Consider the following 288,358-nt stretch of genomic DNA (forward strand, 5'->3'; position numbering starts at 1 on the left):
ACCCTCACCCCATTTGTGTCTAATCCAATGTACCTTATATTGTAATTGTTGTATTGTTTGGCATTTATCCATGCCTGAAAGCGCTGCGGAATAAGTTGGCGCTATACAAATAAAGATTATTATTATTATTATTATTATTCCCGCTTTTTCATTGCCACCTTCCAAGACTTTTTTAACCCATTAACATAGGTATACGAGGGCTTGTTTTGTGGGATAAGGGCTCCTTAACATGGGTGTATTTACACACATAATACGCAGAGAATAGAACCCATTGATTTCAATGGGTTCGTTCACGTTTCCGTATTTTTACGCGCAAATTTCGCATGCGCAATAAAATACACACTATGTTCTCCTTTTCTGCGCATCTTCACACCAAACGTCCACATAGAAGTCAATATGCAAGGAGATGCGTGATCTGCTGTGTAATTCCACTAGGTAAAGAACACATCTGGAACTAAATAGCCATTTCAATCGTCTTTGTTTGCTGCTTGCAAATGACCGTGCCCTGCAGGCAGAAAAAAATCATTAAAATACACATGCAAAAAAATCATTGCTCGTTCCGCAAAAGCGCAGTGCTGAGGCACACGCAAATGCACATACGCCCGTGTGAAGAAGCTTTAACCCTTTGCAATCCAATTTTGGATTCAGGGTTTCCTAAGGAGCTTTCTCTTTCTGCCATTATACAATGGCACCATCTGCTGGCTAGAGCCAGTACTGCAGTATAGGACATGCTGGAGAGGCCCCCGACAACAGAGCGGCCAGTAATATACAGTAAGAATACCCTGCCGGACGTCTTCTGACATTGAGGTTGTACAGCCTTCAATCAGAATGTCTTTAGACATCAGACAGTGGATTGGAAAGGGTTAAATGGTAGTATTTCAAAAAATAGGAAAATAGCAGAAACCACCTTAAGGGCTTATTCACAGGAGCGTATATTAGCCACCGTTTTCATGGCCGGCCGATTTACGCTACCATCTGAGCTGTCTTCCCCCTTCCCTCCTCCTCGCCGTCTCTCTGCCTCTCTCCTCCCCCCTGGCTGTTTGCAATGGGAGGGGCTGGGGCACAGCCAGCAATGGGAGTGGGAGGGGTGGAACTTAGCCCCACCCCTGTACTGCTCCCTCCCATGGCAAAAAGCCATAGGGGAGGAGAGAGGCCCCTACCCCTCCCATTGCTGGCTGTGGACAAGGGGTGGGAGCTTAACAGGATTCGGCGAGGGGGAGAGAAAGAAGAAGACAGCTGAGATGGTAGCGTATATTTGCCGGCCGTGAAAACGGCGGCCAATATACGCTCATGTAAATAAGCCCTAATACATGCTGATTTCCATATAATAAATGGGTGCAGTAGGCAACACACTAAAAACCAAATAGACTAAGAGTGATTTAACATCTGCATTGGGGTTCTGCTTTCCTGCTTCGTTTAAGGGAATCCCCTGGCTGAACGGGTCCGTCTTATGACCCCAACGAAAAACACCCCACAATTCCTGCCTTTTATACTTCTTTTTTTTACAGTGTTCACGATGGGGGATTAAATAGTGTGATATTTAAACAGTTCATACTTTTACGAACGTGGCGATACTAAATATGTGAATAAGTATTTTTTTTTGCATTGTATAGATTTTTATAGAAAAAATAGGCAAAGGGTGGGTTTAAACTTTTAATATTTTTTTTACTGTTTTCCAAATTTTGCTAAACTTTTTTTTAACATTTATTTCAATTCCCACAGAGGACTTGAACTCGCAATCATTTGATCACTTGTACTATATACCGCAATACTTTAGTATTACGTTATATAGTAATTTTTAATGTCCCCAGCAGAACTTAATAAGCCTCCGTGCAAGTAAGCATTAGGGGATTTTCACACGGCCATAGGCGTTTTTATGTGCGCCCGCCGGCACCGTAAAAACATGTGAATGGGTGCACAAATCTAATGTTTGTGCGCACGTTCAGATGGACCAGGCCCGGTGCATTTAGGCCAAGGCCGCAATCCTGTTGGGCAGGCAGAGACACCTTAACTCTGCTAAACTGTGTCCCCCTTCCCTCCCCCTAACCGGCTCACCCCCTCACTCATTCCCTACAGCTGTTTGTATTGGGAGGGGGCTGCCCCTTGTCAGCCAGCAATGGGAGGGGGCAGAGCTTAGCTCCGCCTCTGTCCCACCCTCTTCCATTGCAAACAGCCGGAGGGGAGGAGAGAAGGGGGAGGGAGTGTAGTACGCTGCTAAACTCCCTCCCACCTCCCTTCTCCGTCCAAAGTCTTTAGCTCCCATTGGAGCCTATGCAGCGGCCAACATATTCCGGCCAGAAAGATAGTTCCAAAACTATCTTTGCTGCCCGACGTAAAAGCGCCCGTCGCTATATTGGCTGGCTAGGCATTTTTATGCCACGAGAATAAGCCTGTGTGATCTGATGCATTGAAATCCAATGCATCAGATGGGAGCGTATATCGGCCGACCATGAAAACTGCACCCAATATGCACTAATTTAATAAGCCCTTAGGCTTAAGGCTGCTAGGGTAACCCATAGGCACCATACAATTGCTTCCCAAGGGAGGACGATGGTGCATCGGAGGGCTAGATTTTTACAAGCACGGTCAGTTTTGATCGCAGCATCTAAACAGTTAACAATTTTGATCAAAGCTAATTCCAATCGTGGCAGTTGGCGGCAGCTGTCCAGGACAGTGGACAGCTATCAAGAACAGTGGACAGCTGCCAGCTATGGAGTGGACTCTGCACCAGAGCCCACTCCATACACCCTTGACGACCGCATGACATATGATGCAGTCGGGAAGGTGTTAAGCAGGGGTGTAACTATAGAGGGTGCAGGGGATGCGGTTGCACCCGGGCCCAGGAGCCTTAGGGGGCCCATAAGGCCTTTCTTCTCCATATAGGGAGCCCAGTACTATGAGTAAAGTATTATAGTTGGCGGCCCTGTTACAGGTTTTGCACTGGGGCCCAGGAGCTTCAAGTTATGTCTCTGGTGTTAAGCACTGAAATAAATAGATAGAAACTCCCAAGTGTGAGAGAACATGTGCCTAGTCTTCGAGATCAGTGACGGTCCCACCTGTCGGACCCTCATGGATTTGACTTGTATATTCTGTCTGATATTCATGTTAAAATTCTAAGATGAAGAAAAAAAAATTCTTAAAATTTCTATAAAACTAGTCGACATGACTTCAAGCAGATCAAGGGTTAATACGGTAAGAGGGAACGAGCTATCTACAGTTCCTCTGTCTACCTTATTGCGGTGCCAGTTATAGGTCATGCGTGGCCCTAAGGGTTGGGATTATCAGAGACCAAATATAGCCGGTTTTTAACAATAGAGTCATTGATAAAACATGTCACTGTGATAAATCAGCACAGGGCCTGGCATTATGAAGGGCAATGCCAAGTGGAGACCAAGCCAAGAAGGACCTTCTGCTATTTACATAGAGATAGAAGGTGAAGACAAAAAATGGTCTGTAAAATCCCATTCATCTAGATAGTCAGGTTTAGACCTCATGCACTTGGTGGAGTCTGTCCTGCTCTACACAGAGGCCCAACAGTTCCAAAGATGTTAGAAAGGTAAGTGCCACCAAGTGGTTCCTCTGTATGGCACTAGGATAGGTCATCAAAAGTCGATCGTGGGGGTCTACTGCTTGGGATCCCTGCCGATCAGTTGATTCTCCGGCCCGCTGTCAGGGCAACGTGGCCGGATGTCCGCATCAGTGGTCACAGCCAGACGTGTAATAGATGGCTTCATTCCACATTAGCTATTAAACTTTCGGACCTGACTCCAATGTGGAGTTGGACATTCCAATAGGAGGCATTGCTCCATTGATTTCAATGGGAGTGAAGCCTTCTATTACACTTCCGGTTCTGACCACGATGCGGACGCCTGGCCCTGCTGTTCTGATAGATTGGCCAGAGGATCATCTGATCAGTGGTGATCCTGAGTGGCAGACCATTGCCGATCAACTACTGATGACCTATCCTGGGAACAGGTCATCAATTATAAAAGTCTGGATAAGCCTGAAGAAGCTACCCTCCCCGGAAGAATATCTACATATTACACCAGCTTATTGACCATACCACAATTTTCTCCTATATGACCTTGGAGGAACATGGCGGTACAGTATGGTCCCATACACTGCTTCAGGTACCATATTACAATTTTATACAACTTGGAGGTTTCACAGAGCCCAGTAATATTGCCGTATTACGTCACCTCTGAAAACATTTTGAAAAGTAGCTTATTGAGGGGGGCATAGTCATCCCAGCTGTAAGTTAGATCAGAAATCTACTCCAAGTTATAGCTGGCATTGACTTGTTTCTATGGCACATGGTTGGACCCTGATGTATTGAGAGGCTTGCACTGTTTATTAAAACTGAGGTGGGAAACAGCCTTTAAGGGGTTGTCCCGCGCCGAAACGTTTTTTTTTTTTTTTTCAATAGCCCCCCCGTTCGGCGCGAGACAAACCCGATGCAGGGGTTAAAAAAGAAAACCGGATAGTGCTTACCTGAATCCCCGCGCTCCGGTGACTTCTTACTTACCTGGTGAAGATGGCCGCCGGGATCTTCACCCTCGGTGGACCGCAGGTCTTCTGTGCGGTCCATTGCCGATTCCAGCCTCCTGATTGGCTGGAATCGGCACGTGACGGGGCGGAGCTACGAGGAGCCGCTCTCCGGCACGAGCGGCCCCATTCAGAAAAGAAGAAGACCGGACTGCGCAAGCGCGTCTAATCCGGCGATTAGACGCTGAAAATTAGACGGCACCATGGAGACGAGGACGCTAGCAACGGAACAGGTAAGTGAATAACTTCTGTATGGCTCATATTTAATGCACGATGTATATTACAAAGTGCATTAATATGGCCATACAGAAGTGTATACCCCCACTTGCTTTCGCGGGACAACCCCTTTAAGAAATGTGCCTCAACATACTTAATACATCTGTATACAGCTGCTAGGATGCGTGTACAGATTGCGACCCCTAGTGGTGGCAACTTGAAGCTGAGAATATTATAAGTGCTTTGGAAAATCCTGGAAATGCTGCACTATAAAAACTGTACCATAGTCCATTATCAAAAACATTAGAGGGGTTTTGCAGGCAATCCTTATTGACAAGCTATCCTCTGGATATTAGGCTCTGGCAGCAGCGGTATCCGTGCGTACCTGCTCTGTCGCCATCTTTTCTGTACTGCGGATGGGCCTGGTGGTTTGCCGTTGCACATATGCGGTACAATTTTTTTTCCCCCATGCCATCTCTAGGCGACGACGCGGAATCCGCGATTAGTCCGCAATGTTCATTGACTTCAATGGGAGCCCGCATGAAAATGTAGCTTGTTGAGATTTCTCCTCCGCAAGCAGAAGTCGCAATTGATTTCTGCTGGTGTGTAGGAAGCAGGGGATCTCCATAGGAAGTAACAGGCGGTATTTGCTGCGGATTGTGCAGCAAATATCTCTTTTAATTTGCGACATTTTTCCGGCACCTTTCTATAATGTTTGCACAGGGCTACGTATATTTTTATTAATTTACTTTAATTTTTTTAGGGGCGCATAAATCTGTCCATGAGTCAGAGTATCACTCAGGGGTGATGAACTTTTGGATGTGACAGTTGACGGAAGGTTCTGCGAGACATCTGATGCTATTTAGTTGCGCTCCTTAAATACACTGCATAAGGAATTCGTGGGAAGGAAGTGCGGTCGGGCTTTGGCAAAACTTGTGCTCAGTCAGCAGATCCTGTGCAGCATAACAAACCGTGCTGCAGCTAGATAGCGCGCTAATTATACACTCAGACCTATATCACGCTAGTAGAATTGCAATGTTCACTGTAAAAGTGTTGCGATGTGCGAGAAAACTGTACCACATCACTGAACATGAGACTTTCACCCAAAGAAAACAATCGTTGAGATTTCTGAGGACTCGCATAGAACATGCGGTGACTGTTATATCTCACAATCATGGCTGATAATAGTGGACGCATAACGGGACATGTGAATGTCCTCCAGAGGTCTTATATGACATCCTGGGGGACAGAGATGTTAAAGAAAATAGTTACAAAATAAGTAAAGAAAAATGACAGAATAAAATAAAAATATATACCTGAAGAAGAAAATGACCCACCACTGACACCAACCAAAACCGTTACCGTATGCGCCCTGTGCAATGAGCAGAAGGGCAGAGGTAGCCTGAGTGGATGCGTTAACGGTAGCGTGGTAACGGTGGTGGCTCCTCCAGCCATAATGGCTACTTGTGTGGAAGGGTGGACTCGTATTTGCAATGATGAAATAATTTAGACAAAGCCACGTAGTTTAGGGTAAAACGAAGGTACACAGTTTGCTCAGTACTTGAGAAGATCATAAAACAGTTCACACTTTGCAGATGTTACAGACAACGACAAACGTCAATAAATTTACTGGTAACACGCATAACAGGCTTCGATTTCTTAACTCTCTCTCTCTCTGTTTGGGGAGATGCGCCCACCAGTCTAAGAGAAGTACACTTTCCGTCCAGCTTCTGCGGGGTCTGCCCTGACTCTGGTTCCTTCCAACAGGGTGGAAAAATACTCTACTCCCATTCCAGGCACTGTCGGCTCACTATTCCTCACTGCTCCTTGTTCCCAATGCTCTCCTCCAACTCCTGACCTCCGGTAGCTGTGTAAGGTGAGGCAGCTCCTCAGTATGCTGACTCTCTCTACTTCATCCGACTACTAACTCCTTCACTTCCTGTCATTTCCCACACTTTATCTCCCTCTGCTGACTCAGTTCTTCCTCCACCTATCTCACTTTCCCAGGCTTGACTCCACTCCACCAATCAGGAAATTAATGACAAGCAGCCAATCAGGAGAGGGCTGTTGTCGGGCAGACTAGCTTTAGCCCCGTATTTATTGAAAGGCTGTGTCTTTCTCCTGCAGAATGCCTCCTATGTCCCCCTAAGGGCTAATAGTGAGGATCCCAGGACTTGTTAACTCCATTAACTATACATATTATATATCACAACCTCCAAAACAAAATGAGGAACCCATTCCCGTAATTTATTTTAACGTAAATATACTTACTAATTTTAAAAAATATAACTATAAATTTTAAAAAACTTTTAGATTTTAGCTTTTTACCTCCGATAAAACTAAAAAAATGGGGAAAAAAAGTCGGTGAAAAAGTCACGGAAAACAAAGTGCAGCAAAAATAATTTTGGCAACTGGAAAGGTAAAAAAAAAGGGCAGCAAAACCACCATGGGTAAAATCTCTAAATAGTGTGTCTGGTCCTTTAGGACCAAAAAAGCCTGGTTCTTAAGAGGTTAATACCCGAATTGGCCCAGTGCACGGGTATTAAACCAGGCCGCGCTTCGCTGTTGCCCATCCCATTCCATCCCAAAACTTTTTTTGTGGCAGAAAAAACACTCATACTCACCAAACCCCGACGCTGTAGGTTTTCCTGTGGTCTCCACTCTCCTTGAGGTCCAGCGGTCACATGCCCGTCCAAGCACATGACTACTGTAGTCAATCACCAGCCTCATCAGTTACTGAGACTGGTGATTGGCCACAGAGGTTGATACAGTCGAAATTAGTGCCGCCATCAGGGGTTGCTGCTACCCATACAGATACAGCCTATGATTAAAGCAGCTCTGTTCACTACCCATACCAAGTGCTGCAGGAGATATAGGACGGTCCTGGCAGAGCTACACCTCGATATCTCCAGTTGCCACGGATTCAGCAAAGTTGAACTTGACACCAATGTGTTACATAAACTTTTCTCACACTTTCAATAGGATTTCAATTACTATTCCTTTTTTAAGATAACTTGTTGCAACAAATTATGAACGTTGGGTTAAACTTTGCGACTTCTGTATGTCGCAGGAATCAATGGAGCAGCAGGCAGAAACAAGAGCCCTTAGGGCTTCTTCATACGAGCTTATACGCAAATACACTCACCTCAACACAAAAACATTCGTCTGAAGAAGCCCTTAAGGAGAACCTGTCATGTCTTCTGACCAGCTGCTTAGCTTTATAGCCACGGCCCCGCTGACTCTATCACACCCCTTCTATTCTTCATCTTAGCACACCCTCCGTTTCCCTATACTAACCTCCATTTAGATTCGAGTCTGAGCGCTTTGGATCTGTCAAGTGGGCGGTCTTTTCTGCTCACTGTCAATGGATAACATTCAGTTTTCTCCGCCCACTGATGTCACCCATTGATGCAGAGAAGACCACCCACTTGACAGATTCAAAGCCCCGGAAGCCAAATCTAAAGGAGAACTGTGTGTAGAAAGGAATAAGGAGGTGCGGTTGAGTCAGCGGGGCCGCGACTACAAAGTGATGCAACCGGCCCGGCTGATCAGAGGAGATAATAGGTCCTCTTTAGATAGTCAGGTTAGGGTTTCTCTAAAGTCACACAGCCCTCTTATTGTTCTTCTTGTCAAATATACCGTGTTAATCCCTGGAGGCAGGGGCGTAGCTAAAGGCTCATGGCCCAGGTGCAAAAGTTCTCTTAATCCCTTAACGCAGAGGCGTAACTTGAAGCTTCTGGGCCCCAATGCAAAACCTGTAACAGGGCCCCCAGCTATAATGCTTTATTCATAGTACTGGGCTCCCTATATGGAGAAGAGAGGCCTTATGGGCCCCCTATGGCTCCTGGGCCTGGGTGCAACCGCATCCCCTGCACCCTCTATAGTTACGCCAGTGCCTGGAGGTCCACTTTAATGGTTAATAATGTATTCACATGGCAAAGCGACAGAAGAGATGCAGCTGCACGAAAGAGCCGTCCATTGTTGTCTTACTCCGCCGTGACATTTAGGCTCTAAAAATAAACCCGTAACCGTAGCCCCCCTCTTCTTACTGGTTTGGGACACTGGCCAGACCCTTATAACGCTAGCGCTACTAATGAAGTACACACTGAAGGCTTATACACATGAACGCATTTGCGCAGCGTATTGCACCCGCAAAATTTGTGCGCAATACCCAGTGAATAGAACCCATTGATTTCATTCAGTTCATTCACAAGAGCGTATTTTGCACGCACATTGCGTTTGCGCAAAAAAAAATGCAGCATGTTCTATTTCCATTCGTATTGCGCACATACATAGCGCATGTCAGACTAATTTAACTTAATTGCCAATTGAAATAAATGGGAGCACACTTTCAGGTTTTTCTGCAGGTTCAAATAGGCACGATAAGCACGTGGGAAAAATACGCTGGCGTATTTGCCCATGTTTTTGTGCATGTGAAATTTACGTATGCAATAAGCAGAGAATAGAACCCATCGATGTCAATGGGCTCCCTCACATTTCTGTATTTTGCTTGTGCATCTCGCACGTGCAAAAAAATGCAGCACGCTCTTCTTTTGCGCGCACATGTCCAAGTCTATGGGGGGGGGGTGCAATTTGCAAGAAGATGCGTAATATTCTGCGCAATTCTGTGGAAAAAAAGAACACATCTGTAACTCCTTAGGCTGAATAGTTATTAAACCCTTTCAATCCACTGTCTGACGTCTGAAGACATTCTGATTGAAGGCTGTACAGCTCCGATTTCAGAAGACGTCCGGCAGGGTATTCTTACTGTAGACTACTGACCGCTCTGTTGTCGGGGACCTCTCTAGCATGTCCCATATCGCAGTACTGGCTCTAGCCAGCAGATGGCGCCATTGTATAATGGCAGAAAGAGAAAGCCCCCTAGGAAACCCTGAATCGAAAATTGGATTGCAAAGGGTTAAATCAGGGTGTGGTTGTGTCCTGCGCGCCAAGAAGATTTGCTCACGGCACAAATACGTTGCACTTCCACGTTAGACCATGTAAAGGAGCCCTACAATATGCACAGATACATGCAGAAATCCTATGCCCATCGTGCAAATATTTTATGAACATATACACCATTTTAAAATTTATTGTTCGGAGGGGTTCCAAAAAAACCGTAATTCTATGTCTGACTACTGTTGTTGTTTTATGAGTTAGCACTTACTTACATCATCACTAGAGATGAGCGAGTATACTCGCTAAGGCACATTACTTGAGCGAGTAGTGCCTTAGCCGAGTATCTCCCCGCTCGTCTCTAAAGATTCGGGGGCCGTCGCGGGTGACAGGTGAGTTGTGACGGGGAGCGGGGGGGGGGGAGAGATCTCCCCTCCGTTCCTCCCTGCTCTCCACTGCCGCTCCCCGCCCGCCGCCGGCCCCCGAATCTTTAGAGACGAGCGGGGAGATACTCGGCTAAGGCACTACTCGCTCGAGGAATGTGCCTTAGCGAGTATACTCGCTCATCTCTAATCACCACCTTAGATTCCTTTCGGACCTTCCATTGCTGATTTCCATTAAAACACAGGAGGAAACACTATTGCGTCTGGTAAAATGAGGGTCAGATAGATGTCAACTGAATGGACCTCATTATACTGAACAGGGTTCATTCAGCACTGTCCAGTTTCGTTCAACCAGTGGGTTCCGTATTCCTGCTCCCTTTATGGAGTGAAGGTGCTTGTGTGAACGAGTCCTAACACTGCTGGGATATAGAGTAAATACTGAGCTCACTATGAGTAATTGCCATATATAGAAACTATAGAGACCCGCTCCCTCCACCCCCTCCCCACCATCATTTTGGTGACCGATTCTATCTTTTTTTCAAATTGGATCATTTTTATTGAAATTATATTTTTGAATACAATTACCCCCCAATTTCAAGACATTTTCACCTGCCGAAGGATAATATATATAGAATATATCACTGCCCCGCCCAAATAATACAATCATTCAGAACTTTATTGAAGCAAATCATAATCACCCCCATCCCCGCCACCCCAAAAATACCTACCTCTCCTCCACTATTTCACCCCTTACTCCCTCCCACATGCCATCAGATTTTCTACAATACCTCAATGCAACCAATGTGAACTATCCATTATATATATCTGACCATCTTCCCCAAATTTGCTCAAACTTAGTCAAGCAGCCTCTTTTTTTGTGCATCACAATCTGCTACTGTCGGAGGGCAGGCTGTATCCCACAGGCAGAAATCATCTTCCACGTCTGATACAACACTCTCTGAATTCCTAGAAGAGTATGCCCATCAAGACTTGTTGGTTACGGATTTTGCCATCCAGGATAGAAGGATCTGGCATCCTGACCGTTCCATGTTTTTTGGCTTCTAGAGTTCCACATAAATTCCCACCACCTAATAGAAAAGGGGATGGGATTAAAAAAACTAGGCCCCCTCTCTTCAAGTTCCTCATAGCAACTACATGGTCTTCTGCTATGATATATACACCATTCTGAGGGTCTGTGAGGGGAGTTTAAGGGGTTTTCCAAGAGTCATAAAAAGTGCCCAAGGGCTGGGGATGGCAAACCAAGTGCTACTTGCTAGTTGGATGTCCCACCACTCCAACACAGCCGCGCATAGACTAAAAAAGCATTGCTCAGTTTTGGGAAAAAAGAAGCCATGTTTTTCATAATCTTATACAATTTCTCTAAGATGTACTTTTTGAATAATTGTAATTAATATACAATTGTAGTCTAAGGAATTCCCTAAGATGATTCTGTGGCCTTCATCATTCTCTATGTACAAGAACGGGTATGGTTCCAATAATGATCCTGCAAGGTTACAATGAAAAGCGTATTTCAGACCATGTTGTGGTAGTCACCCTAAGCAGGATATAGGTGTCTCATATGACAGCCTGGATTCTGTAAATGAAATTTACATAATACCTGCCACAAAGGTCTTATGGGTTTAACTTACAGTCTCTATGCCAGTAGTAAAGTACCAAGAAGCTGCCACTGAACTATGTAATGATCCTCCTCCGAATGTCCTACAGCCTCACAACAATCTCTACTTCTTCTAGACGTCGGTGCTATTAATATGTTCACTGATCCTGTATGATCCAGAGAGTAAAGTGAATATCCCGGGAGGAAGTAGCACCTTAGGTGTCTTGCGTGATTTATAAGGATGACCACGGTTTACTGTAGTGTCATCAGACATAGCAAGTCATAGCTGTTCATATAAAGGCTCTATAGGTGCGCATACACATTAGATGAAAGTTGGCCAAACCCAACGATTTTGGTGCAATCAGCTGACTATCAAATGTTTATGGGGATCTCCTGACCCTCACCAGATGCAGATGTTAGAGGAAAGTAGTTTAGATTACAACTTGCCTGATCCTTTGTTCCAATAAGAGATAATTCAGAGTTGTGTGGCAGCGGTTTATTTCGTTCGCTCATGCGTTCATGTAAATGAGTGAACCAAACTAGTAAAAGCCTGTTTCGAGTAGAAGTTTGCTAAAGCTTGGTTCAGGTTCGTGCCGAACCAAACTTTTAGCAAACTTCGACCTGAAACACGGTTCTACTGGTTCGGTTCACTCAACACTATTCATGCTCATGGTACAGTGAGACTCAATATTAATTTTGTTGTTACTTGATATACATTGGTGCAAATGTGAGGAAAGAATCTGTAGTGGCCCAGTACATCATCCTGGTCCCCTCCATAAATGTCATACATGTTTGTCTTATGTAGATGCACTATGCAAAATCTGTCTTGCCATTTCCAGTATGTGTGTTGCACAGCTGCGGCACTTGAGAGGTTAACTTTAATAAAATCCAAGTGTGCATGTAAATGTATCAAGTTTTTCATGTCATTTCAAGTGAGAGAAGGTATAAATAGGAGTGACTGAGAGCAGGAAAGTAGTCTTCTTCTTCAACCTGTGTTCCATCTGGGGTTCCAATTAACAGAGTGCCACATTAAGGCACCTTCAGTCTTCTTGTGGTGAAGATGGAAGAGGAGGAGAGATTTCCGGTGATGTCTGAATTGTGGATGTGAGTGGAGTGAGTCCCCTAACAGTGAGAGAGCAATTGTAATTAACTACTTCTTCTAATAAGGCCAGTGCAAAGGTACTACCTCTCTGTCTAATTTTCCTACACAGCCATCCAGAGCCAAGATCACCATGTAGAGGTACACTCTTTAACTGTCACACCCTTGCGTCTGTGAGTCGGGGTGAAGGTACTACAAGAGAATAATCTTTACTATGTTTGAAAGTCATTTGCCTGAACTGTAAAGTCTTAAAGTGAACTGGCTTGTGTAATCTGTTCAAGTTTGCAAGTAAAGGTTTATGCCGGGCCCTAACCGTTCCTAGGGACCCGTGGTACTCAAAAACTGTTTCTGTCTGCATTTATTCTTCGCTGAAGGTCAGTCTGGTGTGTAGAAACGGTGGGGTCATCCGTGACAACTACAACCCCCATTTTCCTGTGTTATTGGCATTCCCTATCATAGGGATGTTTTCGGTGGCCTGCAGTAATACACTGGCCTTGACTGCATGTAGCCCTCTGGGAAAGGAGTTTGGCAAGTGCCACCGTGACAAGCCATCACTTTACCCTCCCGACTCCCCACGTATGTCAGGTATCAGGGGTGTACCTATGGGACGCTGCATTTCTGTCGGATGCACCAAACATAATTATATGACACAATTGAGCCCTCAAATGTCAAAACAATGACCTTTTGGCATATGTGAGTCGGGTATGAATCGGCATACTTATTTTTAACAGAATGGAATAGCATAGTTGACTATACTTTTTAATGCAGAGGCGTCCAGTAAAAATGTATATCATGTTAAGTTTTTTGGCTGTTTTTATGATATATCAGTGACACATGCCCCTAAATACCTATATACAACCTTCTGTTTGAGGTATATGAGTAATACTTCCAACGTGATGTCAACAGAGCCACTTTATTAGTTCTTTTAGCCCTTTACCAAGTTGCTGCCCAACATCTCTTAGGGAAAGGCATGCCTACCCCACTACTGTCATCTGAGTTCTATGTCCCATTGGTTCCTTTCAGCTCTCTTTGGGATCGATAGAAAGTCTATGCATCCGTACAGCACTCACCAATCACAGCCAAAGTTGCACAGCTTTTGCCCTTTCATATTAGAGATTGGCTGGGGGCTCGGCATCTGAACTCCACTGATCAAAACTTACGACATGTCACTGTAGCATAGAAAAAAGAAGCTCGTGGCAACATAAATTGGTGCAGAATAGATCCAATAGAATTTATTCCTCTATGCCAAAAAAAACTCAGCTACCTTTCGACCCTTAGTGGGTCTTTGTCAAGTTTCATGACCATTTAGTTACACTTCACATTAAAGTAAACTTTTTAAAAACTTCTCAGATGCCATATTGATATGTCCGAAGCTTTGATCAGCGGGAGTCCAGGTACTGAGACCCTCCCCCAATGAATCACTGAAACAAATGGGCTGAAGTTTTTAAAAAAGTTTGGTTATACTGTTTTTCGAAACTGACCACCAGCTCAAGTTTTGGCCATTTTCAACATGAGGGATGAACGCTGAGCTGAGCATTTGCTGTGAGAAGTGGGGGCTTATTATATCAGTGGAACATTATCAAACTTTAAAACGAACTTTCTGCTACTTCCATGGCTTTGATTTACACATGGGTTTTAGAATTAGACTTAATAAGCCACTTATGAGTGCATTAACTCTAAGTGGAGCCGCTCAGACCTTCATATCTAATTATACTGGGAAATATTCCTACTAGTAATCAGATAGTGGAGGCGACCGTAGGTTATAATGCTGGACAAATAAGGGCCAGTTTGTTTTGTAATGTACAGTGCATAGATGAGGTGTTTTTTGCTTGCTGAATTATATTGTATTCGGTAAAAGAGAACCTGAATTCAAAATACACTAGCCTATCAAAAGTAATTGGCCACCAGAGCAAGAATCAAAAGTAGTATTTATGTCCATGTGTTAATACTTAGTGGGGCTCCTTTGGCCCTAATGACATCAGATACTCTCTGTGGCATACTTTCTACTAACGTCTGGAACACTTCAGCTGGTAATTCCTTCCATTCATCCTGCAAATGTCTAGTGAGTTCTCTCAAAGAGGATGCATCAGTCCATCTACAGTGGTGCAAGGAGTTACTTGGGTGTGGAGGAGCCTGGGGAATGCCTTTTGCCTGACTGTGTTGTGCCAACAGTTAAAGGGGTTGTCCCGCGGCAGCAAGTGGGTCTATACACTTCTGTATGGCCATAATAATGCACTTTGTAATGTACATTGTGCATTAATTATGAGCCATACAGAAGTTATAAAAAGTTTTATACTTACCTGCTCCGTTGCTGGCGTCCTCGTCTCCATGGTGCCGACTAATTTTCGGCCTCCGATGGCCAAATTAGCCGCGCTTGCGCAGTCCGGGTCTTCTCCTGTCTTCAAGGGGGCCGCTCGTGCAGAATGCCGGCTCCGTGTAGCTCCGCCCCGTCACGTGCCGATTCCAGCCAATCAGGAGGCTGGAATCGGCAATGGACCGCACAGAAGAGCTGCGGTCCACGGAGGAAGAGGATCCCGGCGGCCATCTTCAGCCGGTAAGTATAGAAGTCACCGGAGCGCGGGGATTAAGGTAAGCGCTGAGCGGGTTTTTTTTTAAGTCCCTGCATCGGGGTTGTCTCGCGCCGAACGGGGGGGGGGTTGAAAAAAAAAAACCCGTTTCGGCGCGGGACAACCCCTTTAAGTATGGCAGAGGCTCCATTATGGTCTGGATGCTCTACGTGGCATGATCTCAGTCCGTTAGATGCAGTGGCAAGAACCATGAACACGGAGTGTACCCCGACCTTCTAGACAATAATGTGCTGCTGACAATGCGGTAATAGTCTTGGAATGGTCGGCCATACTTCCAACAAGACAACGCACCTTGTCACACATCCAACGCTGTTTTACATTGGTTTGAGGATATTGTTCCACAAACAGCACCACAACTGTCCACAGGTTGTGTGTGGTATTGCAGCTTGACTTCACTTGAATGAATAGTACTGAGCTACAATACCACACACAACCTTTTTGACAGTTGTGGATCTGTTTTTAGAAAAAAGCAGCCATGTTTTTCTAATTCTAGACCAACCCTTTAAGGGCTTATTCACACAGCCGTGTAGTGACCATGTGTTTCACGGATAACATATATCCCTCTCATAGCCTATGGGGCTGTACTCATGAGCAGTTTTAAACAATCCCCTATGGTTCCAGTGGCCCATGTGCATATAATCACTGTATGTCCAGTTTTCATGGCTGATAATAGGACATGCAGATCGGACAGCACACAGATGGATGTCCACATGATGACCGACGCATTCACGATATTCTTGGACGCCACTCACAATCCGGCCTAAGAAGGACTGGTGAAGGACAAGTACCTGGGACTCACATATATATGAATTACTGATAAGCTCTCATTCATTTCACCTTATCCTTTGCAAAAGTTCCTGACTCCGAGTGCAAAATCTACAACAGCGCCCCCTATCTACCATGTATGATACTGGAGCCTTCTTATGCGAGGAAATGTTGACTTGTTTGTAGCTGTGCTATCCAGTTACTGTGCATTAAATGTTAATGTGAGTGATGCAGCACCGGGAGGACACGGTCTCTTGGGTATCATAAGAAGGCAGGAGATTTAACGGGTCGCACCAACGCATTTTACAGACAGAGAGGCATATGGATAATCCGACCCATCCGCTACTGCTTGGTTACTTCACACCGGGAAGAAAGACAGCAGTCACTTAAGAGAGTGTTGGGGACCCTGTGATGTAGTTCCACCACTGAAGGGTGCACCGTGGACCGCTGCTGGTGAGTCCAGGTTGTGTCTCAAAAGTTTTCTGTTAACTCATAACTAAAGTCATTACTACGGAGAAGGTGGTCTCGCCCTACGTGGCTTGTTACGTCTCCCCTCCATGTGCCATATCTCATGGCCGGAAGACTTTATGGAGAGGCACTCATGGATGATTCCTGAGGTGAGCCATCACTCCAATTCTTGCTCCCTTCTGCACCACCCAGTTCCCGTACCATCTTTTATTGTCACCGACCGTAACTAAGTTATGGAGCTTCTAGTTTAGAGTCCGGGGGGTAAGTCTCATACTGATCCGGTTCTCCGTCCCTGCGATGTCCCCCAGCAAGGTAAGTGCGTGCACTGCAAGCGTGCCTCTTTTCAGAGGGTTGTGTGCGCACTCCCACTCAGCTCTATGGGAGCGTACGTCTGTGTGCATTGACTTCATTGGGGGACACCACAGCAAAGGAGGACGGGTAAGTATGAAAAGTTAACCCCTAGACTCCACATCGCCTACACAATAAGGGCCTCTTCAGACGAGCGTATGCACAAACACGCTTGCCTCAGCGCAATGTATTTGCGCAGTGAATGAGGACATGCACGCGCAAAAAACCTTTATGAGAATGAACCCATAGACTTCAATAGGTTCTCTTCTCTGCGTATGGCACGCATGTGTTTTGAGTGCACAAAAAAAGCACGCCAATACGTCCATCTAAAGAAGCCCTAAGGGTGCTTGTAGACGGAACATTAATCGTTCAGCCAGAACGCACGCGAACGACTGGACAACGAATGAGAATCGTTCGCTTTTCAATCGTCGTTCATTTTACGCAGGCACAAAAATCATCGTTGGTTTGTTCACTTATTGTTTGGTTCAAGTAGCAATCTTCGGTCGTCCTCATTTACTCCGGGCTCCTTCGTACGAGCGTATTTGTGTGCGTATTTGCGTGCAATATACAGAGAATAGAACCCATTGAAGGGTTCATCCTGCATGTGTGCAAAAAAATAGTACCTAATCTATTTTTATGCGCATTTGCGCACCTGCGTCCCCGTAAGAGTCTTAGGGACATGAGCGCACCGATGCTCATTACGCTGCGCAATTCAGGGGAAAAAGAAAAAACACATCTGGAACTCATTGCGCCATTTAAAATGGGCGCGAAAAAGGAAATGAGAATGATCTCATTGAAAACAATGGGTTCTATTCGCCGTGTTATGCGCGCAGGATTTTCTCGCATGCAAAAACGCGCAAAAAGATGCTTGTCTGTTTAAGCCCTAAGGCCACGGTCACACAGGGCGGATTCCTGACGGAAATGTTGCTGTTTGGCCGCAGCAAAAAACCGCGACATATCTGCCGGAAGAACCGCCGCGGCTAAAGTCGTGGGGGCTTTCAAGCGGCCCGGCTGCTCGCTCTTCCGCTGCGGCCGGTGCTCCCATAGAGGAGAGCACGACCGCAGTGGAAAAAAAAAATATAGACATGCTGCGGTCGGCAAATCAACGCCGCAGCGGCGGTTTCTGCCGGATTAGCCGCAGTGGATTTGCCGTGCCGTGTGGACGCGATTTCTGAGAAATCTCTTCCACTTGGCTGGCTAATCCCGGGATTAGCGGCCGCATGCGAATTTGCCGCGGTGTAATTCCGCACGGAATTTCCGCTGCAAATCCGCCCTGTGTGAACCCAGCTTTATGGTAGATCTTGCTGACCCCAAAAAGCCATCTCATGTTCTTGCCTGCCTCTTGATCCTTACGTACTCCCTAAAAGGTCCCAAATAGTTTGGGTTTTTTTCAACTTTTTAGAAACAGATGCAGACGAACTAATTACAAGGGATAAGTTGAGAAATCTGGCCTAAATTCTTCACTTTAGAATGTGACTTTTTGTAGATGATGAAAGCCTAGTTAGAAGTAAGGTGGAATTCTAATGACCTCTACGGCGTCCATAAACCTCAGGACATCTCAGCAGAACTCAAGATTTATCTTTGGTATCAGTAGATAGGTCAACATTTTCCTCCCCACCTGAAGTTATGACTAGACTTCTTTATCCCGATAGGTTTCACATTTCTGTCAATCCAAAAGCTGAAAATGTTTTAGCAATTTGGAAAAAGTGTTTGCTAGGGTTCATGACCCTTAACCCTTTGCAATCCAATTTTGGATTCAGTGTTTACTGGGGAGTTTTCTCTTTCTGCCACTATACAATGGCGCCATCTGCTGGCTAGAGCCAGTACTGCAGTATGTGACATGCTGGAGAGGCCTTTGACAACAGAGCAGCCAGTAATATACAGTAAGAATACCCTGCCGAACGTCTTCCGAAATCGGAGCTGTACAGCCTTCAATCAGAATGTCTTTAGACGTCAGACAGTGGATTGGAAAGGGTTAACCAATAGGTAGATGTGAAATAAACCAAGGTTTCTGGTCTAATTATATGTAAACTTTTTTAGGTCTATTCAAGTTCCATTCAAGTGAATGGGATTCAGTTGCGATACCATACACAGCCACTATCTAATATACGGAGCTGTGCATGATATAGACTGAATTGACAGCATGCGTTCACCCAAATGCTGGTGCTACTTCAATCAGCTGATCAGCAATGATCTTGAGCGAACAACCCTCACCAGAAAAAACTTAAAGGGGTTGTTTCATGAAGATAACCCCTCCTTCAATTGAAGTCAGACAATGATCAGCTTATTGCTTCTAAAATTGCAACTGGCCATACATTCCCCCAGTCTCTGGTGATCATTGGCCAACTATGTAATACATGGGATGAGCCAGATAGGCAAGAGCGAGAGAAACTTTTGTTAGTGGTCCTTCACTCTTAATGGGGTTCTTTGGACACCATTTGTTTTCCTATTCCACAAAGAAACATGAAAACGAAAACTCTGAACACAAATATGAATATGACCTTACGTAGGATAGTTTTCTGGTACTGGCAATGTTGGGCGGTCTGTTGATACTGTTTATTGGGGGCACTATGATGGCACTATTAAAATGCTGGACACTCTAATGGCACTGCTTGGGGGTAATTTGCTAGTAGTCTTAATGGGGAGTACTCTGATTACCGATTTGGTAATGGAGGCGTGGCCAATATATATGGGAGGAGCTTCTATCCATTGTTTGAGTAGTTGGGATGAAAGGACTGTCTTCGCCCTACATTGCCTAGACCTGAAGGCGACATTGTCAGAATAGAAGACATCTGCTTTACAGAAATACAAAGCCGCTGAGGCGTGTAAGTGGAGATTAAGACGGATAATTGCCTCCTACGATTACAGAGGAGAACCTTGTAGCAGTTTTTGGAATGCGGTTGAATAGACAATGCATGTCAGAAGTCAGGAGGAAGCCACCTCCATGGTAGAGCAGTCAGACTTGAATTCATTACCTGTTAAATTGATGAGAAGTTGTACAGGACCCGATCTGCAATGTATCCTTAGAAAAGAGATTTATGACATGTGACATGATGGGTGGGTCTCGTAAATTATCTGCAACCACTATGTCAGCGGGATTCTTTTTTTTTTTTTTTTTGCTTATGAAGCCATATTACCAGAATAGACACCATTCTTCAGATACATGCAGCTATAGACCCTCTTTTATGAGTTCTGAGGGTACGCGGCATTTCTAGGTGGATCTAAACTAGAATTCCTGTAAATCTGCATTCAATAATCAATAAAGTCTGATAATCCGGCTCATGTATGTGCTTCTCAACATTGAAACCGCAACACCAAGACAGACAAGCCCCAAGGTTCTTCAAATCAATGAAGAAGAAGGTGTCGCTAAGATATGTAAATGTTCATATTTTCAAGCACCTAGATTCCATCTGTGACATGTGGGAGGGGCTTCTATGGTATAAAAGCCAGATCGAAGGTAATTTTTTTTCAGCCACATTAAAAATCGGATAATCTTGTGGTATGATTGTGCGATGCCTCCTATTTGTCGATGGGCCAGATATCACCACTTGTTGCAAACTGAGAGGGACAGAATCCTTGAACTGAGAGACCTTGCATCTAGGCCAGGATATCAACACTGCTCAACGTTGCGTGTCCAAGTGGTTGGGAGAACAACGCCAAACTCGAATGACATCAAGAGGGGTACAGAGGCAAACCTCTGCACGGTGGGATCATTGGATTAGACGAATGGCACATAGTGTTGTGATCTACTCTCTAGTGTGAGTGGAATTGGACATCACATCTTAAGCCGAGGGTGTCCAACACCATCTACACGAACCAAAGAAGGTGCTTGCATGACATTGGGCTACGAGCCAGACATTCAGCGACAGGTGTTACATTGATCTCACATCACCTCTCCCAAAGGCTTGTATGGGGCAGAGAAAGACGGCAATAATAGCTGGAAGGGAGGTCTGTCTTCTTCAACGATGAGTCCCGCTTTTGTCTCGGACCCAATGATAGCCAGAGACTGGGCCTTCATGAGGGAACGTCACACCTGAGATTATGGTGTATGGTAGCTGGACCCCTCTAGCCTTCATTCCAGGTACACTAACAGTTCAGAGTAATGTTGATTTGGTCATGGAACCAGTGGTTTGGCCATTTCTCCGAAGTGTCCCAAGAACCATTATTCAACACAACAACGCTAAGGCCTCATGTCCATGGGGAAAATCAGGCCCGCTACGGATTCTCCATGGAGAATCCGTAGCGGGTCCCTCCTGCCCCGCGGACATGAGGGCTGAAAATAAGAATAAACTCACCCGCAGCAGACCGGGAAGGTCTTCTCCTCTTCACGGCCAGATCTTCTTTCTTCGGCTGGCGGATGTGCTCGGCACGCCGACTGCGTGCCGCGCGCATGCGCCGGGCACATCCGCCCGACCGAAGAAAGAAGATCCGGCCGTGAAGAAGAGAAGAACTTCCCAGTCCGCTGCGGGTAAGTTAATTCTTATTTTAGGTCTCCCGCGGATCTGGACGGCTTCCATAGGCTTCAATAGAAGCCTACGGGAGACCCGCACGAAAATGGAGCACGGTCCGGATTTTTTCATGCTCCATTTTTTTTTTATTCCCTTTTATTGACCATCCGCGGGTATTTATCTACCCGCGGGTGGTCAATGCATCCCTATGGGATGCGGATCCGCATGCAGGTGATCCGCTGCAGATTCTAAATCCTATTTTGTCCATGGACATGAGGCCTAAGGTGCATGTTACTTGCGCAACTGTGAGCAGCCTGTGGGGCCTAATTCTGCAGCGTCTCCGGACTTGTCTCCCATCGAGCACATCTGGGACATCATTGGTCGGCAATTGTAAAAGTTGCTGCCAGCAGTGCATCTTGATGATTTGCATAACCAAGCGCATTCAAGGTGGTAGAACCTTCCTCAAACAACCATTAATAGCCTCATTAATAGCATGCCAAGACGTGCAAGTGCGTGTATTTCTGCGCATGGCGCTCAAACTTGATGCTGAATAAATTGAAATGTTTTGAATATTTTGTTTCCATTTTGCCCTCATTTGCATATCATTAACATGTCTCGCGATCAGTGATTGATTTCCATAATTCTATGACTTTTCCACCTTGATGTTGCAACTTCAGTGTTGAGAAGCGTCATTAGGGAGACCAGAAGCCGTTCTGTCTGTACGGTATATTTTTATTTCCAGCCTTTCCCGGATCAGAAAGGCAGTCCAACAATGTGGAATGATTTCCTTTTCCTTGAAGATGTTATTTATGATGGTCTCCGGCCAAACCCACAGTACTTCCACTAAACCACATGTTAGTTTATAGGTTGTACTCAAGCTGATGTCTCCTGTTTCTTTACACCTCTCATAAATAACTTTTCACTCTACTATGGTTGCAGAGGGCTCATATAAGCCTTCTGTATGAATGCACTTCCGTCCCTCCAAATAAACATATCGTCAACAAGTCAGATAGCTTCTGGGGAACTGATCTCCATCCTGTTGAATGGAAGAGACCCACTTCTCCAGGGAACGGAGCCTTCTAACATTTCTGAAGAGGAACCTGGGATTATTTTGAGCCTCACAAATGCATCAGCCAGACCCTAAATCCATCCTGCTTAGGTAGCCAGGCCTAGAATTTGAAAGCAGAAATCCGACCAATGATCTTCTAAAAAGTCCTAAATACACATAAGGAAATCAGGTTGTGGGACTCTAAGTTCCAGAACACATGATGCTGCGGTGTGCTATAGTGCAACCATGTAGGAACCACTCAAACATGTAAAAGGGTAGATGGATGGGGATTGACTTTGTGAAAACTGTTTTTGCCAATATTATAATGCTGATGCCTCCTACTTCATCTTCTCCGGGGACAGTTTTATAGAAAATTAGGGTGGTTTTACATCTGCATTGGGGGTTCCGTTTTTTCCTGCTCCATTCAGGAGGCAGGAAAGGTGAATCCCCATGGACGGACGTCACTGTCTTAGCACAGAATCGAACAGCGCCGAACGGACCCTATAATGAGGTCCATTCATTTTCCACTCAGCTCCTTAAGAATTTTGTGCCAGCTCCCCGACCAGAGGTTCTGACACAGATGTGAAACCGCCCTTAGGGCTTCAATTCAGCCCACAGAATACTGTCACAGTGCCAAGATAACGCAGCACGCATAATAATGAAATATACCTTAGTAGAAAGTTAATACAGCCTACATGTAACACCAATTAATGGCAATAAAGTTGGCATAATACCGCCAGACAATGGCAAGATAATACAAGCTACATAATACTACCAAATACTGACAAGATAATATAGCCCTTGGAAGAGGACATATAGTGCCAAGAATATACAGCCAACATAATGCCACAAAATAGTGCCAAGATAATACAGCCCATATAACAACACCAAATAGTGCCAAGATAATATGACCCACATAAGACCACAAAATAGTGGCAAGATAATACAGCCCACATAATACCGCGAAAGAGTACCAAGAATATACAGCCGACATACTGTACAGTAATACCAAATAGTGCCTAGATAATACAGCCCACATAATATCACCAAATAGTGTGAAGATAATATAGCCCACCTGATGCCACCAAATAATGCTAAGATTATGTAGCCCACATGATACCATCATATAGTGTCAGGTATATACAGGCAAAATAATATAACCCACATAACAGCACCAAATAGTGGTCCACTTAACGCCACCAAGTAGTGCCGAGATAATACAGCATACACAATGCTATCAAATATTGCCAAGATAACACACCTCACATACTATTGTACCACCAGATTGTGTCAAGCTAATACAGGCCATACAATATCACTAAATAGTGCCAAGTTAATACAGTCCATATATAATAACACTATATAGTGCCAATATAATGCAACCCACATAATAACGCCATATAGTGCCAAGATAAAATAGCCCACATATAATACCACCATATACTGTAGTACCAAGATAATATGGCACATATATTATACCGCCATATACTGTAGTACCAAGAAAATACAGGCCATATATGACTGCCATACAGTGCCAATAAAACCCGGATAATACCACTATATAGTGCCCAAATAATATGCAGTAACCAAACATTACTCCCTTAAAGAACCCGCATAATACTGAAATACAATTCCCAAATAACACACCGTTAAATAATATAGTTGGTTATAGTCTACTAGTGAGGCTTCCTTTTTTGGGGGGCCCCCAAGTAAATGTAGGGCGTGGGCTATGTTTAATTTGCCACCTCTAAATGGGCTCTGGTCTTTTGCCTTGGATCTTATTTGGGTGAGACCTTTAGTGGGAAAAGGGGGGTCCAGACGGGTGTATTTGTCGCAGCATGTCAATTGTATTGCCGTTTCTGTTGTAGAATTCACCTCTTCTCAATGAGGGAGGGAATTCCGCACAGGAATACGCAATAAAACCCGCTTCAAAATCTGCGCCAAATGGCTTGCTGCTGCAAATCAGCCCAAGTGGACCCAGACTGAGACCTTCAAGGCAAAGGTTTCATAACAAATGTGTTAATGCCTTCGGTATGAGAAAACACATACCGAAGAAATAACTTGGATTAGGAATGAAGGGGGAATTCTTGTCCGTACCGGATTACTACTAAAGTATATGCTGCTCATTTAGTTACACAACTTCTAGACTCTTTTTTGAACTTTCATGTAATTTACAGTACTTTTCTCTCATCGTCTACTAAAACTCCATCCCCACGTTTTGATCATAGCATTGTTTTAACTTTCTTTTGCTTCTTCTATGAGTACTGCTTCTGTCCACACAGACAAGAACATGAATAAAGTCTTACCATTGACCAGCTTTGGGACCCAGCTCATTTTAACAATTCCTCGTTTGAAGAAATTGTCCCTTAATTAGCCAATCACCACAGGTCCAGGCCATTAAACCCTCAGCAATCTGCTTATATTGGCCAACACATGGTTTGCCTTAACTATGTGTCACACAGGACACCGGCCACTAGTTTCTGAGGAAAGGGGGCACCAGTTGGATGTGTTGAAGTAATTGTAGTACTCCAGAGTTGGGGTCCCACAGCATTGCTATTGCTGCCTCATGTGAAGTGTCATATATATATATATTTATATATATATATATATATATATATATATATATATATATATTTGTAAATGTATGTAATGATGTTGAATTATGTGTGTATGACTTTAAATGGTCAATGTTAACTTTTGGTGTTCCTACCACCTAACTGGTGGAGGAGAGAGGTATAAAAGGTAGGGAGTGGGCGGGGTTAGTTAGTCTAGTCCTGGAGTCAGCTGAGAGGACAGCCAGAGATAGAGATCGGGGAGGAACAAGGAGACCATCTTTACTAACAGAAGAGCAAAGGAGACAGAAGCAAGCCAGTAACTAATTTGCAAAAAGCTAGTCAAAGCGAGGGAGGAAAGCTGGAAGTGTTTTACTACAATGTGTTGCCACAGCCCCCTGAGAAAGTGCTTCAATGCGATGTCTATTAATGTAATTCCAAGTAATCAATTACTTCAAGTCAATGTGATGCAACAGTTACAGTAAGTGAATGTAAATTGTGTTTATCTACTGCAAGTTCAACAGTCCCCTCTCTCCCTGCAATAAAGAGTTAAACTGTTTTCATCATCTAAAGTCTGCTTCCTGGAGTCGCTTCCCATCATCAACATACTGCACTGAGGTACCACATTTAACGCTCTAGGAGTGGTGGAAAGGAGGGGGGGGACTTGTTATTTGTTTAGCGCCAGCTTATTCCACAGTGCTTTCAGGTAATTATTTATTACCCCCAGCAAGCTGGGTACTCGTTTTACCGATCCTTAGAAGGATGGAAGGCTGAGTCAACCTTGAGCCAGCTACCTGAACCATGTGGGGATTCAACTTGCAACCTTCAGGTCGTGAACGAGAGCTTAGGACTCCAAACTGCCGCCTTAACACTGGCATCATGACAAACTAACATCTTCCCCTATCTGACTCCACAGGTAGCAGGCCATAACAGCTGCCTATTGTTAATTGTATTTGTTTTTTCCCCTTTGCATGTGGTTTCCGGGCCTAGACCACAATATTCCATGTTTAAGGGGAGCAGCAGAGCCACCATTGACAACCATCTTATTCCCTGCTGCTTTTTCTTTATCGTTGGTCTGCGCTCCGTCTGGCCCACTGCACAATCACTTAATTTATTTGATACTCAAGGGGTATCATAACCTTATCAATTACATATGCCTAATTATTATTTAGTGCAGCGGAGAAGAAAACAATGAGAAACACTCAAGTGATGTTTCCAATCTCTTCTGTTTTATTGTTCCAATGCAAGAAGTTATATAATTTGGTATCCCCCACAAAGTCAACAATTCAAATTCTACAGCTTGTGTGATACTTCTCTCGTAGTAAAACATTACAAAGGTTAATTATGACAAAGTTGCATGCTCAGTATCACTACAATGCTTGTCTTTCGTACGCATCCTTCTTGCTATGCACATGGCACAAATAATATGCACACGACACTACTGTGTAAAATATAATTCAATTCTTCACATATGTAAGCTGGAGGTGATCACTCCTCTTAGGTCCGCTCGGGTAGGTGATCTTTTTTTCTCCATTGTGAAGTTACATGAATCATCCTCCTCCTGGCTCTGCCCCTCTGATGTTCTGAGGCACTGCTGTCTGCCAATCAGCACCCCTGCAACACAATTGCTTAGTTCTGCTACTGTATTTACTGTAGGTTGTGAGCTTGACTCTGGGCTGTATCTATGTACTGACCTATGTACTGTGTTCCAGTATCTGTGTATTGAGATTGGTTTGTGCTGTCTTTATCTACTGAGCTTGGTTCTGGTGTTGTATTTATGTCATGATCTTGGTCCTGGCACATTATTTATTCATTTAATTGTTTTGGTGTGGCTATGCTACCATCTTGCTGCTTTTTGCACAAGCAGAATACAGACTGATTTTGTTTTTTTTTAATATGGGGGGGGGGGCACCAAGAAAAAAAAAATTGTGCACAGGGTGCCATCTAACCTAAGACCGGCAATGGCCAGCAACAACAGTGAGCCACCCATTTCTGCTGTAGGGAAAATGTAGTATTATTTTATATTTGAATGGCTGAACGGTTAATAGAGCCTCCAGCCTGGGGGCCACTCTTTCTTTGCAGTTCTCTACTCTGGCTAATGGTCTGGGGGGTCCTAAGTAGGGTAACCCACAGCTAGGACACCCATATGCCGTAACAGGATTTATGGATACATGTTGTCGTTGTGAGACAAACTCTTAATTTTCCTAAACACCCCATGTGATTTGCAGAAGCCTGGACTGATATCACACTCGCAAATCTGTAGATTTTATGCAAGTGTGATGCGTTTGGTGAGAAAATCGCATCTTACCCGTACCGTTGCACATGTGTGAAACTGTGTTTCCATTATTTCCTATGGGAGAAAAATTGCTTTGCATCACACTGGCTTGAAACTCGCATATAAATGCGAGCACAATGCGATTTTTTTTTTCCCCTGCTACCAGGATTTTAGTTTTGATACCACCAGCTCCACAACTTTATTGCCTCCTTGGCTCCCCCTCGATGAGGCCGACGGTCTCTCTTATACCCTAGGGGCAGTTGTGTATTTCCCTGGAGGGCCCAGTCCATGCAATTTCTTTATTTTGTAATATACTATTTAGTTGGCAGATAGGGGACTTGAGTCCTACCTATATTCAGTCCTGAGAGAGGGAGATGGGTAAAACTGTTGGTGGAGGTGAGGGAGGGATAGTTAGGGGCAAAATAATTTCTTCTGGCCCATAAAATAACTGTCTCATGTCAGTTACGGGAAATTAACTATAAGCTTCTGTCTGATTGGTACAAGAGACCGGCCGTACCCATAAGATTCTCCCGCAAATAGCTGATACCTGTTGGAGGTGGTGTTCGGGCTTGGATATCTTTCTTCATCTTTGGTGGGAATGTCCTCTTCTTGCACCCCTTTGGAATGATGTGCCCATGTTATACTGAAGTCTTTCTTCTATTTCCATAACACCAGAAAATAGCCCTGTTGTCCATTTTACCCAGTCCAATCTCAACGATTAAAAAGGCTTACTCCGTTTCCCCTGTCTCGCGGTACTTGGGTTGAGGTTGTGAATTCTCTAATGCACATACAAGAGTTAAGAGCTTCGGAGGAAGATAGATCTAGTAATTATAACACAACGTGGGCCCCATGGCTTCACTCTAGTATGTCTTCAGGCTTTCCGCTTGGGTCTCCATTGCTCTTCTACGACCTTTAACCGTATATTATAGGGTCTTTAACCATAAGTAATCTAGGGGGTCTGCTTTCTCCATCTAGTCAGGGCGTTTTTCCATGATGTTATCCTAGGAGATTTGCGCTAATTTCTTGATAGCTCTATCCTTCTGTCAGGACTGGCTAGGAACAGGGGGTTACGGAAGTCCCTACGCCAGCCCTCTCCCATGTCCTTGCCTACTTGCCCCCCTGGGCTAAGCCCCAGGGCGACAACTGGGCGACGGTCCCTACTCTGCACTAAGGACGTGACCCCTGGAAGGGAAGGGAGAAGTGGAGAAACGTATATGTAAATGCACAAGATCAGTAGTGCCAACAAGCTGGGACAAACTAACCGAGAACGACAGACCAAAGGAGAAGACAAGCTCAGAGTCAGGGAATAGCTGATCAGAACTAAAGGCAGACAGAAAATATGCGGGTGTTAGCTAGACGAAACATAACCAAACACTGGCACTGGAACCCAGCACCAGACAGGCTAAATACACAAGTCCCCACCTAAAGCGGGGCGGTGCGAGATGACACGCCAGCCGGTGATGTCATAAATCCGGCCCTGTCCTACCATGAGCCGAAGCAGGAGAGCCGTGTGTTTGGCCAGGAGATATGCGCTTCTGTGCGCGGTGGGGCAAACGCCGCCGGCCAGCCCGAGCAGCCACCAGCATGGGAGAGCCCCAAGCAGAGACGCCCGCACGACCACGAGCGGCGCCAGGGAGATCAGCGCGCACCCGATGAGCGCCGGTGCCCCAGTAGTAGCTTCTCCCTAACACCTTCATTTTGGATGAGCCACAAGCTTGAATATTTTTGGGACATTTGTCTCCTTGTATGAGGAATTTGTGCTTTGGTAAGGGTTTAGTCCCATGCCTTATGGTATTATCCTAGGCAGTATTAAGGACCTAATATCAAATAGTAAAGCAAGGTGTTATCCTGACCTCTATCTTAAAGGATCAGGTTTTGCTTGGTGAGAATTGAAATCCATTGTGTAACACAGATAGCATTGTGTCTATGAACATTTCTTCGCACAGGTTCCTGAGGAGCCGGTTTTCCTGTTTTCCAGAAACGCGTCGAGCCAGTGAACTATATTTTTTGGGATAGATTTAAGATTTAGTGCTGTTAGGAAAAAGGTACACTGATACAAGGCGTCTATCCGTTTTAAGGAATTGTGCAGTGAAGATAGGTCTATTTGAGCCAATTCCTCTGCCGCAGTGAAAAAGTATATTATAGGGTCGGGTCTATTCCATAGACTTTCTCTTTGTGGCCTCGGTCAGGAAGCTTTTTGCTTTATTTTCCCTCCTCTTTTCTTCCTTTTTCGCCTTTTCTATCATTACCTGTAATTCCTATTTTCTTTTACTGCAGTCGAAGACTTTTAATTTTCAATCAAAATCAGTGGTTCTCTACTGCTGTTTTTGCTAAAATTAGTATGTCATTCGTAAGGCCAAGGGGTCTGTCTGTCCCTCATCCTTCATCTCGCTTTCTGACTTTTGATGTTTGATCTGTGATACCTGTAAGGGCTGAGAAATCGTTCAGATTGCCGCGATCAGCGAGAATCTGAAGATTATCATTCAGTCTAAATGCACGCCCCGATTGAGCGATGAATGATAAACCCATTCGCTGTTCGCTTTCCACACTCATAAAACTGAATAACGGACCATCAGCCCATGTAAACAGGCAGTCATTCATTTATGAACAACTGCCTGTTTACTGTGAATGGAGGAGGCTGGAAGGATCCCCGACTCGCTTCGTCTCCATTCACTAGTGATGATCGTTCCTGTATAAAAACGCAGGAGCGATCATCTGTGCCCAACAGATCATAAAAGGGCCCATACTTACATGCTGGCTACTATCTTCATGATATCACTGGTTTCCTATTTCTGTACTTTTGTTTTTATTGCATGGTCATCTGTCTGTGAGGGACAAAAGTATGTGAACCTTTGCTATCAGTATCCAGTGTGACCCCCTTGTGCAGCAAAAAATGCATCAAAACATTTCTGGTACTTGTTGATTAGTCCTGTACGTCTGAAGGGTTCACAAACTTTCAAGCACCATCGCATTAGTAGAAGTTCTGAAGCAAATTTCCCAAAACCGGAGTTTTCACAATCCAGAACCTCTGAATCATCCTTATACTGATCAGATAAGACGTTGGATCCAGTATAAACCTGCAACATTTATGTCATTCCTTGAAACATTGCTAAGGAATGCACTGATGTAGAAATACAGGAAATTAAAGGGGTTTTGCTTGTTAAAAGGGAAAAAAACAGTATAAATTTATGAAATAACTATTACTCTTTACCCCTTAACGCTATAGACGTACGTTTACACCCTGGCAGGGTGGTAGTTAACACAACAGGAATAGAGATGAGCGAACGTACTCGTCCGAGCTTGATGCTCGGGCGAATATTAGCGTGTTCGGGATGCTCGTTACTCGTAACGAGTACCACGCGGTGTTCGGGTTACTTTCAGTTTCCTCTCTGAGTCGTTAGCGCGCTTTTCTGGCCAATTGAAAGACCAGGGAAGGCATTACAACTTCCCCCTGTGACGTTCAAGCCCTATACCACCCCCCTGCTGTAAGTGGCTGGGGCGATCAGATGTCACCCGAGTATAAAAGTCGACCCCTCCTGCGGCTCGCCTCAGATGCCTTGTGAGTTAGCTGAGGGAAAGTGCTGTTCTATTGGAGTTGCTGTAGGGAGAGTGTTTGTAGTGAGTGTAGGCTTCAAGAACCCCAACGGTCCTTCTTAGGGCCACATCTACGTGTGTGCAGGCTGCTGTTAGCAGTGGAGAAATTTTTTTTTTTCTCAAAATCGGCAGTGCAGAGCATTGCACCCGGCATTAGGGACAGAAGTGGTGCTTAGGCAGGGAGAGTGTTAGGAGTGAGTGTAGCCTTCAAGAACCTCAAAGGTCCTTTCTAGGGCCACATTTAACTGTGTGGAGTACTGTGCAGGCTGCTGTTAGCTGTGTTGCTTTTTTTTTTTTTCCTCAAAATCGGCGGTGCAGAGCATTGCACCCTGCATTGATACTACAGGCACAGAATTGTGTAGGCAGGGCCACAACACAGTTATTAGTCATTGAATAGGCACAGTGGGCCTTTCCTTTTAAACAAAAGGGAAAAAAGTATATTTGCCCTGCCTCTGTCAGTCCTAAGGGCTCTGGGTACGAGTGTGCTGCGTGGAGAACGTAAAAAAATCAGACGCAACCAGCTACAGTTGAGTGCAGCCTTGCGCCAATTTCTTTCCTGCCTGGGAAATACCTGCTCTGCCACAGTTAATAACTCTGCAACAGTAAAGTTCTGTGACACTTTTGCAGGGCCGCAACACAGTTATTAAACTTATTATTCATTCACTAGAGGCAGTGGGCCTTTCCTTTTTAAAAAAAGTTAAAAAATTATATTTGGCCTGCAGGCTTGCGCCAATTTATTTCCTGCCTGTGAAATCAAATCACTGGTAATACAGCATGCTGAGGGGTAGGGGTAGGCCTAGAGGACGTGTACGCGGCCGAGGACGCGGAGGGCCAAGTGAGGGTGTGGGCACAGGCCGAGCTCCTGATCCAGGTGTGTCGCAGCCGACTGCTGCGCGATTAGGAGAGAGGCACGTTTCTGGCGTCCCCACATTCATCGCCCAATTAATGGGTCCACGCGGGAGACCTTTATTAGAAAATGAGCAGTGTGAGCAGGTCCTGTCCTGGATGGCAGAAAGTGCTTCGAGCAACCTATCGTCCAGCCACAGTTCTGCGCCGTCCACTGCTGCAAATCCGAATCCTCTGTCTGCTGCTCCTCCTTCCTCCCAGCCTCCTCACTCCACTACAATGACACATGCTCAGGAGCGGGAAGACTCCCAGGAACTGTTCTCGGGCCCCTGCTCAGATTGGGCAGCTGTGGTTCCTCTCCCACCAGAGGAGTTTATCGTCACTGATGCACAACCATTGGAAAGTTCCCGGGGTCCGGGGGATGAGGCTGGGGACTTCCGCCAACTGTCTCAAGAACTTTCTGTGGGTGAGGAGGACGATGACGATCAGACACAGTTGTCTTGCAGTGAGGTAGTAGTAAGGGCAGTAAGTCCGAGGGAGGAGCGCACAGAGGATTCGGAGGAAGAGCAGCAGGACGATGAGGTGACTGACCCCACCTGGTGTGCAACGCCTACACAGGACAGGTCTTCAGAGAGGGAGGCACGGGCAGCAGCAGGGCAGGTTGCAAGAGGCAGTGCGGTGGCCAGGGGTAGAGGCAGGGCCAGACCGAATAATCCACCAACTGTTTCCCAAAGCGCACCCTCGCGCCATGCCACCCTGCAGAGGCCCAGGTGCTCTAAGGTCTGGCAGTTTTTCACAGAGACGCCTGACGACCGACGAACAGTGGTGTGCAACCTTTGTCGCGCCAAGATCAGCCGGGGAGCCACCACCAACAGCCTCACCACCACCAGCATGCGCAGACATATGATGGCCAAGCACCCCACAAGGTGGGACGAAGGCCGTTCACCCCCTCCGGTTTTCACCGCTGCCTCTCCCCCTGTGCCCCAACCTGCCACTGAGATCCAACCCCCCTCTCAGGACACAGGCACTACCGTCTCATGGCCTGCACCCACATCCTCACCTCCGCTGTCCTCGGCCCCATCCACCAATGTCTCGCACCTCACAGTCCAGCCGTCGCTAGCGCAAGTGTTGGAGCGCAAGCGCAAGTACGCCGCCACGCACCCGCACGCTCAATCGTTAACCGTCCACATAGCCAAATTTATCAGCCTGGAGATGCTGCCGTATAGGGTTGTGGAAACGGAGGCTTTCAAAGCTATGATGGCGGCGGCGGCCCCGCGCTACTCAGTTCCCAGTCGCCACTACTTTTCCCGATGTGCCATCCCAGCCCTGCACGACCACGTCTCCCGCAACATTGTACGCGCCCTCACCAATGCGGTTAGTGGCAAGGTCCACTTAACTACGGACACGTGGACAAGCACAGGCGGGCAGGGCCACTACATCTCCCTGACGGCACATTGGGTGAATTTAGTGGAGGCTGGGACAGAGTCAGAGCCTGGGACCGCTCACGTCCTACCCACCCCCAGAATTGCGGGCCCCAGCTCGGTGGTGGTATGTTCGGTGGTGTATGCTTCTTCCACTAAAGCACCCTCCTCCTCCTCCTCCTCCTCAACCTCTGTCTCGCAATCTAGATGTGTCAGCAGCAGCAGGACGTCGCCAGCAGTCGGTGTCGCGCGGCGTGGCAGCACAGCGGTGGGCAAGCGTCAGCAGGCCGTGCTGAAACTACTCAGCTTAGGAGATAGGAGGCACACAGCCCACGAACTGCTGCAGGGTCTGACAGAGCAGACCGACCGTTGGCTTGCGCCGCTGAGCCTCCAACCGGGCATGGTCGTGTGTGACAACGGCCGTAACCTGGTGGTGGCTCTGCAGCTCGGCAGCCTCACGCACGTGCCATGCATGGCCCACGTCTTTAATTTGGTGGGTCAGCGCTTTCTGAAAAGCTACCCACGCTTGTCAGACCTGCTCGTAAAGGTGCGCCGGCTCTGCGCACATTTCCGCAAGTCCCACACGGACGCTGCCACCCTGCGCACCCTGCAACATCGGTTTAATCTGCCAGTGCACCGACTGCTGTGCGACGTGCCCACACGGTGGAACTCTACGCTCCACATGTTGGCTAGGCTCTATGAGCAGCGTAGAGCTATAGTGGAATACCAACTCCAACATGGGCGGCGTAGTGGGAGTCAGCCTCCTCAAATCTTTTCAGAAGAGTGGGCCTGGTTGGCAGACATCTGCCAGGTCCTTCGAAACTTTGAGCAGTCTACCCAGGTGGTCAGCGGCGATGCTGCAATCATTAGCGTCACCATTCCTCTGCTATGCCTCTTGAGAAGTTCCCTGCAAACCATAAAGGCAGCCGCTTTGCGCTCGGAAACAGAGCCGGGGGAAGACAGTATGTCGCTGGATAGTCAGAGCACCCTCCTGTCTATATCTCAGCGCGTTCAGGAGGAGGAGGAGGAGCATGAGGAGGATGAGGAGGAGGGGGAAGAGACAGCTTGGCCCACTGCTGACGGTACCCATGCTGCTTGCCTGTCATCATTTCAGCGTGTATGGCCTGAGGAGGAGGAGGAGAAGGAGGATCCTGAAAGTGATCTTCCTAGTGCGGACAGCCATGTGTTGCGTACAGGTACCCTGGCACACATGGCTGACTTCATGTTAGGATGCCTTTCTCGTGACCCTTGCGTTACACGCATTCTGGCCACTACGGATTACTGGGTGTACACACTGCTCGACCCACGCTATAAGGAGAACCTTCCCACTCTCATTCCCGAAGAGGAAAGGGGTTCGAGAGTGTTGCTATACCACAGGACCCTGGCGGACAAGCTGATGGTAAAATTCCCATCCGACAGCGCTAGTGGCAGAAGGCGCAGTTCCGAGGGCCAGGTACCAGGGGAGGTGCGTAGATCGAGCAGCATGTACAGCCCAGGCAGTGCAACAGTCTTTAAGGGCCTGGACAGCTTTATGGCTCCCCAGCAAGACTGTGTCACCGCTCCCCAGTCAAGGCTGAGTCGGCGGGAGCACTGTAAAAGGATGGTGAGGGAGTACGTAGCCGATCGCACGACCGTCCTCCGTGACGCCTCTGCCACCTACAACTACTGGGTGTCGAAGCTGGACACGTGGCCTGAACTAGCGCTGTATGCCCTGGAGGTGCTTGCTTGTCCTGCGGCTAGCGTCTTGTCGGAAAGGGTGTTTAGTGCGGCTGGGGGAATCATCACAGATAAGCGTACCCGCCTGTCAACGGACAGTGCCGACAGGCTAACACTCATCAAGATGAACAAAGCCTGGATTTCCCCAGACTTCTCTTGTCCACCAGCGGACAGCAGCGATACGTAAGCAATACGTAGGCTGCACCCGCGGATGGAAGCATCGTTCTCTCTCACCATCCAAAAAGGGGACATTTCTGCTTCATCAATCTGTGTCTAATATTCCTCCTCCTCCTCCTCCTGCTCCTCCTCCTGAAACCTCACGTAATCACGCTGAACGGGCAATTTTTCTCAGGGCCACAAGGCTCACTCATCTAATTTTTCTAAACAATTTTTATATGTTTCAATGCTCTTAAAAGCGTTGGAACTTTAACTTGAACCAATTTTTCGTTAAACTGGGCTGCCTCCAGGCCTAGTTACCACTTAAGCCACATTAACCAAAGCGATTAATGGGTTTCACCTGCCATCTTGGTTGGGCATGGCCAATTTTTACTGAGGTACATTAGTACTGTTGGTACACCAATGTTTTGGGGCCCTCACCTACAGTGTAATCATAGCAATTTCTATGTTCTTCGCCTGCACTCATGGTACAGAAGTGTGTGTGGGGTTGGCCTACACTTTAGCTACATAAATGTAACTTGGGCCTTGGCTATACTGCAGCTACTGAAATGGAACTAAGACTGCGCTCCCACTATACTGCTGCTTCGGAATTGTTACTGGGGCCTGTGTAGGCTGCTACTATTACTGAAATGGAACTAAGACTGTGCTCCCCCTATAATGCTGCTAGTGATATGTTAGTGGGGCCTGTCGCTAATGCTACGGCTGAAATGTTGCTAATTCTGGGCTCTGCCTATACCGCTGCTAATGGTATGTCACTGGGGTGTGGAAACAGAGGCTTCCCAAAGACATGATGGCGGCGAGGCCATTTCCCACCAACGCTGTTACTGTTAAGGTGCATATAACCACGGACATGTGGAGAGGACACGTAGTGCCTCCAAAACATCCCCCGCCACAGCCCACTTAATCCTGGCCACATTTCGAAAAACCAACTACATTAAACCGCGCTACCAGGTCCGCAGTCACCACCACATTACCACCAACGAGGTTACTGTTAAGGTACATATTACCAGTCAGACTGGGGCATGCAGTGTGGGCCGAAGCCCACCTGCATTAAGCACGACATTACTACCTCAGCTGTGTTGGGCAATGCAATGGGATATTTTTATGTACCGCCGGTGGGTTCCAGGGAGCCACCCATGCTATCGGTCGACAGGGACTTCACAATAGGGAGTTGTACCTGCCTGTGTCTATGAATTAAAAAGCCCGGTCTGACTGGGGCATGCAGACACCTTGACAGAATGAATAGTGTGTGGCACATAGGTTCCCCATTGCTATTCCCATGTGTGCAGCTCCTGATGGCGGTGGCACAGGATTCCATTTCTCATTGCTTCTGTACAGCATTGTGGGCTATCGCCCCGCCCATTTTAAAGAGGGTCGCTGCCTAGCCGTGCCAACCTCTGCAGTGTGTGCCTGCGGTTCCTCCTCATGGCAGACGCACTTCTAAATAGACATGAGGGTGGTGTGGCATGAGGGCAGCTGAAGGCTGCGCAGGGACACTTTGGTGTGCGCTGTGGGGGGGAGGGGGGGTTGGGCAGCATGTAACCCAGGAGAAGTGGCAGTGGAGTGTCATCCAGGCAGTGATTGTGCTTTGTTGTAGCTAGTGTGGTGCTTAGCAAAGGTATGCCATGCTAATGAGGGCTTTTCAGAAGTAAAAGTTTTTGGGAGGGGGGGGGGCCCACTCTTGCCGCTATTGTGGCTTAATAGTGGGACCTGGGAACTTGAGATGCAGCCCAACACGTAGCCCCTCGCCTGCCCTATCGTTCCCATCACTTTCTTGAATTGCCAAGATTTTCACACAAGGAAACCTTAGCGAGCATCGGCGAAATACAAAAATGCTCTGGTCGCCCATTGACTTCAATGGGGTTCGTTACTCGAAACGAACCCTCGAACATCGCGGGAAGTTCGTCCCGAGTAACGAGCACCCGAGCATTTTGGTGCTCGCTCATCTCTAAACAGGAAGTAAACTTATGTCCTATGCATGGCACAGGCTCAGAAACAAGCCCGCAGCATCCCGCAGCTAGAGCCAATGTCATTGATAGCAAGCCTCCCGCTGCAACAGCAGGGATCAGTGAGAACAGTGATCCCCGCTCTTAAACCCCTACATGCTGGGATCAATGTACAGCACGGCATGTAAAGAGTTCACAGAATGTAATCGCGGTGGGACGGACGCTATACACTGCTGTCCAGGTCTGCCATGGCTATTGTGAGCAACAATGTATTGCAGTACGGGAGTACCGTAATGCGTTATCATAGTGATCAGAGTTTTTACAGTTCAAGTTCACTACAGGGACATAAAAAAATTATTAAATTAGTGTAATAAACAAAACAAAACTCGTGCATTTTCCAGGTTGTATAAAGAAAAAAAACTGAAACAAAGCATATATTTGGTATCATGATAGCCATAGTTACCTGTAGAACAAATTGAACACACTATTTATTCTGCACAGCAAAAAAAACCGTAAAGAAACGAAAACTAATAAACGAAGGCAAAATGCTTATTTTGTTTATCTTGCCTAAAAAAAATGAAATAAAAGTGATCAAAAAATCTGTATGTACCCCAAAATGGTTTCAATAAAAACTACAGTTCATCATACTGTGCTCAGTCCTTAAGGGGTTAATTCAGGCCAAATCCCTGCACAAAACTCAATCCGTTTTTGCAGTTAATGGAAGTTTTTTTTGGGGGGGGGGGGGGGTGAGGGGGGATTTCTGGTTGTTTTTCACCCCTACATTAAGCCCTTCCCATCGGCCATAAGGCCTCTGACCCATGCAGCTTGGATGTGTATAAACATTGGCAGAGTGTGCTGTGTATGGAGCGGGCTCCGCAGGTATCAGCCGGCTCTGGCAGTGGACTCCGGCCCACAGCAGACTTCAGGAGGTAAGGGAGGCTGTTAATCCTTATGCTGTGACAATTCAGACGCCCCTCCAATCCCCCACACGATAATATAGAATGCAAATAAAAACCCTGTATAGTGTAATACTATAGTGTTGCATTATACTGTATCAGTGAGCAAACGATTCAACTTCCACTTATGGAGACTTAAAAAAAAAAAAAAAAGTATAAAAAAAATGAAAATGAAGATTTTTTTTTAATTATTACAAAATAAAAAATATTACAATTAAAACACTTTTCCCAGTTATATATTAAAAAAATGCAAAAACTGGTATTATTGTATCCATAAAAGTCCAATTTATTAGATATCACTTTACTAATCCCGCACGGGGAACGCTAATTTTGCACTTTTCCTGCTCAGTTAATCTCCAAGAAAAAATAGAATAAAAACTGATCAAAAAGCCGCGCATACAACAAAGTAGTATCAATAAAAACCCTGGGTCACCTTCCAAAAGACAAGTTGTCACACAGCCCCAGCAACGAAAAAATAAAAAAAGTTATGGGGGTCAGAAATGGCGACAAAACCTTTTTTTAAAACCTATTTTTACGAAGTATATAGTATTGATATAGTATATAGTACTGATTACTTTGTAACAGTGCTTCTGTAATGTTTGTACTTTTGTCTTTCTGTATTCCCCCTGTCTATGTAAGCGCTGCGGAATATGTTGGCGCTATACAAATAAAGATGATTATTATTATAGTAAAAACACTATAAAAATGTGGTATTGCTGTAATCATATCAACCAACAAAATGAAGATAAAATGTTATTTTTACTGTACTGCGAACGCCGTAAAAACAAACTCCCCAAATGATGCAACTTTTTTTTTTTTTCTTTTTTTACCATTTTGCGCCACTTAAGAGATATTATGGTATTTTTACCATTATGGTACCACTGAAAAATACAACTCGCCCCACAAAAACAACGGCATCCAAAACTGTAAGGGCTTAGGGTACATCAGTCAGGTTTTCACGTCTGGCCGATATACACTGCCCCTTTTCGCAAGGGGAGGAGGTGGGACAGGAGCTGGTGCATTGAGCTCCCTCTCCGCCCATCACCACTGTTTGTATAGGGAAAGGATGGGACGGGATCGGGCAGAACTTGGCTCTGCCCCATCTCGCCCCTCCCATTGCAAATAGTGGTGAGGGAGTGAGAGGGGGTGGGAGCTCAGTGCACTAGCGCCTGCCCCACCTCCTCCCCTTGCAGAGAGGGGCAGCGTATATACGCTCATCTGAATAAGCCCTAAGGGTAATTTCACATCTGCACTGGGGATTCCACTTAAAACGGAGCAGGAAGGACAAAATCCTCGAGACTGAACGGTTCCATTTCCGTCCATTTTCCGCCCAGAAGGCCGGCTTTTGGTGCTTTTTTTCTGGTACTTGCAGCCGCCCCTATGGCGCTACATCCAGACGGAGGTTCCAACACAAATGTAAAACCACCGTAACTGGTTGCTTTCACACTGGCAAGAAAATTGCACGAGATTTATACGTTTTTTCGAATGGGGTCATGGGAAAAAATCGTGGCATGTCCTATCTTTGGCCATTGCCTCAGAAGACCTCGCCCATTGTTTTCAATGAGGCAAGCAAAACTTTGTACACTGTGGGATGTGCATGTGAGTGCGATGCGAGGTTTCCCATTGAAAACAATAGGAAACACTCCGCAATCCTCCGCCGCGGATTTTTCAGCTAATAGGACTAGTGAAAGTCCAAACACATGTTTATTGCGTTGTGATGCGATAAAAAGGAGGCTCCATAGGCAAACATGGGAGATTAAAAAAATCACTGAAAAATAGAGTGTGGCGCGGGTTTTTGCTCTCACAACATCGTATGAGTGAGAACATCGCTGATGGGAAGGAAACCATTGTAAATCATTGGTTTCATAATCTGCTTTTTTACTGACTCTCGCATCATGTGAAAATCACGTGATTTTCTCACCTGTGTGAAACCACTCTAAGGCTGGCAGCACACAGGCGGATTTGCATTGCGGAATCCGGAGCGGGCGTCTGAATCCGGATTCCGCAGCAAGTACCGCCCATAACATGCCATTGAAAACCATTCTTTCCTCTACATCGCAGCGATATCGCTGTCGCCCGCGGTTGACATGATCACAGCTTTTACGGCTTCAAGTAATAATCTGTACAACCATATTATCCTCTACGCCCCTTTAAATTGAACATAGGCGATGTCCCATATGTGGACTGACGTGATGTGATGCATGTTGTCAGGCTGTAGTTTGCGCTTATTCATTTATGCTGCAGCTGAGCTAAACAAAATCTGGTCAGATTGTTTGCCCTCCATTATCAGTGGCCTCCAAAGAATGTCATTAGCCTCCTTTGAAGCTGTGATAAGGCCTTTGTCTGCCATGTGTGACATTGTCCAGTGCGCATTCCAGGTCTAATCTACACACAGCCTGACCTCACTGCCTGATAGTCCCCCACCTGGGGGGCAACTAGTGAATCCTGGGTTTGGGAAAACTATGAAACTCCAGATTCTGTTCCATGCATACAAACGTATGTGTTTTCCCAATAAACTGAACGCACCTCTAGGACATGCAAGAGGTTAATTACCTATATATATTTATCTATGTATATTGTTGCTAGACTTTGTGTATGTCCTTGCCAGAACCTTCAGAGCATTCACATGACTGTTTTTTTCACTATTAGTTGCCTATTGATTGCCTTGGGTTGGGTATAAAAGGCAGGTTCTGTGTGCAGTTTTTGCAGAGAGCCTTGTGAGAAGTGAGCTGCCCCAGTGCTGCAGGAGAGCTGGGTTTTCCTATGTGGGAGAGAGTATAAGTGCAACCTGGATTCCTGGAGTGGTGCTGCCCAGCTGTTGTGATACAGGTGCCAGAGCAAGGTCTGCCGATCTTCCAAGGAAACGTAGGCTGCAATTACCGACTACAAGTGCCAAACCGTCATCGGGAGAGACACCACCAGTGAGAGCGGATCATCGTATGCAACAGCAAGTATCCGGATATCACGTTTCAGTGGTGTGTAATTGTATTATAACCCAGGCTCATCACCAGTAGAACGGATTGTTCTGACTTCATCACTGTACAGCCTCCCCAAAGGTCCTGTGCGAATAATTGGGTCAGGAGACAGTGACTGCATACTTCAGTTTGCAGATTTAGTCATTTGGTTAACCGAAGTTCCTGTAAGGCTAAGTTAAAGCCTCAGGGTAGGTCATCGTCTGGAGTCCATCGCTCGGGACCCCGACCGATCAGCTGAGCTGGCACATGCTGTCAGCGCCACAAATACACAGAGGTCGGAGCTGAAGCAGCGGAAGTCTCCACGCCAATCTCTGTGCAGTGGCCGGCACTTGTAACTGCAGGCACAGCTTGCGTTGATTTCAATGAAAGCCGTATCCGGCAGTTATAAGCACCATGCGACAGACTCCAGCCGATCAACTATATTGATGACCTATCCTGATCAAAAACACCAGAGACTAATCAGGCTGCACAGCCTTTTAAATCATGGCCCGGGTCCGTCCTGCACTGATGTGATCGGTCCCCGGCAGCAGTACAGTAAAATGCTCGGATAGCGCGACTTTTTGCACAGCGAAGGTATTGCATGCAGTTTTGCGCTTCCGCTCGTGTAAAAACGGCCTTGGCTGGGTCCACATGGACATTCTGCAGCAGATCAGCAGCGGAAAGTCTGCCTCAACCATTCACTGCGGGGTTTGATGTGGGTTTTCCAGGCAGCGCTCGCCGGAATACACCAAGGTCAGAGTAGAAGCGCTGCTCCAACCCCTGCGTATTGGCCGGCGCTTGTAATTGCAGGCACAGCTCCCACTGAAATCAACAGGACTCCAGCTGGCAATTACAAGTGCAGCTCGGACCCCGGTGTATCCCAGCGGGCGCTGCCTGGGAAACCCATTTAATGTTATCTGAGTGATTCCCACATTTCATACACTAAAAAAAAAAAGCACAGCATGCTCAACGAAAAAAGCATGAGGGGCAAAGATGCGTGTGCAATACACTGCGCAATTCCGCTGGAGAAAGAACACATCTGGAACTCATTAGACTAAATAGCCATTTAAATCGGAACAACCGAGATAAGATATGCTGATACACGCTCAAAAAATATCGTTCATAGCACAAATACGTGTAGGTCGGATTCACACAAGCGTGAGCGTATTTGCGTGCACGTTTATGCGCATGAGAGGTTACCTATTTGCATGCACAACTATTTTTCTTAGGTCTGTGTCATGCAGCCATATTTGCGCACAAAAGTTTTGTGCGTACAATACGCAGAAAATAGAACCTGCTGATTTCAATGCATTCGTTCACAAGCACATATTTTGCATGCGCAATTGCAGCGCGAAAGGAAAAACCACATCATGTTCTATTCTCCTCGTGTGACACAGGCCTTACTGTACGTTTTGTATGCAAACCGTGCACATTTAGGCTGGATTCAGACGACCGTATATCGGCTCGGTTTTCACGCTGAGCCGATATACGGTGTCCTCATCTGCAGGGGGGGGGGGGGTGGATGGAAGAGCCAGGAGCAGGAACTGAGCTCCCGCCGCCTCTCCGCCCCTCTGCACTATTTGCAATGAAAGGAGGCGGGACTGGGGCGGGGCTAAATTCTGAGAATTAGCCCCACCCCCGTTCCGCCTCTCCCCATTGCAAATAGTGCAGTGGGGCGGAGAGGAGGCAGAGAGGGGGCTGGAGCTCAGTTCCTGCTCCTGGGCTCTTCCAGCCTCCTCCCCCCCCCCTGCGCACGAGGACGATGTATATCGGCTCGGCGTGAAAACTGAGCCGATATACGGTCGTCTGAATCCACCCTTATGCACGCAAAAGAAAAAAATACGCAGCACAGTCCCGTACATTGAAATTGCTAATTAGCCTAATTAGCTTCATATGTTCTATTTCCCTGCAGGAAAATAGAACTTGCTGCATATTTTTTTGCAGGACAGAATTGCGCTCGCTAAATATGCGCTTGTGAGGGATCTCAATGGGTTCTATTCACTGCGTATTACACGCGCAAATGTTGCTTGTGCAAATATAGTTGTGTGAATCCGAGCTTATTATGTCAGAGAAGGAAGCGGAACTCACATCTTTGCACCAAGAGTTGGGCTTCTAGTTGCATCCGATGAGCCGAAGCTCTGGTGGACCCCGACGCCCCGCAGCAGACCACGGCTCTTGTCTTGTACAGTAAGTTGGGATGTACAGACTGACTTATTTGGGGAGTATTCATGACCTGCTATGGACTCTTCATGTTTGAGGACGTTCTGTATGTGTCACTATTACTGCCGTCCTCGAGCAAAACGTCTTATGCAGAAAATAATTGGTGCAGCTCATTTAATGAACTTTATTAAAGACAATTACAGATACTTAAGTCAGTAACATTAAGTATAACTATAGCTCAGCTTAGGTGACGCATCACTCAGGATGGACGGAAGAGGCTTTTATGGACTAAAGCTGACAAGATGAAGTTCTTTTGAGGACAATTTAAAGGGGTTTCCTAGGACTCAGAACTGTATAGAAATAAAGAAAAACTACATATTCACCTGCTCTTGTGACGTCCCGACCAGTGCTGGGGCCCCAGTGTTCACCAATCATAACCTGGATTGTGCACATGACTGGTCAACCAATCACAGGCTTCAGTGGCCATCTATGACTATGGCTTATATGGAGCCAAGGTCATAGATGTCAGTGGTCTTTGTTACGGACATAATTTTCTGAAAACTTCAAGGGGTTCTATTTGTGTTATGAGCTTAGTTCTGGTATTGTATCTATGTATTGAGGTTGGTTCATGCTGTATTTATATTATAAGCTTGGTTCTGGAGTTGTATTTATGCTATGATCTTGGTTGTGGTACTGTATTTGTGTACTGAGATTGGTTCTTGTGCTTATATTTTTATGAGTTTGGTTCTGGTACTGTATGTTATGAGCTTGGTTCTGGAGTTGTATTTATGTGATGAGCTTGGTTCTAGTACTGTATTTGTGTACTGAGGTTGGTTCTTATGCTTGTATCTTTGTTGAGCTTGGTTCTGGTACTGTATGTTATGAGCCTAGTCCTGTATGTTATGAGCTTGGGTCTGGTACTGTATGTTATGAGCTTGGGTCTGGTACTGTATGTTATGAGCTTGGTTCTGGAGTTGTATTTATGTGATGAGCTTTGTTCTAGTACTGTATTTGTGTACTGAGGTTGGTTCTTATGCTTGTATCTTTGTTGAGCTTGGTTCTGGTACTGTATGTTATGAGCCTAGTCCTGTATGTTATGAGCTTGGGTCTGGTACTGTATGTTATGATCTTGGTTCTGGTACTGTATGCTATGAGCCTAGTCCTGTATGTTATGAGCTTGGTTCTGGTACTGTATGTTATGAACCTAGTCCTGTATGTTATGAGTTTGGTTCTGGTGCTGTTTTTATGATATGAGTCTGGTTCTGATACTGTATTTAAAAACGGAATTTAGTTCTCGTGCTGCTTTCAAGCAATGGTGACAGACAAATGTATGCACAGATACACTCACCTCAGCGCAATGTATTTGCGCAGTGAACGAGGTTGATTTGCGTGTGCATTGGCGCATAATACTGTACTTTTTTGTGCACACAGGGCCCGTTTATATGTGCGTCTGACCACCCCGCCTGATTTAAAAGGATATTTAGCCTAATGATGTCCTGATGTGCTCCATTCTTTGTGGAATTACGCAGTGCATTGTGCATTTGTGTGCGCGATTGCGTACTTCCCATAAGCTTCTATGGGGTCCTTTGGTGCACAAATACACAGAAAATAGAGCAGGTACTATTTTTTTTGTGTGCAACCTTAATGTGTCCAAAAAAATCAGTAATGAAAACAGACCCATTGACATGAATAGGTTTTATTATCTGCATATTGCATGCGCTAATTCTGTGTGCGCACTACGTGGCACAAATACGTCCTTGTGAAGCCACCCTTATGTTGGTTCTGGTACCATATTTAGGCCGTCTGCACACAAATGGGTCAGATTCCAGAGGTGGGACCCTGAAGCGGGATCCGACCCTCTGCTTGTCCGGTGACCCGGCTTACCTGTCAGTTGTCTTCATTATCTGTGCTGCGTATGGTCCGGATGGCTCACCATCAGACATGCCCAGTACAGATTTTTCCACACCATCACTAGGCGATGACACGGAATCTGCGACCTGTCCGCAACATCAATTACGGAAGGGCCATGGGTTGGACGGAATTCATTGACTTCAATGAAAGCCATCCATGCGGACACCACATCAAAATACAGCATGCTGCAATTTTTTTTTTCTCTGCGAGCGGAAAATCGCGATTGATTTGCGCTCATGTGCAGGAAGAAGCACTTTTCCATAGCATGATATGGAAGGTATTTGCTGCGGAAACCGAGGGCGGATGCCCGCTCCGGATTCAAAAGTGCAAATATACCCGTGTGCAGGCGGCCTTATTCACTGACCTGTTCTGTTGTGGATGTGCTGCTATCTTGCTTTCTGCACAAGTAGAATACAGGCAGGCTGCCTATTAGTGCAATATATATTGTGTTAAGGGGGCTGGGGCAAAATATATTATTGTTCTATGCTATAGTCACCATTTCTTGCGATTGTTTGCTTGCACACACAAAACCGGTGTGCGAAATACAATGCATTATAGCACCCCACTGAGAAAAACAGCTTGGTCCCTTTAAAATAACTCTTTGAACTTGGAATTGCTGAAGATGGAGCTCAGCGCAGAAGTGAAGCTGCAGGAGACGTCTCCATGCACTTCATTTTTAGCCAGCAGGAGAAGAGGCTGAACTTGAAAATTTGTAGTAATCAAATTGTAGATGTTCTTGTTTTTCTTGGGCAGTGTTCTGCATTATTGCAAGCATGTGCTTTTGGTGTGGTGTTCCCTCTTGCAAGGCTTGTCATTTGCTTCAAAGTAGGCAGCGTGATGTGATTACAGGGTTGACTTTCACAGATTAAAGAGCCAAGGGGAAAGATCTGGAGCTGTTGGAATACAGGAGGAGCACAAAAATACGGTAGGTTGTCTGGATAAGTCTTAGTTTTTCACCTAGCGTAGCTGAATTTGTCATATAGTTCTAGGAACTGCAAGGGAATAACCTTTACAGTAGGTTTGTCTAAAGTTCTAACCACAGTTAATGATATCACCCTGTACTGTGCCTAATGACAAATTTAGCTCTGCTACATATGTCTTATCGCTCAGCTCTCCTCATAGGCAATCATATACCCCCACTATGAAAAGTTCTGTACTATTGTCTGTCTCATTCAGGGCATTTTTTACAAAGTATCAACTTTGTTTGCTTTGATTCACTATGGATATTTGTTTTGCAACATTTTTGCAACATTGTAGCCAGAGATCACTAGTAAAGGGTTCAGTGCAGAAGTTTTGCAAAGGTATCTTTTGACTGAAAGGGGGGAAAAAGGAGTTCATTGTATTCATGCAGACTGTCTTCTATCTGTGGTGAAATGTGTTTGCTAAATAGTGAGGCGTGCATGGGAGCGCAGTTGGGTTTAAACTGACAGAACAGGTAGGACAAGGTGAGGGCCGGTACCGTGTGTGGTAATGAAAGCTGTCATATACACCCATTCTGGGCACAGTGAATCACTTATTATTTCTTTGCAAGGTTCATATAGATTCGTTAGCTGGAGGCATTATCTGATGATGAAAGCTAGGCTTACAGGGAGGATAACCTTTTCCACTATGGATTATATGAGGGCACATTGTCTTGTCTGCCCAACCTTAACCTGATGTTAGTTATGGGAACTACATCATGTATTGTGGTTGGATGTGAAGAAACTCCCCTGCAGTATTACAGCAGTCTGGCGCCCCCTATAACAGCAGTCTGGATGTGTAGTCTGCAGTGCCCCCTTATAACACCAGTTTGGTCTGGAGCGCCCCTATAAAAGCAGGCAGGATGTGTAGTTTAGAGTACCCCCATAACAGTAGTCTGCAGTGTCCCCTATAAAGGAAGTCTAGCTGTGTAGTCTGGATCAACCCCTATAACTGCCTCCTGGATTTATTGTCTGGAGTGCCCCCTATAACAGCAATCTAGATATGTAGTTTGGAGCTCCCCCTATAACAAGTCTAGTTGTGTAGTCTGTAGACAGGTTGCATATGATATCCTGCAGCATATCACTCCACATTTGCTGTAATTGAGCCTCTAGATCATGCAAACTGGTGGGCTGTTGAAGTTGGCATCCCAGATGGTCCCATACATGTTCTATTGGTGATAAATCTGGTGACTGGGCAGCCATGGAAGTGTGGCAATGTTGTGGGGGCTTCCTGTGACCCCCTTGTGTGTCCTGTACATATTGCTGAGCTGTCATTGTTCCTTGCACGACTACTAGGGGTGACCAAGTAGTCGATGACCCCCTCCCCCCCCAGACCATCACACCAACAGGAGGCAGTGTGCCGCTCAACAGCAAAGGCAGGATTGAGGCGCTCACCACGAGGTCTCCAGACACGAACACAGCCATCGTTGGTGCCCAAACTAATGTAGTTCATGACAGCACTGTAAACGGAGACGAGGCGGGTGTCAAAGGCAATATTGGATGCCGTGAGGCCAAATGTCCTCCAGCTAAACACCTGGAAATGGTTCTGACAGACACAGGGGTGTAACTATGGTGCCACCAGTCTCTGGATGGTGGATAACAAAACAGTTGGAGCTACTTGTCAGACGATCCTCTCTATTGGTGGTCTGTCAAGGGCATCCTGGTTACCTTGTGTGCCCTTGCACATCTACTGGACCCAACACCTCCTAACAGTCTGGTCAGAACAGCCTGGCGGGGGACAATTCGTCGATACGACCATCCAGTTTCTTGCAACCCAATAATGCGCCCCCTATCAGACTCTTCTTTGAGTGCATCATAGAGGCATCTAAGGGTTAACAAGTTTTATGCAAGCGGAAAAAGATGTCCACAAGAAGCCTCTGAGAGCCTTTTTATAGGCCAAGGGGGAAACCATTTGTAGGGCCTCAGGTGGCAAGACCGTTCATCTAATCATTTGCATATCGTCCTGATATTTAACTGCATGCCGAGTTTTGCAGCAAATCAAGAACTTCTTCTAGTGGACGATATATATATATATATATTTTTTTACAAAGGGTGTATAATAGTCTAGTTGTGTAGTCTGGAGCGCCCCCTATAAGGCTGCCTGTCCATGGGCGTTTTTTGCATTGGGTTCTGGCCGCGGAGAATGCAGTGCAGGCTTTCCAAAGTGTTGCTCTGGAAAGCGCAGCCCCCCTGTCCATGAGCGGAGAATTATAGCAATTCTCCGCTCGCGGCCAGGAAATCGCAGCATGCTGCGAATTGCCGCAATTCTCCGCCGTGAGCCTGCCTATCTGTCAGATAGGCTCACAGCGGAGATCTGTCCTCTGGCTCCTGCTCCCCGGCGGAGGGTCCCGCGGCGGAGATCTGACATGGGATACCGCAATGCCCGTGGACAGGCAGCCTAAGAGCAGTTTGGATGTGTTGTCTTGAGGGCTCCCTATAACGGCACTTTGGCTATGTACCCTGGAGCGCCCTCTAACAGTTATATGAAGAAGCTGAATTCCGTGGCATTGTAGTCTGTTTCGTATCATCTAAGAGGGCCAGTCTGGTCTGGAGATTTGTCAATATACCTTAGATATTGAATATAAAGGTCGTCCAAACCTGACAATTTCAGCAGGACCAGCCAGCTGTCAGATGTGTATGGGGGGCTCTCTTGACTTGCGCAACAGATTATGTCAATGGGAAGGATTGGGCACGTTAAATTTAATGCCTGATCTTCTTCTTTTCCCTGCATCCGCTATAGTAGCGTGACAGCCGTTTTCTCATCGGTCTAGATGAAAAAAAAGGAGCGACAAGCCAAGCATTCGGCCAAATGAAGACGGCCAGGTCGGATTCTGACTCTGAGATTCTCGCAGCGGGATGCGACCCGTTCCCCTGCAGTCACCCGCGGCTTACCTGTTCAGCGTTCTTGCTCTGCGAATGTGTCGGCTGGCGCACAGCCTCCCATGTGCAGTGCAGAGCAGGCACGTCAGCGATGACGCGGGAGTGCGAGTCTCTGCGAGGCTAGTGCTGAAATAAACCACGCCGCGATTTTGTTATTGAGCAAGTTTTCCACGATTAAATCGCAGCTGTCTGCATAGGATCGCATAAACCAATGTAATCCTATGGCAGCGGGCAACAGCGGAAATTCCATGCTGAATCTCGCCGCGGAATTTCCGTCCGTGTGCATTCGGCCTTCATGTGTATGGAAGAGTTGGGAGAAATAGCTGTTGGCTGACACTTATTGAGGGCGCTTACATGCGCAAAACAATTGCGACTATTAGAACCAATGGTTTTCTATGGGAAGGGACAGAAAGTGTTGCCACACTGCTAAACCCAGAAGCACATTTTAAATGTCCCCACAGGGATGAGAGGACTCCCCGGGGATTCCCTTCATCTGCCGGAGGCTGGAGGGATTTCCTTGCAGCGGGGAGAGAGAGAGCAAGATAAAGGGAGTCCCCAGGAAACCCCTTCATTGATGGGGACTCCCTTCATCACCATGGCTGGAGGAATTTCCCTGCAGGGAATATGGAGGGATTTCCCTGCAGCAGGGATGTCCCTCCAGCTCCCCTGCAGGGGAAAACACTTTCTCCCCACTAAGGGGATATCCCTCCAGCTCCCCTGCAGGGGAATCTCTCCATCCCCACTGAGATGAAGGGAGTCCCCAGCCATGAAGGAAAGCCATGTGGGGCTTTCCTTCATCTCTCTTTCTCCTCCTGGAGCAGCAACGCTTTTCAGCGACTCGCAGCTCCCAATTGTGTGAATGGGCAATTTCATCACTAATTAATCTCGGGACTTGATTGTGGTGAATCATTATTTAACATGGGTTTTTTTTCGTCACGTGCCAATTCCAGCCAATCAGGAGGCTGGAACCGGCACACGTCATGGGGCGGAGCTACGCGATGACGCGTACAAGGGGCGGAGCCAAAACGCCGATGCTGCCGAGCGGAGCCGAAGGGAGAAGACGGATCTGCGCAAGCGCGTCTAAAAAAGTAAGAAGACACCGAAATTAGACGGAACCATGGCGACGGGGACTCTAGCAACGGAGCAGGTAAGTGAATAACTTCTGTATGGCTCATATTTAATGCACGATGTATATTACAAAGTGCATTAATATGGCCATACAGAAGTGTATACCCCCACTTGATTTCGCGAGACAACCCCTTTAAGTCCTTAGTGACCAAGCTTTATTTTGTTTTTCAAGTTTTTGTTTTTTTCTCCCCCTTTTAAAAAATTGTGACTCCTTTATTTATCCATCGATGTTGCTGTATGAGGGCTTGTTTTTTGCGGGACGAGTTGTATTTTTCAATGGTGCTATTTAATGTACCATATACTGTACTGAAAAACATTTTAAAAATTTTAAGAGGAATAAAGTAAAAAAAAAAAGAAATTCCGACATCTTTTGATACGTCTTGTTTCTACGGCGCACAAACTGCAACAAAAGTGAACTGATAACTTTATTCTATGGGTCAGTACTATGATCACAAACTTATATCGTGGTTTTTTTTTTTTTTTTTTGCTGTACTTTTTTTTCAGACATTAAATTTTTTAAATTATTTTCTGTCGCCATCTTCCGCGCGCAATAACTTTTTGTATTTTTCCGCTGACATAGTTGTGCGAGGGCTCATTTTTTTTGGGACATCCTGTAGTTTGCGTTGGTACAATTTTGGAATACATGCAACTTTTTTTATTGCATTTTTTTCTTGGGGACAGGGTGACCAAAAAAAACATACTTTTGGCATTCTTTTTTTTTTTTTTCGGACCGTGTGGGGCAAATAATGTGTTACTTTGATAGATTGGACTTTTACAGACGCGGCAATACCAAATATGTATTTTTGTCTTATTATATAGATTCCTTTATTATAAATATGGCAAAAGGTTTTTTTTTCAACTTTTATCACTTTTTTTTAATAATTAGTAAAACCTTATTGCTCTTATTTTTACTTTTTTTTTTTTTTAGTCCCCAGAGGGGACAACAGCTCGTGATGCTTTGGTCGCTCCTGCAGTATGATGTTATGCCATAGCATTATATCATACTGCAATCTGGCTGGTGGTCTATAAAGCCACGGGGATGGCTTGATAGGCATTCTGCCATGACAGCCCTGGTGCCTTTCAGAAGGCCACCTGCTGTCCTGACACCCGCACAGCTCCCTGCGATTTCATCGCTATGCTCCGGGGATTTAAATGCCGCTGTCAGAACTGAGCAAATACATTCCATTTGAATGCATTTCGCTCATCTTTCAAAAGACTGCAGGATCTTCTCGCCGCAGCATGTTTATACTAGCCATGAGGAGAGCAATGGAACGTGACAGCAGCCATGAGAAGAACAATGCAATCTGGCTACAGCCAGGAGGAGAGCAATAGAATGTAGCACAGCTGGGAGTGCGATTAGTCACATGCTGGGCTCTGCAAACAGCTCCTGGAGGTCCTTTCACATGCAAATGAAGATGATAATGTATTAATGGCCATTAACACTTTATGCAAATACATTGCTAAATCTTTCAGTCTTTTCAGTCCTTTGAAAGATTATCTTCGCATGTAAAAGGCCCTTTACTCCTCCGTGATTTTTCACTCATGTGAATGAGCCCTGAGTGTATATGGCCATTTTAATACTCATTCAACTTCAAGTGCAGATGTTTAACTGAAACCAGGGGGCCTAAGGGAGACTTCAGACGAACGTATGCGCAAAAACACTCGCCTCAGCGTCTATGGGATGTGCAAAAAATAAACACGCAATGTGATGCGCAATACGCTGTGCAAACCCACCGGGAAAAGCACACCTTAGGATCTCATTAGGCTTTGCAGCTATTAAAATCAGAGCAGGAAGGGGGAAGGGGTGAGTGTCCTGCGCCCAAGTGTACAGTAAAGTTCGCAAACATGTGAGCAAACAAGCCTCATCACTGTGCAAATATGTTGCATAGAGGCGAGCGTATTTACGCATATGTTCAAGCGATCCATAATCAGCAATTTTAATGGTTCTGATAATTGTTAGCGGGTGGACCCTGCATAAATCATGCAATATAAGAGTCTCTAGGGGGGCTCAACGAGAAGGAGCCACAGATGGAAATAACCCTGACAGCCCTGTCCGGCCTAATGATTCTAGACCTTTCTATAATTACAGGCTCATCTCTGACAACATGGAGCTAATATTAACCTAAATGTTTCCATATCACATTAATAGCTGGACTTGTTAACATACTGTACTAAATACGTGTTTAGGCTGCAGACAGCGAGCAAGTAGACCTTGTGTAAAAGGATCTTCGGGACGGACCCCGCCGGGTCACTTACCTTGTTCGCTTGATAAACTTTTCCGCACTGCCAAATTATGGAAATTCTTGCATTTTTTAACATCTTGGGTTGTTTCAACTCATAAAAAATACTAAAAACAACAAACTTCTTCTATACTTTTTATATCCGGACACACCACTATGAGCTCACCAGCCTCCTGTTGCCATTGTACCTGTTCCTGTTGCCATTAACCATCTGTAACTTGTGGTTCAGGGATGACTTGTGGTCTATAGTCTTACCACTGCAGCCAGCAATTAGCTACCTTTGGTCAAAACAAAAAATATAAGTCCTTTAGTCAGAAGGTGGTTTCACAGTTCACATGAACGTCATTTTAGCTCTCCGATAGCCGTGCTTAAATCACATTAACAGACATTAGCTGCAACCAAGTCGCTGCTATTTTTTGTGATTTTACGCGGCTGGTTGCGGTGTCTTGCGGTGCACGGACACCGTAGCCCCGAAATCCCTTGGCTGCCAGAACAATAAAGGGAATCCCTGCAAGGATGAAGGGAGTCACCACAGAGATGAAGGAAAAACCCGCAGGGACGCCCTTCATCTCTGCCGGGGCTTCCTTTCACCTCTGCCGGGGCTTCCTTTCACCTCTGCCGGGGCTTCCCTTCACCTCTGCCGTAGGCTCCCTGCACCTCTGCAGAGATTCCCTTCATCCTCGCAGTGTTAAACTTCCTCCCCCTCCCTTTCTCGGCCGGCTCGCATAGTCTCTCATAGGATATCCAGGAAACAATGAAGTTCCCAGCAGCACTGCAGCAATCCTTCAAGTAAAGCCAGGCAAGTAAAAAGTGCAAACGCCAGTCTCAGAGCCCAAACCAGATAAGCTCAAAAAATGCAGTCCACGTAATTAGAATGACTGGCAGCAATCCAAGGTATGGAAAAATACAAATGCGTTTATTTACCCCATAACAAACAAGCAACGTTTCGGTCAACAGACCTTCCTCAAGCTCAGCTTGAGGAAGGTCTGTTGACCGAAACGTTGCTTGTTTGTTATGGGGTAAATAAACGCATTTGTATTTTTCCATACCTTGGATTGCTGCCAGTCATTCTAATTACATAGTCTCTCATAGGAGTCCATGGAGTCACCAGTGATGTGCTGTCAAAATAGAGCCCTATCTTTTGACAGAGCGAAATCTTTTCACACACGATTTTTTAGGCAAGTGAAAAAATCGTCCGTCTGAAGGATACCATTGGCTCTTTTAGATGCAATTTTTTATTTATTTATTTTTGTTTTTTAAACACACTTACTCTGCGTCAAAATTACACTCTTGTGAAAGAGGCCTTAGTAGACAATGTGAAGGGGCCCTAAAATATATGATGAATGAGAAGTGATCATTCGCTGTTCGGTCGTTAGCTCACGTTTAGACTGAATATTTATTAAGTTTCGCTCGTTTGAATAATTTTTTTAATATGACAATCGTTCCGTCTAGGAGGGCCTTCAGAGCTCCTTCACACGAGCGTATGCGTAATTGCGTGTGATTCAGCTCAACGGATTAGTGCTATGAACGAGTCTTTTCAGCTCGCATTTCTGCCTATTTTACTATATCTTTTGCGCTTACAGGGCAGTTTTTTTTTTTTTTTTTTATGCAGCCAAAAATCGCTCATCTGAATGAATATATTGGATTCCAATGCTTCATATGCTCAATAGCTGCGTATATACGGTCGTGTGAATAAGGCCTTATACCACTGAATTATGCCGTTTTTTGCAATCACGCACCTCCTATAGACGTCTACGGGGACCTTTGCTTTGCAAATGCAAACAAAAATAGAGCAGTTGTATGTTTTTGCGCACGTGCAAAATGAGTGGGTGAAAACATTAAATGCGTACGAACCCATCGACATCAATGGGTTCTATTCTCTGCGTATTGTGTGCGTAAATTTTATGTGCGCCAATACACCCTGAGGCTTCTTTCACACAAGCATTTTAACGTGGCTATTTTGCCACGATAAAACGGCAGCCGAAAATCGCGCCCATTTGAAGCATTGGATCCCAATGCATTTGTTCAGACAGGCAATTTTCCGGTGCATAAAATCGTCCGGCCAGAAAAGATAGCGCATTCCGGTTTTTCGCACGGCCAGAAAAGATAGGACATGTCCTATCTTTTGCCAGAATACGTTGTCCGTTCCCATAGACTCCTATGGGATCTGCTGGAAAAGGGAGGTGGGAGGAAGTTTAGCAGCGGCTCGCATTGCTTAAGTCCCTCCCCTTGCCGGCAGCTCCCATAGGCTTCTATAGGAGCTTCTATTGCCGCTATCAGCCAGCAAGGAGGAGGAAGAGACCTTAGCAGCTCTAAGGTCCCTCCCCCCGGCCCACGGGATTTCGGGTTACAACATATATATGTGTGTGAACAGGCGAGAAAATGGGTAATTTAGCCGCGGCTTTCTCCCATTCATACGAATTTTCGGCCGCAATATGTGCGGCCGAAAATTGCAACGCCGATGGGAAAGAGGCCTTATAGATGAATCAAGTTGCTGCATGCATGCTTATCATGGGACCTCCACCAATCAGACACCTGTGAAATGTGCGACCGCCTGCGACAAGATAAAAGTATTGTCTGCTGGCCGATTCTCAAAGGAAGATGCAAGACATCTGATTCCCCGGCATCCCTGTTCGTACTGCAACAACTGTTACGCTGGGGAGCTGATAAGCTGAATCAATCGTTAACCATCTAGACGGCGGCGTATAATTACCACCGACCGCTGAGATGCCGGTTCCTCCCATACAATGACATTAGCGCTATAAAATGTTGCCACCTGTATCCTCATCATTGCGAGGAGCTAATTGTGTAAATGAGCCATGTTTTGTTTCTTTCACGCTTACAATTAAAAGTCCATCTGCTTTGTGCTATTTGTAGAGCAGGTTCACGCGAGGATCTAATCATCCCCGGTACAAGACTGCTAAGCTGGCCGTCTATCCATGATCCTACAGCCTCTCACCGGGTGACTTCATCTCATAATGACATTGTTTCGGTATAGAAGCATCTCAGCCAAAAAGAGACAGAAGTGCTGCAAAATGTAAAGTGTGTTATACTGAAAAGTCCATCTGAAACCTTAGGTGACAGTCACTTCAGTACGTCACTGTCCTGGCGCCGTATCCATGTGGGATCAGAAGCCTGAGATATGGGCTCTAACGCATGGGGCTCATTCATGATGCGGATTTACCTTACCTAAAGGCTTCTTCAGACGGAAGTATTTACGCCATGCATTGCGTTCGCGGAATTAGCGCAAGTAATACGCAGAAAGTAGAACCCATTGATATCAACGGGTTCGTTCTCATTAACACTTTTTTGCACACATTTCGTGCGCATGTAGAAAAATAGGACCTGCTCTATCTTTCTGAGTATTAGTGCACCAAAGGGCCCTATGGGAGGTCGGCAAATACGCGTGCAATATGTAAGGGGATGCATGAAACACGGCACAAAACCGCAAAGAAGAGAACAAATCTGGACCTTATTAGGCTAAATCCCCTTTTAAATCATGGTGTGGGGGGGGGGGGGTGTTCTGCGCACATATGAACAGGCCCTGCGTGTGCAAGAATGTACAGTACAATACGCTGATACATGGGCAAATCAACCTCGTCCGCTAAGCAGATATTTTGCACTGTGGCAAGCATATTTGTGCATACGCTCATCTGAAGGAGCCCTTACCAAGAAAACTGTGGCCCGGCATGGTTTGAGCCCTTAAAGGGGTATTATCTTCTTATGCCATCTTTAGGTTGGATGGCACCCTGTGCAGAATGTTTGCCCCCCTCCCATCATAAGAAATTGATGGGCAGTCTGCCTGTATTCTGCTTGTGCAGAAAGCAGTAAGATAGTAGCATACCCACACCAGAACAGCTCAGTGAATAAATACTGTACCAGAAACAAGCTCATTAAATAGATGCAGCAACAGAAACCAGCTCAGAACACATATGCAGCAATAGAACCAAACTTATAACTTAATTACACTACCAGAACAAATGTTATTAAGAAACATAAATACAGCACAATTACATAGATATAATACCAGAACCAAGCTTACATAATAAATACAGCCCCAGAACCAAGCTAACTAAGATGTTGTTGTGATGAGGAAGACCATCATCTGGTCATGCAGACCTAAAGTGGGTAATTGCTCCCAGCCTGCATCTGCCTGGTGCCACCATACAAGCCAGTGGCCATTGCCTTCTGCAACCCCAGCGTTTGCATGTAGCTAAGGCCGGCTATGTTCCCCTGTCATAAAGTGATGGCATATCACGGTATGATCAATGGGGGTCTGATTTCTGGTACCTCCTTGCTAATGAAGGGTCTGCAACCCAGGCTCCAATGTGCAGGACAAGAATTTGAAGTGGTTGCAGCACTGAATCAGTACTGAAGCCCCTTCATTCCCAGGATTGGTTAGGGTCATGGAGGTCGGATCTCCAGCTTTATATGATGGGAATCGACTATTCCTTTAAATTTAAAGACCATCTTGGCAAACACAGCTAAAGAAGTCTATCATTGTGACCCATATAACATGTATAGGGTTGTCTAGGGGTAAGGAGGATTGGCCATCTTGGATTTCGATATATCCAACTTTACGCATTTGTGAGGGAGCTGGGAACAAGCCCATGGTGAAAGCAAAGCAATATAGTATGCATGCATTATAACGGAGGTGCGGTGCCGGAGCTGTGGGAGCTGGTATGGCTGAGTATAGTCTGGTTTATTTTTTTTGGTGTTCTAAAAACAAATTAACTATGAAGACCTTTTGGTAAAGTCAAGGGTGGACTTTTTTTTTATCCCTTACGAAGGTTGAGTCTTTGGCTTGATAGAGTTGGTAGTGCTAACTCTGGTCTACAGTGTTGCAGCTCAGTCTCATCCACTTGAACCACAATACCAGACACAGCCTATGGCATACATTGTATAGAGCAGTAGTGTATGTGGTCACTAGATACATGTCAAGTGATATAAAGTCCTACAGTATATTTTACATACTAGTCTCAGGGGCGTAACTATAGAGGATGCAGGGGATGCGGTTGCACCTGGGCCCAGGAGCCTTAGGGGGCCCATAAGGCCTCTCTTCTCCATATAGGGAGCCCAGTACTATGAATAAAGCGTTATAGTTGGGGGCCCCGTTACAGGTTTTGCATTGGGGCCCAGAAGCTTCAAGTTACGCCTCTGACTAGTCTTATGTAATTTGTACTAGCTCTACCGTATGGCTGATGGCTCTTATTATGATCTTTCCATGGCATCTTCTTGTTGTACATTTGATCTGGCTCCCCGCTGTGAGGTCCAGGACACAAACATCCTGTTAAACCATAAGGTAGAGGGATGTTGGGTTAAAAATAACATGTTGCCTGGAGTTTCCCTTTAACAGGAGATCACAGTAATAATAACCTGCAAACACATGTCATTCCTGCTTAACTTCTACATAGCAGTAAGAGTCCTTCGTGACATAATCAGGTTATAAAATCATATCTCCTGGCTTATCGGCTTAGGGCTAACTTCTGTAAAAAAGTAGATGGACATCATTGGTGCATGAGATCTGATCGACGGTTGGAACCTGAAGTGTTTTCAGTATGTCAGTAAACCCCTGGAAGAAAGAAGACCTCCAAAAATACCCTACTATGGAGAAGTTGTGTGCCAAAACTACTGCTCCCAGTCAGCGGCAATAGTTGTAGCATGATGGGTTGGAGACCACCGTTCTAGTATTACAGTTGGGCTGTTCTCTAATGAGTAGTCACCATCATATACCGTTGCATCACAGGTAGACCTTGCCCCATGGAGAATGGTGTTGTCAATCACTGTAATTGTGAAGGATTGGAAAACGACTAAAGTTTTCATTTATTTTTTTTCTATTTACAGGTGACACACTACATCAAACATGGCTTCGGATGCCAGTCATATGCTCGAGGCGGCCTTAGAGCAAATGGATGATATCATAGCAGGTATAGTCATACTGAAGACTTTAATTAGCTAACGAGTTACTGCTCAAAGTGATTATTGCTAAGTAGATCTAAGGGATGTATTGGTCTTAGTGTAGGTCTTAGGGATGGATTGGTGTTGGTGTAGGTCTTAGGGATGGATTGGTTTTAGTGCAGGTCTTAGGGATGGACTTGTCTTAGTGCAGGTCTTAGGGATGGATTGGTCTTAGTGTAGGTCTTAGGGATGGATTGGTCTTAGTGTAGGTCTTAGGGATGGATTGGTCTTAGTGTAGGTCTTAGGGATGGATTGGTGTTGGTGTAGGTCTTAGGGGTGGATTGGTTTTAGTGTAGGTCTTAGGGATGGATTGGTCTTAGTGTAGGTCTTAGGGATGGATTGGTCTTAGTGTAGGTCTTAGGGATGGATTGGTCTTAGTGTAGGTCTTATGGATGGATTAGTCTTAGTGTAGGTCTTAGGGATGGATTAATGTTGGTGTAGGTCTTATGGATAGATTCGCCCACCAGAGTACAAGTGGCCAAGGTTCAGTATGACCAGACTCTGACACAATATTGCACCCCACTTGGAGTTGACTTTGGAGGTAATCACTTGTCATTGGGGTCTATTCCTTATGGGATGATTCACAAATAACCTATTAGACCTTATAGATGATATGTTCTGTGTGGGTTTTCCATTTCTGTCAGCCCCATTGAAATGAATGGAGCTACAGCCACACATACTCGGCCACCACTCCATTCAGTCTTACATCACTGCAAGTGGATACAGTAAGCCCACAGTGACAAGAAGATGGGGACACAGGACCTCTGTTTCTCAGGATCAGCTGTGAGACCCCTACTAAGTAAACTTGGATAGTTGTTAAAACTCTATTTTGGTACAACCCCGTTTAACCCCTTAACGCTACGAGACGTAAGTTTACACCCTGAGTGCATAGTACTTAACACAACAGGTGCGGGATCAAAAGTAAGCCCATGTCAACATGCAGCAGGAGCCAGCAGTGACTGAGAGCCAACAGCGGGTATCCATGAAAACAGCGATCCCCGCTGTTAGGCCGCCTGCACACGAGCGGAAATTCCACAGCGGGATTTCCCGTGGAATTTCCGCTGCTAGAAGCCTGCATAGGATTGGGTTAACAAACGCAATCCTATGCAGACAGCCATGATTTCTCGCAGAGCCCCACACAGAAATGTCACTCACCCGCCGCTGGCTTCGGTCTGCGCATGTGCCGGCTGTGCGGCAAGCCGGCACATCAAAGAGCCGTGAGTACGCGCTGGTCCCAGAAGGTGCTCGGGTCGGGTCCCGTGGTGAGAATCCTCGCCGCCGGATCCGACCCGCCCGTCTGCAGGCAGCCTTAACCCCCTGCATGCCGGGACCAATATACATTGCGGCGTATAATGGGTTCACAAAGGAGCGTGCTCCCTCCTTGACGTCATTAGCACTCTGTGATGTAATTACGGAGGGCTGATGGGTTGCCATGGCAACTGGATGCCATACACTGGTATCCGGACCTGCTGTGGCCAGTGATCACTGTGGTGAGCAATAAAGCATTATCATAGTGATCATAGCCTTTATGGTTCAAGCCTTTATGGTACAGGAATAGACATGAGTGAACGTACTCGGTAAGGCCGATTTCGCAATCGAGCACCGCGATTTTCGAGTACTTCACTACTGGGGTGAAAAGATTCGGGGGTCGCCGGGGGGGGGGGGGGGGGGCGGGGGAGGCGTGACGGAGCGGGGGGGTAGCAGCGGGGAATAGGGGGGAGCCCTCTCTCTCTCCCTCTCCCCCCCCCCCCCCCCACTCCCCTCTGCAACCCCCCGCTCACCCAGGGCACCCCCCGAATCTTTTCACCCGAGTAGTGAAGTACTCGAAAATCGCAGTGCTCGATTGCGAAATCGGCCTTACCGAGTACGTTCGCTCATCTCTATACAGGAACATAAAAACTGTAATGCAAAAATAAATTTAAAAAAGTGTAAAAAAAACCACAGAAAAAAAACTTTCCCCCCCATTTGTATAAATAAATGTAAAAAAATCAGAACTGTAAAAAAAGTTATAGGACTTTGAATGCAATGATATAAAAAAAATATTAATCTCCCCAAATAAAGTTTTTATTGTGCAAAAGTGAAAAAAACCTAAAAGAAAATGTTAGAAAAAACCCCTGTAGTATCCTTTTTGCCCCCACTGTTGTGGAACGACTGGTTTCTGCTTGCCCTCTCCTTTAATGTTTGATCATGCCCGGGGTTGGGACACTACTATCTGTTACCCCTGTGATGACCTACAATGTAACGCCGCTATGAAGTCCTGCTTCTTTAACCACCGGCAGCCTGGTGTGGCAGCCTGGTGTACTGTGGAATTTTCCGCTTTCCCTGCATGAAGTTAACGAATGGTAACTGAAAGCTCGTTAGGGGGTATTACTTCTACTACATATTAACAAAAGCTGCCAAATCGGCAAAGTCCGAGCCGTTCCAGGAGAGAAACTTAAAAATTAACCAGCAATTATTTCTAGGAAGCGGTAACCTTCACGCGCCCCTCGTGCTCCAACATCAACATTGACACTGCAAACAAGGACAATGACAGAAAGTACATTAACTCTTCCCCGATCGCTGCGTCACCTGACACTGCAGAGCTGTGCAGGTAGCAAGAACTAGGTTAAGATTTGCGTCACACGAACTTATGCATATTTCCAACGCATTTTGTATGCATTCCACGTGTTTTACTGTACATTTTTGCGCATGCAAGTTTTGCGCAATTGTAGAAAAACACGTACCAATTTTCTCTGCCATGTCCAGTTTAAGGTTGTGTAATTGAGTGCGCAGTCACATGTAGCGGAAATGCTGCGGGTCTTCCTCAGCGGAAAATTCTGCACCATTTCCGCATCAAAATCTGCACCATTGATCTGAGCCCCCATTGATCAGCTACTGTGACCAAGGAAGTTTTCTTTGGCTTTACATGTCCCCTGTATTAGGTAAAATGTAGTTACATGGGGCATCATGTCATATATGGTCACCATTAGTCGCCCAGAGTGGAAGCTTCTTTTGGCAGCGCCCACTTTGGCTCATTGATGGGGTCCTGCGCTGGTGTTCTAGTCTATCACATCCGTATGTTCTAACAGAATGTATGGACGGGGGTTGTTTTTTGGGACAACAGCTATAATATAAGTGAAAAAAAATCCTGTTCATTTTATTTCATTTAGAAAGAAAAAAGCCAAAAAGTTACAATTTTCATAGATGCAGTCATCAATGCGGTTTTCTGCTAAAGGAGCAACAAAAGAGGAAATATCTAAAAATATCCCCATATAACATTAGAAACAGGATGCTCCAGACAAACTTCTTAAAATGAAAGCAACTTATTGTTGTGGCGCATCAGGAAGTGGGGCCAGCGTGACATCATGTTGTCCATCCTGGCCCACGTGACCAGAAGCTGTTCATGGACTGCATTTCCCTGTTAGGAAGACTCAATGAATTTGCAAATGACAGACAATGTGCTGCCGTCTTCCTGTCAACACAGAGGGTCCCTAAGCTATTGTCTGTCGGAAATCACTCAGTGTATAATGTACCCTTCTTTACAACCCTGCTATAACATCTCCTGTAGTGTATGGACTGATTGGCCGGCAGGGAGGTGTTTCCCCTGAATGACCAATCAGCCATCAGGGAAGTGTATTTATTCCGGACCCACCCCTACATGGGCGCCGGTTATTGTCCTGCCAGAGATGTTTGGTGAGACTGCGGTCTCCTGTCCATCTACCTCTGGCTATTTATTCTGTTTGGGGATTACAGACCTCTACCTAAGGCCTCTTTCACACAGGCGTTGTTTTCACACTGAATAGGTGCGTGAAAAGATTGCGGCTAACTGCTTGAAAAATAGCGTGAACGAGCTTAATTAGCAATGAAATTGCCCATTCACACGATGGGGAGCTGCATGTTGCATGTTATCCAGCTCCCATAGCAGTCTATGGACACTCCTGCACATCACGCACCAAAGATAGGTCAGGTCCTGTCTTTTCACGCAGTACGGACCTTAGATGTGGCCATTGTAGCCACACATGTCCTATCTTTGTAAGGTGCGAGTTTTTTGTGCATTCTGAATGTTTCTATAGGAAACCACTGGTTCTAATAGACACGCTTTTTTCACGCGCCTATACTGCATGAAAACAACACCTATGTGAAAGAGCCTTTATACTATGTTATATACATTGCTCTTGCCATCTGCAGTAATAATCATTCCTATCCTCCATCTAGGGAAAGATTAGGCCCCCTAGGTTCCTGATGTGGGATCGCCCCTATCAGGGTGATCACCCTACTTCTAGGTAGGATCTGCCACACCAAAGTTGGTTAGGGACAGCGTTCCAATACCCTTATTTCTGTAGCCCTTATTTGCCCTATTTTCTATACTCCCCATTATGCGATTTAATTAGAGATGAGCGAGCGTACTCGTTTAGGGCGATTTCGCAATCGAGCACCGCTTTTTTTCGAGTAACTGACTACTCGAGCGAAAAGATTCGGGGGGCGCCAGGGGGCGGGGGGTTGCAGAGGGGAGTGGGGGGGAAGAGAGAGAGAGCTCCCCCCTGTTCCCCACTGCTACCCCCTGCTCCACCACGCCGCCCCCCGGCGCTCCCCGAATCTTTTTGCCCGAGTAGTCAGTTACTCGAAAAAAGCAGTGCTTGATTGCGAAGTCTCCCTAAACGGTTACGTTTGCTCATCTCTAGATTTAATATATGTCTACATTGGTCCATTGTGGATATTAATTACATCTTGGTCAGATGTGCTGGGGTTGTCCATGAGATGTGCAATACGTGCCTGTATTTCCATAAGAGGCACCGTACTTGCGTCCCGCTGGAACGTAACTCTTATAGTATATTCTATATACTATATAGGCATATTGTATTTCAATATTTATATATTATGTCTATATATATATAAATATATATATATATATATGTGTGTATATATGTGTGTGTATATGTATATATATATATATATGGATTTCCCTTTTAGTAGAAAATGGGAGCAATCTCCTACATTACAGGGTCTTCAGATCAATCTGACAAATGTTTGCGCGTTCATTTTGCCTCTTCACATTCCCATTTAAAGTGGTTCCTTCAAGTCAAGACGTATAATCAAAATAATTTGAATCATGTAAAGAAGCTGAGCGGATGTGACAGCGCCGGCGTCGCCCGCAGCGTTTTGCATGCTACTGGTAAATCTCCCTGTATCCCCCATTAATAAGAGTAAAGGTGCCGGCTTTTCGGATGTCATTCCTTCACGTGTTAATTGGTACAAATATTAAAAAATGTTATTTTAACAAGTTGCCTTTTGACACATTTCTGTCTTCCACTCTTCGCAGCCCGTCCAAACTGTGGCTTTAATTTGTATTCGCACTGCTGCGGTTCAAGCTTTAAAGTTGCACATTTTGTTGCTATCGCTGTACCCACAGGACATAGCGTCACTTATGTTATTTGTGAATCGTCCCATAAGAATTAGACGCTAGTGACCAGTGATTGGCTCCAAAGTCAACTCCCAGTTGGGTTTTCTTCTGCTGGATGTTTGGGGCTTATTATTATAGGATCAGAGTCTGAAACCCAGCAGCGGACCCTCCTAAACTCTGGTGGGCTAGTCTGGCTTTTCTTATCTACACCATTAGCTGGTAAAGGCAGGGATTATTTTGTAGGGTAAATTACTATTCTATATAGGTCAATGTGAAGCCATCATTAAAATCAAACTGTTCAAATTCTGCCAAGGGTTAAAGGGGTTCTATGGGACTTAAAGAGTTTTCCAAGAGTAAACTGTTCCTCAAAATAAGTCATCAGTAGTTGATCAGCGGGGATCCACCACTCTGAATCAATTGGCTGAAGAGGCTATGGCACTCAAGTGAACGTTGCGGACTCTTCTGAGGCAAGTGATGTCACGTCTATCGGTCACATGGCCTGAGAGCAGCTCAGTCCCATTCAAGTGAATGGGAATGACCTCTAATATCAAGCACAGGCGCTAAACAATAGATGACATTGTGCCTGGTATGGACGGAAGTGATAGCAATGCTAGACCAAGTTTATCGGCAGGTATCAGAAGGATAGATCATCAGTAATTTAAACACGGAAACCCTTTTAAATATTGATGGCATCTTCTTAGGTTAATTCATCAATATCAGATCGGTGGGGCCCACTTTCTAATCAGTTATTCGAAGTAGTCTCTTCTTCAGCCGTTTACATCACATTTACCTGTCACAAGGCCTTTCTTCAGCTCAGTCCCATACAAGTAAATGTGATTGAGCTGCAATACCAGGCACCACCACTATGCAATGAACAGTGCTGTGTCTGGTAAAGAATAAAGAGGCCACAGTGCTCAGTCAAGTATTTTGGAAGATCTACAGTTCATCCCTATACTATCCCATCTGACATTTGGGCCAGGGAGGCAGCAACATTCATTATTTTGCTCTAGGATGTGTAATGCCTAGAAGCACCACTTCCTATGGTAAGGGAAGCTGGAGGCAGAGGTTTTCAGTGTTCATTAATTTTATTTCCTCTTAATGCCACTGACCTGAAAGAGTTTAGAGATTCTTGCCTCATGGCAATCAAATATCAGGTATAGCAAGCATACTGGAATACTGTCCAGCTCTAATCACTAGTATCTACACTGATAATTCTCAGCTTGATGTTATGAGAACCATGGACATACCGTGTTTCCCCCGAAAATAAGACAGTGTCTTATATTAATTTTTGTTCAAAAAGGTTTAACTTTTTTACATGTATAGCTGCCTGGACACTATCTAAAATTGACTTTTTAAAATTAACTGTTGGCAGGGCTTAATTTTGGAGTAGGGCTTATATTTCAAGCATCCTCAAAAAGCCTGAAAAATCATTTTGCATCCTCAAAAATTCAGGAAAATCATGCTATGTCTTATTTTCAGGGTGTGTCTTACTTTCAGGGAAACAGGGTAGTATGATGATTGGCGCTCATTTAGATGTCTTTTACATGGGCCAAAAATCAATCAAGACGAATGCTTGTTAATAAAATCTTTCCTCTCCGTACAGCTGTCATTGGTTGGCTGCTCATCTTCCGGTTTACATGGGAAGAAGTACAGCCAATCAGCTAGCATGTTTATGCTTGCTAAATAGCAACGATTAACCGACAAATAAGCATTAGCTCATTCATTGGCTATTTATTGCCCCCTTAACATGGCCCAATATTCTGGCAAACGTTCCTATAAAGCGGCCTTAGGTTCTTAAAGCGACCCTCAATTGTCGGGACAAATATTCTATCCAAGGCCAGAGTGTGGAGAGGGTACACTGCCTGTAGTTGTGTCGGCCGTCGTTTGTCTCCACTGGTTCTCGTTGCTGTTTTCTAGCAGCCAGGATGGCCACCACCATTTTCTAATTACTATGAACTGCTTTCTGATTGGCCAGTATTGATCATATCAGCAGGGCAGATATAGTGCATTGGTAGTCCTAGCACTACTAATTCACTGTGGACCATTAGATAGTCTGAAGATGATGAAGCAGGGGCGTAACTATAGGGGATGCGGTTGCACCCAGGCCCAGGAGCCTTAGGGGTCCATAAGGCCTCTCCTCTCCATATAGGGAGCCCAGTACTATGAATAAAGCATTATAGTTGGGCGCCCGGTTACAGGTTTTGCATCAGGGCCCGGGAACTTCACGTTACGCCTCTGTGATGAAGGCTATCTTGGCCGTCCAAAAATGGGACTCTAAACCAACGGACCCAAACAAGGGCTGATACAGTCAACTACAAGCAATGAACTCCCTGAATTCTCTGGTCCCGGGACAGAATTTCGTTACAAAACTGAAGGTTTGCTTTAAATAGTACAGTCTAAGCATATATGTCTTGAGCCATCCGGAAACGTTATGGCTACTATAGTGGTCCTCCAGGGCTGTCGCTCAATTTTTCAGGACTCGTAAATATTTTCCCAGCAGTATAATGGGAGTATGTATATATATCTGGGGAAGTGTGTTGTCTAGAGGTGTGGAGACTTGGCATGGAAACCTTTGTGCAAAGCCTAATTCTGTCCATATTACCAAGAGCATGTGGGGCATGAAAAGGGGGCTACAGGCTGCTGTACAAATGTATATAAATTAGCAGTCGTTAATATGACTAGCTCATCATCATGCAAATTACAGCATTTTAGTACATTGTAGTTATCAGAATGCATTAACCCCTTAATGACACGGCCTATTTTAGGCTTAAGGGCGCAACGATTTTTGGCGGATTTTCAGATCCATTTTTCAAAAGCTGTAACTTTTACTTTTCTGTCAACGCGGCCGTATAAGGGCTCGTTTTTTGCGTGGCGAGCTGTAGTTTTTGATGGCACTATTTTTGGATACATAGACTACATTGTAAAACTTTTATTATTTTTTTAATGTTAGCAGGGAGAAAAAACGCATCAATTCTGCAATAATTTTTTTTTTTACAGCGTTAATCATGCAGCATAAATTATACAAAACATTTTTTTTGCGGGTCGGTATGGTTACAACAATATCAAAATTCTTATAATTTTTTTAGGTTTTTCCACTTTTCTGCAATAAAATCCCTTTTTTTGGAAATCTTTTTTTTTTTTCTCCATCGCTGCATTCAAAGTCCTGTAACTTTTTTATTTTTCTATGTACGAAGCTCCGTGAGGCCTTATTGTTTGCGAAACGAGCTGTTGTTTTTATTGGTACCATTTTGGGGAATATACGGCTTTTTTGATGACTTTTATTGCATTTTTTTGGGAGGCAAATTAGCATTTTCCCTCTGTTTTTTAGCGGGTTTTCTTTACGCTTTTTGCCGTGCAGAAAAAAAAGCATGTTCAACTTATTGTACACGTTGTTATGGACACGACAATACCAAATATGTGCGATTTTAATTTTTTTTCTACCTTTTTTTTATGCTAATATGAGAGAAAGCACCTAAAAAGTGTTTTTTTTTTACTTTTTTTTTACATTTTTCTTTTTTTGTACATTTTATTACCTTTTTTTACACAACTTGTGTCCCTCTGGGGGACTTAAAGCACAACACTGATGATCACTGTGATAAGGCATGGCAGGACTTCTGTCCTGCCATGCCTTCTCGCTTATACAGTGATCACAGGCTTTGGCAACACAGGATGCCGGTATCTGGCATCTTGTTGCCATGGCAACCAGCTAGGCTCTCTGCGATTATATCGCGAGAGCCCGACAACTTCCCAGAGGGAGCGCGCTCCCTCTGTGAAGCCTTCCCATGCCGAAATCTACATAGATCGCAGCAGGGAAGGAGTTAACAGCGGGGGGCCAGCTATAACTGCCAGATAGCGCGAGATCTGTCATGATCTCGCGCTATCCCTATGACGTAAGGGTATGTCATTTTGCGGGAAGTCAAGTTAACATTTGCTACATGTATATAGGAGAAGTTACAGGTGATGGGTACACTTTAAGCTCCTCCCAAGCACCGCCCCTGAGGATCATGGTCACACCTCTGGTCTGGGCATTCAAGAATATTAGGAATAATGTCCAAAATGTATACCATACTCTTTGTATATAGGACACTTAGGAAACATTATAATATAATGCAGTATGTGTTAAAACACCACAGTCAGTGTATTGATAAAATACTGTCCATAAAACCCCAAACCATGTCAGCAAATTGTATTAGTGTATCAAGTATAAATTCCAGTCCCGTTTACATAATATTTTTGTACTCGTACTGCCCATATTGGCATCCAGTCATGTTCATGTAGGAGCTGCACAGTCATTTTCCCACAGCGCACTGTACATATTTACACTTTTTATTTGCTGATTATCTGTCCGATGTTGTGGGGACACCCAGTGGAGCAGAGAGGAAATGAGAAATTCCTCATGAAAAAAATATGTTACGCAAGGTAGTCACAGAACAGGGAAGAGCTACGGAATGTGTCATCTTTTGGGCAATTTTCTTTCACAGTCATAGTCCCTTTGGTACGGTCATAGAGTTCTCATAAACCCTTTTGAAACACTTTACGATCACTAACCCTTAGTCCTATACACTGAAACAACAAGAGATGCTGATGCAATACATATGACTCATGTATGTTTTGAGTCATGTGGCTTTCTTTAATGCTATGTAGACCTTTGCACTGTTTTTTTTTCTTTTAATCAATGTGTTTTTGGAATTTAAGACTTTTTGTAATTGGTTGCTATTAAAAGTTTCTGTTTGATTTCTGTGTTTGTATTGTTTTCCAAGGCATTGCAGACTGGAGGACTGAAATCTTAGCAAATGCTGTCAGAGTAAACTGACAACTACTCCTTTAGCCTGCTCCCCTTTGTGAATTCACTGCCCTGTCACTGAGCTATTACAGAGGGCTATATGATAGTGCCAGGGGATGGTGGAAGAGAGCAGAGAAAGCTACTATTACAGAGGGCTATAATTGACTCCTGGTTAATGTTCTGCTCTTAGCAGCAAAAGGGGAATATGGGACCAGCAGCTACTAAACAGAGGATGAAAGATAGCTGTGTAGTATTGAGTGGGCATGGTTATGCTACACAGCCTCTGAAAACATAGAGCGAAGGGGGAGCTAAGCTTGTACATATTTGCAAGAGAGACCAGCTAATCAGTGCTAAGAATGCCCCCCAGCCAGAAACGTGAATGTAGGAGAACCTGAAAACTACGTTTTAGGTTTTCTAAATGAATGAGAAGGAAAAGTCAATGCAAAAACAAATAATTGCATCATTTGTTTTCTGTAGGGACTTAGTAAGATATATGTGTATTGATTTTTTTTTATACGCAAAGGTTTCCAAAGCCCTTACTGTTAGTATAACTATTGCAATAATGATGATAACTGTTGGCTTCTATAGAACACTATAGAACTGCGAGGTGGCACAAAAAAAAACCAAGGACAGCAGAAACTTTTAGCCATCGTGGGGTGGATGGAGTACGATGGGTCCAGCAGAGGAAATAATTTTGAGTGCTCACATTCCATCTATACATACTTTCTACACCCCACACACATGCATGCGCAAGCTGAGCATGCATGTGTTTAAAATGAAGAGAGAGGAAAAAGCCACTGCTAGACTCCTTCGGCAGTGGCTTATCTCCCGAGAACTTAAGGATGAAGTCAGGAGGCCAACATACATAGTAACTGATTGGTGGGTTTGGATGAACTTTATATGATGTGTATGGGACAGAGATAGAAAAAAAAAGCCTACAACCAGCTCCAATTTTATGTGGGTCCTTGGATGACGGTCACTGTGGGTGCTCCACTCAACCCCACTTTGGTCAGGTATAGAATATGCTTACTTTGATTTACCACGGGTTACCCAAAACCCATTTGACCTACTGTCATCTGCCCCGATGTGCCCAATTTCAGAATTGGGCAATCTTTGCTTAGGGTGGCGGAGGTAACCAGGTCATGATTTAATGCCAATAGGCCTCACCTGCCATATAAGTAAGTCAACCTGCTTCTGTTCCAGGAACAGCATTGATTCACACCCATGAGTCCAGTTGTATGAGGACCAAACATTGCTCCATCTGTTTCTGTGCATGCACTAAGCTATCAGGCATTTAGATGCTTACTTCGCCAAATAAAAGCCGATGCCATGTTCTTTCTACTTCCGATGACAAGAAAATAAGCTGCGCTGAAGTATTCCATGTGGTTTTGTTTGTAGTTGATAGTGTATTAATGAATGCACAAAGGTCCAGTGTGTAATTCTGCTTCTTCATTGGCATTAGGTACAAAGGCAGTCACAGAGTTTGCCAATGGAGTCTTTGAAGTGGGATCACCAGTTCCATCTGAATATTTTGGAACTATAACAATTTTGCATCTAATAGAGGAATTAAAAATATCCCTGGAAATGGTAGAAGACCCTCAGGACCGAGAGGCATTACGAAATCAGATTCCCAACGCAACAGCATCCTATGTCATCGCGTGGCTAGAGAGTAACCTGGTAAGTTACGGTTCATATGTAGTAATTCTTAGGTTATGAACTCTGATGTATAGTATACTAGTCGGTGTAAGTACTTTCCTGTATGACAAGTATTAATTAACGCTTATACAGCCTTTTAATATGAAGTCTCGAGAACTCAAGTAAAAACGGATGTGTCATCAACTAATCATTTGTCCCATTATGGCCACTACAGGGGAAATGCAGTATTACATGGCATCCATTGGACAGCTCAAGTCCGCCAAAGACAGAGAGACGCTTCTTCTTAGCTGCTCTCCACTGTGGCTCATAGATGCAGTCCCAAGTCTAGGACCTAACTGTATGATGTTCATACAAACAGAGGTAGTGCTTATAAGCCAACCCTTAAGTTGGGCATACATATTGACTACTGTCTTCTTTTGATTGTAGAAGGTCAACCGAAGAGTCGTCTTTCAGATATTAGTGGGCTCAGTGTATAATGTGCCCTGCTGCACATTCTTATTGCAACCTGTACTGCGGTGTGTGGACTGATTAGTCAACAGGAAGGTATTACCCCTAGCTGACCAATCAGTCATAATGTATTTATTTCAAGCCCGCCTCTACATGGGCGGTGGTTATTCCCCAGCCGGAGGTGTGTGGTGAGACAGTGGACTTCTGTCAACTAGGAACCTGTGGCTATTTATTATGTGTGGGACTTATTGACTCCTACCAAATGTTGTTATATACATTGCTCTTTCTTTCAGTATTAAACATCTTCCCTATCCTCCATTTAGGGACAACCTAGGCCCCCTAGGTTCCTGATGTGGTGCCGCCCCTACTGGAGCGATCACCTTGCTTCTAGGCAAGATCTGCAACACCACAGTTGCTGAAGGATAGCATTGCATGCCCTACTTTATGTTCCTTGTGTTTTGTTGATACAAATCATGTCTATATTGCGGACATTAATTACATCTTGGGCTGGCATGTTGGTGGCGTTCCATGAAGGGTACCATACTTCCGCCTCGCATGAATGTAAAAACAACTTTCGTTCAGACAGCCACTTTGAAAAGTTGTTGAAGCCTATGAATGACAGTCATTTGTTTGCTTTTACACAGAGCCATGTTGTTTATTAGTTGTTTGTCGAGATATCGTTCCTAGACCGGATCTCCATGCGAATTTATTCACAAGTCATTCAAAAACAAACAGCTGTGACTTTACAGACTACTTTTGATCAACCAGTTACTATTTTTTTTTTTTTTTTAAACTGAAAGGAAATGACCTGCGGCTTATCGCTCTCCAGCGTGTTGGTGGCCATGTCTACAGTCAACGGCCATCATTTGAATTGGCTCTTTTGAGCATTGATTTGGCTGATAGTCATTCCCTGTAAAGGGACCTTTAGGTAGAAAGTAATAAAACTGATGATTTCTATGGCAGCGGCTGACAATCTTTTCATGGGGGAGTCTGATAGTTCTCCAACATCTGGTGTCAAGAAGACAAAAGGATCTGGCATGTTGTAGTTTAACATCTAAATTCCTTTGCTCCGATGGAGATAAACCAGAGGGGCCTGAAAGTGATTTAATCCACTCCTCCTATTAAAATAAACACACAAGCTCCGCTGATCGGATTATGTATATTCATGGGTGAATTAGGAGACCCAACAAGGTATCTCAAATGTATGGCTGATTTTAGTCTTAGGCCGATGACACATGGGCGTATGCATATTTGCGCACACATTGGTGCAGTGGGCACTGCGTTTCTGCAGGTGCATCATTGTGTTTAATTGCACTTTATATGCGCATTTGTGCACGCAAGAAAACCTTGCAAGCATGCTTGTATTCATTGAAATGGGCAATTAAGTTAATTAGTTCAATATGTGCATATTTTTGGCACAAACTCAGGGTACATTCACACGAACGTATATCGGCTCGGTTTTCACGCCGAGCCGATATACGTCGTCCTTATCTGCAGGGGGGGAGGATGGAAGAGCCAGGAGCAGGAACTGAGCTCCCGCCCCCTCTCCGCCCCTTGCCACTATTTGCAATAGGGAGAGGCAGGACGGGGGCGGGGCTAAATCTCAGCACTTAGCCCCGCCCCCACCTCCTTTCATTGCAAATAGTGCAGAGGGGCGGAGAGGGAGTAGAGAGGAGGCAGAGAGGGGCAGGAGCTCAGTTCCTGCTCCTGGCTCTTCCATCCTTCCCCCCCCCCCCCCCTTGCAGATGAGGACACCATATATTGGCTCGGCGTGAAAACTGAGCCAATATACGGTCGTCTGAATCCAGCCTACGGCTGGCTGCACACAGGCGGATTTGTATTGCAGAATCCAGAGCGGGTTCTGACTCCAAATTCTGAGCTTCCGCCCCCTCTCTGCCTCCTCTCCACCCCTCTGCACTATTTGCAATGAAAGGAGGCGGGGCGGGGCTAAGTTCTGAGAATTAGCCCCGCCCCCGCCCTGCCTCTCCCCATTGCAAATAGTGCAGAGGGGCGGAGAGGAGGCAGAGAGGGGGCGGGGAGCTCAGTACCTACTCCTGGCTCTTCCATCCTCCCCCCTCCTGCAGATAAGGACACCGTATATCGGCTCGGCGTGAAAACCGAGCCGATATACGTTCGTGTGAATCCAGCCTAAATGTGTGAGCAAACTGCACTTAGTGAACAAACCCATTGAAATCAATGGGTTTTACTCACTGTGTATTGCGTGCGCAAAATTTATGGATGTAAAGCGCTGCACAAGTGCGTTCATGAGACACCGGCCTTACTCCATTTCCAGCACAGATAAAGCAACGATGGAGATTTCCGTAACTAAAAGTTGCCTAGCAGCCACAAGCAAAGCGGCTGTTTTCCCAAATGTGGTGTTCACATGCTCGAAAACCGGTCGCATTTATCAGTATTTATCAATATTATGTAGTGCCGTTTTAAATGCTGGGGGAGCCCAGGGTGCCGGAGTGGTTCACCTTTGGGGTGCAGGTATCACTAATAGGTTGCAAGCCTGCATGGTGCACTACAAGTACCATGTGGTCTGACACCCTGTATTTACCCTTTTACACAGGAATAAGTACTAAGCAGCAACCCCCCTCAATATAAAGAGGGTTTGTGAGTGGTTGTCTCATCATTGTCCTCACTTAAGGCATGCATTTCGTACAGTGTTTCCATATTTTTGTCCACCCCCTGTATGTAACAATCAGACCACATCTTAGTAGTAATCAATACAGAAATCCAGGTTATTCCAAAGGGTTCACTTATTTTTTTTTCTTGCAACTGCATCTGAGTATTCAGGTTTTGGATTGAGCAAGGTCAATATAATATGCATTTCCAGCATGCATTCCCAGGTGGAAGGAGGGTCGGGTTCTGCTCAGGTGTTGGTGACACATAGAGCCAGCTTACCTTACTTCCTCCTTTTGAGGTATTTGTGGTCAATGTTCAACAGAAAAGCATTGGTTGATAGGCTGGAAGGCAGCACATGGCCGGTCAGAACGCGCTGCGCCTGCACGCTGTGATAGGACGCTGACTCAGTGCTAGATAGCAGCTTCATGCTTTGCTTGCCTTCTGTTTGCCTGGAGGAATGTCTTACGCGGACGCCTTGTAGGGAGCAGGAAGTCAGTCCACATAGTTCTCCGGAATTAAAGAAGATACTACAAGGTAAACATTAATATATCCTATTATTACAGCATGAAGTGTTATTACACCATGTAGCGTATGTGTAGAACTAACGCTAATGTATCACTCTGGGACAAAGTTGTATCGCTGCATTCAGCCTTCACATGGTTTGAATATGAAACCAGAGTTGGAGCTCACGTGCATTATCATATCACTGCATCTCTTCCGCTTTTGCACTGTGATAAGAACTTTCTGTACATGGTTAGATGTATGTATGTATAATGTCCTTAGAAGAAGTTGTTGCTGTGTTGCAAAGCTCTGCATGCAGTTACATCTCAGGCTGATATGCACATTATGAGAGTTGTGTGATTAGATGAACGGTCTTCTCACCTGAGACCCTAAAAGTGGTTCCCCCCCTTGGTCTATAAAAGGCTCTTGGAGGCTCCTTGTGTGTAGTGACCTCTACAGACCACCAGTAGGGAGGACCGTCTGACTGGACTGTTAGGAGGTGTTAGGACCAGTGAATGTGTGAGGGCATACAAGGTGACCGGGCTCAGGACCCCCCGACAGACCACCAGTAGAGAGGAGCATCTGACCAGACTGTTAGGAGGTGTTGGGACTAGTGGAAGTGTGAGGGCACACAAGGTGACTGGGCTCAGGACGCCACCTACAGACCACCAGTAGAGAGGAGTGTCTGACCAGACTGTTAGGGGGTGTTTAGACCAGTGGATGTGTGAGGGCACACAAGGTGACCGGGCTCAGGACCCCCACTACCGACCACCAATAGAGAGGAGCGTCTGACCAGACTGTTAGGAGGTGTTGGGACCAGTGGATGTGTGAGGGCACGCAAGGTGACTGGGCTCAGGACGTCCCTACAGACCACCGGTAGAGAGGAGCGTCTGACCAGACTGTTAGGAGGGGTTGGGACCAGTGGATGTATGAGGGCACACAAGGTGACTGGGCTTAGGACGCCCTCGCAGACTACCAGTAGAAAGGATCGTCTGATCGTCCAATAAGCACCAATGGCTCAAATTGTTTCACTGTCCGCCATCTAAAGACAGGGTGCACCATCGTTACACCACTATGTCTGTCGGAATCATTTCCAGGTGCTTGGCTGTAAGACATTTTGTCTCATGGCGCCCATTACATGTACGGCCTTTGACACCCACCCACTGTCACTCTACTGTTGTCGTGAATGACAAAACTGGACTGCTACGGAGTGGAACCGGGTTGTCATCAGTGATGAATCCAGGTTTAGTTTGGACACTGCCTAGAGACTCAGCAGTGAGTGCCTCAATCCTGCCTTTGCTGTGGTGTGCCACACTGCCCTCTGCTAGTGTGATGGGCTGGGGGGCCATCACATAGGATAATTAGTCACCCCTAATAGTGGCACGAGGGACAATGACAGCTCAGCGATATGTTCAGGACATCCTGCAGCCACATGTGTTCCTCTCATGGTGGCTTCCAAGAGGCATTTTCCAGTAGGATAATGCTCAGCCGCACATACAAGGGGGTTACAGGAATGTCTCCACAACATTGTCACACTTCAGTGGCTGCCCAGTCGCCAGATTTATCACCAATAGAACATGTATGGGACCATCTGGGGGGCCAATTTCGAGAGCCTATGAGTTTGCATGATCTAGAGGCTCAGTTACAGCAAATGTGGAGCGATATGCTACAGCATACTATACGAAACCTGTATGCCTCCATGCCTGCCCGCTTCACATCTTGTATCCAAGCTAGAGGCGGCCCAACAGGGTACTAGAGCCTCCATGCCCACCTGTATCACCTCTTGTATCCAAGCTAGAGGTGGTACAACAGGGTACTAGAGCCTCCATGCCCGCCCGCTTCACATCTTGTATCCTCAAAATCCGACCTCTGCCCACTGTTGCTGACAACGAAGGAAGCCCAAATGTGGAGAGCCAGATGAGCATGCGCTGCCCCTCTCCATAAAGATGAATGGGACTGTCGAAAACAGGCGGATTCAGACATTTGGCTATTTCTAATGCTCTCATACATCTCTGTAGAGAGAGACTGCACTGTCTAACCGAGTGCTGTTTTCTTGATTCAGGAAATGGGTTTCATAAACTATCCATGTAGCCTATATTCTGACTACAGAGAACGCTATATGTACTCAGGATATTAGCATTTACATGCAGCAGTAACCAACCACTATAATATACATAGAGAAGAGGGGGCTCACTATGAATGAAAGCTAAAACTAAGTCCCCATTATGTTGGAGAGTTCACCCAAAGCAGCTGCATGGACAACTTCAATATCCTTAACTAGAGTCCAAACTTACTATATATGGGTCCACAACCACAAGCCATCTTGAAAAGAACTTGAAAAGTCACTTAAGATCATCACTCTTGGTACTTGTTTACTAGTCTTCTAACTTTATGGATGTATATGTGCCCCTAAGTGGAAGGATGAACAGACAGACCACCCTGCTTGTGACCTTCTCTCCACCCTTAATGGATGAAGTTTTGGCCAGTCTTGTAAATACTGGAGTGATTTACAACAGCTAATGTATATTGATAAGGGATATGGGTCAGAAAGGGTATGGTTTCTCCTTAGGGAGAGCACCTAGGAGGTGTGAGAAGACTTATAAGGCGATTCATGCTCCTCTGGGAATTATTCAAATGGCAAGATGGAACAATGCCTTTACAGCACCACCTATTGGATGGCAACATTCCTGCAAGTCATTGTCAGACTAATGAGGGGCAATCACCCCAAAACAGTCTGTCTGTACATGGTTATCTTTTCCTTCCGAAGAAGACTCTGGCTTTGGCTCATAATTCCCAGTCATTGCTATAAGGCATACTGTGAGATATATGTATCTAGATAGACTTTAGGAAAGCTAATTGATCATGTTGGTTACATCATGGTGAAACATCGTGACGTCAGTGCCTCTCAGATTGTCCCGTGTAATACCGGTAGCACCTTTACTCACTTTTTGGAACCCCACCAGCCCAGTGCTACCACTCCAGTTCTCCCCACTGGGCTTCGCTTACATGATTGCAGTGGTGACATTCATACACACATGTGACCGCTGCAATAAATCACTGGTTAATTAGACCTATTTAGATAGAAAAAAATAAATTGTCGTTTTGGGGTGGGCATTTACTTTAAAGAGGACCATGACAGAGGTGCGGACTTGGGTCAGGAGGGTATCGTCTCTCCTTAAGGTGTGTGAGGAGATTTGCAAGCCTCCGGGAACGAAATGCAAATAAGGAAAATGGAACAATACCTCTTTAGCGCCACCTATTGAAGGTGCAGACTGTATAGCTTTGCAGCTTCTGCCTAACTGACTCCAGCAATGTCTGTCTTTTGTTCATACTCTCTTGGCACTGTGAATGGGTCAAGTTGGCGCTCCCCACAGCTCACTGTCAACGGGTGAGTTTAGATTTAATTGACAGTGAGTGTAGGGACCGCCCACTTGACACATTCACAGCAACAAGAGTGAAATCTAAGAAGAGCCTGTATGGAGGAATGGGAGTGGGTATAAACAAAAGAAAGACCTTGCTAGAATTATTGGGGCCACGGTTGCAAAACTATGCAGCTGCCCCCACTGAAATAGGGACATGGAACTCTCAAAGAACATCTTCTCTACTGCATAGAATGATGGATAACAAAATGTTGTGTCTCGTCACGGCAGTGCAGAACTGGGTGATTTATAACTGCAGCTGAGCCAAGGCAAACAATTAGATGAGCGGGTTATGACATATATTCAAATTAGTTCCCGCAATATATTTGATTAAATAGGGCTACACTGGAGGCAAATCTAATCCAAACATTTGAATAGCTCGTGTGTTTCTTACATACAATAGACATAGTAAAGAATATCTGTAGCCTACATGGACTGGAGGCATTAAAGTACTATGTGTCACATCTCATTGGCTGTGTCTGATGGGTACCGGGGGATGTCACAGCATCAGCCCTGGCCCACATGATCTGCACATTGGTGCTTGCTTAGTGTCATTCCGGTGTTGGACGTTGACTTGAGCTCCACTCTGCTGGTGTGTGGATGGATTGGTCGCATGGGAGGCGTGTGTCCAGTCGACCAATCACCACTTATCTGTACGCATTTATTCTGACCCCTCCTCACAGAGGACGTCGATTACTTCTAACGTAAGGGTGTTTCTGGTCTAGTCGTCAGCTCCTGTGCTGTTTCACTGTCACGATAAGTCTGTTTAGTGTAAGGCCGGCTGCACACGGCGGTGACGGGCTCCGCCGCGGAATTCCGCGGCGGAGCCCGTCACGGCGCCACCCAGGAGACCCCATACTTACCTGCGGATCCGGCGTCCTCGCTCTCACATGACGCTTCCCCGCCCACCACCGCCGCGTCATATGACGCGGGGAAGCGTTTTCACGCTATCTTCCGCTGCGGCATAGCTGCAGCTGTTTCGTGCTGTGCCGCGGATACGCAGGAGAACAGGAGATTTTTTAAAATATTGGTGTGCATGCACGCGGCCCGCTGCCGGCGTGCCGAGCACGTCCGCTGACCGGAAGAAAGAAAATCCGGCCAGCACAGAGGGGAGTCACACAGCGTCCCGAGAGGTGAGCATAATGGATTTTCCCTTTCCGTGTCCGTGGGCATGCACAGATTTCACTGCGGGATTCAGCAGTGAAATCCGTGCGTGCAAGTGGGCATGAGGCCTAAGAGAGAGAGATAGATACATAGATATGAGATAGATATGAGATAGATAGATATTAGATAGAGAGAAATGAGATAGATGAGAGATACATAGATATGAGACTAGGCAAGATAGATTGACAGACACATAGAAAGACATACAGACAGGCAGACAAGCAGATAGATAGATACATACCCCCGGTGGCCGGACTACTTCTTTGGTGAGGAGAGCCGCTGTGTCAGCAGGAGGGAAGCAGCAGGGAGATGACATCATCATCCCTGGTCCACTCAATGCTGTGCTGTGCTGAGCCGGTGAGTCTGTGTCATCTCTGCTCCTTCCGCCACCCCTCCCTCCTCTTCCCCTGTCGTCTCTCCAAGTCCTCCCCCCTCCCTTCTCCTACTCTCCTCTCTGGCTCGTGCTGTCAGCTGGACCACACTAAGCACGCGGCAGCCGACAGTGCAGTGCGAAGTGTATGGTGGAGGGCGGCCTCTGGGCCCCCTCAAGCGCAGGGGCCGGGTCGCCGTTGCAGCCCCGGCACCCCCTGCCGGTATGCCTATGTGTGTTGTTTATTACAGCAAATATTTATTCCTGTTTTCCAACTAGGAAGATTCAACTTTATTCCAGGTTCTTGATGTGGGGTCGTCCTTATCAGGGCGGTTGCTACGCTTTTAGGTAGGGTCTCATAAGATTATTAGGTTTGGGTTCAAATTCCTGTTTCCTCACTTTTTGGTTTAGTTTATAAATGCTTTGTGTTTTCAACATTAGAATATTGTGTGTTTTAGGACACAAAATGATGTACGATCCTGACAGGACGTTTTTGCGTCCAGCGGCTTCTACTGACTTCAATGGAAGCTACCCACACAGAATTCAACCCTTTGATTTCATTTCTTTGCGCACATACTGTGCTTTTATGTGCATTTGCGCACCAAAGGCCCCCATAGACGTCTGTGGGGGGGGTGCTTAAGTGCGCACAATGCACAACGGGATGCACAATGCTGTGCGCAATTCAGTGAGAAAAAGAACACATTTGGAACTCCTTAGGCTAAGCAGTCATTTTAAATCAAGGCGTGTTCGTCTGTTGCGCACAACTTAACATGCTAATAAAGTAAAAAGTAGAGTAAAATGTGCCAATACGCGTAGGGGGTCGTCACAGTGACTGGCGTAGGGGGTCGTTACAGTGACTGGCGTAGGGGGCCGGCACGGTGACTGGCGTAGGGGGCCGGCACGGTGACTGGCGTAGGGGGCCGGCACGGTGACTGGCGTAGGGGGCCGGCACAGTGACTGGCGTAGGGGGCCGGCACTGTGACTGGCGTAGGGGGCCGGCACGGTGACTGGCGTAGGGGGCCGGCACGGTGACTGGCGTAGGGGGCCGGCACGGTGACTGGCGTAGGGGGTCGTTACGGTGACTGGCGTAGGGGGTCGTTACGGTGACTGGCGTAGGGGGACGTCACGGTGACTGGCGTAGGGGGCCGGCACGGTGACTGGCGTAGGGGGCCGGCACGGTGACTGGCGTAGGGGGCCGGCACGTGACTCATATAGCAGTCAGGCCAGTCTTGATTGAGAACCGTAGGACAATCACTCACACAAATCTATGTTTGATATTCCATTCTGCGTCATCTGTCCAATCAGTATAACCTGTTGTGTGTTTGAAATAACTGATTGTTGAATCACTTGCAAAACTACATCATTGACAGAAGAGGTGAGGCCTCTGATAACAGCATGGCGCGCAACGGGCGAACAGCAAGCGAGTAACCATCAGACCTGGTTTTTGCTTTATGACTGTAGAAGATTCCGTTTGCTACAAAGATGTCGACAAAAGTACAGCCTCATATTTTAGTTTCCATAAAATCACACGTTGCTAGTTGTGACAAGAGCCAAGTATTTGTGGCGGCCTCCCCTCGTCCTCCCATGGATGATTGACAGCTTTCTCACTATTACTATACCTAGGGAGAAAGCTGTCAATCAGAAGCAGGTGGGTGGGGTTTAAACCCAGTAGATCATGAATATCAAGAACTCCAGACCACATGGGCATGATTGAGAGGACTTAACATGTGATATTATGGAAACTACCATAAGAAAACCAGCAAGGGACATCTCACTATTATCAGGGTGACTGGCACTAGGTTGTGCTACCTTCAGGTAGGGCAGCATAAACCTAGTGACAGATTCTATTTAACCGCTCTGGGTGGCTTTACGTGGGACAACAATCATCGGAATAGTCGCTCGAAAAGGTCACTAAAGCATATGAACAATTGTAGCTTACCGTTTGTCCAATTTTGTGATCGCTGATCAAGTTGTTGGGGGCATTAACATGGGCCGTAATGTTGTGTATTGACTAGTAAGGGTATGTGAGGTTCTTTGGCGGGCGTGTATTTGAATTTTCAACTCCTCCCAAACACAAGATCATTGGTTGCCGAGTCCACTGAACGCACCTAAAAACTTACGAGTGATCTTCGAGGGAACACACTGCCCCTACTGAACAGTTGATGCAATAGCAAGTGTATCTTCAAAGATCTTAATCAGCCAGAGTCCATAGCAGCGAGTGTTCTACCGAAGAGCAGTAAACACACACCTGCCGGCAAAGTTGTTGGCAAGTCGTTGAAAGACTATGATTACCTGTTTACACCAGACGATAGTTAATCATCCAGCGACTATTTTTAGGTGAGCTGAAACAAAGCGGCTACTGAATGAATTATCACTGTTACCTAATCCACGGCCGTACTTACACAGAGCATCTCCGTCTTACATTCGCTATATCAAGCGACTATAGTTTCCGAAAGGTGCATTTACACACACAGTGATCGTTCAAAATTAGTCAGAAACTGACAGTTTTGAGCGATCATTTTGCATTAGGTACTAATGGGCTAAATCAGCCCTTTAGTACTTTATGTGCATGTATTTAGAGAACAGCGGGTGGTCTGTTCTCTTAATACTTCGCTATTGTTCTCCAGCGGGATAGCGGCTGTTAGCAGCTGTTAAAGGATGTTATCAGCACTGCCCGTGGAGAACACAGCGTGCGGTCCGTCTTATCTTATTGTCCTGAGGGATGAGGATTTCATGCGGACCTGAAGTCAGCGATGGATGAAAAGTGCACAGTAAGTGCACGATGGGCACACGTTTACACACAAAGATTATCACTCAAAACATGGCTTTTGAGTGATAATTGTTGCGTGTAAAAGGGCCTTAAGTCACTCTAGACCCCCAGGGATATTAGAGAAAAGTTGCATACCTCCCATAAATATCTATGGGGACCTTTGCTGCAGAAATGCAGGAAAATAGAGCGTGTTCTATGTTTTTGCAAGCGCAAAAAATAGGAAATGTGTACGAACCCATTGATATCAATGAGTTTTATTCTCTGGGTATTGCGTGCGCAAATACGCTCGTGTGAAGGAGCCCTTTTTCTGCCGCAGTGAATTCTGCACTAAAGGCCGCCTGCAGACGGGCGGGTTGGATCCGACTGCGAGGATTCTCGCCACGGGACCCGACCCGAGCGCCTGCAGAGAGCGGCGCGTACTCGCCCGCGGCTCCGGCTGTTTGATGTGGCGCAGACCGGAGCTGGCGGGTGGGCAGTGACGTTTCTGTGCAGGGCTCGGCGAGCCCCGCACACAAATAGAGCATGCCACGGTTTGTTTGCCGTGCGAGATTTCGCGCGGCCAAACCGCGGCCGTCTGCATAGGATTGTGTTTGTTAACGCAATCCTATGCTGGCTTCCAGCGGTGGAAATCCCGCGGGAAATCCCACCGCGGAATTTCCGCCCGTCTGCAGGCGGCCAAGATCTTCAAGTCTCCTTGCGGCTTTTAATGTGGAATCGCCAGCAGAATTAAGCAATTTCCAATTTCCCATTCAAATCTGCACAAAGCCGTGCAGAATTTAGCGCAGCTTGCAGTGCGTCCTGCGGACTAATTGCGCCCGTGTGAAAGCGCCATAATCTGCAGTCACTCTGCAATGACTTTAGAAGGATATTTCATATATTGGATGGGGCCTTGTTATCAGGTCTTTAAGAGCCGCCGCCGTCTGTCTGAGCTTGTATTAGTAGAGCAGGTGATTATATTTTCCCGTAGGTGACACTTCCCACAGACATTAGTATAAATACCCGGCGGACAGCAGTCATGAGACGTGGAAGCTCAGCGGTTTACTTTACATGAGGCAGCTTGAGCGATCTGTATATAAATGGTCATGAGACACGGCTGCACAGCTGTGCTGGAAATGTGTGTCCAAGCTCCGGCTCTTGTTCCATTAGTGTATGAGGAAGTATATAATATACAATGAGTACACGGGAGTTCGCACGTGAGGTTCAAATTTAGCTTTGGACACGTTTCTTAGACTGTGTTTATGGACAATACATAAAGCTCCGACCTATGCAACTTTATGCTATATACCTGTGTACATTGCCCATTGACTCCCATGTTTCAGAAAATGTATATTTGACAATATACATTTTTTTTCTGGTGGAATGGCTCTGCCCTGGCCGCAACTTAGGAGCAGGAACAGGGTGACTTCATGGCGTCAACTCCTGCTCTTGGGGGCCGTTCGTCGGTTGAATTGACAGTAGCACTTCTTAGCATGTATATGGGTTGACGGGGTGGATCAACCCAATCAGCCAATCACCATTACTTTGTGTGGATTTATTCTGGCTCCTCCTCACAGAAGACGCTGGTTATACTCCTATCTAAGGACTCCTTGTCCAAAAGGGTTTCTGGTCCAGTCAGCTGTGATTATTAGTTATCTGGGGTATTCTACTTCTATACCTCTGTGACTTTTACCTCTGCGTTACATCTAACCTTTGCTACATTCCCTGTGATCATCTAGGAAAAGTCAGGGTCACACCAGGATTCTCATGTGGGGTCGCCCTCATCAAGGTGATCACCCCTCTTATAGGTAGGGTTACCTACTATCACTAGATTAGGATCAGTTTCCCCATTTACTTTTCCTTATACTATGTTGTGTTGCTCACATTGTTTAAAGTGTGCATATTTACTTGCTGATGGGGCGCTACGGTTATACTCTGCACGGACGTAACACACAATCATTCAGCACTCTTTTGGTATACATAGAAAATTAAATAATGGAACAGTATGCCAATTACACTTGAAGAAATTATAATCTGATCCAAAAAAACCCCACTACTGGTGCAAATTAAATAGTACAACGTTTCGGGTATGGTAGACCCTTCATCAAGCATTTGTAGGTTCTTTTCTATGTGCGCAGCAGTGGAGCCGTAGCAATTCGGTAGCTAGTAGTTGTGCTGCCTGAAACCTTTTTTTTGAACTCTTTTGGTACGCATCTGACCCATGCAGTGTGAAGATAGCCTTATTTAAAGCGAACTGAGCATTTTGAAAATAAGCATCTTATGGGTAATTGTATGGTTTTGCGATTTTGATCACACTGAGATAGAATTTCTGAGATCGGAATAACCCTTTAAAGCGACCCTCCGCTTTTGTTACAAAGTTTTGTTCTGAGACAGGAGGGAGTAGTTATATTATCTGTGGCTGGTTTTCTGTTCTGAAGTTCCCCTGATCACCTTGACTCAGGTCCAGTTTTCAGATGGCCTAATCCCCACACTGCATTGGTAGTATTAGACTACCAATGTACTATATCTGCTCTCTGATTGGCCAGCACATCCCACATGGACAGTACTGGCCAATCACAGCAGTTCACCAAGCGCGTTAGGTAGCTAGAAAATTGTAGGGGGCCGTCTTGGCTGAAAGCCGGGTCCCAAACTGGATGGACATTGACCGAGAAGAGCAACAGTAGATAATATATTTTCCTTCTTTTAGTCCTGAGACAGAATTTTTTAATCCTTCCCTTTATACATGGCTCCTTCATATTTCTTCTATTTGGTGTTGATTCACACTTGCTTGCCACCTTATTATGACATTCGAGTCCCTATCCCACATGCTTGTTTGGTAATTCTGCAATGTCCATAGAAAAAATGGGTCCCATGCAAATTTTCACAACCCATTAGAAAGGAGGATAAGGCCAATCGGTGCTAGACTCTACTCCAGGTCCAGAGGCGTAAGCTGGGTACTGAATCCCAATGCGATTTCCATAGCATCCCAGCCTACTATGTGTTATTTATAATACTGGTGTCCCCTTATGTGGCAGAGGAGTCTTTGGACCCCCCCGAGCGCCAGGATCTCTATGCAACTGCTACTTTTGTCCCCCTCCTCTCCCCCCATAGATATAGCCCTACTAGAGGCCACATAACAGTTGCATTGGCTCCCAGTATGTCACTACACCCATGGCTTGAAGTAAGGATACATGACTACTTTGCTTTGTGCTACTTGAAAGTATGACAAGCTGAAACTTTGTCACAATGGTTGCATTTCGTGGGATTTGTCAGAAGATCTGTCATATGCAGCGGTCTTTAGAAGTGTTACAGCCTATATGCATGCTGCTATGTCCGATGGACGGGTGATATCACGGCATCAGCCTCAGCCCACGTAATCCAGTATCATTCTCGCATTGGAAGCCGACATGAGAACTTCTCTGCTGGTGTGTGGATGGATTGGCCATCTCGGAGGCGTGAGTCCCAGCTGGCCAATTAGCACTTGTCTGGGCACATTTATTCCGGCTCCTCCTCATTGAGGACGCCAGTTATACTTCTCCTGTGAAGGTATTTCTGGTTAAGTCGGCAACTCCTGTCCTGTTCCACTATCAGATTAATCTGGGGAGTTGTCACATCTATCTCCGGACTTATCGCTATTTCTGGAATGGTATTTCATGTAGGTGATTACGTGTTTAACACCTATACAGCATGTATTGTTACTTATTAAAGTAAACACTATCCCTCTTTTCCATTAGGAAGAGTCAGGATCATTCCAGGTTGCTGATGTGGGGTCGCCCTCATCAGGGCAGGCGCTCAGCTTTTAGGTAGGGTTTCATTGTATCAGTAGGTTAGGGTCAGATTTCTGGTTCCCCCACCTTTCTGGTTTAGTAATAACTATTTTGTGTTCACCACATCAGTATATTGTGTTTATCAGTCCTTTTAGGACAACAAATGATGTCAGATACAGATAAGGTGTTTTGCGTCCAGCTTGGACATAACACACGCTCTATGCAGCTTATCCACCTTGTCATTCATGCAAGATGACTGCATAGAAGTTTCTGTGACCAATATTTTATATGTATTATGTAGATCAGGGATTGGTACTATGTTCTTGCAACAGCAGGGCCATGGGTTCGAATCCAACAAGAGGCAATATTTTAAGTATTACTAGCCAACTGTTACGGTATACTACCCTTGATACGCCAGCCCGGGTGCTCTAGATCTCACCCACAACCACTGTCCATACCTGCTTGCCTCCACTCCTGGCTAACCCCAGGCGGGCAACTGGGCGGCGGTCCCGACTCTCACTAGGGACCAAAAAGGCACGCTGGTGTACCTGAGGGAAGGGTAGAATACTGACAGATGAAAAGCAACCACCATGAACAAACTAATCAGAACCGAAGCAGATGGAAAAACCTGGCAGATGGTAGCAACTATAGCAGACAATCTGATAGAGGCAGGAGACCTACAGAGGCAGACTAGCTAGCACACTGAGGGAAACCAATAACTGGCAGTGACTGCGCGTCCCTGCCAGACCTTTAAACAAAAGCCTCCGCCCAGGGGCAGAGAGAAGGAGACAGCCCACTCCCAACAGATCATAATGAAGGGGAGCTCGTGCACGGCAGCTGCATTCACAGGTGCGCGCACGGCGCCGTTGGCCAGGCACCCGCTCTCCTGGCAGCCGGACAACAAGCCGAGGGGACACGCCCGACTGCGGGACCCCGCACACCGCCGCCCCAGGAGGACCAGCAACCGCCACATGGTAACACCAACCTTTCAGATCACTGGGCCAGGGGCTACTGATACTCAGCACCTGTCCACTGTAGCTCATAGTGTGAGGGGCCCCCTCAATGTCCACATACTATAATAGACAGCTATAAACATGCTTATCCAATTTCACAAGCAATATTTTTTTTTAAATTGTATATACTAAATTACTTCACAATAAACTTGCTTACAATAACCGTCTGATATTTTGAAGGTCAGCTCTGCGCACACACTGGCTAATTGTAGGGTAGAAGAGCCATTTCAAACACAAGAGCCTTTGCTCGTCCCGTTCCTTCTGCTTCCTGCCTGACGGCTGTAACCGGGTAAACACTGTACATTAAAATTCTGCCCACCGCCAGGCTTGTAAATGAGAGGGGCGCAGCGGCAGACTGGACCCCGATAAAGCAGAGGGTAAACAGAATCCCCCCAGCTCCACAACCAAGGAATAGTAGAGCTTAGTTTCAGGTGTAGTACACATATATTTATCAGATGTAGCAGAGGTGTGTTGGTCACATCTACTAGAGCTGTGTTGGTCAGATGTAGCAGTGCTAAGCTAATCATTCGCATTTTTTTAAAGCAATGTATTTGCATTCTGGCAAAACGGGAAAACATCTCAGCTATTTCATCCGTGCCTCACGAGCGCCCAAAAATAAGATTTTCCAAACTGTTGTTGAGAAGTTCTTTGAAGATGCACATACCCGGCATGGGTGCTCTCACACGTTCCAGAATTGGCCGCGGAATCCAAAATATATGCGCACAATGCACAGAGAAAAGAACGCATGCATGTCAGTGGATCCTGCTCTATTTTCCTTCCTTTTTTGCACACCAGAGGTCCCGTAGAAGTCTATGGGAGGTGCGCAACTACGCACTCAAAGTGCGGGCAAATGCGATATAAGCCGCGCAATTCTGTGAAGAAGAGAATAGATCTGAAACGCTGTAAAAAGTCAGTTGTGTGAAAGCAGCCTTAACGTACCTCATCGCCCATCACAATGATAGGAGGCGTTAAAAAACGCCGTACAATGCGGTAGAAAATGGCGCTCAAATCTGAACACGGGAATTTTGATCACGGCGTTTTGCTAATGCCTGTGGGAGAGCGGCGAATATGAAGGACTGTAGGATTTCTCGTTTGAACAAGCCAACGATGTATCTAACCGCACCACGAGAGCGAACGAGCTAGCGATGACGTCATTCGCGCGTTCCCTCGTTCAAACGATAAATCATCTAATAGGACCCAAAGTCCTCCAAATCTTCATTGGGAAGATGTCCAAATGTTTCCGAGAGGTGTTTACTTAAACATCTCTTTGTCCCTCTCCGCTCCCGAGAGTCTCTCGCACAGGAGGACGGAGGGATCACATTGCAGGAGGCGAAGAAGAGAAGTGACATTGGAGGCTGCAGCAGAAGTAGAGACAGGAAATAGGGGGTCTCGGAGTAATGAGTTCCAGTCACCCACCACTCTGAATCCCAGAGCCGGAGCAGGCTTCCTTGGAAAATAGTTTTCTCCTGACTACTTAGTAATATTTAGCTTCAGCGCTGGAGGTAACAGGCGGCTCCTCCTTGTTGTCCAACCGGTCCTATGATACTTGTTAGACTTTAATACTCGCTATTAGAGAGATTGAATCCTGCAACAGGCTTAAGCTAATTCGCTTTGTGAGCGGCACTCTGTAGACAGCCCGGGGGCCGCAGCGGAGAATGTGACCAGATTCTTCCAAGTTTGGAAGAAAAAAAGAAGAAAGGAACCGAGGCGACAGCGTCCTACCGGAACAAAGACCATGTCCCCGGCCGAACCAGCGACCCGGTTTTCGAAGGGAAATTGAGTAGCGAAATGGATGCGAAGAATGGATGTTGAAATCGATATTTACAAACACTTCACGTGGCTCCGAAGGGTAAGTTCACGCCGAGTCCCTATAAGGAGCCGGTTTTCCTTCAGCTTTTCTTTAACTTCTTGGAAGACGTTCAATTAGTTTGATTGCTGAATCCACACGTTGAGCGCCGCAGCGGGCGCTTTGTCACTACAGCAGCGTTATATCTGCGGAGCGATAAGCCGGGGGAGCATGTTGTATTCATGTGACACGACTTACTGTAGTGCATTGTGCTGTACAGTCAGGAAACGCGACAACTCTCGCAGGGCTCTTCAGCTCTCCCTCGCACGGGCGCGCTTGCGTGCGCAGAATTTGCGTGCACAATACGCAGAGAATAGAAAAAAGCGAAATAGAAAATCAATGGGTTTGTTCTCAGTTGCTTATTTTGCGCACACAAAAAAAAAATAGGACCTGCTCTATTTTCGTGCGCGCCAAAGGTCCCCATAAATGTCTATGGGAAGCGCATAATGTGCGCAATTCTGCGCAGGAACACATCCGGAACTCATTAAACTTAATAGCCATTTAAATTAGGCTGTGTTCGTCAGCAGCACGCAAATGAAGATGCCCAGCGTGCGCAAAATGTACAGATGAACACGTACGTAGGCGCGCAAAAAATCCTCGGACATAGCGCAAATGCGTTGCGCTGAGGCATGCACAAAAATGCATGCGCCCGTGTGAAGGGGGCCTTTTACACGGATCTGATCGGCGTTCAAAAAATCGTTCAAGTAAGCGACCAAACGACGAACGATAATCGTTTACTTTTTGTCCATCGTTCGTTTTATGCAGTCGTTCTCAGTCACTTATACTGCCAATGTGAACGACGGAACAAATTCTCGTATGAGTGCGCCAAGGATGCATCTGCACGAGCGAACGAGTTAGTGGTGACATCATTCACTCAAGCGAGATTCGGCTCGTCTAAAAGGACCCTCAATGAAGCTAGTGGCGACAAATACATGAGATGCTCTAATATGTCTTCCAAAAGCAGACTTCAGGGGCCGCGGCTACTTGTGGCGCCATGTTTATTTTAACGTTTATTGACATGAAAGTCTTACGTTCGACTGCTCTCTGCGCCAATTTAGTTGTATTTACACAACCGTTTTTTGTATTTTTTTCAATGTTATTGTCCTTGTGAACTCCGTCCGATCGCGATATGGACGGAACGCGAGCTGGAAAATAATCAGTTGATTTCTATGAGCTAATTTACATGAGCAAGATTTTTTCGCTTGCGCCAATAGTGCGAGCCAGACAGATCACAGCATTTTGGGGCGATTTCTTCCGTTATTTTTCTATAAAAAATTGCATCCCCCTTTCTATGCGTTCGCGGTGGGATTTTACATTTTTTTGATTGAAGCAATATTGACGCATGTGAAAACCATAAGTGCAGTGATGAGATGTATTTTTTTCACGAAGCGCATCGCAATCGCAGAGAAGATCGCAGGTGTACAAACATGACATTAATCCGCGTTCCTCAGACCGCTATCGCACTCGCCTGTGTGAATACGGCCATAGGCAGATCTTGGGGCCCTGCGGCTGGAAGTAGCGCCATGTCTATCTTAAAGTTTAATGACATAAGAATCTTACGTACGGCTGCTCTCTGCGCCGATTTAGTTTCTTGGGGCCCGTCCACCATTGTGTTGTCATCTGTGACATGCACTACATTGAACCTATTATAGCCTGTGGGTCCATTAAACAATACATACGTTTAGCAAGGGATCCGTTACTTGTGGTTTTTTTGTAAAATTGATGTGTTTTTATGTGGTTTTCTCATGAGTCTTGTGTGGTGCAGAGTGCTAAGGCAGCAGAAATGCCATCCTAAGATCTCCCTCACAACCTGAAGGTTCAATCCCCACATGGTTCAGGCAGGGGGGTAACTTGAAGCTTCTGGGCCCCAATGCAAAATTGGTAACAGGCCCCCAACTATAATGCTTTATTCATAGTACTGGGCTCCCAATATGGAGAAGAGAGGCCCTATGGGCCCCCTAAGGCTCCTGGGCCCGGGTGCAACCGCATCCCCTGCACCCTCTAAAGTTACGCCCCTGGACCGTTCAGGTATCTGGCGCAAGGTTGACTTCATTCTTCCGAGGTCGGTAAAATTAGTAATAAATTACCTGAAAGCGATGCGGAATAAGTTGGCGCTATACAAATCGCAAGATTTATTTTTCGTCATTTTTATACGTTTCTCACATATGTCAAAGTGCCAGTAAGGACGGGCCCTAAATGATTGTATGTATTTAGGGCCCATTCACATGGGTGTATTTTTTACTGTCTAAACACAGACAACACAAGGACCCATTTAGCTAAATCAGTGTATTCAGACTCTATTCTGTATCTGTATTCACAGACCAAAATCGCCCATGAAAGTCTATGGGAGTGCAAAAAAAAAAAATAGCAAACACGGGTGTTACATGTATGTGCGCTGCATGTTTACACATGTTGCCATCAGACAGTGAAAACAAAAAAAAAAGTGAGATTATTTGGTCCTCTTACCATTTTTTATCCCTTGTGCACGAGAAAAACGGATGCCGCACGGATATAGAAAACGCACATACACTGCAAAAACGCACGCAGAACACACGAACACGTGTGTATTGATACGGGAAGTATGTGCAGTTCGACACTGTAGTCTGGGGCGGCGTTACATGACTAGCGGCTCGAGTGAATGTTAGCGACAATTGTAAACACGGCGATCAACTAGGTGATGAGCGAGAATTGGTTCCATAGTCGCTGTGTTTCAGCTCACCTAAAAATAGTCGCTGGTTGGTTAATTATCGTTTGGTGTAAACTGATTAACGCTTGTCTTTCAACGACTAGCCAACAACTATGCAGGGAGGTGAGGGCTTGTCCAACGTGTGCACCTCCCACCCAACGCTGATTGCCTCCAGCCATTTCTCAGAACACTTTGCCCTCTTGCTTAACGCTCATTGGTTCCCGAAAACGATCGAATGATCTTCGACTGAAAAGAGATGCAGAATAGAAAAGAGGGTGGAGCAAAACCCATATGGCACGAGTGGCCTGGAGAGGTGGCAAGGGCCCTATAGGTTTAGAGTATGTAAGATATTATGGAGGTGCTGCCGACCAGATCCCGCTGTGCCTAAGTGGGAGTGGTACAAAAAAAATGGTGGCTCAGCACTCCAAGAGCAGTCGTGTTTCGGTGCCAATCCCCTTCATCAGTTCAGCTGGATTAATTACTAGAACAATTGGAGACCTAAGGAGCGTAATGTCCGAGAGGGTGAGGGTGTCACCGCTGAGACCCCCACTGATTCTGAGAACATGGGTTTCCGTCTACTATCACTTTGGGGATACTTCTGCCACCCACAGTGACATCTCATTGAATGGAGCGATGGCCACCGCTCCATTCATTTCATTGGGGTTGATGGAAATTGTTGAGTGCTCCTACTCTGCTATCTCCGGCGGTCCCATTGAAAGTGAATGCACCACCACCACTCCATTCACTCTCCGTCTCACTGTGGGGAATGAGCCAAGCCCAAAGTTGTTAGGAGGAGGAGGACACAGGAGTCCTGTTCTCGGGATCGATGGAGGTCTCAGCGGTGAGACCACACCAACGATCATGAAGTTACCCCCAATCCTACAACTTTAGATTTGGTATAACCCCTTTAAACTTTATTAATAAAAGTCTGGAGAACTTAATGAATGGATATGGGTCCTATCAGTAGTGTTTTCCGGTACACAAGTGGTTAATTTCTGGCGGTTCAAGGACATAAAAGGTAACTGTGTCACATTGTGTTTTCGTTTTTGAAAGTGTTTCTGCCCAACCTGTTTTCTGTTTGTACAAACTGACTGCGAAGGTTACTCGCTATCCACAATGCAGAACGCCTTCTAATAAAGGGAAACCCGAGGCGACTGCGGCTGCGCGGCTCAATGTGCCGAAGCGGAGCGTGAAGTCCTAAAGTCGTCTTCTCTGCACTGGTTTCTGCTCACCAAGCTGCTTTATCACTTGAGGGTATATCTAGGCGCACTCTATATCTGGGCCATTGGGTAGCTGAGCGAGCACCGCCAAAGTGTCAGGAAGGAAAGTTGGGAACTTTGATTCCAGAGGGTATAGAGTAAAGCTCCTAATATTCCATCGCTGTAGCGGCACAGTCTGTTCTGTCCAAAAAGATAGTCACGGAAGAGGAAGTGACACCTAGGAAAGTTTTCTTTAGCATCACTGAGTGCCAAGATGTAACTCTATGATGGCGACTCTCTGCAGGTGGCGGTGACCCCCACGTCGGCGATCACGTAACAGAGTATAGAGTTGGCAGAGAAAAGTGCAAGTCTGTGCTGAATCTCCATCATCTCTGATGACCAACAAACATTTAGCGACAGGCAGCAAAAGAGTTCTCATTGATTCCAATAGGACTCTGATTTTCCAAAAATTGTGTGCAATGGACTTCCTGACCATGATAGATTGTGGCTGACAACAGATAGGAAAACTGCATCGGTTTTAAAGCAGCTGCCATAGATGAAAATAAAAAATATCTGCTTTAGTTCCAGAAATAGCGCCACACTTGTCTGAGCTTTTGTCTGGTATTGCAGCTCATAGCCATTTAAGTGTATAGGCTTGAGCTGCAAAACCACACACAGCCCATGGACACAAGTGGCACCATACACAGCCCATGGACACAAGTGGCACCATACACAGCCCATGGACACAAGTGGCACCATACACAGCCCATGGACACAAGTGGCACCATACACAGCCCATGGACACAAGTGGCACCATACAAAGCTCATGGACACAAGTGGCACTATACACAGCCCAGGGACACAAGTGGCACTATACACAGCCCAGGGACACAAGTGGCACCACACGCAGCCCATGGACACAAGTGGCGCCACACGCAGCCCATGGACACAAGTGGCGCCACACGCAGCCCATGGACACAAGTGGCGCCACACGCAGCCCATGGACACAAGTGGCGCCACACGCAGCCCATGGACACAAGTGGCACCATACACAGCCCAGGGACACAAGTGGCACTATACACAGCCCAGGGACACAAGTGGCACCACACGCAACCCATGGACACAAGTGGCGCCACACGCAACCCATGGACACAAGTGGCGCCACACGCAGCCCATGGACACAAGTGGCGCCACACGCAGCCCATGGACACAAGTGGCGCCACACGCAGCCCATGGACACAAGTGGCGCCACATGCAGCCCATGGATACAAGTGGCACCGTACATAGCCCATGGGCACAAGTGGCACTGTACATAGCCCATGGGCACAAGTGGCACCGTACAGAGCCCATGGACACAAGTGGAACCATACACAGCCCATGGACACAAGTGGCACCATACACAGCCCATGGACACAAGTGGCACCATACATAGCCCATGGACAAAGTGGTGCCACACACAGCACATGGTCACAAGTGGCGCCAGACACAGCCCGTGCACAAAAGTGGCGCCAGACACAGCCTATGGACACAAGTGGTCCTAGACACAGCCCATGGACACAAGTGGTCCTAGATACAGCCCATGGACACAAGTGGTCCTAGACACAGCCCATGGACACAAGTGGTCCTAGACACAGCCCATGGACACAAGTGGTCCTAGACACAGCCCATGGACACAAGGGGTCCTAGACACAGCCCATGGACACAAGTGGTCCTAGACAAGGCCCATGGACACAAGTGGTCCTAGACACAGCCCATGGACACAAGTGGTCCTAGACACAGCCCATGGACACAAGTGGTCCTAGACACAGCCCATGGACACAAGTGGTCCTAGACACAGCCCATGGACACAAGTGGTCCTAGACACAGCCCATGGAAACAAGTGGCACCAGACACAGCCCATGGACACAAGTGGCACCAGACACAGCCCATGGACACAAGTGGCGCCAGACACAGCCCATGGACACAAGTGGCGCCAGACACAGCCCATGGACACAAGTGGCGCCAGACACAGCCCATGGACACAAGTGGCGCCAGACACAGCCCATGGACACAAGTGGCGCACGACACAGCCCATGGACACAAGTGGCGCACGACACAGCCCATGGACACAAGTGGCGCACGACACACAGCCCATGGATACAAGTGGCGCACGACACACAGCCCATGGATACAAGTGGCGCACGACACACAGCCCATGGACACAAGTGGCGCACGACACACAGCCCATGGACACAAGTGGCGCACGACACACAGCCCATGGACACAAGTGGCGCACGACACACAGCCCATGGACACAAGTGGCGCACGACACACAGCCCATGGACACAAGTGGCGCACGACACACAGCCCATGGACACAAGTGGCGCACGACACACAGCCCATGGACACAAGTGGCGCACGACACACAGCCCATGGACACAAGTGGCGTACGACACACAGCCCATGGACACAAGTGGCGCACGACACACAGCCCATGGACACAAGTGGCGCACGACACACAGCCCATGGACACAAGTGGCGCACGACACAGCCCATGGACACAAGTGGTGCCAGACACAGCCCGTGGACACAAGTGGTGCCAGACACAGCCCGTGGACACAAGTGGCGCCAGACACAGCCTGTGCACAAAAGTGGTACCATATATAGCCCATGGATGGCGCCGTTTATGGATAAAAGGCAGATCCTAATGCTAGACCAGCCATTTGTGCTACAGGACATACACAGGGTTAATAAGGCACAGAATCAGAAGCTGAGCCCATTCCATACATGAGCGTGATTGGAGTTGATGGCTGTTAACCCTTTTAATGCCACTGTCAATTCTAAAAGCAGCATTTAAATGGCGCAATTGGCAATCAAAAATCTCAAACGGCCGCCTGCGATGGGATCGCAGGATGCTGCCTGGGTGTCATAACAGCTGGCTGCCTTCTGAAGACCCCAGGGCTGCCATGTATTTCTGCCATGCTTGTGTCACGGCTTAATACAATGCCTGCACAAGCACTGTATACTGCAACTGTATTGCCGTATATTGCAAGTTCAAGTCCCTTGTGGGGACCAAAAGGAAAACAAAGTGAAAAAGAAGTTTATTATTCTAAAAAGAAAGGATAAAAAATCGTGGCTTGTCCCGTCTTTGGGCGTTCGCTCGGAACACAATCGCCCATTTTTTTCTAATGGGGCCGGCGCAGCATCGCACAGCGTGTGAGGTGCGCACAAGTGTGATGCGAGAAAACAATGGGAAACACTCTGCGATCCTCCGCCATGGAATCGCTACTTCCCTAAAGTGATGAGAGGCGTTTTTAACACAAAAACGCCTTGCATCCGCAGGGACACCGCACGTTGGCGAGCGCGATATCGGACTGAGTTTCACGGCCCAGTGTCGCACTCGCTCGTGTGAAATTAGCAAAATTTGGCATGGTCATAATTGTGCTGAGGTTATCAGGTCGTTCTTTTTTTTTTTTTTTTTTTTTTTTGCGACAATGTGTACGCTGTAAAAACAAGACCTCGCCAAGATGGCAGAATGGCTATTTTTTTCCATTTCCCTCCATTTACAAATTCTTTGAAGTTTTCCTATATGTTATACGGTACATCACATGGCTGCACTTGCTCATCTGTAAGCACCTGCATGTAGGACAAGTCCGATTAGTTTTGCAATGTATGATCGGCATTAGGTATTTCAGCTATGCAATGATTATATCACCATTGGGACAATGCCGTACTGTAGGCGAAGGAATGACAAATATTTCGAGTTCAGTGATTTATCCGTCCTCCCACCTTTCCAGGTACTGCGGCATTGTATTAGATATTCAGCTTCTTGGGTGCAGCTCTCAAAACGGCTCATCCCTGTTTTCTTTGCTGATGAATAGAATTCCAGAATGTCAGTGAATACTGACAGACAGCAAAGCAATGCTAAATAAGGAATGTCATGCAAATTCTATGAAAAGTCGTTCAACAACACCAGTGAGAACCCAGCTGAGATCAACAACAAAGAAATGGCGAATATTGAAAGAAAGCAAAAGAGGGAAGAACTCCTGGATTTACTGCAGATTTTTCATACAATTTCAAGGGGAAAAATGTTCTTGATGTCCCCTTCCCATTTGTGCGCATCTTTACGAAATGAAAGTTGCAAAATGCTAAATAAAAAGTTACTGCATAACGTTGAGCGTGGCAGGATTGGCCACAAGGTGGTGCTGTGCTCCACATGGACCGTAAAGTCCGCTGATTGAGTAGGATTTAGTATAACTATTACAGTGGTTACTTAGATAGGTTGTCTCCCCCCACACTGTGAGTTCTGGGACTGATGGCACTTTCCGCAGCCAGTGCCCACACCATTTACCCGCGGCATTGCTATGCAGTACCACACACTGCCCATTCATTTGGCTCAATAATACGTGGTCGTGCCAAGTCCCCCCGAGCGGAAGCAGGTCTGTGAAGTTCAATCCTTCTGCTGAGAAAACTGGGACTGCTGACAACTATGCTGTTACATTTCATCCTCTTCTAGACGCCTGCAATGTACATCCAGTAGTACCTATAGAAATTGGGCAGGGGACACCAGATGGGCTCTCTGGCGAAAACATATACTATACACATCTATAATGTCCAACTTGCAGGGGCGTAACTATAGAGTATGCAGGGGATGCGGTTGCACCCGGGCCCAGGAGCCTTAGGGGGCCCATAAGGCCTCTCTTCGCCATATAGGGAGCCCAGTACTATGAGTAAAGCATTATAGTTTGGGGCCGTGTTACAAGTTTTGCATCGGGGCCTGAGAGCTTCAAGTTATGCCTCTGTATCCAAGAGTAGCATATAATCCATGGGAATATCCATATGATTATACATATTGCTATATAATCCAAATAAAATGTGGAGTCACTTTCTATAGGTGTAGTAACTGCTAACTTGATTTATAGCATTATAGCACACTGTCAAGTTATCGTAACGCACAGTGCATGCTAATGACTGCTACATCTATAATGATCCTGAGTTACATCCTACATAATATACTCCAGAGCTGCACTCACTATTCTGCTGGTGGAGTCACTGCTGTTATAATCCATCCTTGAAAAGGAATGACAAGTTATTTGGAGAACCAGCTACAATTTGCATGACCATGCGGCACCTGTTCATTAGAACAATTCCTGACATCCTCCTTTGACCCCTTTCGCACAGGATCTCTTTTCTCTGGATGTTTTTCCTCATTCCCGCCATTCTTGGTATAGTCTCCACATTGTTACACAAGTAAACCCCATAAGGTTAGCAGTATAATCCCAGCCCCGGCTAGCCTCACCCCGATGACCAGGCCTTGTTAGAAGTCGCCGGAATTGCTGGATCTTGCTGGATCTTCCCATCTAATGTGGATTCACACTGAGAGCTCAGTCACACAGGACGGGAAGATGGCAGTGCGGACGAATCTCTGCACCTGCCGGAAAAAGAACACATGGCTGGCAATGGAGCCGGTCATGCGGAGATTCGTCCGACACACGGTGCAGCCGTCTTCCCGTCCTGAAACGCGTGTGGATCAGGCGCCCGTGTGACTAAGGCCTGAAACTGATCCACAGAAAACTTGTCACGTGATTTTATACTGCATTCCGCAGTCATGTGACTAGTTTCCATACAGGGGAGCGCCAATCATGAAAGGACTGGTGTCTCTTATAAAGTGGCCATTCGGTGTATTTCCAAAGTTTCTCAACTTTTTATGTGCAACGATCCTAAATGTAAGATGTTAAATGCTATGAAACGTGTACTTAGGAATGTGTTTCTAGGCTGAAGAGCCATATTCTATATAATATTCAAATCCCGAATAGCCCCCAGTGCTGATCTGGGTAACAGCATCACCTATTCCAGCGCCGTTCCCCACCGAAATCACTGTCTATAGAGTTCTCCTTCTTCCCCATATAAGGCAGCACCAACTTCAAACAGGGGGATCTTAAGAGAGAGACGGCTCTGATTACAAACAGATGACTTCTAGTCTTTGTTCTTGTCGTTTTACTAGAATACTTTAATATTTTGTAAAAATGTGCAATTTCCCCCCCCCCCCTCGTAAAACGTAGAATAATCTACGCTGCCGTATCTGCAAATAGCCTGCTGATGGATTGTGTTTTGATGTTGTAGCATCTGTTCATCCTTCGCTTGTGAAACCTAAAGACGCCGGAGTGTAAAGTGAACCTGTAATCCTCCGCGCGGTTCTGCGGTCTTCACAATGCAGAAGGAATCCCGCTGCCGGCTCTGATTTCCGCACGCATGTGGAGAGGACACATTGCAGAAGGGCTTATTGTAGGAGACCTTCCACATTTACTTTTCAATGACACATTGTAACGCGGCGCTGGAGCGAGACCGCGTCCGTAAATAGGAGCGATCGGGAAGGGTACGCCGCATAATGGGACGTCTCAAGTTTTGGCTTTTAGTTCAATGAGGCGCTCACTTAGACAATTACAACCACTTGGGGCTGTCTGACACGGGCAACGGAGGGATCGGCGGTAGGGAAAGTCCTGGGAAACCCCTTAAGGTACACGAGGAGAGTATCGTCCGGATTCTTGCTGGAAACAGCGAATTTGGGCGATAATCGTCCCGTAAACATGCAGCCGCCGACAGCACTGAGTGAGAAAACACTCACTGGTTGGACTCACTTGGTTTTTAGTAAGAGTAGATTCACACGGACGTATTTGCGTGCATATACCCTGTTTCCCTGAAAATAAGACATACCCTGAAAATAAGACATAGCGTGATTTTCCAGAATTTTTGAGGATGCAAAATGATTAGAGATGAGCGAACCTACTCGTTTCGAGTAAATACTCGATCGAGCACCGCGATTTTCGAGTACTTCCGTACTCGGGTGAAAAGATTCGGGGGGCCGGGGGAGGCGTGGCGGAGCGGGGGGTAGCAGCGGGGAACAGGGGGGAGCCCTCTCTCTCTCCCTCTCCCCCCCCCCCCACTCCCCGCTGCAACCCCCCACTCACCCCCGGCGCCCCCCGAATCTTTTCGCCCGAGTACGGAAGTACTCGAAAATTGCGGCGCTCGGGCGAAAAAGGGGCGTGGCCGAGTAGGTTCGCTCATCTCTAAAAATGATTTTTCAGGCTTTTTGAGGATGCTTGAAATATAAGCCCTACTCCAAAATTAAACCCTGCTAACAGTTAATTTAAGAAGTCAATTTAAATAGTGTCCAGGCAGCTATACATGTAAAAAAGTTAAACCTTTTTGAACAAAAATTAATATAAGACACTGTCTTATTTTTGGGGAAAACGCGGTAATACGTAGAGGATAGAACCCGTTGATTTTAATGGGTTCATTCACATGCACATAGTTTTTGGTAGTGCAAAAAAACCCAAAAAAGCAGCATGCTCTAATTTCCTGTGCGTATGCACACCAAAGGTCCCCATAGAATTCAACAGGAGATGCGCAAATGCGCTAGGAGATGCGTGATACGCTGTGTAAGTCCGCTGGAAAAAAGATACATCTAAAACTCATTAGACTAATTAGCCATTTAAATTGGTGCGTCTTTGTTTGCCGCGCACAAATGAACATGTCCTGCGAGAAGTACAGTACAGAAAACCAAATATGTGCACAAAAAAGTATATAGTTCGGCCTGGAAATACGCAGCATTCTGGCGTCCGCAAATACGCATACGCTCGTGTTAAAGCGGCCTGAAACTATCGGCCCATGTAAAGAGGAGCTGCTCAGTGGTTACTGTGAATGGAGGCAGGTTGCTGTTACCATCCCCAGCCCGCTCTGCCTCTGTTAACCTGAATGCCTATCCTTCCTGTGTAAAGGGACCTTTAGGAAAGTCTACAGAGGCTCGTCCGGATACTGTCGAATGTCTGTAGGTTACTTACACTGGAGCACTCTGCGCTCTATTAAAGCGACCCCCCGGCATGGACAAATAAAGATGGTCGCACTACTTCTCTGACTACCTGATGCACACTGTATGCATGGGCAGTCAAAGACACTACATACTGCTCTGACTGGCCAGCACTGCTCGTGTGGGCAGCACTGGTCATGTAGACAGCACTGGTCATGTGAGCAGCACTAGTCATGTAGACAGCACTGGTCATGTAGACAGCACTGCTCATGTGGGCAGCACTGCTCATGTGGGCAGCACTGGTCATGTGGGCAGAACTGCTCACGTAGACAGCAATGCTCACGTAGACAGCACTGCTCGTGTAGACAGAACTGCTTGTGTAGGCAGCACTACTCATGTAGACAGCAATGGTCATGTAGACAGCATTGTTCATGTGGGCAACACTGCTCATGTAGACAGCACTGCTCATGTAGACAGCACTGCTCATGTGGGCAACACTGCTCATGTGGGCAACACTGCTCATGTAGATAGCACTGCTCAAGTAGACAGCACTGCTCATGTGGGCAACACTGCTCATGTAGATAGCACTGCTCATGTGGGCAACACTGCTCATGTAGATAGCACTGCTCATGTGGGCAACACTGCTCATGTAGATAGCACTGCTCATGTGGGCAACACTGCTCATGTAGACAGCACTGCTCATGTGGGCAACACTGCTCATGTAGACAGCACTGCTCATGTGGGCAACACTGCTCGTGTGGGCAACACTGCTCGTGTGGGCAACACTGCTCGTGTGGGCAGCACTGCTCATGTAGACAGCACTGGTCATGTAGATAGCACTGCTGATGTGGGCAGCACTGCTGATGTGGGCAGCACTGCTCATGTAGACAGCACTGCTGATGTCACTGCTCATGTGGGAGGCACTGCTCATGTAGACAGCACTGGTCAATCAAAGCAAGTGTAGTGTCTTTGACTAATGATGTGCACCAGGAAGTTATAGAAGCTGGTGAGGCCATCCTTGCTGGTCCAGGCCTGGAGGGTTGTTTTAACTTCTTAACCAGCTCACAACATACACCATGAATGTGGTACCCGCCACACACTTCCTATTTATTTCTCACATAATACTTCCATATACCGCTTCAATCTCACATAAGACTGCAATGCAATATACAATAATGCCACCATATCCCATTAAGGCTGGGTTCACACAGGGCGGATTTGCCGCGGTTTTGCTGCATTTTTTCTGTTGCGGTTTTGCCGCAGAAGAACTGCTTCTGCGGCAAAACCACTTCAAAGGTTAATCTGGGCTTGCGGATTTTTCTGTGGATTTTTGTGCAGAAAAATCCGCAAGTGTTTTTTTCCGCAGCGCTTTTTTACTTTTTGCCGCATATTTGGTGCGGATTTGGCTTTGTCCATAGAGGTCTACAGACAAAAAAGCGCTGCGGAAAAGACCGTAGAATGAACATGCTGCATCTTTGAAAACCGCGACGCAGTTGCATTTCCGCACTGCGGCTGTGCGGAAAAAATCTGCACTGTGAGAACAGCTTTTTGGCAAATCTCATTTGTGCTGCATTGCACTGCAAACGCAGCGGTTTTGACGCAGTGTGGATATGCAAAACCGCGGCAAATCCGCACTGTGTGAACCCAGGCTAAATATTCCAGCTTGGTTTCCAGTTGATTCTCGGATTCTTGTCCTTGAAGCTACCTCGGAGTTGAGGGTCCTGGCGTATTTGTGACCCCCTAAGACCAGCTGTAATGACATTATATTTTCTGCATGTGCCTCTGTGGCTGCTATGGGCTACTTCTATTGGGTTTGGCCTATTCCCTCGCCCCATGGAGTCTGAGGTACCCCACAAGGTTCTCTGCTGTGTTCACCCACCCGCAGACCGCTGTAGGGCATCTTTCATTTCCACCACTGCTCCCCGTCCATCCATCCCAGGTGACGACACCGGCTGTCCTGTGTCTGCAGATAACATTCATGGCCGTATGGACGCCGATCACATTTCTGCTCTTTTATAGTGTTTGCGCAGATTATCTTCAGGATTCACCCGCTGCGGATTTTGCTGCCTCCGTTTCTGGAGAAATTTATAGAAGAACAAACAATCCAGAAATCTGATTCTGAGGTTATAAGTATAAACTGTGGAGATGCCCACAGCCAGCAGTCAAAGACCTCTGTACCATCAGGGCACACCCTGGAGAGTGGGGGCAAGACCAGTTCAGCTGCATCCCTTTCATTAACCCATTAAGGACCAGGCTTAGTGAATTTACAGTGCTTGGTCCTGGACTTTAATCCCGGATGATAGTAAAAATACAATGTAGCAGAAGCTGATCGGCTCCTCGTCTGTCAGACATAGCTGAGGACCCAGAGGGGAAGGGAGAGGCGTTTTTTTTACGCGTGTTAAAATTGCAAGTACATAGATGTGATGCGTTTTTTTTGTTTAAAGCAAAAACGCAATGTGCTCGCATCTAGAATCACAATTTTTACAAATGCGATATTGGTTCGAGTTTCTCGGACCGATATCCCACTCGCCTGTGTGAATGCAACCCTTTCCTTGTGTGTTGTGAAACAACAGCAAACAGCTGATCAGTCGGGGACCTGATCTGTGGACCATAGCAGATCAGCTATGGATCACCTATCCTGAGGATGGGTCATCAATAACAACTGCCTGGAAAACCCCTTTAAGGACCCTTTTAAATTGACCAATTGAATCCAACGAGATTGGAACTAATGGTCTTTACGCATGCCAATAAGGACAAATGATGGCCAATATGATCATTCATCTCCAATACAGTATCATCATTATTGACTACACATCCCCCGTTTACATTGTGAGATTTACTGCCTACAATGATAATTTTTGCAGACGCACAAAAGTTCCAGTCAACCGATGAAGGAGCGTTGCAATATTTCCCAGGGTCCAGTAATCATTTACAGACTAGTCTCTTCCTGCTTTGGCCAATCCAAGCCACCATCAGTATCGTATCCGCCATATTTATATAGAAATACACCATGCTGGATAATAGGTTAATGCCTCCTTACCATTGATTTTGGCTATAGTATCCAATATCGTACGGACTCAAGTATAAAAGAATGCAAAATCGGTAACAGGGTCACCTCACCTGCCATGTGCCATATGAGCCACACAGGTGCCAGGTGTGCTTGCCAGTGGGGTTTCTCCACTTCCACCTCTTTAGCACCAAGCTTCCTACTTTGGACGGTGGCTAGGGTGCTTGGGGAGGGAGTCGGGCTGTGCCACCTCCTGTGAGCTGCTGAACAGAGTGGTGTAGAGGTGCGTGACGGAGCCCCGAATCCAAGATGGCACCCACTCCCTATGTGGCTCTACCCCTTCTGCCAAACGCTGGCTACGTCCTCCAGGGCAAGTGAAGAGCCGTTCCTTCTGCATCTGGACCTCGTTGTGGGCCACATAAAAAATGACATGGCAAGCCGATTCGACCCGCGGGCCTTGAGTTTGACACATGTGTTGGATTGTATTGATGGATAGACTGCTGATTTCTGGAATGTCTACATAACCGCATCCCTGGATGGCTGGCCTCAACCATCTCGGTATAAATCAACCACTGCTGTGCTTGAAGACACTACTTCATAACTGCAGGGAGGTGCGAAAACAAAAACATGTTGCACTGGCCGCCAACAATTCAATAGCTGATAGCCGTGCAATGCAAATATCTCAGAAATGTGGCAGTAGTACGATGATACATATCTGTCAATACTGGGCTAGCCACTAGACCGGCCGAATATTACCCCCAGACCCCCTATAAGCAATGCCTGGGCTATTTGTAGAATGCCAAGTAGACTTTACTCTGTAACGTATGTCATGGGAAAATCTCTAAGCATTCACTCAACAAGTAGAACGTCCCGACCCTTGGAATGTCTTACAGGAATACAAAAACATTAGTCGGGCACATTTTGTAGTTTCTAAAAAAAGAATCATCCCCCTTGATATTGTACATTTTTATTTGCGTTGAGATTTTTCCAAAATTCCCAAAGAGCCGAGATCGTTAAATCTAGTTTTCTTCTTGCTTGCCTTTGAGGTCAACGGCCTCGAGTCTAAACTCCGAGGAGCAGTAGATAAAGATTATTCCTCAGAACTACAGACTCAGCTGGAATTGGGGACTTGTTTTTTGCTGTGAGACAAACCAGCCCAACTGGGTCAGGGGTCAAAAAAAAAATTGCTTGTTTAACCATTTATTGATGATTAGGGGCAAGAAAAGTCATAGGCGACCATAGGATTCCTTCCGGGATTTCGGTGAGAGTGATAGTAGGACGGATATTGCAGTTAATCACAACTGAATTTTTGAAACGACCCCCGCTGTTTGCGGACAGAATTCTATCCCAGGACAGGTGAGGCAGGGGGCTTTATTACTTGCAGTTGTTATTCTCTGCCACTATTCCGATCCACCGGTTTTAGGCCCCGTTTTTGGTCTTCCAAGATGGCTGCAACAATTTTCAAACTTAATAATGCCACTCTGCATTGCCCTCTGATTGGCCAGTGTTGATCACATGAGTAGCTCTAGCCAACCAGGTATAGTTCATTGGTAGTCTTGCACCATCAAAGCACTGTTGGGATTAAGTAGTGTGAAGATTGCATCAACCATCTGGGATGGCTGAAGACAGGACCTGGAACCAGTAGATTGGAGGGATGGCAGAGCAGAACAAGTGTAGGTAATATACCCCTCTCTTACTCCAGTACCAGGACAGAATTTCTTTCTCCCAAACCAGAGGCCACTTTTGAGTAGAGCTAAGCCTCGTACATGTAGCAAAGCTGTGTGCCTGGAGCCTGTACAGTGGCGCAGGTCAGAGCTTAGCTATAGGGGGTGCAGAGGTAGCAGTCACTACCGGGCCCTGGAGCCTGTACAGTGATGCAGGTCAGGGCATAGCTATACAGGGTGCAGAGGTAGCAGTCGCTACCGGGCCCTGGAGCCTGTACAGTGGCGCAGGTCAGAGCTTAGCTATAGGGGGTGCAGAGGTAGCAGTCACTACCGGGCCCTGGAGCCTGTACAGTGACGCAGGTCAGGGTGCAGCTATACAGAGTGCAGAGGTAGCAGTCACTACCGGGCCCTGGAGCCTGTACAGTGACGCAGGTCAGGGTGTAGCTATACGGGATGCAGAGGTAGCAGTCGCTACCGGGCCCTGGAGTCTGTACAGTGGCGCAGGTCAGAGTTTAGCTATATGGGATGCAGAGGTAGCAGTCGCTATCGGGCCCTGGAGCCTGTACAGTGACGCAGGTCAGGGCATAGCCATACGGGGTGCAGAGGTAGCAGTCGCTACCGGGCCCTGCAGTCTGTACAGTGACGCAGGTCAGGGCATAGCTATACGGGGTGCAGAGGTAGCAGTCGCTACCGGGCCCTGGAGCCTGTACAGTGGCGCAGGTCAGGGTGTAGCTATAGGGGGTGCAGAAGTTGCAGTCACTATCGGGCTCTGGAGCCTTAGGGGGTGAAGAGGCCCCTTTATCACATAAGCAGACACCAGTATCATAAATGGCACATGTATTGGGGTGCAAGAGCTTGCAACTATGGTTAGATATTACAGATTGGCATGTGGTACCATATACAAATGGTGCACTAAAGATGTAAGGGCGGTTTCATATCTGCGTCGGGGGTTCCAGTTTCCGGCTCTGGCTGTGGTCATAGTAGCTAAACAAATAAACCAATATAGTATGGGAAAAATCATTTATGTCACACAAAATATCTATTTCTGCACGGTCATTTAGCGAGAACTGCAAAAGAAATTAGGAACGATCATCATACAAAGGGAAAATCTTTTTGTCTATGGTCAACTTCCTGTTTTTTTGTTTTTTACTGGACAGCTAGCTAAAAATCACCAAAAGACAAAATGCTTTTATGGACCAAAAAAAAATTGTAAAATGTACAACGCCTATAGCTTAGATACTAGCATGGTTGCAGTATTTAGTGTATACTAACTAACCAAAAGAATCAAAAGTAGTATTTATTTCCATACTCTCCGTGGTATACTTTCTAACGTCTGATACACTTCAGCTGGTATTTCCCTCTATTCATCCTGCAAATATCTTGTGAGTTCTCTCAGAGAAGATGGATGGCGTATATATTTCCTGATCTGACACTCCAGTTCGTCTCAACGTTGTTCAGTAGGTTCAGATCAGGATTCTATGCCAGCTGGTCCAATCATGAAACATCCATATCCTCAAACCAACGCAAAACAACGTGGATGTGTGACAAGGCGCGTCGTCTTGTTGGAAGTATGGCTGACCATTCCCAGAGTTTTGCTTATTGTTGGACACATTATTGACTAGAATGTCAAGATACACCTCTGTGTTCATGGTTCATGTCACTACAACCAATGGACTGAGGTTCAGCTTGCTATTGCAACAGTATGGTGGATCAGTGGTTATCACTGCACTGCGAAATCTAACCAGTGCCATCTCTATGGATTGTGTTTGTACTACAATGTATCTGTCCTGGCCTAAGAATTAATAATAATAATCTTTATTTGTATAGCGCCAACATATTCCGCAGCGCTTACATAGACAGGGGGGATACAGAAAGACAAAAGTACAAACATTACAGGACCACGGATACATAGTAATCAGTCGATGGAAACAATAGGGGTGAGGGTCCTGCTCCAACAAGCTTACATACTACAAATAATGGGGTGATACAGAAGGTAAAGGGGCTGGAGATGTGCACTGTATGGCGAGGTGGAGAGTGAGGGGTGATATACACATAGACAATGGTCAGACATTTAGCCGTGTGACAGCAGAAACAGTATGACTGCAGGAGCGGTTTATGATGGCTAGCAGGGATTGCAGTCAGTAGGTCAGGGAGCATGTTATCAGGCGGCATACAGAGGGCTTTGTTTAGGGAATTCGGTATGCTTCCCTGAAGAGGTGCGTTTTTAGAGCACGTCTGAAGTTTTTCGAGTCCTGGATTGCTCGGGTAGCCTTTGGTAGTGCGTTCCAGAGGACCGGTGCTGCTCTGGAGAAGTCTTGGAGGCGGGAATGAGAAGTTCGAATTAAAGGGGCGCTCAATCTGGTTTCGTTAGCAGAGCGGAGAGCCCGGGCTGGGTGATGGATTGATATGAGGGAGGCAATATAGGGGGGGCGTTGCACTGTGGAGGGCTTTGTGGATGAGGGTAGTGAGTTTAAATTGAATTCTGTATTTAACGGGCAGCCAGTGCAGTGACCGGCACGGGGCAGAGGCGTCCGAGTAGTGGCTGGACAGGAAGATGAGCCTGGCTGCCGCATTCAGGATGGATTGGAGGGGGTAGAGTCTGGTGTAGGGGAGGCCGATCAGCAACGAGTTGCAGTAATCGAGCCGGGAGTGGATGAGGGCAACAGTAAGCGTTTTTAGTGAGTCTACAGTGAGAAAAGAGCGGATTCTTGCGATGTTCTTGAGGTGCAGCTGACATGTTCGGGGCAGAGATTGGATGTAGGGGGTAAAGGAGAGATCAGAGTCGAATACGACCCCAAGGCAGCGGGTGTGCTGGGAGTTATGGTGCCACACACTGAGATGGAGATGTCAGGATGAGGTCGGTTAGTGGAGGGCAGAAACACCAGTAGGTCAGTTTTAGAGAGGTTTAGTTTTAGGTAGAGAGAGGACATGGTGTTAGAGACAGCGGACAGACAGTCGGTGATCTTATGGAGGAAAGGTGCAGAGATGTCACGGTAAGAGGTGTATAGCTGGGTGTCGTCAGCATACAGGTGGTATTGGAGGCCAAATCTCCTGATGGTTTGTCCAATAGGGGCTGTGTAGATAGAGAAAAGAAGGGGGCCGAGGACCGAGCCTTGGGGGACCCCAACAGCAATTCTACAGGACTTAGAGCTCAAGCATAATGTGAAAGGCTATCCCTTCATAGACTTTCAGTAGGCAGCTATGGGTCCATATCTTCCTATATGTACTGACTGGAAGTGCACTAGAGAAGAAGCTGGACGGTTTAAGTGCTATATATATATTATGTAGAAATAAAGGGAATCTGTCACCTACTTTTAGTCCCATAAACTAAATTTATAGGCTAAAAGTAGGTGACCCACTGAGTCCAGGGATGAAAGTATTATACTGACCTTCCCTGTTGTCCCCCCGGTGTGACCGCTGGAATCCACCGCTGCTGCTCAGTGCTAAGCAGTCTTGCCATTATCAAATTAGAACAGGTGGACTACTTAATACCAATCAATGAATTGATCGGTGGCTTTCAGTCAAAAAGGGAAAGGTACACGTTCCCGGACTCCATGGGTCACCTACTTTCAGCACATAAGCTTAGCTTATAGGGCTAAAAGTAGGTAAGAGTCTCTTTAAAATAGGCTTGTTGCAAGTTTCATGTCACTCCCTGATGTCGACTGATGAATATTTTCTCTTTTCTCCAAGGTTAATCATACAGTTGCAAATAATGAGACATATCAAGAACGACTGACACGTCTGGAAGGCGACAAGGAATCTCTTATTTTACAGGTAATCGGGCATTAGGGAATTCATGGTTACTGTATATAGAGAATGGTCATCTAGGACAGCAATGAAGAAGTACAACTAGTGTTCAGAAGTGGTTAATTTAGTCACCGCTATCAATGAGATGTTTCCCAATGGACAGACCCTTGCCTTAGAAAGGGCTGGTTTAATAGAAAATAGGGCACTTGGCAGAATTTAAAGCTGAGCCTCCACACTTGGAATCTCTAGAAGTAGTATTTGCCAAATTGGCCACATCAGGAAATTGCTTTTTCCCATTGAAATCAATGAAGGGGCAATCCACTTATACTGGTTTTCCTTAGTTTCTTTTCTTTAAAGGGCCATATTGAGCTCTACTATGTAGCCTTAATATATTTGTCCAGGCTAGAGATGAGCGAGTATACTCGCTAAGGCACATTCCTCGAGCGAGTAGTGCCTTAGCCGAGTATCTCCCCGCTCGTCTCTAAAGATTCGGGGGCCGGCGGCGGCCGGGGAGCGATGGGGGAGAGCGGGGAGGAACGGAGGGGAGATCTCTCTCCCTCTCTCCCCCCCGCTCCCTTGCCGCAACTCACCTGTCACCCGCGCCGGCCCCCGAATCTTCAGAGACGAGCGGGGAGATACTCGGCTAAGGCACTACTCGCTCGAGTAATGTGCCTTACTGAGTATACTCACTCATCTCTAGTCCGGGCCATTTCACCACCCTTCTCCCCTCTCACAGCGCTGTGTAACCTCAAGGGTACTATGATCTCAAGTTCTACCTATAGCGCCAGGTGTCTCTCATACTTCTACAATATACATTAAATTGGCTCTGTACGCCAGCAATGCGCTTAGGAACAAGATCATGCAATGAAAATACCCGACATGCAGCCAATGAGATGGGCCCTCTTTCTCAATGGACCCTTACGCAATTGCACCGATGGGGCTGCACAAAAAAATCGTTGCTCAAAGTGTTTGAAGATGTAACTGTAAGGCCTTCCACTCAGTACAGGCCTCTGGTAGGTGCTCGGTTGAACTTACCAAGAGAGGGACCACAGAAGGTCTGGAGTGGGCTATCTTCTCTGCCTGGAGCACTATTGGGAAAAGGACCGGCCTTGGCCCCATGCAATAGGTCGGAATATAACCACTCACACACCACATAGCTGCTAAATTGACTTTTTTTATTGCAGTAAACATCAGGTAATACAACGGTCACACTTTTCCGGTAGCTTATTTTACTCGCTGCAAGGTTGAGTTGGCTAATCATGCGACTCCTTCTATGATATGGCTTCTGTATTCGGCAACTGGCAGCACACAGGGCTATCTTTCCCTTGTTCTCAAAGTTTAGAAGCGTCACTAACACTTCTGTCTCAATGCTTAGCTTCCCTCATTGCCCTATATAAAGGCTCTCAGAGGCTACTTTTATCTAGTGGACCTCTTACTGAGAGATCGTTGACCATTAGACGCCTCTACGAAGCACTTTGAGAGGGGACACATCATTGGAGTGAGAGAAGCAGGATGGTTGTTTCGACGATTTGCCCACCATCTGTTCTGACCAAGCTGTTAGAAGGTGTTGGGGGAAATTGTTACATGACAACATACACACATGATGAACAGGATCTGGACGACCCAGACAGCCCGCCAATAGAGTGGATCATTTGACAAGAACTAACAGATCTAGTTTCGTTGCCCATCATCCAGACACAGGTGGCACCTTCATTACAGACCAATATCTCTGCCCGGACCATTTCCAGGTGCTTAGCAGAAGGATTTATGGTTATCCTGTATGTCACGGTGCTAGAGATGAGCGAGCGTACTCGGTAAGGACAGATACTCGAGTGAGTATCTTCTTTACCGAGTACCTGCCTGCTGGCCCGCAAAGATTCGAGTGCCGGCGTGGGTGAGGGCTGTATTGCAGGAGTGAGCAGGAGGGAGCAGGGGGGGGAGAGAGATCAGTGGCGGCCCAACAGGGTACTAGTGCCTCCATACTTGATCATATCTCATCATATATCCAGGCAAGTGGTGGCCCAACAGGGTACTAGTGCCTCCATGCCTGATCATATCTCATCATATATCCAGGCTAGTAGTGGCCCAACAGGGTACTAGTGCCTCCATGCCTGATGATATCTCATCATATATCCAGGCAAGTGGTGGCCCAACAGGGTACTAGTGCCTCCATGCCTGATCATATCTCATCATATATCCAGGCAAGTGGTGGCCCAACAGGGTACTAGTGCCTCCATGCCTGATCATATCTCATCATATATCCAGGCTAGTGGTGACCCAACAGGGTACTAGTGCCTGCATACCTGATCATATCTCATCATATATCCAGGCTAGTGGTGGTCCAAGAGGGTATTAGTGTCCCAATGCCTGTTCGTATCTCATCATGTATCCAGGGCTAGAGGTGGCCCAACAGGGCACTAGAGCCTCTCTTCAAGGGGTTTTCTACAATAAATTCTCCTTTTGCTCTAATATTGTAACCACTTACTTATATCAATGTTACAATCACACAGAGAAAGTTTCATTCCATTCCAACCATTCCTTGATGCATAATTTTTTTTGTCAATGAGTGTATATGTGCAAAATCAAGTTTTTTTAATTTGACGGGAAAAAATAGGATCAGAGAGATAAAATACCGGGGTACCATCTGGCAGCCCACAGAGATGGTCAGTTGTCAGCAGATTAACAACGTATGTCTATGGCCGGCTTATTGCCGAGTAAAAATAGCCTGAACTAAGGGGGAAGACAATCTCTGCCCATATTTCCTCATGCAACCAGCAGATATTATAGGAATGTCTCTGGGTAGGCTCCAAATAGTTAATCACCAGCTTAGTCATTGAGTTCAGGCCCGCATGAAGCTATAGCTCCGGGCTCAGCTGTCAAGCAGGCCTGACTGAGTTTGGCCATCGATCAACTCATGCAAAGAGAAATAATTTAGATTTCAGGAAATATCAGCAGAATACCTGCCGTGCTTCTTGTGAGTCATTGTGTGACTGTGAATATCTGGATATTGCTCAGCGCTTGCATCGGTGCACACGTTGGGCTGGGTCACAACAATGACTAATTGAAACTATGCAAGATCTTGTAACATGCTTCCTGTCACCTGACATGGACCTAATTCGGTGGGGGCTATGCAAATATGCCCCAAAAAGAGGGTTTTCTGGAAGCATTTGTGGGCATTAATTTGCATATCAGGGCGGGACTTAAAAATGTCCCACAATTGGGGTTAAAACTGCTGGATGGTATGTTTGTGGGGATTAGCCAGGGCTGTTATGCAGATCAGTAGGTAAGAGGGATGAATATGTTAGCCTTGTGTAGTTGGGTAAATGCCATGGTTGTGCGTGATTATCGTACAATTCCTAATGTTTATTATGGAACTTTTTAAAGCGTACCTAAGTTTTCAAAAAGTTTCAAAAGCAGTTTAAAAGTCTATTAATTTAGTTTTACACATAGATTTCCCTGTTTTTCTGCTGTCTGCTCTTTGCAATGAACTTACAGGTGTGGGGGATGTCCTAGGCCATCCATTCTGCCATCCATTCTGCTGTACTGGCCAGGACTTCCTCTCCCAGACTTCCCATTCTGCCTTACATAGCCCAGCTCCAATCAGCTGCAAGGCAGTATTTGAATGCTCACCGCTCCGTTGCATATAGTAACTAGCAGTGACCCCATGTCCCTGTTACTAGAGAAGCCAAAAGTCTAACAGCAGGCAGTGGATTGTGAAGCTGCTGGAGGGGTGACCCCTAGTGGCTTCAAACTTAATATTCAGTGGTAAAACCTATTTTTTTTATGCAGCTATTATTACAAGTCTGAAGCTACACAATGAAGGCCGTTAGATGCATAGAAGATGTGTGGAAAGTTACTGTCAATATAAATTGAATTATATAACAGAAAACTATCGACGCCCCCTTGTGGACATTGTGTGTATAATCTTAGTTCCAGTCCTTTGAGGTTACATAACGGTCCCTGTGCTGGGTGGGGCACGTGAATTTGTTGGGCAAATGGTAGGGCATGTCTTGCCCTGCAGGATGGTGACTGTGTGTGATACAAATTGCAGGGTGGGGCATGCAAGCACATTCGTTGTTGTTGCTGCTGTGGTGGAGTACGCAAGTAAAGAAGAGCGGTCTGTGAAAGGTTGGGCGCAGCTGCAAGCACTGAGCTGGTGAAAGCCCTGAAGCCTCGGGGCGGTGCTAGCTGGAGGAGCAGTGGTCAATAATTTGCAGTATGGCTTAGGGGGTGTCCTACATAAATGGATTTTAATTGCCTTCAGTGTGGACATTTCGCGGCAAAATGCAGGCTTTGGAAGGCATGTAGTTTTGATTTTTCCTTCATCCTCACGAATACGAACTGTGTATTCCACGAGTGGAAGAAAAATCGTAGTATGCCGTATTTTGCCGGCGGACTCTGGGCAGACGGCCTCCATTGAAGTCAATGGAGGTGTTTGACCCGCAGCCCATATGCAATTAAAATTGCGTATGGGCTGCGGGTATCCACGTCATCGCTACGTGATACATAAAATAAAACCCCATACTTTGGCACCCATACGCAATACAGGTTAGTGCCGTTCGCAGGGCCAGCGGCTGGGCTCACAGCTGGAATCAATTGTGGGCCTCCACATGCGGAATCCAACCCTCTTGTGCAAGCCTGGCCTAAGAGCAAGAAAGCCTCACACCACAGAGACTGTGATAGGAGCCGTTAAGTGTCCCCCCAGAACCAGAACAGATGCACTGTGTATTTAAAGAGACTATGACTTGATCCCATGAGGGCTTAAAGGCCACAGTCATGTTCCCAAGTATTGAAACTGAGTGCCACGTAAATAGAGACTGTAACACTAATTCAGCTGCCAAGTAAAGATTGTCATATGCCGTCACTTAATCTCAGAGAGTGCCACAAGCAGAGGGGTAACTTGAAGCTTCTGGGCCCCAATGCAAAACCTGTAACAGGGCCCCCAACTATAATGCTTTATTCCTAGAACTGGGCTCCCTATATGGAGAGGAGAAGCCTTATGGGCCCCCTAAGGCTCCTGGGCCCGGGTGCAACCGCATCCCCTGCACCCTCTATAGTTACGCCCCTGGCCACAAGTGTTCCTCAACAATGGCTAAGAAGCTGAAACAGTGTTACCAAGCTTTAAAGTCACTGGAGTTGTGTTGCAACGTTCTGAAACTGTGTGCCAAGTTCTAAGACTGTACCACTAATTTAGCTGCTAAGTAAAGACTGTTCTATTTAGCGCAACTTGTGTTCTGTCTCTTACTCAACCTGCCATGTGTGTTCTCAATAGGCAGAGAACCTAGCCATAAGTAGCCCATCGCAAACATTGTGCACACCCATCATAGACAAATTATATAAGTTTTATTACACATCTTTTACAACAGAATGACAAAGTACAATTAAAATGTTTAGTTCTGCTTTGTCATCGTGTTGTTGGATGGGACTTATAAAACTTATATAACTTTTCTATGATGGCTGTGTACAAGTTTTTCGACGTATTGCTTGTGGTTGGGTTCATTCTGCAGCGCTTTAATGTATTTTGCTGTACCCTCTGCTCCTAATGTTACAGCGCTGCCCATTGTGTAAGTTTCTCCATAGAGAGAGGGAAATAAGCCGCTGCCAGACACCTCTGGCACCGGCTTATTCCTCATGAGAACAAAGGATCAGGCATGTTGAAATCCAACATGCTTGTTCCTTCTTTCCATTTACTTTTGGGGAGGCTCAGGGCAGGCACATCAATACACATTAGCTGGCCGGCCAGTCCTGACAAAATCAGCAAGACTGGACAATGTTCATCAAATGTGTATGGCCACCTTAAAAAGTTATTGTCATAATTGACTATCCAAAGGATAGGTGATGGAAGTCGGATCGGGGGAGGTCTTTCCACTGAGACCCCCACCGATCACAAGAACAAGCACTTGACTATCTCGAATCAGTCCCATAGAGCTGAATGGAGTGATAACAGGCATGCTTATCTGACGCTCCATTCAACTCCACCGCAGTGAGTGCCTTCCACAGTGTGAAGGACAGGAGAGCACGGGATGCCCATTCTTGTGATCCATGAGATCCCAGTGGAGGGGGGGGGGGGGGACTTTTAACACCAATCACAAGAACAAACACTTGACTATCTTCGTCAGTCCCATAGAGCTGAATGGAGTGACGACATGCATGCTCATCTGACGCTCCATTCAACTGCACCACAATGAGCACCTTCCACACTGTGAAGGACAGGAGGGCATGGGACCACCATTCTTGTGATCAATGGGGTCCCAGTGTTAATCCTGTGGATAGACAAGTCTGGGAATGCCTGTCTAGCAGATGGATATGGATCCACCAAGGCACATACTGGTTTGACTTTGGGCTATTGGAGAAGGTAGCACCTGAGGTACCCCTGTTTTCATCCCTGACCCTTCCAATTGGGATATGGTCTTTGCTGCAGGGTCCCCAAGTCATTACCCATCCAGCTAGGCCCGGTACTATGGCTGCGGAGGCGCGGTAACTGAAGATGTGAACAGGCGCTTATGCAGAGATGTAGCAAAGATCAGGGCTGGCGGCATAGTAAAAATAACAAGGTCCATGCAAAGTGCAGTAAAATTGGTGGGGGATTTAATTAAGGAGAGTGCACTGAGAGGGGGTGGGAGCGTGCAGAGGACTGGGTGCGAGCTGAAGAGTAGGTGCAGCATGCAGCGTATGACAGGCAGTGGCGCCCAACTGTAACTCCAGGATGAGCAGCGGCGGTGCGCTGGGACAATACACCTTTAAAACACCTACTACTTGAGAATAATAATTTTGTGGATAATGATGAACTGCGTTTTCGGACTCTGGTGCCAGTCACTAGAAGGAGCCTATAACATTTAGAAACCCTAAATGTGCCAAAGGTTGCTTCGGAACAGCTGTGCCACCCTAAACAACCTGCGTCTAAGCATGTAGGGATATCTGTCAAAACCGCATTCCTGCTATAATACAATAATAGCACTGTGACCTTGCCAAGTGTAACACGCCGGATGGCTGAATGCACAATAAGCGTGAACCTTTATTTAACGAGAATGAGTTCAACCTGATATAAATTCTCAGGCTTATTAGCAGCCTCTTGGCGCAGTTGTGCAGACTTGTTTGAAGCTTTATAGATTGAATTGACAATTTAATTTGCGTCCGCAATGTTTTTGTGTTTTTCTAAACTCTTGTAGTAACTTGCTAAGTTAGGAAACTTTTCAAGTCTTGCTCAGTAAGTGCTTCTACATGCCCTGCACACATCACATACAGTATATTACCGCCACGGCTGTTTACGGATAGGTAAGGCTTTCCGCCTCACTTGTCAGCAGTAAAACAATTGCTCTGCTCCCAGAAGAAAGATTTTATTGTTTTTCCACATAAAGCAGAGTGTTGAAAGACCCCGAGCTTTTCTCTCACCCAAGATTGCTTCACAAGAAAACAGGGTTGTGAAACTAAACTCAATAGAGGGAAGCTGTGTCTTGTCTTCTCGCATATGAAATACTTGACGTAAGGAGGTAAGAAGAGCAGCTCGTCTTACTACGAACTAAAGGCTTAGAACGGGAAGTGTCTTGCCTTCTGCTTTTGTTTTGTACTCTTTATGAGGATTAAGTCTTAAATAGTCTTCCTTGTGTAACATCCATGTCCTTGTCCTTGTAGGTCAGTGTCCTCACTGATCAGGTGGAGGCCCAAGGAGACAAGATCCGGGATCTGGAATCCTGTGTAGAGGAACATCATTTGAAACTTAATGCTACCGAGGAAATGCTCCAGCAGGTAAGATTACAATCAGTCTATAAGTTTGCCTGGAGTTTTGTCTCCTAAATAGATGGTGTTTGGTAGAAGACAAGCTTGTTGTTGTCATAGCTGAGACCAATGTGCTGTGTACTACAGACTGTGTTCTTATGTACATACAGTTAATGATGATTGTATGTATGGCCATGATACTGTGTCTATTGTTGTTAGTTGTCACCCCTTTTAGTTGTCACTTTGTAGCCCCTAGGTTTCGGAAGTGGGGCCGTCCCTGTCAGGGTGATCGCCCCGCTTTTAGGCAGGGTTTTCCTGTATTAGTATGATAGGGTGAGATTTCCCTTTCTACATTGTTTAGTTTCATTTTTAATAGTTGTGTTCTGTTAGTTTTCTAATAATAGGTTTGTTTGTCCTTTTCGATAACCATTATGTTTGATCCAGACGAGGGCTGGGATGTAACACAAGGGTTGGGTCATGGTCTGTGCAGGTCCTGGACAAAACATTATGTAGGGGGTTATTGTGATTGGAAGAAATGAAATGGACAATACTGTAGGTCAGAAAATACAAGTTCCAGGTACAATTGTACATCTACATTGTATTAACAGAGTAGTACAATCTCAGAGTTAAGAGTACCATGCAAGTAAGAGTCCAAAGTATGGCATCATACATGTGCAACTAATAATTGTCCTCTGTGTGGTGGTGGAAACCTCTAGATGATGCATTTACCCCTTTTGCTCTCCCAATAATCCAACCCTAAGTGCAGTCACAATTTGGAGCTGTAAATAAAAAGCAGCTACAACCCATTCATGGTGGTCAAGACAAACCAAAACATCTGGTGGAAGTATGGTATTTTGATGGCCACCAACTTTGACCAGCACCACCTCTTCGCACACCCCTCTGCCGCTGGTCGCCGATGTCCTTTTCCTTCCCATTTGCTGTGTGGCCATCATTTCTCCTGCAACTGTCTTGACCCATAGGGCACACACAGGTAGCCTGCATCTTAAAGATCAAGCACATGCACTCAGATTTCTTGTCCGCCTTCTCGGTTAGTTAAGGCACTATTCCCACTGGAAACTGCCCGAGCAATAGGTTCCTAGGTTCCACTGAAGATATTTCTTTATCATGCTTGTTTCTTGGTGTGATCCTCTGCCTGAATATCCAACTTTCCCAAACTCTGCCTGTCCTGACCTTAGCTTATTTACTGACTATGTCTTGCTTATACACCACTAGCCCTGACCTCCTATCTGCATATTGTATTGCATACACTCTGTGTCACAACCTCAGCCTGTTATCTTACTCTGCCCTAGACTGATCCCTCAGTACCATGCTTTAGTTCTTTTTTTTTAATCCATCCAGGTCAGCTGTCAATGTACTGCCACTAATCCTGAAGTAACATCCAGGCAGTTCCCTGCAGCGAAAACCAGATCGCACTAAAAAACAGGTTAAAGGATAGAGACCGGGGAGCTCTTGGAGCTGCCCTTAGGAGTAGCACTAAGTCAAATCAGTCGGTGACAGTGAATCCATGCCGACATATTCTATGGATATGTGACAGCATTGTAAGAGAAAGTAGATGGCACAAGTGCGGCTTGTATGGATGTATGGGCATCCTCCTGCTATAACCTGTTTATCGTAATTATATATAGAAATTCAGGCGAGTCTTATCCAAAACCACCTTGTTGGCCCACTATATTGTCATATTAACACCGGATTGTTGATGCATTAACTGTAAGGGCTGGTCAGTGAAGAATATTAACTTGATTCAGTATGGATCCATATGTGCAGAATGACCGTCAAGAACCCTTATGGCCAAGTGGTTTGTTTCCGCCCCACCTGGTACACAGCACCCAGGGCACATGCCCCACCAGCCATCCTTAGCTACACCCCTGCATATACATGCACCATATAGCTTAAAGGAGTTATGCCTATCCACAGGATAGGTGATGAAAGTCTGATTGATGGAGGTCTCACTGCTGTAACCCCCACCGATTCCAAGAACAGGAGTCCCGTGTCCCCCTTTTCTCATGTCTACAGGATTGCTTCTCCCATTTGCAGTGATGTCAGAATGAATGGAGACGTGGCCACACATGCACGGCTGCCACTCCATTCCTTTCAATGAGGCTGACGGAAATAGAAGAGTGCTTGTACTCATCTATCCAACAGCCCCATTGAAAATGAATGAAGCTGCATCTCACATGCACGACCGATGCTCTATTCAATCTCCTCCTTACAGCAGGGGGCAGTGCACTGTGGCCTCTACAAACAACTGATCGACAGGGGTCCAAGGCAGTGGACCCCAATGATCGATATTGATGATCTGTCCTGAGAATAAGTCATCAGTATCTAACTTCTAGAAAACTCCTTTAGCTCTCATATCTCCGTAATACGAAACCGTAGGAACAGCATGCCCAGCCCTACAAGCTTCTCAGGCTCACAGGGTTTCAAACGAAGAGAGCCATCAAACCGATACCAATTGTATCCCTTTTGGTCGCATACTTGTGTTGGACCTGCCAAAAAAGTATATGGCTGCCTCCCCTTTTTGCCTAAAAAATATATCTACCGTGTTTCCCCGAAAATAAGACAGTGTCTTATATTAATTTTTGTTCAAAAAGGTTTAACTTTTTTACATGTATAGCTCCCTGGACACTGTTTAAATTGACTTTTTTAAATTAACTGTTAGCAGGGCTTAATTTTGGAGTAGGGCTTATTTCAAGCATCCTCAAAAAGCCTGAAAAATCATTTTGCATTCTCAAAAATTCTGGAAAATCATGCTATGTCTTACTTTCTGGGTATGTCTTATTTTCAGGGAAACAGGGTATGTACGACATATGGCACAAACCTAGTTAAAGTTTAGGGTGCCCCAACTTACCAAACCCTCATTATACTTTAGACAATACATTGCACTAGAAAAAATGAAAATGCTAAAAATTTCTCAAAAACAAAAAGTTGAACAAGTTACAAAGTAGAGACCATCTGCAGTAATGAACTTGCTCAACAGGTTACACACCCTGCAAGTCTTGCTGCATAGCAAAAACCTCCCATAGATGAGTGCAAATAGCGAGTACATCTAAAAAAGAGTAACCAGGCAGAGCTTTTCCGAAGGGTTACCTGAATGTATAACGCAGAGCCCCATTACACATGTAATTTCTCATTAAGGCCCCCTTCACACGGGCCTATTTGTGACCACAAAACTTGAGCACCCAGTACACAGGGAATAGAGCCCAATTACTTTGCAGGGAGGTGTGCGCTTGTTTGCCATGCACCTCCCACTGAACGCTGATTGGCTCCAGCTCTTTTTAAACATTTTGCCCTCCAACTTAATGCTCATTGGTTCCCTGAAAAACACGTAAATACGTGCGAGTGATCCTCAACTGAACAGTCCCTGCTGGTCTTCAAAAAGAGCATTCACTGTTGTGGTCTTTGGCTAGTCTTGTTCTTCAATGATACACTCACTGTTTCGGTTCACCTGAAGACCCACTGCCCATATTTGTGTTCGTTCAGTGGACTTGGTAACCGATGAGCGTGCATTAGGGAGGGTTGAAATATCAAATACACGCCTACCAGACAACCTCACACCCCGGTGATCCCAAGTTTACCTTTCCCATCTTGTTTAAAAGATAGCTGGGAAAACATGTGGCTTTCTCAGTAATTATTATGGCCGCCTCGGGCGATCGGCGAATGCGGTTGTTGCTCTTTTCCTGAAAGGATTCCATTGTACATCATGTGAAGGATGATTGAACGTGTTGTCATTGTATGCCCAGAAAATGAGTCTTTTAGCGTGATGCCACCCAGAATTATTTATGTGTTTGTTGCTGCAGGTCTGTTTAAGTCGTTTAAGCGTGACAATGTTGGGCTTTGTTACAAAGTCGTTGGATGACGCTGACTGATATCTATCAAGTCTGTTCTTCTGTCATTGGAGCTAGAAATCTTTGATGAGTAACCATAGGATTTATGATTGTAGAAAACCATAAAATGGAGATGGTTAGTAAATAAAACTTAAGTGACTCTTAGAGGCTTGGAACAAGATGGTTAAAGTTGCAGGATGAATGTTTAGAGCTCTAATAATTCCTCATAGGTCAGAATAGACCATGAGTATATGGAGAGCTGGGCAAACCCATAGGAAGTTCTCTTGGTGGGGTCAACTCTATATGAACACCGTAAACACGTGGCCTCTATGTCAGACTATGTAGAGACTATGGCACCAGGAGTGGGAGATGATATGGCTGGATGGGAACAGTATGGTTTCTGCTATATCATCTTGCACCACTTATTTTCGGGTAGGACATTGACCCAAGAAAAACTGGAATACTTAAGGGTACCCACCGATAGTATTTTTTTTATGCCGTTTTTGACAGGAAAGAAAATACCAGAAAAAGTATTTTTTGCAACAACAAAAAAAGCCAATCCAGCCTAAAGTGGTTATCCGGGACTTTTGTTTTTTTTCAAAACCTGTTGGACCTGCTGTACTAACATAAAAGAGGGTATACTCACCTCCCCCGCTGCTCTGCGGGTCTTCAGTTATGGATGCTGGGAGCCAGTGATGACATCAGCGACACCCATGCCATGTCACCGCTGCCGTCAGTCACAGCTCACTTTAGCTGCAGCGATCACACGGCCTGGCGTCAGGTTGTTATCACTCTGCAGCCGAAAGTGAAGACCAGTGGGGGATTGAGCATCAGAGGAACCGGAGGCTGCAGGAAGTGAGTATACCTGGTGCAGCAGGCTGAGCAGATTTGGGGGGAAAAAAAGTAAAAAGAGGTGGCGCTAAAGTGCACACAAATGCGCATTCGCTCCAGTGAAGGAGCTCAAATTCTGCAACAAAGCCGCAGCATTTCCAAAACATGTGAACGCACCCTTAAAGGGGTTGTACCAGAATCACAGGTTATCCCCAATACACAGATTAGGGGATAACTTGTTGATCCGTGGGGACCATGAATGGGAGTCACGTTCACGTGTCCTCCTGACTGCTGGCTTACTGCACCCCTCGCAGTGAGGAGGAGACTAAATGGAGCAATGGTCATGCAAGCACACTTGGTGCTCCATTCATTTTCAATGCGACTGTCGGAGACAACGGAGTGGCACCCGCTTGGGTATTTCCGGCAGTCCCACCAATCGCGCGAACTCGGCCAGCGCTCCATTCATTCTGATGCCACTGTGGCGTAAGAAGCGACCCTTCAGTGACAGGCAGACGGGGACAGGAGATCCGGTTCTCGAGATCAGATAGGGTGAGGATAGAGGATAACTTGTAATTCCCCTTTAAGGCTGGGCACACCTGTATGTGGCACAACTTGACTGCATAGTTAAAGGAGTGTAATATTTTTAGCAATGGCAATGAATGTTGTCCTTGAACATGGAGTATGCCTGAGGCAGAAGAGACCTGATATTGGTGACCTTCATCAGGAGTTGTAAGACACTGTACAAACATCGCTCAACTCAATGACAACTTTATTTAGTACCAAAACCGGTCCCAGCAATTATGTGTATGTGTCCTCATGTGCCTGGAAGAGGGAGGAGCTCAGAAGCCTAGTAAAACTGTACTGCCCCTTTAAATACATGGAGTTGAGGCTTTATAATGGTAGGGTATGTTCACACATGTCCTAATTCACCTGACATGGATTTACTAGAGCCAGCAGAAATCGGGGCCGACACACGTTTCTGCCTGCTTCACATGGGTGTATTCGTGCACGCAAAATTTGCACGCGCAATACGCAGAGAATACAATCAATTGATTTCAATCAGTTTGTTCACTTTTTCGTATTTTGCGCATGCATTTCCATTGTGCAAAAATAAGATTTAGAACATGATCTATTTTTCTGCGTATTTTCACATCAAAGGTCTCCATTAAAGTCGATGTGAGTGAGCAAAAGTACGCAATACGCAAGGAGATGCGTAAAACACTGCGTAACTTTGATAGAAAAAGAACCCATCTGAAACTAATTAGCCATTTCAATTGGCGCATCTTTGTTTGCTGCGTGCAAATGACCGTGCCCTGCGGGCGCAAAAAGTGCAGTAAAGTATGCAAATGCGTGCGCAAAAAAACTTTGTTCATTCCGCAAAAAGGCAGCGCTCAGACTTAGGAATGACTGGCTAGTTATTGGCTGCCCTGTAACCCCATAACTTGTTCTTCTACCCCCTCCTAATAAAGACAGACACCACATGACTTTGGATGAAATAGCCATCACAGCTTCTGCTTTAACTCTATATACATATATACATTGTGGGACACTAGAAGAAGACAATGGGGGCTGATTATGGGACCCTGGAAGACAATGGGGGCTGATTGTGGGGCACTGGAAGACAGTGGGGGCACTGGAAGACAATGAAGCTTCATTGTGAGACTTTGGAAAACAATGGGGGTTGATTATGGCACCATGGAAGACAGTGGGGGTTGATTGTTGGACCCTGGAAGACAATGGGGGCACTGGAAGAAAATGGGTGTTGATTATGGGGCACTGGAAGACAATGAGGGTTGATTGTGGGGCACTGGAAGACAATGGGGGTTGATTATGAGGTACTGGAAGACAATGAGGGTTGATTGTGGGGCACTGGACGAAGACGATTAGGATTGACTGTAGGTCATAGGAAGAAAATGATGGGGGTTGATTGTGGGACATTGCAAGCAGATGATTGGGGTTATTGGAATGAAGATTTGAATTATATCTTTTGGTGTAGGGAAAAAAATTGGGGTGCCCTGGTGGAGGGTGGAGGTAGTGCACTGCTAGCAGGAGTATTTTACACTTTTGGCATTGCAGAGAATGCCTAGAATATGTATGAAATATTCATAATTTTATACGTGCCGTCCCATTTTCGGCGCTCTATACAATGTGTCATGTGACACACTGCCTGTAATGTGTGTATATATAGCAAATAACCAAAGAAATAACAGTATGAATTCCCGTGTGGACAGACATTCTACAACAAGCGAAGGGGTCCTGGAAGACTCACCGTTGTTTATCAAACTGCAGAGCCAGCACCTCCTCCCTGACACTCAAGCTGGACTGCGCCAATTTGAGGGTACCTATAGCTGAACTTACAGTCCCACTGAGACCCCAGCCCAGTAGTGACACACTCCAGTGAATCCTCCATATAACAGTATACCTGGTGGGGCTCCCATACCCGTGATAGGCCGCCATGCTTCACCAGACTGTCTCCTTTAAAGATCGGCTCCTGCCAGTTACTATGAAAACGTGAAAAATCAAAAGATGCAACCATGAAATTCTACCTGGAGGGTCATTCAGGTAAATCGGGCTGAGCTGCAATACCAGACATAACCATAGACAGATGTGGCGCTGTAGGGTTGTTTTGCTACATTTTGTGATATCTTACTGCTGTATTTGGCGCAGATCCACATTTCCGCGTTGTAATTCTGCTCACTAATTTTGGCTATTAACAAAATCCCGCGGAAAATTCCACAGTGTTCTCCTATATGAACACGCGAGGTTCAATGACCCCGTGAGATTGTGCAGCGCATTACGCCAATCTCACCATATTAGATGATGTCGTGGAAGGTGAGAATGGTTCTATTCTCTGCACTCGGGGTTCTACCTTCTGCTCCGTTCGGGGAGCAGAGAAAGAGAATCCTCCGGCCGAACGAGTCTGTCTTATGACGGAACCGAACAGCGCCGGATGGACGCCATTGACTATAATAGAGTCCATTCGGTGTCCGCCAGCTGTTGGGCTTCTAGACGCTGCGTGCCGGATCAGCAGTGGAATGTATGACTGTATCATCCGAGCACGGTGAGAACTGTCAGCCCAGCGAATACGGAATTAATTAGAGGCGGTGTGTATGCCAGCGGGGGGACATGTGCCGAACACATTGGGGCGGGCTTTGATCTCCGGAGTATGATATTCGGTATCCTATCAAGTATTGTCTGCGTTATCATGCTGATTGGAAGAAGAGCCGCCAGAAGCCAGGAGACCGCCACGCAGCTGATACGGCGCACTTGGAAGTAGAGACTATAAAGCTGAGTGGGCGGGGCCAACATTTTAAAGGAACCCATAGATGCACAGCTGATTATTATTTTTGTATTTCCTGCTTTCTGAAAACCCTTCCAGGTGCGGAAAACCCCTTTAATGAAAGCAAATTGCACGCTGTCTGCGTCCGCACATGGCGCATCTGTTCACAGCGGATACGAGTATGTGGATTTACTGAGGATCCACATCGAAATCAGCACCTTGCAAGGGCGCCTTCACACTAGCGATATAATCGCACGATGCGAGAGTGAGTGAAAACGCAGAATTACGAAACCAACGATTTTCAGCGGTTTTCTTCAAACTTGCGACGTTTTCACTCATGCAATACCGCAAGGGAAAAATTTACAGCATGCTCTATTAATCTGCGTTCTGAGGTTTTTTTTATCTCTCATGTTTCCCTATGAAGCTTCCTTTTTATCGCATTGCACGAAGTCGCGTCTTTTTTTTTGTGCGATGCGTTTTTAGGGGCTCCTGCAAACTTGCATTTTTCTTGCGCTTTTTTTAATGCAATTTTGCGCAACAATTAATAGGACTTTCTAATGTTAAAAATGCATCGCACGAAAAACGCAACGTGAGTAAGCCCTATTGACTTTCACGTATAAGAAAAACGACGCAAAATCGCGTAAAAAAACAAAAGAAAAAGTCTAAGCGGCGGCGATGTTTTTGCGAGAAAAAGCAGCACTGACGCTCAAAAATCGCGGGGAAAAAAAGCTGTGATTTTTGGCGTGACTTTCTTGCGGCGATATCACGATCGCAAGTCCGAAGGAGCCGTAAGGTGGTTCTATCTGCGACGGAACCTCCGACCGGCTGCAATTAATAAAAAACTAAAAAAAAGTTGCGCGCAGTATTTTTTCTTCCGTCTCAAAACCAGGCGGCTGATCGGAAAGTGAGCGAATCCCATTATAGTCAACTAGCGCCGCTCAGTTCCGTTCAGTGGCCGCAGGGATTCCCCTTTCCTGCTCCCCGAACGGAGCAGTAAAGGGGAATTCCTAGAGCAAGTGTGAAAGCACCCTGAGGCTACATTCACACGGACGAGCGCAATATGTCGCAATATTGCGTTTGCGTTTTTTTAATTAAAAATCGGATTTTATATTCGTGCAAGCTTCTTGTTCGTGCGAATAGACCCTGCGACGAGCACAAAACGCGCACGATTACGACATCCGTTCTTTTGAATGGATTCATTCACATGAGCGACTTTGGCCTCGCTGTAAGGGGGGGGAGGGGAAATCGCAGCACGTCCTATTTACGGAGGTTCCCGCGGAACGCCTCGCCCATTGTTTTCAATGGCAATCGTGTACCGTAAGATGTGCGCGCAATTGTGACGTTTCCCATTGAAATCAATGGTAAACACTTGCGATCCTCGGACACTCGTGAAGCAGCCGCCTGAGGGCGCCTTTACACTTTTTGATTACGATATCGCTGCGTTTTGTTTTTTTTAACGCAAATATCGACTTTCTAATGTTAAAAACGCATCGCACAAAAATCGCGAGAAATATGGAGCGTGCCGCAATTTTTTTTTTCATCGTGACATCGCAAGAGTAAAAACATCGCCAATGTGAGAGGAAACCAGTGAAAAGTATTGGTTTCACAATTCTGCACTTTCACCCACTCCTGCGTCGCCAGTGTGACGGCACCCTTCATGAATAGCGCCTCGCATCGGCGTGTACAGCGCACGTTGGCAAGCGCAATATTGACCCTGATATGAAGAGCAAGAGAGGGGCCCGCTGATTGAAGCTCCAGCTAGAGTACTCCCATATAGGTAGAAACAATGGCGCTGTTCAACCTAAGCTGCCTGCTTCATGAATACAATGCCAGAATGACAGTAAAGACTGACACAGAGGAGAAGCAATGGAAAGTTACAGAACAGCCTTTCAGCTCCAGGATGGAGCAGACATGGTTTGGCTCCTATGGGCGGCCATGATTAGTGGCGACTACTGAAGACCCCTACAAGCAGAACAATCGCACTTCACGCGGTCGCACGCAGGCCTACGCTTGGCTCCGCGAAGGCTGCTGCGCTGGGGATGTTAACCCCGCGTGGTATTCCGTGTTTCTCTCGCTGTATACAGGAGATTTTTGGCCTCCATTTACACTTCTTGCTGGAGGTTCCTATTACCGGTGCTGATGACTAATGGCGGGCCGGCGGACGTCTCAGACCGCGGGGAGCGACAATCTAGCCTTGATGTCGGCGTTTGTATTGTGTTCCCGTAGATTTGCACCCGCCGTCCGTGTTATTAACGCTGCGCAGTCTGTGATGTCATTGCGCCGTTTCCATTGGACATACATTGTGCCGTATGGCGCTCTGTAGGGTTCTGCTGGTAGGATTCAGCTGGACTACTACTCCCAGCAAGTCTAGATATCATCTTATATAGAAAACGCTTTCTGTGGTGTACAGATCCACAGTTCTGGTCTGATTTGAGTGTAACTTTGCATGAGTGTTCTTCAGCACCCGGCGACGAATACTGGCGTGATTAAAAAATCGAAAACTCGCCCACTTCCCGTAATAGCAACCAATCACAGCACAGCTTTCATTTCTTATGCTGCTGAGGTAAAATGAAAGCTGCGCCATGATTGGTTGCTATTTGTTATACTGCTGAGGTAAAATACAAGCTGCGCTGTGATTGGTTACTATTTCTTATACTGCTGAGGTAAAATACAAGCTGCGCTGTGATTAGTTGTTATATATTATACTGCTGAGGTAAAATGAAAGCTGCGCTGTGATTGGTTGCTATGGGCAACACAGATTTTCTTTTGGAAATCCCTGCCTGTTGAAAGCACTTCAGAGCAGTGCAGGGAGAAGCCCGGCTAGACGCGCCTGAGCCCCGGCAGCTGCAGAGAGGGGAGTATATATATTTTTTACACATTTTGGGGATGATTTTCAGGGAAGGGCTTATATTTAAAGCCCTTCCCCGAAAATCACTGCAAGGCTTGCCGGCAGCCCGATGCTTTCAATGGGGCTGCAGAAGCGCCCGCTCCATTGAATTCAAAGGGAGAACATTGTGGTCCTCTGCCATTGCGGACTCCCCGCAGAGATGAAGAAATCCCCGTCACAGTTATAGCAGAGGATCGCGATGTTCCCTGTATGTCAATGGGGCTGCCGCAGCTGCCGCCGGCCCTGTTGACCAAAGGTGAAGCCTCTGGATGTGACAGCATCCAGCGGTTTCACATCCAAGGACTCCCGTGCTGCAGCTTTCACAGCCATAGCAGGGGATAGCGGGCAGCGCACTTCACGTGCGCAAAAATGCGGCCAGGTGCGCCCATAAATTCGCACATAAATATGCCCGTCTGACGGAGCCCTTAACCCTTTCCAATCCAATTTGTATCCTGGTTTTCCTAGGGGGCTTACTCTTTTTCTGCCATTATACAACGGCGCTATCTGCTGGCTAAAGCCAGTACTGCATGAGGTGACACATTGGATAGGCTCCAACAGCAGAGAGGCTGGCAATATACAGTAAGAGAACCCCGACGGACGTCTTCCAACATCGGAGCTGTACAGCCTTAAATCATAATGTCTTCAGAAGTCAGACAGTGGATTGGAAAGGGTTAAAGTATATCAGCGTATTCAGTTGTGCATTTTTTTATGCGGACCGTTGTTGCACAAAAAAAAGCTACATTTCCAATTTTGGCGCGCAGTCACGAGACAGAATTGCCAGTGGAAGTCTATGGACTTCCTTTTTTTTAGGCACCTTTGCGCACTGGGGGTCTCCATAGAAGTCTATGGGAAGTGCTCAATGCGCGTGCAACAGGATGCGCGATGTGCTGCGCAATTCAGTGAGAAGAACACATCTAGATCTCAGCTACTGCAGAAACAAACATGAGCGGAGGGCGCAAAAAGTCAAGTAAAATGCGCCAATATTTACGTAAAGAGGCCTCGTACATAGCGCAGATACATTAACCTGAGGAATGCGCAAAATAAATCTGCCCGTGGGAAGGAGCCCTAGGGCCAGCGTTACATAAGCATAAACGTAGTTGCGCGCTCGTGGCCGCTGCGTATTTGCGGAATGAACAATGCTTTTTTGCACGTGCATCGGCGTATATTATGCAGTTTATTCCGCATGCACGGCCTGTGCAACAAAAAGCACCGATGCTCCCAGACACCGGCATGGCGAATTAGTCTAACGTGATCCTTCTTGCACAATTGCGCAGTGTTTCACGCATTTCCTAGCGTATTGCAGGAAAATAGAGAATACTGTGGGGGTTTTTTGTGCGTCCGAAATGTGCAGGAGAAGTATCTGGATGTGAGCGGACAGTAATGGGTTCTACGCGAATACGCACATATCTGCGCCTGTGTGAACTGGCGTACGTAGTATGCGGTGAACAGACCATTGATTTCAATGCGCATATTACTCCTGCTTATTTCGGATGCACAAAAAAAAAAAAAACGACATAGCACGCTCTGTTTTCCGGCATAGCTGCACACCAGAAGTCGATGCGGGTGCACAAATGCACCGCAATACTCTAGGAGGTGCGTGAAACTCCTCGCACATAAAGAATGAACCCGGGACTCAGACTAATTAGCCATAAGCATCGGTACTTAATTTTGGCGCAGTAAAATATGCCGATGTGCGTGCAAAAAACATTCATTCCGCAAAAAACGCGTCACTCATGTGCACGCAAATACGTGTCAAGCTGGCCGAATGTCTCATCACTAAGTCCCTCGCTGCACCTGTCAGTGGGGGTCATTCCTTCACACCGACAGGCTGATGCTAAAGCTTTTGGAAATACTTGTAGCCTTTTTTCTGAGGCCAAGTCAGAAATTGAGATCAGATGTCGCCAACCGCAAGCCAAAGGTTATGAAAACAGCGTGTAGACGGCGTGCTACAGACTGCGACCGTGTGTCTTCCTCTAATGACTTATACCATCCTTACGGACTCTACCCCACTGCCGCAGCCACAGAATAGACTAATGGCGGGGTTATACATTAGTCAGCAAATGTCGCATCGACCGATGCCAGAAACACCAGACATCTAGAAATAACTACTTTAAAGCGAAGGGATCAGCAGTAAGGGGGCCGCACCCCATGTAGGTTTGTGGCTTAAAGGGAATGTCCCCCCTATTAGTTATGGGTTATTAGTTATTAGTTATTAGTTTAGGTGACGTGGAGACCAGGGAGCCTCTTCTCTCACCCGTTCCTGTGACATCCATGGGCAATTATGACTGCGCACGCATTGACTTTGCGGAATGGCAGTGTATTACGTGCGTAAAAACGCCAGTGTGAAGCCGGCCTTACATAGCGAATGTGAACGACAGAAGGATTTCTCATGTGAACGAGCCAACAATGTATCTGCCCGTATAAACAGGCTGTGCGGGGCGAACCCTGACGTCGTTCGTTCATTCAAACAATAATTATTGGGTGTAGACGGACCCTTCGTTTAGGGTTGAGTTGGTGACAAGTTCCCTTTAAAAGCTGTGTAGAGTTGTAGGTGGACTTGCCTTTAGTTTGCTGCCCTAGCCCAGGTCAGGGCAAAGTATCTTGTTGATGCCCATCGCTTTGTGTGAATGGGCCTTTAGTGTTTTATTTTTTTTCCCAATAAATCAATAGTACCGGCAAATATAAGAAACTTTGTAATATATCTTGTTTGTGAAAACTGCTTCTTTCTGTACTTATCAGACTCCCCTGCACTGATCTCGCTGCGCAAATCTATCTTCATTGACTATGGGTCACAGACAGATCAGGTTATAGAAGTCTATAGAGAGAGGAGGAGAAGGGAAATGCAGGAGGGAGGCGGAGACATGTGGCTGCAGCTATTAGTGAGTGTTCAGCCCCACTGGATTCACACGTACACTGCTCAGTACTGCTGTACACTCTCCTCCAAGACCATATACAAGTCATATAATGGCCAGATAGTGTTATACCTCACTTACAACAAGACGTCAATTTCAGAGTATGCTGTGGATTATCAGTGCAGTTATCATGTGCTGTAAGAACTATGGCGCAAATTCTCATGAAAAATATTCGGAAGAGAGATCTAAATCCTGCGGATTTCGAATTAATATCATAAGCCGCAACCACGTTTTATGTGTGAGCGGGCCCTAAAACTTTAGGCCCCACCCTCCGTTGGGTTTTGCAGTGCATGGAATTATGAGACACCTAATAACATGTGCTACAGATCAGGTAAAAAAATGTGAGGGAGCCCTGTGTGGTGCAGAGTGTTAAGGCAGTCCCAAGCTCTCGCTCACAACCGGAATGTTGCAGGTTCAATCCCTGTGTGGTTCAGGTAGCCGACTCAAGGTTGACTCAACCGGTTACATGAGGCAATCGCCAACCACCCCGCAAAAATAGTCTGCCAAGAAAATGTCACGATGTGATGTCACGCTAGCAGTCAGTCGAGTCAGAGAACTTTTACCTTACCTTTTATAACATTTGCTACAAATCAGGTAAAAAATGTAAATATTTATTAATCTGTAGTTACCGGGAAACATAATATCTCCTAATGGCAGACTGAAGCGCTGCTATGTAAACTACTATGTAACACATCCAGGGCCAAAGCAATTACTGTAATAAAACCCGTCATGTGGATCCACCTGCAGCCGCCAGAACGCCCAGGATACTAGTTTGATGCAGATGAGACACACGCTGCTAACTAAAAATACCAGCCGGCCCCTGTCAGTGAATGGCAACCTTCCTGCACTCCTGGCAGGATAACAGGGGTTACTGTACATGTGAAGGCAGCGCTCCTATTGTTTGTGCGAGATCCCGTCTCCACATTTGTTTCTCATTTGCGGAGTCGCTCTCGTATTATCCCCTCCGTTCGCTCTTATGGCTGGGGCTGTGGATGGGAATACAAGCCTGAGATTAGCCCAAGAGCCTAGCTTCTAATTATCTCCTGCCTGCAGTCTACGGCTTTCCAGATCTCTGGCGGCTTTTGGAGAGCAGCAGTTGCTATAAAAGTTTTCGAAGTTCCACGTGGAAGTCTCCGTCACCGTCTGGAGGTTTTTACAGGCACAAACATCAGCGCTGCTGCAGTTCTCTTCATCCCCTGCCGCTACCTGTAGCAGGTAGTACTGGGAGGCGCGGGCCTGGACCTAGATGGGGCAGACTTTTTGAGGACACGGATCAGCGTCCGCAGAATGTGAGTTATTTTTTTGCTGATTATCTATTTTAGTATGTATCAGTATAATGTCAGTCATGGAGGTGATAACTGCTGTACAATTCTTTAACCCCTTAATGACACCGACTATTTTGGTCATGAGCACGCAATGATTTTTGGGGGGATTTTCATCTTCACTTTTTAAAAGCTGCAATTTTTTTATTTTTTTTTAGCCGACATGGCCGTATGAGGACTAGCTTGTGCGGCGGACTGTAGTTTTTATTGGCGCCATTTTTGGGTACATATGATGTACAGTAACAGTTTTTTCTGCAAGATGTTTTTTGACTTTTGCGCAATAAAACCCATTTTAAATTTTTTTTTTTTTTGCATCGTTGCATTCAGTGTACCAAAGCTTTTATTTTTTCCATAATTTGAGCTCTGTGGAGGCTTGTTTATTTGCGTGATGAGCTGTAGTTTTTATTGGTACTATTTGGGGGTACTTGCGGCTGTTTTGATCACTTTTTTACTGTATTTTTGAAATGATCATTTTGTCTCCCTTTTTTTATGGTTTTTGCTGTGCAGGACAAATAGTGTGTACAATTTATTGTACAGGTCGTTTCAGATATGATGATACCAAATATTTGGGATTTCATTTTTTCTTATACAAACAGGGTAAAGTGCACAAAAAAGGGTTTTTTTTGCTATGTTTTTTTAGACTATTTTTATTTAATTAAACAAAAATGCATTTTCCATAAAAGCTCTAATCGCTATGATAATACACTGCAGGACTTCTGTACTGCAATGTGTCGTCGTTTACAACAGCGACCACAGACCATGGCAGGCCCAGACACCAGTATATGGCGTCCAGTTGCCATGGCAACCCATCGGCCCTTCGCAAGTACATCACCACAGAGGGAGCATGCTCCCTCTGTAAATCCTTTCCATGCCACAATGTATATTGATTGCGGCATGTATGGGGTTAAGAGCAGGGATCGGTATTCTTATCGATCCCCGCTGTTGCACTGGGAGGCCGGCTAGTGATGAGAGTCAGCTCCGACTGCAGAATGGCGCGGGCTCACTTCTGAACCTGCGCCATCCACAATACATAGGTTTATGTCCTGCTGCGTTAAATGCCCCCCAGCCGGGACGTAAACTTAAGTTCTGTGGCATTAATGGGTTAAATGAAAGCCATCATCCCTATAGTAAGTAGATGAGCAGCTGCCGTACACCTCTATCATCCAAGATGTGAAAATGCTACCTGTCAGATCCCTGTTTTCCGTATGGGGTTGTCTGGTAAGAGCTCGTTCACATCTGTGTTGCAGGTTTCATTCAGAGCCTTTGTTGCAGACTTCCATTAAAATCCATATGCATGTCTGATATTGTCTCTAGGCTTGAGGAAGACCTTAATTAGGTTGTAACGTTGCCTCTTTTTAACAATGAAACAATAAAAGATGTTTATGCTGCCACGTCCTGATTACCCTTCTGAACCTTGATTGGGGTATATATATGTCCATGGCCCCGAAGCCGGCTCTGCATACCATAGTGGGAATATACATTACATTTTCCTTCCCTAACAAAAGATAAGTTTTGGGGAGTATTTGTGTGCTGCTGTGAACTTTTTGTTTATTTGAACCATTAAAATCTAGGGCGAATGAGCGCCGCGTGCGACGCTATTTCATCCAGCAAAACCCCGAATGACGTAACGGAAGATGAACAGACCCTATTAAAGTCAATGAGGCCTGTCCAGCGCCATTCTGGTCTGCCGTAAGAACCATTCCGTTCTGGCCAGGCGCGCTGTCTTCCTGCTTCCATAACCATGCTGCAAAACTGCCATCTGAATGAGCCCCAACCCTTGAGATGTGAAACGGGCCACACATAGGACGCTTCGCACAACATCCGGCCTCTATACCGGGAGCACCTACTGAATCATATATCAATGAGTCCATATATTAATGTTCCCTGTGGCTGTTCCGTAGCAAATCCGCCTTGAGACCGCGTGAAAACAATCGCGTGATTTTGCTGCGATGCGATAGCGCGAGAAAACGCATGTATGTGAAGCCGATGCTTTCCAATGGGTTCCTTCACGTTAGCGATGTTTTCTCTGAAGCCATCTTGCGAGACAAAAAAAGTCGCGGCGTGCTCTATCTGGCCGCGGTTTGCGTTTTTTTTTTTTGTAGCCCGTTTTTCCCAATGGAGCTTTCTTGTTTATCACATCGCAAAATATGAACTTGCGATTTTTGTGCGATGCGTTTTTTACCTTAGAAAGTCCTATTGACTCTTGCAATAAAAAATTGCGCGATTTCATTGCAAGGAGCCGCGACGCAATTCGAAATTATTCTAATGAAAAAGCGATCTCGCTGAAAACTCGTAGGAACAAAGACACGATTTTGCCACTTGCTGCTCTCACGCCTGCGTTAGGGTCATTTCATTGGTTCAGTCACTCTGCTTTTTGGAACGGACTGCGCTATTTTCCCATCCAAAAAAGACGAAAATTAAACAGAACAGAAGCAAACTGAAGCGTTTCCGTTTTTTTAAACACTTGAAATCAAAGGGGAAAATAACAAATCCGTTTTTTTTTTCAGTTCTGTTTCGGTTTTCTCCTCCAAAAACGGAGCAGAGCGAGATGGAAACCCTGAACTGACCCTAACGCCGGTGTGAAGGCAGCCCACTAATGCTCACTGATGTCACGCCAGCCTTGCTTCTCGAGGAGCTCTTGTCGCTGACTAGTTGTTTGCGGACGTATCACTCATAGAGGAAATCTCCGGGAAATTAGTCGCTCAGAACGAACAACGACTGTAACTTTACTGCAGGCGACTTTTGATCAGCAGCGACTATTTTGTAGGTGAGAGACTAATGAGCGCATTATCACCGGTGGCCGCGTTTACACGGAACGATCTTTATTTGCCTTCGCTCTCTCAAGTGATTATCTAGCTGATAGTCATCCTGTGTAAAGATGCCTTAAGGGCGGCTTCACTCGGGCGTATGCGTTTCTGCCACATCTCAGCATACCCTTGGAACGCAGTTGATTTGCGCCCGTATCTGTGCATTTTAACCCTTTCCAATCCACTGTCTGATGGCTGAAGACATTCTATTTGAAGGCTGTACAGCTCTCATGTCAAAAGACATCCGGCAGGGTATTGTTACTGTATATTACTGGCCACTCTATTGTTGGGGGCCTCTCAAGCATGTCCAATATCACATTATTGGCTCTAGCCAGCAGATGGCGCCATAGTATAATGGCAGAAAGAGAAAGTCCCTTAGGAAACCCTGAATCCAAAATTGGACTGCAAAGGGTTAAGGCTGTCTCACACGGGCGTTGAAGGAGCCCTGAGAGAGCAGTTCACTGACTGATCATCTGGCCAGCCACTATCTTCCCAGAGGTGTCCGTAAATATACCTATTATGATGAATACATTGCCATAAATAGATCTGTTCAGCTAAGATAAGCGGCCAACAGTTTCTGGCACCGCTCATCTTGCAGAGAAGCAAGGGATCAGACAGTTTCAAATCCAACAAACCTGACCCTGGGAGACATGAGGGCAGCATTGGGCTGTCCGTATACACATTAGTCGGCAGCAGGATTTGTCGCTGTCAGTATATAGCTTTCAGATCCTGTTGAACTATGTGCGATTTTATGGGGTTCTGTGGCCAGAAATAAAGTGACCGCACCCTGCTGACATGTTTATTATCTGTCATTTTGTCACTGAGTCACCCGGGATCCGAGGGAATGCGTAGGTCTCGCCCGCGCCTGCCTAAGAGGTTCGCTATAAAACGAGGGCAGAGACTGTAGGCATCCAAGTGCTACAGATACAACAGTAAGGCTGCGCCACACCAACGTATCTGCGCACGGATTTGATGATCACGGCCGCAAAACGGGACAAAGCAATGCATTGATTTCAGTGGTTTTGTTTTCACTATTGGGATTCTTCGCGCTATTTTTTTTTCACACTCCTGCCCTATGGCGCGGAGTTTGAATTACTGGCGAGCAAAAAAAACCTCATTCATGCGCAACCGCGCTCTGTACCGGCGAGCGTAGCTGTGCATATGGCTGTGTAAAACCACCCTCAAGGTGGCGCTATCGTACGCAAATCTGCGCTTTTTTTTTGTACTTTCTACACTGCCGGGGACCGTTCACATCGGAGCGGGACCCCCCCCCCCCCGGCCATCATTTAAAGGGCTGTGCAACCTAATTAGTCACTGGTGTTTTTGATTTTGTGCAATTTTGCGAGGATCAGGTGCACAGTTGCACACCCCCATAGACTCCAAAGGCGCTCCAAAATAGAGCATGTTGTTGTTCTTTTTTCCGCCTGCGCAATATGTGAAAGTGAGAGCAAACTCATTGAAAAAATTGCGTTCTATTCTCTGTGCAATGCAGGCGCAGATTTTGCTCACACAAATGCGCTAGTGTGAATGAGCCCTTAGGCTACAGACGGGCGAGCGTGATATCAGGCTGAGTTTCTCAGCCCGTTATCGCATTTGCTAACGCACGTTTTTCCCTCCGATGCGAGTCGCTTTTCATTCAAAAACACCTTGCATCGTTTCTGTGAAGTTGCGATCCTCGGGCGCGTGTTTCACGTGCCTCAGAGGATCGCAAACGTTTGCATTGATTTCAATAGGAAACCTCACGTTGCACTCGCAGGCACATCGCACGGTATGTGAGCGCCATGCAATGCCGTTTACGGTCCCATTGAAAATAATGGGCTAGGTGATCCAAAAACCCAGCGCGCCATTCTCGTCTGTGTAAATGTAGCCTAAGTAAATCCCAGGACTTGCAGAGTTAATCAGCCTTCTATGTAGATTACAGTTCTAGAATGTTACTTTGCAGTGCTGCAACTGGCATCCTAGGGGTGCAACTGGACACAAATGGACTCCATTAACCTTGATGGTGCCCCTTGGTCTTCGGGTATTTTTGACCTCTAGACTCATACAGAAGGGCAGTGTCTGAAATATACTGAAAAACATGACAGAAACCCCAAATAAAGAAGTATACACTTGTCGCCAATGTACGTAGCACTAGTCCCTGTGACAGTCCCGGAGGATCTGCCTCGTAGCGTAAGAGTTGGCTCAGTCTCTGTCCATTTCCGTTCTCAGGCTTCTGGAGAAAGTATTATTATTCTAAGGTTTCCGAACAACTGAGGCCTGATTTATGGATGTTCTCAGTTCATGAAACCTAATCCTCATTTACTTCTACACCAACTAATCTACAAATACATCATAGCCCTCCGACACCTGCACTCCTAGATGTAGGTCACAGCGAGGAGCTGACGTAGTGACTTTTACATTCATTGTCAGGTCAACAATAGTGAAAAGGTTTGTATGAGTTATGTGAATGGATTAATTGTTCAAGGGCACCTGAAGTAACAAACACCAAGCTTAAAAGAATCACCCAGGTGACTTTTTTTCACTCATTCTGTAACTACCCCCCCCCCCCCCCCCCCCAAGTATTTACAGTATAAGTTGGCTAGTATTGCCTTGGTTAGTTATTCCTTTTTTATTTGAAACTTCCTGGAGTCCTTCTTCTCAAGTGATCTCATTCTGACCAGCGGAGAATTACTTGGCTTTATGTTCTTTCAAAAAGTCACTTCTTCAGTGAGTATAATTCCTGTGTGATGGACCCTACCACATAAGCTCTTTAGATTAGGTTCACACAGGGCGGATTTGCCGCAGTTCTGCCGCAGCAGATCCGCCCGCGGCAAAACCGCCCGCGGCCGCTAATCTCGGGATTAGCCAGCCATGTGGACGAGGTTTCTCAGAAACCTCGTCCACACGGGACGGCTAATCCGCTGCGGTAAATCCGGTTGAAACCGCGGCTGCGGCTGCCGCAGCCACAGTTTCAAGAGAAGCAGCATGTCTGTTTACTTTCGTTTTTTTGTTTATTTATGTCACGGCTGCGCTCTCCTCTATGGGAGAGCCGGCTGCAACGGAAAAGCATGCGGCCGGGCCGCTTCAAAGCCGCCGCGGCTTAAACCGCGGCGGTTCTCCCGGCGGAAATCTCGCGGTTTTTGCTGCGGCCAAACGCGAGATTTCCGACGGGAATCAGCCCTGTGTGAACCCAGCCTTAGAGGGGGTACAAACACTCCTACCACAGCCACTGTTTATGATTAGAGGCTGCTCTCATACAGTCCACCTGATCACATACTTACGGACTGTAGCTTATTTAGGTGAACATATAAGAAGTGATAATCACACTGTCCTCCCAACATGCAGAGATGGTAATGGCTCTAGCTGCTCATGTGCAGATATATCATGGGATTGTTAGCGCAGCATAGAGAAGGAGAAAGTGGGAAGAAATCTCAACATCAAGCTGGTGTTTCATAACCATCAGACAGGAGGCTGCACTGCATGGAAGTAACTGCAGGAGACATCCAGAGTATGACAGATAATCAAATGAGTGGTGTAGGGATGAAAACCTGTGTTTTTGTCAGTGGCCCTTTAAATTGGGTGCCAGCAGACCACCATTCAAATTATTTGGGCTTGATGCAGATAAGATTCCAGGGTCCTCCAGTCTCTAACCCCACATCTCCAATATTCCATCCTGTAGGCCACAACCTATGTTTTATGTTCTTCTGATGTAGGGTGTTGGAGGGGGTATAGTAATATGCAGGGTGGCTCATGGGTTTTGTAATCTGTGGGCTGCCATAATACTGTATAAATAGAAAAGGGAATCTTATGAATTGTCCACCCTATCCAGACATCCTGGCTACTCCATGGCTGCCTTGAAGAGCTATTGTGGATGATCGCTGCGTGTCTGACTCCTAGGATTCTCAGCAGTCCTGAGAATGGTGCACCTCGAACGCCCCATGTGAATGGAACACTAGTTGTACATACTTGACCGCCACTCCATTCACTTCTTTGGCATGGAGGGAGATAGTCGAGCACATTGATCTTTCTCCGTCGTATAGAAGTGAATGGAGTAGTCGTAGAGCATACGCACCACCTGGAGCATTGGGAGTGCCCTATTCTCATGATCGCTGGGGACCCAGTATTCGGACTCCATCAACCAGACATTTATCTCCTAACCTGTGAATAGGGAATAAAAGTCTTTAGTCGTACAACCCCTTTAACTCCTTCCCTCTCCAGGGCGTACGTTTACGTCCTGGCAGCGCGAGATCACTTATAATCTCGCGCTATCCTGCAGCGGGAGCCGACTGTCAGTCATAGCTGGCCTCCTGATGCAACAGCGGGGGTGCATCGGAGATGCGCCCCCCCCCCCCCGCTGTTAACCCCTTCCCTGCCGTGATGTATGTACCGTAGTAGGGTTCACAGAGGGAGCTCCCTCTGTGACGTCACCGGACTCTCGCGATATAATCGCAGAGAGCCCGTCTGGTTGCCATGGCAACAGGATGCCAGATACTGGCGTCCTGTATTGCCATAGCCTGTGATCGCTGTATAAGCGATAAGGCATGGCAAGGCAGTAGCCCTGCAAGGCCTTATCACAGCGATCATCAGTGCTATACTGTAAGTGCCCCAGAGGGACACAAATTGTGTAAAAAAACAGAGATAATAAAAATGAATAAAAAAGAAAAATGTAAAATGTAAAAAAAAGTTAAAAAAAACCTTTTTTATGCTTTTTCTCATATTAGCATAAAAAAAGGTAAAAAAAAATGAAATCCTACATATTTGGTATTGTCGCAACCGTAACGACGCGTACAATAAGTTGCACGTGCCTTTGACTGTGCACGGAAAAAAGCGTTAAAAAACTGAGGCAAAATGCTAACTTTTTGCATTTTGCCACCCTAAAAATGCAATAAGGGTGCATCCACATGATCGTATATCGGCCGGGTTTTCACTTCCAGCCGATATACGGCGTCCCTCTCTGCATGGGGAGGAAGCTAGGAGAGTCGGGAGCAGTGCACTGAGCTCCCGCCTCCTCTCCACCCTCTCTCCGCCCCTCACAACTATTTTCAATGGGAGGGGGCGGGACAGGGCGGGGTTAAGTTCCCAGATGTAGCTCCACCCCCTCCCATTGAAAATAGTTGCGAGGGGCGGAGAGAGGGTGGAGAGGAGGCGGGAGCTCAGTGCACTGCTCCCGGCTCTTCCAGCTTCCTCCCCCCGCAGAGAGGGACGCCATATATCGGCTGGGCGTGAAAACCCAGCCGATATACGATTGTGTGAATGCACCCTTAAAGTGATCAAAAAAGCCGTATTTTCCGAAAATGGTACCAATAAAAACTACAGCTCATCTCGCTAAAAATAAACCCCCACAGAGCTCCGTCCATAGAAAAATAAAAAAGTTACAGGACTTTGAATGCAGCGATTTAGAAAAAAAAAGGGGGTTTTATTGCAGAAAAGTGAAAAACCTAAAAAAAAATGTAAGAGTTTTGGTATCGTTGTAACCGTACCGAGCCGCAGAAAGAATGGATTGTGTCATCTATGCTGCATGATTAACGCTGTAAAAAAATAATCTATGGCAAAATTGATGCGTTTTCTCTCCCTGCTATGATAAAAAAATAATAAAAGTTTTACAATATAGTCAATGTACCCAAAAGGGACACCGATAAAAACTACAGTTCGCCACGCAAAAAACAAGCCCTTATACGGCCGCGTCGACGGAAAAATAAAAAAGTTATGACTTTTGAAAAATGGAGAAGAAAATCCGCCAAAAATCGTTATGTCCTAAAGCCCAAAATAGGCCATGCCATTAAGGGGTTAAGGGTGTGTGACTTGTGGAATTAGCTACATGCACCTGTGTGGTCACACAGGCCGCTGTCCACCAGTTTATAGGAGGGCACCAGGCAGATACAGGCTGAGAGCAAACGCTCTCCTCAGCTCCACCTGGACAGATAATCGGTTTCCTCCGTGGGGCAGCATTTTGTGGAGCTACATGAATCCTCCTCCTCCTCCAGGGTCTGTTTCCTCCCCTCTGATGTTCCAAAACACGGCTGATGTTTGGTGCCCCCATAACACAATTACTTAGTTCTGCTACTGTATTTATGTTATGAGCTTGGCTCTAGTATTGTATCTATATACTTAGGTTGGTTTGTATTGCACTTGTGTGTTTGGTTCTGGTTCTATATGTTATGCGCTTGGTTCTGGTACTGTATTTATGTTATGAGCTTGGTTCTGATTCTGTATGTTATGAGGTTGGTTATTGTGCTATATTTATGTTGTGAGCTTGGTTCTGTATGTTCTAAAATTGGCTCTGGTACTGTATTTGTTATAAGCTTGGTTCTGATTCTGTATGTTATGATCAGTGATGAGCGAGCATACTCGCTAAGGGCAATTGCTCGAGCGAGCATTGCCCTTAGTGAGTACCTGCCCGCTTGAGAGAAAAGGTTCGGCTGCCGGCGGCAGGCAGGGAGCTGCGGGGGAGAGTGGGGAGGAACGGAGGGGAGATCTCTCATGTTATGAGCTTGGTTCTCATTCCGTACGTTATGAGTTTGATTTTGGTGCTATATATTTATGTTATGAGCTTGGGTCTGGTGTTGTATTCATGTTATAAGCTTGGTTCTCATACTGTATGTTATGAGATTGATTATGGTGCTGTATTTATGTTATGAGCTTGGTTCTGGTGTTGTATTCATATTATGAGCTTGGGTCTCATCCTGTATGTTATGAGGTTGATTATGGTGCTATATATTTGTTATGAGCTTGGCTCTGGTGTTGTATTCATGTTATGAGCTTGGTTCTCATTCTGTATGTTATGAGATGGATTATGGTGCTATATTTATGTTATGAGATGGATTATGGTGCTGTATTTATGTTATGAGGTTGATTCTCATCCTGTATGTTATGAGGTTGATTATGGTGCTATATTTATGTTATTAGCTTGGGTCTGGAGTTGTATTCATGTTATGAGGTTGGTCCTCATTCTGTATGTTATGAGGTTGGTCCTCATTCTGTATGTTATGAGGTTGGTCCTCATTCTGTATGTTATGAGGTTGATTCTCATTCTGTATGTTATGAGGTTGGTTCTGGTGCTGTATTCATGTTATGAGGTTGGTTCTCATTCTGCATGTTATGATGTTAGTTTTGGTGCTGCATTTCTGTTACGAGCTTGGTTCTGGTGCTGTATTTATGTTATGAGCTTGTTTCTCATTCCTGTATGTTATGAGGTTGGTTCCGGTGCTGCATTTATGTTATGAGCTTGGTTCTGGTACAGTAGGTATTCACTGAGCTCTTCTGATGTGGGCATATGGCTTTCTTGCGTCTTTCTGCACAAGCAGAAATACTGCCTATCCGTGCAATATATATTGTTGTTTTTCTTATGGTGGAGGGGGATTCTACGCAGAGTACATTTGCGCTATGAGCCTTTTTTGCACACGTATAGCCGTATTTTATTGTACTTTTTGCGCACACAGAACACGTTCATTTGCGTGCGGCAGATGATCACGATTCAAATGGCTACGTAACCTAATGAGTTCCAGATGTGTTTTTTTTAATGGAATTGCGCAGCATAACGTGCATCTGCGACCGCATCTATGGGGACCCATGGTAGTGCTGGCACTTTATGGCATTATTATCTAGGTAGCTGTATAGAAGTGCTATCTAGCCAATGTATGGCACATGCTGGGAGAAGCTTGTTGCGTATACATTGAACTTATCTATAGGACTTCATCCCCTCTTTTGGGGTGGTATGCATCACCATATGTTTCTTGTTCAACTGTATAGGAAAGTATAGCAGAATGCCTTAACCTATGGGTGACATACGCCTATACAGTGGCGTTCATCAGAGCTTTCCATTGGAGAGCCTCCAACATATACCGTATGATTAGGCAGTATATATGGCGGGGTTATTTATATACTATATGACTGTACAATACATTGGTGGAGGGATGCAAAGCACCGAACTCCATAGAGTTTTATCTGTGACATTCAAACCTGCATATGTTTCTTCTCTTTGTAGGAGCTTTTGAGTCGGACCTCTCTGGAAACCCAAAAGTTGGATCTAATGGCTGAGATTTCGAACTTAAAGATAAAGTTGGTTGGCTTGGAGAAGGAGAAGAATGACTGTCAAGAGTCTCAAACCAAGGCAGAGGTTGGTCGGCAGCTTACCCCCCTCCCCTTACTTCATTTGTTAGCTTAGCTTTATATATATATATACTCCAACATCTGTTGGACTGCGATGATTAGACCTTTCGGAGACTGACATCCGACTCCTGCTGCACCTCTTCATCCCGACCGCAGCAGCGTCTCTCATGAGTGTGCGATCATATCTATTCTCAGAATACATTCTTCGTACATCTGACCTCTCATTTCCCTTTAAGTGTGAGATAATTGATTTTGCTTCGCATCCAACTCTCTAAAGTGGATGCAAATATGGGCTCGAAATACGAGACGGACGGCAACCCCAACGCTCAAGGTGGCTGGCTTTGCTTAATGATACGGTAAAACAATGTTTGAAGAGAAACTTCACTTTCCGTTATCAATCTGGTCTTTGTGATAATGTTCATGACCGTTTTTATTACTCCTTTTTAGTCCTTTTCATTTTTTTTTTTTTTTTTTTTTCCTCTTTTTATACATTTTCCAGATCAGATTTGCAATGTACATTGTGTCAGTGCCTAGAAACTGTCAGCAAGCAGACTAGGTGCTGTTAGCAGATCTGGTAACGGCTTTATTTCCTTTTTTTAAAAAAATTATGGCTAATAGGAAGACACATGAATGCAAATTAACCCCTTAACGCTCAATGATGGGCAGTTGGGTCACAGAGGCTCAGGGGTCCATCCTGGAGCATGTGAGCAACACCTGCAATGCCGAATGTTGAAGAATGCTACCCTAAAGCTGGGTTTACACGGGGCGGAATTGCCACGGAATTTCCATGTGGACTAAGCAGCAAAGTGGATGTGATTTGCAAAAATCTCGTCCACACGCTGCGGACTGTCTGTTGCTGCCAAGTCGTACTAAAATTGACATGCCGCGTGGAATTCACATCCGCAACATGTCAATTGTATCGTCGCTTCCGCCGCCGGCTCTCTCCTTTCTATGGGGAGAGATGGCCGCAGTGGAATAGAGGCGGACAACCCGCTTTAAACGCATGCAGAACACCACAGGTTTTGAAGCTGCCCTTCTGCTGCGGAAATTTTGCAGAATTTTCGTGGCGTTCAATCCTGGTATACAGGCAGGTAGGAACTATTAGGGGTTGATCCAGGGAACAGTCTGATTGCCATTAGGGAGTCGGGAAGGAATTTTTCCCCCAAAAGGGCTAATTGGCTTCTGGCCCTGGGGTTTTTTGCCTTCCTCTGGATCAACACAGTAGGATAGACAGGCTGGACTAGATGGACAATGTCTTCATTCGGCCTTACATACTATGTTACTATGTTACTATGTTCCACTGCAGACATCCGCCCCGTGTGAACCCAGCCTAATCCTACGCTCACCCCAGTAAACCTAGTAGTGGGCCAAAAAACTCAACCAGATATTGCGCTTGCCAACATGTCATTTTGATGATTAAAAATCGCATTGCTTCTGTGAAATTGCGATGACCATGCGCGTGTTCGGATCGCAAATGTTTCCCATAGACTTTAATTAGAAAAATTGCATTACGCTCACATGCACAATGCAAGTTCCATGTAATTTTTTTTTTTTTTTTTTTCTTCCCCAAGGTCCCATAAGAAACAATGGGCGATTGCTCCCGCAAAAACGGAATATGCTGCGATTATTCTTTTTCCTCGCAGCATCACTGCGATGAAAGAATCACTCATCGCTCAAAGAATCCATGCAAAAAACGGATTTCATATTCGTGCGAGTTTCTCGTTCGTGTGAATAAGCCCTAAGGCTGGTGTCTCGTGGGAATTGCAGATTTACACGCACATGTGCGTTTTTTACTGTACTTCTTGCGCGTGCAAATTGTGCGCATTTGCATACGCAAAAAAACACGCAGTCATGCTACCGTTAATTGAAATAGATGATTAAGTTAATTAGTTCAATATGTACTGTTTTCGTGCGCAAATGAGCTAGAAAATAGAGCATGCTGTGTATTTTTTGTGTGAGCGAAATGTGTGCACAAAATGTGCTAATGTGAACTATTCACTGCGTATTGTGCGTGCAAGTATGTTCGTGCGACACCGGCATGAAACAAATGACTAGGCACTTGCCAATGATGATCTTAGTTTTCATACATGGGGCTGTTGTAGTTTCATCTGATTCCCCTCTGCGGTTTCTGGCGGCTCGCGGCGCGCCGACCACTCTGCAGCTGTTAAATGTCTTATACTGCGCACTCGTCACAAACACTCCAGCCTAGAAAACCTCTTGAAGATATTGATTCCACCTCCACTTGTCATCAGTGGAAATGATCTCCTTGGCTGCTCCTCTGATACCGGTCCGGTGCCTCATAACATCACCGTTTATGGTGTTATTTCTGGAGTTCCCCTCTTATACCACCGGCACCCATTATATTTTCGGAAGAGATCCCTGTAATTACTATTCATTTACCGTGCATGAGCCAAATGCTGATACGTCGATCACGGCGGGAAGCCGGGGAACAGCTGATGATGAAGCAGATGAGCAACAGTGATGCGAGTTGGCAATAGCTGTAGCTGAGTGACTGTAGGGGGCGTGGTCTAGACTACTAGGGGGCGTGGTCTAGACTACCACTGCAGGATGCAACAGTGGTTGTTTCTCCTGGGAGGACCTGGCTTTTACTAGGAATAAAACCCTTGGAAACAAGTATTAGAAGGCATTCAAATGGCAAGAAAATGGCAAAAGTATGTAGTGTGATTTATCTGGGGCTAAAAAGTACTTTTTTATTACCAAAAGCAAGGTATTTAAAACAACTAGTTTTAGGACAAAATTCTGTCCCGGGACCAGAAAGGAATATATTACCTGTAGTTGTTCCTCTCTGACGTCCGTCTGATCCTTTGGCTCCGTGTCCAATTTTCTAAAATGGGCGACAACGTTTTCAGACTACCTAATCCCCAAGTGCATAGGTGGTGTTAGGGCTCATTCACACTGGTGTATGCAATTTTGGTCCATTTTTTTTAAAAAATGCTGCATTTTCACTGCATATGTGTGTTCCATGCATTTTATTTGCATATGCACATGTTGCATCCCTGTGTCATCATGCAAATAAAACACAAGAAGTCCCAAGTGGTGTTAGATTTGTCACAACCCACAGTGCACAAAAAAATAGGGAACGCAGATGAACGCAAATTCACACAGGCGCATTTGGATGTGCAAAATGTGCGTGTTAATACACAGAGGATAGAACCCATTTATTTCAGTGGGTTGGCTCCATATTTTGCACCCGCTTTATGCATGTGCGGAAAAAAATGCACCATGCTCTACCAAAGGTCCCCATAAAAGTCTATGTGGGGGGTGCACAAATATGTGCGCGATATGCTGCAAAGAAGAACACATCTGGAACAGCTTAGGCTAAATAGCCATTTAAACGGGGGCGTGGTTTTGTCCTGTGCGCAAAGAAACATGTTGAGCAGGCGCTAAAAGGCCAGTAAAATACTCCAATACGTGCACAAAAACACCTCTTTTCAAAATGCATACACCCGTTTGAACCCGCCCGAATGGGCAATTTTGGCCACAGCAGGATGTGTCGTAGTTTTTTTTTTTTTTTTTACATATAACATTAATCCATGTATAAAACGCACTTCTGAAAACACCAATTTAATTCAGTGAGTCCTCGTGCAGTCTGTAAGAGGTACACTTAGTATGTACAGAAGCTACACCCGTGTGAATGCACCATACCGGCTCTCTGATTGGCTATGGCTGATCAAAGACAGGAATGCGTAGAGAACGTTGATCCATAGAGTGACCGAAGGTCGGATACGACTGAACGAATAATCATTAATCACTTGTTCAACATTGACCAATCAGAGAGCAGTGCACAGTTAGAAATTCATTGTGGCCATCATAGACGACTGAAACCGGGGCCACAAACAGCAGAGAAGAGAGACCACAGGGAAAAACCAATGCAGGTAATATACCGCTCCTCCTCTAGGGGACAGAATTGTGTCCCAAAACCAGAGGGTCGCTTTAAGAAGTGGATAGTGCGTCAGTACAGATCATCACATTGATAGTTGTTGGTCAGTGCATACGGTCTCAGGACTATGTAAAATAATAAACTGACTATAGACCATAGAGTGCTAGAGAATATTTTGGGTTTGGGCACCATTTACCGCAGTATGTGGTAGTTTTTTTGGTTTTTTTTGGAGGAAGGGGTGAGTATTGGGGGGTTTAAACATTGGGGCCCGTGGGCAACATGGGCAACTGTATGACATGCAGTGCATTCGGAAAGTCTCCAGACCCTTTCACTTTTTTTTACATTTTGTAGGGGTTGTGGCTTTGTGCAAATTTAAATAAAAATTTTCGCCCCATTATTCTGCACTCAACACCCCATAATGACAAAGTGAAGACAGGATGTTAGATCTTTGCAAATTTTTATCTATGAAAAACTAACATGTTGCATTGACATAAGTATTCACGCCCTGTACTCAGGACTTAGTTGAGGCAACTTTGGCAGCAATTCCAGCCTCCCGTCTTGGCTATGATACCACAAGGTTTGCACACCTGGATTTGGGGATTTTCTGCCATTCTTCTCTGAAGATCCTCTCTAGCTCTGGCAGGTTGGATGGGGGCTGTCTGTGGAGCCATTATCAAGTCTCTCCAGAAATGTTCCATTGGGTGCAAGTCAGGGCTCTGGCTGGGATCACTCAAGGACATTCACAGTTGTCCCTTAGTCGCTCCTGTGTTGTCTGGCTGTGTGCTTAATGTCAGTCTTATTGGAAGGTGAACCTTCTGCCCGGTTTGAGGTCCTTTGTACTCTTGATCAGGTTTTCATTTAGAACATCTCTGTACTTTGCTTCACTCAGCTTTCCATCCCCCTGACCGGTCTCTCTGTCCCCCAGCATGATGCTCCACCACAGGCATCACTGTAGGGATGGTATTGGGCAGGTGATGAGCGGTGCCTGGTTTCCTTCAGACAGAACGCTTAGAATGGGGGCCAAAAAGTTCCATCTTGGTTTCACCAGACCAGAGAATCTTGTTTTTCACACTCTGAGGGTCCTTTAGGGGCTTTTTTGATAAACTCCACGCAGCTTTCATGTGTCTTACTAAGGAGAAGCTTCTTTCTGGCCCCTCTGCCATAAAGCCCAGATTGGTGGAGGCTGCAGTGATGTTTGACCTTCTGGAAGTTTCATCTGCTCACAGGATCTTTGGAGCTTAGCCACAGTGACCACTGGGTTCTTGGTCACCTCTCTTATCAAGGTCCTTCTCCACGGATTACTTGGTTTGGATTACTTGGTTTGGTGGGTCGGCAGCTCTAGGAAAAGTCCTGGTTGTTCCAAACTTCTCCCGTGTCAGAGTTATGGAGGCTGTTGGGCTCTTGGGAACTTTCAGTGGTCCAAATTCTTTATGTAGCCTTCTCCAAATCTGTGCCTGCACACAATCCTGACTCTGAGCTCTACAGGCCATTCGATCCTTCTTGTGGCTTGGTTTTAGCTCTGATAAGCATTGCGAGCGGTGAGATCTTATATAGACAGGGGTGTCTTTTTTTTTTTTTTTTTAATTATGTCCAACTGAATTGACCCCAGGTGACTCCAATCATAGTGTAAAAACATCTCAAAGATGATCAAGTTAAAAGGGAGGCCACCAGAGCTAAATGTCAAGTGTCCTACCAAAGGGCATGAATACTCATGTTAATGCAAAATGTTTATTTTTTTTTTATTTATTTTTTTTAATTACAAAGATTTCTAACATTCTGTTGCCACTTTGTCATTATGGGGTATTGAGTGCAGAAGGGTGCGGAAAAACTTCATTTTTGTTTAATTTGCAAAAGGCCACAACATAACAAAAATGTAATAAAAAAACTGAAAGTGTCTGAAGACTTTCCAAATGCAATGTACTTTGGACCTTCAGGTTTAGCTCATATATTGGATTTCCCAGCATAAATACAGAATTTAAAGGGAAAATGCAAGGTGAACAGAGCCTAACATCCAAAAAATGACTTGAAACTAGGCATACCTTTCCCTCAATAGCTCCTGATCCTTTGAACTTACAAGTATTCTGCATTAGCTCATGGTGTTTGGCAGCATACTGTTGACTATATAACTTTTCCAGACAGAAAGTAAATCCAGTAACGTGGAAAATAAGAACTACAAACCTGTTTGATGCCTAACAACGCAAAACCTAAAACGTTGGATGTGGCCACAGTTAACTCTAATATCGCAGTCCTCACAGAGGTCTCAGAAGCTGAGATATGACTTGTTTGGTGGCATCTTCACAATATACAGTTGCGTTCACTAGCAGAGCGGGATGGGTATATTTACTGCTGATCGTCCTATTCCTACGAGGACATATAGGTGAATGGAGAGGAAGGACCAGCTTTTGTTGTGGCTTAGGCAGAACTTCCATCACTCATATGGTCTGCTCAGAATGGTACTCTTATTGAACACATGGTACTGGTTAATGGGTTTTGACTTCTCAATGAAATCTTCTTCAGGTATCTGGAACATGTAGGTTAGTGCTGCATGCTGGAGGTGTAAGAGCATGCCGACTGTCAGTGCAGCTTCAGTCAGCTCACCTGCTCTTAGCCACCAGCATGCAGCACTAAGTTACACACTCCATGAACCTAAGGAAGATTTCATTCCAAAATTGAAATGCCTTGCACAGTTCTGTTTGTGCAACAAAGTACCATGTTGACCAGACCATATAAAGTTCTTCCTGACCCCTAAGCTGCACCACAACAAAGGCTATTTTTTTTTCTCGCCATTCATCTATTATCACGGTTGAGGGTTCCTGGGAAGGTTCCTCCTGGCATCCAGTAAGGCCTTCTAGGTCGCTTAAAAATGCTATGTGGAGTTGTGCCCTACCTAGCAATATCCAAGCTCTGATGAGCACACACTTCAATTTGATGTCCTAAATCTACTACTTTCAGATAATTCCCCACGCCCTGTCATATTTTTTTTTCTTGAATATTTGGATACTTGGGTCCATCTACTGCTATAGGGCCTATGGTGACTGTAACAGCAAGTTGGCCTTGAATGCATTGCATGCCCAAGCTATGGGACCGTAGGAAGCATACAATGCTAGATGCTGAGTACCAGAGGATCTCCACTGGGCTCAAGCTCTGACATTATAATGAGCTCAAAGGTCTAGCAGAAGACAGCCCCACCTGGAGATGACTTTTAAGCCAATCACCTGTCACTAGGGTCTTTTAGGCAAATGAAAAGATGCAACAACGCCTCTATGGTGTCATCTATTAGAAGATGGCATTCCTGCAAGTCAATGTCCGGTCTTTTAACTGGCCTTATAACAATGCGCAAATGGGAAGATGAAGCAATGCTTCAACGGTGCCACCCAAAATGGGCAGATGGAACAATGCGGTCAGACATTGACTTGCAGGGATGCCACCTTCTAATAGATAGTTCTCTGTTGCACAAGAAAAGGAATACGTCCAGGTTTTAGCTTGATAAAGGAGCGGTCAATGCTCCAAAGCGCGTTGCAACCGTACCATTTGGATTCTATCTTCTTCTCTTGCTACTTCTGTACCTGTTATTTGGAATATTATTTTTGTATTACTGAATCAATACAACAAACATTCCTCTGGAGAATTGTTTCTTTGGGAGGTCTCCAGGAGTGGGACGGGACCTCCCTTATGAATAAGTGCTCCTCTACCAAAATTCTTCTTGCACTTTTACCCTGCGAGCACCCGATCCCTTTTCCTACTGATTCATTCTAATAGCGCTATAGAGACACTATTCCATCTTCTCATTTACATAAATTTCCCAGAGGAGCATGCATGGCCTTATAAGTCTCCTCACACTGACTAGGTGCTCTCTCTAAGGAGAAACGTTACCCCTTCCGAGTCTATTGCGGGATGAGTCACACGTAACCTATTAGACCTTACTGATGATATGTCCTATGTGTGCAATGATGACAATCAAAATTAAAATGCATTTAAAAGTGGTGGGCCCAAGGAGCCCTAGTCCAACAAGGATAGCATGAACAACTATGACTTTTTTTATTTAGTTCTTTTTACTTTTGCTGTTCTGTGATGCAATTCTTTTGGTCTCAATTTCTTTATAGCTATACAAATGTTTCCTTTCTTGCCTTTTTGCAGTCTGTAGTCAATCTGATCAATGAGCTCCAGGAGCAGATGTGCAAACTTCAGCTGGAGATCAATACTAAAATCCAAGAGAGGGAGACCCAGGCTAACATAAGTGAAATAATCGAGCCTGTCCACAACACCCCAAGTTGTGACCCCCCACAACCGGTGAAGTGCTCTGGTTGTGAAGGGAAGGATGTATGAGAAGTATTCCGAACCTTGCATGGGGTATGATTGGGTGATGTACTAAAGCACTACGATAGGCACAGATTGGACACAAGTAACTATTCCACCAGGCTTTAGTATATTTTTAGTTTTTGCATCTTTGTATGTATTGATGACAACTATGCAAAAAAAAAATCCCCATTTCTACAAACTTTTGGAAATTTTTAGAATCTACAACAAAACAGGAATTGTGGGTTTTTTTTTTTTGTTTTTTTTTCTTTTTTTTTTTTCCCCCAAACATTATATATACTACTTGCAGCGGTGCAGGCAATGGAAATATGTTTTACCATGGTGCTGCCACCACATCCCCCAACCAGGGATAGGGGGCCAAGGCACTTTTTCGTCCCCCTTCCTTTTTCCATTAATTGTAGGAGAAAAGGTGGTGGCATCTCTTCACGTCTTTGCTTTGCGCCATGCAACCGAGGAGGAAGGGGATAGAGCCACCCCTCCCAACAGACTTTATACCACAGCCGCCGCTGTCCTTATATAATGTCCCGGCCACTTTGTGATTCACTATTAGCGAATGACTATTGGCCAATTTAGAAATGGCCACCTCTACGGAGGCTAGGGTTGAGCTTGGATTAGTCGAAAAGGCTTCTATATCCGTAGTGCTTTGTGTGCTTTGGGTGGAATTGTCCTGTTCTCTAATTGCTTGCTGTGAGATGAAACTCCTAAAATCTCAGGTCTTTGGTGCTTACTGCTTGTTTGTTTTGCTGTGGTATTACAAAATGATTTACATGAATATTGATTTCAATAATTGTGTGGGCGTCTTAATGAATATTCTGGGCAAATACTATTTATGACCTATCCTAATGATAGCTCATCAATAGTTGATCGCTGGGGATCTGTCTTTCGGGATGTCCGATGATCAATTGATCACCTGGCCCGCTCTCAGTGCAGCATGGCCAGACATTGCCATCGGGGTCACAACAGAAAGTCTTAATTCGCGGATTTACTTTCATTAAAATCAATTGGGGTCGGGGTGGTAAGTCTCAGAGGATAGGTCATCCTTGCCCAGAAAACCCCTTTGGTAGTAACTACTGCACAGTAATACTGAACTGTAGGGACTCTGTGTGCCTCTATATAGGCGCTATGAACATAGCTCTTCCAACCAACCTGTGCTGCTATGACAAGCACTACTAGCACCTACTTTCCTATTTAGAGGACTTTTAGGATAAATGTTCAAACACGGCAGATTTGCTGCAGGAATTTCTGCAACTGAAAATCTCCTCCCATCGTGTGCATGAATTATTGCAAACTACATTCAGATGTGTGGAACAGCAGCAACAATGTCTGCCACACATCTGCCACATATGAACACAACCTTTTATTCATAGTTCGTCGGGCTAACCAATATTTGGATTGAGGAACGACCACACTTGGGTTGATACTGCTCGGCATGGCAACCATGCGTCCTGTCGTGCCACTGATTTGGCTTAACCTAGGCCGACTTCGCACGGAACTTTGCGTAACTGCGTGGGAAAAAGAACATTTCTGGAACTCATTAAACTTATTAGCCATTTCAAGCAGTGCATATTTTTTTGCCGCATGCAAATGACCTTGCACATGAGTGGAGGAGCCCTAAATGAAATATTTGCCTGGAGCTTCACAAGAACTTGCCAAGACAATTGCAGAAGTCGTTCACATGACATACGGTAGTCGGGAGCGTTCCTAATCGCAGAAGAGCGTTAGACTCAAGTGTGGACGGACCGGAGCGCGATGTTGTTTTCCCGCTGACTTGGTGTCTAACAGCATGGGGTTGATCTGCCCTTCCGTCATTGACCGTTCTGAATGTCTTGCCTGTACAGTTTGGAGGTGTGCACCTCACCTGATCCTCATGTTGTCTATTCCTTGGTCTCCTTCACAGATGCTAATACAAGAACTTAAAAACCTCAAAATTAAAGTGGAGGAACTGGAAAATGAGAGAGCACAGTATGAGTGGAAACTCAAAGCAACAAAGGTGAGTTACTGTTCTGGATACCTTCATCCAACCTACCTAATCTTGTGTGTCTATGGTCTTGACAAGGAATGTGGATGTAGAGCCTGTACAGCAGTACTCAGGGGCTGCGTGATGCATTACTACTGAGCTGCACAACCTCCGTCTGCTGCTGTACAGGCTACAGTAAATATGTCGTGTGCACTATGTAAAGAGCAGTTCTCTAAAACAATGCTTGTAGAGAAGAATACTTCCATAAATATAGCATCTGCTAATGCATGACAGACTTGTTTTGGAGCATCCCTATGGTATTCAACAGAAATAGGCTCTATATGAAATCGGAGGGGTATGGAAGTACAGTGGAGGTTCCATACATGTTGTATCACAATTGACTTTTATCACCTATCCGTAGCATAGGTAATAGAAGTCTAATCGGTGGAGATCTCACCACTGAGACCCCCACCAATCATCAGAACGGGATCCTGTTTCCCCCTTTCCTTCTCACTATGGGCTAACTGCAATCCCTGCTTTGAGGAGATTGTATAGAGTGACTGTTGTGCATGTGCTGCGTCACTCCATTCATCATAGTAACGTGATTGTTCTCAGCAAGAGAAACGACGTAATCTTGTAGATATGATACCTTTTAATGGCTAACAAAAATACATGATGTAATTATTACATCATGTATTTTTGTTAGCCATTAAAAGGTATCATATCTACAAGATTACGTCGTTTCTCTTGCTGAGAACAATCACATTTTGCTCTACTGGCTAACACGGTACCAGATCTTTGTTTTCATCATAGTAACATAGAATATTAGGCCAAAAAAAAGACATATGTCCATCTAGTTTGGCCTATTACCCCCCAATGTTTATCCAGAGGAAGGCAAAAAATCCAATGAGGTAGAAGCCAATTTTCCTCAATTAATGGGTAAAAATTCCTTCCCGACTCCAATCTGGCAATCTGTGTAATTCCTGGATCAACAACCCTTCTGAGTAATCCAGGCTGCTCTTGTACTCTTTTATTGAATTACCATCTTCAGTGGGACCGCTGGAGATAACTGAGCGCTTGTTCTCGGCTATTGCAATAAATGGAGCATGACCATTGCATGACCATTGCTCCATTCAATCTCCACATCACTGCAGGGTATGTAACGAGTCCACCGTGACAAGAAGAGGCGGTTACAGAACCCCCTATTCTCAGGATTGTGGGGGTCTCAGCGATTAGACCCCCACCAATCATACTTCTATCACCTATCTTTTGGATAAGGGACAAAAGTCAATTGCGATGCAACCCCCTTTAATGGAGCCCTTGCCTTTTTAGACAACAGAGCAGAATCCAGTTGTCTATATGAGGCCTTCCTTCCATCTAGATAGATACGAATATGTATCGGAGGTTGCACAATTTAAGTAGGGGAAATAATTCATATATGCTAAAAAAAAACTCCACTGGTGGTGATTTATCACAAATAGTGCAAGGGAAAAGTGGAGACGTGACCCATGGAGGCAAATGTATTCCCGATCTCCTTTTCTAAAGGGTCTCTAAAAAAAAATGGTATGATAATTAGTTTCAAACAGTCCAATAGGCAGTTTTCTCTTTGACTTAATTCTTGTTCTCTCCCCCTCCATCTCCACAAACCACACCCCTTTTCTAATGTCTGATGCATCCCACAGACTGCGCCTGCACCACACTTCCATAATGGATGCATGCACAGACATACGACCTGCTGTGATCATCTGGCTCTCTTGACCCTCCTCAATGCGGCTTCCCAGAGAATATAGATGAGTTGCAACATCCGGACTGCAGCAGGACACTGTGCATGTGCTGATTTCAGAAGTGTAGTGTAAGTGGGGTATGTGGACGCCTGATATCTGGAGATGTCAATTATAAGCAATGCACATGGTTTGTGGAGATGGATGGGGGGAGAGGCCGGACCAGGCCAGCAAGAAAATCACCGGTCGGACTATTTAAAACTAATTAGCATATTGTGGGAGTCAGGACAATTAGGGCGCATTTAGACACAAAGATGATCGCTCAAAAGATGGCTTTTGAGCGTTCATTTTGCATAATCTACTAATTATTACTATAGCCTATTAGTACCAAGTAGTAGCCACAGAGAACTGTATTTATTCAGAGGACCACCCGCTGTTCTCTGAATAAATTATCTATGTTCTGCTGCGCTGATTACAGCTGAGACAATGTAATCAGCTCTCCCTGGGCGGAACACAGCATGCGGTCTATCTTATCAGCTGTTCTGCTGAAGTATGGATTTCAAGCCGAACTGAGATCCATCGTTCGGCAGAAAATTGAAAGATGGGCACATTTAAACACAACGATTATCACTCAAAAGACGGCTTTTAAGCGAATTTTGAGCGATAATCGTTGTGTCTAAATGGGCCTTAACAGAGCGGTGGAGACACTGAGAAGAGCAAAAATGGTATGGCCACACTTGTCTGTCAATCCCTCTTCTTTTTTAACTTGTGGCACAAACTTGTTTTCTGACTTTTTTTTTTCTTATTTTTTCATTATTTTAGGCTGAAATTGCACAACTTCAGGAACAGCTAGCCTTGAAAGATGCAGAAATTGAGCGACTACAGAGCCAGATTTCATCAAGGACGATAGCACAAAACGAATCTTCAGAAAGAGGTATTATGATATATTCTGAGCCCCATTTAGTTAAGTATGAGAAGTCAAGAAATACACAACAACAAGTAGTCTCTAATAAAAAACCTCCTGCAGTTTTTTTTGTATACAGCACCTTAGCATAGTTATGTATCTCCATGGTTACAGACTGCAAACAAACTCCATGCAGTCTGAACCTGAAGTCCTACTCTTTTTCCATCTGTTGTCAATTTCTTGGTATCCTATAAAATGTACATTAGCAAGAAGCTGTTAACAGATGGAAGGGAGCATGACTTCAGGATCAGACTACACAGGGTGTTTGTAGTCTGTAACCACGGAGACCGATCTGTATAGGAATTGTAAACACAAATCAGTAGGAAAGTTTAAATCTAGAAGAAGTTGAGAGTTAAAATTCATTTTGCAGTTTTAAATGCATTGGAACAATTAAAAAGGTTGCTTGTAAAAGTGTACACACCCTTTACCCTTTAAGGACCAAGCACGGTAAATCTACGGTGCTTGATCCTGGACTTTAATCTCAGCTGACAGCAAAAGTATGTCATGGGATTAAAGCTCCTGCTGCTGCAGTGAAGCAGGAGCAGGTTGGCTCCTCAGTTGTTAGTCACAGCCAAGGACCCAGAGGAGAAGGCAGAACTGTTTTTTTAACCGCTTCTGACCTCTCTCTTGCAGGCTACATAGCACTGAATGATCGCAATGTAAAGCAGACAGAAAGCGGAAATGTTACTGCCGCTATTTGACCCGGCGATCACGTGACTGCCAGTGCTGCAGGGTCCTAGTAGACCCAGATCAGCTCTGTTAGTGACTCTTGTCACTACAGGGGAATGTTTCCCCTGTAACTAGGGCTCCAATGGATGCTTCTCCTACGGATGCCCGAGCTACAGTCAGAAAATGTGAAATATAAAAAGAGAATGTGAATGACCCCCAGAGGTCTTATGACATCATAGGGGAACATAGATGTAAAAAAATGATTACAAAAATAAGTTAAAAAAATTACAGGAGAAAAAAAAAAATTATATATATGTGTGTGTGTGTGTGTGTGTGTGTGTATGTATGTGTGTATATATATATATATATATATGTATGTGTGTGTGTGTGTGTGTGTGTGTGTGTGTGTATATATATATATATATATGTGTGTATGTATGTATATATAATTTTTTTTTTTTTTATATAGAATTTGTATAGTTTTGGATTACAGGGTTCATATGGTGACGGTTTAAGTTGGCGTTGGTGGTGGGTCATTTTCTTTATATAAGAAAATGACCCACCACCAACGCCAACTTAAACCGTCACCATATGAACCCTGTAATCCAAAACCATACAAATTGTATATCAAAACTTCTGAAACAAAATGAGGAACCCATTCCCATATTGTATTTAATGTAAATATACTCATTTAAAAATAAGCTATAAATTAAAAAAAATTTATCTTTAGCTTTTTACCCCAAATTGAACTAAATGGAAAAAGACATAATAAAAACTAACCATATATGGTACGGGGGGGAAAACGCAGCAAAAATAATTTTGGTTACTGAAGAAAAAAATAGGGCAGTAAAACCACCACATGGGTAACATCCCTGAAAAATGCCTAGTCCTTTAGGACCGAAACACCCTGCTCGTTAAGGGGTTAATACAATTCAGTCTTAACATGAAACTCTCTATTCATTTAGCAAGAATAAGCAATGCACATGTGACATAAGATGTAACTTTGCATTATTTTGCTTTCTTTACTTCTTTGTGTCCCATAGAAGAGGTATTTAGGAGGAGGATAAAAGAGAAACGTAAGCCATTGTCCTTTTCATTCTTATCCACCATTGCTGTTCCAATAACGTTTGTTCCATGTCACTGATTGCCATTTGCTAGAAGCAAACAGACAGCTAACATTATGTCAGCACTTTCTCCGCCTTAGCTTCTATGACTCTATGAAATTACAAGTCACTTTAATTGCTGGTCAGAGTAATATCCCGGTTTCCAATATTGGGGATGCACAGGCTGTCTGGTTGCTGTGTGTGCTGCCTGCAGTGTTAATGAAACATCAAATTAATCATTTCCTGCTGTTATAATTGCATCTGAATTGCTGTGAAATAAACTTTTTTTGGGGGGGAGAAGGGGTTTAATTAGTTGCGTGTTCATAATTGAAAATGTGGGTAAATCATACACAATATGATATAAAGGAAAATGTGAATTTCTGGATATTATTCTGGTGGGTATAGTACAAGAATTTTTGTGTGGCTGCACATGAAATGGTTTAATCTATGAGGCAGATCCAGAAGTTGGAAAATTTACTATGGATGATCCACCATTCCTTATTGTGTCGAGGCCCTCTTAAAATAAATGTTATCGTTCAAAAAAATTGTTTAAATGATCCAAAATAAATGATTTGGCCTAAAGCTTGAACACTGGGCGGCGACTAACAGAATGGTATTTGAGAAGGTGAAATGCAGGGTCCTACATCTGCGCAAGAATAATGAAAAAAAGCACATACGGAATGGTAGGAGCTGCACATGTAAAAGGACTTGGTTATACTAATAGATCACAGACTGAATATGAGCCAACAGTGTGATGCAGTAGCAAAAAAAAGGCAAACACAATTCTGGGATGTGTTAAGAGAAACATAGAGTTTAGATAATGTGCGGTAATTATCCCCCTCTACCTGATTAAAGGACGATTTACACGGGATGAGTGTCGGGCAAATGATGTCCCTGTATATACTCACTTCTGTGCTGTTACACCGGAGTGAGTATTGCTGGATCGCTCACAGGACGGCCAGCAGGGAGGCGGGTGGCTGGATTACACCTAGTCATAAGTAATAAGCCCCTTTTGCACAACCTCATGAACAGTTGATCACATTCCCTTTCGAGGGATGTTTCATCTGAGCAGTTTCATCTTGCTCTTAAATATTGCCCCAATGGAACGCCTTGAGTGAGGGGGGATGCGAACTGTTCCAGTGGAGCAGAAATAAAAGTTTAAGGAGTTGTACCACAGTCTGAAGTTATCCCCTTTCTACAGGATAACTTTATGATCGGTGGGTTCGACTACTGGTATCCCCACTGATCCCAAGAATGGGGGTCCCATTGGTCCCTGCATAAAGGAAACAGAGGTTGCACATGCACACTGCACCTCCATTCATTTCAATGATAGCATCGGAAATTGCAGACTACAGCACTTGGCAATTTCTGTGCTGTTATTGAAATGAATGGAGCTGAAACACCCATGTACAACCTCTTCTTCCATCATGCGGGAACCGTTGTGACCCCCATTATCGGGATAGAGGATAATTTTAGATTTTTGGTTTGGTTTAAGTTTAGTTACTCTGTAAATGGATTGACTATTATGGGAGCCAATATGGCCAGTGGAATAAGTGATGAGTAATGTGCCCTATGCACCCGCACTGGTCGCACCCCCCTAAGGCTGGCCCTGGTTATGATGTGAGGATTCTCGCTTTACAATTCATTTTTGTATGTCAATGTAAACGTCCTTCTGACCCTTTTTCGTATAGGAAATTCTGAACTGTTGAGTAAGTTATAAATTACGACGCTCAGTCTTACTGAATTATAAATAAAAAGTCACCGCTTCATTTCTTAACACCCCATGTGCTTTGCGTTTAGAAATCTGTGCTTTCAGCCAACCTAATCACTGCACCATGCGACTGTTTTTAGAACTGCCAATTTTTTATCATTCACGATTGTTAGAAAAAAAAGTAAAATAACAAAGCTAATTTTTCGATCTACAGATCAAGAAGTTCAGAGGCTAAAGTTAGGAATGGAAACATTACTAGCGGCGAATGAAGAAAAGGTACGTTTTTGCTACGGGGTGCAGGGAGCAGGACCTGGGGTGATCAGGCTGCCTTCTAGAAAGGTTTATCTCTGATGGGACAACCTCTTCAAAGGGGTTATCCAACCTTTAAAAATTGATAGCCTATCCCCAGGATAGCCCATCAATATCTGATCGGTGGGGGTCTACCGTAGGTTCGTGCTCAGATGTCAACATTGCAGAGGTAGTGGTGTTCAATGAGGTGAACAGCGGGAATCCCTACTGGCAGAACCCAACCAATTGGATATTGATGGCCTATCCTGGGGAAACAGCATCAAATGACATGAAACGATAGATATAATTAGTTGTGAAATTTGTTGTGTCACCAACGGCGCCCACATCGAGCATTTGTGAGGTGCAATAAAAACGTGAAGCGTTTTTCCATCGTTTCATGTCATTTTGGCTCTTGCCTGTCAATTTATGTATGAAGAAATCGGCTTGCTTCTGCACCATTGTTTTTGAATCGCCTTTTGTACTGTGGGGGACAAAGGGAAGCAGTTTGCTGCCAGATGTTGCAGCAGGCGCCCTGCAGGCGCTGAGATACATGTAGACACTAAGTAACTTTTTAAACTCCATTCCTACTACATTTCTTATGCATTTACTTTTTGGTTCTTGAGCACTTTTTTAAAATCAAATGCATTAGTCCACCCGCCTCGACAAGACAACCTGTTTCAGATGGGTCCATGGACATGCTACTTTCTCCCATGAGCTTATGCCAATTAGTCCCAAAGGAGTGCCGTCATCTGTAGCAATAGCCAACTGCTGATACTTTGTTACAATGGGGCACAGCTTACAAATCTATCTAGATGTGCAAACTATAGCCCTAGTAAACTCCATGATTGTACATACTCATAAAGTTGTTCAGTTTTTCGCCTATTTCGTGATGGCATCACTCACCCCAATGCCCCAATCACCAGAAGAAGATTCCTGTTTATTTTGGGTACCCCCTCATAGGTACCTCAGACTATACCTCGTGCCTCACTGGCTTCTTTCTTTTACTCCAATGTAATGGGGTCACTTTAAACGATGCATGACTTTACTCTGTTCTTCTATGCACTTGGCAGCCATGGAGTAAGGAAAGACGTGGCGTCTACTCTGGCACAAGTTGTCCCATGGAAACATTTGAGCAATAAGCTGTCAAGTATTAGTTCTGGAGTCAGTTTTCTGCACATAGTTTACTACTCATGTCTGCAACTGTTATTCTGTATTTGCTGTGGTATATTCCAATGAACAGTAACTGGCATCTTGTACAGTGGCATAAAGTTCAGTATATTACAAATATTACATAACTGACCTTTAGTAAAGCCTTAGAGGGGAAGGCACATTGCAGGCTATGCCGTTCTTATGTATTTCTCTTTTTATCATGTAGGACCTTCGAATCGAGGAACTTACATTGCTTCTAAATCAATATAGACGGGTAAAGAACTTTGTGATGGCAACACATGGTGAGTTGTGGTATATATTGCAGACTGCTCTAAATAACTGCTACCCATGTGGCATCACAGGGGCGCATGCAGCCATATGGTACAGCTGCCTGTCTCAAGACATGAGCTCCTTAGTTTTCTCCTGTCTATAGTCTAATATGTTCTTTCCATAAAATGAAGAACCGTTCTCAGATCTGTTTCGGATTCCTTCCCTTCATATTGTACTTGTTCTAGCTAATAAAGTAGTGGAGATGGAGAATGCAGCAAAAAAGGTTGTGTGTGTGCCCATCATACAGAGATCTCTCCTACCATGTATTTATACCTAGGACTGTAACAAGGGGGCGCCCTCTACATCTAGAGGAAAAAAGGTTTATACATTAACATAGAAGGAGGTTCTTTACTGTAAGAGCAGTGAGATTATGGAACTCTCTGCCTGAGGATGTGGGGATGGCGAACTCACTAAAAGAGTACAAGAGGGGTCTGGACGCCTTTCATACAATAATAATATGTTATATCACTGATTACTTCAGAAGGGTCAGTTATCCGGGGATTTTTCTGGCTGTCACCCCTTGATCGGACCTATGTCTGAATTTGTCATTAGGACTTTAATAGAGGCCATGTTTATGACCCAAACAATATGTTGGGGTGCCCATTATATTTAAGTCAACAGCTAGATTGGTGGGATAGTTAGTGTTATATAGATGCTCCAAAGTAAAAAGGAGTTGTGCTGTATAATGCCTATGAAATACTAAATTGCAAAATAATTAGCTTGTCTCTGAACAGTTACTTAGCAAATATCTTATAGCAGCATTTTATGCCACTATTATGGGACACCACAATGCAACCATCAATAGATGACTTTGTTTCGGTGAGCTCAGGGTATGCCATAAATAGGGGTGCACATAGAACTCATAGGGCCCCATAGCAAAACTCATATTTTTACCCACCCTCCCCCAGAAATAGAAAAATAAATAAATATTATATACACTGGGCTCAGATACTGCAGTTCAGCTCTAGTGAGTCTCTCAATAATGCAGTCAGAATAGTTCTCCACAGTGTTAGTGATTACAGTGCAGTTACCTCAAGTGATCACAGGTGATATCTTGTCTGATTGCTGGTGTCCTTTTTTTTTTTTCTTCTGTATCTGAGCCCAGACCGCAATGATGATTTCTTCCAGCCACGACTCATCTCTACACACACTCCCCATCCTGCTGGTTTCCCCTCTGTGCCCCTCCCAGTTATAGTGCCCCTTCTGTACTCCCTTTAAAACTCTAGTCAGAACCAGAAGAGCCAGCTTCCTACCTCACACTACTGCTGGATGCCGTCCAGCTCCATGCACAGCATAGTCTGACTTCTCTCCCATCTCATGCTCTCAGTATAGTATAAGTGATGGAGACGGGAAGGAGTTGAGCTATGCTCTGACTGACCTGTGGAGCACCTGGCAGTAGTGTAAGGTAGGAAGACATTTTTGCAGATTTTGGACCTTGCCCACCTCGGAGATCCTGTAAAGTCTCTCTTAGTCTATTCAGGTGGACTGCTCTCCTCATAGAAGTCAATGGAGATGTGGGTATGCTTGCCAAAAATGGATAACCATGGTGACTATGGTGATCTAAGTCTGGTTCAGTAAATCCAAGGTGGACGCAGGTATTGTGGTCACCACACAGACATAACAAAAGTGCAGTGTGAAAGTGGTCTAACATTGGAAATGCTGACTTGCTTGCACAGACCTGGTCAATCCTACCTCCTGTCTCAGTCTTGGGAATGGGAGGTCAAATCTCCAGTCAAAACAGTTTAACTTTTGGCGTGGAGATTGTTTTGTTGTGTTCCCCTTTAATGCAGCGCTCAAATGTCTTACTGATGAATGTGTGCATTGTATACGGTACATTCTTATATGGACTATTTTGTAGGAAACCGAATACACAGCTAATTAACCCTTGCTCTGCTGTGCCGTAATTGTGCTCAGTTTGCTAATTTATGCTGCCACTATTTGTGAGCCTTACAATAAACACCCTCGTAACGTCTAGAATAGTTTCCAGATTGTCTGGATTTCAGCTTAATATTTACTTATTTTTCTTATTTAGACCCCAGTGGTATTTTTTACTATTTGCTCCTATTAGAAAGGAATGTGAACCTTTAAAGTAAAAGCCCTTTATTACATATTAATGGCATAAAACCTTTATTGTGTGGAAATATCATTTACTGAGGCTTGCAGCCACATCAATACTGCAGAACAGCCATTACTATTGAAGCATCTTAGTATGCATTTGTGGGGATGGTGATTTGGATCCATATATATAAAAAGGCTTAAGTGCCAGAGCACAGGGCAGGAAGTGTTGTCATAGTGCCAATGGATCAAAGGAGCTTTAAGCCTGTAGGTTCAGCCAGGCATGTTGTTAGATTATGAAGGGTGGTTGCAGAAGGGCTCAGTGCAGATCCAGGTGGAAGCGGTGATCTTTGGTGCTAGTGTAGATGGTTAGCGGGTGTAGGTTTGTTTGAGCATCCACGGGCACCTCTGAGAGCTAGATGAAGGAATCTGAACGTTCCCATAGGAAACTATTGCGCGCCTAGCTCCCTGTGTGAATGAGCCCTTGCGGGAAGAATAATGGGTTAAAAGAAACAAAAAAAACTTAGGCCTACATTTCCAATAGCCGTCACAGAGTAGTAGTGTTCTTCCATACCCTGTTGGTCCGATCCTGAAAGAGATTGCAGTCATCACATGTCATTCATCAATCACGTGACCACTCAGCCAATCACTATCCTCGGTGGGCATCTGTGCATAATAGGCGTGTGCCCGCTAAGGTAACTAATTGGCTGAGCAGTCATGTGAGCGATGAATGGCAAATGACCTCTGCAGACTCTTCCGGGATCGGACTGGAGCTACTGGAGCAGCGGTGCTGCATGGTGGGGGCTATCAGGCAGGTGAGCGTAGGTTATTTTTCTTTCTTTTAACTCTTTAACTCACTCTTGGCAGATTTTTTTAACACTCGGAAAAACCTTTTAAGAAAATCTTATAGGGAATCTGTTATCAGTCCTGCGGCAACCGCCTACACCGATAAAGCAATGACATAGCACACATTTCCAAAGTTAGTTTATTAGACATCCTGGTTAGACCATACCTTTTAAAAGAAGGTTTTCATATTTCCTGTGTTGCATGCGAGAAGTTTGGTGGACTGGCCAGATTGTCTCTGCTGGCCTGTTCACCTCCCCGATACTGGGATGTGGAGACGTTCTCCCCGTTATCAACACGGCATGAAGCTCTCATGAAGGTGCTGGGGGCTCGGGGATCGGCGCATGTGCAGTTCATCTGTCCCTTTTGTGAGCAAATTCAGTAGATTCAACTGCGTGTGCCACTAATACCCCACTTCCAGGCCTTCAATCGGTTTGATTGCCGGGTTGATGACATGGAGGGCATCTCCACGTCACAATAACAGAAAGGGGCGACATTAGTGGAGGTACGCATATCTTGCAGAGACGGTTTGACCAACCCACCGGAGTCGGTCTAGCCTGTTCACCGGACCGCTTGCTATGAATTGGCACACGGTATGAAAAATATGAATACCTTCTTTTTAAAAAGTATGATTTGAACAGGATGTCTAACAAAATAACTTTGTAACGGTGCACTACTTCACTATTTTATCTGTAATGGCGATTCTATAGCCACAGAACTGATGACGGGTTCCCTTTAAATTGAAAGATGAACTCATCAAGATGAGAGCACCACTTTAAGTCCCCCCATCAATAAGTTGATCATCGCAGATCGGGCTTCAGAAACTTTCACAGTTACCTGGGGGAAATTGCTGGTGATCGTAGATGGGAACTGTAGCATCACATGTATGCCATGTAGTTGAGTTAACCCAATGAAATGCCAATGATTTGGATGCCCAACAAAAATTGTGAAATTGCTGTTTATGGTGTGAGCTTTTTCTATGTTTTTATTATCTTAGGTTCCTCTGAAAGATTACTTTCTGTTAACAGTGAAGATGAGGTGGAGTCTACCATAAAGAAACTGATTCCTAAAAATAACCAGACCTTGGAGTTAATGAAGTCGGAGGTAACGTTGAGCACATGTTTCTTGGATCCTAGTTATTTGGTCTGGCCCGGTAACTTGAAAGGGTCCAGAAAAGAGCAATGTGCATCGTTTGACAATAGATCTGAAATACACCTTCATTTCACAGATGCGCTTCTAGTGACAAATAAAAAACGCTCATCTGTTTGCACTCTAGGCTTCTCTTGCTTTCTGTATGGTAGCTAGTTCCTGTCAGCCATATTGGTTCTCATGAGGCTGATTTCTCTAGTTATCCAAAGAGTCTTCTCCCATCATTCTCACTTACAATCCATGAGAGCACCTTCTGTAGAGAGATGGCGGACTAGGTCTCCATTAGGGCGAGCACCACCTCTCACATACCACTTATGTACTTGATACCAATGGTTTTGCTTACGTAAAGTTCTCATAGAAAACCACAAGTTGGTCACAAGTGACTTTCCCCTATTTGCCCATCTAGCTCCATCCTTAAAGCTTGTATCTACCTTGTCTCCTACAGGTGTGTCCCACTGTGTCACCTCCAGCCTCGCCAACTGCACCAACGTCACCGCCTCAAAATATCCTAGAAAATGGGTAAGAGCCGCAAACTATTGAGGAGAACTATGTTAGATCAATGAACCTGTTGAGAAATTGCTAATTGATTATCGCCATGATTCTTAACCATACACTAATTAGGAACTAGTACACAAAGTAGTCCTCAAACATTTGTACCATAATATTCCACTATGTGAAAAACAATGTTGCAAGTAAAGGAGGCCTTCAAATGCATGATTGCACCATTATGAGTGACTGTGAGCTCAGCATTCAGTTCTCCATATTTTTGGATTCGGGATTACAACTGCAGCGATATTAATAAACTGCTATTGTCTACAGGGGTACATAAAGTTTAGAGAGTTTTAGACCCCTATGGATGGCAGTACTGAGATCTGAGAAGTTCGGGATAGGGGGAACAACTGCCGAAGTGGCTTGGTGCTCACCCTCGTACGGTTGACTGGTCACAGCAATTTTCTATGGTGACCAGGCTGCCATAATACTGCTACTGGCCAAGTCCATATTGGGCAGAGTGAGTCCGGTCACCCACCCCTTGTTGAGGAACATTCTGAAATAACGCACTTGGTGGTTGCAAGCTTGCAGATTTTTACTCAACTTTCCTTGGATAAACGATAAAAGTCAGATCAGTGGAGGTCTCACCACTGAGACCTCTATCTATCTGGAGACGTGGGGGGGTCCCATGTCCACGAACCACAGTGATATGGACACTGAATGAAGCGGCAGTTGCACATGCGCACGACATTGCTCCATTCATTTCAATGGGGCTGACAGAAATGGCCAACTACAAGTGCTCGGCTATTCCAGCAATACTATCAAAGATGAACAGAGCAGCGCCACACTGCACAACTGCCGCTCCATTCAGTCTCCTCACTGGGGGGTTGAGGAGAATGGGGAGATCATGGGACCACCATTCTTGGTATTGGTGGGGGTTTCAGCGGTAAGACCTCTACCGATCAGACTATTATTGCCTGTCCTATGGATAGGCAATAAAGGTCATTTTTGGGATGACCCCTTTAACATGGTCAGCCTAGGTGTTGGATCTGGCTGTGAATTGCCAACATTAAACCACGTTGCAGGAAAGATATTTGCTGTGAGCTTGCCAGATTGCTGTATGTTTATATTACAGTTCTGCTAAGTATCTTGACAAACAGCCATGTCGTCTTATTCTGTAGTTAATTAAAACAGAACGGCGCGGTTCTGCGTTGCATAATGTTTTTACTGAATGTGAAATTGTAACCACAAAGGCTGCTAACATTGAGCCAAGTTACGTACAACACTCTGGGCTGTCTTATATACCTAACCTATATCACACCAGCTTTTTCATTGCTGACACCTAGAGTTCACCCTACCCAATATAGAGATTATTTTGTTTTACTGATGCAGAGCACCAAATCTCCTGCGTAGTCAGAGGTTAAAAAATAACATGCGTTCTACACTCAGCCACGCCACTAGGGGGAGCTTACTATGTACATGGTTATTAAAGGGGTTGTACTTCTAATGACATTGACACTCTATCCAAAGATTGGGGTATAAATGTCTGATCACTGAGATCCAACCGCTGGGGCTACTCTTTTCTCTTCACTATAGGATGAAGGGAGATCAATGCACTTGGCTATTCTCCTCCGTCCCTATAAAAGTGAATAGCAAAGTGGTCATGCAAATGTGCTACTTTTCCATTCAGGTGGGGAACTTGGGGTGCGCAGACGTTGGGATCGTTGGCAGTCTGACCCTAGTGATCAGACATTTATTCCCTATTTTATGGATAGGGAATAGATGTCTTGACTAGGAAAACCCCTTTAAAGGCATCGTGGCATCCAAAAATGGGCTTTTTTATATTAAACTTTTTCTTTCTTTTTTTTTTTTACATTTTTAATGTCACTGTGTATTAAACAGGAATTCTAAAATCCTGCAGTTTCACTCCAGCCGCTAAGGCTAATAACAGTCTGACACTTCCTATACAGTACCACAGCCTTATGAACCAAAGACTGAAGGGGACCAGTTGACTACTATGAGAGTGTTCTAGGCATGTTTTGTGACCTGTGCATTGAACAGTGTGCAGATGAAACGGTGGGCCAGGCACTGATTCACCATGAGCATGGCCGGGGGATGGAGCTATTGAAGTGGATTGCTAGTGGTTGTCCAGGTTACACTTTGGTGAACTTGCTCCAGAACTTGTTCCAATGTGGACAAATAACCCACTAGCAGCATTGAGCTTGCAAACTTGTCATTCACATGGCAAGGTGTTGGTAATTTTTTTCCACCAGTCCCTTAAAGAGTTACCATTGTCACCACCAGCAAAGTGAATTCCCTTGAGCAGATCCACATGGCTCCTATGTTATGGAAAGATGGGTATCCACTTTCATTGTAATCTTGCCTGTGATAATGAGATTACTGCTGAAAAGTTTTCTCTACATATCAGGAAGTGTCAGACTATTATTAGACTTAAGCCTCTTTCACACAGGACTGTTAGGCACTTCAGTGCCCGACAGCCATGCCAGAGAAAAGCACTGGAGCAATCATCGCTCAGTGATGGTAGGCTGGGCGGGCCGGGGATTGTTTCGGCCCACCAGCCTCCATTCACAGTACAGACCATCGTTCATAGATGAACGACAGCCTGTTTACACAGAACGAGGCAGGTAAAGACCAAAGATGACTTTTAGGTCTGCATGGAAGACCGATTTATAGTTGATTAGTGTTTCATTACATGCGTTCACACAGCTCAATTGTGCAAACCGCCTGATCTAATGATCAGGGCTTTAGTGGTTAGAATGAAAACTGCATGATATTACGATTTTTAAAAAAATATAGATTAATATAGATTGTGACACGGAAAAAAATCACCAACAACTTTATAAAAATGTTTAATGTAAAAACTTTATTTAAAGAATAATCTTTTTCTGAATACACTTTCTCTTTAAATCTGTGTCTATAGAGGGGATTTAGAGGTCTATCAGAAAAATAGATCTCAGACTTTAATATGTCTTTTTAAATTTTAGATAAAAAAAACAACAAAATGGTTGTCAATGGTAGACATATGTTTTTAGGGGACCATTGTGGCACAGGGCCAGACTTGGGAAATGTCCTGGGTCTCATGACTTGTGAAGTTGTAACATTGTTCAATGATCTGTCTGCACCAGACTGTGGTGTTGTCTCTATTAGTGATCAAGAGTTGCCTATTTAAAGTCCAAACATCAAAACCTTGGTTGTAATATTTGACAGGATTGGCACACCCGATCCTCCTGAAAATACGAACTCACCGCAAGAAGAAAACGTAGAGCACAAGAATAGGTGAGAAATCCTTTGCTGGCAAAGTAACCCAATCTGTGAAATGATGTTACTATTTATGAAGACTCTTTAGGAAAAGTTGAATGTTTCTGGCTGTGTTTTCCTTAAATAGAGTCCATCCCCGACATCTGTCCACGAGCTTGGAAGATTTGCAAAGTGGATCTACGGAAAAGGTACAATAATCACATAAACATAAACAATGTAAGAGCAGATTCTCATTTAGATAAGTCATCCAGTTCTGTGTAATCAGGTAATTATTGCAGAAAATATTCTAGAACCCATATTAACCAAATTCAGGATATATAGCAAATTACAAATGTGATATAAACCACTGAGTAAAAGCCAGTTTAACTTCAGTAAAAAGAATTTAAAGGGAATGAGCCTATGAAAGGCAGGCATGATTCTGGACCCCATGGCAGTTCCTAAATATCATACAAGATAGATGTACACTCAGTGGTAATAACAGGTTCTAGTGATGACAGAAGAAATGGGTCTGTGAGATCCAACATCATAAGGCCAAGATCATCTACCACTTAAATCTGCAAATTAAATTACGATACTACTGTACAGGTTAGAAATTGGGTTAGGTAAGAGCTAGAATTTAGCAAAGATAGGTATAGCAAATCCAATACATATGCTGCATAAAATTTTATCATCAGTCATTCTAATTTCACTTATTAATCCTTAAATATCAACATGCAATGCGGGTTCTGAGAACGGTATAATCCGGAAAAGCCAGACCCATCTGTGAAAGGGAATATGAGATTATGGGGAAAAGTATTAGGAGGTTGCATGATTCAGATACTGGCACATTGTATCTTGCCCTTACAGATTCTTATGTGTAATAAGTAAGCTGTGTGCATGTCTTCTAATAAATATCTTAATTGCTGACTGGTGGGGGACAGATTTTCCTGCATGTCTGTTTGCAGTACGCAGCATCTACTTATTTTGATCTCATGTTTTTAAAGATTTAACAACAATATGTGCTTTTTTTTGCAAAAAACCTCTACATATGACTACAGTTAATTTTAAGTGAAACTCCAATCTGAAACTAAGGCAATACCTATCCATTTGCCCTATTAGGCACCATAGAAGGAAACCCTCAACTTGGAACACTCCTCTACTAGCCGGAGTAGAGAGCCAATAACAAAAACCATCTCTTGCTCTCTTGTATTCAGCTCCACCATTTATTACATGGTCCTTCAACCATTATATAATCTGTTCACTCTCCATTGGACAGTTTGGCCCAGGTTCATTAGAAAAAAGGCTTGTTATGTTGAGTGAAACCGTTTATAATCTTACTGGTGGAGCCTTGGTCCTCCCTGCTTCCTCCGGTTCATGACATCCCCATCATCTGCATAGAGCGATATTGTGATCTACCCCATCCACTGCATAGATAAATACTTCTAATATACAGAGAACAGGTTGGATCATGATCCCACTCCACAAAGAAAGTAAGGTTGACATGAACCAAAAGGAGGAAGAACCTCCTTCTTCAGGCCTTCTCAAAGTTTTTATTGCCTTTTTTCCCCTCAACTCTATGACAACGTCATTGTCTACATGCAGTGGCATTCTTATCTAACTCTTCTACTATTTTAGTTAATCTCTCCATTGGATTTTGTAATATGTAGTCGAAGGTTATTTATACAGGACACCAGTTGGATCATGACCGTACATCATGCAGACAATTGGGCATATTTACTATGTCCTGTACGTCAGGCGTACAAGAGTCACAAATCATGGTGCATGCCATAATTTGACATTTTTGTCCTTTTTATGCCAACCTCCACCACTTTTCTAAAAGTGTGTGGCTAAGAAAAAAGGGGTTGGGGCCTTTGCAAGCCAATCAGTTTAGTATACTTCAGAAACTGCTGTAAATTATAGCTTAAACCTGTGCCAACACATAACTGGCATATATTTGACAGAGGGCCTGAGAGATGCGCCAACTGCATTAAGAGGCTTGTGCCTCCTAATACATTAGGTACGCGTTACAGCAGCATCACCATTACTTAAGACTGGCATCTAAAACACCAGTCTAAGTGAATATACCCCAATAAGATTAATATTACCCATAGTAGGAAGACCTGAGACCTCCTCAAGAAACCACCATTAAGATTTTGTGGTGATAAGCAATTAACCCCTTCAAATCTCCACTTTAAATCTTCTCTCGCTTGATTGAGAGAGGCTTCTTGTACAGATGCTTAAAATTTTTAACACAAATTTAGCGGCGATATGTATAATTCTAATTGTCAGCTTCTGTAAGTAGGAGAACTCTCTAAATACACAAGAGACGCACAGTATTCACTCTTCAGTGTTCAGTCAACAACAGTTCGAGGAATAGCTATTTTGTTAGAGGGGAATAATTGTCTCTTGTGCATTATCATTCCGGTCATTAAAATATTCTTTTTATGTCGGGCAATGCGGTGTTAAATATTTACCTAAACCAACTGTTATGTGACTAGCAGCATGCTATGTTCATTATTATTGAACAGTTTTAGTCACTTTGGATATATGTGGCATTACCCCAAGCCATTTACTCCTGTCTACGATTCATCCTGTCCACCTAAATTCTTATACTACAGTCCATAATCTATAATCCTGATGACAGGTTTGACATAAAGGAAACCCCCTTGTTACAGTCACAGTCCATGTAGAAAAACTTTGGTGGAGAGGGGTATGAGATCTGAAGTCTTGAGACCTGTATTTTTAGGTCCTGCTCTTGAGGTCCAGTGTTCTTTCTTGGATCTCAAGAGCAGGGCTTTTTCTTCAAGGGCCTTTCTCACCTGTATAGTATTTTGGAAATCCCAAAAACATGACATGTTCAGAATATTTAAGGACTGGATTTGAGTTCTGGTAATCTGGAAGTTTTGGTTAATCGGCAATGTACAAAAATGGACACAGTTCTGAATTGCCAAGAAATCACTAATGGTTCGCCATTGAACCAGGAGCATGGAAAAGTGTGAAAGCCGGGATAGACCATCCTCTTTCTAATTAGCCTGCTCTGAGAACCATAGTAACATAGTACGTTAGGCTGAAAAAAAACATGTCCATCCAGTTCAGCCTATCTTTCCCCCAGTGAGATAGAAGCCAATATTCCCCAATTAAGGGGGAAAAAATTCCTTCCTGACTGGCAATCGATATAATCCCTGGATGATCTACCCTTCTGAAGTAATCAGTGACTATTGTAATGCACAAGAAGGGTGTCCGGGTCTCTCTTAAACTCTTTCATTGAAATCGCCATCACCACGTCCTCAGGCAGAGGGTTCCATAGTCTCACTGCTCTTACAGTCCGTAATCGAGAATCCTAATGACAGGTTTGACGCAGACTAAGCCCGCTTGTTACAGTCACAGTCCTTGTAGAACACCTTTGGTGGAGAGGGGCATGAGATCTGAAAACCTGAGACCTATAAGGTCCAGTGTTCCTCCTTAGTTAAACAGGCAATTGAAGTAGATTCCGGTAGTGTAGCATTTTTTGGGTTCTTTTGTAAATTACTGTAATCACAATACAATGAATGTACATTATATCATAATCACATGAAATTATATCTATCTCATGGGGCATAAATGGGATAAATGGCGTTGAAGTTGTATTTCTTATTCTAACCAGTCACTACAATCCATTTGTGCACAATACTAACAGTTTGGTCTTGTTACTTTTTTCTTCATGTCTTGACACTGTGTAGCATGCTGATGGGGAAATCTCAGAGCCTGTAGTAACAGAGCCTGTTGTAACACCTGAGGTATATTAACTTTATTAAAACTTCTTGTCTTATTAATGAAACGTATGTGTTATTTTTTTTGTATTTTGCAAAATAACTATCTACATCACGCCTGCCTGTATTGTTGCTCACCTTCATCATACTAATTCAATCATGAAAAATAACGGGTGTTAATGGAGTATAACCAAATATATTTACTTCTACAGCAGAGATATTGTCATTTGTAGTTGTCGAAAACAGATGCCCCTTTATGAAATCACAACCCCCTTCCATCTATGTTGCTAGTGCACCCACTTGGGCCTGGCCTGCCGATATGACAAAAAGGCAGAAGGGGATAGTGGTTGTATCAGTACTAGGGGAGATAGGGGTTCAGCGCTGCGCCATATGGGCCCCTTAATCATGACATGTACTGGCCTGCGATAATGACAGAATTGACAAAGCATTCTTACGACACAAGATCAAGCAATATGAACAATATTTTGTAACACTTCTCCTTTTTTGTAGCTTTTATGATCATAAAAATAGCTTAAAGGAACACCCTGGGCAAAACTGATGCCGTGTAGCGACTGAGGGGTGGAGCATGGCACAGGAATTCTCCCCTTGGTGTTCTTTTGGAGCCTTGTCATGTTCTGCCACCTTATTCCCTGTACTAGTCTTAACATGGATAGGAAATCGCTTTTGGTGAAATTTCCAACCAACTTTCTCTCTCCGCTTCCCATGTCGCCCTTAGCTGGAGTCACCAACTTGCAAGTGGTCTTGTTTTGGAGTACAAGACTACCAAAACCATGTGCTGTAACCATGACTTCCACAGTGTCATCTGCAGATTAAACCATACTTCCACCTGACAAAGACTTGGGATGGGATGGGAGGGGGGGGGGGGGGGTAGGGTGCAATCAATTCTCCAACCAAATTGATCAACTTTAATTGGAATTTTGCTTAGGTGTTAGGAATTTAGCTTAGGAGAGGTGGAGACAGAACTACCAGAGCCCACTGCCAAAATTGACATACAAGGGCATGAAGCAGCTTGCAATGTATTGGAATACATGGGAGCTGCAATAGACAGACTCTTAACAATTTTTAGTAACGCTTGCAAATTTATTTTTTTTTACCACAATATAGATAAAATGCAGTGAAAAATATTGATTTAGTAGTGTCCACGGACTTTAAGCATATCTGTCGCCATCCATTTCGACTATGGGATTCACTCTTATTCCTGGGGTCACTATGGGGGAGGTAATCATTTTTATTGGGATCACTATAGGGCTCACTTACTACTAAGGCCAATATGGGGGAGCCTATTACTATACAGTCTTACAATTACAATCAGCCCTTTGAAGGCACCCGTAAGGCTGATGTGGCTCTCGGTAAAAATGAGTTTGACACCCCTGTATCAAGGCTATATATATAATGTATTAATGAGAAAGTGTGTGATGGTCCGCCTTTATCATTAGGCATGCAATTCTGCATTGTGGTATAATATTCTATATCCATTCTAACCAGTGCCTCTTCTAAATGACCTATTTATTTGTCCATGTCAGAGTAAAGTAGATCCAAGGTACCAGACCTTACCAGGAAAACTGTCTCGCTCCACTCCGAATGGGTCCCATGATGGCTACAGAAAACCTGCGTCCCAGAATGCTTTACACATAAACAGTGAACTCAATGGAATCCAGAGTTTGTGTAAGTGAATGGCCATGACTATACAACTGTTACCATGTTATATGTTACAGATCAGGTTTTATCATATGCAGTTCATGTCTCCAGGTACCCATAAATCCATTACAACTGATAATGGACAATAGTCTTGTCTCGGGCTCTGTTAGGACTCTGTCGCAGATTCTGTCAAATTTGTTGGAAAGAAATTGTGCATCGTGCAAGATAGAACCCGACAAGTCCTGGCACTGTTAGTGTTCATCATGTGATGGTCCAGTTCTCCATAATTTTTTTTTATGTCCTTATGATGACATAAAAAAACTGAAAAGGCAAAGTAGATGTGAACAAAACCTAATGATGGTTCCTATAGAGCAAAATCAAGATGGCCCTTACGGGGGTCAAGAAAATTTGCTGGTGCTCGGTCACACTTGGCCTTAATGCTATGTTGCTATGTGTGTGCTCAAAGGGATTCCTTGGCATGCTCACACTGCCCATTAGGATAAAGGAATTGAATTAGGCCAATTTCTTGTTGGGCTCCATATAAGCATCCGTGGTTGTAGTATACCAGTACTTACCGCCTTCCATAAAGCTTAATCCATCTAGGTGACATATCAAGATCTTCATACTAAAGTAGAGATCTAGATGTTATACTTCCTATACCAGTGGTGCCTTGCCCTTAGGACCTTTACTTCCTATCCCTGGTGACTAAGTGGCAAGAGTAGACTTCTGCCAGTGCTAAGGCTGGAAGTAAAGTTCCTAGGTAAGTATAAATTTGTTTAATTTTAGAGGGGACCAGGAGATATACTCTTAAAGTGTTTAAGCCATTTTTTATCTCACTCGATTGATTTATTACTAGCCTCCTCTGATACACTTGGACAGTAATAGCATCTTCATGTAATATAAAGTTCCTTGGAATTGTTTCTCGACCCAGCAGCCATCTCCGTTACCTTTCAGCTTTACTTTCCTGGATTCCACTTCCCTTCAGTTTATGTAATGTCACATTTTACTTCTTTTTGTTTGTTTGCTTTTTTGGGATTGATTTTGAAGATATCATCAGAAGTGCCAGTGCCCCAGTGATAGGTATTGTACCTGTAATGGATAACACCGCATGCGTATGATGTATGTCTGACCTCAGCGGGCATCACCGGTCTTCTTTGATGCAACCTTCAGACTTCATTCGACTTTTCTCTATGTTTAGACATTGTGTGCTTGAGAAAACTAGTTTCATTTACATTTACATTTACAACGGGTTGCATCTATTATGGATGGCTAAAAAAATTGGGTTGACCTAGAGATCATGTCAAACTAGGGTACCTTGGGTCCACCAGAGGGAATGGTTCCAAGTTTACTCCCTCCATCCATGCAGAACATGTACAATGTCTACTGTAAATCGTGATGTACTCTTGGTTGCTATCATGGCACACACAGGTTATTTGTTAATTAGTCAATAAGAAAAAGATCCTAGTGGCAATTGATTGGCTCTAAAGTCACCTCCAAATGCGGTTATATTCTGCTAGACCTTTAGGACCCTTTGTCAGATCCTCTGGTACTCTAGTATGCCAGTCCGACAACCCTAAGTAGAGAATGAACCCTACTCATAATCTGAAACTGGCCTAGTCATGTCACTAGAATGAGATTTGGACTATGTAGCCCCAGTTTTTCATTGAGAAGTGTGGTCATGCTAAAGCGACCCTCCAGTCCTGGACAAACAAAGATGGCCACTCTGCGCCTCTGACTTCCTAATGCACACTATACATTAATATGCATAGGTAGTCCAAGGCGCTACATGCTGCTCTCACTGACAAGTGCTGCCCACGTGGGCAATACCGCCAATCACAGCAGATGTAGTGTCTTAGACTAATGATGCATACTAATGTACGTTGCAACCATCTTTGTCCAGGACCGAAGGATTGCTTTAAAGTGTGAGGATAAAGCCTCCTATACCATGGAAGCATGTTTGGTTTTAAACTATTTCTGGATTACTGGGGGATTTTAAAAGGAGAATGTGCATGGATATCTGCTCGGTGTGCATTTCTGAGTGTGGTGACAGTAAAGATAATTGAAGAGCACCGCATGGAAGTAAGTACAGCATCACAACCATTTTCTTTACCCACACCATTACTGTGATAGACGTCAAACTTTTCTAGAGCTGCATTCACAATTCTGCTAGTTGGTACTGGAAACAGTTGGCAAGCTTGTTGTCAGACACACCCCTAACAATTTAGCTGAGATACAATGCAATGGGAAAGTTCGTTTTTTTTTTTACTATATCAGAAGATCATACATTGTCTCATATACAAATCAATGAAACCATCTCAATGCAAGCACCAATCCAGAAAGCAAAGATGTGACATTCCAGCTCCAAAGCTTGCAGAATTGTGACTATAATGGCACAGGATCAATACAACATGAGTTATGCAACATATTTCAAAGTTCCTAAAGAGTAGCTGCACTAAAACTTTTGACATGTCAGAGCGACTCGTCAAAAGTTTTGATCAGTAGGGGTATAAATGCTGAGACCCCCGCTGATCGCTGAAATGGGGAGACTGCAGTGCTTACTCGAGCGCTGTGCCACCTCAGCTGTCTGTCGGCTCATCTCAAAAGCTGAAGATGGACATATAGACTTCTGTTTATCTATACGTTCATCTTCAGCTGTCAAGAGGAGCCAACAGGAAGTGAAGATGGCCAAAGGGGCACAGAGCTTAAATGAGCACTGCCTCCCCTTCATTTTAGCGATCAGTAGGGATCTCAGCACCTGAACCCCCACTGATCAAAACTTTTGACGTGTTGCTCTGACATGTCAAAAGTTTTTTCAAAAGTCCGGTTACACTTTAACGCTTTATGTAGATTGACAAATATGCCCATGTGAACTGCCCCATGTCCCCGTTTTCATATAGAGCCCTGTGATTTTATATTTACTGTTTGTTGCCCCCAGTGACCTTAATGACCGCTCTTTGGTGCCAGTAACACCTCCTAGATGTTCTCCAAACTTCAGTAAGACCCATCTCTATGTGCCAGGTGTTGGCTTTCACTTAACAAGGAGTTATTGGCAGACTCTGCCCGTTCCGGGGCCAAGTATTTCTCAGCTAGGAATACAATATTTATGTACATACTTTAGTTTTTAGTGACCCTTGTTTTTGTTAATGTTTGTCTTGACATTTCAGAATTCTATAGATTTACTAGAAATTCCACCCTTTTTTGGTTTCAAAAAATAAAATCCTTGGCAAAAATTGAAAAGTCCACATGTTGGACAAGTCCATTTTCGAAATTCATTTTTTCTTGCTCTGTCTAAAACCCCATCCACTTCCATACTGTAACTTGTTGCAGATTTTAAGTGCAGAAATGTTCTACAGAAATATGTAACACATCTAAACGTACCCTCAAATAGACCCATAAGGACACACCCTACACTCCAGAGCTGTCATGGCGGGCTGTAGTTTGCGTAGTGCTACTGGTCAGGTGATGCCACTTCCACTGCGGTTTCTTTGTGAATGCTAGAATATGATTGATGTGCATGAGCTGCCTATAGCCTGCTCCTTCTATGGGCACAGTCACTCCAGGACTATTTTATTGGTAATTTCAGTTATACTTTTCATTTGAACCATGTATTTTATCAAACAGGTGAAACCGAGAACAACCTGGATATCACCTTTAATGACCTCTCCTCAAGTGGGACTGACCCTGGGCCTCACTCTCCGCTCTCCACTGAGGGCAAGAAGAGCCCAAAAGGCATCAAAAAGTTCTGGGGAAAGTAAGTTTCTATTTCCTTTTCATTGTGCTATAGATATGGGTGTTACGATCGTGTGGGCAAACTAAGCAGGGAGCCTACATGATCGTGACCAAGAAACCGGATACGCACGGGTACACACACAGGTTTCCGACAGCTGGCTCTTGTGCTACAGGGAGGATGACATGGCCCTACCTGAGCGGGGACATCGCCCCAATAAAGGGCGGCCCAGCGGTCTTCGGTTCTGGGCCCTAGCTGCTCCTAGGAACCATGCACATGCCACATGACAGGGACAGAACACAGAGCCAGAAAAAACTGCATACAGCAGCCAAAATGCAGCCACTAATAGCAGATAGTAAGCTATATATATAAATTCCAGGTATTAGTTGACATTTGGTACAAAACATGGAAGCTAGCAGGCCACTTCACGGCTCCTGGTTATACTGCTAGTCCCTACACTAACCAGGAGTCCAGCGGCACTGGACACAGTTCACACAGCAAGCTGCAACAGGACAGGACACAGATCGCAAGTCATACAGCAAGCTGACACAAAACTGACAGAAAATAAACGTACAAACGGACAGGAACCAGCAAGACACAGGTCACAGAACAAGAAGTAACATGACTGCTCGCCCTGGAACCCAGATAGACACTGACAGGAGCTGGGTTTATATGTGAGCTCGGACCCAGGGGATTGGCTAGCAGGAGATCACCACACCCAGCTGGCTCTATCATTCACCCCACCTGTGAGATGTGCTGCTATTAAACACATAGTACAACAGATCCCAGCAGCACATCCTGACAATGGGCACATACCTCCCATTTTAATATGTATATGCGTATTAAAGGGGTCGTTCAGATTTGGGGTCTACTTCTTACTAGAAATCACTCCAATTACATGGGCTGTGTGAGGTCACGTTTATGTGGCTGAGTTGCAATTCCAAACTTGGCCCATGGACAAGAATGGCGCTGTTTCTGGGGAAAATTAGGACTCCATGGGAGGTTGTCCAGGATTAGAAAAAAATCCTAATCCGTTATGAGGTTGTACATAATACAGTATATTATAATGCCGGTCTCAAGGAGTGGTGGTCTCATTTTAGGATATGACATTTTCTGGAATTTTCTGCATAATCAGTTCCAGACCCCTGGTCACTTCTGGCAAATGTTCTATAGTATGATAGTAGGCCGGACTTAAAAGGGTGTTCCGTAATATAATAGGGAATAGTTTGCTGATCGTTGGTTGTTCGGCCACCGGGACTCCCACCAATGCAGAGAAATTGCCCCAATGTCCCTAAACTTTGGCAGCAGTGGTTGCTCATCTGCACCACTGCACCATTCTCTTCAATGAGACTAAGAAGATAGTCATGTTCAAGTGCTCAGCAATCTCCATTGAAGTGAATGGCACGGTGGCGTTCATGAGTAACCACTGCTGCCCAAATGCAGGGGCACACCGGGAAAACATTTTTTTGGGATCAATGGGGGTCAGGTCCTCACCGATCCGCATGACTTTAAATTACCAGAATACTCCTTTAATTCTTCCCTTGTGAGCATTATGATAGTATTCCCACTAGTTTTCTTGCAACCTCCTGATCTTTTTCTGCTGCACCCTATGGAGATTGCAGACTACTATAATGGGTGGCAATATTCTGCTGACAGATTTCAACCGCATGAACCTGCACTTGTTTGTTGGGGATGGAGATTTTGGTAGCTACATACATACATACTATATATTCAATAAGTGCTATTTATGTAGATCCGTTGTATGTAGGTATGTTCATCGGTTGATGTAGTAAAGTAGTACAACACTGTGTTTTACAGCTTGGGTAAAAAAGTATATTGAATATGTATGGGCTATATTAATATATAACAAGGAGCCAATGTAAATGCATTCTACATTTCAGAATAAGGAGAAGTCCTTCAGGGAATTTCAATACAGATGAATTAGGATTGTCTGAATTTAAAAGAGGGGGAATGAGAGCTACCGCGGGCCCGAGACTCTCCAGGACAAAGGATCCTTGTAACAAAAACAGGTAATTATCACACAGTCCTGTATATAGAATGTGCAGTATACCGTATATGTCCATTCCATGTGTAAGCCAAGGGAAGGGGGTCAGAAACGTTCTTTTCTCCTTAGGGAGAGCAACTATATACTATAAACTAAGTGAGGAGACTCAAATGGCCACGCACGCTCCTCTGGGTAATATGCAAATAAGGGAGATGGAATAACTCCTCCACAGTGCCACCTATTGAAAGGCAGCATTCCTTCGAGTCAAAGTGGGACTTTTTATACAAGTCTTGTTACAATGACTGGGAATCAAAAGCAAAGCCAGACTCCATGTACATACAGCTGTTTCCGGGTTATTGCCCATCATCAGTGTACAGTAGGAGTCTGGCTTTTGCTAGTGAGAGGCCTGGGACAGGGGTCAGAAACGCTCTTTCTCCTTAGGGAGAGCAACTATATACTATAAACTAAGTGAGGAGACTCAAATGGCCACGCACGCTCCTCTGGGTAATATGCAAATAAGGGAGATGGGATTTATTCCATCTCCCTTATAAGCCAAGGGAAGGCACGCTGGATGGGGCTCCGGACCAGCAGTCCTTGCAACATCACGTCTGTTGGGCACAGACTTGGAATGGGCCTCTTTTTCCAAGGACCTCAATGATCTGCATCTGGCTTTATCATTTTTCAGTTTATCCCTAATGGCTACGACTAGTCCTTGATGCCGAGTGCATGCTCTGTAATATAATGTATTATAACTATAGGATGTTGTTTCCTTACAGTGATTATAACGCTCCTTTCGCTCAGTGGAGTAATGAGCAGGTCTGTAATTGGTTGGAAGACTTTGGCTTGGGACAATATGTCATTTTTGCCCGGCAATGGGTAAGCTCGGGTCACACATTACTAACGGCCACACCCCAGAGCTTGGAAAAGGTGAGAAAACTGGCGCATAAAACTATGTCCAGTGGGTGTATTGCAGCACCCTGTCATTATGGGCACGACTGCCCAATATTATGTCATCCTAGAATGCGGATTGAATCATTTACTTGTATTTATTTGTCATGAACTAAAGGAACTTGGCATAAAACATCCGCTGCACAGAAAGAAGCTTCAGCTGGCCGTCAATGCCATCAGCTCCAAAAAAGATGAAAAATCAGGGCAACTGGATCACGTGTGGGTGACGCGTAAGTGTATTTTTTCTTTTTAGACATAAAGTGAAGTTATGATGCTTATAGTTTAGGTGGTGGGGAGTCTGCGGAGTTGTGTCTCACTCACCCGATCGCTTGGCAAAGTCAGTAAGCGTAGAATCATAGACTGGTAGAGTTGGAAGGGACCTCCAGGGTCATCGGGTCCAACCCTCTGCTTAATGCAGTATCCCTAAATCATCTAAGCTTCTGTTTGAAGACTTCCATTGAAGGAGAACTCGCCACCTCCCATGGCAATCTGTTCCACTCATTGATCACCCTTGCTGTCAAAAAGTTTGCTTCTGTTAACACATGCCAGAATTGTGTTTGCCTTTTTTGCTGCTGCATCACACTGACTCATGTTCAGTCTGTGATGTATTAGTATACCCAACACTGTGCACATGCATTTCCATTCATCTCTATGAGAGTGCACGCAAAATGTCAAGCTTGCTATGCATATGCTGACTTCCCCAGGGGTACACCGCAAGAACACTGAGCTGGGTGGGTATGCAAAAAGGCTCCCCAGAATCCTGCACTGAGCAGAGGGTTGGACCTGATGACCCTGGAGGTCCCTTCCAACTCTACCAGTCTATGACACTTCATAACACCTAAACTATAAGCATGATAACTTAGTGCTTATAGTAGGTGATAGACTACCTTTAAAGAGTATGAATACTTGTACAATAACGGTCATTGCTCCAATGGATCTAAAGTGAACAAGAAGCAACTTTGAAAAAAGTTTTGGGTCTCCTACTGTTTGGTGTACACAGCTTCTAAGCATTTATTCTTGCTTCCGTTTGTCCGCTACGTCTTGCTGACATACATGTGGTAAGTTAACAATACAAAGGGGACAGATGTAAGGGACTATGACTACAGGATCGGGCTGTAACCATCTATACGCATGCGTGCGCATAGGAGCTGTATACACAAAACGGTAGAATCTTTTAAATCAAAACCTATTTTAAAAGTTGCTTCGTTCTTTTTCTTTTGCTGCATTAGAGCAAGAAGTAAAATGGTTGCGATGGAGAACTTAGTCGTTGAGGGGCATTTTCCATTTATGAGTAACTGTTAAGAAATTAGTCTTTACAGCAAATTCCAACCATGCATGCATGAGGTTTCTTAACCCCTTCCCGCCACAGGACGTAAATGTATGTCATGGCAGGGGGTACTTAACGCAACAGGGCGTACACTTACGCCCCGTGGATAGCGCGAGATCAGGATAGATCCCACACTATCCAGCAGTGGGAGCCGTCTGTCACCGATAGCCGCCCCCCCCCCCCCCCCCGCTCCTACAGCAGGGATGCATCAAAGCAGCGAACCGCACTGTTAACCCCTACCCTGCCACGATCCACATAGATGTAGATTGCGGCATATAAAGGGTTCACAGAGGGAGCGCGCTCCGTCTGTGACGTCTTCAGACTCTCACGATGAAAGTGCGGAGAGCCCGGCTGGTTGCAACAGGACACCAGATACAGGCATCCGGCAATGCCTTATCTTAGCGATCATAGATGCTATATTGTAAGTCCCCCACAGGGACATGAAAAGTGTAATAAAATATAAAAATAATGTAAAGAAAAAAAGAAAAATGTAAAAAAAAACCCTTTTTTGTGCTTTTTCCCATATTAGCATAAAAAAATTTTTAAATCCCACATATTTGTTATGACTCTTTTTATCCTGCATGGCAAAAAGCGTTTAAAAAAAGCCCTAAAAACTCAGGGGTGAAATGCTTATTTTTTTTTCATTTTGCCTCCCAAAAAAACGCAATAAAAGTGATCAAAAAAGGTGTATGTACCCCAAAATGGTACGTTAATGGATAAATAAGAGTTATAATTTTTTCAAAAGTGGGGAGAGAAAAACTAAAAGGAAAAAAGGGGCGGTCCTTAAAGGGTTAAAAAGGGACCGACTTTTTTTTCCGGCAGCCAGTTGTCTGTTAATACTTGCAAGCTGCTATAAAATCCTTAGTTGGAAGGGTTGGGTAGCCATGCTTTGATTGTCACTAGCCATGTAGGCACGTCTTTCAGGAATCTGCTGTGCATTCAGTCTCCTAGTAACGTGAGGGGTGGCGTTGTGCTTCACAAATGGTGATTCCGCTGCAGCATGGCTCGCTCTAACACTGTCCCCTTATCATCAGGATGGCTGGACGACATCGGCCTGCCACAGTACAAGGACCAGTTCCATGAAGCCCGAGTCGATGGGAGAATGCTGCAATACTTAACAGTGGTAAGGAGTTCAGTGGAGGCGGGCAGTTTTACAGCTCTCTGGTTTTTGCATGTGACCTCGGGTGGGGGGGTCAACAGATGCTCCATACTGTCATTGATCTGGGACCCCACAACAAGTCCTCATTAGACTGCATCCTGTATGTAGGTTTGTAGTCTGCATGCTGTAAACTCTGTAAGTCGGAGTTTCCGTTACAGTGAACTGATGGGAATATATGGGGCAATTACATAGGTAGTCATTCCAGAAGTTTGTAGTATTTCCAGGACTGCGCTCTTCAGCTGACGAACTTTCCTAGGATACGTCCTGCATGGAACCTCAGTTTCTCCATCATTGTCCTGCTGGCCATTGAGTAGAATGCAAGCACCATGAGTTTGGTAGGGGAGTAGGACACATGCTGATCGGGAAGTTGCAGGACCACCCTGGCTGCTCTATAATGTCTTATTAAGACCCTCCTATTGCAGAAAGGAGCAGTTCCAATGAAGAATGAGAAGCTCTGCAATTTTGTCAGTTCCTGTCCATTTTCAAGATCTCTGCTTGCTGTCAGCTGCACTACTTGATGCCTCATTCATAGACCAAAAACTGATTGCATTACGGGGTATCAGAGCTCAGCTTTGCAACGAGCACCACAGCTGCATCGCTAGAATAGTAAGTAGCTGTAGGGTCAGCGTCACACGGACGTATTGGAGCGCGCAATACGCAGAGACTAGAACCCATTGATTTCACATTTCTGTATTATGACTGCACATTTCCCGTGCGCAAAAAAAAGAAAAGCTTTCGGGCTTCATGTTTTAGATGAGTTTAAAACTGGAAAGCCCCTTTAAGATGTTACTTAACCCCTTGGCGTCATCCAATGTACGTGGAATGTGCCCAGGGACTGTACAGAGCCAAGCTCCGTTCACAGTGGGTGTCAGTTGTCTTTGACAGCTGACAGCCACCCGCAACAGCCGCAAACGGACAGAACTCCAGTTGAGGCTGTTAACCATTTAAATACCACTGTCAATTCTAACAGTGACATTTAATTGGAACTGAAATGTCCCAAATGCCCCTCCATGATGAGATCACATGGTGTTGTTCAGGTGTCATGGCAGCCTGGGGCTTCCAGAAGGCCTCCGGGGCTGCCATGAGTGTTTGCATATTAAGACGCGCTTGTTGCGCATTTTAATAGAATGCCTGCCAAAATACAGTATAATGCAATACTATTTTATTGCAATATACCGATCGCAAGTTCAAGTCCCCTGTGGGGGCTAAAAAACATTAATTATAAAATTAAGCGAGAAGAAAGTCTGTTCTTTTTAGTAATTTAGAAAAAATAATAAAAGTTAAAAAAAAAACGAGAGAAACTTTTTTCCATAATTCTAATTAAAAGAAAAACATATTTGGTATCACCATATACATAAAAATGTTCTATTAAAATAACACATCAGTTATACTGCAGATGAAATATATACTAGTTACACTACACAAAAAATATACAACATCCTCATTGCGCTTTTTGGTCACCCTGTCTCTAAGAAAAAATGTAATAAAAAGTCGTATGTGCGCCAAAATAGAAATCACAGGTCGTCCTGCAAAAAATGAACCGTCACACAACTTTTGGACGGAAACCTTCTTTTCGTCTCACTGTATTCAGAAGGTTTTTAAAGTTTTTCGGTACATTAAATGGTACCATTACAAAATATATCTCGACTCGCAAAGAATAAGCCCGAAGACCGCTACATCATGGAAAAATAAAGTTATACTTTTTTGAAAGTGGGGAAAGGAAGACAAAAACAGAAGAAAAAAAATCTGAAAACAGCCATGTCCTCAAGGGTTACAAACCAATAAGTTAAACAGAGGCAAACAAAAGTTTTTATATGGGGCACACTGCCTCCTGCTGGCCATATTTATGATTGCAGCACAACTCTTGTTAATTTTCTCTCTGCAACAAAAGTAAAAAAAAATGCATAATTGCGCCTGTATATTTGTAAAGCAGCTTGCGGCTCTCCGGCTGCTGCGCAACTACAACTCCCAGCATGCCCTGACAGCCTGCGTTCTGACTGAACTATAGTGTTTGCACCATGTGAAGGTCTTTTATCACCAGTGTAAATATTTTGGTGGCAACATGAACAGTAACCAGGATATAAAGTCACGGGCAAAATCTGATCCGCTCCTCACAAGGTTCAGAGACAGGTGCTGCGGCGAGGCCCATAAGGAGCCGTTCCGGCGGTGGAGGAAGCAAAGGCTTAGAGCGTCCGTACTAAATAAGGCTTGTGGTAATCCAATAAACAAGCCAGGGGGGATGAGAAAATGTGCAACAGGAAGTGGAAATTCTTCAGAGTCCTTGGAAAATAAACACAACTACATGCCAGGAGGATTTAAAGGGAAATCGTCCCCGGGAGATCTGATTGGTTGATGATAAAAGTTATAAAATGTGATATTGTACTTTCTGTATCACTTTCTTGGAGATTTTTAAGATCTCTGCTTGCTGTCATTTAATAGGAACCTTTCTTTCTTACCTCCACAGGATAAAATCTATCCTGTTCGTGGAAAACTGCACAACGCATTATCCAAATAACCGCTGACTTTTTAAAAAAATCTCTGCTTTCTGTCTCTGAATGAATCATTCAGACTGACAACCAGAGACTGAAAAACGATACCGTTCTAATATTTAGGGTTACACAATAGTGTAACTGGACTTTTTAAAAACTTTTGACAAGTCAGTGCAACACGTCAAAAGTTTTGATCAGTGGGGGTTCAGGGACGGAGATGCCTGTTGACTGCTAAAAATGAAGGGACTGCAATGCTCCCCTGAGCTCTGTGCCTCTCCAGCTGTCATCATGGCCTGTCGGTTCCACTCAGCAGGTGATGATGGATGCATAGACTTCCATAGAAATCTATGCGTCTGTCCTCAACAGTCAAAAAGAGCTGACAACAGCGAAGACAGCCGAAGTTGCACAGAACTCAGGTGAGCGCCGCAGCCCCTTCATTTTAGTTGTCAGCGGGGGTCTCAGAGCAACATGTGAAAAGTTTTGATCACTGGGGTTTTAGGTACTAACACTGCAGAAGTTTTTAAAAAGTGCAGTTACACTTTAGTTGTATTAACCCCTTGAGTGGCGGGTTTCCTACCACCCTGTCGTGCCCACCAGGGCAGGTTTTTAAAAATGGTCTAATCATTGAATTTCAACTAATTTTGCAGTTGCGTCTCAAGAGCCATAACTTTCTCATTTTTCCATTGACATGGCCATCTGAGGGCTTGTTTTTTGCGGGACAAGTTGTGATTTTTTAAACAGGGGGGAGGAAAAAAAGAAATGGGGAAAAAAAGAAAAAAAGGGGCCATGTCATTAAGGAGTTAAATAATGTATTAACTTCCTTCTCTGGGTCATTACGACGCACATGGATACCACATGTGTGATTGTATTTTTGATTTTTTTTACAAAGTAAAGGGAGACAAGTGTTTTTATTTTTTTTTTTTTATAATTTTTTAACTTTTTAAAAAAATATATTTTTTTTGTCCCTTTAGGGGACTTCCACAGGGACCCATCAGGACCCCTGATCACATTCCGGGGGTCCGATGGTGACAGCCCTTTACATGCTGCAGTGACAGCCCTTTACATGCTGCAGTCACATAGACTGCAGCATGTAAAGGGTTAACACAGCAGAGATCGGAGGTTTTCTCTGATCTCTGCTGTAAGATCTAGTACCTAGCTGTCCTCTGACAGCTGAGCACCAGCTCTCCCTGCCACAGAGACCATCGGCTTGCTTCTGACAAGCCGATGGTCTCTATGGCAACCTGTAAACAAAGCAGGAAACTTAGAAGCAGGAGATTGCCGGCACATCGGCAACATCTTCTGCTGTTTTTTCAAAGCCCTTGCTTTGTTCTCTGTGGGTCTGTGCAGGCAGAGCACACTGTCACAGCTTATGGCATTGTGCTCTGCAGCTCCCATAGTGATACATAGCCCGGAAATCTTCCGGGCTAGATCACTATCGGCAGTGGAGCTCGTCCCGGAAAATTTCCGGCCGTGCCACTCAAGGGGTTAAACAACTGTAGAGATTTAGGCCCGGGCTATACGGCAACACGTGCTGCGCCTCAGCAGGTTGCAGAAAAGTTGTGCGACTCTTTTAGAGATGCAATTTGACTCTCAAAAAAACGCTAAATCACAGGAAGGTTGCATATTCATGTGATTTACATTGATGTCTATAGTGGGAAAAGTCCCACGTAACTTGCAACCTGTGACCAAAATCCAACGAAGTTGATATTCTACGACTGTCATTGGTCGCAACGTGACACCATTGGCAGTCATTAGACGTGACGTCTCATGCGACACATATTGCCGTGTAGCCCTAGCCATATTTTATGACCAGGGAGTAGCTATAGGGTGCCGATGTAGCAGTGAGTCCTGCCCCTAGTGTCCAAGCGAGTCAAGTCAAAGGCCGCTCTGCTATATAGATCCTAGTACAGTATTGTGAATGGCACATGGTAGGTGGTGGCTGGGTGCGGACTTTACATTGTGGCCCACGGACTTTACCTCTGGGGCCAATACAACCTAATGAATCCTCTGTGGTCCAGTGTGTATGGCGGGGTGTTAATACTTTCTATATGCCCCGTATACACAGAATACTAATATTGTATACTGAAGTCTCCGGGTACGCAGCTACCTGCAGATGGTTTCCATAGATGTAGTTGCCCTTTAAGGCGGACGCTCAGCGCGGTCGGTGTGAGTTACCAGGAAATATCATGCTGGATAGAGGAGACGCACGACATGAAACTTTTAATTGGGTTACAAAGATGAGCGGCGACAGCTGCTGCCTATCAGATATGTAGAGCCCTCATGAAAATACCCCCTGCGTTATTGTCTATGGGAGGATGATTCGCGTTTGTAACCCTTTAGTGACCTCATATATAAATGTACTTCTCCATGTATATTGAAAAGTTTTTGAAGTTCCTTTTTTTGGAGGGCCCGGTCAGGAGGCGGCGACATCAGAGAACGGAAGTCAGGAATGGAATAGATCTGTGTGGCATATTCCTATGAATCTGTTTAGGTGTAGCAGAGCTGAATTTGTTATGACGAGTGAAACTTCAGCAGGGAGACATTTTCGGCATCCAATTTGCCGCTGTACAAAATCTGCACTAAAATCTGCATGTCTAAATGCATACTTGCCAGCAGGTTAGGCCATTTTCAATGCCATGTCAAAATCTACACACTAGGCCGGTTTTACACGAGCGCTAATTTCACGCGACTTTCGTGCATTGCAAGACACACAAAGCCTTCTCAAATATGAACCCCGTTGGAGTCAGACACATGAGCGATGCTGCGAGGTAAAAAATTGTTGCATGTCGTATTTTTTTTGCGTCCCTCAGAACTTATCGCCCATTGATTTCAATGGGAACCTAAATACATCGCATGGCTCTCGCTTGCCGTGAGATGTGCATACGGATGTGATGCGGGGTTTACCATTGAAATCAATGGGAAACACTTCCAATCCTCAGACACGGGTGAGACAACAGGATCTGAATTCCATAGAAGCGCTGAGAGGCGTTTTTGCCTAAAAATCACCTTGCATCCGAGGGTAAAATGCACATTGACAAGGGCGATATCAGCTGGGCTATAAGTGCTGCTATAGCTGTATGCCTGCTGCCACTCACTGTGCCCGACTGCAGAAGGGCATAGGGATTTACATCAGTACCGATAGTGTATATAAGAGACCAGAGCACTCAAATATAGTTTATATAAGAGACCAGAGCACTCAAAGTGTATATAAGGACCCTGAATATAGGGACCCCCAAGCACTCAGCTACTGTCCATAGGGATCCCAAGCACTCATGTATTGTATATAGGGACACTGAGCACTCAGACACTGTCTATAGGGACCTGAGCACTCAAATACTGTCTATAGGGACCTGAGCACTCAGACACTGTCTATAGGGACCTGAGCACTCAAATACTGTCTATAGGGACCTGAGCACTCAGACACTGTCTATAGGGATTACAAGCACTCACATATTGTATACAGGGACCCTGAGTGCTGTATATAAGGACCCTAAGCACTCAAATATACTGCATATAGGGACCCCGAGCACTCAGATACTGCATATAGGGACCCAAGCATTAAAATATAGTGTGTATATATAAGGACCCCAAGCACTCAGCTACTGTCTATAGGGACCCTGAGCACTCAAATACTGTATACAATGAACCTAAGCACTCAAATACTGTCTATAGGGACCCGAGCACTCAGACACTGTCTATAGGAATCCCCAGCACTCGTATACTGTATATAGGGACCCTGAGCACTCATATGCCATATACAGGGATACAAGCAGTCAAATACTCTATGTAAGGAACCTGAGCACTCATATACAGTATATGAGTGCTCAATTTTCCTTATATACAGTATCTTAGGACCATGAGCACTCAGATACTGTATATAAGGATCCTGAGCACTAAGACACTGTATATAAGGAACCCGAATACTCCAATTCTGTATATAAGGATCCTGAGCACCAATATACTGTATATAAGGCTCTTTTGAAAATGTTTCTTAGCAAATCTGGTTAGATTTAGAAGGTACTGATACTGTATATAAGGAATTTGAATACACAAATATACTGTATATAAGACTCTTTTGAAAATGCATGCTAGCAAATCTGGTTAGACTTAGATGGTACAGATACTGTGTATAAGGGACCTTTGAAAATGTCTCTTAGCAAATCTGGTTATCTTTTCAGGGGGCAGAGCTCCAGTTTTCGGATAAAGGTCTCCACACCCCCGGCTTCCCCTCACACAGCTGTAGAGATAATGATAACATTCGGACTGTCTGCAGCTGTCATATATTTATACAGTGCCTATTGAAGTCAATGGGTGCCACCTAAATACATATGCAGTTTGCTCCCCCTAGTGGCAGCCGCCGGTAGACTTGGAGTACAGCTGCAGGACAACCCTGGAGAGTAGACAAGTAGGAGCACAACATGTTCTTTTGCACCATTCTTCTTCTCATGTTATCTGGTCTCTTCCAGAATGACCTCCTGTTCCTGAAGGTGACGAGTCAGCTGCACCACCTCAGTATTAAATGTGCCATCCATGTACTACACGCAAACAAGTTCAACCCCAACTGCCTGCGCAGGAGACCGGCGGACGAGGTACGTCATCACCAATAAGTCACGTGATGTGGATGTCTACACTGACTGCAGATAATGATGTTCCTAATGTGCTCTTCCTGGCAGAATAACATCTCCCCCTCAGAAGTGGTGCAGTGGTCCAACCATAGAGTCATGGAGTGGCTGCGATCTGTGGACCTGGCAGAATATGCGCCAAATCTCCGGGGCAGTGGAGTTCACGGCGGTCTAATTGTAAGACAGTATTTATTTTCACCATGTATTCCTTAAACAATGGCGCATCTTCCGTAGAGGCGACCGCTATGTGCCAATGCTATGGACTGAATTGCCTAAACACTGCTGTATCGGTTATCTTCAGCCACCACTAGGGGGAGCTCACTGAATACAGATTTATACAGTGGACCTGCTACCTCCACTGACATGTCTGACTTAGCAAATAGGTTTATTCCCTATGGAAAAAAAAACCCCATTATGGATCATCTGTGTTATGCTGCTCCTCTATTATTCCTCCTGGAAATTTACAACTAAATTGACAATTGCGTGTTACCCTCCCCTTTGTTAATAGGGTGTGTCCCTACATAGTCTGTACTGATTGGAAATGCCATAGTATGCAGGGTTCCCCCCAACTGATAACACCTAGTTATTCATATATTTCCAGGCGGAATAATAGAGGAACAGCACAATGCATAAATAAAGATGTTACAGAATTATTATATTGTGATGAATTACAATTATTTACTAAAACAGACAAGTCAGGAGGGCCGACAGCAGGGTCATTGGCCTAAATGGGAGCTGGTGAATCCCTCGATGGGAAGCCAACCCCCCTTCCCCCTACAGCACAAGCATGTGCCAGTACAATCATTCTATTGGTCTGCCTACCAGAGACTTCCTTCCTATCTGGAGACCTTCCCAGCAGACCACCTCCTCCTGCACGGTGGTCCCCGGCCTCCCCTATCATCACTGTGCCCAGTAGGTCCCTGCTGCCCGCATCCTGTGTGAAGTGCTGACAGCAGGGCGGCGGAATCACAGAGCGGAGGCCGCAGCAGCAGCAGGATCCTCAGTGCTGCCACCGCTGGAGAACTCTGAGAGCTGGAGCAGTGACCCAGGCAGATACTGGAGGGTGGCAGAAAAGTGGGACATGATACATATGGAGACCTAAAAAAGAGTACATGGTCGGGGAAGGGGGAGCGCAGAATAAACCCTTTCAGGCTCACCAAGACAAGATTTTATGGGGTTTCGCTTGGTCTGTTAGAAAACTACAACTCTCAACATGTCCCAGGGCCTGCTGGGAGCTGTAGTTCTCCTTAAGCCAACCCCACCCCCTTTTTAGTCCTTGTGAACATAGTGGGATGCGACATGGATCTTGACACAGAATTATTCCCTTTTTAAGGTTAAAAACATAAGGATCAAAAATAAGTAAGTTCCGTGACTCCTTAGGTCGGGCTCACACAGTGGGGATTTCCGCAGAGGAAGAGCTGCGATCATTCGCAGAAAATAATTGCAGAAGATCGTGGATGCAAGTGTTTTTCCAAGAGGATGTACGCGATTCACGATACGCTCCAGCCGGCATTTTGGCTTTTCTGTTGAAGTTGTGAGGGTTTCTGCTGCTCCTATGCAATGTTTATTGCGTATAACCGACAAAACACTTGCATCCATTGACTTCAATAGTGCCGTCCGTGCGGAATCCGCGCAAAAATAGAACATGCTGCAATTTTTATTGCGAGAACCACAATTCCCATTCGCACATCTGAGCGAAGCTACGAAAGCCGCCACCGTCATTCGCAATACAGAAACCATAGGTACGTGGAGTCGCCGTCTGGGCTCACAGCCGGAATCTACTGCAGGTCTCCCTTATGATGAATCCGGTCCGCCCGTGTGAGCCCGGCCATAGCCTTCTCTTACATCGGCGTGCCAACAACCCCTATAAACTATCTGCAGGCCAGGGTCGTGCATGCTGCCGCTGCGGTTTGTTTTGCACACGTATTTCTCGGGCTGCGTGTGAGAGGCAGTTAAGGTCTATGGGAGAGTGGCACTGTGAATTACGTGGACATGTTTTGTTCCAACAGATCCTGGAGCCGCGGTTCACCTCGGACACGCTCGCCATGCTGCTGAACATTCCTCCCCAGAAGACGCTGCTCAGGAGACACTTGGCCACAAACTTCAGCTTACTGATTGGTCCAGAAGCTCAACTGGAAAAACGAGAGATAATGGACTCCAGCACCTACACGCCGCTGTCCACCGCTGCCAAAGTCCGGGTACGTGCAGAGAGACCCTGCAGCTCTTATTGAGGGGGGATTCGGCTTGAAGATAATCTGCAGCTGGGAGCCACAATGTAAATGTATTATGGGGTACTCGCAAAATTTATGGGTGGCCATTCATTTCATTGGAAGTCTGGGGTCTTCAAATAAGGCCCAATGTCCACAAGCAAATTTGAATTGTGGATGATCCGCAGTTCAAGCCCGTAGAAAGATATGGGTGTCCGCAGCTGAAATAAAGCATGCAGATTTGTTTTGTGGCCCTTTGGCAGAAAACAAATCGCAGCACGCTCCATTTTGCTGCGGTTTCCGCACGGACGGCTTCCGTTGTAGTCAATGGAAGCGATCTGATTCGCAGCCCGTCCGCAATTAAATTGCGGATGGGCTGCGGATTCCGTGGGAAAGCAGGAGATTTTTTTTTTTAAAGAATTTCTACCGTGCATGTGCGTCGGCCGCGGTAAAGACCCGACAGGTAAGCACTGTTCTCGGCCGCGGACTCCCACCTGTGGACATGAGGCCTAAAATTGGAAGCATCTCTAAGATTTGGCTAAGGCCAGATTCACACAGGCCTATTTTTCTGTGCATGCGCAATACGTATTGAAAAGAACCCGTGCATGGTCTATTTTCCTGCACCAAAAGCCCCCATAGAAGTCAGTGGGGATGCGCAAATGCGTGTGCAATACGCTAGGAGATGCGTGAAACACTGCATAATTGCACAAGGCGAAGAACAGATCTTGAGCTCATTAGACTAATTGTGGCTGGGAGCATCAGTGCATATATTTTTCTATGGCCAGTTGCAATCGACTTACGCGTGCAAAAAACAACGTTGTCCCAGAAATATGCTGCACCTAAATATGCACACACTTGTGTGACTCCGGCCTCACTGACAGGGATCCTGGGTACGAGATCCTTGTCTATAAGGTTTTAGGGGTTTTTCAAGTTCTAGAATGACAAGTTCTACAACTTTGGCCGGTGATACGCTTCCGTATTTTGGACACCATTTTCTGTCCGTAACACAGAAGTGCGTCCTGACCTGAGCTCCAAGCTTCATAGGAATGTATGCTGCTCTGAGTTCATGTCAGGAGACCCGCGGTCAGGCCTGGGCGCATTTACATATTATGGAGGCAAAACGGCGGCCAAAATACATTCGTGTGTCACCAGCTGTTCTCATATATGTGTGTAATTACTCACCGCTTTCAAGATCTCTGCTTGCTGTCAATGCATGGAAACATTCTTATTTACATCTTACAGCCAAATGTTTGCTATAATTGTATCCAGTCTAGACAATGCTCTGCAAGCTAAATCCATCAGCAACGTTTGTTACAATGTATCAGTACAGCTACAGTACATAGTTCATGGGGATTAGCACATAGAGGATTGTCTAGACTGAATTAACTGTAACAAACTCTCAGCGGTGAGCAGGGCTAGTTCTGTACAGGTGAGCTTTGTTCCATCCTTTACTGCTGTTGCTTGTAAATCTTAGATAAGAGATCATAATTTGCAGCCGCAGTCAAGATTAATTTGATTGCAGCCTCACAAAAGTAACTGCGGTAGTAACTAGGGAATAATTTGCTTATCGGGAGGGGGGGTACAATCACTAGATCCCACGGATCCCGAAAATGAGAATCCAGTGCATCCCTGAATGACTGGATTCAGTGGCTGTCACACGTACACTGTCACTCCATTCGTTTCAATGGGACCACTGGATGAACCCTTTAAATGCCATGATGTACATTGATCTCTATATACTGTCCCTCTGTGCACACTGCTCTGCCTTTGTAGTGTGGCCAGGTAACAGGAATGTCTGGTGGTATCTTCCAATTTGCCACTTTTTCTCAAACTTATTATCTGGCTGCATGCACACCGTATTCCACATCGGCGCTAAAAAGCACCTTAGTCGAACCGCCGACCGTGACCACACACCATTAACGTTACAGACACACAAAAAAAAAGCTTAAAGTACAGTTAAACCACCTGGAGAAATGTTGATACCTGTGAGTTGTTTTTGGTTTTTTTTCTCACTTTTTGATGTTTTTTTTGTGACAATTTTTCTAATGGCGGCATAAAAAGGCGCCAAATACTTATTCAGTAACTCTAATGAATCTTCTTCTGTCTCCTTGTTGCTATTGCAGCCCAAGAAGCTTGGTCTCTCACACTTCAGTAACCTGCGCAAGAAGAAGTTTGACGACTCCACAGACTACGTATGTCCCGTGGACCTCAGCCCCCAGAAGAGTGACTTCAAGACCCCCAACAACAGTTCCATCAAAGACATAGACAAAATGGAGCAGGTGGGCAGACTAATCTGAGGGCATCTGCATTTTGGCATCTTCCTCACCCCTCATTGTCGTCTGTGTGTCTCTAACCACGCATCGCCTCATAACCCATCCAACCATCACTACCAGCATGGCGTCACCCAGAAGACAGACTCTGCCCCTAATATCTGTATATTGCCAAGCATGGCCTGGAGTGGGCGCTGCCTGTAATCACTGACACTTTGCAGATTTTATACAGATTCTTAATTTATCCAGAAGTATTTATCGTTGTGTACATACTCGCTGCTGCGCAGACGGTCTATTTTTGTGCTGTATAGTATAAGGAAACGAGCGGCCGTGTAAAGGTGTTACACTGTCAAGAGGACGAACGCAATGCTGATCAGATCCGAAAAATAAATGAACCTGATTATTACATTATGTGGACCTTCCATCTCATCAGAAATGTCCTACTCTTACCATTATGATTTTTGAGTCATGTATGTACATATGCACCCACACTGCTACACTAGTATTATTTCTGGGGTGCCCTAAGGGAGGTCTTAGTACATGGAAACACTCTAGGTCATTCATTAAAAGCTATATATTTTTCTGCCTCCACTAGGGGGAGCTCACTAGTCAATGGAAGCTTTATAAATCCCTATGCAGTGAGCTCCCTCTAGTGGTAGCTGCAGGCAGACTGCATTTTATGATGTAGCTTTGTGGAAATTTGGTGCTCCTTATCAGAAAACTGACAAAAAAAAAATCACAGAAAGCGGCCATATACTAATACAGGACGGCAGGTAAAACACCACATCCCTCAACATGCAGACAGCCGTATGGATGAGTAATAGTTGATTGTGGGGGTCTGCTGCTGATCCCTGGGCCCCTCAGTTTGGACAGCGCTGTCAACATTGCAGCTGCGCAGCTTGCTACTGCATGCACAGCCCCCCTTGAATTTGATAGGAGCTGTACCCGCAGTACCAAACTAGACCACAAGAATACAGATAGCACCCTCTGCTTACACCATCTGCACTTACAGCAGTGCCTGGAGTCAGCTGATCACTGGGGGTCCCAAGTGAAGGACTCTTGCCGATCAACTATTGATGACCTAACCGAACGAGAAAGTAGATCATCAATAGTAAAAGTTAAAACGCCCTTTTAAATGTGAAAGACATTTTTTTTGTAGTATCTTTCTTGCCTTGTAAATAGATGAGGGTCCGGCTAACATGCAATTGCGCCATTTTTGGTGGGTTTAGTTTCTCCAGCGTTCATAGGGCAGTTAAAATGACACATGGACGTTGTTCTACGGTCGGTGCGATGACGGTGATACCAGATTTATAGAGATTTTTAATGTTTTTCTATTTTTAAAAACTAAATATTTTTCTTATACAAAATCACCATATTCGGAGACCTGTGACTTTTTAATGTTTTTGTTGATTGGCCGTGTCAGGGCTCGTTTTCTGCTGGGTGAGCTGTAGTTTTTATGGTTAATTCATCTTAATGATCACTTTTTATTCAAATTCTTTGGGAGGCGGGATTTAAGAAAAAAAAGCCCAATTCTGGCTTTCCATCTTTTTAGCATATAGGGATGAGCTGTAATACAAGACGCAGCCCACTGTGTGGCGCTGTTTCTATATATATATATATTTTTTTTAAAGGAACAATTGTTTCCAATCTCGTACAACCTCCTTAAATGGGGTTTCCTGGCTATTTTTATTGATAAACAGCTGATTGGCCGGAGTTTCCAGTGGCGGACCCCAGCCGATCAACTATGATAACCTATCTTGAGAATAGGTCATCATCAATAGAAATTGCCCGCAAACCCCTTTGGTGAAGAGATCTATACGCAGCTGGAAAATCTAGATTTGCTGTGCAGCCTTAGCGTTTGCAAATTGGCCTGGTTTTTGAAGCTGCACTTCCCATGAGCCTTTGCAGGAGTGTCACAACAAGCCGCATCTGTCTGAATTGTGGGCTGCAGTTTGCACTTCATGTGTGATGTCTGACCATTAACATTGTTTCTGCTTGCCGACTCCTCCCATTTGCCTACATGTATGTCATCTGTCCTGCAACTATGGTTGCGGTTCTGTCATGGTCGCGCACTATGGAGACAGCTATGCCAGTTCAGACTAAGGGCAGCTTCACACGGGCGGATGCACAATTACACGCGATTCAGCACAACCTGTTTGCACTATAAACAAGATCTTTTGCGCATGTATCGGCATATTTTACTGCATTTTTATGAGCTCGCAGGGTGTGTTTTTTTTGCGTGCGGGACACAACCACGGCCCAATTTAAATGGCTGTTTAACCTAATTAATTCCAGATGTGTTCTTTTCCCAGCGGAATTGCACAGCATATTGCGTATTGCGCACCCCCATCAACTTCTATAGAGGCTTTTGGTGTGCGCTCTCTATTCTGGGACGTATATGTGCTATGGATGGCACCAAATTATGGGTTATTGCGCCTAGATCAGCGCATTTTGCTGTACTTTATTGCTCTGCTAAGACCACTTACATCGCGGCGATCCTGACAGCGCCATGCTAAAATAGGCTGGGCAGCCAACTTGTAAGCGGGTGAGTTGACACGCTAGGCCCAGGTGGTTTTAATTAGGCCTGCAAAATCATGCAGTTTGCCCCACACTCAAAATGCGTGTAGAAAAACGCCACATGTGCAGGAACCTATTGAAGTGAATGGGTTCTATATGCTGCGCATTGCGGGCGCAGATTTTGCAGCCACAAATGCGCTGTATGAGACTGCTTTAAAATAGGGCATGCTGCTTTTTTTTGCGTGACCAAAGTGTGCAGGGAAATTACGCTCTCTTTTCTCCTTAGGGAGAGCACCTAGATGGTGAGTGAGGAGACTCAAAAGGCCATTCACGCTCCTCTGGGTAATATGCAAATAAGGGAAATGGAATACTTCCACAGTGCCACCTATTGGATGGCAGCATTTCTTCAAGCCAAAGTTAGACTCTTTATACAAGCCTTGTAACAATAACTGGGAATTAAAAGCAAAGCCAGACTCCAAACAAGTCTGGCTTTGCTTTTAATTCCCAGTCATTGTTACAAGGCTTGTATAAAGAGTCTAACTTTAGCGTGAAGGAATGCTGCCTTCCAATAGGTGGCACTATAGAGGTATTATTCCATCTCCCTTATTTGGGAAATTACGTACGTGAACAAGCCCATTGAAGTTCTGTTTACTGCGTATTGCTTGCAAATTGTGTACACAAAGACGCCCGTGTGAAGCCTGCCTTACTTTACCCTCTGCTGTGCATAGACTTCATACATATGCATCTGATGCATTTATCATCATTGGTATACTATAATGTGTGATGCCCCCTGATGGACAGACACTGTACGGTAAGTGAGTCTTTTGCTGTGTGCGGTGCATGCCTTACTGTTGCAGTTTGATTGTGAACTTTCACCTTCCTCCATATTTATGAGGTCACTGACTGATTTTACAGATGGTGCATTCAGAGGGGATGGTAAAGCAAATAGGGGCTTTTTCTGAAGGCATTAATAACCTTACAGTAAGTATTGAATTCTTTCTCCTTCCCACTAAATAACACTGACTCAGGGGAACTCTGCTCATGACCATGTGTCTTCCAGAGGCACCCCAGTCTTCATAGTTGGACTCCTAACAATCCTGGGTCTTAGTTATCACAACCCCCAAGAAGAGAAACTGGCTGTTTTATCAATACAGGACGCAGCCCTGCTTGTCTTCTGGTTGCTGAGTCTTTGGGTTCGTTCACACTGGGGAAAATTCCGCAGCATTTCCACATAAAAACCCTGTCAAAATTCGCAAATTTTGACCAGGAATCGCTTGCATATTCGCAGCTGATTTTAGTAGCTACATCGCTCCCCTCACTTCAGTGCTGTCAAAGCACCCTCTAGTGAACCGCTGTTCAAGTGATTCCACTTCTGCATTACCTGATCAGCGACTCGGCGCTCACTAGATGCCTCTGTGCGACTGATTTCTGGTCAAAAGCTGAAGCGGTGGTGCCGATTTTGACAGGTTTTTTTAATACTGCGGAATTTCCACTACATGTGAAGATACCCTTATATCCAAAGAAATGACAAGCCACATTTCACTGAGCTCTCAAGGGTCCCTTAGGGCCATTTTACATGGGCCGATAAAGCGTTCAGATTCCCGCATCCAGCAAGAATCCGAGTGATTGGCCTTCAGTATAATTGCCCCAACTAAATGACTAATGAGAATTTGTACACTTACCATTTGTCATTAAAGGGCCACTCCGGGGACTTTTTTTTTTCCATTCATTACTTTGCTTCGATAGTTTTTTTTGTCTGAAACTCCTGGCCTCTTTTTCCACAGATGCCCGTGTGATCTCAATTCTGACCAACTAAGATCTACTTGGGGTTATGGGTTCAGTTTCTAGTCAGTTTCTCATCTATGTGATGCTGTTACATGGATCTACCACAGAAACTGCCTATAGGGGGATACAGACATTAGTGATGGTGATCACACGGCTCCTGTCACACAGTTATAATAGAGGAGATCACAGCTCATCCTCCTGACTGTATACTTATGGTTTGTAGCTTATTTAGGCGACTATAGAAGGCCGAATGGTATAATCTTAACTAATACTTGGCTGATGCATGATGGGATTGATTGTAAGCGAAAGTAAAAAATCTCAGCCTCAAGATGGTGCCTGATACGTATCAGACAGGGGACTGCACTGCAGGAAAGTGACTGGAATACACAAAAGAGTCCTGCAGAGTATGACAGGAAATCAGGTGAGGGGAGCAGGCATGAAAAAATGTATTTTCACTGCAGTGGCCCTTTAAGTTTCTGCAGGCATAAAAACTGAACCACGATCGATCTGTATAAACAGGCAGCCGCTCATCTATGAATGGTGGCCTGTTTATCATGAATGGAGGCGAGTGGGCCGGAAAGATCCCTGGCCCATTCCACCTGCATTTACTAGCAAAGATCGCTCCTGTGTAAAAGCAAAAGACCGATTATCTCTGGGACAACAGTCTGGTATCTGCTCCCGACTGGTCGTCCGTGTAAGAGGGCCCCGACTCATCGTGATGTTAAAGGCAGAATTCTTCTCTTATATACACCTTATTTCAGTTAGGTCACCTGACACAAAATTTACAGCTGACATTTTTAATGAAACTTTTGTCACATGACTGTCCACCCACACCAACCGGCATGTTTTTTTTTTAAAAGGTGATTAACCTATGGGTACAAGCACACGGGTGACCTAAATGTTGCCAATCTGTTCTATCTTAAAGGGGTTTTCTCCAGAACTCAACTATCAATGACTTATCAAGATAGCCACCTGGGACCCCTGCTGATAAGTTGAGAAGCCAATGTGTTTCAAGAAATACACAGCTCCATACACACTGCAGTGGCTCAGCATCGTATTGCAGTTCCCATTCACATGCAGTACCATCCCACGCCACTGCATTGTGTATGGAGCTGTGTGTCTCTGGCAAAAGATTTACATTCTACCAAAAGAGCCACTAAGTCTTATTTTCAGGGATGTCTTATTATACTTACCTAGCAGGCTCTGTTAGGGTCCCTCCCGCTTCTCTCCGGAGCTATGACGCGCTTCTTGCAGTCCTCGGCAGCCCACAAAAGATTGGTTCATCGAGAGCTGCATTGATTGGCTGAGCAGCGGTCAAAGAACCTATCACAGCCATCGCTACCTGGAGGCGGGATTTATGAATTGGATGAGCCACAGCATTGATTGACCAATTCATAAATCTGTTTCCGCAACGTGAACAATGCAGTGCTCAATGAACCAATCACAGCCATTGCATTGGTTCATCAAGTGCTGCATTGACTGAGAGCTAATCAGAACCAGTGCTTCCTGGAGGTGCGATTTCTGAATCCCGTAACCAGGGAGTGATTTTCTGTGGGTGCCCGTGGACTGCAGGAAGCGTACCGGAGCTCCAGAGAGCAGTGGGGGGGACCTGGACCGAGCCTGCTATGTAATGTATTCCTTTTTTTAATGTAACGCAGCTAGGGCTTATTTTCAGGGGCGGGGTATGTCCCAGGGATCAGCGAGGGTCCCAGGTGGTGGATCTTCATTGATGGCTTATCAACAAAAGCGTCATCTGCACTGCTTTTATACAAGTTCCCGGAAGGTGTATTCTACACCGTATTTATGAAAGAGGTGAATATTTACAAGTGCTGATAAGCTTAGTGAATGTGCCAACAAAACGGCGAAATGTGCCAAAGTTTTACGAAGTTTACGAAATAGATGCATCGGGCCAGGAAACAGTCAATAGAGGAGGCGTAAGAAGCTGAGATGTGCCACAATATATGCTAGATGTGCCAAAATCGGAATTTTTTTTTACTTCGGTCAAAACTGAGGAGATTTTTATACTGAGTAGCTGAGCGAAAAATGTCTGACCCAGAGCAATGCCAGCGCCAAAATGGTGAGAGATGCACCAAAAAGAATGTTTAGAGCCAAAAATTACACACATGTGCCAAAATATAATAGCTTTACATGAGGATAGATCACCAATAGTTTGGCTGATAATAGCGTCCGGTTCCCTCGGCGCTGGGCGGGACGCGGTTTCTTGGTACCCAAGACAACGTTTTTAGAATGTCCCCCTTCTTGCTCTGTGAATTGTACTAGGATTACTGTCAGATGGGCTATCCTGCACTAAAGGGGGTCCGGCGCACTTAGGGTTTGTGCTCTTCGGACCCCCGACACCTGCAGTATTAGCAACAGCTTGGTCACAGCATGCATTGGATTGTACAAAAAAAACAGACAGGCCCTTCTCAATAGTGGAATAGGTGGCCACCTTGCCCTCCTTTAGCTCCTCCTGGCAATGGCTTAGAGCACGTATCTACTATATCATGGTCATAGACATGCATAAGTGCAACTAATAGAGACCTGTTCCTCCCGCCATCAGAGCAATTTCCTTTTTCATCCCCTTTTTGCTGTATTTCTATTGTTCCCACTCCTGCTGGATGCCGCAGTCTATAAGACCTATGTCCAGATGTATCAGTCGTTAGCATTGTGATAATTACAATGTACTAAAAGGGCTATTTCACACAAACACATTTGCGCACGCAATATGCAGTAAATAGAACCCATTGATTCCAAAGGATTTCGTTCGCACAGAAAACATATGCAGCATGCTCTATTTTCATGCATATATTAAACTAATTTAACTGAATTGCCCATTGAAATTATTGGAGCATGCTTGCGTGTTTTTTGTGTGCGTGCAAACGCACAAAAAATAAAGTGAGGCAGGTTTCACACAATCAGATTTGAACTGTGGATTCTGCGGGCTTTGTCCGTGTGGTCGATACGCGGTAGCTCGCAGGCAATCGATTGCATTGCTAACGCAGTTCCGAACACATTAGTGTGTTAGAATTGCGTAATAAGCGAGTGTAAAAAAAAAACAAAAACGCAGCATGTTCTTTTTACCGTGGATATCCGCAGCATATAGCCCCTCTTTCTTTATGGTCATGTATATACCTGCAGCCCATAGTAAATTGCGTATCGGCTGCGAGTATTTGCGTGACCGCTTAGCGATGGCACGAGACATATAAACTAAAAAAAAAATAGGTGTATGGTGCATGACCGCCTGCGTGAGTATGCGGTCATGCGCAGTACAATTTCGCAGGGTCACAGCTGTAATCCGCTAAGCCTGGCCCAAGGCCAGATTCACGTAATTGTATTTGCGCAAATATTTGCGCGCGCAATACGCAGTGAATAGCATCCATTCCAATGAGTTCATTCACAAACGTGCCATTGTGTCACGCAAAAGAATATGCAGCATGTTCTATCCTCCTGCACATTTGGTAATAGAACATATGAAAGGAATTAGACTAATTAGCCATTCCAATGTACGGGACCGTGGCTACATAATATTTTGCGCACAAAAAGTAGAATAAAAACACAGATGTGCGTGCAAATACACAAAAATACAGCGCAAATGCGATATGCTCTCGTGAATCTGCCATATTTGCACCATGGGCGTTGCTCATTTGTGCGCATGTGCGTGTATTACTGTACGCAAAAAATACATGCAACCCTGCTCCCATGCATTGAAATGGTCACTTAGCATAATTAGTCAAATATGTGCGCGCAAATGTGCAAGAAAATAGCGCATGCTGAACTTATAACTAATTTGAGTTATTAGAGCGTTGAATGTCAAGTTGACATCTGCTACAGCTGTAGTATGGCTCCTTGGCGCTGGCATCCAACCTGTGGCCCTCCAGCAGCTTCAGAACTACAAGTCCCAGCATACCCTGAGAGCTGCACTGATCTAAGGGAAATTGGCAACTACTCGTCATCTCCTATGATGTACTGACCCTGCACCCCTGTCCTCTTTATCACCATACTGACTGTTTCCATTGCAGAACATGCTCAGTCAGGATGAGCTCCTCAACAACTACAGGTTTCTGTCCAATTACGACTCATGGAGATAGCGTCCCGCGTCCCGGTGTAAGTACAGCCCGAAGGAGCGACCGTCCAAAGCCAAAGACCTGACTGGACTGATTCAGTTGGAAATCCCGATGAGTTCTTATTTATTTGGTCGCCATGGATTGTGGATCACACACGGCCATGACGGATAAAGCATTTTGTTGGGAGGGGGGGATATTATTTAAGGGTGTAAATTTTTTTAAAAATGTATTAAAAATTAATATAAAAAACAATTCCGAACCGACTTGTATATAATATGAGGAAATGATCTGCTCTGTAAGTATTACATTGTATTTACTGACTCTTAAAGGGAAGGACACTTTTAACAACCACTGTTAAAGGAGATCAGAAAATCATGGCTGCTTTCTTGCTATAACAGCGCCACTTTGGTCCATAGGCAGTGTCTGGTATTGCAGCTCAGTCCCATCCAAACGAATAGTGATGAGCTGCAATTCCAGACAGAGCCTGTGGACAAAAGTGGTGCTGTGTGCCCACTCCTATGCTTTTTAACAAGTCTTGTTTATGGCAAACCTGACAATTGTGAAGCCGTATAAATAAGGTCTCTGGTTGTCAAAAAGGAGCTTTCCCTTTAAGTGGAATATTGTTTGGGTTGTGTCTTTTTTCCCCGAGTGTTATATCCTTTAGGAACTGTTTTGTATTGGCTGCTCTCCGATATTAATACCTCTCATGAAAACACAAAATAAAATATACGTATGGATTAAAAAGTTGGAATTGTGATTGAAAAAGAAGTGTCTAAAAACATTTTCAACTTAAAGAAGACTTATGTCCTTGATCAGCTGCGCCGGCTGCATAGCTGGGTAGCCTCGGCCCGGCCCCACTAACCATCGCAACTTATCTCTGTGCTCCTCTGTCTCCTGCACCAATCACCTTTGGATTCAGTTCTTGGCAGTTGGATCATGTAAGGTCACTTTCACACCTGCATCGGGGATTCCGGTTTCCTGCTCTATAGCCGAATGGCTCTGTCTTATGACGGAACTGAACGGACCCCATTAACTATAATGGGGTCTATTAGGTTCCTACCAAGCTGCCTGGCATTTTACTAGAAGAAACAGCGATGCATTCAGCGCTTTTTCTTCCAGTATTTTGTGCCGGTTCTGCGATGCAACCTCCAACCGGGTGTCCCAACACAGATGTGAACCCGGCCTCACGCAAGAGTGGAGCTGTTTCTAATTTTATGCAATCTCTCTATAGTGTTTGTTCACTTTTGCCTATGGCCAGATCTGTCCAATAGGCTCAGGCTATCTTCACACTTGCAGCGATTCTTTTTTTTGCCAGGCTTTGATGTCCAGAGTAGCTTAAAAAAGTCAGAAGTCACGTGATCCTAGAACCATTCTACAAAAACATTCATGGTCATATTATTGACACTGGTCATAGTTGCACTAATCCGGCGATCGTCACCATGGATCCGTAACATGCAGTCTGCTTTATGCATAAAACAAGTTTTGCCATACACATCTACTTCTGCATAAAACTTTAATTTCTGATGACAGTGAGCCATCATCACAATAAAAGTTGTAGCAAATGTTATAGTTTCCAAAGTATAGTTATAAAATGTATGGAGAACCTGAAACATCTTACAAGGAAATGTTAACCCTGAGTTGGTTCTTCTTCTACAGTTCACAGCTTGATAGACTGTACTCTGACGTATCACAGTTTCAGATGCCTCTATGCAAAAAGCAAAGACAATTGTTGGGTACAGTGATGGGGTTGACAACTACCCCATGTACAGCTGCATAATAAATATAGCACCAAAAGATGATTCAGGAATGCAGGAAATGAACACATACTGGCATTTAGTGGTCTCCAAAGCCTGTCAAGGCACAGTAGGAGTTATGGTTTTATACTTTACTTTTGAAATTTTTGGAAAATGCACTAACATCCCTTACTGATTTCTCTAGGATATGGCAGAAGAGTATTTAAAGGGATTGTATCACAGTTGACTTTTATTACCTAGCCAAGATAGGTGATAGAAGTCTCGTTGGTGGAGGTCTCACCACTGACAACTCCACAGATCGCAAGAACGGAGAACCCATGTCCCCCTCTCTTGCTCACTGTACCGACCTGCAGTGATGAGGAGATTGGAACGGCAGTCGAGCATGCCTGGTACCACTCCAATTATTTACAATGGGACTGCTGGAGATTGCTAAGCGCTTGTACTCTACTATTTCCATCAGCCCCATTGATATGAATGGAGTGTTGCTGAGCTTGGCTACTGCCACTCTATTCAATTCCATGTCACTGCAGGGGGTGCAGTGAGGAGAAGAAAGGGTCACTAGTCCCCCAATCTCAGGATGAGTGGAGGTTATAGTGGTGAGACCTCCTCCACCAATCGGATTTGAAGAACCCATGTTATGGATAGGTAATAGGAGGCCATTGTGGTACAACCACTAAGGTGCATTTCTAGTTGAGGGTCTTCTTGTATGGAATGTTTCCTTATTTTCAAGACTGGATGGGCTCATATATGACAGGATTTGAAAATATTTTGAGCAGATTGAACGTTTATGGGAGGATGAGAACCACAAGGATGTGTCTGAAGTTCATATAACAGTCTGATAGGAACTGTGGCAAGGCTGTGCTGCTACGTAGTAGACTGGTGGACCAGGAGGAGGTAGACCATATGTGGACATGTAGCTCTTCACAGATTCCACGTGTTCTTTCCAAACATTCCTATGAAGATTTGTCCTTCGCTCAGTCTTAGTAGGCAAATCTTCTGTCCTCAGGATAGCCAAGCTTAGTCAGGTTGTCCTGGCACGCAAACTGGATCATAGGTGGTGGGCCGCACATGAGGATTAGTGGGTTATCTGCAGTTGGAGGCAGGTGCTTCTTAATCATGTCAGTGGTGACAAAGCCGGTTCCATATTTCCACCCTGTATAAAATATAAAAAGGATCATAGCTAATGAAATTAAACTCCCCTAGTGCGACAAAAGAATAAAAAGTTTTTTATAAAAGTATAATAAAAGTGAGAAAAATATTTAAAAAATAGAGTCAGAACCCCAGCCTTCCCCCTTTACCATCTAAAAAAATGTAAAAGTTAATCACAAATTTAGTATTACTGCGTTCGTAATGACCCACATTAAAAAATTAGCACGGTGACTGCCATGAAAATTAAAAAAAAAAAACAAATGCAAAATTAATTATTTTGCACATCTCACCTTACAAAAAACACCACAAATCAATCAAAAAGTCATGTGAAATACAAATGGTACCATTAAAGGGGTTGTCCCGCGCCGAAACGGTTTTTTTTTTATAGCCCCCCCGTTCGGCGCGAGACAAACCCGATGCAGGGGTTAAAAAAAACAAACGGATAGTACTTACCCGAATCCCCGCGCTCCGGTGACTTCTTACCTTGCGAAGATGGCCGCCGGGATCTTCACCCACGGTGGACCGCAGGTCTTCTGTGCGGTCCATTGCCGATTCCAGCCTCCTGATTGGCTGGAATCGGCACACGGGGCGGAGCTACGAGGAGCAGTTCTCCAGCACGAGCGGCCCCATTCAGAAGGGAGAAGACCGGACTGCGCAAGCGCGTCTAATCGGGAGATTAGACGCTGAAATTAGATGGCACCATGGAGACGGGGACGCTAGCAACGGAACAGGTAAGTGAATAACTTCTGTATGGCTCATATTTAATGCACGATGTATATTACAAAGTGCATTAATATGGCCATACAGAAGTGTATACCCCCACTTGCTTTCGCGGGACAACCCCTTTAAGGGCTTATTGAGACGTGCGTATATTAGCTGGGTTTTCACGCCTGGCCGATATACGCTGCCCCTCTGCAGGGGGAGAGGGCGGAATGGGACTGGAGCAGGGCACTGAGCTCCCGCCCCCTCTCCGCTCCCTTGCCACTATTTGCAATGGGAAGGGGCGGGGGTGGGACTTAGCTCTGCCCCACCCTCAATTGCAAACAGTGGTGAGAGGCGGAGAGGGAGTGCACTGCTCCCAGCCAGGCCAGCCTCCCCCGCCTGCAGAGAGGGACAGCGTATATGGGCTGGACGTGAAAACTTGTCCGATATACGCTCGTCCGAATAAGCCCTAAAAGGGACCTTTTTACGCAGGAATTTCATAGGCCGCATGACGCACCACGAACCGTGGTAAATTGTGCACCAAAATCCGGAGGCTACCTGAACATTTTGATGCAGAATTAAAACCTGACGGCAATTCTACATCAAAATCCAGTTAGTCCTGCGGATTTTGGGGTGGAATTCCACAGCTGTAGGTTTGGCGTCGTCCTGCGGTGTCATTCTGTCTTGTCTGAACGGTCCCTAAAAAGGTACAATTTGTCCCACCAAATAAATTATCAAAATGTTAGATGTTCTCAAAAATGGAATCAATGAAGACTAGAGCGCATTCCACCTAAACGAGCCCTCATGGAGCTCCGTCCATGGAAAAATAAAAATGTTATGGCTTTTGGATTGCGGCGACACAAAAATCACATTTTTTAGAGTTGTGGTGTACAAAAACAGCAAAAGAGAAAAAAAAAACGGTATAAACTTGGTGTCGCCGGAATCACGCAAATCCAGAGAGTAACGTTATCAGATTATTTATTCTGCATGCTGAGCGACGTAAAAATGTCATCCCAAAAAATTATGGTGGAATTTTTTTTCCCGAATTCCACCCTCCCCAAAAAATTATTAAAAGTTATACAATACATTATATACACCCCAAAATGATACCATAAAAAAATACAAGTTGTCCCGCAAGGAAGAAGCCCTCTCACCGCCATGTGGGTGGAAAAATGTGGCTTTAGGCCTCCTTCCCACGAACGGATTTCCGCCGCGTAATTCGTGGCGGAAATCCGCTGCGTTGCCCGAAGCTATTAGGTTCTATCGAACCTAATAGCTCAGGGCTCACGGTGCGGAATTCCACAGCGGAATTCCGCTCTGTGAATTCACCCATCCTCACCCGCGGGTGTACGCGCGGACGGCTTCCATTGCAGTCAATGGAAGCCGTCCGTTCACACTATCTTCCGCTGTAGCACAGCGGAAGATAGCGTGAAACCGCTTCCCAGCCCACCGCCGCCGCGTCATATGACACGGCCGCCGCATCATGTGACACGGTGGGCGTGTCATGTGACATGGCCGGCGTGCCACATGACGCGGCGGTGGTGGGCGGGGAAGCGTAATGCTGGAGCGAGTATGCCGGATCCGCGGGTAAGTTTGGGGTCTCCTGGGGGGCGCCGTGACGGGCTCCGCCGCGGAATTCCGCAGTGGAGCCCATCACGGCCGTGTGCAGCTGGCCTTAGGAATGCAGGGCCGTAAAATGGTCTGAATTACCTTGAGGCGGACGGTCCAGAGTGTAGAAAACCTTGAATTGGTCAGGGTGACTTTTGACAACATCTTCCAGTTCTGATCGAAGTAAAATGTCATCTTCAGTCTGAAGATCAAGAATGATAATGTTAATCAAAACTAGAGACACACAATGTGGGAGCGATGCCAACCCTCCTCCACAGCATGGCGCCCTCACCCCCCACAAAAACTGGTACCATCTACTGTACTGGCAAGTAATCCACTTGATCCTGCGATATGTAATACAAGGAGGTCTCGTTGTACGGATGAGTGGGTGGGATCCTGTCACAGTATGCAGTGATTTAGACCATGAGTGTCAAACTCATTTTCACTGAGGGCCACTTCAGTCTTATGGGTGCCTTCACAGGGCCGACTGTATAGCAATAGTGACCCCAGTGACAGTATAGTAATAGTGACCCCAGTGAAAATAGTGGCCCAGAGTTTGGGGTCCCCTCCACCACCTCAGAATACATGTTTTATGTTTGTCTTGTATTACTGTCTTAAATGTGGAATGCATCAGAGTTCTGTGTATTGGAGTCTGCAGGCATGAAAGGGTTAATGTCTGGTCAGGTCTAGTGTTGTCTGGAAAATGTATCAATCTGTGTGTTGGATTTGTGTGCAGGTGATGCAGAGGAAGGTGTCTGTAGGAGAGTTATAGTTGAGTGAAGAAGTTGAGCAAGTAAGGCTGGCTGTCCACGGGCGTTTTCTCGCAACAGATCTCCGCCGCGGGATAACGCTAATGTCGCTGGGATTTTCCGCGATGAACCTATCATTAGTGATAGGCAAATAGCGGCACGCCGCAATTTTTATACGCGAACGGAAAATTGTGTTGATTTTCCACTCGTGTACATCGGGCTGTGCTTTCCATAGTTATTCTATGGAAAGCGTTTATTGCGTTACCCGCATGCAGACTATCGCCGCGGATAACGCAATAGAATATAGCCCATGGACAGAAGGCTTTAGGCCTCCCGTCCACGGGCACGCGCTTGCGCAGATTCAAAGTGCAGAGACCTGCAGCGGAATCCACCAGCGCCCGCAGCCATGGACATTTTCTCACCTGTCGGGATGCGGTGCGGGTCTTCTCCGTCCCAGATTTTCTCTTCTTCTGCATTGCGGAGTGTGCGGGCGCGTCGGCCAGCATGCCACATGCATGCGCAGTGCTTTTTTTTTTTCAAATCTCCTGCTTTCCCCCAAATCCGTGACATGTCTACGGTGTCAGCTGCAGGTGTGCCGCGGATCAGATGGCTTCCATTCGAAGCTTCAATGGAAGCCATCCGTGCGGGAATCCGCATAGATATGAGCATGCTGCTTTTTTTTCCTAGCGCGTGCAATCTGCATGCTGGGAAAGATGACATCCGCAGGTATTTAATTATCTGCGGATGCCCAATGATTGTTTATGGGCATATTGAACTGCAGATCATCCACACGGGTGATCCGCAATTTAATTATGCCCGTGGACATAAGGCCTAAGAGGCAGGAGTGAGGACGAGTTCGTTGCTGAGTGGACAAAGGGAAGTAGTGTTCCGACCTCCTGCATCACTTCTGAGGGGTTGGGAAATTGTACATAAGCCAAGAAAGTACTGAAAACAACCAACATATTTTCCACTTTCAAAACAGACCCCATACATGGAAGAGAATTCTTCCCGCTTCTATGGACTTCCTGGTAGTAATGCTACAGAATGATGGCTGATAACAGAGAACACTAGGATCTGCTCATTTAACGTCCTGCTGCCTGAATTACGTGTAAGGCATTTATAAAGCATAGATGAAATGAGGAGTTTTTGTTCGCGGTCACCTGGTTGGCGAAGATGAGGTAACATTTGGTGTCGTCATGTGGATCCCTAGTGATGTGACGGATCAGCTGCAGCATTGGAGTAATGCCTAAAGAGGAGAACAGGAAGATTCACTGCAAAATAAGGCTGTCATATAGTACCAATATAATACCGCTATATAGTGCTTACATAATACTGCCTTACAGTACCCATATATTTCTGCCATGTGGCATGCATATAATAAAGCTGTGTGGACATAATACTGCCATGTAGTAGCCAAATGATATTGCGATATAGTGCTTATATAATACTGACATATTAGTGCTCACATAATACTGCCATAGAGTACACATATATTGCTGCTAGGTGGCATATATATTGTACAGCTATGTGGACAACACATAATACTGCCATACACTACCCACATATCACTGCCTTGTGGCATGCATATACGGTTGAACTGCTATCTTGACCATGCATAATACTGCCATACAGTACCCACAAATTGCTGCCATGTGGCATGCATATAGTACTGCCATATGGAGTGCACATAATACTGCCATATACTGAAGAAGCAGCACAGAGTGCTCACATAAACTGCCATGCAGGGCACAATTATCACTGCCATGTGGCATACATAACACCGCCATAAAGTGCTATATAATACTGCCACATGGCGTGCATATAATAAGGACTATATGCTGAGCAAGGAGCACACAGTGCCCAGATAATGTTGCCATACAGTACCCACATATTGCTGCTATGTTGTGCACATATAATGTTGCCATATAGAGTCTACATAATATTGCCATACAGGGCCCACACAGTACTGCCATGTGGAGTGCACATAATACTGCCATATAACACTATCACACACTGAAGAACCACAGAATTTCCACAATATATAGGGCCCATATAATGTTAACATAATACTGCTATATGGTGCCATATAATATTGTCACGTGGTGCGCACATAATACTGCCATACACTGAACAAACACCACAGAGTGCTCACAAAATACTGCCATGAAGCATCTACATATACTGCCGTGCAGTGCCATGTGGTTCACATATACTATTGCCATGTGGTTGGCAAATAATACTGCCATACAATGAACAATTACCTCACAGTGCCCACATAATACTGCCATGTAGCGCCCACATACTGCTACCATGTGGTTCACATATATTATTGCCATGTGGGTGGCAAATAATACTGCCATACAATAACTAAGTTCCATACAGTTCCTAAAAACCGTGTCTAAACCATAGGACGGCTTGATACGTGCGGACAGTTGTAGTAGCTGCCCGTGCTACAATGCAGCCTATTGGCACGATGACAGCTGCTTCTCCTTCTTAAAGGTACTATATACCTCATTTCACCTGGTTACTTGCAGGGTGGCACAACGCTCTAAGCTGCTCTGCCAGGACCTCTGCCTTCTACAAACATCAAAGAGTCTCATCGCCCACCGGGATTATGTAATTCCCCTGCAGTTACTTCATACAAGAAGTCCTATGAGAGTCACTGTGTTGTGGTGGGGGGCATCACCAGAGGCGTAACTTGAAGCTCCTGGGCCCCAATGCAAAACCTGGTACGGGGCCCCCAACTATAATGCTTTATTCATAGTACTGGACTTCCTATATGGAGAAGAGAGGCCTTATGGGCCCCCTAAGACTCCTGGGCCCGGGTGCAACCGCATCCCCTGCACCCCCTATAGTTACACCCATGGGCATCACTATTGGGGAACGATCAATGCTCTGAAGGCCTCCTGGCAACAGACCCCATCAGGAGAGGAGAGCACCTAGGACCACCATGTCCCAACGCACATCAGTGCCATCACCCTCTATAATATGGAAGCGATGGCGATGTTTTGCCGGTAGGAGATGGTCAGCAGTCCTCAGACTGCAGAAAGTGTAAGGGGGCGCCCCACACCTCTCTTTATTAGGATTTTTGCAGTTCTGTTTCCTATTGTTCTTCACTTTGATGTATAAGAAGAGTACTTGTCCCCTTTAACCCCTTAATGCCACAGGATGTAAGTTAATGTCCTGGCTGGGGGCACTTAACACAACAGTTAGTACACTTACTTCTGAGGCCGTACCACCCCGCAGCAAGAGCTGGCTAGCTCTGATAGCTAGCCTCCTGCTGCAACAGCGAGGATCGATGAGAACACCGATCCCCACTGTTACCACTTACATGGTAGTCAATGTACATCACAGCATGAAAGTGTTCACATAGAGAGCAACTGGACGCCATACACTGCTGTCCGGCTTGTCATCGTCTGTGATCAAGGTGAGCAAAACTGCATTGCACTATAGAAGTATTGCAATACATTATCATAGTGACCAGAGCTTTTAGGGTTCATGTTCCCCACAGTGACAGAAAAAAAAAATAAAAAAATAAAAAAATTGTTTAAAAAAAACAAACAAACAAAAAAAAACACATGTAAATTTTTTTTGCACACTTTCCCATTTGTGTGTGTGTATATATATATACATACGTTAATTTTTTTTTTATCAACTCACATATTTGGTATCATCATATCCGTAACGACCTGTACAATTATTTAAACACACTACTTATCCTGTTCCGCAAAAACTGTAAAAACGAATAACCCAAAGGGTGACTACCCACTAGCGTTTTTTTCCACTGCGAATTCACTGCGGTTTTTTTTTCCAGATGCCTATGGGACTTTGCGTTTTTAACATTAGAAAGTCCCATGGACAATTGGAAAAAAAAAAACGCAGCAAATTCGCAGCGGGAAAAAAAACGCTAGTGGGTAGTCACCCTAACAGGCAAAATGCTTACTTTGTTCATTTTGCCTCCAAAAAAAATGCAAGTAAAATGATCAAAAAAGCCGTATGTACCCCAAAATGGTACAAGTAAAGACTACAGCCAGTCAAGCAAAAAAAAAGGCCTCCCAGAGCTCCGTCCATGGAAAAATAAGAACGTTATGGAACTCTAAATGCAACAATTAGAAGAAAATCATTTCCAAAAAAAAGGTTTTTATTGCGCAAAAGTGGAAAAACCTGGAAAAAAAGTAATAATTTTGGTATCGGAGTAATCATACCAACTTGCAGGAAAAAAAAGTATCATGTCATGCTCCTCATACACACACCATTACATAGGGTGGTCTGCACTTACCAGTCCCCCCTGCGAGCATCCCAAGATGCTTTGTGGTCTTCGTCTGAGGCTCAGACTTTTTATCTGGTCTGATGGCAAATTTACCTGAAAGAGAACCAGAAAAAGGAGAAAATGAAGGAGCTGCGCACCGATCCATGGTCATTTATATCAAGAGGAATAGGAAAGCCATGCTGGGAGTAGTAGTACTGTGGCAGTGAAATGCAGGACGTTAATCTCTTAGTAAATTGTAACTTCACATTAAAGCTCCACTAATGTAGAGAAAATATTGAAAATCGCTCTGCTATATGATGCGTGATTATCTATAATACTTTATCTGAAAAGACTCCTTCCCGCAGCTGGATTAACTGCTTCCTGACTGCATCACATACCTATAAGTCATGTGATCATAAAGAGTGTATGGAGCCAGTTTGGGAGCTGACAGTTGATAGCGGGTGGCATTTTAAAAGAATTGCGTTTTTCACACGCGGGAGAAAAAACACGGCATGCTCCATTCTGCCACGGATTCCGCGCGGATCGGCAACATTGCTATCACATTGATAGCAATGTGTGCGGATATCTGCATGCAAAAAAAAACCCATTTAAAGCAAGTCCGTGCGGAATCTGCGGCAGATTCTGCGCGGATTGTATTTTTCTAGTGGGCATGAAGCCTTAGAGGGCAGGGAACAAAAAAAAAAAGTATAAAAAATGAAAGATCTCAGATCTTGAAGCAGTTAATATTAATGGAGGCCCCATCCCACCTCCAAGACCTCACCCTCATCTTAGCCCCTATCACAGCCACGTACGATATAGGTGAGGTAGCTGTGTATATATGTGGCCGTCTCCACTAAGGTCTGTACAAGTTATGGAGATATCCGAGCCGCCTCTCAACTTCTTCTTGGATAGGATGACTGAACACTCATCACTGGCGTCACGCATTAATATCAGACCAGTTAACCTACCCTTTCCTTTGTAGACCAGAAGGCCATTAGGGCCCCGGAAATCAATAGCGTCCCCAATCTTCAAGCTATCCAAATACTGGGACATTTTTCCTCCTTCAGGGAATTTAGGATTCACATTTTTGTAGTAAACCTGTGTAGCAGAATGACAGACGTTTAATAGCTTTATTAAGTCACCCTCCCCACCGTTCATTTTAGCCAAGATCATATAAAATGAAGTGTTTAGAGTGGCCTTATATTGCACAATCGCAGCATGGTAGAGTTGGAAGGGACCTCCAGGGACATCGGATCCAACCCCCTGCTCAGTGCAGGGTCACCGAATCATCCCGCTTCTGTTTGAACACTTCTATTACAGGAGAACTCACCACCTCCCGTGCTAATCTGTTCCACTCATTGATCCCCCTCACTGTCTAATATCTTATCTGTGTCTCCTGCCTTTCATTTTCATCCCATCGCTTCTAGTCTTTCCTTGTACAAATGAGAATAGGGCTGATCCCTCTGCACTGTGACAGCCCTTCAGATATTTGTAGACAGCTATTAAGTCTCCTCTCAGCCTTCTTTTCTGCAAGCTAAACATTCCCAGATCCTTTAACCGTTCCTCCTAGGACATGATTTGCAGACCGCTCACCATCTTAGTAACTCTTCTCTGAACTTGCTCCAGTTTGTCTATGTCTTTTTTAAAGTGGGGTGCCCAGAACTGGACCCAGTATTCCAGATGAGGTCTGACTAAGGAAGAGTAGAGGGGGATAATGACCTTACATGATCTAGACTCTATGCTTCTCTTAATACATCCCAGAATTGTGTTTGCCAATTTTGCTGTTGTATCACACTGTTGACTCATGTTCAGTTTGTGATCCATTGCCTGTATAGTTGCTCAAAAAGTTACTAAAGTGTACAAATTACTTTTGTATGTGTGCTTTTACACAGAGCAATTGTTCAATTTGCGATCGCTGAATGAATCATGGGGAGCACTTACACGGGCCGAAATATCATTCATCGACTAGTTAGGGTTCATGAGGCTCTTTTGCAGGGGTGTATTTGAATTTTGACAAACAGTCATAGGTTTCTGAGTCCACTGAACATACATAAATACATGCGACCTGTCTTCGAGTGAATACTTACTACTGCATATGTTCCATTAAAGGCCAAACCACTGAGAGACCGCAACAATGGGTGTATCTTTAAAGACCAAAACAAGCCAGAGACCGTAGCACTGAGAGTTCTTTAGTAGATCAGCAGGGACTATTCAGTTGGGGATCATTTGAATGTATTTATGGGTTTTCAAGAACCAATGAGCATTAAGTGGGAGGGCAAAGTGCTCAAAAAAAAGTCTGGACCCAACCAATGTTGGGTGGGAGGTGCATGCTGAACAAGCGCACGCCTCCCTGCAAAATTGTTGGAAAACAAACAACTGCCTGTTTACACCAAATAATAATTAATCAACCAGTGACTATTTTTAGGTCAGCTGAAATGAAGAGACTAGTGAACAACTTCTCACATGTCACCTGTTTGGTGGTCATGTTTACATGGAACAACAGTCGCTTACATCCGCTCTATCGAGTGATTACTTGGACGATAGTTGTCCCATGTTAAGCCACCCTTACCATATGAGACTACTTCCCAGGGGGAAATAATACATCTTTCACAATCCACAGAACATATATCGTGCAGAGAGTGAAACAGCAGGGGGTATGAGAGCTAATAAGAAATCAGCAGAACTGTGAATGCAGCTCTGGAAGTGATTGGACTTAAGTGGGTTGGTCCTAAATTCAGACTAGGACAATAGGGAATCTGTAGGCGCCTCCTGTGAGTTTTTGTAATGTTCCTCTCTACTCCTTATAACAAGCTTCACACTGCAGGACAATACTTTACCTTTACAACAAGGTCAACATGACCTTTTACTTCATCACTGGACACCGGGGTGTACGCCCGAATCACCAGGCTGCCGTTAACTTTTGCAGTGAGATAAACATGTTGCCCTATGGAGACAGAATATAGGGTGTCTGGTCACAAATCTGATACGGTTAAATGGGCTGTACAGGATTAGAAAAGCACAGTTGCTCTGTTCCAGAAACAGCGCCACACCTGTGTGTAGGTTGTTTCTGGTATTACAGATCAGCTCTATTGAAGTGAATGGGGAACTGTAATACCACATACAACCTGTGAACAGGTGTAGCACTATTTCTGGAAGAAAGCAGAAACCATGTTTCTCCTAATCCTATACAATCTTTTAATGCTTAGTAAAGGAGAAATTTAAGCCAACCTTACACTAAAATGCCAATAACCCATAGGACAGGAACTATATTGTGTAGGATTCCCTCTAGCTCTGGATCAACATTGGGGTGTAAAAGGCTGAACTAGATGGACATTTGTCATTTTTCAGCCTAACATACTATTTAGCCCAATGAAGTGCCACAACTCTATGTGGCATCGATCCCACAAGTGGACAGAAGACGTCTGGAGGTATTTGTAGATGAAGGATCTCGGGTGTGAATGGACCTCCCTACCAAAGCTCACAAATGCTGGATTGGGCTCATGTGTGGGAATGTACAGGCCATACAATTCATAGGAACTCATCAGAATGCCCCTCCAACTTGGACGCGATGGCACGATGCATTATCCTGCTGGAATATCCCATCTTTGTAGTGGTACAAGAAGTCCAGGAAGGACTGCAAATGGTTAGCAAGCAGTGAAACGCAGTAGACACTGGTCAATGACATGTTTAGGTTGAATGGTAGACCCAACCCATGCTATGAGAACACACCCCACACCAGTATGGAACCACCCACAGCCTACATAGTGCCTTGCTGACAATTGGGGTCCATGGTTCATGGGGTCTGTGCAACGCACAAACCCTACCATCAGCTCGAAACAATTGGTACCATGACTCATCGGACCACGCCACTTGTTACCAGTTCTCTAGGATCCAGTTAGCAACCTCACTAGCCCAGGTACACACATTGTCACATTCATAGTATACATGTGACACTGTGATTCGAGGAATGTTAAATGCCCACACAACTTTGGAATTGTAATGTCCCATCCGTCAGGCGCCCACTATCATGCCACGTTCAAATTCTAATTCACATCGCCTTGCCATGAGTATGTTGAACAGTGTTCAACCACACTCACTAGATAACCCCTCCCAACTTATCTTATACCGGTGTGGGAGTTCCCGAGCTGTCACCTGAGCCGCCACTTCATGACCAATTTCCATACCGCTATCCCGCGACTTTCAGCATCACAGTGTATATGAATTGTTAGCTTAACCAGCCGTTTTCGGGAGGGATCAGCTAAGATATCAATCTAGTTTTAAGGAGGACAACTTGACCAGACCTCCACAGTCTTCAGGATCAGACGAGGATTAGTAATTTCAACATGCCCAAAATTTCCTTTTCTCAGTGGATAAGCATTGCGCCATTTAATTTAGTGTGCGTCTACAGAGATGTAGTTTCCACAGCAGCAAATCTGCATCCTATCCAGGCCAAACCCACGTGCATTACATGCAGATTTCTCATGAAGATGATTAGTAGCCTAGATTGACGTGCTGAAAATGTAAAACTGGCACCACAGCTCGATTCACGCTGCAGATTAGTTTCTGCATGCAAATCCTTATAGTGATATTTATCATAAGTCTTACCTATAGGAAGTCCCAAAATGTGCTCTGATGAAGGCAGGCCAAATCGGAATCGCTTCGTGTCATGGCTGATTTCCTTAAAAAACAAAAAATTTATGATAATGATACTTACTAAGGCTAGGTAGAGAAAAAAAAAACGTATCCGTGTTGCGTCTGCCAGAAACAGACAATTCCGCAGCATTTTTGCTACGTGATGCGCATGCCTGCAGTCTCTGCAATAGATCAGCATTCCTTCCTAGCCAGTGAACCCTACATCACAGGGACGTGACCTTCAACGACCTGCAGGAAGAAGAATGCGAGGAATGCAGGCTTCATAACAAGCCACCAGGCTTGCAGTGAGCTGCCCCAGGACTGCAAGAGACAGGAGAAGATCAGTGAGGAGAAGATGATGTAAGGAGTCTCACAGGAAAAGAAGGGGGGGGGGGAATAGGGGAGTATAGAATTTTTTGTTTTTATGACAAAACCCCTTCAAGGACATTGCTTTTTTCTTTTTTCTAAAAAACTCAATTCTGACAAAGCTTTACTAGGATAGGACTGTTATGGCTGCAGTTATACCAAATATGTTTTTTCCGGTTTTCTTTATTTATATTTCTTTTTATTACAAATATCGGAAATGTTTTTTTTTCTCACTTTATTACCCATTATTTTTCTTAATAATTAATAAAAAAATTTTAAACTGATTTTAACATTTTTTTAGCCCCCATAGGGGACAAAAACTTGAGTTTGATCGCTCCTGCAGTATGATATAATGCCATAGTATTACATTATACCGCGATCTAACAAGCAATCAAGCCACACCACAGGCATGACTGGATAGGCAATCTGCAATGGCAGCCCTTGGAGCCTTCAATAGGTCCTTGGCTACTAAGGCAACCAAATAGTACCCCCTGATCTCATTGTGAGGGGCTGTTCAGAACCACCAAACTCCAATCGGGACATTGAAATGCCGCTGTCAGACTTGACCTTTAAAGGGTTAAGAAAGGAAAACATGACAATTCCTGGGTATTTACGCATTAAGTAATTCACATTCTTGCCAGAAAGCCGGGACGTAAAATTACCTGTTTGTCAATAAGAGGCAGCGGATACTTTGTGTTGGGATCTAGAAGAGTGACGGGACCTTTCTTCCGCTGGGAACCCATTGATTTAATGAGGATTAGTAAGACGGTCACGCCAACGACTGCCAGCGCTAGCATCACGTTGGTCTCCTGGAAAACAAGAGGCATGTTATGTGCTGAGAAGATGGAATCCCCATTACAGTCATCCTGATGAAGAGGGTCCCCGTGGTCAGAACCCTGCAGATCCAACATTTAGACTAGATGGGTTGTACAAGTATATAGTATATTTTAATGGAGTTCCCCTTTATAGAGGGTTTTCCTTTCTTGGGAAGTGATGGCATACCATTAGGATACAGCATCACCTTCTGATTGGTGGTTGTACGACTGCTTGGCCCTTCACCCATCATCAATAGGGCCCGGCTCCCATCACCCCACCAGTCAGTTACCTTGAACAGCTCTATACACGGCCCCCCACTGATCTGATCTGATAGCTTATCCTAAGAACAAGCAATTAATATCCAAGTCCCGGAAAACCACTTTAGGTACTGCAGCCCCTTCACAGCAGCGCTCCTGGGCACTTGCTGGGAGGTGAACGAAAGCCTTTGGTTAAACAGAGCTATGTTGCAGTTCCTCGCACAGGATTGGCGAACGCCCCAGACATGGCTGGCTTTAACTACGTGCAATTCATGAGGTTGTACAGGACATAAGTCACTAGGGGGCACCAGATGGATATAAGCTGGGGATAATCATGCTGCTGAGCTCTGCCTGGCCAGATAATCTTCTTCTTTCATGCAGCAGTATCTTGTGAAGCTACATGAATGATCCTTCTCTTGGTTACAGAATCATAGAATGGTAGAGTTGGAAGGGACCTCCAGGGTCATCAGGTCCGACCCCCTGCTCAGTGCAGGATCACTAAATCATCCCAGGCAGATATTTGTCCAGCCTTTGTTTGAACACTTCCATTGAAGGAGAACTCACCACCTCCCGTGGTAACCTGTTCCACTCATTGATCACCCTCACTGTCTAATATCTAATCTGTGTCTCCTCCCTTTCAGTTTCATCCCATTGCTTCTAGTCTTTCCTTGTACAGATGAGAATAGGGCTGATCCCTCTGCACTGTGACCACCCTTCTGATATGTGTAGACCGCTATTAAGTCTCCTCTCAGCCATCTTTTATGTAAGCTAAACATTCCCAGATCCTTTAACCGTTCCTCATAGGACATGATTTGCAGACCGCTCACCATCTTGGTAACTCTTCTCTGAACTTGCTCCAGTTTGTCTTTTTTAAAGTGGGGTGCCCAGAACTGGACACAGTATTCCAGATGAGGTCTGACTTAGGCTTCTTTCACACTAGCGCATATCAGTTGGCGTTTTAATGTCCGGCCAATATACGCTTCCATCTGGGATGTAGAAGCTTGAAATATAACGTTTGTGCGCCCGTTCACACGCCATAGGGTCCAGTGCATATGCACCGAGTTCACCATGCCATAGCCCATTTTCCCTCCCTCCCCATCGCAGGCTCACCTCTCGTTCTTTGCAATGGGAGGGGGCAGGGCGGAGCTAAGCACCATACCACCCCCTCCCATTGATGGATATGGATAAGGGGCGGGGAGAGGGTGCTAGCTTAGCTCCATCCACATCCTGGCCCTTGTCCATAGCCATCAATGGACGAAGGAGGGACAGGACGGCACTTAGCTCCGCCCCACCCCCTTCCATTCTACAGAATGAGCGGGGAGGAGAAGATAGGTGAGCCTGCACAGGGTGGGGGAGGGGGGATAATTACCACACGTGATCTAGACTCTATGCTTCTCTTAATACATCCCAGAATTGTGTTTGCCTTTTTGGCTGCTGCATCACATTGTTGACTCATGTTCAGTCTATGATCTATTAGTATACCCAAGTCTTTTTACATGTGCTGCTGCTTAGCCCAATTCCTCCCATTCTGTATGTGCTTTTTTTCATTTTTCTTGCCCAGATGTAGGACTTTGCATTTCTTCTTGATAAATACCATTCTGTTAGTCGCTGCCCACTGTTCAAGCTTTTCTCGATCTTTTTGAATACTCTCTCTCTTCCCTAGTGTTAGCTAGTGTTAGCTTTGTGTCATCAGCAAATTTGATCAATTTCCCCTCAATTCCCTCCTCCAGATCATTTATAAAAATGTTGAACACTGGTTCTCTATTCCCCTCAGATGTTCGAAGGCATCACTGTCATCACAACAGCACCTTCATAACACAATTGCTTAGTTTGTCACTGTATTTATTTACTAAGTTTGTTTCTGGCGCCGCATTTTTGTCATGAACTTGGTTCTGGTCCTGTATTTATGTTATGAGCCTGATTCTGGTATCTATGTACCAAGCCTGGGTCTGGTATTGTTTCTATGTACTAAGCTTGGCACAGAGTTTATGTTATAATCTTGGTCCTGATGCTGCGTTTATTTTAGGAGCTTTTTTCTGGTACAGTACTTATGTTTCATGAGCCGTTCTGCTCAATAGGAGTTGTTTTCAATTGGAGACCTCGCATAGCATTGATGCTGCTGCCAGGCCTATTGAAAACAATGGGCGCTGCGAGGTCACGTAGGAAGACAGCCATGCTGCGATTTGTTTCCTGCATAGCCTCGCATCATGGTGCCATGCAGCAAAACATCACTCAAGTGTATGACCCCATGGGGTTCACATTTGTGCAGCTCGCAACGCACAAATCTCACGCAATTGTGAAGGCAGCCAAATAGGTCTCTTTTTTTTTTTTACTGTCCTTAGAAAAAATATTTTTGCGCCTAATTTTTTTTTCGAAGATTGCAGGATCAGGTTATTGCGACGGCAATTATCATCACACATGCTACTAAATTCTTCATAGTAGCGCCGTAGACATCAATTATAATCTGTAGACATCAATTATAATCTTTATCATTCGCTTTGGTTCTCCAACGTATCCGGGGGAAAAAATGGCGTCCATCATTCACAAGGAGCAGAGTATTTCCGTGCAAAATCTGTATCGCACTTTAAATCCTCTGCAGATTCTAAAGCCGCGGCGCGTTCATTTATGAAGGGAGTCTTCAGGCTAACTTAACACCGGTGAGCACGTCGAGTCGTGAGTCACGGCCCCATATCGCGCTCGCCAACATGTGAATTCCCCGCAAATGCGAGGCGTTTTTATGTTAAAATCACCTCACTTCACTTCCGAAAAGTTGCGATCCCCCGCCGCGGCTGTCAATCACAGTGAAGGTTTGACAAGTTTCTCCCATTGTTTTTAATGCGAGACCTCGCATCACGTGCGCCTAGCACCAGTACGATGCTGCCACCGGCAGCTGCGATGTGAGAGCGCGCACAAAGATAGAACATGCCGCGATTTGTTTCCCGCATCGCAGTGCGGTTTGGGAAAGCATCACTCATGTATATGATCCTATTCAAAAGAACGGGGTTCATATTCGCGTGAGATTTGTGCGTCTCGCAATGCAAAAATGTTGCACGATTTTCTCACCTGTGTGAAGCCACACTCACACGAATGGATCTGGATTTGCGCGCTCCTCAGCGCTACATTTTTGCAGAACGAATGGTTTTTTTGCATGCGTATCAGTGTTTCTTCCGTACTTTTTCCGCCCGCACGGCATGTTGATTTGCGCAGGTAAACAAAGACCGATTGAAATGGCTACTGAATTCCAGATGTTTTCTTTTTCCAGCGGAATTACGCAGTGTATTACGCATCTCTTTACGTATCGTGCGCGCATTTGTGCTCCCTCATTGACTTCAATGGGGACCTTTGCTGCGCAACTATGTAAAAAAATAGGTCATGCCCTTTTTTTTTTTTTTGCCGCGACCGAAATGAACGTACAAAATACGGAAATGTGAATGAACCCAGTGAAATCACGGGACTCTATTCGCTACATATCGCGTGCAATCATTTTACACATGCAAATACGCCCGTGTGAAGGAGCGCTTAGACTGAATTCACACGGGCGTATGCTCATTTACGCTGCGTATTTGCGCATCAGGTGTTTCATTTTTGCATGCCGCTCTGCGTTTCGAACTGTATTTTTTGCATAATCGTGCGCATTTGTGCATGCATTACAAAAACACGACCGCGGTCACAGCCATTGAAATGGCCAATTAGTGTAATTAGTTCCATATGTCCTAAAAAGCTGGACATGCGCACGCAAAATACGTGCTTGTGAATGATCCCACTGAAATCAACGGGTTCTCTTCAGTATATACTACGTGCGCAAATGCATCCGTGTAAGGGCTCCTGCACATGAGCGTATGCGTATACACATTCGCGAGAGGAAGACGTGATTGCGCTGTGAATGGAGCCCTAGCACATGTTCGCCTGAGCGAATCTGCACTACTTACTGTACTTTTTTGTGCTGCCTGGCCCGTTCGCTTTGGCACGGGACGCACCCACGCCAGTTTTGAACCGGCTCAGCAGCCTAATTAATAATTAACACAGCAAAATCGTGCAGTTACGTGTGCGGTTTTGTGCGTACGATGTGTGTATTTGCGCACTCCCATAGACTTCCATTCCCGGGTAATATCACCTTCCTGCGCGATTAATCCCCGTTATACCGCCATTACATTCTTTGCTCCCAACTAGTCTCAATTCTCTAAGAGGACTTTTCTGTAAAGTAATCCGTCTAATCTGCAGCTTCACATGTGCAAACACTATAATCATATACTAATATACGGGGTGAGGCTTCATAATGGGATTTTACAGAGTGCTTTACCGCCCTCCTACAGGCATTGTGCAGCTACTGTCCCTCCCATGGCCTGACAGCACCTTATAACCATGCCAGAGCCAATGGAGGCTCATCAGAGCCCTCCCTCTAGAGCAAGCAATGAATGGGCATAGCACAATGCAGGGGGTTCTACTTGGTACCTGTCTGCACAGATGTAGCAGAGCTGAGGTTGTGATGGGATTTAAAGTCACAGTCAGCATGCAAAAGAGATGTACGTGCAATGTGATCGGTGCTCCAGTCATTGCTATATCATGTAACAGGGTCCCTGGGTGGTCCTAACCAAACCATTCTACAGTCCTATACATTGCGAACCCACAAATAAAACACCACAATGGCATTGTACCAAATGTCAAACTCGTCTCAACTACACCTGACAAACTCAGCTCTGCAATACACTACACATAAAGGTTGCATTACTAAATGCACCGCAGTCGTGTGCAACAAGGCAATGCAAATCAGTGCAAAATAGAGGAGAACTCACCATGATCCGAGCTCTGCTCCTTCTGCAGACAGGTTCTGCTTATAGACGCCTCCCTCCCATGGAAGCACCTCCTGCACTGGGGCATGGGTCCCTGCGACTACAGGCGGGGGGTTGGAGCTAAAGCTCTAAGAATAACGCAGATTTTGACATGCTGAGACTTGTAGTTCCACAATATTGAACTGAAAAATGCACCCATACTGCAGCCATGTGATTGAAAACGAATACAAAGCCTGCTGGCACTAGTAGTTCCACAGGCTCTCTGCCATGGTGTGGGTATTATGTTGCAGCTACAAAAGGAAGCCTTTCAACAATGTCTGCTGGGATTTATAGTTCTACTCTCCCTATTGGTTCACGGTTCAGCATAAAGCAGGGGCTGCATGGAGACTTTCCTTCTTCACATGCTCGGGGTTGAAGTTCTGATTTCTTATCAGTATTACGTAAGTGAGCATACATGGGCAACCTGTCACCTACAACTGCAGGAACGTGTAGTCAGTGCCAGCATTAAAGTAGACGGCAGCCTGTGCTGACATTTTTTTGCGCTCCCCTCCCACCCTGATCGTAAGAGAAAACTACGGTATACATATTGCACCAATAAGTAGTCTGTGTGTATCCTGATTCTGCAGAAAGCAGCAAGACAACAGCATACCCACACCAGAACAGCTCAGCAGGTAAATCAGAACCGAGCTTGTAATATAAATACAGCACCAGAACCAAGCTCAGTAAATAAATACAACACCAAAACGAAACTCATAACATAAATACAACACCAGAACCAAACTCAGTACATAAATACAGCACCAGAACCAAGATCAGTACATAAATACAGCACTAGAACCAAGTTTCGTTCATAAATACAGCACCAGAACCAAGCTCAGTACATACATATAGCACCAGAACCAAGATCAGTAAATAAATAAAAGACCAAAACCATACTCATAACATAAATACAACACCAGAACCAAGCTCAGTACATACATAAATATAACATCAGAGCCAAGCTTATAACAAGTGATGGCATGTTATGACGGTGGCGCAGTAGAGCCAGAACCATAGTTGGTGTACACCCTTACACCCTTACGGTGTATATCAATCACTCAAGAATATCTGGTAGAAGGGAGGATCGGACTGACACAGTGACTGAGTATGGGCTTCAGACAAAGGGAGAGCTGAAAGACTTCAAGACTATGACCACAAGGAGTCGGAGACACTTTGGGGCAAAGTAAGCTATCGATCAATGCCAAGTATGGCCATCATGTCCCAGTGAGACCACTGCACCATGCGCCCCCAACAAGTAAAGTGCCATCAGGAGAAGTAGTTTATGTTTTGCAATTGATCCAAGTTGCTGAAACCGTTTGCACCCCTAGAGGCCAACTGTTGGAGAGACTGGGAGAGATTGACCTTCTAGCGTCAAATGAAGTCTAAGGCCTTCTCTCAGTATGGCCAATTTGGGTTGCACCATAAATTTAAGTAGTTACAAAAAACTTGTGCAATAGATGGTTGAGACTGGATTATATTTCCGTCTGTTCCGCGGTTTGGGTCCTTTCAGTTTGAGCGGTCTCTATTTACTACCAGAACACAAAGTAACAGACAATTTGTGGTTTCCCAGCGTCTGGTGCCATAAATTGCCTCCTCCGTAGCGGTCATGCCTGATGAACACAATAACAGGAAGGTGGCATCTGCTATTCACAGCCTTCACTTTCATTATATCGTTAGAGGTTTTTGTAGCGTAAGGGCCCTTTAACAAATCAGCCAGATTCCCGTGATCAGCGAGAATCTGAATGATTGTTGTACAATGTAGCAGCAGGCACATGATAATTCATTCGGCGTTCACTTTCTGCTCGCCTACACAACGAATGACAAATTGGCCCGTGTGAACAGGCAGTCGTTCATCTATGAAGAACTGCCTGTTTACTGTGAATAGAGGCCGGCAGGCCGGAGCGATGATTCTTCTGTGTAAAAGCACAGGAAGGATGCAATTAGGACAAGGTCAGCGCTGCAGAGGTTTAATCTCAAATGAAAACGAAATCTCCAAACTAGAAGTAACTGCCCTGGTGTGACAGGTCTAAACCAGGGAAGCGCCGGCCGGCACATCTGAAGACCAGCAGAATAATCAACCATGTCTCCACATTCCCAAAAACGTATACCTTGTGATGTTTTCCTCTGGGGGAGTCTACATGCCCCCCTTACCGTCCACCATGGATGATCTGTGATGCGCTACAATGTGTACGACAGATACATGAATACCGGCTACATGTGTCAAGTGACAAACGGGACTCATGTTGATTACCTCTAAAGTGGAAAACATTTTTGATAAGGTGACCAGATTTTCCCAAAGTGGGACAAAGGGGTGTGGTCGAAGTGGGACAAAGGGGTGTGGTCAGTGGGCAGATATGATTTTACCTCTGTCTTTCTAAAAAGTACAGGGCCATTTCAAAAAAGACAGGGAGCAACTTCTACCTGTCCATGTACCTTTACATCAAGATACGGTGCCGTATACAGAGTTCCCCCAGTAGTAATAGTGATCCCACAGTGGCCTCAGTGGTACTAGTGACCCCCATAGAACCTGCAGTAGTAATAGTGACCTCCACAATGGCCTCAGTAGTAATAGTGTCCCCCAGAGTGGCTCCAGTAGTAATACTGACCCCTACAGTGGCCCCAGAAGTAATAAGGACCCCCACAGTAGCTCTAGTAGTAATAGTGATCCCGACAGTGGCCCCAGAAGTAATAAGGACCCCCACAGTAGCTCTAGTAGTAATAGTGATCCCGACAGTGGCCAAGTAGTAATAAGGAAATCCACAGTAGCTCCAGTTATAATAGTGACCCCACAATACTATTACTAGCTAGGCTGATATAGGGGATATTATTACTAATAGTGTCCCCTATATTGGCGCCAGTATTAATAGTGACTCCAACGGTATTCCCCCTGGGACCGATATACTTGCCTCCTCCTCCTCGTCTTCTCAGCGTGCTGCCTACGGAAGTGTGTGCGCCTGCAGCAGCGCCTCCTCCGTTCTCCTCTCCTTTTTACAAAACCAGGGAGAAGAGGTCAGGGAGCAGAGGAGGAAAAGCCCAGATGCACACACTACCGTCAGCAACATGGCTGATAATCACCTTCTTGGGACAAATGCAGGCAGAGGCGTAACTTGAAGCTCCCGGGCCCCAATGCAAAACCTGTAACAGGGCCCCCAACTATAATACTTTACTCATAGTCCTGGGCTCCCTATATGGAGAAGAGAGGCCTTATGGGCCCCCTAAGGCTCCAGGGCCTGGGTGCAACCGCATCCCCTGCACCCTCTATAGTTACGCCCCTGAATGGCCGTCCTGCTTGGGACTTTGGGGATATCAGGACACAGGGTCCCAAAGCAGGACTGTCCGGCCTAAATCAGGACGTCTGGTCACCTTATTGTAGATCTTTTGCAATTAAACTTTTTGATTTTCTGTTTCCATTGATATCAGATTTCTATATGTGAGTGTCATTAAACGGGAATCATGGGGGTCTCACATGGGAAGATCATTTGTAATAACCCTAAATGTTTTTGACATTCTTAGCAAGATTTGGATTCCGGCAGCAGTAGACTTATTCATGGTGGCAGAGGAGCCTTCATCTCCAACAGATATCTATGAGGGCCGCCTCACATGTATCATCAGGGTCCATCAGAAGGTCCTCTGATCCATCAGCACTCCAGTAACGGTAACTACCGGCCCCCATGATGGCCATGTTCTAGCAGGAATCCTCTGACACAAGACTGGTCATAGTAGGAAGATACAGAGATGGATGCTTCATGTTTACTGCTTGTGGTGACATCACACATACATGTACACGGCTGCATGTGAGGCTTCTATGAGGTCACTATGGTCTTTGGTTCCAATCTGTGATGTCACAGAAGCTGCAGGTATATAAAGTGATGTTACAGTGAGATGAGCTCATTCTGTATAGAAAGTGAGAAAGAGAAGAGAGAATGTTTGTGAAAATGATATTAGTGACCCTGCTGCTATTACCATCAGTGCATGCAGTTCGAATCTTCAACGCAAAATATGAAGGTAAGTACATTACTGCACAAGGGGTTAATCCTAGCATGGGCAGGTGATATGAGTGGAGGGATCTAAGAGTTCAGCCTAATAACATATAGATTAGCTATATATACCCCGCTTCCCCCAAAATAAGACAGGGTCTTATATTAATTTTTTTAAATATTTTTCTTTTTTACATGTATGGCTGCCGGGACACTGTTTACATTGACTTTTGTTTTTTAATTAACTGTTTTTAGGGCTAATTTTTGGAGTAGGGCTTATATTTACAGCATCCTCACAAATCCTGAAAAATTATGCTAGGGCTTATTTTCTGGGAAACAGGGTAGTTAATAGTATTCTCTCCGTGCTGCAGACACTCACTACTAGATGTAGAAGGGGGTTCACTAGAGATAGAGGGGTTACCGGCTGCTTCTCATTTTGTCAGTAGAGTTGTTCCTTATTGGATGTGTGTGCGTCGCTTATTATGGGAAGAGATGGCATTGGGAAGTCTATGGGACGCTGGGTGATGTCCTGCTGGGGAGCCTTGGGTCATGGCATTCAGGCTAATGTTACTTTAAGGGCTTATTCACACGGCCAAGAATCTTGCAGGAGTTTTGTGCAATGCAAGACACGCAAATCCCACACAAATGTGAAATCCATTCTTTTGAACGGTCTATTCACATGAGCGATTTTCCACTCATAGTAATGCTGAGAGGAAATAAGATCGCAGCATGTCCTATTATTGGATGTTCCCGCAGGAGGAATCGCCCATTGTTTCCTATGGAAGCACAAAAAAAAATTTGCATGCACTTTATTTCCATTGCAGCCCATGGGAAGCTCTCGGGATCTTTTCTCAGATGTGAAAATCGCAATCTCACAGAAGTGATGGAATCTTTAAGCAAAAACTCATCGGCTCGTAGTGCAAGTCGCAAGTTGCCAAGTATGATATTGGGCGGAGTCTCTTGGCCTGATATGGGGCACCCGTGTGAATGTAGCCTCACACATACCGCTGTTGGTGCGCCTACACATTGTCTGCATACATTGCAGGTGGGAACTATTCTCCATATCCCCAATGTATCAGCCGAACACATTGTAAATATTCCCTTGTACTGAATAGCTTTCACTACAACTGGCCTAGATGGTCGCTGGCAATGTGTAAGAGGCTGACATGGCACCTGTATAAGTTAGTGCCCCCTGTGAGCCCCTGGACTGTGACAGGGCAAGATGTGGTGCCCAACGAGGGGCGGCAGGCGGCTGAGGAGAGCGTCAATAATGTGCTGAATAAACTGCTCATGGGGGGGGGATGTTACAGGAATTCTTGGTGCCTTATTGTACATGCTGGGGTACAAGGAGCGGTAGGAGCCGCCCATCCTTACACCCCAAATAACAACTCATTTTGGAATCCGCAGTTGTAATACTAACGACCTAATGAATAAAAGGCAGATTATTAACAACTACTATTGTTTCCTCTTTTCTAGATGTACCAAGAAAGAAGATAGAAGAGCCGCCCACCATTATAGATCACATTGAGTATTACATCAGGTTCATATTACCAGCTCTGGCCCCATACTTCTTGGTACTCGTATATGGGGTGGGCAAGTGTCTCTACGAAAGACACAAGTAAGTATTGTAAATAATACTTTTATCAGCTACACTGCAGTCTACATAGGAAATAGCGCATCCTCACATTATCACATGACCCATTAACCCCTTAGTGCTCCAGGATTTACAGTTATGTCACGGAAGTTCAGGGAGGGGGATCCGGGGAAGAAACAGACGGTACCACTCCGCAACAGCTCCAATCAGAAACGCCACTGAACAGAGCTGTTAACCATTTAATTGCCACGGTTTATGTTTAGGAGTCCCAAATGGCCCCCTGTGATGAGATATCGGAGTGCAGTATAGTTGCCATGGCAGCTGAGAGCCAGTGGTGTGGCTTGATAGATTTCCTGTCACATCGTAATATAATGTAATACTATGGTATTGCATTATACTGCAGGAGCGATCAAACCATCGCAAGTTCTTGTCCCCTATGGGGAGGAAAAAAAAATGTAAAAATCAGTTTTAAAAAAGTTTTAACAATTATTAAAAAAAAATAAAAGGTAATAAAAGTTAAAAAACGAAACATTTTCCCATATTTAGAATAAAAGATTCTAAATTTTTTTTAAAAATATGCGATATCGCAGCGTCCATAAAAGCCCGAACTATAACAGTAGCACATTACTTACCCCGCATGGTGAACATCGTCAGAAAAAAAATAACACCAGAATTGCTCTTTTTTCGGTTACCCCGTCTCCAAGAAAAAATGTAATAAGTGATCAAAAAGACGTATATGCTCCAAAATGGTACCAATAGAAACTACAGGACGTCCGGCAAAAAACAAGTTCTCACCAAAAACATATAATCGTACCGACCCACAGAAAAAAGTTCTGATGTCATTTTTGCTATAGATTGTAAACTGTAGACACAAAACCCCCAAAATAGCAGAATTTCCTTTTTTCCCATTTCACTCCATTTTTTTAAAGTGGAGAAACAAATCTGAAAATACAAAAAAAAAAAAACAGGGTCCACGTCCTTAAGGGGTAACGGGTATATTTTAGTGTACTGTACAATTCTTGGGGCTTGTTTTACTCCACGGACTCACAAGGTGACTTCTAATTTTACAACTTTAAAGGAAAAAGAAGACCGAAGACACCTCAACAGATGACATCGAGAGCGGAGGATCATCAAACTCCACAGAGAGCAGCAGTGAATCCGATGGTAAATACTGTATAAATAATGTAACTCATCCATCTATCTATCTATCTATCTATCTATCTATCTATCTATCTATCTATCTATCTATCTATCTATCTATCTATCTATCTATCTATCTATCTATCCTAATAGATAGGAAATTATGGCATAACCGCAGGATAAATGTCTGATAGATGTGATTCTCACCTCGGGGACCCACACGTATTTCTAAACTTCAGGGTAATAGAGCTGATGGCCGATGCATCCAGGCAGAGAATGAATGGAGAGAAGACCACCCATGAGCAAGAGTCTGTGGATTCACTTCTATGGGAGTCACAGAGCTAAAAACAGTCAGTCCCATAGAGGTGAATGGAGAGCGCCACGCACATCCATGACCTCTCTTCTATTCTCTCTCTGCATGTATGCAGTAGTCATCAATTACTTCACCAGATGCGAGACCCCAATCTGGAGATAGGCGAGGGTCCCAGAGTTAGAACACACATCTCTCAGACATTGTAAAAAGTTTGCTTATAGCTTGATGAAAAGATTGATCCCCACCGTGAGATTTTAACGGTACCAAACTTTTTCATTTTTCCAATATACATTGTTGGGATAAAATGAGCAGCTGCCATTCTACTAATATATTAGGGAATTGTGGTTTATGTCATTATCTAGTATTTTATGGGGTCCCCAACTCCAGGCCGGCAGTGGAGGGGATCAATGTGCATTATATGAACATCTAATCTTATAGGCCGTGTCTATTTTACAGGACAAAATGGACAGCAGGAAAAAACATCAGACACGTTCACTGTTGAGGATGAAGTCAAAAGGCCAGAGGAAGAGTAAGTTCTTGGAGTTTATCATAAAAGTTTTATGTTGTTCGTTGCGTTTGCATAAGCAACCAATGAGCTAAATAGTTAGAAATCCGATACTTACAAACTGATCAGCTAGCTATAGACTCAGGGGCATAGCTATATGGGATGCAGAGGTAGCAGTCACTACCGGCCCTGAAGCCCTATAAAAAAATACCAATTCTATCAGTGCCGCTTGTGCCGGGCACACACACTGATGTCAGTGTGCGCACCTGGGATCATACTTTCCTGACCTCTTCTCATTATTTCCTTAGGAGGAGTAGAGAAGGAAAAAATCTCCATCAGCTTGAGCGTCCCGCAGCAGCGCTGAGAAGACTAAGAGTGTCGATAAGACTGCAAAGAGGAGGTAAGTATATGGGTCTCAGGGGGAAAGGGCTACTACTACTGGGGCTACTGTGGGGTTAATATTATTACTGGGGCCAATATAGGGGACACTATTAGTAATATATTGGCCCCTGTAATAATAGTAGTACTACTGAGGCCACTGTGGGAGACACTATTACTACTATGACCACACTATGGTGGTCACTGTTAGTACTGAGACCAATCTATGGGCCACTATTACTACTTAGATCACTGTGGAGTTACTGTTACTACTAAGGCCACTGTGAGTGTCCCTATTACTACTGAGAACACTGTGGGGGTCACTATAGCTACTGGGGCTGATGTAGGGGATACTTTTACTGCTGAGGCTAATATAGGGGGTCACTATTACTGCTCAGACTACTGTGAGGAACATTATTACTACTGAGGCCACTGTGTGGGTCAATATTACTACTGAAACCACTGAGGGGTTCACTATTACTGAGACCACTGTGAGGGACACTATTACTGTTGGGCCTGATGTGGGAGAAATTATTACTATGGAGGCCACTGTGGGTGTCACTATTAGTACTGGGGCCGATATAGGGAACACTATTACTACTGAGGCCACTGTGAGGGTCACTAGTACTACTGAGGCCACTGTGAGGGACACTTTTACTACTGAGGCCACTTTGGAGGTCATTATTACTACTGAGACCACTGTGAGGGTCACTAGTACTACTGAGGTCACTGTGAGGGACACTTTAACTACTGAGGCCACTGTGGGGGGTCACTATTACTACTGAGGCCACTGTGTGGGCCACTATTACTGCTGGGCCTGGTGTGGGAGAAATTATTACTATGGAGGCCACTGTGGGTGTCACTATTAGTACTGGGGCCGATATAGGGGTCACTAATACTACCGAGGCCACTGTGAGGGTCACTAGTACTACTCAGGCCACTGTGAGTGACACTTTTACTACTGAGGCCACTGTGGGGGTCACTATTACTACTAAGGCCACTGTGAGGGACACTAATACTGCTGGGCCTGGTGTAGAGGAAATTATTACTACTGAAGCCACTGTGGGTGTCACTATTACTACTGGTGCTGATGTGGGGGACATAATTACTACTGAGGCTGCTGTGGGGGTCACTTTTACTACTAGGGCTACTCTGCTCATGGCAGCATACCTCAAGCTGACTTTGGGTATGTTTACACATGGTAGAAATGCTGTGGAATGTCCGTAGCTGAAATTTCCGCAACAACTGTGCACCTAAAAAAAAGTCAAAATCAGTATCATTACTGCAGATTTTGACGGGAAATCAGTCACATGTCCACAGCTGATTTCATGCTATACAGTCCCCCCTTCTCCCAAGGTTTCCCGCTGTCAGCGCTCCCTGGCTTTCGGTTCCCAGCAGCCTGTTCAGATGCAGCCCACTGGTCAGGTGATACTGGTCAGGTGAGGCCGCTACAGGCTGCTGGGAACCGGAAGCCGGAGAGCGCTGACAGCAGGAAGCCTACAGAGGAGGTGAGGGGAGCGCCGCATAGTATGAAATCAGCTGCAGATATGTGGCTGATTTCTAGTAAAAATCCGCACCAATGGTAATCCAGAGCTCCAGCTAGGAAAAAAACACACAGCGATCCTCCTGTCTAATTTCAAGCGGCCCAATCCTTTTCATAACGACGGAGGTAAAATCGTACGTGTTGATAATCCCCGCCCCCTGATGTGTTGAACTTCCCCGACTGTCCTGCTCGGTATAATCTGTCTCTATGTACATATACGAGTCCTCCTCCCTGATGGCACCAACTTCACACGATAACAAGATCTTTGGGAATTATTTTTACATCTGGATTTTGTAATTTTTCAGGTCTGAAAACCACCAGGACAAGAAGGAAGAGGAGACGGAGATAGTCCCAGGGACCGGCAATAATACCGCAATAAGACCGCGACGAGGTAACGTATAGCGCTAATGATATGTCTTACAGCAGCTACACTACTCCAGTCTATGAAAAGCCTTATGTGTATATATTTGTAAAGTTCTCCTAGTCTTCAGGTCCTTCCATATCATTCCTCTTCACTTCTGGGAAAAGTTGTTTTAACCCCTTAAAGACCAGGATGTTTTGTCCCTGAAGGACCAGACACTTTTGGGGGATTTTACCCATGTGGTGGTTTTACTGCCCTTTTTTTTTATCAGCTGTCAAAATCATTTTGCTGCGTTTTTTTCCGTAACATATAGGTCAATTTTTTAAATATGTATCACAGAATTTTTTTTACCGTTTTTCAGTTTCGTTAGGGCTAAAAAAAGACAAAACAAAAAAAAATGTATAGTTTATTTTTGAGCACTATTTAGCCTGTAAAGGACATTGCAGAAGCAGTTTAAAACCACTTCTGCCTTCTCCTCCAGGTCTTCAACTGTGTCTAACAGCCGAAGACCCAAGTGCTCCTGCTACATTGCAGGAGCTTTCGGCCTCTTTCACACGGGCAACAGCAATATCACAGCTGTGTTCTGTGCAACTTTGTAGTGCTCCTTTGCCAGGATTTTCAGGGGGGCTTGAATTATAAGCCCTAACTCTGAAATAAGCCCTAGCTGCATTTAACAAAAAAACTCAAAACCATACATTACCCAACAGGCGCTGTTCGCTCTGCTACGCTTCTCTTCCCGATGCTGCGGTGCACTTATCTGAAGTCTTCAGAGGGTTCATAAATCCCGCCTTTAGGAAGCGCTGGCTCTGATTGGTTCTTGAGAGCCAGAGCTCAGCCAATCAATGCAGAGCTCAATGAACCAATTACAGCCATTGGTTTACATCCTTTATAGTAGTATCTCCACCCTTTCCTTCTTTTGGATTTTATAATAGGTGGCACTGCCAAAGTACTGTAACATCTCCCGTTTGTATATTGAGGTATATTGTCACATTACAAAACAGAAAACTCTCCCAGTGTGAACATCCACATGAGCTGACCGGCTTTCTAATAAAAGGCGATGTCTGATTTAAAACACATGAGATCATGGCATCTAATGTTAGACAGTATAACAATGGGCGACCCATCACAGTGATTATATATATTGAGCTTTGGGGTTGTTGCACCTCAGTAACTCACATCCAGCCAATTTTGGGCTCACTAGTCCTTTAAATCTGTGCAACTCCATCAGCAGACTTTATCACATACAGTATTCCATCTTCAGACACACTGGCTCTTTACTGCAATATATCACTTGCATCAGTGGAAATCAACACTTGTCCACTTACCACTGGACTTCCAGACGCTCAGGACACCTCAGCAGGGTCCTACACCATTTTCCTTACCCGCATCCTCCACCATTTTGTGGCAACTTGAGGATATTAAGCTCACAGGATTGCAATCTTTCCTCCACCACGTTGGGTGGTCACACATCAGTAAGCCACGTCTAGGCCAGATGCTTGGTAAACGTCCACAAATCCATGTTTATTATGGTAACATAACAGAAGGCAAAAGTAACATAATCTGTTATAATACATCACAAAACACGTAAATATCAACACATCCCAGATTGTCTGGATGCTAAATAAAATACTGCTTATGCCCACTCTAAAAAATTGCTTTAGTGCTTTAAACACAGAGAAAAGGTCCATCACAATTGTTACCCAAGCAGGATGTCATCCTAGGGGCCGACAACCCCTGTCTAGATCCTGGCTACCAGCCACCATGCTCCTCAGAGCTACAGTCTCTCATGGACCTCACAGGGCCATCTCCTGAGGACACTGAGTGTAGCAGGGCTTGAGGTTTTATCTCCTCCCTGCCATAGTCGCACAGGGTTTTTTTTGTGATTTACTAGCAGAATGACTGCTCTACTGCCCTCTGCAGGCCATCTATGCTACCACACTGCCTATACCTTAAAAGAAGGTTTAACTAAATTGTCCTTATATTTTCTTTCTGCAGGAAGTGACATTCCCCATAACATCAGGGGAGATGTCATACAGCAGCAAATACCATCTGTTGCCACCAACCAACATCAAAAACCACCTGCTGCCAAGAACAGCTAATACCACCTGCAGCCACCAACCAACAACAGATACCACCTGCTGCCAAAAACACCTAATACCATCTGCAGCCACCAACCAACAATAAATAACAACTGCTGCCAAGAACACCTAATACCAGCTGCAGCCACCAACCAATAATACCACCTGCTGCCAAGAACACCTAATACCAGCTGCAGCCACCAACCAACAATAGATACCAACTGCTGCCAGGAACACCTAATACCAGCTGCAGCCACCAACCAATAATACCACCTGCTGCTAAGAACACCTAATACCAGCTGCAGCCACCAACCAATAATACCACCTGCTGCTAAGAACACCTAATACCAGCTGCAGCCACCAACCAACAGTAGATACCATCTGCTGCCAAGAACACCTAATACCATCTGCAGCCACCAACCAACAATAAATACTAACTGCTGCCAAGAACACCTAATACCACTTGCAGCCAACAACCAACAGTAGATACCACCTGCTGCCAAAAACACCTAATACCACCTGCAGCCACCAACCAACAATAGATACCACCTGCTGCCAAGGACACCTGATACCACCTGCTGCCACCAACCAGCAATCAATACTACTGGCTGCTAAGAATACTGAATACCACCGGCTGCAACCAACCAATTTATTATTTTTTAACCCTTTCCAATTCACTGGCTAACGTCTAAAGACATTCTGATTGAAGGCTATAGAGCTCTGATGTTGGAAGACGTTCGGCAGGGTATTCTTATTGTATATTACTGGCTGCTTTGCTGTTGGGGGCCTCTCCAGCATGTCCCATACTGATATACTGGCTCTAGCCAGCAGATGGCACCATTGTATAATGGCAGAAAGAGAAAGCCCCCGAGGAAACCCTGAATCCAAAATTGGATTGCAAAGTGTTAATGTTGTTTTTTATTAATTTTTGGATTTATATATAGTTTTATATTTCTTTTATTAATATAAATATAGATTTATATTAATTTTCATATTGTTTTTTGCATATTTTTATTAGGTTTTATTTTTTTTTTTATCTATCTTCTTAGTTTTATATATTTTTAATTTATAATCTAACATCCTAAATTAAAGATATATATTTAAATCAAAATTCTGTTGTGGATGTGTTTTCATATTATTCCTTTATAGTGCTTATTTGTACCAAGAGGTGGACCCCGCACCTCAATGAAAGAAAGGAAGTAGGGGGGAGGTAGAAGGGTACTCTTCTTGGTTTAACATTATAAGGGCCGATTCACACGGGAGCATTTACCATCTGGCTGCTGTTTGGGCATTAAACGGGCATCACACAGACCCATTATAGCCAATTTGGCTATAAACTCAAACATTTTTTCACAAGGACCAATGGTGTGTTAGTGTAATCACTTAACTTAGATAATAATAGAAGGGTATTGCAGGCTTATCAATCAGATATGCCTAATTATTATTCAATGCATCCGAGAAGAAAACAATGAGACATACTTAAGTGATGTTTCCAAGCTCTTCTATTTCATTGTTCCAATGCGAGAGGTTATATAGTGTGGCAACTCCCACAAGGTTAACAATTAAAAGTCTATGCCATGTGTTATACTTCTCTCTTAGTAAAACATTACAAAGGTTAATTATGATAAAGCTACATGCTCAATATATGAGAGCACGTTATTCAAATTTCACTACAATGCGTGTCTTTTGCACTTGTACATCTTGCTATGCACACTGCACAAATATTATGCACACAACACTACTGCATGCAATATAATTCAATAATTTCACAGGCACATGTGAAAACATTGCAGTATGTTCTATTTTGGTCTATATCACAGGCCAGAGTTAGAAATAATATATCCACTACCCGAGGGGTTCTGACAGTTCATAGATGCGTGTCTGTGTGCTATCTGATGCATTTTGTACTCAGGTACCAACCAACCAGGAAGTGATCTTCTGTGGGCAAACGAGGACAGCAGAATGCCCAACAGAGCTCTAGAAAGCAGTGGGAGGACCTGGACCGCACCTGCTAGGTGAAAGAGGCCTAAAGGTATAACCGGAGCCTACACAGCACTGTCCTTTAATTCCAACTCCCCTTCCCTCTTTTCAGAAAGAACTGGGAAAGAGAAGTTCTGGAGACCTTTAATGAGGACCAATGGATTGTTGTATATTAGTTGAGTGCTAAGACCTCTCGTTGTGCCAATCATTAAGAAGACGTTTATATAGGTGGCATCTACCGCTTGTCTCAAATGTTTCCTGGTACTTCTGGTTTGTGTTGGAGATGTTATGGACAAGTTGGATCTCTGCTACATATCTGGTGGTCATGTGAAATCCTTAAACCTCTATGGGATCAGATTTACTTCCCACTGCATTCAATTTTGAATTGTGACTTTCGATGGGGCCCTAATGGGGCCCAATGTTTTAGTGTCCAATCAAAATGTAGAATTGTACGACTTTTGGTTTCCCTATAAGATCCGCACAACCCCCTAGTGAAAAATGTTGGAGACCAAATCCTGGGCATGAAAGATAGAAACCAGTCAAACAAAATCCTGCATAAATAACGACACGTGGCGATTACATGTAATGATATAAGACTGTAAATAATATTCCACACTCATGATTGGTCCGGAGAACCACAACAACACTCAGCCTACAGTTGTCAAAAATGCTGGACTTTTCCTTACAAATGTCATCCAGCTGATGAGATATAAACAGATAGAAATCATAAACCCGTACTAACATCCAATAAATGTGACATTGCTCCATACATCGGCCCAGGGATATCTCTTATTTTCATCTGCACAGAATTTCACCTGTTAAGGGCTCAGTCAGACGGGTGTTTATTACATGCATTTATTCACGTGTGAAAAAAATCGCATAACCGCGTTCATTGACACCCATACGTTCTATCTTTTGTAGGTGGGTATTTTATGCGCATGTAAAAATCGGACATGTGACCGCTCCTATGGAAAAGCATTGGTTCTATATAGATGCGAATCACAAAAAGCATACGCAGTAAAAAATGCCCGTCTGCCTGAGCCGTAAAGCAGCAGTTTGTGCTCCAGAGCTGCTCTTTCCATAACAGAAAATGCCTTCTGGGCCAACTAGTGTAGCTCCGTACCCACAGCAGTGGCCAGGCTTGATATTACAGGCAAAGTTTACATTAAACTGCATAGATGTAATTACAAACCTGACCATTGCAGTGGGCATAGAGCTGTCTGCTTCCTGCATGGGTACACCCAGCCCAACAAACAGTTGTTCGGCAGGTCAAGGAAAGGAAAGGCCGTTTAGATTTTTGGAGTGATAGTCGTTGTGTCTAAACCAGGCTTTAGGGTCAGTTCAGGGTTTCCATCTCTGCTCTGTTTTTGGAGGAGAGAATCTGAAAATGATCAATTTTTTTGAACAGGAAAATAGCGCAGTCTGCAGCGTTATTTTTCCACCCAAAAAAAAACAACCGGAAACCTTTCAGTTTTTTTGAAAACTCAGCTCTGCTACATCGTTGTGTGGGAATTTTACAAGCATTGTGAATTGCTCTTACCTTTAAAGGTTTTGTTGCCCCCCCCCCCCCCTCATAAATGAGTCTGGAGAAGTGCCGGCCGGACAGACTCAGCTGGTTAACATGGAGCAAAATAAAATGGGCTTTTGGCGCCGGAATATCAGCCGGCATCTGAAATTACCGGACAGTCATAAAGCACTTCTAGCATCCGGTCCTGTGAGGAAGGAGTGTGTACAGCTCTTAGAGCAGAACCTATAGAACATCTGATCATCTACACGGGCCCCATACTGGTGACATATGCCACTCACATACCCCCTACAGCAATGTCGCTCACATACCCCACAACAATGTCGCTCACATGTCCCCCAACAATATCCCTGAGCAATGTTGCCGAAATGCCCCTCAACAATATTCCCAGAACAATGTTGCCCACATGCCAGTTAACAATGTTACACGTGCCCCCAGAACAATGCCCCCAGAACAATGTGGGTCACATATCCCCATAACAATGTTGCCTATGTCTTCAGTCACAATGCCAGCTATTGAAAAGTTCCAACCACAAGCCCACCTTAAGAGTGCAACCCCAACACTTACGCTAGGCTTAATGTAGTGGCCCAGAGTTTGGGGCCCCTCCAGCACAGTAGAATGCATGTTCTATGTATGTCTTATGTTAATATCATTAATGTGGTATGAGTCAGTAATATGTGTATTAGTACTTCTAGGCATGAAAGGGTTAATGTCTGGTAATGTCTGAAGAATGTATCATTTTGTCCGGTCAGTTATTGATCGGTGTGCAAGTGATGAGTTTGGAGTGAGGTGTCCAGGTGGAAGGTTGTGTTGAGTAAGTGATTGGCAGTCAAGCAATGGAGATGGAGGAGAGATGGGTTGCTGCTGCTGATGGAGCTCAGACATGCCGGAGTCCCTCCTTATAGAAGTTTGCCCTTTCAGGGTTTTGGAACCCATGACATGCTGAGAATGCATGGGTGTGAAAGCGCAAGAACCACATGTTCCTATTCAGAAACCGCAACTCATGCGAGAACAGTGAGTGACCGCCTGATGTAACCACAAGTGTGAAAGAGGTCTAGACTCCATCCAGTTGAGAGAGTTTCGTCCAAGAGAGCGAGATCCAACAGATAACCGAGACTGTGGATGTATATACCTTGGAAAACCCGAACTGTATGAGTGAAAGGAAAACAGGTGAGAAATGTAAGTCTGCTACTTATACTAATCTAATACTGCACAAGTTATTCTTCTGTTGATTGAAAAAGACAATGAAGTAAAAGAAGAAGACCGAATGTTCCCAGTTTTTGTTGGAAAAATACTTTCTGTGTGTGGACTACTCTTTATTCAAGTTGGGTAATCCACCGCTGATCAAGGAACGTTGGCGTCACAGTGACAAAACAGGAATTTAAGGTAACCTAGGTTACTAAATGTGACCTCCCCCGGTTAGTAACGAGGTCGGGTGTTACGCCAGCCATTTAGAGGAGACAGTAGACCCCTGTGACAAGGTTGCTACTTCATTTGCCCCGCTGTCTCCTTGGCTGAGGGCCTGCTCCTCAGACGCTGCATTAGCACTCTTCTTCTTGTATGTGTGTGTGCATCTATACATACATGTCTGCATGGACGCATGTGCAACTTCTTTGTATGCAGCAAGGAAAACACTGCCACCTGCTGTCCTTACACCAGGCTATTGGGCTGCACTCAAAACCACAAGTGCTCAATGCGTTTTTCTATGCCGTACCGGTCAAACAGCTTGAAAATACATGTAAGAACCATGAGGACCGACCACCATATAGAATACAGTAAAACTCATGCAGGGGAGTCACATAGTTGACACTTTAGGATGTAGAAAGGTGTTACTGATGTGTTACTATGAAAAAAATTGGTACCGTGCTAGCCAGTAGAGACATAAGCCTGAGGAAGAACCCTGAGTACATTTGAAAGCTTGCTATATCATCATGTATTTTTGTGAGCCATTAAAAGGTATCATATCTACAAGATTACTTGGTTTTTCTTACTGAAAACAATCACATGATGTGTTACGCAATAACTCGGAGCAGCGCCAAGCATTGGCAAAAGTGAATAAAGACCACCTTCTGAACAGTGGAGTCCGTTCTGCTTCACCAAGAAGTGGTTACTGATAGCCAAAGTGCCGTCCAGTTTATTGAAAGATCAGGACCTGCTGTTTGGCTCTGCCTGGCTTGTACCTGTGTTATATGGTATAGATGGCAGAATAAACCAACCCATGATACCGGAGGTACTGGTGCATTATGTCTCCACCAGCTGACTGGGTGGAAACCTGGATTGTATGGTCTTAGTTAAAGTGCACGCTCACAGATTATAAGTGCACACCCACAGCTTGTGATTGGCTGGGCGAGACTTTCAGGACCAGGTGTATGGAATCAGCAGGTTGTTGCCCCCGGGCTGCTCGCTGGCTGGCTACTGCTGCTTAACCCTGCCAAGGCCACCAAGACCGAGAAACTCCTGAAATCGGATCTCTCTGCCAGTGTTGGTGTTTGTAGACTGAAAGCTCCTGGAAGCGTCTCCGCCACTCGTCCTGCACCCGCTTGTGATAGTTGGCCTCAACATTGTTAATGGCGCTCCAGCCAAACAGCAGCTGTTAGTCCTCCACAGAACCAGCCCCCACAGTGCAGGAAGGGGTGCTCATCACATGTAAGGTGCTACAAGGGCGTTACGTGGGTGCTCCCTGTCACTCTGGCTGTCCAACCTATGTCTCCAGCCCTAGTTCCGGTGGAGACATAATGCACCAGTACCGATACTGGAACAGTATGAACTGACCAGCAAAAATACCGACCCAAGAACATCTGAACAGTTCCCAAGTAATGAACTTCCCAACTGTGACTGAAACTGCAGTGAGCCAAACCGAGAGAGTCCTGAGGCCTATATGAGACCCTCCAGCGAGAGAACAGGAGATGTTGCCACAGTCAAGAATGACCTTCATCAGTCAGTGGCAAAAAATGAGCTGAGGCCCAAGGTTGCCAACACGGGTACAGGTACATGCCCAAGGCTGGGTTGCAGTGGCAGGTGGTACAGGAGGTTAATGGACAGTGAGCCTAGGTAGGAAACACCAGAAGTGCCCAACTGAAAGAGGTCCATAATCTGAGCGAATCATGGAATTTCTGAAAAGTGTGGACTGCCATGTAGTTCGAGCCCATAGAAGTTTTGGGGTTCATGAGGGAGCAGAGCTGGACAATAACTTCTTTGCCCACTGTTATCAGTCATGCTGGAGGACTTAACTTTTAAGAACCATGATCTTATTGAGAGTGAGGTGGTGTGCTACAGCCAAATGCAGAGCCTACGACGCTACTGGGCCACAGCAATATACCAGTATGATAAACCAGGTGGAAATACCCCTTGGTAGAAGGCAAGGACAGAGAGGAGAGTCCACCATGACCCAGTACAGCTGGGAATCGGACTTATCCTTGACTGGGAACAGTTGTGGGATCCTAGTGGTGGCCAAGAGAGGTTAAGCTCTGAGTCACCTGGCTGTGTTAGGTCTCTGACTCATTTCAGGGGACCAGAGAGGCAAACATGGATGGCTGGAGAGGCCACTGACCCCGAATACGAGGGTGTCCGTACAAATTAACCTCTCCGTTGTCATAAGAAGAGATTTTCAAATGTGATAATTCATAACTTAAAAGCATGTCACCGCTACTATAGTTGTTTGATTGTTTGATGTATTGTTGGTTGCAGGATCTGCAACCCTTAAAGAAGGGAGGGATGTAGAAAGGTATTACTGAGAGGTGACTGTCACTTTACATTTTATTCAGTCGTTTACAGTAAAGGGGGCATTGCTGGAGGATTGGGCCATAAAAACAGTTGAGGTTAGCATGCGAGGCCTCTTTGGTAGCACTGCGTGGTCATGTGGTGATGCCAACAAGAAAGAGGAAGAATTTTTTTTCACCCTACCCCCTCCCTAGCATAAAGAAAAAAAGATATGTATCAGAACCAAGCCTATAACAAATACAGCCCCAGAACCAAGGCCAGTGCATGAATACAGCACCTGAACCAAGGTCCTCACATAAATACAATAGCAAAACTAAGCGATTGTGTTGTGGGAGCGCCTATGGGCTGACAGTGGTGCCCCAGAACATTAGAGAGGTGGAGACAGAGCCATGAGGAGGATGATTCATGTAACTCCACAAGACATTGTCACATGGACGTAAAACATAATCTGGAATACCTCTAGCCTATAGACACCTGGTTTCCCCCTCACTCTACAAGCTGGTGGCTGCTACCCTGTGTGACTGCCTGGGTCACATGTAGCTAAGGTCGGCCATTGTTGTATATTTAAATTTCAACAATTTTGTAGCTCCTTAGGGCTCCAGCACACGGGCAGGGGGAAGGGGGAAGGCAGAGCCCAGATGCACACACTACCATTAGCACCACGGCTGGTAATCACCTTCATGGGACAAATGCAGGACAAATGGCTGTCCTGCTTGGGACTTTGGGGATATCAGGACACAGGGTTCCAAAGCGGGACTGTCCGGGTTAAATCAGGACGTCTGGTCACCATAATATACATCTTTTGCAATGAAACTTTTTGATTTTCTGTTTCCATTGATATCAGATTTATGTATGTGAGTGTCATTAACCCCTTCCGGCTCCAGGACGTCCACTTATGTCCTGGAGCGTCGGGGCATGTATGCAGAGAGGTCGCGGGACCTGTTTATTACAGCTGACACCCGCGGGCAATAGCCGCGATCAGCGCTATTAACCCTTTAAATGCCACTGTCAGTTCTGACAGCGGCATTTAAATCCCCCGAACGATGTTCGGGGGTCACGTACACCCCCCCTGCGGTGAGATCGGGGAAGCCGTGCAGGTATCATGGCAGCCGGGGGCCTTCTGAAAGGCCCTAGGGCTGCCTTGAGAGACTGCCTGTGAAATTGCAGTATGACGTAATTCTGTAGCATTACGTCATACTGCAGGAGCGATCAAAGCATCGCATGTTGTAGTCCCCCAGGGGGACTTTAAAGTAAAATTTAAAAAAAACATCAATAAAGTTTTTAGTTGTAAAAAAAAGAGAAAAGGAATAAAAGTTTAAATCACCCCCTTTTTGCCATATCTATAATTAAAAAATCCAAATAATAAGATAAAAATTAGAGATGAGCGAACGTACTCGTCCGAGCTTGATACTCGTTCGAGTATTAGCGTGTTCGAGATGCTCGTTACTCGTAACGAGTACCACGCGATGTTCGGGTTACTTTCACTTTCATCTCTGAGACGTTAGCGCGCTTTTCTGTCCAATTAAAAGACAGGGAAGGCATTACAACTTCCCCCTGCGACGTTCAAGCCTTATACCACCCCCCTGCTGTGAGTGGCTGGCGAGATCAGGTGTCACCCGAGTATAAAAATTGGCCCCTCCCGCGGCTCGCCACAGATGCGTTCTAACATAGAGGAGGGAAAGTGCTATCTTGTTGGAGCTGCTATAGGGAGAGTGTTAGGAGTATTTTAGGCTTCAAGAACCCCAACGGTCCTTCTTAGGGCCACATCTAACCGTGTGCAGTACTGTGGAGGCTGCTTTTTGCAGTGTTGCGCTTTTTTTTTTTTGGTATATCGGCCGTGCAGAGCATTGCGCCCTGCAGTAATACTCCAGGGCCAGAAGCGCTTAGGCAGGGACAGAAGACATATTGATTGAATATAGGCAGTGGGCCTTTGCAAAAAAATTTGGGGAAAAAAAATCTATCTGGGCTGCCTGTGACTGTCCTCAGTGTTCTGGGTCTGTGCTGGGTGTAGTAGTTCTCCAAATTCATACGCAGCCAGCTAAGTGTTACAGCAGGCTTGCGCAAAATAATTTCCTGGCTCTGTCTGGGCTGTGAAATCACCGCTGTATTGCAGTTCACAGTGCAACACTCTGAAGTTCTTTGACATACTCCAGGGCCAGAAGCGCCTAGGCAGGGACAGAAGACATATTGATTGAATATAGGCAGTGGGCCTTTGCAAAAAAAATTGGGGAAAAAAATCTATTTGGGCTGCCTGTGACTGTGCTCAGTGTTCTGGGTCTCTGCTGGGTGTAGTAGTTCTCCAAATTCATACGCAGCCAGCTAAGTGTTACAGCAGGCTTGCGCAAAATTATTTCCTGGCGTTCCGTAAGCGAAGTCAGCCTCCAACCACAGGCCAATAAGCGGCACATTTAATTACAGCGTTCTGTTTCTGCATTACTGGTAATACAGCATGCTGAGGGGTAGGGGTAGGCCTAGAGGACGTGGACGCGGCCGAGGACGCAGAGGCCCAAGTCAGGGTGTGGGCACAGGCCGAGCTCCTGATCCAGGTGTATCGCAGCCGACTGCTGCGGGATTAGGAGAGAGGCACGTTTCTGGCGTCCCCACATTCATCGCACAATTAATGGGTCCACGCGGTAGACCTTTATTAGAAAATGAGCAGTGTGAGCAGGTCCTGTCGTGGATGGCAGAAAGTGCTTCCAGCAATCTATCGTCCACCCACAGTTCTGCGCCGTCCACTGCTGCCACTCAGAATCCTCTGGCTGCTGCTCCTCCTTCCTCCCAGCCTCCTCACTCCATTACAATGAGACATTCTGAGGAGCGGGCAGACTCCCAGGAACTGTTCTCGGGCCCCTGCTCAGATTGGGCAGCAGTGGTTCCTCTCCCACCAGAGGAGTTTATCGAGACTGATGCCCAACCATTGGGGTCCGGGGGATGAGGCTGGGGACTTCCGGCAACTGTCTCAAGACCTTTCAGTGGGTGAGGAGGACGATGACGTTGAGACACAGTTGTCTATCAGTGAGGTAGTAGTAAGGGCAGTAAGTCCGAGGGAGGAGCGCACAGAGGATTCAGAGGAAGAGCAGCAGGACAATGAGGTGACTGACCCCACCTGGTTTGCTACGCCTACTGGGGACAGGTCTTCAGAGGGGGAGGCAAGGGCAGCAGCAGGGCAGGTTGCAAGAGGCAGTGCGGTGTCCAGGGGTAGAGGCAGGGCCAGACCGAATAATCCACCAACTGTTTCCCAAAGCGCGCCCTCGCGCCATGCCACCCTGCAGAGGCCGAGGTGCTCAAAGGTCTGGCAGTTTTTCACTGAGAGTGCAGACGACCGACGAACAGTGGTGTGCAACCTTTGTCACGCCAAGATCAGCCAGGGAGCCTCCACCACCAGCCTCACCACCACCAGCATATGCGCAGACATATGATGGCCAAGCACCCCACAAGGTGGGACGAAGGCCGTTCACCGCCTCCGGTTTGCACCGCTGCCTCTCCCCCTGTGCCCCAACCTGCCACTGAGATCCAACCCCGCTCTGAGGACATAGGCACTACCGTCTCCTGGCCTGCACCCACACCCTCACCTCCGCTGTCCTCGGCCCCATCCAGCAATGTCTGTTAGCGCAGCGTCCAGCCCTCGCTAGCGCAAGTGTTTGAGCGCAAGCGCAAGTACGCCGCCACGCACCCGCACGCTCAATCGTTAAACGTGCACATAGCCAAATTTATCAGCCTGGAGATGCTGCCGTATAGGGTTGTGGAAACGGAGTCCTTCAAAAGTATGATGGCGGCGGCGGCCCCGTGCTACTCAGTTCCCAGTCGCCACTACTTTTCCCGATGTGCCGTCCCAGCCCTGCACGACCACGTCTCCCGCAACATTGTACGCGCCCTCACCAACGCGGTTACTGCCAAGGTCCACTTAACAACGGACACGTGGGCAAGCACAGGCGGGCAGGGCCACTATATCTCCCTGACGGCACATTGGGTGAATTTAGTGGAGGCTGGGACAGAGTCAGAGCCTGGGACCGCTCACGTCCTACCCACCCCCAGAATTGCGGGCCCCAGCTCGATGGTGGTATCTGCGGCGGTGTATGCTTCCTCCACTAAAGCACCCTCCTCCTCCTCCAACGCAACCTCTGTCTCGCAATCAAGATGTGTCAGCAGCACGTCGCCAGCAGTCGGTGTCGCGCGGCGTGGCAGCACAGCGGTGGGCAAGCGTCAGCAGGTCGTGCTGAAACTACTCAGCTTAGGAGATAAGAGTCACACGGCCCACGAACTGCTGCAGGGTCTGACAGAGCAGACCGACCGCTGGCTTGCGCCACTGAGCCTCCAACCGGGCATGGTCGTGTGTGACAACGGCCGTAACCTGGTGGCGGCTCTGCAGCTCGGCAGCCTCACGCACGTGCCATGCCTGGCCCACGTCTTTAATTTGGTGGTTCAGCGCTTTCTGAAAAGCTACCCATGCTTGTCAGACCTGCTTGGAAAGGTGCGCCGGCTCTGCGCACATTTCCGCAAGTCCCACACGGACGCTGCCACCCTGCGCACCCTGCAACATCGGTTTAATCTGCCAGTGCACCGACTGCTGTGCGACGTGCCCACACGGTGGAACTCTACGCTCCACATGTTGGCCAGGCTCTATGAGCAGCGTAGAGCTATAGTGGAATACCAACTCCAACATGGGCGGCGCAGTGGGAGTCAGCCTCCTCAATTCTTTTCAGAAGAATGGGCCTGGTTGGCAGCCATCTGCCAGGTCCTTGGAAAGTTTGAGGAGTCTACCCAGGTGGTGAGCGGCGATGCTGCAATCATTAGCGTCAGCATTCCTCTGCTATGCCTCTTGAGAAGTTGCGCTCGGAAACAGAGCCGGGGGAAGACAGTATGTCGCTGGATAGTCAGAGCACCCTCCTGTCTATATCTCAGCGCGGTGAGGAGGAGGAGGAGGAGGTGGAGGAGCATGAGGAGGAGGGGGAAGAGACAGCTTGGCCCACTGCTGAGGGTACCCATGCTGCTTGCCTGTCATCCTTTCAGCGTGTATGGCCTGAGGAGGAGGAGGAGGATCCTGAAAGTGATCTTCCTAGTGAGGACAGCCATGTGTTCCGTACAGGTACCCTGGCACACATGGCTGACTTCATGTTAGGATGCCTTCCTCGTGACCCTCACGTTACACGCATTCTGGCCACTACGGATTACTGGGTGTACACACTGCTCGACCCACGGTATAAGGAGAACCTTTGCACTCTCATACCTGAAGAGGAAAGGGGTTCGAGAGTGATGCTATACCACAGGACCCTGGCGGACAAACTGATGGTAAAATTCCCATCCGACAGCGCTAGTGGCCGAAGGCGTAGTTCTGAGGGCCAGGTAGCAGGGGAGGCGCGGAGATCAGGCAGCATGTACAGCGCAGGCAGGGGAACACTCTCTAAGGCCCTTGATAGCTTTCTGGCGCCCCAGCAAGACTGTGTCACCGCTCCCCAGTCAAGGCTGAGTAGGCGGGAGCACTGTAAAAGGATGGTGAGGGAGTACGTAGCCGATCGCACGACCGTCCTCCGTGACGCCTCTGCCCCCTACAACTACTGGGTGTCGAAGCTGGACACGTGGCCTGAACTCGCGCTGTATGCCCTGGAGGTCCTTGCTTGTCCTGCGGCTAGCGTCTTGTCAGAGAGGGTGTTTAGTGCGGCTGGGGGAATCATCACAGATAAGCGTACCCGCCCTTCAACCGACAGTGCCGACAGGCTTACACTCATCAAGATGAACAAAGCCTGGATTTCCCCAGACTTCTCTTCTCCACCAGCGGACAGCAGCGATACCTAAGCAATACGTAGGCTGCACCCGCGGATGGAAGCATCATTCTCTATCCCCATCAAAAACGGGGACCTTTTTGCTTCATCGACCTGTGTATAATATTCCTCCTCCTCCTCCTGCTCCTCCTCCTGAAACCTGACGTAATCACGCCGAACGTGCAATTTTTCTTAGGGCCACAAGGCTCAGTCATATAATTTTTCTAAACAATTTTTATACGTTTCAATGCTCATTAAAGCGTTGAAACTTTCACCTCAACCAATTTTTATTTTAACTGGGCTGCCTCCAGGCCTAGTTACCAATTAAGCCACATTAACCAAAGCGATTAATGGGTTTCACCTGCCCTCTTGGTTGGGCATGGGCAATTTTTCTCAGGTACATTAGTACTGTTGGTACACCAATTTTTTGGGCCCTCACCTACAGTGTAATCCAATTAATTTCTAGCCCACCTGCATTACAGCTGACGTTACATCAGCTGTGTTGGGCACTGCAATGGGATATATTTATGTACCGCCGGTGGGTTCCAGGGAGCCACCCATGCTGTGGGTCCACAGGGAGTTGTAACTGCATGTCTCCACTTCTAAAGAACCCCAGTCTGACTGGGGCATGCAGTGTGGGCCGAAGCCCACCTGCATTAAACATGATATTATTACCTCAGCTGTGATGGGCAATGCAATGGGATATATTTGTGTACCGCCGGTGGCTTCCTGGCACCCACCCATGCAGTCGGTCCACAGGGACTTCCCAATAGGGAGTTGTACCTGCCTGTGTCTATGAATTAAAAACCCTGGTCCAGTTGGGGCATGCAGTGTGGGCCGAAGCCCACCTGCATTTATTCTGACGTTAGCTCTGCTGTCCAGGGCACTGCAATGGGATACATTTATGTACAGCCGGTGGGTTCCAGGGAGCGACCCATGCTGTGGGTGCACACGGAATTCCCATTGCGGAGTTGTACCTGCCTGTGACTATTTATAAAAAAAACGCGGTCTGACTGGGGCATGCAGACACCTTGACAGAATGAATAGTGTGTGGCACATAGGTTCCCCATTGCTATGCCCACGTGTGCAGCTCCAGATGGAGGTGGCACAGGATTGGATTTCTCATTGCTTATGTACAGCATTGTGGATTATCGCCCCGCCCCTTTTAAAGAGGGTCGCTGCCTAGCCGTGCCAACCCTCTGCAGTGTGTGCCTGCGGTTCCTCTGGCAGACGCACTTATAAATAGACATGAGGGTGGCGTGGCATGAGGGCAGCTGAAGGCTGGGCAGGGACAGTTTGGTCTGCGCTGTGGACACTGGGTCGTGGGGGGGGGGGTTGGGCAGCATGTAACCCAGGAGAAGTGGCAGCGGAGTGTCATGCAGGCAGTGATTGTGCTTTGTTGGAGGTAGTGTGGTGCTTAGCTAAGGTATGCATTGCTAATGAGGGCTTTTCAGAAGTAAAAGTTGTTGGGAGGGGGGGGGGGGGGCCCACTCTTGCCGCTATTGTGGCTTAATAGTGGGACCTGGGAACTTGAGATGCAGCCCAACACGTAGCCCCTCGTCTGCCCTATCCGTTGCTGTGTCGTTCCCATCACTTTCTTGAATTGCCCAGATTTTCACAAACGAAAACCTTAGCGAGCATCGGCGATATACAAAAATGCTCGAGTCGCCCATTGACTTCAATGGGGTTCGTTATTCGAAACGAACCCTCGAGCATCGCGAAAAGTTCGTCTCGAGTAACGAGCACCCGAGCATTTTGGTGCTCGCTCATCTCTAATAAAAATACATATCTGGTATCGCCGCATCCGTAACAGTCTGCTCTATCAAATTAGCACATTATTTACCCCGCACAGTGGTAAATAAAAAAGACCACCAGAAATGAACTTTTTTAGTCACCCTGTCTCCCAGAAGAAACGCAATAAAAAGCGATCAAAAAGTCGTATGTATTCCAAAGTAGTTATAACAGAAACTTCAGGACATCCCGCAAAAAATGAGCCCTCGCTCCACTACATCGACAGAAAAATTAAAAAGTTATTGCGCGCAGAAGGTGCCCGCAGAAAATAATTAAAAACAATGAAATGTTTTTGAAAAAAAAAAGAGTAGTATAAAAAAATATATATATACAAGTTTGGTATCGTAGTAATCGTACGACCCATAGGATAAAGTTATCATGTCGTTTTTGTTGCAGTTTGTGGGCCGTAGAAACAAGACGCACTGAAAGGTGGCAGAATGTCGGGGTTTTTTTTCATTTTACTCCACTTAGAATTTTTTTTAAGTTTTTCAGTAAATTATATGGTACTTTAAATAGCATCATTAAAAACTACAACTCGTCCCGCAAAAAACAAGCCCTCAAACAGCGACATCGATGAATAAATAAAGGAGTTACAATTGTTTTTAAAGGGGGGACGAAAAAACGAAAATGGAAAAAAAAGGGGCCGCGTCATGAAGGGGTTAAATGGGAATCATGGGGGTCTCACATGGGAAGATCATTTGTAGTAACCATAAATGTTTGTGAGATTGTTAGCAAGATTTGGATTCCGGCAGCAGTAGACTTATTCATGGTGGCAGAGGAGCCTTCATCTCCAACAGATATCTATGAGGGCCGCCTCACATGTATCATCAGGATCCATCAGAAGGTCCTCTGATCCGTCAGCACTCCAGTAACGGTAACTACCGGCCCCCATGATGGCCATGTTCTAGCAGGAATCCTCTGACACAAGACTGGTCATAGTAGGAAGATACAGAGATGGATGCTTCGTGTTTACTGCTTGTTGTGACATCACACATGCATGTACACGGCTGCATATGAGGCTTCTATGAGGTCACTATGGTCTTTGGTTCCAATCTGTGATGTCACAGACGCTGCAGGTATATAAAGTGATGTTACAGTGAGATGAGCTCATTCTGTATAGAAAGTGAGAGAGAGAAGAGAAAATGTTTGTGAAAATGATATTAGTGACCCTGCTGCTATTACCATCAGTGCATGCAGTTCGAATCTTCAACGCAAAATATGAAGGTAAGTACATTACTGCACAAGGGGTTAATCCTAGCATGGGCAGGTGATATGAGCGAAGGGTTCCAAGAGTTCAGCCTAATAACATATAAATTAGCTATATATACCCCGCTTCCCCCAAAATAAAACAGGGTCTTATATTAATTTTTTTAAATATTTTTCTTTTTTACATGTATGGCTGCCGGGACACTGTTTACATTGACTTTTGTTTTTTAATTAACTGTTTTTAGGGCTAATTTTTGGAGTAGGGCTTATTTTCTGGGAAACAGGGTAGTTAATAGCATTCTCTCCATGCTGCAGACACTCACTACTAGATGTAGAAGGGGGTTCACTAGAGACAGAGGGGTTACCGGCTGCTTCGCATTTTGTCAGTAGAGTTGTTCCTTATTGGATGTGTGTGCGTCGCTTATTATGGGAAGAGATGGCATTGGGAAGTCTATGGGACTCTGGGTGATGTTCTGCTGGGGAGCCTTGGGTCCTGGCATTCAGGCTAATGTTACTTTAAGGGCTTATTCACACGGCCAAGAATCTTGCAGGAGTTTTGTACAATGCAAGATGCGCAAAACTCGCACTAATATGAAATCCATTCTTTTGAACGGTCTTTTCACATGAGCGATTTTCCACTCATAGTAATGCTGAGAGGAAATAAGATCGCAGCATGTCCTATTATTGGATGTTCCCGCAGGAGGAATCGCCCATTGTTTCCTATGGAAGCACAAAAAAAAATTTGCATGCACTTTATTTCCATTGCAGCCCATGGGAAGCTCTCGGGATCTTTTCTCAGATGTGAAAATCGCAATCTCACAGAAGTGATGGAATCTTTAAGCAAAAACTCATCGGCTCGTAGTGCAAGTCCCAAGTTGCCAAGTGTGATATTGGGCGGAGTCTCTTGGCCTGATATGGGGCACCCGTGTGAATGTAGCCTCACACATACCGCTGTTGGTGCGCCTACACATTGTCGGCATACACTGCAGGTGTGAACTATTCTCCATATCCCCAATGTATCAGCCGAACACATTGTAAATATTCCCTTGTACTGAATAGCTTTCACTACAACTGGCCTAGATGGTCGCTGGCAATGTGTAAGAGGCTGACATGGCACCTGTATAAGTTAGTGCCCCCTGTGAGCCCCTGGACTGTGACAGGGCAAGATGTGGTGCCCAACGAGGGGCGGCAGGCGACTGAGGAGAGCGTCAATAATGTGCTGAATAAACTGCTCATGGGGGGGGGATGTTACAGGAATTCTTGGTGCCTTATTGTACATGCTGGGGTACAAGGAGCGGTAGGAGCCGCCCATCCTTACACCCCAAATAACAACTCATTTTGGAATCCGCAGTTGTAATACTAACGACCTAATGAATAAAAGGCAGATTATTAACAACTACTATTGTTTCCTCTTTTCTAGATGTACCAAGAAAGAAGATAGAAGAGCCGCCCACCATTATAGATCACATTGAGTATTACATCAGGTTCATATTACCAGCTCTGGCCCCCTACTTCTTGGTACTCGTATATGGGGTGGGCAAGTGTCTCTACGAAAGACACAAGTAAGTATTGTAAATAATACTTTTATCAGCTACACTGCAGTCTACATAGGAAATAGCGCATCCTCACATTATCACATGACCCATTAACCCCTTAGTGCTCCAGGATTTACAGTTATGTCACGGAAGTTCAGGGAAGGGGATCCGGGGAAGAAACAGACGGTACCACTCCGCAACAGCTCCAATCAGAAACGCCACTGAACAGAGCTGTTAACCATTTAATTGCCACGGTTTATGTTTAGGAGTCCCAAATGGCCCCCTGTGATGAGATATCGGAGTGCAGTATAGTTGCCATGGCAGCTGGGAGCCAGTGGTGTGGCTTGATAGATTTCCTGTCAGATCATAATATAATGTAATACTATGGTATTGCATTATACTGCAGGAGCGATCAAACCATCGCAAGTTCTTGTCCCCTATGGGGAGGAAAAAAAATGTAAAAATCAGTTTTAAAAAAGTTTTAACAATTATTAAAAAAAAAAAAGGTAATAAAAGTTAAAAAAATGAAACATTTTCCCATATTTAGAATAAAAGATTCTAAATTTTAAAAAAACATATGCGATATCGCAGCGTCCATAAAAGCCCGAACTATCACAGTAGCACATTACTTACCCCGCATGGTGAACATCGTCAGAAAAAAAATAACACCAGAATTGCTCTTTTTTCGGTTACCCCGTCTCCAAGAAAAAATGTAATAAGTGATCAAAAAGTGGTACATGCTCCAAAATGGTACCAATAGAAACTACAGGACTTCCGGCAAAAAACAAGTTCTCACCAAAAACATATAATCGTACCGACCCACAGAAAAAAGTTCTGATGTCATTTTTGCTATAGATTGTAAACTGTAGACACAAAACCCCCAAAATAGCAGAATTTCCTTTTTTCCCATTTCACTCTATTTTTTTAAAGTGGAGAAACAAATCTGAAAATACAAAAAAAAAAACAGGGTCCACGTCCTTAAGGGGTAATGGGTATATTTTAGTGTACTGTACAATTCTTGGGGCTTGTTTTACTCCACGGACTCACAAGGTGACTTCTAATTTTACAACTTTAAAGGAAAAAGAAGACCGAAGACACCTCAACAGATGACATCGAGAGCGGAGGATCATCGAACTCCACAGAGAGCAGCAGTGAATCCGATGGTAAATACTGTATAAATAATGTAACTCATCCATCTATCTATCTATCTATCTATCTATCTATCTATCTATCTATCTATCTCATATCTATCTATCTATCTATCTATCTATCTATCTATCTATCTATCTATCTATCTATCTATCTATCTATCTATCTATCTATCCATCCTAATAGATAGGAAATTATGGCATAACCGCAGGATAAATGTCTGATAGATGTGATTCTCACCTCGGGGACCCACACGTATTTCTAAACTTCAGGGTAATAGAGCTGATGGCCGATGCATCCAGGCAGAGAATGAATGGAGAGAAGACCACCCATGAGCAAGAGTTTGTCCATTCACTTCTATGGGAGTCACAGAGCTAAAAACAGTCAGTCCCATAGAGGTGAATGGAGAGCGCCGCGCACATCCATGACCTCTCTTCTATTCTCTCTCTGCATGTATGCAGTAGTCATCAATTACTTCACCAGGTGCGAGACCCCAATCTGGAGATAGGCGAGGGTCCCAGAGTTAGAACACACATCTCTCAGACATTGTAAAAAGTTTGCTTATAGCTTGATGAAAAGATTGATCCCCACCGTGAGATTTTAACGGTAGCAAACTTTTTCATTTTTCCCAATATACATTGTTGGGATAAAATGAGCAGCTGCCATTCTAGTAATATATTAGGGAATTGTGGTTTATGTCATTATCTAGTATTTTATGGGGTCCCCAACTCCAGGCCGGCAGTGGGGTGGGATCAATGTGCATTATATGAACATCTAATCTTATAGGCCGTGTCTATTTTACAGGACAAAATGGACAGCAGGTGAAAACATCAGACACGTTCACTGTTGAGGATGAAGTCAAAAGGCCAGAGGAAGAGTAAGTTCTTGTAGTTTATCATAAAAGTTTTATGTTGTTCGTTGCGTTTGCATGAACAACCAATGAGCTAAATAGTTAGAAATCCGACACTTAAAAACTGATCCGCTTGTTATAGACTCAGGGGCATAGCTATAGGGGATGCAGAGGTAGCAGTCACTACCGGCCCTGAAGCCCTATAAAAAAAATACCAATTTTACTAGTGTCGCTTGTGCCGGGCACACACACTGATGTCAGTGTGCACACCTGGGATCATACTTCCCTGACCTCTTCTCATTATTTCCTTAGGAGGAGTGGAGAAGGAAAAAAGCTCCATCAGCTCGAGCGACCTGCAGCAGCGCTGAGAAGACTAAGGGTATCGATAAGACTGCAAAGAGGAGGTAAGTATATGAGTCTCAGGGGAGGCACAACTACTACTGGGGCTACTGTGGGGTTAATATTATTACTGGGGCCAATATAGTGGACATTATTAGTAATATATTGGCCCCTGTAACAATAGTACTACTGAGGCCACTGTGGGGGTCACTATTACTACTGGGACCACTATGGTGGTCACTGTTAGTACTGAGACCAATGTATAGGCCACTATTACTACTTAGACCACTGTGGAGTCATTGTTACTATTAAGGCCACTGTGAGTGTCCCTATTACTACTGAGACCACTTTGGGGGTCACTATGGCTACTGGGGGCTGATGTAGGGGATACTTTTACTGCTGAGGCTAATATAGGGGGTCACTATCACTGCTCAGACCACTGTGAGGAACATTATTACTACTGAGGCCACTGTTTTGGTCAATATTACTACTGAAAGCACTGAGGGGTTCACTATTACTGAGACCACTGTGAGGGACACTATTACTGTTGGGCCTGATGTGGGAGAAATTATTGCTACGGAGGCCACTGTGGGTGTCACCATTAGTACTGGGGCTGATATAGGGAACACTATTGCTACTGAGGCCACTGTGAGGGTTGCTAGTACTACTGAGGCCACTGTGAGGGACACTTTTACTACTGAGGCCACTGTGGGGGTCACTATTACTAATGAGACCACTGTGAGAGACACTATTACTGCTGGGCCTGATGTAGAGGAAATTATTACTACTGAAGGCACTGTGAGGGTCACTATTACTACTGGTGCTGATGTGGGGGACATTATTACTACTGAGGCCACTGTGGGGGTCAGTTTTACTACTAGGGCTACTCTGCTCATGGCAGCGTACCTCAAGCTGACTTAGGGTATGTTTACACATGGTAGAAATGCTACGGAATGTCCATAGCTGAAATTTCCGTGGCAATTTCTGCACCAATTGGACACCTGAAAAACGGTCAAAATCGGTATCATTACTGCAGATATTGACGGGAAATCATTTGTATATCCACAGCTGATTTCATGCTATGCAGTCCCCCCTTCTCCCAAGGTTTCCCGCTGTCAGCGCCCCCCGGCTTTCGGTTCCCAGCAGCCTGTTCAGATGCAGCGCACTGGTCAGGTGATACTGGTCAGGTAAGACCGCTACAGGCTGCTGGGAACCGGAAGCCGGAGAGCGCTGACAGCAGGAAGCCTACAGAGGAGGTGAGGGGAGCGCCGCATAGTATGAAATCAGCTGCAGATATGTGGCTGATTTTTAGTAAAAATCAGCACCAATGGTAATCCAGAGCTCCAGCTAGGAAAAAAACACACGGCGATCCTCCTGTCTAATTTGAAGCGGCCCAATCCTTTTCATAACGACGGAGGTAAAATCGTACGTGTTGATAAGCCCCGACCCCTGATGTGTTGGCACTTTGTGATAACTAAGTGGGTTTTGGGTTGCACTTTGGGCACTCGATCTCTAAAAGGTTCGCCATCACTGGTGTAGACTGATCTGGAGTCTGCAATGGGCGTTTATACTAGTGGTGTAATATTATCTAGAGCCCCCAAATGGATGCATGAACTTCCCCGACTGTCCTGCTCGGTATAATCTGTCTCCATGTACCCATACGAGTCCTCCTCCCTGATGGCACCAACTTCACACGATAACAAGATCTTTGGGAATTATTCTTATATCTGGATTTTGTAATTTTTCAGGTCTGAAAACCACCAGGACAAGAAGGAAGAGGAGACGGAGATAGTCTCAGGGACTGGCAATAATACCGCAATAAGACCGCGACGAGGTAACATATAGCGCTAATGATATGTCTTACAGCAGCTACACTACTCCAGTCTATGAAAAGCCTTATGTGAATATATTTGTAAAGTTCTCCCAGTCGTCAGGTCCTTCCATATCATTCCTCTTCACTTCTGGGAAAAGTTGTTTTAACCCCTCAAGGACCAGGATGTTTTGTCCCTAAAGGACCAGACACTTTTTAGGGGATTTTACCCATCTGGTGGTTTTACTGCCCTATTTGTTTTTTATCAGCTGTCAAAATCATTTTTGCTGCGTTTTTTTCCGTGACATATAAGTCGATTTTTTAAATATCTATCACAGAATTTTTTTTCCGTTTTTCAGTTTCGTTAGGGCTAAAAAAAAGACAAAACAAAAAAAAAATGTATAGTGTATTTTTGAGCACTATTTAGCCTGTAAAGGACATTGCAGAAGCAGTTTAAAACCACTTCTGCCTTCTCCTCCAGGTCTTCAACTGTGTCTAACAGCCGAAGACCCAAGTGCTCCTGCTACATTGCAGGAGCTTTAGGCCTCTTTCACACGGGCAACAGCAATATCACAGCTGTGTTCTGTGCAACTTTGTAGTGCTCCTTTGCCTGGATTTTCAGGGGGGCTTTCATTATAAGCCCTAACCCTGAAATAAGCCCTAGCTGCATTTAACAAAAAACCTCAAAACTATGCATTACCCAACAGGCGCTGTTCGCTCCACTGCGCTTCTCTTCCTGATGCTGCGGCGCACTTATTTGAAGTCTTCAGAGGGTTCATAAATCCTGCCTCTAGGAAGCACTGGCTCTGATTGGTTTTTGAGAGCCAGAACACAGCCAATTAAGGCAAAGTTCGATGAACCAATTATAGCCATTGGTTTGCATCCTTTATAGTAGTATCTCCACCCTTCCCTTCTTTTGGATTTTATAATAGGTGGCACTGCCAAAGTACTGTAACATCTCCCGTTTGTAGCAGGGCTTGAGGTTTTATCTCCTCCCTGCCATAGCAGCACAGGTTTATTTTGTAATTTACTAGCAGAATGACTGCTCTACTGCCCTCTGCAGGCCATCTATGCTACCACACGGCCTATACCTTAAAAGAAGGTTTAACTAAATTGTCCTTATATTTTCTTTCTGCAGGAAGTGACATTCCCCATAACATCAGGGGAGATGTCAAACAGCAGCAAATACCATCTGTTACCATCAGCCAAGATCAAAAACCACCTGCTGCCAAGAACAGCTAATACCACCTGCAGCCACCAACCAACAACAGATACCACCTGCTGCCAAAAACACCTAATACCAGCTGCAGCCACCAACCAACAATAGATACCACCTGCTGCCAGGAACACCTAATACCAGCTGCAGCCACCAACCAACAATAGATACCACCTGCTGCCAAGAACACCTAATACCAGCTGCAGCCACCAACCAATAATACCACCTGCTGCCAAGAACACCTAATACCAGCTGCAGCCACCAACCAACAATAAATACCAACTGCTGCCAAGAACACCTAATACCACTTGCAGCCACCAACCAACTATTAATACTACTGGCTGCTAAGAATACTGAATACCACCGGCTGCAACCAACCAATTTATTATTTTTTAACCCTTTCCAATCCACTGTCTGACGTCTAAAGACATTCTGATTGAAGGCTGTACAGCTCTGATGTTGGAAGACGTTCAGCAGGGTATTCTAATTGTATATTACTGGCTGCTTTGCTGTTGGGGGCCTCTCCAGCATGTCCCATACTGATATACTGGCTCTAGCCAGCAGATGGCACCATTGTATAATGGCAGAAAGAGAAAGCCCCCGAGGAAACCCTGAATCCAAAATTGGATTGCAAAGTGTTAATGTTGTTTTTTATTAACTTTTAGATTTGTATATAGTTTTATATTTCTTTTATTGATATAAATATAGATTTATATTAATTTTCATATTGTTTTTTGCATATTTTTATCAGGTTTTATTTTTTTATCTATCTTCTTAGTTTTATATATTTTTAATTTATAATCTAACATCCTAAATTAAAGATATATATTTAAATCAAAATTCTGTTGTGGATGTGTTTTCATATTATTCCTTTATAGTGCTTATTTGTACCAAGAGGTGGACCCCGCACCTCAATGAAAGAAAGGAAGTAGGGGGGAGGAAGAAGGGCACTCTTCTTGGTTTCGCATTATAAGGGCGCCTTCACACGGGAGCATTTACCATCTGGCTGCTGTTTGTGCTTTAAACGGGCATCACACAGACCCATTATAGCCAATTTGGCTATAAACTCAAACATTTTTTCACAAGGACCAATGGTGTGTTAGTGTAATCACTTAACTTAGGTGATACTAGAAGGGTATTGCAGGCTTATCAATCAGATATGCCTAATTATTATTCAATGCATCCGAGAAGAAAACAATGAGACATACTTAAGTGATGTTTCCAAGCTCTTCTGTTTCATTGTTCCAATGCGAGAGGTTATATAGTGTGGCAACTCCCACAAGGTTAACAATTAAAAGTCTAAGCCATGTGTTATACTTCTCTCTTAGTAAAACATTACAAAGGTTAATTATGATAAAGCTACATGCTCAATATATGAGAGCACGTTATTCAAATTTCACTACAATGCGTGTCTTTTGCACTTGTACATCTTGCCATGCACACTGCACAAATATTATGCACACAACACTACTGCATGCAATATAATTCAACAATTTCACAGGCACATGTGAAAACATTGCAGCATGTTCTATTTTGGTCTATATCACAGGCCAGAGTTAGACATAAAATATCCACTACCCGAGGGGTTCTGACAGTTCACAGATGCATTTCTGTGTGCTCTCTGATGCATTTTGTACTCAGGAAACAACGAACCAGGAAGTGATCTTCTGTGGGCAATCGAGGACTGCAGAATGCCAAACAGAGCTCTAGAGAGCAGCGGGAGGACCTGGACCATATAGGCTAGGTGAAAGAAGCCTAAAGGTATAACCGGAGCCTACACAGCACTGTCCTTTAATTCCAACCCCCCTTCCCTCTTTTCAGAAAGAACTGGGAAAGAGAATTTTAGGAGACCTTTAATGAGGACCAATGGCTTCTGTATATCAGTTGAGTGCTAAGACCTCTCGTTGTGCCAATCATTAAGAAGACGTTTATATAGGTGGCATCTACCGCTTGTCTCAAATGTTTCCTGGTACATCTGGTTTGTGTTGGAGATGTTATGGACAAGTTGGATCTCTGCTACATATCTGGTGGTCATGTGAAATCCTTAAACCTCTATGGGATCAGATTTACTTCCCACTGCATTCAATTTTGAATTGTGACTTCCGATGGGGCCCTAATGGGGCCCAATGTTTTAGTGTCCAATCAAAATGTAGAATTGTACGACTTTTGGTTTCCCTGTAAGATCTGCACAACCCCCTAGTGAAAAATGTTGAAGACCAAATCCTGGGCATGAAAGATAGAAACCAGTCAAACAAAATCCTGCATAAATAACGACACGTGGCGATTACATGTAATGATATAAGACGGTAAATAATATTCCACACTCATGATTGGTCCGGAGAACCACAACAACACTCAGCCTACAGTTGTCAAAAATGCTGGACTTTTCCTTACAAATGTTATCTAGCTGATTAGATATAAACAGATTGAAATCATAAACCCGTACTAACATACAATAAATGTGACATTGCTCCATACATCGGCCCAGGGATATCGCCTATTTTCATCTGCACAGAATTTCACCTGTTAAAGCAGCAGTTTGTGCTCCAGAGCTGCTCTTTTTATAACAGAAAATGCCTTCTGGGCCAACTAGTGTAGGTCAGCAGGGATCTGCCAACCAATTACTTGTTTGCATGGCCGGTGTGCTTGTGCACTAAGCCGATTTCTTGAGGAAGCACACAGCTCTGTTCCCACTGCAGTGGCCAGGCTTGATATTACAGGCAAAGTTTACATTAAACTGAATGAATGTAATTACAAGCCTGACCATTGCAGTGGGCATAGAGCTGTCTGCTTCCTGCATGGGTACACCCAGCCCAACCAACAGTTGATCGGCAGGTCAAGGAAAGAAAAGGTCGTTATAGATTTTTGGAGTGATAGTTGTTGTGTCTAAACCAGGCTTTAGGGTCTGTTCAGGGTTTCCATCTCTGCTCTGTTTTTGGAGGAGAGAATCTGAAAATGATCCATTTTTTTGAAAAGGAAAATAGCGCAGTCTGCAGCGTTATTTTCCCACCAAAAAAAAAAAAACGGAAACCCGATGGGATGGAAGCAAACAGAAACCTTTCAGTTTTTTTGAAAACTCAGCTCTGCTACATCGTTGTGTGGGAATTTTACAAGCATTGTGAATTGCTCTTACCTTTAAAGGTTTTGTTCACCCCCTTCCCTCTCATAGATGAGCTGGGAGAAGTGCCGGCCGGACAGACTCAGCTGGTTAACATGGAGCAAAATAAAATGGTCTTTTGGCGCCGGAATATCAGCTGGCATCTGAAATAACCGGACAGTCATAAAGCACTTTTAGCATCCGGTCCTGTGAGGAAGGAGAGTGCACAGCTCTTAGAGGAGAACCTATAGAACATCTGATTTTATACACGGGCCCCATACTGGTGACATATGCCACTCACATACCCCCTACAGCAATGTCGCTCACATGTCCCGCAACAATATCCCTGAGCAATTTTGCCGAAATGTCCCTCAACAATATCCCCAGAACAATGTTGCCCACATGCCAGTTAACGATCTTACACTGTGATAGACATGATGATTAGTCAGTGTAAAATGTCTATTGATTTGTATAAACTAGATGTAGTACGCAGCTGTAGGGACTTTAACTCTTTAAGAGGCTAATGACTGCATAATTTCATTATAGTAATTGCTGGACAATGGCATGGTGAAAGATGTGTGTTTTGTTACTTCAGCCTAATCTGGAGCTCTGCTGCATAAGGAAAGAGTTAAATCACAGTGCTATATGTATTGCTTGTATTCAATACTGAGTGTTTTCCTAGCCCTATCCCACCCCCCACACAGAAACTACTTAAACAATGACTTGTCACGTACACAGAAATTCCTTCAGATAGACTGCATGCTAAAGAGGACAAAGTTCAAACTACACTGGACTTGGGGAAGGGTGGGCAGGGAGGCGGAGGACTCTATATAACCTAGCGAATAAGAATATATATATGTTACTGATGTAATCTGTTAAACGCCCATAAAGGGCAGGTGTTATGCTTTTCAATAAAAGGGGCTGTCTGGATGTTTCTCCCCAGAGAGCCATTCTGGACATGAGACTGATACCTTACGTCTGATCTGGTCGATGATGTGTGTACACTATACAATTTGGACGCTACAGAATACCCTGAAGCCTGCTGGAGGAAAATATGATCCAGTTCAATTTGGTGTCCCTGTGGTGGGCCGAGTAGAGATTTTTGATTTCTTTCATTCTGGAAAAATACAGAGATCGGCAGATAACACGTAGAACTCAGGGGCCCGAAAATCTACAGAACACGGTAGGATTGCTTTATGTAAATCTACCGATGTGAGCTGATTTCTAACTGTCAATCTGCCTATGTCTAATCCAGAGTGATAAATCAATGAAAGGCAGGTAATATAGTCCTTTCTGCTCGGAAAAAAAACACCGTTTTAACCTGCCTAAGGGGTATTCTGTATGCTGGGTATGATATGTCTGAGACGGTTAAAGATTGTGTGTACAAGACCAAGAGATAAATTCTGTGAGGGTTAATGTGTCAGAAGGGTGGACTTGGCTGTTTAAGTCTGAGGGAGCACGCCAGAGAGAGACACTTACTCCTAGGTAACTAGTGTGAGGTTAGGAAAATTTATGATACACGTATGCACCTGTATGATTGAGCGTGTTATGTTCTCATATGTGGAAAGGTATATACGTGGGAATTATAGCCGTGCTTTGAGACGGCTGACGTCTCCGGATATTGTTGAGGTCTTTGGTCACTGAATATAATCGTAAGTCTCTGTGTATAGCTAAATGTCCTGTCCCAACTGTGTGCAGGGAGTGCTGTTGGGGATTACTAGTGGAGGGTGGGCTGTCGCAAAGGTAGGCGAGCCATATACCTTGAGCCGTTGTGGGTATTCTCCAGTAATCCCGTCTGTACCGTCTGTTCGGTGTTATAGAATTAATGTGCATTGTGACCTGAATGGGAAAGAGGGGTTATATTGGAAGGATTTGAAGAAAGCAGATTTTACAAGAGGAACACTACTGTGTCCAGAAACTTTGGATAGGATAGACTTGGTAGGTAGAATAGAGTTGAGCAGATTGAGAAGGTTAGGCATAGACGGAGGTTGTTTAGAGAATGGGGAGCAAAGTGAGCAAGGACAAAGGCCATAGAGCTTGTGATTTGGTTGCTGAAAGGGAGGGAGCAGAGTTTACTGAACAATGGGAGAGGATCAGAAAAGTTGCAGGATGGGAGAAGATTAGGGGTGGTAGATTACAGCCAGAACAATGGAGGAAAGTTTTGAGGGACAAAAAGGGGGCTCTGGCAGACAGGGGGGTGCTGCAGTCTGCTGAGGCGTGGTATAGAGTAGCAAAAGGGATACACGAGCAGAATTGGGTGGAGGAGGAGGTGAAGGAGGGGGGAAATGTGTATTACTTGTATCATGAACAATGTAATGCCTTTGTGTCCACTACACCCCCTCCCTATGATGGCGGCCATCCCTGCTGGACTTGCCTTGTTTGTAATGTTCAAAATCCCACATGGCGTGAGGTCTGCAGTAATTGTGGGGTGCCCCGCCCCTACCGTGATGTTACTTTCTCCTTTGTGCACACTTCTAGTGTCGGTAAAATCACTTCCAGTCCCTCCCCATCCGGGACAGGACCTGGCCCCGCCCCTTCCTCCTCCAGTGGCCATTTTTCCTCACCTGGAAGTGCTGCCGCCTCTGGCCGCGCCCCTTCCTCCGGCGGCCATCTTGCCTCACCTAGCCCCGGCCCTTTCTCCTCCAGCAGCCATCTTGCCTCACCTGGGAGATTTGTAGCCCTGCCCCTTTGTGCCTCTGGCGGCCATTTTGCTGCACTTGGGAGGTCTACATTCCCCAATGCCACTGTATCCAGTGCTAACCTCATGATTGTCTGAAGTAAGGTCTTGTTTGACCGGACTTTGTTACACTCCAAGATGTGGCCACTTTGGATGTGTGATAGGTTCAGGGAAACAAACCTTTGTGAAGATGCAGCTTGGGACATAGTAGATGACTAAGCTGGTTTATAGTGTACGGAAGATTGGAGTGGATGCATGGGGGACAGAGGCCAGGAATCCATGACAGGGGTCGCTTTCTCATGGTGTGTTCCCAGGGCTCTGTTTTCCACTGCCCAGGGACTGAATTGCCCAGAGTAGGATGTTAATTCATCTGTATTCTTTAGTTTTTTCCTTAAGTCTTTTGTATATTCTAGTGTCAGTCTACACTGAAGCTATAATTATATTCCGACAGGAGAGTGAAAGTTAAACGCTGGACATTCCCTGAAATACTATTACACTGGGTGATGTAAATTTTAGTTGTGTTGCGCCCCCTTGTGTTAAAAAATGCTAACTGCGACATGAAAAAAAAAAAAAATCGAAAGGAGATTTTCGCTCAGACTTCGCTGCGTACAATGTCACCTTGACCTACAAAGGGCTTGTTTTTGTGCCTCTTGGTTTCCTTTTTCAACGTTGTACTAGTTTGAACGCGATTACTCTTTTTCCATTGAGTATTCTGGTTCAAAAGGCAGGAGGCATAGGTGATCTGGGTCATAGATGATCTAGGTGTTGTAGATCAGCTATTGGGTTTAAAAAAAATAAATAAATAAATGATTTTGTGCTACAAGATTCCGAGCCATGTGAAATAGAACATCAACACGATTATTTAGTACTAATACAGTAAGAAACTGCAGGTATGCAAACAGTTACCGGAACCTCTGTTGACAATGTATATGTTGAGCTTTTTGCAGATGGTACCAGGGTGAGGATTGATGACTCCACATCGGATATGCAGTGGTCACACAGCAAGATGTCCTAGAAGCAGAAGCTCTGCCTCCGCATGTCTCAGCACAAGAAGCGGAACTGAAGGCCCTCACTGAGGCGTGTAGAGTGGCGAGACGTAAGACGGCAATCCTTTACACTGACTCCTGGTATGCATTTGGCATAGCTCATGATTGCGGCCCAATATGGAAGGCCAGACAGTTTTTACCTTAGCAGGACAACCAATTGAGAATGGTGCAGCGGTGCAGAGTCTCATGGAGGCCCTACTTCTACCTGACAAAGTTGAGAGTTCGCACCGATTCCTACACTAGAGAAGCGAGAGACGACACCCTCGCCGACAGCACAGTAAAGGCAGCGGCCCTCGAGCCATGGAAGGAAGAAGAAAAGATACTGACAGCATGAGTCAGTGGTAAAAACTTTGGACATTGACAAAAACTTGGACTTTGATATGCTAAAGACTTTTACAGTTACAAGCCAGCAAGGAAGGAAAGAATAAATGGACTAATATGGGAGCAGCAGAAACAGGACTGTGTATGGTGAACAGTCAACAGCACTTGCCTACCACAGTTCCTGTATCCCATGATGGCCCAGCTGATGGACGGAAAGACCCACCTAGTAAAGCAGCAATGACGTCGACGCTTGAAAGAGGACGGGCGACTCCTGGGTTCTCTGTAGCTGCTGCATCATTTGTCCAGTTTAGCATGATCTATGCCATAGGTGAGTCAGGGCAGAAGTAAATTTGCCACATCACACTTGCCGGGACCACTCTACCCATTTCAGGGATTGCAAATTGACTACGTTCAGCTCCCAGTTGTTGGGAAGTATGAATACGTGCTTGTTGTTGTTGATGTCTTTGCAGGTTGGAGGCCAACTCTGTTACCAAGGCAAACAAGTAGGTAACCGCAAAGAAGCTCATGAACGAGGTAAACTGTGAATATGGGGTACCAGACGTGATTCAGAGTCAGACAGAGGTATAAACTTCGCAGGTGAATGTAACATGTTATGTCTGCTCTGGGTGTATCCCAGGCCTTTTACATACTCTACCACTTTTAGAGTAGTGGAAAGGTGGAGAGACTTAGTGGCACGCTAAAAAGTAAGTTACTTAAAAATGACGCCACTTTGGAAAGACTGTCATCCAATAGCCCTATTCAGTGTTAGATATGAACCCAGGGGGGATCATACATTATCTCCCTACGAGATTGTTTGGGCTAGCCCCAAGGCTAGGTCGTTACTATCCTCAGTAGTTACAATTACAATCTGATGTGTTGACTAAGTATGTGATTTCCGTTGTTAAAAGCACTAACCAAAGCCTATGCACAGGTGTTCTCTTCCAGACTCAGAGGCAGACACTGGGACACATATCTTGCAGCCTGGGGATTGGGTGTGCGTCAAGAAGTTCCTCAGGAAGCACCCTCTTGAGCCCCGATTTGATGGCCCCTACCAGGTGCTTCTGACTACTGCCACAGCTGTGAAACTGGCCGAAAGACTTACATGGATCCATGCTTCATACTGTAAGAAAGCTTCAGATCCGGGAGACCAGTCTTAGTTGTGCCAAGGACATTACTCTGGTTAGGGCTAGTGAGAGAGGAGGGTGGCAACTGGAATCCTTAGTCGGAAGAATATGTGGGTATGGTTACCTTCTGGTATAACTCGTACAACATTCAAGTAGCCACATATTCCTTCGACTATTGTACTGTGGTCCCGTGTCTAGGCGCAAGATCCCACCGCAGGCCAGATTTAGCCCAGTCCAGCTGGTTATATGACTTATATACCCGGGGGAATACAATATGTTTGCGCCACTGATAATGTCTGGGGAGAAGACTGCCGTTATTGGGGATTAGTGGGATGGAACGCAGGAACAGACTGGTCCTATAAACCTCGAAGTGCCTTAAATAAGAAAGATAAGAGCGGGAAATCTCTAATTAGTCGTATAACCCTCCTTGAGAATAATAAGGACAGCAGGTATTGGAAGGCTGAACTTAGTATGTTGCTTGGTTTTAATACGGTTTTTACACTAACCATGGGAAATCCGAGCCCAGGGGACGGGGGGGGGGGGGGGGGGGGACTTACAGTTTGGGGACATACCGGTACGGGAGGACAGATCCCTTAGGGAAGTTTAAAATATGGGGTATGGTAGATGCACCCGAATGGAAGCCTTCACTTAGTCCCATGCCCATAATTAACCCCCTCCGCCGTAAGATAAAGACCTTGACGAACATGATGATCATAGCCGACCCTACCTTTTGAGGACACCTTGACAGTAGCGACTGGCTACTGTGACCAGAATCTCTGGTTGGAGTTGATGAAGTACAAGGCTAACAGGAGCAACAAGTCTAACTGTTGCGTGTGCGGTAGTGCCCGACTACAGTCGGGGATGGTCCCTCTGAATCTCCCTGTAGATGCTGAAGAGTGGTTTCTTAGTCTCTTCACGAACATTTCCGCTAATTACACTGTTTGTGAGAAGTGGAAGAAGGAATACTCTATAACTACTTAAGTGTTTTGTACCGGAGAGAGTATTACTGACTACCCTGGAAACTACACCTGCCAGGCAAATGGGCAGGGTGGAGGGAGATTTTTGGGGAACTCACTAACGGGTATTGCACCTCCTACAGTACGATAGGAGGGAAATGGATGCAGAATCAGGTCCAGTCCTTAGGAGACGTTTACTGGCTTTGTGGAGACATGAGGTAGAGGACCCGCCTGGAGGGTAATTGGACAGGGGAGTGTGCCTTAGTAAAGCCCTTATGCTCCTCCACATCCTGTCAGACAGCATTGAGGATAATGAGGTTACTCCCAATAGTTACTTTATCTCGATCCAACCCTGTCTGTGTTCTGTGGTTATCCTGTCATGTTAGTCTATCCTTGTTTTCTGCATAGGTACGGCGGTTCCTTCCAGTCAAGTCACTAGGTAGTGTAGGATCAGTATTGGCGGCCTGGACCTGTCCACCTTCAGGGCTATCTCCAGGAGGGACATTGGTGTGGGTGAAGATCAGGGAGTCCCACGCCGTGCGTACCTGTGCACACTACTAGCATTGTAACATTATACTAGAGCGAGAAGAGAGCCTCCTGGTGGTAGTTTTGATCTACACGTGTACATTGACGTCATAGGATAGCCAAGGGGGGTACCTGACGAGTTTTACAAATTAGAGATCAAGTTAAAGCTAGATTCAAGTCCATTTTCCTGATCATTATGGTAAATAAACGTTGACTGGATTAATTATGTTTATTATAATTAGCAGCGGTTTATAAATTATACTAGAGACGCCTTATAGGGACTAGTCGACCAATAGGACCTACCTCGACTATGACTTTTTAAAATAGAATGGCCTTAGATATGATTTTAGCTAGGGGGGTGTCTGTAAGATGATAGGGGAGACTTGTTGTACCTACATCCCAGACAACACGTGACCCGCAGGTAAAGACGCAGTTGCCATTAAGAAGCTGACCGCACTAACTAAAAAGAGCTAACCTTTGGGACCAGTACTTTCCATGGATGAGCGGGTGGTAAAGGATCGCTGTTGTATGTGCACTGATTATCTTTTCCATTCTAGTCTGCTGTGTTATCCCCTGTGTCAGAGAGACCTGTGAAACTGATGCTGGAAAAGCCGCTCCCACAATGAGTTTGCTGGATGCATCCCCAGAAGGAGTGGACAAGTCCTACACCCCCTTGAAGACCCTAAATCGAACCTTCAACATGCTCTGATTATAGGCTCACGCGCAGAGAACTGAGAAAATTAGATGGAGAGTTAGAGGATAGACATTTTAAGGGGGGATTGTGATAGACATGATGATTAGTCAGGGTAAAATGTCTATTGATTTGTACTAAACTAGATGTATTATGCAGCTGTAGTGATTTGACTCTATAGAGGCTAATGACTGCATAATTTCATTATGGTAGTTGCTGGACAATGGCATGGTGAAGATGTGTGTTTTGTTTCTTCAGCCTAATGTGTAGCTCTGCTGCATACGGAAAGAATTAAATCACAGTGCTATATGTATTGCTTGTGTTCATCTTGGATGTTTCCCCAGCCCTGCCCCCACACAGAAACATCTTAAATAACACAGAAACTACTTAAACAATGACTTGTCACGTACACAGAAATTCCTTCAGCTAGACCGCATGCTGAGGGGACAAAGTCCACGCTACACTGGACTTGAGGGAGGTGGGGGATTCTATATGACCTAGCGAATAAGAAAATGTATATGTTACTGATGTAATCTGTTGCACGCCCATAAAGGGCAGGTACCATGTGTTTCAATAAATCAGGGCTCTGGGGATTATAACTCAGAGAGAGCTGGTTGGAATTCAAGGTTGATGACTTGTGTCTGACTGCTTCATTATGTGTGCACACTATACAATTTGGAAGCTACAGAATACCCCGAAACCTGCTGGAGGACAATATTATCCAGTTCACCGGAGCAGCTGTCGCATCATGGCTGATGCTTCGGTCATGTTCTGGGCTGCGCATGTCTAATACTCCGGTCGCTACCGTAGCTGCAGATGCATCATTTCTGATGCTTCGGTCACGTTCTGGGCTGCAGTCATATGATGTTTAATACTCCGGTCACTACAGGAACTGCAGTTGCATCGTGTCTGATGCTTCAGTCACGTTCTGAGTGACAGGTGTGTCATCTTTAATACTCCAGTCGCTACCGGAGCCGCTGTCGCATCGTGTCTGATGCTTCGGTCATGTTCTGGGCTGCGCATGTTTAATACTCTGGTCGCTACCGTAGCTGCAGTTGCATCGTTTCTGATGCTTTGGTCACTTTCTGGGCGACCGGTGTGTCATCTTTAATACTCCAGTCGCTACCGGAGCCGCTGTTGCATCGTGTCTGATGCTTCAGTCATGTTCTGGGCTGCGCATGTTTAATACTCCGGTCGCTACCGTAGCTGCGGTCACATCGTGTCTGATGCTTCGGTCATGGTCTGGGCTGTGGTTGTGTCATGTTTAATACTCCGGTCGCTACCGTAGCTACAGTTGCATCGTTTCTGATGCTTCCACCAACCACCACCCAGAACGTGACCGAAGCAACAAATACGATGCAACTGCAGCTTCAGAAGTGACTGGAGTATTAAACATTATATGACTGCAGCCCAGAATGTGACCGAAGCATCAGACACGATGCGACTGCGGCTCCGGTAATGACCGGAGTATTAATCATAACACGACCATCACACAAAACGTGATCAAAACGTCAGACACGATGCGACTGCAGCTTTGAGAGCGACCAGAGTATTAAACATAACACAACCGCCACCCAGAATGTGACTGAAGCATCAGACATGATGGGACTGCAGCTCCGATCGCTACTAGCAGCTGCAGTCACATCGTGTCTGATGCTTTGTTCGCTACCGGAGCTGCAAGTCGTATCGTGTCTGATGCTTTGGTAGCTACCAGGAATGTAGCCACATCGTTTCTTATGCTTAGGTCGCATCCACGGCTGCAGTCGTGTCATGTTTAAGACTCCGATCACTACCAGAGCTGCAGTCCCATCGTGTCTGATGCTTCGGTCACGTTCTGGGCGGCGGTTTTGTCATGTTTAATACTCCAGTCGCTACCAGAGCCGCACTCGCATCGTGTCTGATGCTTCGGTCACGTTTTAGGCTGCGCATGTTAAATTCTTCGGTCGCTATCGGAGCTGCAGTCGCATCGTGTCTGATGCTTCGGTCACATTCTGGGCTGCAGTCATATGATGTTTAATACTCCGGTCGCTACCGGAGCTGCAGTCGCACCGTGTCTGATGCTTCGGTCACATTCTGGGCTGCAGTCATATGATGTTTAATACTCCGGTCACTACCGGAGCGGCAGTCGCATCGTGTCTGATGCTTCGGTCACATTGTGGGCGACAGGTATGTTATCTTTCATACTCCAGTCACTACCAGAGCCGCTGTCGCATCGTGTCTGATGCTTCGGTCATGTTCTGGGCTGCGCATGTTTAATACTCTCTTCGTTACCGTAGCTGCAGTTGCATCGTGTCTGATGCTTCTGTCACGTTTTGGGCGACAGGTGTGTCATCTTTAATACTCCAGTCACTGCCAGAGCCGCTGTCGCATCGTGTCGGATGCTTCGGTAATGTTCTGGGCTGCGCATGTTTAATACTCCGGTCGCTACCGTAGCTGGAGTTGCATCGTGTCTGATGCTTCCGTCACGTTCTGGGCGATGGTTGAGTCATCTTTAATACTCCAGTCGCTACCGGAGCTGTAGTTACATCGTGTGTGATGCTTTGGTCATGTTCTGGGCTGCAGTTGTGTCATGTTTAATACTCCAGTCACTACCGGAGCAGCAGTCGCATGGTGTCTAATTCTTTGGTCATGTTCTGGGCTGCGGTTGTGTCATGTTTAATACTCTGGTCGCTAACGGAGCTGCAGTCGCATCGTGTCTGATTCTTTGGTCACATTCTGATCTGCGGTAGTGTCATGTTTAATACTCTGGTCGCTAACGGAGCTGCAGTCGCATCGTGTCTGATGCATCGGTCATGTTCTGGGCTGCGGTTGTATCATGTTTAATACTCCGGTCACTACCGGAGCTGCAGTCGCATTGTGTCTGATGCATCGGTAATGTTCTGGGCGACGGTTGGGTCATCTTTAATACTCCAGTCACTACCGGAGCTGCAGTCGCACCGTGTCTGATGCTTTGGTCACGTTCTGGGCTGCGGTTGTATCATGTTTAATACTCCGGTCGCTAACGGAGCTGCAGTCGCATTGTGTCTGATGCTTTGGTCACGTTCTGGGCTGCGGTTGTGTCATGTTTAATACTCTGGTCACTACCGGAGCTGCAGTCGCATCGTGTCTGATGCATTGGTCATGTTCTGGGCTGTGGGTGTGTCATGTTTAATACTCTGGTCACTACCGGAGCTGCAGTCGCATCGTGTCTGATGCTTTGGTCACACATTACAATGACTGATGCAGCGCCCCTATGCTCTACTATGAGGAAACGCCCCCTGCTTGGGGTTGACCAATAGATGCTGTGTGTAGGCCCTGTGCAGTGCACATAGCCGTATCCATGACAACCTCCATCTTATGTGGCGCACGTCATACAGGGCCTGAGGGGAGGCAGTTTGGTGGAGCCGGGCTATATAAGACTGAGCTCTCCTCAGTTATATCATACAGCAGGCTGCCCACCATCAGGGCTGTCCTCGCTGCCAGTGACAGGCTGCCCACCATAAGGGCTGTCCTCCCTGCCACTGACAGGCTGCCCACACCCAGGGCTGTCCTCGCTGCCACTGACAGGCTGCCCACCATCAGGGCTGTCCTCACTGCCAGTGACAGGCTACCCACCCCCATGGCTGTCCTCGCTGCCACTGACAGGCTGCCCACCATAAGGGCTGTCCTCGCTGCCACTCACAGGCTGCCCACCATAAGGGCTATCCTCGCTGCCACTGACAGGCTGCACACCATCAGAGGTGTCCTCGCTACCAGAGCTGCAGTCGCATCGTGTCTGATGCTTTGGTCACGTTCTGGGCAGTGGTTCTGTCATGTCTAATACTCCGGTCACTACCAGAGCCGCAGTTGCATCGTGTCTGATGCTTCGGTCACATTCTGGGCTGCAGTGATATGATGTTTAATACTCTGGTCGCTATCGTAGCTGCAGTCGCATCGTGTCTCATGCTTTGGTCACGTTCTGGGCTGCGGTTGTGTCATGTTTAATACTCTGGTCGCTAACGGAGCTGCAGTCGCATTGTATCTGATGCATCGGTCACGTTCTGGGCTGCGGTTGTGTCATGTTTAATACTCCAGTCACTACCGGAGCTGCAGTCGCATTGTGTCTCATGCTTTGGTCACGTTCTGGGCTGCGGTTGTGTCATGTTTAATACTCCGGTCACTAATGGAGCTGCAGTCGCATTGTATCTGATGCATCGGTCACGTTCTGGGCTGCGGTTGTGTCATGTTTAATACTCTGGTCGCTAACGGAGCTGCAGTCGCATCGTGTCTGAGGCATCGGTCATGGTCTGGGCTGCGGTTGTATCATGTTTAATACTCCGGTCACTACCGGAGCTGCAGTCGCATCGTGTCTGATGCATCGGTCGTGTTCTGGGCTGTGGGTGTGTCATGTTTAATACTCCGGTCACTACCGGAGCTGCAGTCGCATCATGTCTGATGCTTTGGTCACACATTACAATGACTGATGCAGCTCCCCAATGCTCTAGTATGAGGACACGCCCCCTGCTTGGGGTTCACCAATAGATGCTGTGTGTAGGCCCTGTGCAGTTACACAGCCGTATCCATGACAACCTCCATCTCATGTGGCGCAGGTCATACAGGGCCTGAGGGGAGGCAGTTTGGTGGAGCCGGGCTATATAAGACTGAGCTCTCCTCAGTTATATCATACAGCAGGCTGTCCACCATCAGGGCTGTCCTCGCTGCCACTGACAGGCTGCCCACCCCCAGGGCTGTCCTCGCTGCCACTGACAGGCTGCCCACCATAAGGGCTGTCCTCGCTGCCACTCACAGGCTGCCCACCATAAGGCCTATCCTTGCTGCCACAGACAGGCTGCCCACCATAAGGGCTGTCCTCGCTGCCACTGACAGGCTGCCCACCATAAGGGCTGTCCTCGCTGCCACTGACAGGCTGCACACCATCAGAGGTGTCCTCGCTGCCACTCACAGGCTGCCCACCATAAGGGCTGTCCTCGCTGCCACTGATAGGCTGCCCACCATAAGGGCTGTCCTCGCTGCCACTGACAGGCTGCCCACCATAAGGGCTGTCCTCCCTCCCACTGACAGGCTGCACACCATCAGAGGTGTCCTTGCTACCAGAGCTGCAGTCGCATCGTGTCTGATGCTTTGGTCACATTCTGGGCAGTGGTTCTGTCATGTCTAATACTCCGGTCACTACCGGAGCTGCAGTCGCATCGTGTCTGATGGTTCGTCACGTTCTGGGCTGCGGTCCTGTCATGCTTAATACTCCGGTAGCTACCGAAGCTGCAGTCGCATCGTGTCTGATGCTTCAGTCACGTTTTGTGTGGCGGTTGTGTCATGTTTAATACTCCGATCACTACCAGAGCTGCAGTCGCATCGTGTCTGATGCTTCTGTCACGTTCTGGGCTGCGCATGTAAAACACTTCGGTCGCTATCGGAGCTGCAGTCGCATCGTGTCTGATGCTTCGGTCACATTCTGGGCTGCAGTCATATGATGTTTAATACTCCGGTCGCTACCGGAGCTGCAGTCGCATCGTGTCTGATGCTTCGGTCATGTTCTGGGCTGTGCATGTTTATTACTCCGCTCGCTACCGGTGCCGCTGTCGCATCGTGTCTGATGCTTCGGTCATGTTCTGGGCTGCGCATGTTTGATACTCCGGTCGCTACCGTAGCTGGAGTTGCATCGTGTCTGATGCTTCGGTCACGTTCTGGGCTGCGGTCGTGTTATGTTTAATACTGCAGTTGCTACCGGAGCTGCAGTTACATCGTGTCTGATGCTTCGGTCACGTACTGGGCTGCGGTAGTCTCATGTTTAATACTCCGGTCACTACCGGAGCTGCAGTCGCATCGTGTCTAATTCTTTGGTCACGTTCTGGGCTGCGGTTGTGTCATGTGTAATACTCTCGTCGCTAACGGAGCTGCAGTCGCATTGTGTCTGATGCATCGGTCACGTTCTGGGCGGCGGTTTTGTCATGTTTAATACTCTGGTCGCTATCGGAGCTGCAGTCGCATTGTGCCTGATGCTTCAGTCACGTTCTGGGCGGCGGTTTTGTCATGTTTAATACTCCAGTCGCTACCAGAGCCGCACTGGCATCGTGTCTGATGCTTCGGTCACATTCTGGGCTGCAGTCATATGATGTTTAATACTCCGCTGGCTACCGGAGCTGCAGTCGCATCGTGTCTGATGCTTCGGTCACGTTCTGGGAGACAGGTGTGTCATCTTTAATACTCCAGTCACTACCAGAGCCGCTGTCGCATCGTGTCTGATGCTTCCGTCACGTTCTGGACTGCGGTCGTGTTATGCTTAATACTCCAGTTGCTACCGGAGCTGCAGTTACATCGTGTCTGATGCATCGGTCACGTTCTGGGCGGCGGTTTTGTCATGTTTAATACTCTGGTCGCTATCGGAGCTGCAGTCGCATTGTGCCTGATGCTTCAGTCACGTTCTGGGCGGCGGTTTTGTCATGTTTAATACTCCAGTCGCTACCAGAGCCGCACTGGCATCGTGTCTGATGCTTCGGTCACATTCTGGGCTGCAGTCATATGATGTTTAATACTCCGCTGGCTACCGGAGCTGCAGTCGCATCGTGTCTGATGCTTCGGTCACGTTCTGGGAGACAGGTGTGTCATCTTTAATACTCCAGTCACTACCAGAGCCGCTGTCGCATCGTGTCTGATGCTTCCGTCACGTTCTGGACTGCGGTCGTGTTATGCTTAATACTCCAGTTGCTACCGGAGCTGCAGTTACATCGTGTCTGATGCTTCGGTCACGTTCTGGGCTGCGGTTGTGTCATGTTTAATACTGAGGTCACTTCGGGAGCTGCAGTCACATCGTGTCTGATGCTTCCGTCACATTCTGGGCGACGGTTGGGTCATCTTTAATACTCCAGTCACTACCGAAGCTGCAGTCGCATCATGTCTGATGCTTCGGTCATGTTCTGGGCTGCGGTTGTGTCATGTTTAATACTCTGGTCACTACTGGAGCTGCAGTCGCATCGTGTCTGATGCATCGGTCTTGTTCTGGGCTGTGGGTGTGTCATGTTTAATACTCTGGTCACTACCGGAGCTGCAGTCGCATCGTGTCTGATGCTTTGGTCACACATTACAATGACTGATGCAGCTCCCCTATGCTCTAGTATGAGGACACGCCCCCTGTTTGGGGTTAACCAATAGATGCTGTGTGTAGGCCCCGTGCAGTTACACAGCCGTATCCATGACAACCTCCATCTTATGTGGCGCACGTCATACAGGGCCTGAGGGGAAGCAGTTTGGGGGAGCCGGGCTGTATAAGACTGAGCTCTCCTCAGTTATATCATACAGCAGGCTGCCCACCATCAGGGCTGTCCTCGCTGCCACTGACAGGCTGCCCACTGTCAGAACTGTCCTCGCTGCCACTGACAGGCTGCCCACCCTCAGGGCTGTCCTCACAGCCACTGACAGGCTTGCCCACCATAAGGGCTGTCCTCGCGGCCACTGACAGGCTGCCCACCATAAGGGCTGTCCTCGCTGCCACTCACAGGCTGCCCACAATAAGGCCTATCCTCGCTGCCACTGACAGGCTGCCCACCATAAGGGCTGTCCTCGCTGCCACTGACAGCCTGCCCACCATAAGGGCTGTCCTCGCTGCCACTGACAGGCTGCCCACCATAAGGGCTGTCCTCGCTGCCACTGACAGCCTGCCCACCATAAGGCCTATTCATGCTGCCACTGACAGCCTGACCACCATAAGGGCTATCCTCGCTGCCACTGACAGGCTGCCCACCCTAAGGGCTGTCCTCCCTGCCACTGACAGGCTGCCCACCATAAGGGCTGTCCTCCCTGCCACTGACAGGCTGCACACCATCAGAGGTGTCCTCACTACCAGAGCTGCAGTCGCATAGTTTCTGATGCTTCGCTCACATTCTGGGCAGTGGTTCTGTCATGTCTAATACTCCGGTCACTACGGGAGCCGCAGTCGCATCGTGTCTGATGGTTCGTCACGTTCTGGGCTGCGGTCCTGTCATGCTTAATACTTCAGTAGCTACCAAAGCTGCAGTCGCATCGTGTCTGATGCTTCAGTCACGTTTTGTGTGGCGGTTGTGTCATGTTTAATACTCCGGTAACTACCAGAGCTGCAGTCCCATCGTGTCTGATGCTTCGGTCACATTCTGGGCTGCAGTCATATGATGTTTATTACTCCGCTCGCTACCGGAGCCGTTGTCGCGTCGTGTCTGATGCTTCGGTCATGTTCTGGGCTGCGCATGTTTAATACTGCAGTTGCTACCGGAGCTGCAGTTACATCGTGTCTGATGCTTCGGTCACGTACTGGGCTGCGGTAGTCTCATGTTTAATACTCCGGTCACTACAGGAGCTGCAGTCGCATCGTGTCTGATGCTTCCGTCACGTTCTGGGCGACGATTGGGTCATCTTTAATACTCCAGTCACTACCGGAGCTGCAGTCGCATCGTGTCTGATTCTTTGGTCACGTTCTGGGCTGCGGTTGTGTCATGTGTAATACTCTGGTCGCTAACGGAGCTGCAGTCGCATTGTGTCTGATGCTTCGGTCACGTTCTGGGCGGCGGTTTTGTCATGTTTAATACTCTGGTCGCTAACAGAGCTGCAGTCGCATTGTGTCTGATGCTTCGGTCACATTCTGGGCGGCGGTTTTGTCATGTTTAATACTCTGGTCGCTAACGGAGCTGCAGTCGCATTGTGTCTGATGCTTCGGTCACGTTCTGGGCTGCGGTTCTGTCATGTTTAATACTCTGGTCGCTAACGGAGCTGCAGTCGCATTGTGTCTGATGCTTCGGTCACGTTCTGGGCGGCGGTTTTGTCATGTTTAATACTCTTGTCGCTAACGGAGCTGCAGTCGCATTGTGTCTGATGCTTCGGTCACGTTCTGGGCGACGGTTTTGTCATGTTTAATACTCCAGTCGCTACCAGAGCCGCACTCGCATCGTGTCTGATGCTTCGGTCACATTCTGGGCTGCAGTCATATGATGTTTAATACTCCGGTCACTACCGTAGCTGCAGTCGCATCGTGTCTGATGCTTCGGTCACGTTCTGGGCGACATGTGTATCATCTTTAATACTCCAGTCACTACCAGAGCCGCTGTCGCATCGTCTCTGATGCTTCCGTCACGTTCTGGACTGCGGTCGTGTTATGTTTAATACTCCAGTTGCTACCGGAGCTGCAGTTACATCGTGTCTGATGCTTCCGTCACGTTCTGGGCGACGGTTGGGTCATCTTTAATACTCCAGTCACTACCGGAGCTGTAGTCGCATCATGTCTGATGCTTCGGTCATGTTCTGGGCTGCGGTTGTGTCATGTTTAATACTCTGGTCGCTAACGGAGCTGCAGTCGCATTGTGTCTGATGCTTCGGTCACGTTCTGGGCGGCGGTTTTGTCATGTTTAATACTCTGGTCGCTAACAGAGCTGCAGTCGCATTGTGTCTGATGCTTCGGTCACATTCTGGGCGGCGGTTTTGTCATGTTTAATACTCTGGTCGCTAACGGAGCTGCAGTCGCATTGTGTCTGATGCTTCGGTCACGTTCTGGGCTGCGGTTCTGTCATGTTTAATACTCTGGTCGCTAACGGAGCTGCAGTCGCATTGTGTCTGATGCTTCGGTCACGTTCTGGGCGGCGGTTTTGTCATGTTTAATACTCTTGTCGCTAACGGAGCTGCAGTCGCATTGTGTCTGATGCTTCGGTCACGTTCTGGGCGGCGGTTTTGTCATGTTTAATACTCCAGTCGCTACCAGAGCCGCACTCGCATCGTGTCTGATGCTTCGGTCACATTCTGGGCTGCAGTCATATGATGTTTAATACTCCGGTCACTACCGTAGCTGCAGTCGCATCGTGTCTGATGCTTCGGTCACGTTCTGGGCGACATGTGTATCATCTTTAATACTCCAGTCACTACCAGAGCCGCTGTCGCATCGTCTCTGATGCTTCCGTCACGTTCTGGACTGCGGTCGTGTTATGTTTAATACTCCAGTTGCTACCGGAGCTGCAGTTACATCGTGTCTGATGCTTCCGTCACGTTCTGGGCGACGGTTGGGTCATCTTTAATACTCCAGTCACTACCGGAGCTGTAGTCGCATCATGTCTGATGCTTCGGTCATGTTCTGGGCTGCGGTAGTGTCATGTTTAATACTCTGGTCGCTAACGGAGCTGCAGTTGCATAGTGTCTGTTGCTTTGGTCACGTTCTGGGCTGCGGTTGTGTCATGTTTAATACTCTGGTCGCTAACGGAGCTGCAGTCGCATTGTGTCTGTTGCTTTGGTCACGTTCTGGGCTGCGGTTGTGTCATGTTTAATACTCCAGTCACTACCGGAGCTGCAGTCGCATCGTGTCTGATGCATCGGTCATGTTCTGGGCTGTGGGTGTGTCATGTTTAATACTCCGGTCACTTACGGAGCTGCAGTCGCATCGTGTCTGATGCTTTGGTCACACATTACAATGACTGATGCAGCTCCCCTATGCTCTAGTATGAGGACACGCCCCCTGCTTGGGGTTAACCAATAGATGCTGTGTGTAGGCCCTGTGCAGTTACACAGCCGTATCCATGACAACCTCCATCTTATGTGGTGCACACCATACAGGGCCTGAGTGGAGGCAGTTTGGTGGAGCCGGGCTATATAAGACTGAGCTCTCCTCAGTTATATCATACAGCAGGCTGCCCACCATCAGATCTGTCCTCGCTGCCACTGACAGGCTGCCCACCATAAAGGCTGTCCTCGCTGCCACTCACAGGCTGCCCACCATAAGGCCTATCCTCGCTGCCACTGACAGGCTGCCCACCATAAGGGCTGTCCTCGCTGCCACTCACAGGCTGCCCACCATAAGGCCTATCCTCGCTGCCACTGACAGCCTGCCCACCATAAGGGCTGTCCTCGCTGCCACTGACAGGCTGCCCACCATAAGGGCTGTCCTCGCTGCCACTCACAGGCTACCCACCATAAGGCCTATCCTCGCTGCCACTGACAGCCTGCCCACCATAAGGGCTGTCCTCCCTGCCACTGACAGGTTGCCCACCATCAGGGCTGTCCTCGCTGCCACAGACAGGCTGCCCACCATAAGGGCTGTCCTCCCTGCCACTGACAGGCTGCACACCATCAGAGGTGTCCTCGCTACCAGAGCTGCAGTCGCATCGTGTCTGATGCTTTGGTCACATTCTGGGCTGCGGTTGTGTTATGTCTAATACTCCGGTCACTACCGGAGCCGCAGTCGCATCGTGTCTGATGCTTCGGTCACGTACTGGGCTGCGGTAGTCTCATGTTTAATACTGAGGTCACTACAGGAGCTGCAGTCGCATCGTGTCTGATGGTTCCGTCACGTTCTGGGCGACGGTTGGGTCATCTTTAATACTACAGTCACTACCGGAGCTGCAGTCGCATTGTGTCTGATGCTTCGGTCATGTTCTGGGCTGCGGTTGTGTCATGTTTAATACTCTGGTCGCTAACGGAGCTGCAGTCACATTGTGTCTGATTCTTTGGTCACGTTCTGGGCTGCGGTTGTGTCATGTTTAATACTCTGGTCGCTAACGGAGCTGCAGTCGCATCGTGTCTGATGCATCGGTCATGTTCTGGGCTGTGGGTCTGTCATGTTTAATACTCTGGTCGCTAACGGAGCTGCAGTCGCATCGTGTCTGATGCATCGGTCATGTACTGGGCTGCAGTTGTATCATGTTTAATACTCCGGTCACTACCGGAGCTGCAGTCGCATCGTGTCTGATGCATCGGTCATGTACTGGGCTACAGTTGTATCATGTTTAATACTCCAGTCACTACCGGAGCTGCAGTCGCATCGTGTCTGATGCTTTGGTCACGTTCTGGGCTGCGGTTGTGTCATGTTTAATACTCTGGTCACTACCAGAGCTGCAGTCGCATCGTGTCTGATGCTTTCGTCACACATTACAATGACTGATGCAGCTCCCCTATGCTCTAGTATGAGGACACGCCCCCTGCTTGGGGTTAACCAATAGATGCTGTGTGTAGGCCCTGTGCAGTTACACAGCCGTATCCATGACAACCGCCATCTTATGTGGTGCAGGTCATACAGGGCCTGAGGGGAGGCAGTTTGGTGGAGCCGGGCTATATAAGACTGAGCTCTCCTCAGTTATATCATACAGCAGGCTGCCCACCATCAGATCTGTCCTCGCTGCCACTGACAGGCTGCCCACCATAAAGGCTGTCCTCGCTGCCACTCACAGGCTGCCCACCATAAGGGCTGTCCTCGCTGCCACTCACAGGCTGCCCACCATAAGGGCTGTCCTCGCTGCCACTGACAGGCTGCCCACCATAAGGGCTATCCTCGCAGCCACTGACAGCCTGCCCACCATAAGGGTTGTCCTCGTTGCCTCTGACAGGCTACCCACCATAAGGGCTGTCCTCCCTGCCAATGACAGGCTGCCCACCATAAGGGCTGTCCTCACAGCCACTGACAGGCTTGCCCACCATAAGGGCTGTCCTCGCTGCCACTGACAGGCTGCCCACCATAAGGGCTGTCCTCGCTGCCACTCACAGGCTGCCCACCATAAGGGCTGTCCTCGCTGCCACTGACAGGCTGCCCACCATAAGGGCTATCCTCGCTGCCACTGACAGCCTGCCCACCATAAGGGCTATCCTCGCTGCCACTGACAGGCTGCCCACCATAAGGGTTGTCCTCGTTGCCTCTGACAGGCTACCCACCATAAGGGCTGTCCTCCCTGCCAATGACAGGCTGCCCACCATAAGGGCTGTCCTCCCTGCCACTGACAGGCTGCACACCATCAGAGGTGTCCTCACTACCAGAGCTGCAGTCGCATCGTGTCTGATGCTTCGCTCACATTCTGGGCAGTGGTTCTGTCATGTCTAATACTCCGGTCACTACCGGAGCCGCAGTCGCATCGTGTCTGATGGTTCGTCACGTTCTGGGCTGCGGTCCTGTCATGCTTAATACTCCGGTAGCTACCGAAGCTGCAGTCGCATCGTGGCTGATGCTTCAGTCACGTTTTGTGTGGCGGTTGTGTCATGTTTAATACTCCGGTCACTACCAGAGCTGCAGTCCCATCGTGTCTGATGCTTCGGTCACGTTCTGGGCTGCGCATGTAAAATACTTCGGTCGCTATCGGAGCTGCAGTCGCATCGTGTCTGATGCTTCGGTCACATTCTGGGCTGCAGTCATATGATGTTTAATACTCCGGTCGCTACGTTAGCTGCAGTCGCATCGTGTCTGATGCTTCGGTCATGTTCTGGGCTGCGCATGTTTATTACTCCGCTCGCTACCGGAGCCGCTGTCGCATCATGTCTGATGCTTCGGTCATGTTCTGGGCTGCGCATGTTTGATACTCCGGTCACTACCGTAGCTGCAGTCGCATTGTGTCTGATGGTTCCGTCACGTTCTGGGCGACGGTTGGGTCATCTTTAATACTCCAGTCACTACCGGAGCTGCAGTCGCATCATGTCTGATGCTTCGGTCTTGTTCTGGGCTGCGGTTGTGTCATGTTTAATACTCTGGTCGCTAACGGAGCTGCAGTCGCATTGTGTCTGATTCTTTGGTCACGTTCTGGGCTGCGGTTGTGTCATGTTTAATACTCTGGTCGCTAACGGAGCTGCAGTCGCATCGTGTCTGATGCATCGGTCATGTTCTGGGCTGTGGGTCTGTCATGTTTAATACTCTGGTCGCTAACGGAGCTGCAGTCGCATCGTGTCTGATGCATCGGTCATGTACTGGGCTGCAGTTGTATCATGTTTAATACTCCGGTCACTACCGGAGCTGCAGTCGCATCGTGTCTGATGCTTTCGTCACACATTACAATGACTGATGCAGCTCCCCTATGCTCTAGTATGAGGACACGCCCCCTGCTTGGGGTTAACCAATAGATGCTGTGTGTAGGCCCTGTGCAGTTACACAGCCGTATCCATGACAACCGCCATCTTATGTGGTGCACGTCATACAGGGCCTGAGGGGAGGCAGTTTGGTGGAGCTGGGCTATATAAGACTGAGCTCTCCTCAGTTATATCATACAGCAGGCTGCCCATCATCAGGGCTGTCCTCGCTGCCACTGACAGGCTGCCCACTGTCAGAGCTGTCCTCACTGCCACTGACAGCCTGCCCACCATAAGGGCTATCCTCGCTGCCACTGACAGGCTGCCCACCATAAGGGCTGTCCTCCCTGCCACTGACAGGCTGCCCACCATAAGGGCTGTCCTCCCTGCCACTGACAGGCTGCACACCATCAGAGGTGTCCTCACTACCAGAGCTGCAGTCGCATCGTTTCTGATGCTTCGCTCACATTCTGGGCAGTGGTTCTGTCATGTCTAATACTCCGGTCACTACCGGAGCCGCAGTCGCATCGTGTCTGATGGTTCGTCACGTTCTGGGCTGCGGTCCTGTCATGCTTAATACTCCGGTAGCTACCGAAGCTGCAGTCGCATCGTGGCTGATGCTTCAGTCACGTTTTGTGTGGCGGTAGTGTCATGTTTAATACTCCGGTCACTACCAGAGCTGCAGTCCCATCGTGTCTGATGCTTCGGTCATGTTCTGGGCTGCGCATGTAAAATACTTCGGTCGCTATCGGAGCTGCAGTCGCATCGTGTCTGATGCTTCGGTCACATTCTGGGCTGCAGTCATATAATGTTTAATACTCCGGTCGCTACGTTAGCTGCAGTCGCATCGTGTCTGATGCTTCAGTCATGTTCTGGGCTGCGCATGTTTATTACTCCGCTCGCTACCGGAGCCGCTGTCGCATTGTGTCTGATGCTTCGGTCACGTTCTGGGCTGCGGTTCTGTCATGTTTAATACTCTGGTCGCTAACGGAGCTGCAGTCGCATTGTGTCTGATGCTTCGGTCACGTTCTGGGCGGCGGTTTTGTCATGTTTAATACTCTTGTCGCTAACGGAGCTGCAGTCGCATTGTGTCTGATGCTTCGGTCACGTTCTGGGCGGCGGTTTTGTCATGTTTAATACTCCAGTCGCTACCAGAGCCGCACTCGCATCGTGTCTGATGCTTCGGTCACATTCTGGGCTGCAGTCATATGATGTTTAATACTCCGGTCACTACCGTAGCTGCAGTCGCATCGTGTCTGATGCTTCGGTCACGTTCTGGGCGACAGGTGTGTCATCTTTAATACTCCAGTCACTACCAGAGCCGCTGTCGCATCGTCTCTGATGCTTCCGTCACGTTCTGGACTGCGGTCGTGTTATGTTTAATACTCCAGTTGCTACCGGAGCTGCAGTTACATCGTGTCTGATGCTTCCGTCACATTCTGGGCGACGGTTGGGTCATCTTTAATACTCCAGTCTCTACCGGAGCTGTAGTCGCATCATGTCTGATGCTTCGGTCATGTTCTGGGCTGCGGTTGTGTCATGTTTAATACTCTGGTCGCTAACGGAGCTGCAGTTGCATTGTGTCTGTTGCTTTGGTAACGTTCTGGGCTGCGGTTGTGTCATGTTTAATACTCTGGTCGCTAACGGAGCTGCAGTCGCATTGTGTCTGTTGCTTTGGTCACGTTCTGGGCTGTGGTTGTGTCATGTTTAATACTCCAGTCACTACCGGAGCTGCAGTCGCATCGTGTCTGATGCATCGGTCATGTTCTGGGCTGTGGGTGTGTCATGTTTAATACTCCGGTCACTACCGGAGCTGCAGTCGCATCGTGTCTGATGCTTTGGTCACACATTACAATGACTGATGCAGCTCCCCCATGCTCTAGTATGAGGACACGCCCCCTGCTTGGGGTTAACCAATAGATGCTGTGTGTAGGCCCTGTGCAGTTACACAGCCGTATCCATGACAACCGCCATCTTATGTGGTGCACATCATACAGGGCCTGAGTGGAGGCAGTTTGGTGGAGCCGGGCTATATAAGACTGAGCTCTCCTCAGTTATATCATACAGCAGGCTGCCCACCATCAGAGCTGTCCTCGCTGCCACTGACAGGCTGCCCACCATAAAGGCTGTCCTCGCTGCCACTCACAGGCTGCCCACCATAAGGCCTATCCTCGCTGCCACTGACAGGCTGCCCACCATAAGGGCTGTCCTCGCTGCCACTCACAGGCTGCACACCATAAGGCCTATCCTCGCTGCCACTGACAGCCTGCCCACCATAAGGGCTGTCCTCCCTGCCACTGACAGGCTGCCCACCATAAGGGCTGTCCTCGCTGCCACTCACAGGCTACCCACCATAAGGCCTATCCTCGCTGCCACTGACAGCCTGCCCACCATAAGGGCTGTCCTCCCTGCCACTGACAGGCTGCACACCATCAGAGGTGTCCTCGCTACCAGAGCTGCAGTCGCATCGTGTCTGATGCTTTGGTCACATTCTGGGCTGCGGTTGTGTCATGTCTAATACTCCGGTCACTACAGGAGCCGCAGTCGCATCGTGTCTGATGCTTCGGTCACGTACTGGGCTGCGGTAGTCTCATGTTTAATACTGAGGTCACTACAGGAGCTGCAGTTGCATCGTGTCTGATGGTTCCGTCATGTTCTGGGCTGCGGTTGTGTCATGTTTAATACTCTGGTCGCTAACGGAGCTGCAGTCGCATTGTGTCTGATTCTTTGGTCACGTTCTGGGTTGCGGTTGTGTCATGTTTAATACTCTGGTCGCTAACGGAGCTGCAGTCGCATCGTGTCTGATGCATCGGTCATGTTCTGGGCTGTGGGTGTGTCATGTTTAATACTCTGGTCACTACCGGAGCTGCAGTCGCATCATGTCTGATGCTTTGGTCACACATTACAATGACTGATGCAGCTCCCCCATGCTCTAGTATGAGGACACGCCCCCTGCTTGGGGTTAACCAATAGATGCTGTGTGTAGGCCCTGTGCAGTTACACAGCCGTATCCATGACAACCTCCATCTTATGTGGTGCACATCATACAGGGCCTGAGTGGAGGCAGTTTGGTGGAGCCGGGCTATATAAGACTGAGCTCTCCTCAGTTATATCATACAGCAGGCTGCCCACCATCAGATCTGTCCTCGCTGCCACTGACAGGCTGCCCACCATAAAGGCTGTCCTCGCTGCCACTCACAGGCTGCCCACCATAAGGCCTATCCTCGCTGCCACTGACAGGCTGCCCACCATAAGGGCTGTCCTCGCTGCCACTCACAGGCTGCCCACCATAAGGCCTATCCTCGCTGCCACTGACAGCCTGCCCACCATAAGGGCTGTCCTCCCTGCCACTGACAGGCTGCCCACCATAAGGGCTGTCCTCGCTGCCACTCACAGGCTGCCCACCATAAGGGCTGTCCTCCCTGCCACTGACAGGCTGCACACCATCAGAGGTGTCCTCACTATCAGAGCTGCAGTTGCATCGTGTCTAATGCTTCGCTCACATTCTGGGCAGTGGTTCTGTCATGTCTAATACTCCGGTCACTACCGGAGCCGCAGTCGTATCGTGTCTGATGGTTCGTCACGTTCTGGGCTGCGGTCCTGTCATGTTTAATACTCTGGTAGCTACCGAAGCTGCAGTCACATCGTGTCTAATGTTTCAGTCATGTTTTGTGTGGCGGTTGTGTCATGTTTAATACTCCGGTAACTACCAGAGCTGCAGTCCCATCGTGTCTGATGCTTCGGTCACATTCTGGGCTGCAGTCATATGATGTTTAATACTCCGGTCGCTACCGTAGCTGCAGTCGCATCGTGTCTGATGCTTCGGTCATGTTCTGCGCTGCGCATGTTTATTACTCCGCTCGCTACCGGAGCCGTTGTCGCATCGTGTCTGATGCTTCGGTCATGTTCTGGGCTGCGCATGTTTGATACTCCGGTCGCTACCGTAGCTGCAGTTGCATCGTGTCTGATGCTTCGGTCACGTCCTGGGCTGCGGTCGTGTTATGTTTAATACTGCAGTTGCTACCGGAGCTGCAGTTACATCGTATCTGATGCTTCGGTCACGTACTGGGCTGCGGTAGTCTCATGTTTAATACTCCGGTCACTACAGGAGCTGCAGTCGCATCGTGTCTGATGCTTCCGTCACGTTCTGGGCGACGATTGGGTCATCTTTAATACTCCAGTCACTACCGGAGCTGCAGTCGCATCGTGTCTGATTCTTTGGTCACGTTCTGGGCTGCGGTTGTGTCATGTGTAATACTCTGGTCGCTAACGGAGCTGCAGTCGCATTGTGTCTGATGCTTCGGTCACGTTCTGGGCGGCAGTTTTGTCATGTTTAATACTCTGGTCGCTAACGGAGCTGCAGTCGCATTGTGTCTGATGCTTCGGTCACGTTCTGGGCGGCGGTTTTGTCATGTTTAATACTCCAGTCGCTAACGGAGCTGCAGTCGCATTGTGTCTGATGCTTCGGTCACGTTCTGGGCTGCGGTTCTGTCATGTTTAATACTCTGGTCGCTAACGGAGCTGCAGTCGCATTGTGTCTGATGCTTCGGTCACGTTCTGGGCGGCGGTTTTGTCATGTTTAATACTCCAGTCGCTAACGGAGCTGCAGTCGCATCGTGTCTGATGCATCGGTCATGTTCTGGGCTGTGGGTCTGTCATGTTTAATACTCTGGTCGCTAACGGAGCTGCAGTCGCATCGTGTCTGATGCATCGGTCATGTACTGGGCTGCAGTTGTATCATGTTTAATACTCCGGTCACTACCGGAGCTGCAGTCGCATCGTGTCTGATGCATCGGTCATGTACTGGGCTACAGTTGTATCATGTTTAATACTCCAGTCACTACCGGAGCTGCAGTCGCATCGTGTCTGATGCTTTGGTCACGTTCTGGGCTGCGGTTGTGTCATGTTTAATACTCTGGTCACTACCAGAGCTGCAGTCGCATCGTGTCTGATGCTTTCGTCACACATTACAATGACTGATGCAGCTCCCCTATGCTCTAGTATGAGGACACGCCCCCTGCTTGGGGTTAACCAATAGATGCTGTGTGTAGGCCCTGTGCAGTTACACAGCCGTATCCATGACAACCGCCATCTTATGTGGTGCAGGTCATACAGGGCCTGAGGGGAGGCAGTTTGGTGGAGCCGGGCTATATAAGACTGAGCTCTCCTCAGTTATATCATACAGCAGGCTGCCCATCATCAGGGCTGTCCTCGCTGCCACTGACAGGCTGCCCACTGTCAGAGCTGTCCTCACTGCCACTGACAGGCTGCCCACCCTCAGGGCTGTCCTCACAGCCACTGACAGGCTTGCCCACCATAAGGGCTGTCCTCGCTGCCACTGACAGGCTGCCCACCATAAGGGCTGTCCTCGCTGCCACTCACAGGCTGCCCACCATAAGGGCTGTCCTCGCTGCCACTGACAGGCTGCCCACCATAAGGGCTATCCTCGCTGCCACTGACAGCCTGCCCACCATAAGGGCTATCCTCGCTGCCACTGACAGGCTGCCCACCATAAGGGTTGTCCTCGTTGCCTCTGACAGGCTACCCACCATAAGGGCTGTCCTCCCTGCCACTGACAGGCTGCCCACCATAAGGGCTGTCCTCCCTGCCACTGACAGGCTGCACACCATCAGAGGTGTCCTCACTACCAGAGCTGCAGTCGCATCGTGTCTGATGCTTCGCTCACATTCTGGGCAGTGGTTCTGTCATGTCTAATACTCCGGTCACTACCGGAGCCGCAGTCGCATCGTGTCTGATGGTTCGTCACGTTCTGGGCTGCGGTCCTGTCATGCTTAATACTCCGGTAGCTACCGAAGCTGCAGTCGCATCGTGGCTGATGCTTCAGTCACGTTTTGTGTGGCGGTTGTGTCATGTTTAATACTCCGGTCACTACCAGAGCTGCAGTCCCATCGTGTCTGATGCTTCGGTCACGTTCTGGGCTGCGCATGTAAAATACTTCGGTCGCTATCGGAGCTGCAGTCGCATCGTGTCTGATGCTTCGGTCACATTCTGGGCTGCAGTCATATGATGTTTAATACTCCGGTCGCTACGTTAGCTGCAGTCGCATCGTGTCTGATGCTTCGGTCATGTTCTGGGCTGCGCATGTTTATTACTCCGCTCGCTACCGGAGCCGCTGTCGCATCATGTCTGATGCTTCGGTCATGTTCTGGGCTGCGCATGTTTGATACTCCGGTCACTACCGTAGCTGCAGTCGCATTGTGTCTGATGGTTCCGTCACGTTCTGGGCGACGGTTGGGTCATCTTTAATACTCCA

At 45.8% G+C, this 288,358-nt stretch overlaps 2 protein-coding genes across 13 annotated transcripts; one reads left to right on the forward strand and one right to left on the reverse strand.

The window, feature by feature from the left end:
* Nucleotides 1-45,616: 45,616 nt before the first annotated feature.
* Nucleotides 45,617-202,757, forward strand: PPFIBP2 (PPFIA binding protein 2). Of its 12 annotated transcripts, XM_066583270.1 has the most exons (30): nucleotides 45,618-45,852; nucleotides 57,979-58,061; nucleotides 69,718-69,932; nucleotides 107,845-107,928; nucleotides 115,534-115,647; nucleotides 141,465-141,596; nucleotides 149,628-149,810; nucleotides 151,705-151,797; nucleotides 154,308-154,419; nucleotides 156,162-156,194; nucleotides 158,147-158,208; nucleotides 159,596-159,671; nucleotides 163,595-163,701; nucleotides 164,192-164,265; nucleotides 167,464-167,532; nucleotides 167,642-167,702; nucleotides 171,213-171,269; nucleotides 172,787-172,928; nucleotides 173,949-173,981; nucleotides 176,523-176,652; nucleotides 178,530-178,658; nucleotides 179,410-179,560; nucleotides 179,700-179,811; nucleotides 181,943-182,031; nucleotides 189,023-189,145; nucleotides 189,230-189,355; nucleotides 191,188-191,376; nucleotides 193,509-193,664; nucleotides 197,088-197,153; nucleotides 201,977-202,757. In XM_066583270.1, the coding sequence occupies exons 2-30, from the start codon at nucleotides 57,998-58,000 to the stop codon at nucleotides 202,043-202,045; spliced, it is 3,051 nt and encodes a 1,016-aa protein (XP_066439367.1). In that variant the 5' UTR covers nucleotides 45,618-45,852; nucleotides 57,979-57,997; the 3' UTR covers nucleotides 202,046-202,757. The 12 variants fall into 12 exon arrangements, with proteins under 12 accessions (XP_066439371.1, XP_066439367.1, XP_066439372.1 ...); XM_066583274.1 differs by lacking the exon at nucleotides 171,213-171,269 and having other exon boundaries at nucleotides 45,617-45,852; XM_066583275.1 differs by lacking the exon at nucleotides 197,088-197,153.
* Nucleotides 202,758-203,517: 760 nt separating this feature from the next.
* LOC136582339 (NADH-cytochrome b5 reductase 2) lies at nucleotides 203,518-223,169 on the reverse strand. Its single transcript, XM_066583283.1, has 9 exons — nucleotides 223,097-223,169; nucleotides 217,893-218,039; nucleotides 216,838-216,910; nucleotides 215,070-215,176; nucleotides 213,201-213,330; nucleotides 212,263-212,346; nucleotides 209,144-209,229; nucleotides 207,337-207,436; nucleotides 203,518-204,928 (listed from the first exon to the last, which is right to left on the reverse strand). The coding sequence occupies exons 1-9, from the start codon at nucleotides 223,097-223,099 to the stop codon at nucleotides 204,756-204,758; spliced, it is 903 nt and encodes a 300-aa protein (XP_066439380.1). The 5' UTR covers nucleotides 223,100-223,169; the 3' UTR covers nucleotides 203,518-204,755.
* Between the last annotated feature and the right edge of the window lie 65,189 nt (nucleotides 223,170-288,358).

The sequence above is a fragment of the Eleutherodactylus coqui genome, chromosome 11 (assembly GCF_035609145.1).
Source record: "Eleutherodactylus coqui strain aEleCoq1 chromosome 11, aEleCoq1.hap1, whole genome shotgun sequence".
In the NCBI taxonomy this organism is placed as follows: Eukaryota; Metazoa; Chordata; class Amphibia; order Anura; family Eleutherodactylidae; genus Eleutherodactylus; species Eleutherodactylus coqui.

Excerpts from the sequence above, each read along its gene's own strand:
- PPFIBP2 (XM_066583270.1), top strand. The coding sequence starts at position 57,998 with ATGGCTTCGGATGCCAGTCATATGCTCGAGGCGGCCTTAGAGCAAATG. Across the intron at positions 58,062-69,717 it reads AATGGATGATATCATAGCAG|GTACAAAGGCAGTCACAGAG; the intron begins GTATAGTCATAC and ends CATTGGCATTAG. Across the intron at positions 141,597-149,627 it reads AGTCTCAAACCAAGGCAGAG|TCTGTAGTCAATCTGATCAA; the intron begins GTTGGTCGGCAG and ends GCCTTTTTGCAG.
- LOC136582339 (XM_066583283.1), bottom strand. Across the intron at positions 215,177-216,837 it reads CATTTTGGGACTTCCTATAG|GGCAACATGTTTATCTCACT; the intron begins GTAAGACTTATG and ends CTGTCTCCATAG. Across the intron at positions 213,331-215,069 it reads ATGTTGACCTTGTTGTAAAG|GTTTACTACAAAAATGTGAA; the intron begins GTAAAGTATTGT and ends TCTGCTACACAG.